A 253764-nucleotide genomic window follows, 5' to 3' on the forward strand; every position below is an offset into this window, starting at 1 on the left:
ATCGCCACTGCCAGGCCTTGGGGGTTGGCTGCTGAGGTTTCCTGTCCTCGCGGCGCTCGCGTCCCTCCTGGAGACTCCAGCCCCCGGGGAGGCGGGAGGTGTCCGGTTCCCGCTGTCACTCCCAGCCTCTCTCCCCGCGCTGCTCGCCTTCTGGGTCCGGACCCCTGTCCCTCCCGAGGCGAGGTGGCCCGGGCGGGCCGCAGCCGGTGGGGGAGCCTGGCGGCCCCGCCGGGAGGGCACCTGGCCCCACGGACCCTCCTCGCGCGACCGGTGGGGGCGGAAGATGGCGGCGGCGGGGAGCCCACCCACTGACCGCCGCCGCCGCCCCCGCCGGGCGGTGCTGTGTCCCCGCAGGAGTCAGAGAGGATGGCCGGGGCCGGCGGCCAGCACCACCCTCCGGGTGCCGCGGGCGGCACGGCTGCCGGGCCCAGCGCCGTGGTCACCCCCGCTGTTGCCTCGGCGGGGCCCGGAGAGGATTCGTCCGACAGCGAAGCCGAGCAAGAGGGTCCTCAGAAACTGATCCGCAAAGTGTCCACCTCGGGGCAGCTCCGGACCAAGGTGAGGCGGGACGCGCCGGGCGGGGAGTAGAGGAGAGGTGCCTGGGGCGCCGGGAGCGCCGGGCGACCGGGAGCTTGGGGAGCCGCGAGGGCGGGGCGGGGGCGGGGCCTGGGTGGGGGCGGGGCCGTGGGCGGGGCCGTGGCGCAGCTGGAAGGGATTCCTGGGCTGTGCTCCCTCGCCCGCCGAGGTGGGCTGCTCCGGAGATCTGGGGGCAGAGGTGCAGGAGATGCAAGCTTTGCCTGGCGGGAGCGTGGGAAAAAGCAGAGGCGCTGTTGACAGTTTCCACCAGGGAACTTGAAAGAAATGTCTTCTTGTTTGTCCTCCCCCTAGCAAAGGTTTGGGAGAGTGTGTGTGTTGCTCAGTGAGAGGAATGCAGGCTGAGGAGCCAGGGCTGCAGGGCCCCTCCACCTTTCCTGGCTGGCTCTGAGAGGGAGGTGTGCAGGTGACCCGGACAGCCCCTCTGCCTTCTGCTGCGGCTTGGAAGGCCAGCGACACCACTAGTAAACGATGCATACCGTTATCCGCACCCTGCTAGGCGCATACAGCTGCAGGCCAGTTTTTCTCCTCCTAGTTTCCTGCCAAGTGCATAGTTCAAATTTTACCAACATACCATATGGTTATATTTAATAATGAAGAGTAAGCTGTTTGTATTATATGGAGATTAGCATGTTGTTACTCTTGTTATATAGCAGGTACTATTGATCTGTGAGAGCTCAAGGTTAAGAGATTTAATTTGATGGTGAACATATACATAGCAAATGCTTATGACTCAATGATATACTAGTGACCCGGTGCATGGATTTGTGCACATTGAAAGGAAATTAATTAGAAGGTGGCTGGCTGGACAGGACTGGGCAAGATGGGCTGGACACACCCTGGAACCAACCTCATGTGGTCCCTCCCTGGTGTCCAGACGCACCTGGAGTGGTGCTGAGGCTCGAAGGGCATCTGCAGAGTGAGTGGGGCCCCTTCAGCAGGAGGGGTCCCTCGGCCTGGCCTGCAGGGATTGGCCGAAACCGTTTCTCCAACATCCCCCGAGGGGTCCTGGAGTGCGAGAGGGCACTCTGCCAAGTTGTTGTCATGCAGGGTGTAGAACACAAACGCAAATGTGCAGTAAACCAGATTCAGGGCCTACAGTACCCCAGCAACAACATAACCCATGGTCAAAGGTGGAATCCTACAGCCCGGTGAGGAATTGGGCTCCCTCCTCTCTGTTTTTGGGGTGCGTCACCCGAGAACTGCTGGCGTCACTGCAGCTCATCAGCTCCTGCATTGAGCGTCTGCCCCCTGGTGGTCAGTGCATGTCATAGTGACCAGGCAGAGGGACACTTAGCATATTAGCCTTTTATATATATATATATATACTAGAGGCCCAGTGCATGAATTCGTGCATCAGTGGGGTCCCTCAGCCTGGCCGGCAATCGGGCCAATCGGGGCTGGCTAGGGGGGAGGAGAGCGCGGGAGGTTGGCTGGCCATGGGAGGTTGGCTGGCTGTGGGAGGTTGGCTGGCCATGGGAGGTTGGCTGTGGGAACTCACTGACCACCAGGGGGCAGCTCCTGCATCGAGCGTCTGCCCCCTGGTGGTCAGTGCGCATCATAGCGACCGGTAGTTCGGTTGACTGATCATAATGGTTACTTAGGCTTTTATATATATAGGTATATAGATTCTAATATATATAGATTGTAATTTTCATTATAGTTTAAAAACCATCACATGGAAAGTTTGTTACCAGTGGGAAATTTTAATGAGAAATTTGAAAAATGAACTCATAAAATCATTGGATCTGAAAAATAAATTTGCAAAAGTTAATTTATTCTATATTTTTATGAAAATTTGTTTTCTAAGGTCAGTAAAGCCCTATATTAAAATGTAACTTTTATTATATGCCTATGGACTAATGTTTTATTATTAGCCTGCCTCCTTTTTTTCTAAAATAACTAAGTGTAAGCACACACAACTGTTAACATGGCAGTTAATAAAAAGTAAAGGAATGCTTTAGTCATTTCTTAAGAGCACATTTTGTAATTCCTTTTAATAGTGACATTTGAATTTTATATCATTGGTGATAAATTAAGAATGTGGGGTTTAATTTGCTTTTAGAAGATTAAAGCTAAACAAGATAGGAACTTTCCTAAGAGCACCTTTAACATTTGAAATTTTAACTTTTAAAGAAGTTCATAAAACTGTTAATAATGGTCAAAATGGCAAGTTTTTAAAAAATAGTATATTTTGTATATTTATATAAAATGGTTAAAATTCCTTGTATGTTTATATCAAGGTTATCCAGTAAATTTACACAGTTTGAAAAAAACTTTAGAGATGGCTCTAATTTGAATTGAGTCAAGTCAAACAACAAATTTATTGGAAGTACCACTAAAATTTGCATATTTCACGAACTCATAGTAATAACTAAGATTGCCTTATTTAAGTTCGATATTATTTATGGTTTGGGGTAAAGCGTGTTTATTGGAACTAAGTATATTAAAAAAGCACATTTATTGTTAGTTTTTCATTTAATTTTCTGATAAAAATACTGAGCACATACATTTTGTTGTGACTATAGATGATTAGTGATCATGAAATGAAATGTTCTTTAAATATCCCAAGATGTATGTAATTTCAGAAATTCTGCATTTTATTCTAGCTGAACATGAACGTGAAGGAGGTTTTGTTTGATTAACATATAAGTTAATCAGCATTTTCACATACAAACACCTGAGATCAGGGCCTAAAACTGCTCAGGTCAGTGAGCCTCAGCCTCCCTGCCTTCCCCACTCCCCAATCCAGACTGTTCATATATGCTACAAATCTCATCAGTTACATTTCTTTAGCACATATACTGATTTTCAGGGAAGTGAGTGAGGGCAGTGACAGAATTCATAGAATGAGAACTGCTAAATTTAATATTGGTTCCCAGTCTTTAATTATGGTCCAGCTAATAGTTAAGGGAAAAGATCTTTAGAAAAAGACAGACATTAGATTGATCCCCTTCTCAGATATAGAAGATTGGGAGATCCTGGAGGAGAAGAGGTCCAGGATTCGCCCAAGGCCTAACGGTTTTTAAGACAGCGTAGCAATTCTTGCCAACATCCTGAAGATAGACCAAAGGACCACCAGGTCTGACAGGTTGTGATTACTCGTCGCATTTTTGACCCTGGCTTAGTAGCAGCCTGGGATGGTGTGTGTGGTACATGTGCACATACCTACACACATATACACAGGCTTATATATGTTTGCATATATGCTCTTTATAAAGCATTCATGTATAGATGTACAGAAGGCCTATAGCAGAATGAATTAGAGGTAGAGATAAAAAATTATTAAATGAGTGACTGTACATATTATATATTTACATATAATGCTTTATAGATATATGGATATTATTGTTAAAACATAGTACTTGTCTGAGTTGCCATTAAGATCCTTAGGGTCAGAAAGCTATTTGGTATCTAGTTTGGATTTGGAGTAAGAAGAGGCCACTAACTTTAGGTAATTGCCTTATTAGAAGTGTTTTTCTGTTATAAATACTTGTTAATGTCTTAAATAATTTGAATGTCAGTAAAGAAACAGTATAATGTGTCTAGACTTTTCTTAATTGAAAAGTAATTCATGTATATAAGATGACATTCAAACCGTGGGAGAGGTTATTTGATGGCGGGAGGATACCCAGTGAAAAGTAGTCTCCTTCTCACCCCAGAACGTCTAGCCTCCGTCTCCGAGGGCATTGTTTTGGTGTGCTTCTGGAAAATTTTTATACCACATACCCATCTTTCTTTTAAAACTACTCGTGGGAGCATTTGATACACATGCTGTGTCTTGTTTGTTTGAAGGTATAATGTAGAGATCATTTCTTTTTTTTTTAAAAAAAAATATTTTTATTGATTTCACAGAGCAAGAAAGAGGGAGAGAGAGATGGAAACATCAGTGATGAGAGAGAATCATTTCTTTTTAATGATGGCAAAGTATTCCATTATGTTAGGTTGAACCTAGTGTAGTCACTATTTCAGTAGGCCCCAAATGGTCAATGGTCAATCAAGTAGAACGGTGATTGATGGGAGGTGTCTGTCAAAAGGTACAAACTTTTAGTTATTAGATGAGTAAGTTCTGGGCATCTAATGTACAGCACAGTGACTATAGTTAATATTACTGTATTGTGTACTTGAAATTTGCTAAGAGAATAGATCTTAAGCATCCTCACACACACAAAAAGGTAACTAGGTAAGGTAATGGATGTGTTAATTAACGTAATTGTGGTTATATTTCACAATGTATATGTCTATCAAATTATCACATTGTATACTTTAAGGATATACAATTTCATTTGTCACTTGTATCTCAATAAAGCTGGAAAAACTGGTTGAAAATGGGAAACTTCATATGGTTCAACCCAATATGGTATATCATCATTTAATTAACCAGTTAGTTCGCTATGGAAAAAAATAGGGGTTATTTTAGGACAACGCTAATCTTAGGGTTGGTTTTTATTTTTTTCGCAGTGCATATGATGACTTTTTAAGCAACGAATTAAGACTGGCTTGCTTTTTAAAATTTTATTATTTATTTTTTTAATCCTCACTCGAGAATATTTTTCCCATTTTTTTTTAGAGGGAATGGAAGGGAGGGGGAAGGAAGAGTAGGGAAGGAGAGATAGAAACATCAATGTGAGAGAGACACATTGATCAGTTGCCTCCTGCACCTGCCCCGACCAGGGCTGGGGATCAACCTACAACCCAGGTATGTGCCCTGGACCCAGAATTGAACCTGAGACCCCTTGGTCCACAGGGCAGACAGGCATGCTTTTAAAATTAGTTTGGTTTAATAAAATCCTCATGTACTTTTTTTAAAAAAATTGTCTTTATTATTGAAAGTACTACAGATGTCCCTTTTGTTTGTTTGTGTGTTTTTATTATTGACCCTTCTCCCACCCCACTCCCACCCCTCTTAGGCTTATGTACTTGCTAGTACTCTCCTTACATCTCCATATTATATATTTCTTCATTTTCCACTTTTTCCCTGGTTTCTTTGTCTTAGATGCCCTTTCTACTATTATCTTTCTCTGTTTCTCATTTGATTCCTTCCTCTATATCAGTTTAGTAGAATTTAGTAATCTCATCTAGGTACCCAGGTGCTAAACACCAGATCATTTTATGGCTGCCCCTTCTTCCCCAAAGGGAAAAAAAATCACTTATATATAAAAGTGGTAATAGTGCTGATGTGGGGAAGCCAAACGGAGCTGTAACCTGTCATCTCTCTCTCTCTCTCTCTCTCTCTCTCTCTCTCTCTCTCTCTCTCTCTTTACTCTTGGTTGTTATTCTTAAAGTCTTAATCTTGTCCTGGAGGTGGTTGATTTTACATTCTGATTTATGATTGTAGAGGATTTCACAGGTATTTCCTGAGAATGAGACATTCTGAAACAACGCTAATACAAACTCAGACCAGCTTGATTTTGAACATGAATGTGAAGGAGGTTTTATTTGCTTTTGTTCACCCATGAATACTGAAGCCTTTCATCTTGCAGGGAATGGCTGGAGGAACCTTGGTCAGGTTTATGGACTAGGATTATTCACCCTTCATAAGCTAAATATAAACAAACTAGAGGCTCGGTGCATGAAAATTTGTGCACTCGGGAGAGTCCCTTAGCCCGTTAGTGGGTCATGATGGTTCACAACCAGCATTTGACACAGTATAGATTAGAAAGTATTATCTAAAATTTTAACCCACAGTTCTGGGTGGAATCATTGGAATGGGTAATGATCCCAATAGGATGAGAAAGCAAGACATGGCTAGAAGATGGTTAAGAAATGGAAATAAAGTAATAGTGAAAGGTTTATTGTTCAGAAACTCAGTATGATATGAGAGGCAAATAGGAACGTTTACATTTTGATAGTTGATGAGCTTGAAGATATCTTGAAAAATAAGAAAAACATTCATTTAGGGCAGAAGTTGGCTAACTTTTTATATGGAGGCCACATAGTAAGTATTTGTATCTTTGTCGGCCATAAAGTCTTTATCAAATCTACTCAGCTCTATAGTTGTAGTGTAATAGCAACCATAGACTGTACTTCAGTAAGTAAGTGGGGCTGTATTCCAATAAAACTTTAAGGACACTGAAATTTGAATTTATAACATTTTCATGGGTTAAGAAATATTCTTTTTTTTTTTTTTTAAAAAGCCATTTACATATGTAAAAACCTTCTTAGCTTGTGGCCTTACAAAATTAGGTGTCAGAAGGATATGGCCCATAGGTTTGGCTTATGGGAGGGAGTTTGCTGACCCCTATTCTAGATGATGGAAAATTGGGGTTGCAAAGCATTGTGGAGTTAAGGTGCTGCTGAATACAATCAACATTTAAGGGACCAAATAAAGCTAGATTTCAATCCATTTAAAAATCTCATCTTTGTAGAACATTTTATTTTTAGCTTGTTTTGCGTCTTTGCTTCCATTTTAATGTGCACTAAATATAGACTGGAAACTTTGAGTCTTGGTACAGTAATATATGGTATAACAGCTTTCTTTCCATTTTGATTTCCAGTTAAACATGATATCCTATTATTAAAGATAAGAGACATTATAAATAATTTATTAAACCTTTACATATAACTTAAGATGCATTATTTGAAAGTATCTAAATTTAGAAAGCTTTCACTTAGTTTAAGGTTGCATGTTTGCTATTGTGGTGGGAGTTGATAAAAGGTTATATGAAACTATGAAACTACTATTGTAAACGACTCCGGGCTCCTTTCTGTTTCCAGGGGACAGTGTTTCACTCATATTGGATTTGTTAGGCTTTACTTACTCAGGAAATGTGTTTATAAGCAAAGGTTTTAATTAAAGAGAGTTTGTTTTATGTCTAAAAATAGACCTTTAAAAAAGACCGTAACATGTTAGAACATTACATTTTCCCTTGGCAAATTTGTTTCGTCTTGTTGAGTACCCAGTATTTTTCACTGTGAATATTTTGTTACTTGAATATACATTTGTATTTTTGATTTGGATAACTGGCTTAACATTATCAGTAACCATTATTCATAATAGCCTTAATTTCACTGCTTTATGAGATGTAGTTTCAGTGTACATTGTTTCTATTTTAGATTGCTGCTTATTTTTTCAAGTGATTTTTGTTATGAAGATAACAAAATGACTGTTAGGCTCTTGTTTTATACTAACGAAATAAGATTAACTTTATCATGTTAATTTTAGCTGGAATCTCTAATCTTCCCACTGTGTGTTTGAATACTAGGACGTTTTCAAACCACTAGAATATAATCCTATAGAATAAAAGCCTAATATGCAAATCGACCAAACGGCAGAACGACTGGTCGCTATGATGCTCACTGACCACCAGAGGGCAGATGTTCAATGCAGGAGCTGCCCCCTGGTGGTCAGTAGCTCCCCCAGGGGGAGCACGCTCAGCCAGAAGCAGGGCTCAGGGCTGGTGAGCGCAGAGGCAGTGGCGGGAGCCTCTCCTGCCTCCGAGGTAGCACTAAGGAGTAGTGAGCCAAGCCGTAAGGAGCTGGTGCGTGGTGAGGAGCAAGGGCTTCCAGTCTGGGCTGAGGGATCGCCCCCCCCCCCCCCCACGAGGGCACACATTTTTGTGCATTGGGCCTCTAGTTCAGTATAATAAATCTTTTTTATATAAGCTTGAAGCATTTATGTCAGAAATTTAAAAATACCTTTCTACTTAGATTTTATTGCTTACACAGCAGTTTTATATACATGATCACATCTAACAGTGGCGTGAATTTATCTGAATTTTGCAAATGGTAGCACTGCAACTGAGTTTGACTATCTGCTGAGTTAATGGCAGGGCTGGAACTCAAAAGCAGGACTTCTAACTACTGTACTGTTATCCCTTGGCACAGTGGATGCAATGGATGGGTTCCAAATGCCTTCTTTTAGTAGTCCCATGGGCTCCCTGGATTTTCAAACTTTACATCTACAGTGTACAAGTATAGATGTGTGCAGGCGGTCTCTCACTTCTCTTTGTCTCTCCCCTCCCCACCTCCCTTAAATTCATTCCCCTTTTCCTCTCCCTTCTCTTTCTCCTCCTTCCTGCCCTGCCCTTTATTAATTTTATAACTTTGTGAGCATGTCTATCACCAGTGTTGTGGGTTTCATAATGCCTTTTTGCATTTGAATCCCATTTTTGTGTGTGACATGTTTAAGAGTATATGTTTGAAAAGTGAATTTTGGAATAAAAAATTTCAGCTGAAATTTATATTAATTTTAATTACTGGTAGGAAAATCTTGGAATTCTTGGAAAACATGTTTGGTACACATTTAGAAGAAATCCTTAAAGGTTTTGAACTCTTCATATAGATTTTCAAAGAAAACTGTTAGTTTCACTTCTATAGGTAAGATGCTATTTTTAAAAGGTCATGATATTTAAAAGTGTTAAAACGAATTATATAAAGTGATTTTCCATTTGGCCTTTTAAGGCATAGTTGAAGAAAAAATATGAGTAAAATTTATTTTTAACTACCTAAGGAATGAAAAGAACATTTTTTGGGCCTAGCTTTCTCCATCTCACTTTTATTTAGATAAGAAAGGGTGTGAAGGTGTATACCTGAGCAGGCATACTATTGTGAGTTGGATTATTTGAACAAACTTATATAGTACTTTAGAATTATGAATATATGATATATCTGTAATTTGTGAAGCACAGTGAGCCCCTGTGACTCTGCTTCAGAACCGGAACATTCTCAGTACCATGTAGCTACCCATGTACTTCTCTTTTTTACTCCTTTGTTGCCCTTCAGTTCATTCAAAAAGATACGGTGTTCCAAGCACTGTCATAGGTGCCAGGGATAGAGCTATAAAAAACCCCAAATAGACAAAAACCTCTGCTTTCATGTAGCTCACGTTTTAGTGCAAGAAGAATTTATAAATGCAGAAATATGTAAAATGCATAATATGGTAGAAGGTGAGAAGGGCTGTAGGGGAACATAAAGTGAGCTGGGAAGGAGAAGGTGACATCCGAGCATGATGTTGAGGGAATGAGCCATGCAGACCTTTGGGGGAAAGCAGTCTAGGCAGAAGGAACAGCATCTGCTGTTTCAAGAGACAGAAGCCACAGCAGGAGATCAGTGGGGCTGAGGTGGGGTGGGGATGGGGTGGGTGTAGAGAGAGCAGGTAGAAAGTGGGGAGCAAGTTAATTGTGTCAGAAGTAAGGTATTATACAGAAGAGTTCATGCATTCCATAGAATGGGTAGTGTTCAGAAGGGACCCCTGATTTTATGTCTATGTGTATGCACCTCAGAAGACAAAACCACTGATTTGAAAAGGGGAATTGCAGAACAGACAATAAAAGAGATGAAAAATACACACGCGCGCATGTGCGCGCGCGCGCACACACACACTGTAAGCATTCATAGTCATCATTTGGAGAAATGCTAAAATTGAGGGTTAGGTTCTATGAGATGAAATAGAAGCAGCGCGGTTCCTCGGAATAGGTAGTGTTGGGTTTGCTTCTCAGCTCTTCCATGTACTTACTATTAGAGGACCTTAGCCATGTTACTTTAATGTTACAGAAAATACTGTGCCCATCAGTATCATGTTTCTCCTGTTCTTCTTGGTCTACCTTTAGACTTCATTTCCCCCTTGCAGATAGGTGGGCTATGTAACTGAGTGCAGGCCAGTGGAATAGGAGTGAGAGTGATGTTTGTCCCTTGACCTCCAAAGCCATATTTGGGACTGTCCATTCTCTGTCTCTTCCCTCACCTGCCGGCTTAGATGTATATAGTCCAGTGGAAGGAGTTTGGAACCCCAAGTGACTTCATGAAACAGAGCCTCTATGCTCATGCCTCCAAACCACATTGGATTGTGACATAAGAGGGAAATAGAGCCCTTTATTGCATTAAGCCCGTGAGCTAGCATACTCTGACTAATACACTTCATCTCTCTGAACTTTAGACTTCTTATTTGCAAAATAGGTGTAGTGATTCCTACCTTGAAAGTGGTAATGAGGATTAAAGAAATACACAGTATGCGTTTGTATCTCTGATTGTTAGAATTATTTAAAAAAAACTGGTGTAAAATCCTGACAACTCAGTTATTCCTGAATCATGTCTTCTAGATAATTCAATCAGTAGGATATACAGACCTCCATCCTTTCTTGACTATTTAAAAGACTTGGTAAAACTATTATAACCAAACTAGACTACCAACTTACACCATACACAAAATAAACTAAAAATGGATAAAGGACTTAAAAGTAAGACAGGAAACCATAAAATTCTTAGAAGAAGCCATTGGCAACAAAATAGCAGACATTTGTTGTAGCAATATCTTTACTGATATAGCTCCTAGGGCATTGAAAACTAAGGAGAAAATAAACAAATGGGACTACATCAAAATAAAGAGCTTCTGCACAGCAAGAGAAACCATCAACAAAACAACAAGAAAGCCCACTGCAAGGGAGACCATATTTGCCAATGTTATCACCGATAAGGGTTTAAGAGGGAACTCATACAACTTAACAAAAGGAAGATAAACAATCCAATCAAAAAATGGGCAAAGGAACTAAATAGACACTTTTCAAAAGAGGACATTCAGAAAGCCAAGAGACATATGAAAACATGCTCAAAGTCACTAATCATCTGAAAGATGCAGATCAAAACAACAATGAGGTACCATCTCACACCTGTCAGAATGGCTATCATCAGCAAATCAACAAACGACAAGTGCTGGAGATGACGTGGAGAAAAAGAAACACTCGTGCACTGCTGGTGGGAATGCAGACTGGTGCAGCCACTGTGGAGAACAGTATGGAGTTTCCTCAAAAAATTAAAAATGGAATTTCCATTTGACCCAGTGACCCCACTTCTAGGAATATATCCCAAGAAATCAGGAACACCAATCTGAAAGGATATATGCACCCCTATGTTCATAGCAGCACAATTTACCATAGCTAAGATCTGGAAACAGCCTAAGTGCCCATCCGCAGATGAGTGGATTAGAAAACTGTTGTACATCTACACAATGGAATACTACGCTGCTGTAAAAAAGAAGGAATTTTTACCATTTGCAACAGCATGGATGTAACTGGAGAGCATTATGCTAAGCGAAATAAGCCAGTCAGAGAAAGATAAATATCACATGATCTCACTCATTTGTGGAATATAATGAACATCATAAATTGATGAACAAAAATAGATACAAAGAAGCATCGAACAGACTGTCAAACTTTAGTGGGAAGGCAGGGGAGAGTTGGGGGGTAAAAGATCAACCAAAGGACTTGTATGCATGCATATAAGCGTAACCAATGGACACAGACACTACGCGGCTGAGGGTATGTGCTGGGGGGTGGGAGAGGCCAGGGGAAGGCCAATGGGGGGAAAAGGAGACATATGTAATACTATTTGTAATACTTTAAACAATAAAAAAAGAAAAAAATTATTAAAACCTGCCCTTGGTAAGAAATCTGTTTTTAAAAAAGAGATATCATATGCCTCATGATGAAACAACACACCACTATCTTATCTCACCAAAGAGATCAAATCTGTCTGATCAAGCTGTTGAATTCATCTGCCAATTTGCAGAAAAGAAAGGCCAGAAGAACATGTTCCATTGTAAGGGTGAATGATGCAGGGATGGACAAATGGATAGATTGTGGTAAATCAAATATAGAAAAATACTAATTGTAGAATCTAGGTGCTGGATATGTGAGAGTCCATTATATAATTTATTCAACTTTTCTGTGTTTGAAAATACTCATGATAAAACATTGAAAAAGAAAACAACAATTATATTTTTACATACCAGTGTCTTGTAATTTTAAAAAATTTATTTTGCTCCCATGCAGGGCCCTTTGGACTTATGAAAACCCATACTGCAGGTGCAGTGAAGATAGGCTTATTTTACTTGGTGATTTTAGTTAGGTTCAACCTTGTTTCTAAATTAATGTGTGTTTCAAGGGTCAGTGAGTAATCCCTTGGTGGTGGTAGTGGAAATAATTGGCCAGGTAAGCTTTAAGGTGCTTCCATGGTCAAATCTTTATCTTGAAATGATCTTCCTTATATATCCCAGTCTCCCCTTCCTCAACTCATATTTTCTCCTCAGTCTATACAATCTGGCTTTACCCCAACCACTTCATGAAAACTTTTGCAAGGGTACCTAATGATCTAATTGCTAAAATTCAGTACTTTCTTTTTAGTTTTTACTTAACTGTATTTCTTGCCAATTTTGACACTGTTGACACCTGTTTTTTCCTCTCACATCTTCCCCTTTTGCTTTCAAGGTTTAAATTTCTATTATTCTTTTTTAAAAATCTGTTGATTTTATTTTACCCTTGCTTTAAAAGAAAAAAATGTAATTGACATATAACATATTAGTTTAAGGTGTATAACGTAATAACTTAATACATGTATACATTGAGCAGTGATTACCACCATAAGTCTAGTTAACATATATCAGTGCTTTTTTTTAAAAAAAAAATTCTTTATTGATTATGGTATTACATATGTGTCCTTATTCCCCCTTGCCCTCCCAACCCCCGTCATGCCCTCACCACCCCTGGTGTCTGTGTCCATTGGTTAGGCTTATATGCATGCATACAAGTCCTTTGGTTGATCTCTCCCCCATACCTCCACCCTCCCCTACATTCCCTCTGAGGTTTGACGGTCTGATTGATGCTTCTCTGTCTCTGGATCTGTTTTGTTCATCAGTTTATGTTGTTCATTATATTCCACAAATGAGTGGACCATCTCACACCTGTCAGAATGGCTATCATCAACAAATCAACAAATGACAAGTGTTGGCCAGGATGCGGAGAAAAAGGAACCCTTGTGCACTGCTGGTGGGAAGGCAGACTGACTTGTGCAGCCACTGTGGAGAACAGTATGGACTTTCCTCAAAAAACTAAAAATGGAACTTCCATTTGACCCAGTGATCCCACTTCTAGGAATATATCCCAAGAAGTCAGAGACACCAATTGAAAGAATATATGCACTCCTATGTTCATAGCAGCACAATTCACCATACCTACGATTTGGAAACAGCCTAAGTGCCCATCAGCAGATGAGTCAATTAAAAACCGGTGGTACATTTACACAATGGAATACTACGCTGCTATAAAATGGAAGGAACTCCTACCATTTGCACCTGGAGAGCATTATGCTAAGCAAAATAAGTCAGTCAGAGAAAGATAAATATCAAGGTTCAATTATTCTTATTATCTTTTTATTGCCTCTCACTCTCTACCCCTGATTCTTTTACTAATGGTAAATGTTTTTGTTTCCTAGGATTCTTCTAGCTCGATTTGTGTTTTTCTTAGTTGATCTGATCAATTAGGTTAGGCTTCAATCACCAGAAAGAGTGTATGAGCCATTCTTTAGCTGTACTCTCTCCTGAGATTTGGACCTCTGTTTCCTTTGCCTACTGGACACTTACTATAGCTTGTTCCATAGCTATACAGTCTGGCTTTGCCCCATCTCAGCCTCAGTATTCTCAAACTGAATAGGTATGTACACAGTGTCTCCATCTCCGGGCTAAATTTTGCTTCACTACTTTTATATCTTATGGAAGGATTTGTCTTGTAGTTAACCTTGACTTTTTATCTTGATATCATCTTCATGAACTCATTTGCTTTCTGCAAATATGCATTCAGCGCCTACTGAGGGTAGGCAGAAGACTAGGGCCTGGGGATGCAACAGTGTACCAGGCAGACGGTCCCTTTCCCCTGGGAGCTGTCAGCAGTCAACAAATGTGATCAATTCTGTATTTTCATACATCATCTCATTTAATCCTCATAGTAAAACTCAGAAGTGGGTAGGTACTATTATTATCCCCATTTTAGAAACAAAGAAACCAAGGACTAGATAACTTGCCCAAGTTCACACAGCTATCAGGTGACTTGTTTGTTGATTGACTTAACTATTATGATACGCTCTTCCTCTGTCTACTGCATGTATCTGTTGTGATTTCATCCCTTCCTTTCTATTTCTATTGCTGGTTACCCTATTATGCACTTAACCTTCATCACTTATCATTTGATTTTTGCCATGGATTTCCTCTCTATTCTTTTTCTAGAATTGTCTTTATAAAGGAGAAGTATGATCATAATTTTGCATAAACTCTTAGACATTGCCCATTACTAGCAAGATAAAATCTAAATTTCTTAGCACAGCTTAGTAGGTCTTTCTCAGTATGATACTAAATAACCTGTCCCTTCATTCAACCAATATTTGAGTACTATTGTAGGTGCTATAATGGCAAAATAACATAAAACACCCTGCTTACAAGAGCTTATATTCTATTGAGAGAGAAGTTAATACATATATAAACAAATATATAAGCATATTATGTTCATAAGCATAATTAAGGAAAATAAAACAGGTCAAGGGAGAGGGAGTGATAGAGTGGTGTATGGGTATATGCAAGTGTGTTAAATATGTTGGTTGGTTCAGGAAGGACTCTTTTTTATGAGCTGATATTTAAACAGAGATCTGATAGATGGTACCAGAGTGTACCAGGCAGAGTCAGTGCTGTGGTATTCCAGTTTTCTGTCACTGTCATTCTGTGGTATGTCAAACGCTTCTCTATTCCCAAGGTATGGCAGGTACTGTCCTACCTCCAAGTGCTTGCACACACTATTTCACCAACCTGGAATGCCTCCTATTTCCTATTTCTCTGTCTGATTTTTTTTTATATACTGTTATTTCCTCATATTTCTGAAAATATTTAAAGTAGTTTACATTCAATACTGTATATCAAAATAGGTAAAATATAGATAAGATTGTGAGACCAAGAGGAAAGTTAGTAGGTTAGTCTGTAGAGCAGGTTGTCTATGTGCTCTTTCTCTGGTCTTATCCTATCTAATAAAAGACAAAAAGGGTAATTGACCATACCTTGACTAATCAGGGAGATATGCAAATTAACTGCCAACTAAGATGGCGGCCGGCAGCCACGCAGCTGAAGTGAGCAGGAGGCTTGCTTGCTCCAGTGATGGAGGAAGCCAAGGTTCCCCGCCTGCCGCGGCCGGTTCTGAGCTCTGTAAGCAACAAAGTTTCAATTATAAAAGCTAAACAAACTTCAGAAACCTGCTTTCAGCAGGCCGTGGCATCAGAGCTGGGAGCGAGCAGGAGCCCGCTCTCAGCTCTAGTGATGGCAACAAAGTTTCAATTACAGAAGGTAAATAAATCCCTGAATAAAAAAAAAAGAAAAAGAGGAGAGGCTGGGAGCTTCAGTCGCCGGCCAGCCTGAAAACGGCCCTCAGCCCCTCACCCAGACTAGCCAGGCCCCCCGTGGGGACCCCCACCCTAAAGGGGGTGTGGCCAGCCTGCAAACAGCCATCAGCCCCTCACCCAGGCTCACCAGGCACCCAAATGTGACCCCCACCCTGATCCGGGACACCCTTCAGGGCAAACCAGCCGACCCCTATCCGTGCACCAGGCCTCTATCCTATATAGTGAAAGAGTAATATGCAAACTGATCCTAACAGCAGAAAGACTGGGAATGACTGGTCACTATGACACACACTGACCACCAGGGGGCAGATGCTCAATGCAGGAGCTGCCCTCTGGTTGTCAGTATGTTCCCACATGGGGAGCTCTGCTCAGCCACAAGCCAGGCTGATGGCTGCCAGTACAGCGGTGGTGGTGGGAGACTCTCCTGCCTCCTCAGCAGCGCTAAGGATGTCCGACTGCAGCTTAGGTCTGCTCCCCACTGGCAAGTGGACATCCCCTGAGGGCTGCTGGGCTGCCCGAGGAATGTCTGATTGCCAGCTTAGGCCCAATCCCCCAGGGAGCAGGCCTAAGCCAGCAGGTGGTCATCCCTTGAGGGGTTCCAGACCGCAAGAGGGCACAGGCCGGGCTGAGGGACCACTCCCCCCCGCCCCCCCCCGCCCCGAGTGCACAAATTTTTGTGCACCGGGCCTCTAGTCCTATATAATAAAAGGCTAATATGCAAATCAACCAAACGGTGGAATGACTGGTTGCTATGATGCACACTGACCACCAGGGGGGAGACGCTCAATGCAGGAGCTGCCCCCTGGTGGTCAGTGCACTCCCACAGGGGGAGCGCCCCTCAGCCAGAAGCCCTGAGTAGGGCTCACAGCTGGCGAGCGCAGCAGCCATGGCGGGAGCCTCTCCCACCTCCGTGGCAGCGCTAGGGATGTCCGACTGCTGTCAGTTGGATATCCCCTGAGGGCTCCCGGACTGCGAGAAGATGCAGGCCGGGCTGAAGGCCCTCTACCCCCCGAATGCATGAATGTCGTGCACTGGGCCTCTAGTCTATATATATAAAAGGCTAAGTGACTGACCTTCCATCCGACCGACTGGTCAGTACATATGATGTGCACTGGCAATTTAAAAATAAATGTTGACTTACTCATGCGCGATACATATAAAGCTTTCGGAACGAATATTATTGAAATCCCCCTTGAGATGACTTGTAATGGATCTATTATTGAAGCTACCTTTGGAAATACTATATCTATAGATAATATTAACAATATATCTAAATGTGTGATTCTTTGTCCTAAAAATGGGCACATTCATAAATTAAATGAAGAAATTTCGGATATACTTGATGGAGATTTTCACACCTATTTGAGTGATGATTCCATCGATTCAACAGATGATGTCAAAAAGGAAAATTATCCCATTGAATTTCTTAATAGTATTACTCCTTCAGGAATGCCATGTCATAAATTAAAATTGAAAGTAGGTGCAATCATTATGGTACTGAGAAATCTTAATAGTAAATGGGATCTTTTTAATAGTACTAGATTTATTATCAAAAGATTGCGACCTAACATAATCGAAGCTGAAATATTAACAGGATCTGCAGAGGGAGAGGTTGTTCTGATTCCAAGAATTGATTTGTTCCCATCTGACACTAGCCTCCCATTTAAATTAATTTGAAGACAGTTTCCTGTGATGCCAGCATTTGCAATGACTATTAATAAATGACAAGGACAAACTCTAGACAGACTAGGAATATTCCTACCTGAACCCGTTTTCGGACATGGTCAGTTATATGTTGCTTTCTCTCAAGTTTGAAGAGCGTGTGACGTTAAAGTTGTAAATACTTCATCACAAGGGAAATTAGTCAAGCCCTCTAATAGTGTTTTCACTCTTAATGTGGAGTACAGGGAGATATTAGAATAAGTTTAATCACTTTATCAGTCATTGTTTTTATCAATGTTTTTTTTTTAATATATTTTATTGATTTTTTACAGAGAGGAAGGGAGAGAGATAGAGAGTCAGAAACATCGATGAGAGAGAAACATCAATCAGCCGCCTCCTGCACATCCCCCACTGGGGATGTGCCTGCAACCCAGATACATGCCCTTGACCGGAATCGAACCTGGGACCCTTCAGTCCGCAGGCTGACACTCTATCCACTGAGCCAAACCGGTTTCGGCTCAGTGTTGTTTTATATCATGTTTTTGTTGTTTTGACATCATGTATTTGTTGTTATATCATGTTATTGTTTATTAATCAATTTATGTATTATTTTCATATACATTTTACTATTTTTCATCTCTGACACTTCTATTATAGAGAAAGGGCAAATAGCGATATTGCAATATTTCTTCTAATTAATTTCCTTTCAATGTGTATGAATCTGTGCACCGGGCCACTACTGTATATATATTTAAAGATGAGTTATAAATGTGGCCCCAAGTTTCCTGGCAACCAAAGCAACAAGCTCATTTACAAAATTTTTATTGTCAGTGGTGAAAAGCCCTCTAGATTTTAACAGGAAAAAAGATTGTTCTAGGTCCCAAAGAAATGTGATCTGCCAGCCTTCCACGTAGAAGTTACTGAGGGATGAAGTAGCTGTTCCCCTCGCCTATTTCATGACATAACATGGGTGGTGGCCTGACAATTTCTCCCCTGGTAAGATCTGGATATCACCCTAACTGCAACCTCCTGACAGCATTTCTGTAGTAGAATTCAGTTAGGCAGTTCTAGTTATAACAAAACCCAGTCATAAAATTCAAACTTTTTGAAGGCTGAGTAAATGGTATGTGCTTGAAACAATCTGTTTGTTACAATGGGCATCTGCTGAAATACTTTCAAAGTATTGCAGAATCTCAGACTATCTTCTGTTTTTATTTATTTGTTCAGGTGCCATGATAAGAGGGCATTGAGTGGTCTGTTCTCAGCTAATATGGAAAGAAAAATCTGATGTTTCTCGGTGCCTGTTAACTTCACATCTCTAGTAAAATGATTCTACAACCAGGTTTAAAAAAATATGTGTGGGGTGTTTCATGAGCGCATTGAGGAATATAGAAAAGATGTGTACGTTTTAGGATATTATGAAAACAGTGTTGGTGTGGACTTCTGAAACGTCTTGAGGACACTTTTGACCATTGCTGAGATTGCACCATGTATCTGGAGCTGTGTTTTGTGTGGAGAGAGAGCCGTGGGGTATCCGGAGGATGAGTGGAGCAAGCAGAGGGAAAAACAAATGTAAAGGCCCTGAGGTGAAAACACACCTGACAGTCCAAAAATGTTAGGATGCAAGAGTGGGTGGAGCAAAGTCAGGGAGATAAGTAGAAGAAAAAAGGTCAGAGAGGCCAGGGAGATAGCAGGTAGGGTGTTGCGCTGATTTCTGTGAGATAATACATTTGTAGCTCAGTAGCTGGCACATAATTAGCACTTAATAGGTGCTAGTTATAGTAATATTAAAGGGAATATTGTTGTAACAGCTAGTTTGATCTTTAAACTAAAATCAGCATCTAAAACAAATTCTTGGTGAGAAATGGAGCAACAGCTAGAAGGGCCTGGGGGTCAAATGAGGACACTTTTTATGTGAAATGATTTTTTTCTTTTAGGAGAAAGAAGGATATGCTTATGGTATGAGGACAATAGTCCAATTGAGAAGGAAGACTAAATAATGCAGAAAATAAAGGAAAATTACTGGAACGATGTTCTTAAATATCTGAGGCAGGAAGATCTTTGGAGGAGCTGGTCTTTCCTGGGCGCAGGACAGTTTAGTCAGTGCAATAGAGGCAGGTTAGGTAGGTTCTTTTGAAAGCTCTCTGGTTTTCAGGTCTCTTGGTGGAATGAGAAGCTAGGTCATCAGCTGAGAATCAGCATAGAATATAGTAGAAATTTGAGGAGAAAGGGAAAGGTGAGAAATACTTGAGTAGGAGAATGGAAAACTGAATCCAGTAGAGAAATACAGTGTGGACTTAGAGCACATGAGGTGAGTGACCATGAATTTAAGATAAGCACTGTCAACCTGGCTATGGGGCCACGTTCACTTGCGTGGGTGAAGGCACAGAGTAAGTGGAGAACTGGGGTAAACCAGGGTTATGGGATTTGTAATTAGGAATGGCAGAGCCAGAATGGACAGGGAGGGTGAAGGTGGGTACAAAAGAGAGATTAAAATAACAAGTTCTGGAGTTTATTTTGGGTAGAGAATGGCTCTTGAGATGGCTTAGAGGAAGTGAGCAGCTGAGGAAGGGTGGAAGAGAAAATCATTGCATGGAAGTAAACTGTAGTCATTCAAGTGAAAAAAGAAGATATAAAAAGAGATTACTAAAAGAAGCTGTACAGTTTTAATTACTTTAAATATGCTTTACATACAGATACATGAATAATAGGTTTTGCTAGGGAAATCTCTAGATCATGTATGCATAGCTGGTGTCCCTCCATCATTGAAATACAAAGAATATTTTACTAAGAACATGAAAAAGAAAGTTCCTCAGAGAAATAAATAGATCTGGTTTGGAATTTAAGAAAAACATACAACTGAAACCCTAATGTGCATACGTAACTTACGAGTCCCAGTTCCAGTTCTTATTGGTTAAATCACAGAAACTGTTTAAGCCTTAGTTTCCTTACAGGGACCCGTTTTAAGGCTCTTGTGAGGATTGAAGAGATAAAATCCTTAGCTCAATGCTGGACAGTAAATGTTAGTAATTGTTAGCAATGTATTCCAGAATCTTGAGGTAAAGGGCACTTTTCCTAGAAGGTTCCCCTCTACGTACAAGTATGCAAGTGGGTGAGGTGCTATTGAAGTCTTTGGCCACAATGAAAACATCCCCATGCTTATTCTGCCTTTGGCAGGCCAGAAATCAGGTTTGATTGTAAACATTTTGGTAGGTAAGAAAGTTGAAGGAGATCCAACTTTCTCCTGGTAACACTTATACCTTATCACCCATACATGCCACAATTCTCAGTTATTGCCATTTGAGTGTTCATGGTCTTTCATCTCTTCTTTTTTTTTTTTTTTTTTTTAAATATTTTTATTGATTTGAGTGAGAGAGAGGGAGAGACAGAAACATCAATGATAAGAGAGAATCATTGATCAGCTGCCTTCTGCAGGTCCCACATTGGGGATCCAGCCCTGACTAGGATTCAAACCATGACCTCTTGGTTCATAGGTCAAGGCTCAACTACTGAGCCACGTTGGCCAGGCTCATCTCCTCTTCTTAAAGAAGAAGCACTCTAACATGTTGGGTCAGCGCCTTCATTTGTATTGAACAGGAGCGTGGACATAATGAAGGGACATGAAAAAATCATTCTACAACATTATTACCTTAAGGGCCTTAGTGTAGCGGGGTAATTGAGAGGCTGGAATGAACAGGGGAAGTTACATGGGCTAGACTTTCATGTCAAGGCAAACTGTGAGCATACTACCTGAGAGATTCCCTGGGAAATAGGTGGAGGAGGAGGAATGGGTTCTATGTGAACAAGTAGGAGAAACAGTAAATTATGGCTTATTGTTGTCATTGTGACCTCATGCATACCTCAGACTGATGAAGCCTGGGAAATGATGTACACTTTAAATAACCATTGAAAGTACAGCAAGAGCACGTAATATATAAAATATTTAAATTATAAAGCAGTTGTATACTCATGTTCATAGAAGCATTATTCACAAGAGCCAGAAAGAAGAAACAACTCTTGTGTTCCTTGACAGATAAATGGATAAACAAAATGTGTGTCCACACACATACACAGTGGGATATTATTCAGCTTTAAAGAGAACAGGAATTCTGACACATGCTACAACATGCATGAACCCAGAAAACTTTATGTTAAGTGACATAGTCCGTCACAAAAGGACAAATACTGTATGATTTCACTTATATGAGGTACCTAGAGTAGTTAAATTTCAAAGAGACAAAAAGTAGAATAGTGGCTTCCAGGGACAGGGAAAGGGGGGAAGGATGGAAAGTTAGTGTTTAATGGGTATAGACTTTTCAGTTTTGTGGTTGGATTGTGGTGATGGCTGCACAGCAATGTAAATGTACTTAATACCACTGAACTGTACATTTAAGCATGGTTAAAATGGTTAATTTCATGTTATGTGTATTTTACCACAATTAAAACAAAGTATTAATATTAAGCAAGCTTCAAAGGAATGGCCCAATATACACTCAAATCCTATATAATAAAAGGCTGATATGCAAATTGTCCCCTCGACCCGGGAGTTCAACTGGGAGTTTGACCAGGGGGCGGGGCCGGCCAGCCAACTTCCCGCAGCCCCTCCCCCTGGCTGGCCTCACCCCCAATTGCCCCCCCTCCCTGATCACGGGTGGGACCAGCTGGCCAACCTCCTGCATCCCCTCCCCTTGGCCAGCCAGGCTCAATCAGCCCTGATCGGGGCGAGCTGGCCAGACCCCACCTGTACATGAATTCATGCACCCAGCCTCTAGTAATATTATAAGATTTCTTTAGTGAGATAAAAGTGAAAAACTTAAGAAATGTGCAAAATATCAAGACAACTATGAAAACATTAGCTATTGTAATTTTGGTCAACTTACTAAAATGATCTGAAAGTCATGAAGTAATATCTAGTTACATTTTGAAAAGGAGAATAAGAAAGAGTGTCTTAACCAGTAAGACATAATTAAACTTTGCACAAAACTACAAAAAAATGAACGTGGCTTTGAATTAGGAATAAACTGAAAGATCATTGTAACAGGGTACAAATTCCAGAAACTTGCCCATTATTACATAAAAATATATCTTCTAATACAGATAATGTTTCAAATCAGTGGCGTAAAGAGGGATTACTCAATAATCCTCTTGAGGCAACTGGCTCACCATTTAGTTTTAAAAAATTGGAAAACCAATCCCTACCTCACACTATGAACTACATAGTTCCCAGATGGATTGAAGATAAAAATTTATAGTAAGTGAATCATAAAAATACTAGGGTAAATATAGGTAAGTAATTGCATAGTTTCAGGTTTGGAGGGAATTCTAAAATGTGACACTAAAGAAGAGGCCAGAACGAAAAAGCATATTGAATCCTGACAGTTGAAATTCATCATGAACCAATTTACAAAGCAAACAATTTCCCCAACTACTCGAATGTTTAGCTAGAAAGATTATTTCTCCTTCCTTGTTTATGATACAATGTTTGACTATAAAGCATTGCTTAAATTCATATTCTTTATCTGTATGAAAAAGTCACTATTCCATCAGGTACTCAGTGCCTGGCAAGCAAAAGGTGTTCCGTGTGTACTGAGTAGGTAAGTGAAAAAATAAATGTTGACATGGAAAATACACTGTATTGGGAAGAAAAAAGAAATAATACCATGTATAGACTTTGAGCCTCTTGGAAGGAGATAACAGAGCTATATTGATTCTCACTGTATTACGGAATTATGGGTGTTTTCTCCTTATTTCTATTTTTATTTTTATTTTTTTTACAGGTTGCATGTTTGTGTTGTAATAATAAAACCTTTAAATTTGGTTTTTAAATTTGGGTGTAACTCATTACAGAAAAAAAGCAAATAAAAATTTTGAATTCTCATATACTAAGGGAGTTCAAATACCACTCAGTTTGTATCTGATAAATAGATGGCATCATACTTCATATTTCTGAAGGTGGATTAAACATTTCTGTAGGAATAATCAAAGGTGGATGGAATTATCCTCCTGGAAGCATGCATTAATTGCTGTTTCTATGTAAAGTGATACTTTAATAATTTACCATTTCTGCCGAAACCAGTTTGGCTCAGTGGATAGAGCGTCGGCTTGCGGACTGAAGGGTCCCGGGTTCGATTCCGGTCAAGGGCATGTACCTGGGTTGCGGGCATATCCCCAGTGGGAGATGTGCGGGAGGCAGCTGATCGATGTTTCTCTCTCATCGATGTTTCTAACTCTCTATCTCTCTCTCCCTTCCTCTCTGTAAAAAATCAATAAAATATATTAAAAAAAAATAATTTACCATTTCTGTAAAAGCAAAAAAAAAAAAAAAATCCCTACAGGTATCATCCATACTTCCAAACATGATTACTACCAGTACAAAAAGATGTTATTGAGATGTTAGAAGCTGAAAGTCTGCATAGCCTAATATTTATTATAAGCAAAGGGTTAAGTATTGATAATAAAATTAATAGTCCCTAAGAAAGGTTGTCAAAATTTACCAGATTTTTAAATAAAATAATATGGGTGGTAAGCTGAATTTACCTTAAAATGACCTAAGTTTTTAATTAGTTTCTTAAAGAAATTAAACATTAACTCTTAAACATTTGGATAATAAAAGGCCTTAGCTGTCGGTAGCATTACTAATACTTATTTGACCAAAAAATACTTAACATATTATAATGTACTAGAGGCCCAGTGCACGAAATTCACGCACAAAATTTATGCATGGGTAGGGTCCCTAGCAGCTGCAGGCCAGGGCCTCCGTTCCCCCGGCTGCCTGCTTCCACTGGTGGCCAGCAGGGCCTCCTTTCCCTGGCTGCCGGCTGGGGCCTCCCTTCCCACCAGCCTTAGCCTGGCTCTGCCCGCTTACCTACTCCGCCATCTTGCCACTGTCCAGCTCTCGTTAGGGCCAGCAGTGCCTCTATTGCTGCCCGTTGCCAGTGCTGTGTTGCTGATGTCTGCCATGTTCCGCACCACCCCCTGGTGGTCAGCATACATATAACTCCTGGTTGGTCGAACTCCCGCCCATAGGAACAATTTGCATATTAGCCTTTTATTTATTTATTTTTAATTTTTTTAAAATATATTTTATTGATTTTTTACAGAGAGGAAGGGAGAGAGAGAGAGAGAGTCAGAAACATCGATGAGAGAGAGACATCGATCAGCTGCTTCCTGCACATCTCCTACTGGGGATGTGCCCGCAACCCAGATACATGCCCTTGACTGGAATCGAACCCGGGACCCTTCAGTCTGCAGGCCGACGCTCTATCCACTGAGCCAAACCGGTTTCGGCTAGCCTTTTATTATATAGGATTGACAGAACACCAATAGGAACTTGTTTGATAAAATGTATCCCTTTTATGAAAAATCCCCTTCTTTTAGCCCCTGAAACAGAGTATAAACATGTTTACTAGAAATGCTTCTGATGCAGAAACCATTGAAATTTATTTTGATATTATAAAACAAAGTACGTGGCCCAGCAGTGGTGACACACATCAAATGACAAATGTCAGTGAATGCCACCTTTGCATCACTTGAGGTCAGAAGTCAGACCTTCAGGTGTCCAGCAATCTTTAGGTTCAACTTGCTGACATTGTGTAACATAGCACTAAAGTATAGTTTTTCACAAACTAACACTACATGCAGGTGCTTAACATTTTATATAGTGGATCCTCATTATTTGTGGATCCTAATTTGCTAATTTGCCTACTTGCTTAAGTTGTAATTCCAAAATCAATACCTGAGGTTGAACCAGGTGACAGCCTGCCTTCCCATATAGTAAACAAGTGCCCTTTTTTGTGATCTGTATAGTGAGACATTTTTCAAATTTTTGTGCTTCCTGTTGGTGGTCTCAATGTTTGAAATTGGCCCCAAGCTTAAATGCTGTCTAGAGTTCCTAAAAGCAAGGAGGCTAAGGGTGTGCCTTCTAGAAAAATTGTATTAGCTGAGCTGCCTTCAGGTGTGAATTATAGTGTCCATAAGTCCAATGTTAATGGACTAACAATATATATTAAACAGAAACACACATAAAGCAAGGTTATATATTGACCAGTTGATGGAAAGGCACACAGGAACTTAACCCTGCATTTCCCCTAGGAACTATGGCTCACTATTCTCCAATTCAGTGCTCACAGTGACTTTTTTTGTTTTGTTTTGTTTTTGTTGTTGTTGTTTTGAGATATCTTTTGTTGTTGTTGTATTCAGTTTTTAGTTTAAAAATTTTTTATTGTTTTACAGAGGGGCTGCGCCAATTTAGATTCCCACCAATAGTGCACAGATACGGGTTCCCTATATTCCACATCCTTGCAAACAATTATTTTTTCTTGTCTTTTTTATACTCACCACTAGAAGCCCGGTGTGGGATTGGGCCTAAACTGGCAGTCAGACATTCTCTCACAATCTGGGACTGCTGGCTCCTAACCGCTCCCCTGCCTGCCTGATTGCCCCTAACCGCTTCTGCTTGCCTGCCTGCCTGATCGCCCCCTAACTGCTCCCCTGCCAGCTTGATTGATGCCTAACTGCTCCCCTGCCAGCCTGATCGCCCCCAACTGCCCTCCCCTGCTGGCCTGGTTGCCCCCAACTGCCCTCCCCTGCTGGCCTGGTTGCCCCCAACTGCCCTCCCCTGCTGGCCTGGTTGCCCCCAACTGCCCTCCCCTGCTGGCCTGATCACCCCCAACTGCCCTCCCCTGCTGGCCTGGTTGCCCCCAACTGCCCTCCCCTGCTGGCATGATCGCTCCTAACTGCTCTCCCCTGCTGGCCTTATGGCTCCCAACTGCCCACCCCTGCTGGCCTTATGGCTCCCAACTGCCCTCCCCTGCTGGCCTTATGGCTCCCAACTGCCCACCCCTGCTGGCCTTATGGCTCCCAACTGCCCTCCCCTGCTGGCATGATCGCTCCTAACTGCTCTCCCCTGCTGGCCTTATGGCTCCCAACTGCCCTCCCCTGCTGGCCTTATGGCTCCCAACTGCCCTCCCCTGCTGGCCTTATGGCCCCCAACTGCCCTCCCCTGCTGGCCGGATCACCCACAATGCTCTCCCCTGCTGACCACCTTGTGAAGGCCATCTGTGGCGGCGTCGTGTATGGTGCCATCCAGGCTTTTATTATGTAGGATTCTAACAGATGTGAGGTGATATCTCATTGTGGTTTTGATTTGCATTTCCCGGGTGATTAGTGGTGTTGAGAACCTTTTCTTTACCTGTTGGCCTTTTTTTTTTTTTTTAAATTCTCACCCAAGAATTGAGAGAGACACACAGACACATTGATATAAGAGAGAAACATCATCAATTGCCCTTCTGTATGTACACTCACCAGGGATGGAACCAGCAACCTAGGTATGTGCCCTGATCAGGAATTGAACAGCCAACTTTTTGCTGCACAGAATGATGGTCAACCAGCTGAGTTACTCCAGCCAGGCATCTGTTGGCTATCTTTATGTCTTCTTTGGGAAAATGTCTATTTAGATCTTCTGTCTATTTTGAAATCACATTATGATTTCTTACATTTAATGGCTATTGAGTTATATATGAATTCTTGGCTTTTATCCCAGAAATATCATAAAAGCTTGAAATGACAAATACATATCATTGCCTGTGCTAACACCAACATTTTACATTAGTTCTTAATCTTTGGGTTTAATTATTAATTGTTGCTATTAGCTAGGTATTGCTACAATGATCTAGCAATCAGTAATATATTTCTCACTTCTGTATTGGTTTAATTTAAAAGGAACAACTATGAGACTAGAGATGTTCTTAGATACAGAAGGATGTAGTTAACTTCAGTTACATTTTACATTCTTTTCCTTAGCATAATGACCCTTCTGGGATCACTATTCACTGTGTTTATGTAATAGATTCCTCGAGTGGTCTTTAAAAGTAGGTGCTTTATTTTGTTTCTGGGAGTTTATATTGCTTAATGTCTGAATTGAACAAAAATTTTTGTTATGAGGTCTCCTTCCTTAATAAGTTTGTATCTGAACAACTAATGAGCAGGTATATTGAAATGTTATGTAACATAACTGCTCTTACATTTAAGGCAGTAGAGTGTTGTGGTTAAGATTCTAGGCTTTATTTTTTGAGAAAAGGGTCATCTTAGTTGGCCTATTTACTGTCTTTAAGTGACTTTGGGGAAATTACTTAATCTCTCTAAGCCAGTCTCATCTATAAACTTGGGATAATAATAGTACCTACTTCAGAGAGTTGTTATGAGGATATAAATGAGATAGTACAAGTATTTAGAATAGTGCCTAGAACATAATTCATATTTAATAGAGGTCAGTTATTAGATTAATATTAAAGGGATATAGATAATGTACCATAGCAAGTTTGAATTTTGAAATAAAGCATGTAAAACAAGCATGTAATAATCAAGAAAAAAAAAGTTTACCTCGCAAGCAATATATAGATAGATCTGCCCATTGTCATCAGGCAATGACATCCCATTAGTTCTGTTTTAAATGTTTTCTAAATTTACTAGATTGTGAAATCTCCTTAAGAAAGCCTAGACAGGGCATTGTCTTTTGGAGTTTTGTGTATAATCAACAACTTACAGAATATAATGCTTTTAACCAATGAGTTTTTAAACAAAGGAAAATGTATCTTCACCTCATAAAACTCCTCTCCCCCTTCCCTCAGATGCCCCCCTCTCAGCGAGACCTGCCCTGGCAGGGCTATGTAGAATGGCACCCCCCATCCTGAGCGGGCATGCTCCATCTCCCTTTCCTTCTTAACCTTTCCCCTGATCACCGATCACTGTCTAATACTATATAGTCTGCTTATTTATTTTCTCTTTTGTCCATCTTCTTACACTAGAATAGAAACTCCATGGGGCAGGGATATTTGTCTGTTTTGTTCCCTGCTCTGCCTCCAGTGCCTAGGACACTGCCTGTCCCGTAGCACTTGCCTAAAAAGTATTTATTGATGGAATAAGGGATCAGTTTTTTAGTAAATTTTAGTTGTTGTGGTGATATTCATCCTTCTCATTGATATCGGTGTAATAAGAGTAACTCAATTTTAGACCAGTATCCTGCCTGGTAGATACTCAATATTTTATAGCTGGGTATGCAGCGTACAGGGTGGGGCAAAAGTAGGTTTACAGTTGTGAGTATGCAAGACAGTTTATTCCTGTATTATTATTTATTAATTACCTATTATTTTCTATATGAATAACAAACTAACCTTTGCTCTACCCTATAGTAATACCTTTTTTTTCTTTGCTATTTATTAAGGGTTTATTCTGTGCTGGGATATAAAATTAGTAGAACGCAGTCCATTTTTGTAGCAGGGAGCCAGCCATGTATACAAATATATATGGTACTGGATGCCAGCTCTCAGAGAGGCAAACACAGAGGGCTTTCAGAGGAGGTCGCGTTGAACTGAGTCTCGAAGAGTGAATGATAGAAGTTGGGCACAGGGAGACTGGTGTTCCAGCAAGCTTGAACTGCACGGTGGCTTTCCTCCTAGTGCTCTGCTTTGAGTGCTTTGTTACCCTGACCTTAAAACACTTTTTTAGCCCACTGAATTTGTGGAACTTTTCAGGGGTTCTCATAGAAGAAGTTACCATGGTGTTTTTGTTAGACTGCCTACAACAGGAAATGCTCATTAGAAAATTTAGTAAGTTCTTTTTATATCCTTATTATGATCTAAAGTATGTTTTTGAATTAAAGTCATTACGGTTTTAAAGTACATGCTAGAAAACTAACAGTTTAAGAATGCTGATTTTTTGTGTGTTTTGGACATAAAGATTTATCACTGAGGTTATGTGTATTTTTTAAAGAGTATTATAGGCATATTAAGTAGTTCTTTAGAACATGATCTTTGCCATTTTAAATCCTGTTATTCTATAGTTTCATGTCTTCTGTAAGGTCACCATATTTATGAAATCTGTATCCCAAGGATGGTAAAAGTTTAAATATCTTACTCAAAATTGAGTTGTGAAAAAGCACTAAATTTCATCTTCCCTTCTTTTTTTTTTTTAATTCTCACTGGAAGATATGTTTTTTATTTATTTTAGAGAGAGAGGAAGGGAGAGGGAAAGAGAGAGAAACATTGATGTGAAAGAAACTTCGATTGGCTGCCTCCCATACTAGCCCTGACCAGGGACCCAACCTGCAACCTGGGTAAGTGCCCTGACCAGGACCAGGAATTGAACCCATAACCTTTCAGTATATGGGCTGATGCTCCAAACAGTAGAGCCACATTTGGCCCCGGCTTCCCTTCCTCCTTCTAATAAGTTAAACAAAGTAATTCAGAATTTGATTTTTGCCATTTTTAAACCCTGTTGTTCTTACATGTCTTGTGGAAGGTCACCACATTTACAAAAATCTCTGTCCTGAGGATGGTAAAAGTTATCAAAAATAAGTTATGAAAAGCACTAGATTTCATCTTCCTTCCTCCTTGGAATAAATTAACCACAGTAAATATTTGTCAACTTTTTATTCATCATTGATATTTTGTCCTTCCTTGGCATGTGGGCTACCATATAAAGGTTTATCTCTTAACTCAGATAATGTTTCCAAACAGGTTACTGTGAAGTATCCATCCATGCACTTATCCCCCAATATCTAGAACATAGGTACTATCTTTGCACTGGAATTACAAAGATTAATAGAATACATCTCCAATATTTTAGCTGTTCACTGTCTGGTGTGGCTTTCTAATGTTGAGTAATACCTCAGAACTTCTAATAAATGCATAGTTGGATTTAATGGAACAATTTTTGGAAAAATAGAATTGAATATTTGAAAGCATATGCCACTCTTGAAATTAGTACATGGTAGTGCTTTGTTTCACATTAAGCATTAAAGCGGTGATGTATGGTAATGGATCAAGTTAAGTTTTTAAGGCATATTGGCCCCTTCTGCCTCTTATACTTATTAGCTGTATGATAGTAGATGAGTTAGTTAAAGTCTTCAAGCCCCAGATTCCTATTTTTTTTTTTAAATTTTTTCAGATTCCTAATTTTTAAATTGATATAATTATATTCACCTTCTTGGTTCGTTATGAGGATTAACTGAGATGAGAAATGAAAAAAATGAGCTTTGATCTTGCTTTCTGTTTTTTCTACTTTTTTCTGCTCTAGGTCATATTCCTGCAATTTAAGTCACCTTTAAATTTACCAGCAGTATTTCAAGGCATAGTAATGCCTCCAATTTGACAGTACGTTTAGAATATTAATTTTCAGGCTGACAGATTTGTGGCGGTCGTGTTGCTGCATTGCTTCTCACTGTTCTAAAGTGAAAGAACTTTATAACTAAAATATTTACTTAATCGTGAAAGTGTGTCTCTTGGGACTAAGGACATCAATGAATATGAGATCTAAGTGTAAAAGTGCAGTAAGGACTTGGCTCAACTTCCACTATCATTAATTTTGCACCGTTGTTAATTTACAAATAAAATTTTATCATTCTGTTTCCTTAATTTGCAAATCTTTAGAACTCCCTTTGAAGTTTAGCCCGTGAAAGATGTTAGTTCATCTCCATTGCTTCTGCCCATTTTTTAGACTGCTTAAATGTTACTTACTAATGTCTATGAGTTGCTAGAGCCAGCAACTGAAATTTAAGGAGGGTGAAGGTGGGGACTCTCTTAGGCCTCATGCAGTGAACGATGTATGCTCATCTTTTTATCACGGTTACCAACTAAGCACTTGCTGTTACCTGTCTCAGCAGCTTCCTCCTACTCTTTTCTATTTTCAGACTGATATCTACAATTTGCAAACTCATTGTTACCTCATTTCTATCAGCTTTAGCTATTTCCATCCTTGATGTCTATGCTCCTAATTGAACCTTTCTATTTTTATATTTAAAGCTCTAAATCTCCTGAACAATTTTAAACAACAAATAATATAGTAAGCTTTCAATCTCATACAGTAATAGCTTTTTCCTTTTAATATGAGGCCCCTTTGAATGTGGTCCCACTTTCTATTTTGGATCATTGCATATAATCCTCTTATAACCTTCTTCTGGAAATTGCAGATGGTGTTTATAAATATTGGACAATACTTGTACAAATGGTTTTTATAAATAAATTTCTCAACATGTAGTCTATGACTTAAGGAAAAACAACAACAACCCAGATCTCTAGCCTCCAAGACACTAACTTAAAATAAGTTTAAAAATTACTTGACTGATAAAAATTGTTATTCCTGTTGTTTATAGCCTGTGTCACAGACTTCTGTGTTGGAGAGGAAACAGTTCAATTCTTCATTGTACTACAGAATAAAATAGTTACTGCTATAGACTGAGTGTTTATGTTCCTCCCAGAATTCTTACGTTGAAACCAGCCCCCAGTATGATGGTATTAGGAGGGGAGGTCTTTGGAAGGTGATTAGGTTGTGAGGGTAAAGTCCTTCTGGATGGGATTAGTACAATTATAAGAGGGTCACCAGAGAGCTCCCTTGTCCCTTTCACTAGGAGAGGACACAGTGAAAAGATAGTCATCTCTGGACCAGGAAGCTGGTCCCCACCAGACACTGAAGCTGCTGGCACCCCGATCTCAGACTTCCCAGCCTCCGGGACTGTGAGAAATAAATTTCTGTTGTTTATAAGCCACCCAGTCTATAGTATTTTGTTTCAGGAGCCTGGACACTCTAAGACAATTATTACATATGAAAAAGAATTTAATGTGTGGTATATTTGGACATATAATCTGTGTTAACATAGTAATTTATTTTATATTGTCTGCCATGGGAACTTTCTAACTTTCTGCACTGGCCTTTTGATCAATAACCAACTAAAGAAAGAAGAGAAAAATCAACCTTCAACATATTTATATCAGTAAAGTGTTATGTGAGAAAACATAACCATCCTTTTTCTTTTTAAAAATAATCCTCAACTGAGGATATGTTTACTGATTTTAAAGAGAGGGGAAGAAAGAGAGAGATTGAGAGACACAAACAGATGGACAAACAGACATAGGTGTGAGAGAGAAACATCGATTGGTTGCCTCCTATACTTGCCCTGACTGGGGAATCAAACCTGTGACATATTTGGAGCACGGGACGATGCTCCAAGCAACTGAGCCATCTGGCTGGGCCTGTACCCTTACTTACTACCCATTTTCTAGAAATGTTACTGCTATTCACATTCAGGTTAACCGTGTTTTCTCTACAGATGACTCTATTTTAACTTTGCTTCTATTTTCTGTGACCATAGAATTTTAACATATAATGTTGAGAGTTTATTTCATCATAAGTAGTTTATGGCTCTTTTCCAAGAATACGTAAGCAGTAGAATATGGGTTTAAAAAATGTGCCATTCAGATGTGACAGTACAATTCATTCAAGTGTCTGCTAATTAAAATAAGTTGGTATTGCTCCAGTTTCTATAGCATTGAGAAAGAAGTTATAGGTCCTTAGAATTTTCTGTTTTAAAATGTATGTACATGTAGTTGTTGTTTTTTAAATCCTTACTTGAGGATATTTTTTTTTTAGAGAGAGTAAAAGGGAAAGAGGAGGAGGAGGGAAGAGAGAGAGAGAGAGAGAGAGAGAGAGAGAGAGAGAGAGAGAAAGAGAAAGAAACATTGATGTGAGAGAGACACATTGGTTGCTTATTGCATATGCCCCAACGGGATCAGGGAAACCTGCAACCCATGTATGTGCCCTTGACCAGGAATCGAACCCATGACCCTTTGGTCTGCAGGGTAATGCTGTAACCACTGAGCAAAACTGGCCAGGGTGCATATAGGTTTTGGTTTTGGTGGTTTGTAGCTGAGACTTTTATCCTTAAAAAAAAACAAAAGCCCCTAAAGTTTTATTCTTTATTATAAAATATATTTTTCCTCTTTTTCCACAGTGTTATTCACTCTTTTTGGGCAGTTCATTCAGTTCAGACATTGTAGTAATCCCTCCACTTGATCATTTAATAAATTCTGTAGCATGGCCCTTGAGAATCTGGAAAGTGGGAAAGTGTATAGAAAGATTAAAAGGTGTGTCATTATTCTGTCCATATTATGAATTTAACACTTCTAAAAATAACAGACTGCTTTTTTTTTTTTTTTCTGATGTGGTTTAGATCACCACTTCATTAATACTTAAGAGGATGGTGTTGCAAACTTCACAGTAGAAATACATTATTAGGGAAAGTCTTTGGTCAAGGCCTTTGAAAGCTTGTGTGAAACATTACTATCCATTATCACAGGCAGCACTTGGCTTACTGTTGCAGTGCTAAAAGAACAAAATCATTGACTCAAGAAATAAATGTATTAATATATTCATATAAGGAATGACAGCCCTAACCGGTTTGGCTCAGTGGATAGAGCATCAGCCTGCGGACTGAAAGGTCCCAGGTTTGATTCCAGCCAAGGGCATGTACCTTGGTTGCAGGCACATCCTCAGTAGGAGGTGTGCAAGAGGCAGCTGATCGATGTTTCTCTCTCATCGATGTTTCTAACTCTCTATCCCTCTCTCTTCCTCTCTGTAAAAAATCAATAAAATACATTAAAAAAAAAGGAATGACAAGTATAAATTTCTGAATATTGTTCCTCTGAAATTGAATTAAAATTGGAAACTTGTACTGCCTTTGGCCCTGTCTTTGAACTTTTGTTTAATGGAAATGTTAGGGCAATTTAGGTCAGTGTGTTTAGAAACATCATAGACTAGTTTGACTTTGGGTTTAAGGCATTCATCTGTTCTTCAGGCTTAAGAAAATAGAAGGAACTGCTGACCGACCACAGATTTAAATGTTATCTACTTCTATTTCAACCAAATAGAATTAGGATAAAAATATCGATTTAGAATGTGGGCTGCAAAGTAGGTTAGGATTATTCCATCACCATTTTAAGTGGTTTTCCTGATTCCAGCCTTGCTTCCCTCTAATCCTCTCTCCACAGCTAAAGTGAAGTATTTATTTCTTTAACAGAGAAATATTTTTGGGAATGCGATTAAAAAAGTAAAAGATAATAATAGCCTTTCATAGTCCCATCATGTGGAGTTAGACGCATGAACATCTTGTCATGCTTGCTTTCCTTTTTTTATTTGCTTGCACTGAAATCACTGTATCACTTCTGCAAAAATAAATATGATACCAGCAATTGTAAAGAGTCAAAATAAAAGCAGTAAAGTACTGTGTCAATAAGGTTTCAATGCAGGAAATAAAACATTCTAGGCATTTTAGGCAGAAAGGGTTTTAATTCAGGAAATTGGGTCCTTAAAAAATCCCTGAGAGGTTGGGGGAGTAAAGACCAAAGGCAACACCACTGGACTGTAAGGGTTAAGGTGCCACCCAGGGTCAGGAGGTGCTGCTGTTACTGAAAGCGCCTCAGCTGCTGCTGCTGCTGCCACCACCACAGTTGTCTCACACCTACAGATACTTTCACAAAGGGCTCATGGGTACTTTTTTAGTTCTTTTAGGTTTGAGACTATCTGACTGTTGTCTTTTTAGGTGAATAATTTGACTAAATATAATCTCGAGTCCCATTGTCCTTCCCTCCAAATTTTGTTCTATCGTCGTCTTCTTACTTTTTTATTTGGGAAAAATCTGAGAATGGCTTGATTTCCCCACACTGCTTTTTCTGTCTGGATGCCGGAATAATTGTTTCTTTATACTTGAAGTTAAATAATGGCTTAATTTTCACTATACCCAAATAGGAAATTTAAACTTCTATTTAACAGTGTTATTTAGATTTTTTTAATCCTCACCTGTTGGTGCTCTTTTTCTTTATGCTTTTTGACATAGTGCATTCCATACAATAACTAGTGTTTCTCAGACAAAATGTGAGACTATTGGAAAAGTTTTTCAGTCCAAGTTTACAGTGTATCTTATGAGCCACCCAGTCTCCTACCATACAGGCAGATGGGCACTCGAAAGAGATGAGCTTCTGTCCTCCAGGACAGAAGGCTGGAGTATGTGACCTCTGAGTTCTCGTCAAGCTCAGATGTTTCTTTATTAATATCTTTGTGACTTCCAGTATCAGCCCATCTAATTAGGCAGTATTTTGGTGAAATTCTTTGGTAATTATGTTTGATGTAATAAAAATGAATGAACTAGTTCAGTTTCTGATAATCTTTTGAAAACTAATTTCTGAATCAACTTATCTTTCAGAAACCTTCCTTTAAGAGTTTTAGATTCTGGGAAGACTACTAAATAGAATCATTTATGACTTCTTTTTTCATGCCCTGCACTTTTTTTTTAAGTCTGAAAGCTCCAGATTTCTGAGCATTTTCCACTGTCTACCCATTTTTTAAAAAATTCTCACCTGAGGATATGTTTATTGATGAAAGAGAGAGAGAGAGATCATCGAGAGAGAGAGAGAGAGAGAGAGAGAGAGAGAGATATCGGTTGCCTCCCGTATGTGCCCTGACCAGGGATTGAATCAACAACCTAGGTATGTGCCTGGACCAGGAATTGAATCTGCAACCTTTTGGTGTATGGGATGACACTCCAACTAACTGAGCTACCCAGCCAGGGCATTACGCCTACCTGTTTTAATTATTTAAGATTTTTCCCTTAGAAAATTTTATTCACAAGTTATTTGTCTGAATTTTATATATGTGGCTTCATGTAAGATTTTTTTCGGGGAAACAAAGGGGCTTTCTTGAATTTAACAGTTTAGAATCATGAATTTAGTTCATATCCCTTTACAGGTGAGGAAAGTAAAAATCAGAGAAGTAGCTAAGAATTAGGTATAGCCTGTATTTCAAAGAGTTTAACTCCTAATATCTACACTTCTACAGCTACACAGTGGGAAACTAAAGCTCAGATCACTCTTCAAAATTTACCATGTATATATGCATATTTAAAAATGCTAGGGATAAATTTTTCTTTGAATAGTGACTATGGTATTTGCCAAATGGATTTTCTAATTTCATCATTCTTCCTCTACAGGGTGGGGCAAAAATAGGTTTACATTGGTTTATATGGAAAAATAATACAATAATTAGTAAGTAAGAATACAAGAATAAATTCTGTGTTTCACATACTCACAACTGTAAGCCTACTTTTGTTCCACCCTGTATTTATTAGTTGCCATTCTACTAAGGAAATGCTTTTTTCCCCTTTCCATTTATTTATGTATATTTTTACTGATTTTAGAGAGAGGAAGGTGTTGGGGAGAGGAGAGAAATAGAAACATCAATTGGTTGCCTTCTGCACATGCCCCAACCTGGGATCGAACCCACAACCTGGGTATGTGCTCCGACTGGGAATTGAACCCTCCACCTTTTGATGTATGGGATAACCTTCCAACCAGTTGAGCCACACAGGTTAGGGCTTTCCATTTATTTTTAAGTTTATTTTTGTGTGTATCAGTGTGGACTCATGACTTCCTGTTTTACACAATGGGTTGTATGCCATTACTGTTATTTATGTCCATACCTAAGTTATCTTAGATCACCCAGAAGGTGCCTTTTTAAGCTAGTTTCTGTGTTCTTCTGATATGTCCCCATCATTCTTAAGCACTATACTTTCTGGCATAGTGAAATATCCCAGGTTCATTTCTTTCTTCTTTTTTTTTTTTAAAGTATATTTTTATTGATTTCAGAGAGGAAGGGAGAGGGAGAGATAGAAACATCAGTGATAAGAGAGTATCATTGATTGGTGGCCTTTTGTACTCCCCATACTGGGATCAAGCCCCCAACCTGGGCATATGCCCTGACCTGGAATCAAACTGTGACCTCCTGGTTCATAGGCTGATGCTCAACCTCTGAGCCACGCCAGCCTGGCTCCCAGGTTGATTTCATCTTGTTCTTTCCTTTCTCGTGCCTTGAAATAAGCCCTTTCTCCAAGGTGTCCTAGTTCCTTCAAATGGAGAAGAAACCAAGATCTTAATGTTATGTATGCTCATTGCTACCGCAGTGACACTGTTCCCAGCCTCCCTCAGTGGCCAGAACTACATATACATTTACATCTATATTTCTGTTTTTATTAATATTGAAACAGTGATTTCACATGGATACCCTGGACTTCAATCCAATACTCAGGTTTGTTTAACTTTTCTCCCTTCTCAGACAGTGAGAAACCTGGTTCCTATTATTCTCAATCTATTTACTTATCAAGTCAGATCCCTTTGTAGGTAACTGGTCTTTAGATGCCTCTATCCTTTCTTCCCCAATGGTTGTTGTCCTCACCTCATTCAGGCTCCAGCACCTCATGCTGGCTGGGCTTCACATATCCGTCTCCTTGCTCTGCTTACACTCTGATGCTCTGCACAAGGCTGGGTGGAGATAGACCTTCACTACCCTGCCTGATCACCTGCTTCATTACCCTACGCTTGTCTGCCTTGCTCAGCCCCACCTAATCAGCTTTTGGACTGAGTTATTAAAGAAGGAACGAAAAGCATTTAGATTTTTACTAGAGGCCCGGTGCATGAAATTCGTGCACTCAGGGTACCTCGGCTTGGCCTGCACCCTCTTGCAGTCCGGGAGCCCTCAGGGGATGTTCGACTGATGGCAGTTGAAAGGAGTGGGCCTAAGCTGGCAGTCAGACATCCTTAATGCTGCTGTGGAGGTGGAAGAGGCTCCCGCCACCGCCGCTGCGCTCACCAGCCGTGAGCCCGGCTTCCAGATGGGTGGCGCTCCCCCTGTGGGGACACACTGACCACCAGGGGGCAGCTCCTGTGTTGAGTGTCTGCCCCCTGGTGGTCAGTGCACATCATAGTGACCAGTCATTCTGCCATTCGGTCTATTTGCATATTAGCCTTTTATTATGTAGAATTAGTAGCAATAATAGCACAAGTTAAGCTACTTTAAAAAATATTTTTCTAGACTTTCCAACTGCATTTTTAATGACCTGCCCTATGTTCTTAGGATTTTCATATTCCTTAATGTTTTTCTTGTTTTGTTTGCTTTACTATCTCAAATTATGCCCAACCATCAAGTTCTATTTTATTACTATACATTCCCCCCACCCCCCAATGTTAATACATTTCCAAGGCAGAGAACCAGTTTTTCAAACTTTATGGTACAGTGCTTTTATCTGATGACATGAAATATTGTATCTCAGTGTTTGTCCTATAGTAGAATTAATGAATGTAAAATAATGCTAGAGTGTTCCAAGGAGTCACATTTCAAATCATTTCACCAAGTTCTAGAATGCTGTCTGTTTAATTTCTTAAGAGAAGGACACTCCATGTTGCTATTTCTCAGACGGGGTTAGGTGTCCCTGCTGTGGAATCAATAGAACTCTGTAGTCCTCTTCTCTTTACACTTACAAATTGTATTTTCTGTTGATTTATATTTGTTTTCCTACTAGAGCCCCCAGACTTTGTTTAAGTTTCCCTGGGGACCAGCATAGAGCTTTGTTAAAATAATTTTGAAATGAACTGAAGAGTGTGAAAATGAGCATAAGTTCTAGGTCTTTGGGATAAGGGCCAGTGATAGGGTTTATGATAGAGGCTCTTCTCAGACTCTCTTCCTAATTTTGGTCTAGAGAAAAGCCTAGAAACTTCAGCTTTAACTAGAGTAATATTAGTAATTTACCTGAAATCATGTAGTATGTTAGGGCTCTGGCCCTATAAAAAACATAACTGTTAGGATCATAGAAATTTAGAAAAATAAATTAATTTAAATAAGTGTGTTTAAAGATGGCACTCTTAGTAAATATGCTGTCAGTTGTCAGTATTTAAAAATGAGAAGCTTATAAAAGGAAAAAAAAGGGATTTGGTTTTTTGTTTCAAGGAACTTGCATCTTAAATGGGGTTGGGGGTGGAATCTTGGAAGGAGTGGTGAAACCTAGCAGTATATGAAATTGGGGGGGGGGGGGTCACTGAACTGTTCCATTTGTGAAATATGTCAGGCCATTCTATTTCTATTTTTTAAAAAAATCTTTATTGTTGAACATCCTCTTTCTATTTTATTCAGCTGTGAGATTCAAATGGTGGAGAAAGAGTTATATAAATGCAAGGTTGGGTTGTTTTACCATGGGGAGCGCGGGCAGTTCCAGGTGCATCCCAAGTCACAGCATCATCTCACCCGGTGCTGTCTGGTAGGGGTGCCCTGTGGGAGGGGCATGGAAGTGGGTGCTGCCAGGCCCAGGGACTCCCCCAAGGTTGAGAAGTGTGTTAATCCATCCGGCCTGGAGCCACCAGAGGTAGGGATGGGCCCTGGCCCTCTCCCTTATAGGCTCCTGTGGGGTGTCTATGGCTCTCTGAGCAACCAGTTGTGAATCCATGGCTGGCCCACAAACCCACCTCCTTCGTATGACAGCAGATTAAGGTGAAACCAATATAGAAACTGGTAACCAGATTTTAATAACTGTTTTTTTCATAGTGATAGAAGCTACCCATATTTATATAAATATTTAATATAAAGCACAACATAGACACTTATACATATGTGTACTTTATATGTTTATAAATGTTGGCACCATAAAATGGTTTAACGAAAAAATTTTAATTGTTTATTCGCGGGTAGCTCTTAGAAGTTCTTTGCTGTTCGTCTTATTGCTGTCCAAACAGAAATAGTACAATCTGTTCTTTTTTTCTTTGCTACCACATCCTAGGAAATGATCCCATCTGCTATTCAGTGTTGTATATAAGAGTGCTTGTGTGTTTTTAGCTTAGGTGTAAATATTTAAAACTACCAGGATTTTTTCAGGAAGTTATTCACAATAGCCTCATTCATCTAAAAGAATTTTACTATTTTAAAAAATTGACACCAAGGTTAACTTTATATAAACATAATAAGATACAGTTACCTTAAAATGTATGTTAAGCTTTAGGAAAGTACAGCATTGCCTATGTTCTTTTCATTCTGAACAAACATTAATCTAGTTATATTTGATACAACCAATATATTCTTAGAATATAATTTTATACTTAACAATATCCTGTGTAGGCTGTAGAAGGATAGTTAATGGTTAGATGTTTCCCCTCCCAGACTGGTAGTTTAAACATGCAGATTTCTGTTTCCTGCAATATAACTATAATAATTTGGGTTGACAGAGTTGTGACAAAATGACAAGGACTTTGTACGTATTTGAGTTCTGAATGTAATGGAGGTGTATAGCAAGTTTGGGAAACAGATATTGGGGGTCATATTCTGCTTTATTAACCCAGTGAGTGTTTTCATAATGCTTGTTTTTTGTTAGTGTAAAGTAATGCTTAATCCCATTAATGGATATTGTGTATCCACCCTACATTTCTGTTTTCTGTTTTTGCTCATGGTGTTTTATGTTGCTATTTTTAATCCTTACTTTTAAATCTAACATTCATCCATTTGACTGGTCCATTTTACGGATCAGATGCAAAATTAGAAAAATGCAGATTTAGATTATATTACTATAAAATGATATGATAAAAATTTTAGATGAGTCATGCTGGATCATTAACTGAATAAAAGCTGTGGAATACTGACCAACACTACATTTATAGGGCATATGGAACTTCTGAGAATACAATAACTATTTATAAATCATAATATTATATTTCATATTTGTAAAATGTATTTGAAAAAAATAGTTTCAAGGATCCCCTTTCCATCACCCCGTCCCCAAATAATGGCGATTATGCTTCCATAAATTGCCTGGGATAGCCATGGCTCCATGGAATACGCTTTGAGATACATTGGTAAATGGGGAAAAGTATGGAAATTGTGATTTGGAGTCTGTGGCAATCAGTAGTTTGAAAGCTCTGACAGTTCTCAAAATAGAAGTAATGAGCTGCTATGAAGCAGCAGATATACATCTTGATATGTTAAAAAAAATGGTTTAAGATGTAAGTTTGGTAGCAGAGACAGTCCTTTATGAGGATGGAATGGATTGTTTCTGGGGAAAAGTGTAAAGTAGAATCAAGATTTTCAAAGAAAACAAAACAATGCCAGGATTTAGGACTCTGAAATATAGTCCTATGTTGTTTTTTTTTTCTTTTTTTAGACTTGTGTAGGCAACAGAGTTTTAAAATTGAAACAGGCTTTCTAAATTGAAGGGTCGCAGGTTAGCTTCCTGATCAAGAGTATATACCTGGGTTTCAGGTTGGATCCCCAGCCTTGATCTGGGCTCATGCGGAGGCAACCAATTGATGTGTTTCTCTCACACTGATGTCTCTCTAACATCAATGTTTCTCTCTCTCTCCTCGGGTGAGGATTAACAAAAAATAATGGCTTTTTAAAAATTATTTCAATTCTTATTTCAATTATTTCATAATTTCAGGTATATTTAAAGTTTGTAGTCTGATTTATGTCTTTCCTCTGTGAATTGTAACACTTAAGAAGTACCTTTCCAAATGTATTTACTGCATAGTGATGTATGTGTGATGTCTATATTTTTAGCTCACATCTTAGACTTTAAATTTCTTGTAAGAGGAGTAAGGACAGTCACCTTTCATATACCTTTTTATCAACATTAGTGCCTAAAACATTGTCTTAGATATAATCAGATATTCAGTGTGCTTATTAATGAATGAATAAGTGGGCAAATCTCCCTTGCCATTTCTCTTTCTTTGTAGTTTCCACAATATTTAAATATAAGGGTAGGCCTGACAACTACAATAATTTTATTGTTATACAGTCAATCAGAAAATTGTTGTTTTACTTTTTTATGTTTTTAGCCACTGAGGAAAAAGTTACTCTAATATGTATTCTTCCAACTATATTTTCCTCAAGGGAACCTTATTTATAGTATGTTCCTTTAAAATTGATTTGATGCAAATAGATGTTTGAAGAAATGAAAAAAAAAATCAATAGCAAGTGTTAGTGTAAAAAAAACCATTGAAACCTGTAAAGAATTTTTGAGCCAAACTGTCGACATATGCCGGGAAGCAGAACCTTAACGAATTGAGATAATGCTCTGGAGAATGGCGGATTACATCTATATTTATAGATTGCAATCAAAGGAAGGGACCTAGGTGTGTTACGTGGAATTCATTGGTGATAGATTAAGTAGGTGGGATAAAAAAAAAAATGGAGGAAACCCCTGGGATTGGATAACAAGTAAAATGATGGACACATACTTAGGTGGGTGCAGGAACAATTAACATGATGAATTTGTGGTATCGGTCCTGGCGCCCAACACATTAGATTGTGCCCCAGCGGGTCCAGAAAAAGGGAAGTTACATATTACCCAAACACTTCAAGGGTATGTTATCATGGATGCAAAAAGACACATAGGCTCAGTTAAGGTAAAGGTTGACCTTGTCAGTGAAGATACTGGCCTAGGAGGTGACTACCCACCATAACTGCTTTTAGTTCAAGTTCAATTTTAGACCATCCTCTGTGGTTACTTTAGGTCTCTGAATTTGCAAGACTGCCATGCAGGCCTACCCTGAGCTTATCAGGTCAGCATGTGGCCCCTTTCGTCCACACAAGAAAACAGCTCACTTTTGGCCATGATGAAGTAACAGAGTCTTCCTGACTTAAACAACTATACTAAGCAATGGTTTTCAAACAATAGACAGCACATGACAGGATCATTTAGAGAAGGGGTGGGGATGTTTGGAAACAATGGTGTGAACACTATGATTGCACCAACTTACTGCCTAAAAGTTTTTAGGTCATATGCTAGCTTAGTTGAAGAAGCAGGGTTCAGAGTTTGAGGGAGTATTAGGATTTGTGGGAGGGTGAATATTAGAGAGGTGGGAACTGTATAGATAGAAAGCTGTAGAGATATGCTGGGTCCCCTTGAGTCTTTAGCCAAGAACTAATTTGTACTTGCACAAGATAAAATTATCTGAAGAAAAAAACATCAGAAAGGAGTAGGCAGAACAATTCTCATAGCTCATACATAGCTGGAAGTGGCCATTTTCTCACTGTAGAGAGGGGAAAGACCTTATAATACACAGTTCATCAGGTAGAATCCCCAGAAGGGAATTACCTCAGTAGTGAGGACTAATTAGCCCTAGACTAAAGGCTGCTCTGGACATGCCATAATAAAGATTATAGGTAAGCATCAAATTAATTTAATTGTATGTCACTACAAAGCTGAATAATATTTAAATGAATACAAAAATTCCAGACCCCAGCAACATAAAATTCATAATCTCCAACATCTAATAAAAAATTACCAGATACATAAAAGCAGGAAAATTCCACCTATAAACAAGAGAAAAGTAGAATAAAAACTGACTTACAAATGAAAGAGATAATAAAATTGGCCATAAGGGTCATTTAAAACAGCTACAGTAGGACAGTGTATACAGCTTATACAGTACCCAGCTCAGGTTACTGGGAGGCTGAGCCATTGGACCCTACAAGACACCTATTACACAAGGCCACTCTACTAATTCCAGGAAACATAGCAGCTCTACTCAGTACATAGAAACAAACACAGGGAAGCAGCCAAAATGCGGAGACAAAGAAACATGTCACAAATGAAACAACAGGAGAAATCTCCAGAAAAAAACCCCACTAAATGAAATGGAAGCAAGCAAACTATCAGATACAGAGTTTAAAACACTGGTTGTAAGGATGCTTAAGAAACTTAATGAGCATAACCAATGGACACAGACACTAGGGGGGCAAGGGCATGTGCTGAGGGTGAGGGTGGCTGGGGAGAAGTCAATGGGGGAAAAAGGAGACATGTAATACTATAGGTAATACTTTAAACAATAAAGAATTTAAAAAAAAACTTAATGAGAACTTCAAGGAACTTAATGAAAACTTCAAGGATCTTAGTGAGATCATCAACAATATAAAAAGGACCAGTCAGAAATGAAGGATGCATTCCAGAAATGAAGAATAATTTACAGGGAATCAACAGTGGAGTAGAGGATGCCGAGAATCAACGCAGTGATTTGGATATGAGGAAGCAAAAAACACCCAATCAGAATAGCAAAAAGAAAAAAGAACCCAAAAATGTGAAGATAGTATAAGGAGTCTTTGGGACAACTTTAAGCATACCAACATTTCCATCATGGGGGTGCCAGAAGGAGAAAAGAGCTGGCAAGAAATTGAAAAACTATTTGAAAAAATAATGACAGAACACTTCTCTTACCTGGTGAAAGAAATAGATATACAAGTCCAGGAAGTGCAGAGAATTCCAAATAAGTTGGATCCAAAGAAGTCTACAGCAAGACACATCATAATTAAAATGCCAAAGGTTAATGATAAAGAGAGAATCTTAAAAGCATAAAGAGAAAAGCAATTAGCTTTCTACAAGGGAGCACCCATAAGACTGTCAGCTGATTTCTTAATGGAAAAATGGAAACTGCAGGTAGAAGGAAGTGGCAAAAAATATTCAAAGTGATGAAAAGCAAGGACCTACAACTAAGATTACCCAGAAAAGCTATCATTTAGAATTGACGGTCAGATATAGAGCTTCCCAGACAAGAAAAAACAAAAAGAGTTCATCACCACCAAACCAATACTACATGAAATATTAAAGGGTCTTCTTTAAGAAGAAGAAAAAAAAAGGACAAAAATTATGAACAATAAAATGGCAGTAAATACAAATCTATCAACAATTGAATCTAAAAATGAAAACGAACAAGCAGAACAGAAATAGACTCATAGATACAGAGAATGTTTTGACAGTTGCCAGATGGGAGGAGGTTGGAGGGGTGGGTGAAAAAGGTAGAGGCATTTAGAAGTACAAATTAGTAGTTAGAGTGTAGTCATGGGGTGTAAAGTACAGCATAGGGAATATAGTCAATCTAATCTAATATTATATTTCAACTGTAATTGAAAAATATAAAATGATTAAAAACAACAAAATATGTATAGATGCTATGTTTTTGTAAAATAGTTTTTAAACTAAATATTAACATAGCTTAAAAACTATATTTTTATACTTAATCAAAATTATCTTCAACTTTTAGAACAAATAAAAATCCAGTTTGAATTTATTTTTTAGCCATTTTAAATAAGTGAAAATACTTTATACTTGATTTACCCTGAGGTCTTTTTTATAGTTTTTTCTTCATGAAAAACAAATTCAAAAGTGTATTCCAGCACTTAGGAATATACTTGTATTCCTGAAACATAGCTGGTACTCAATGTATCTTTGTTAAATGAATGAACATTAAGTATTTAGTAGAATAATAAACTTTTCCTGAACACAATAAGTTACACAATATCTTTGTGTGCTTTAGAAAAAGCTTTTTGAAATCATATGACTAACTTAAAGGAAATGGAAAAAATGTTATCTCTAAATATAAAAGAAGTATTTAAAAAAAAATTCAGAGCAGTCATTAAAGATTTCATAAACATACATACACTTTATTTGCAAACATAGTATGGAAAAAGATGAACATTTTCAGAAGGAAGTTCCATGTATATTGCTGAATTAACATAGAGGGTGGGGCAAAAGTAGGTTTATAAGTTGTATGAAAAATAACATAATCTACACTAATAAAAGAGAAACATGCAAATTGGTGGCACTGTGCTATGCCCACCAGCCAATCAGAGTGACTATGCAAATTAACCCAACAAAGATGGTGGTTAATTTGCATACATAGGCACAGAGCGAAGACTGGAGATGCCAAGCCTTGCTGCGGCCGGAGGGGAGAAGCCTAGCCCTTGACCTTGGCTTCTCCGCTGTGGCCGGACCAAAGGCCTGGGTCCCGGGTGCCAGAGGAAAACCGGTGCCGGCAGGCAGGGGAAGGAAGGCCTATTGTGCGAATTGCGAATTTTCGTGCAACAGGCTTTTAGTAATTAATAAATAATAATACAAGAATAAACTGGGTACTCACAACTGTAAACCTGCCTTTGCCCCACCCTGTATATCCATAAAGCAAAACACCCATTTTAAGTGCTTAATATCCATTTAATAGAGTTTTATAGGAAAAATCTGAGCAATACAGGTTCAGTAAATTAAGATCACCTTACTCAATTTTTTTTCTTGTATTGAGCAAAAACTTGAGGAGTATTACATTCTTTTATAATCTCTATCTTCCCATATTTCCATTTGTGGTTCGTGACGTTGCAAAATATTATAAAATTGCATATGTGTGTGTGTGTGTGTGTGTGTGTGTGTGATCTTTGTTTGCTCTTTGTCTTAGACAGTGTGGAATATTGGGAAGATAGTGGGCTTGTTTTGAATCCTGTCACTTATTATTGGGCAAGTCCCTTAAGTTTTCAGAGCTTCATTTTTCTCATTTATAAAATAGGCTAATAATGTCTAGTCCATATTGTGACCAATAAAGTAAGGGATAAGAGCATAGGCAAGTACCTAAGACACATAGTAGGACATGAGTCCATTTCTTCCATCATAATTTACAAACTAATGATTTATGGCAAAAAAGCACTAGAGTTGAAATTTTGGTTCCTCCAGTTATCAATTGTTTGACCTTCAACAATCCACTCCTCTGAACTGAGAGATAATCCTGCCTCATAAAAAGTAATAACTACTTCATAAAGTTTAGGAATTAAAGGTAAATGCCGAAAGCATTCAGTGAACTTCAATTATTATAAATTATTTAAAAGTAGTTATATACACAAAAATCAACTCAAAATGGATTTAAAAACGTGAATGTGAAACCTGAAGCCATAAAACTCCTAGAAGAAAACATATGCAATAAGCTCCTTGACATTGTCCTTGCCTATAATTTTTTGGATTTGAAACCAAAAGCAAAGGCAATGAAAGCAAAAATAAACAAGTAGGACTATATCAAACTAATCAGCTTCTGCTCAGCAAAGGAAACCATTAACAAAGTGAAAAGGCAGTCTACTAAATGGAGGAAAATACTTGCAAGTTATATATCTGTTAAAGGGTTAATATCTAAAATATATAAAGAACTCATACAAATCAATAGGAAACCCCTAAAAATTCGATTAAAGAATGGGCAGAGGAACCTAATAGACATTTTTCCAAATAATACCTAAAGATAGCCAACAGGTACATGAATGGGTGCTGAACATCAGTAATCATCAGATAAATGCCTTAATGAGATATCACCTCACACTTGTTATAATGGCTATTATCAACAAGTCAAGAGATAACAAGTGTTGGTGACGATGTAGAGAAATTAGAATCCTTGTTCACTGATGGTAAAAATGGATGGGAGGTAGCCACCATGGAAAACAATATAGTTGTTCCTCCAAAAATTAAAAATAGAATTACCATATGATCTAATAATTCCATTTTTTGGTATATACTCAAAAGAATTGAAAGCAGGGTCTAAAAAAGATATCTGTACACCCATGTTTGTAGCAGTATTATTCACAATAGCCAAATGGTGGGACCATTTTAAATGTCAGTCAATGGATGAATGGATAAACAAAATGTGGCATATATATGAATATTATTTAGCCATAATAAGGAAGGGAATTCTGACACATGTTACAACATGGCTAAACCTTGACAACATTATGTTAATTGAAATAAGCCAGTCACAAAAGCAAAAATTGTATGATTCTACTTATGTGAGGTATCTAAACTAAAGTCATAGAGACAGAAAGTGGACTGACTGGTGGTTACTGGGATTTGGGGGTAGAAGAGAATGAGGACTTTTGTTCAATGGATATGGTTTGTTTTGCAAGAAGAAAGTTCTGGAGATTAGTTGCACAGCACTGTGAGTGTAATGAACATTACTGAACTACACACTTAAAAACGATTAAGATGGTAAATTTTGTGTTATATGTATTTTACCACATTTGTTTTTTAAAAAAAGCTTACAGAAACTATATATAAAGGTGATTGTTAAAATAGTGCTCAGAAAAAAATTTTATCTGATTTAGTTATACTTCTAGATATTAAGCAGCTTTAAGAAGCAGAGTTTGACTCAAAATTTGTAGTACAATATTTATCTTTAAATACATATTGTTTCCAGTCATAAATTGAGTTGAGTTTGGGGAAATAAAATTTAGTATGAGTCTGTGAAAGTGCCACAAAGTTCACAGAGATTTGTCCTAGTATTATTGTAATCTGTATTCAAGTTTTCTTCTTCATAAAGGGTTTATATTTTTCCTTCCTGTTTTTCACAGACTGAGATCTGTGTAATGAACTGAGCGCTACCAGTTGGATAGAGTTAAGCGGCAAATGTACAACAGTGTGCCATTTATAAATTTTATTTAAATATATATATTTCTAAATAGGTATAGCTGTATATATCTCATATTTTCCTTCCAGGTTTTTAGTAACTGATTTAAAAGAGAACCCTTAGAAAGGTAGCAGAAAACAGGTTGGTAATATGAAGTGTATCAGCTGGTGTGCAGACTAGAAAAGCCCTTGAAATTGGCAATAACTTGATAAAGTAGGGAGAGGAAGGGACGCTGAGAAGTAAAAGACCATTGAAAGGTAGGAAGGAACATGGAAGGGCAAGTGTGCTGTCCTACGACATTGTACCTACTTCACAATTTTGTTCTATTTTGACGGAAGAAAATATTGCTACAGTATTCTCTTACATGTAGCAGTTGCTCAATAATGTCAACTACTTTGAAGTGTGTAATATCTGTAGGAAGAACTAATTAAATGTTGGAGTTAGGAATTGTGTTTTTAGTAGTGTTTACCAGCTGTTTAACTTGAATTGTTATACTCTCCAGTTTTCTTCTGTATTCTTTTATCTTCAGAGAAAAACTGAAGAAGCTTATTCTTTATACTTTTATTAGACTAAATTTAAAATTTTACTATGTCTCTGAGTATCTACATATGAATATATATTTATTATACATCTAACTTCTTTAAAACAGCATTTTCTTTGATACCTACGGATAACAATCAGCTTAATCTATATAATAAACAGCCAGGGTTGTAATGACTGAAGGCTGGACCAGACTGGAAGTCAGTGCTGGGTTGCCGTGGTGACCCAGCACTTATTGGAGCCGATGCAGGCGCCCTGACCGAGCACTGACTGCCTAGGGAGCTGTGGATCAGGCCCGGAGGGAGGCCTGCAGAGAGAGGCAGGGTCTGATCTGTAGCCTCTGTGGCAGCCGTTGATCAGATCTTGCCTCTCTTTCTCTCCTGGCCTGGCCAACAGCTGTACCTCCATTTCTCTCCAGGCCTCCAAGGAGGCTGCTGATCATCCCCACCTTTCTGATCAGACCCCATTTATAGGCCCAGAGACGCTGACTGGCATAGAAACTGACCAATCAGAACCAAATCTGGGTGAATGTAAGGAGCCAATGGCTGCCTAGGAGGTGGAGCTTTTAATGCTCACTGGCATAGAAACTGATCAATCAGAACCAAATTGGCTGGCAGAGAAGGGCACCTGGGGGGCGAGATCAGGCCTGCAGAGCAGGGCAGTTAGGAGCGAGATCAGGCCAGCAGGGGAGAGCAGTTAGGGGCAAGATCAGGTCGGCAGGGGAGGGCAATTGGGGGTGAGATCAGACCAGCAGGGGAGGGCAGTTAGGGGCGATCAGGTAGGCAGAGGCAGTTAGGGGCGATCACGCCAGCAGGGGAGAGGAGTTAGCGGTGAGATCAGGCCAGCAGGGGAGGGCTGTTAGGGGCGAGATCGGGTGGCAGGGGAGGGCAGTTAGGGGTGATCAGGCAGGCAGAGGCAGTTGGGGGTGAGATCAGGCTGGCAGGGGAGCAGTTGGGGGCTTGATCAGGCCAGCAGGGGAGGGCAGTTAGTGGCGATCAGACAGACAGAAGCAGTTAGGGGTGATCAGGCAGGCAGGCAGAGAGGTTAGGGGCGATCAGGCAGGCAGGCAAAGGCAGTTAGGGGCGATCAGGCAGGCAGGCAGAGGGGTTAGGGATAATCAGGCAGGTAGGCAGGTGAGTGGTTAGGAGCCAGCGGTCCCAGATTGTGAGAGGTTCCCCCATTGGAGTGGGTGCAGGTTGGGCTGAGGGAACTCCCCCCCCCCCCCGCTGTGCATGAATTTTGTGCACCGGGCCTCTAGTATTGTCATAATTAACAGTTTAAATAAGGTTATGACCTGATTTCTTTCACTAATTGACAGATAACTATGCATTGTTGGTATTCTGGTTTGAAAACATTGATTTGCCCAAATGTCTAAGTTTAGAGAGCAGTGTACTTGTAAATGTTTTGTTGATTTCTATGTTGCTGTTTTTTTATAGAGTTTAACATTTTAAAAATTTTATGAATAATTCTGTCTTGACTTGTGTAAATTCATTAGTTTTAGGTCATGGAAAGTAGTTTTTGGGTCTTCAAATTCAGTTCAGATACCATTTATATGGTAAGAGCTTTGCAATCATTATTAGTCTTGCTTATTCTATCCCATCGATGAATTTCAACAATGTCTGTTCAATAATGTAATGCATTTCACATTCTGCTATGCTTAGTGGGATTTGCAAGGATGAATAAAATTGCTGCCTACTGGGAGAAAATGTTCCTGTTACCTGACTGAGAGTTGTTTCAAGGGGCAGGTGCCTCTTGAGGTGGAGTGGAGGAAGTCACATGACCAAGGAGGACATGCCAAGGTCATTCAGGGTCTGATGATAAGTCTGAGCACAGGTGGGTTTCATGTTTGAAGATGATTCTGTTTTTCTGCCACGCAAGATTAATGATTTGGCTGGGTTTAGATTTATAGTTTGGAAACCATTTTTCCTTCAGAATATTGGAGGCATTGCTTTACTGTCTTTGAATTCCCAGAAATGAGAAATCATTTATAATCTGGACCTCTGATACTTTTTATACCTTTCCCCCTTTTCTTTGGAAGCTTGCAGGATGTTCTGTTTCCTTTGGTAATTTGAAACTTCACAGTGATATACACATAGGTTTATTTTCTTCTATGTGTGGGCTATTTGTATGACTTTTCAGTCTTCAGTTCTGGGTAATTGGCTTGAATTATCTCTTTCCTTCTGTTTTTTCTGTTCTTTTTGGAATCATTATTATGTAGATGTTGGACCTTCTCCACTCATCATTTCATTTTCCTATTCCCTTCACACACCCCATTGTACATCTTCTTGTCTTTTCGTTCTGCTTTCTTGGAGATTTTCTCAACTTTATTTTCCAACTCTTCTGTTTTTATTTTATTTCAGAAGGAAGGAGGGAGGGAGGGAGGGAGGGAGGGAGGAAGGAAGGAAGGAAGGAAGGAAGGAAGGAAGGAAGGAAGGAAGGAAGGGAGGAAGGAAGGGAGGAAGGAAGGGAGGAAACCCAGGAAACTGACTGGACTCTGTGTGTGCAAAAGAGGCTTGCTAGCTGTGGACTTCACTCTATAACAGGCTGGCCATTTTGTTGGTAGCCCTTGATATCACTGTCTTTGTTTTTTCCCTGCACTTTGTCAGGTGCCCCAGAGAAGACTCTGCCAGTGGACAGTGGTAGTCCTGGCTGCAGCATGTGGGAGGGAGCCCAGCTGGGAAGAGAGTCTGGGGAGCTCTCAGTGTTCAGCATGTAAAGTTTTGTAATTCTCCTGTTTTTCATATTACAGCCCTACCTTCAATTATGCCTGGGTCTTATGTTCCAGACGTCCTCTGTGACTCTTTCCAGAAGAAACTTCCCATCTTATTCCGAGGTGTGGGAGGGAAGTTGCTAGGCTATACAAAGTTGAAGAAATTGAGAGTGGAGGTGGCCGGGGAATGAAAAGAAGGGGCGCTTAGTTATTAAAAAAATATATTTTAACTACTTCCTGTCGGCTTCACCTTTATCCTGACATCCAGAGGTCCCTGATGCTGCCACTTCTTAGGCCACTTTGGGGTTTGCTGGGGTCCAACCCCAGCGGGTCCAGGGATCCCCAAAGGTGTGGACGGAGTCGGCGAAGAAGGAATGACACGGAGACAGTGTTCAGTTGATCAGCAGCCTAGCCAGGATCTCCAGCCAAGTTCTGGTCTCGATCTCCAGAGAGGTTCTGCTTAGGATCTCCAGCCAGGTTCTGTGTCCATGTTCTCTTGCTAGGTTCTCCAGGTTCTCCAGCCAGGTTCTGTAGCCATGTTCCTTTGCTAGGTTCTCCAGCCAGGTTCTGTCCGGGTTCTCCAGCCAGGTTCAGTCACCAGGTTCTAGTCAGGTTCTCTTGCCAATTTCTGTAGTCAGGTTCAGTCCAGGATCTTTTGCCATGTTCTCTCCAGCGAAGTTCTTCTGTCTGTAGGTTCTGTGTAGGTGCTGTCTTCTTTCTGTCTCCTAAGTTCTGTGTTCTAAGTTCTGTGTTGTTATATCTGTATTTATACCAGTTGATTCCAATCCTATCAGTCTCTATTACAAAGATTAGGGCGTTTCTTATCTCCATTCCAGGGAGTAAAGATTATGTAGCTTAAGCATGATTGTTCATAGTTAAAGTGATTAATTACCCGCCTGGCACTTAGTTAAGAGGTTTTATTCCCGCCCTAACTTCAGGGGAAAATCCCTACCTGGGGAAACAACCTTTCTCAGAGACCTTGGTTAAAACACATAGTGCCAAGAAGGTGAGCAAACATATTAAGAACAGTATGCCATATATGCCAGGTCCCTTGAAACAGCAAGCATGGACCAGCTCCTGGCAGGGGTTGTTTGTTCAAGTATGCTGGTTTTTAACGTTTCCCCATTGCTGTCTTATGATTGTGCTAAGTCCATTCACACTCATCAGTCTACTGTATAACATAACATTTTCAGCTCTTATCTTCTCTCCCATTTTGTTTATGCAGTTTTCTGCCTTTTTGAAATCTTTTTACTGGAATTTTGAAGTATTGGGAATGAGTAGAGCTAAAAGCACATGATCAGCCCTGCTGGTGTGGCTCAGTTGGTTAAGCATCATCCTATGCACCAAGTCCCAGGTTCTATTCCTGGTCAGGGCATATGCACAGGTTACAGGCTTGGTCCCTGGTGAGGGGCATGTAGGAGGCAGCTGATCAGTGATTCTCTCTCATCATTCTTTCTACCTTACTCTCCCTCTCCCTCTCTCTGTAAAATCAATAAAAACATATTTTTATAAAATCAATAAAAACACATTTTTAAAAAGCACATGATCAGTTAACCATTTTTAATTGGGAATTTTGGAAATTAAAACTTTATACAGGTGGTAAATGAATTAATATCATAATTTAAAATATTACTTAAAGGCTTGAACTACAGTGGCAGTTGAACTATATTTTAAGACCCACCCCTTTTGATAATAATCCCAAAGAAATCAGAAGACTCTCCAGTGTATGATTCCTCAAGTCTTCATCTTCTCTACATTTTTAGTGTAATGCTATTCTCTTTGTGATTTAATGATGCAGTGAATACTTCAGAAGTATAATTTACTCTTAAATTTTTTAGTACTATTTGTCCAGTGAATTATATTTTAAAAATCCAGTAATTCAACAAATATTTGAGTGTTTATATGTGTTAGTGCTACGTGAGATATATTCTTAAGGTAAAGTCAATGCTTCATAGCTACTGTTATTTGAGAAAAATACTTTTTTATATGAAAGGACACTTTCCAGGAGTATATCAAAGTACATAAGGAGTCAGCAAAAAATGTTCTCGTTGGAAAAGTTACTGATTCATAGGAAACATGATTAAATGCCAAATTTTATATTAGACTTAGGTGTTAGAGAAGGTCGCAATGGAGAGAAATCAGAGTGGGCCAGAGTAATAAAAGGATGCTTCATCTCTGCTTGGATACCCTTTTGTCACATGTGCATGTTTAAAATCCAGCTCCTCATCCACATTGGCTCATAGAGTTACAGAGGTTTGTGAGTAACCGTAAAGGCACCCAGCTCACTGGCCCTTTCCTGGGCCTGTGGGGTTACACCTCACAGCCTCACCACCAAGTGCTTTTCCTGCCTCTGCTTGCACATTGCAGTGCTCGGGCCACCCACTCAGGTCTCCTTTTGGGTAGGGGCAGTACCGATTTTTCTATTTCCGTCTCTCCTTTACCCTATCTATACACATTATCAAGTCTTGTTGATTCTTCCTTTGCAATATGTCTCCAGTTTGTAATTCAGTTATACATCTTAACATGTTTATTTAAGCACCTAGTATGTGCCAGGAAGTGTGTACAGTGTTGAGGCTGAATAAGGGCCCTAAAGGAGCCTGTACCCCTTCATGGATGAAGCAGACATGGACATTGACAATTTGGGAAAAACATGGGCGAGTTAGGAAGTATATTGCATAGGACCCTACTGGCAGCCTGGAGGGTTGATGCTAAACCCACTGGGGGAGAAGGCCTGACACAGCACGGGATGCTAGGGCATAGTTGAGTGCTGCAGAGTAGAAGGTGCTGAGGCTGGTCTCACTGCAGGTGCAGCAGCACTGTAAGCAAGGGTGAAGGCCTGAAAGATACTTTATTCATCATTAAATAAATATTTATTGTGTCAGCTATGTGCCAGGCAACGGTTTTGCCATTGAATGCAGCAGTGAACAGAACATGCAATGTCAGATATAAAAGTAAATCACATAGAATCATATAAAAAGCGTAAGTGTAGCAAGTAAGTAGATTTTGTAGGATGTTTTAAGGATGCTAACTGAAGGGATGATGGAGATGGGCATTGTGGACCTGTGGCTGAATAACTTTCACACTGTTTCACTGAAACCCAGGGGCTGCAGAGGTTGTGTAGGGGCTCAGGAAGCATTTGTTTTGCTTTTATTTATTTTTTATTTTTTTACTTTTTTTGTTGTTGTTAATCCTCACTGAAGGATATTTTTTCCATTGACTTTTAGAGAGAGTAGAAGGGAGGGGGAAGAGAGAGAGAGAAAAAAGAATAGAAACATCTATGTGAGAGAGACACATTGATTGGTTGCCTCCTGACTGGGGCCTGGGATTGAACCTGCAACCCAGATATGTGCTCTTGACCGGGAATCTGGCTGACACTCTAACCACTGGGCACACCAGCCAGGGCTGATTTTATTTTTAATATGTTTTAAAACTCTTCAAAGACAGTAATGAGAGCCCAGTCAGCCTGGCTCAGTGGTTGAGCGTCCACCTATGAACCAGCAGATCACAGTTTGATTCTTAGTCAGGGCACATGCCCAGGTTGCAGGCTCGATTCCCAGGAGAGGGTGTGCAGAAGGCAGCCAATCAATGATTCTTTCTCATCATTGATATTTCTCTCTCTCTCTCTCCTCCATTTCTCTCTGAACTCGATAAAAATGTAGTTAAAAAAAAAAGTAATGAGAAACAGCATAGGCAAACAAATACATTATGTATGATGTTTTATGCAGTAGATACCACCAAAGCATTAACTTGTACTCATGTTTGGAAAAGGTCTGGATTGCAAAAACAGTTTTGTTCATAGTAATTGACTTCATAACATGGGCTTACATCATTTATTGGACTTTGCTTTATTGTGCTTCACAAATACAGCTTTTTTTTTTCCCCACAAATTGAGGTTTGTGGCAACCCTGTTTTCAGCAAGTCTGTTGGCATGATTTTTCCAACAGCATTTGCTTACTTTGTATCTTTGTATCACATGTCAGTAATTCTCACAACATTTCAAATGTTTTCATTATTATTATTTGTTATGGTGATCTCTGGTCAGTGATCTTTGATGTTATGAACTGTGTCGGTTTAGGAAGGCAAACTTAATTGATCAGTGTGTGTGATCTGACTGCTTTACTGACCGGCCTTTCCTTCCATCTCTCCTTCTGGTTGGGCCTCTCTTCTTTCCCTGAGACAGTATTGAAATTAGAACAATTAATAACTGTATAATGGTCTGTAAGTGTTCAAGTGAAAGGAAGGATCATATGACTCTCACTTCAAATCAAAAGGTAGAAATAATTAAACTTAATGAGAAAGGCAAGGCAAAATAGGCTGAAAGATAGGCCTCTTGCACTGAAGAGTTAGCCAAGTTGTGAATGCAAAGGAAAAGTTCTTGAAGGAAATTGAAAGTGTTACTCCAGTGAAGAAAGCAAAACAGCCAATTATTGCTGATCTGGAGGAAGTTTTAGTGGTTTGGATAGAAGTTGGAACTAGCCACAACCTTCCTTAAGCCAAAGCCTAATTCAGAACAAGGCTCTGACTCTCTTCAATTCCATCAAGATTGAGAGGTGAGGAGGCTACAGAAGAAAACTTGGGAGCTAGTGGAGGTTGGTTCATGAACTTCAGGGAAAGAAGGCATCTCCATAGCATAGAAAGAAGTTCAAGATGGAGCAGCAAGTGCTGATATAGAAGCTGCAGCAAATTTTCCAGGAGGTAATTAATGAAAGGTGGCTACTGTACACAACAGATTTTCCATGTGGTTGAAACAGCCTTCTATTGGAAGAAGATGCCATCTAGGACTTCATAGCTAGGAAGGAGAAGTCAATGCCTGTCTTCAAAGCTTCAAAGGATAGGCTGACTCTCATGTTAGGAGCTAAAGCAACTGGTGACTTTAAGTTGGAGCCAGTGCTTATTTACCATTCTGAAAACCCTAGGGCCTTAAGAATTACCTAATTCTACTCTGCCTGTGCTCTATAAATAGAACAACAAAGTCTGGATGACAGCACATGTGTTTACAACATGGTTTACTGAATATTTTAAGCCCACTGTTGACACCTACTGTTCAGAAAAAAAAATATTCCTTTTAATATGTTACTGCTCTTTATCAACGCACCTGGTAACCCAAGGGCTCTGATGGGTGGAGATGTACAAGTGTAATGTTGTTTTCATGCCTGCTAACCCAGCATCCATTCTGCAGCCCATGGATCAAGGAATCATTTTGACGTTCAAGTCTTATTAGTTAAGAAATACATTTTGTAAGGCTACAGCTGCCATAGAGAGTGACTCCTCTGATTGATAGGGGCAGAGTCAAATAAAAACCTTCTGGAAAGGATTCACTGTCCGAGATGCCATTAAACACTTTTAATTCTGGGGAAGAGGTCAAAATATCAACATTAACAGGAGTTTAGAAGAAGTTGATTCCAGCCCTCATGGATGACTTTGAGGGGGTTCAAGACTTCAGTGCAGGAAGTAACTGCAGATGTGGTGGGAAGAGCAAAAGAACCAGAATTACAAGTGGTGCCTGCAGATGCGATTGGATCGCTGCCATCTCATGATAAAACTTTACAGATGAGGAGTTGCTTCGTGTGGATTTTTGCAGTGGAATATACTTGTGAAGATGCTGTGAAGAGTGTTGAAAGGACAACAGAAGATTTAGACTATTACACAAACTTAGTTGGTAAGGCAGCAGCAAGGTTTGAGAGGATTGACTCTAATTTTGAAAGAAATTCTGTGGGTAAAATGCGATCAAACAGCAGCACATGCTACAGAGAAATTAAATTCTTCATGAAGAGTCCATTGATTTCAGCAAACTTCATTGTTGTCTTATTTTAAAAACAAGCCTTAGCCACCACAACATTCAGCACCAACCATCCTGATCGGTCAGCAGTCATCAACTCGAGGCAAAACCCTCCATCAGCAAAAAGATTACAACTCTCTGAAGGCTTGGATGATAGTTAGAATTTTTGAGCAATGAAGTACTTTTTAAAAAATTCTGAACTGAGGATATGTTGTTTTCATTGATTTTAGAGAGAGAGGAAGGGAGAGGGAGAGAGAAACATTGAAGTGAGAGAGAAACAGTGTAAACACAACTTTCCTATGCACTGAGAAGGCAAAAAAATTAGTGTGACTCATGTTACTGAGATATGCACTTTATTGCAGTGTTCTGGAACTGAACCCATAATATATTATCTCTGAGGTATTTGCCCACTTAAACCTAAAGTTGAATTTACTTTAATAAAACATCTCACTTATATATTATGTTGAGAATTCACTGCTAAAATTATTTGAAAACCACCTTGTAGAATTCAATTTGTTTTACTCTGGTGTCTTAGCTGCCTTTAGCACCTTCAGACTTTCTCACTTTTTGATCTGTCTTGCATGCCACTGCCAGAGTTAATGCTCTTTGAAAAACTTTTAATTAAATGCTTAAAATGCAAACCTTATTGTGGGAGGAAAGTAAACTTAGATATTGGCTATCGCTCTGCCCCCAAATGCTCTGTGACCTTAAGCAAAATCTTTGTTTTCTCATCTGTATCTTCTCTGCTCAAAATTTTGCTTCATGATTTATTCCCCCGCTGTCAGCTGTCCCAGTGACCCGCCTCTAGCTTATCCCTAGTTCTTTCCCTCCCATTAGCCCCGTACCCTTGCCCACTGCTCTGGTCCGTTCATTCTCTTCACTCCTGTCTCCTCCCTTCCACAGTGCACTCACCATTTGCTGATTAATCTCTGCATCTAGTCATGTTATTTCTTTAGCTCATACTGGCCTCTCTCTTTAGCCCATTGATTTAAATTTTGCACATTATTTGAAAATCACCTCCTAGAACTAATGGATAAAAATCACCTCCTAGAACTAATGGAAGAATGCTGGCAGTACCAAATGACAGACTATTAAGGAATTGGAAACAAGCCATTTGATTTATCTAGAACTGTGCTGTCCAGTACAGTAGCCACTTGCCATGTGTGACTGTTTAAAATAAAATCAATAAAAATGAAATCCAATAAAAATTTAGTTTTTCATTCTCAACATTTCAAGTGCTCTACAGCCACATGTGGCTAGTGCCTACTCTATTAGTGCAGACACAGAACATTTTCATCACTGTGGAAAGTTCTGTTGGACAACACTGGTCTAAACGGGCACTGGTGACTTGAGAGTTCTGTTTCAGGGATTTCTGGAGAAGAAATATATTTGCAAATGGTTAGAGGAAATTTTTGATGAAGAAACAGAGGTGATGAGTTTAGACAGGTGATTTTAGAGGTTTGGCAGTGGCCAGAGGGAGAGGCATAGGGAAAATTGCAATGGCTAAGTAAAAAACAAGGTGTGTGCGAAAAAAGTTAATGAAAACGGAAGGACTGAGTCTGTTCTAGACATTGGAGGAGTAAGTAGGAAGAGGCAGACATATTGGAGACTGGGAAAAGCAAGCAAAACAGGATGTTGACATGGGTTTTGTTCTGTTTCAGTTTTGGCTGAGGCCCAAAAGTTGCAAACAAAACAATAGGTGGCAATGACATCCACATTCCTAAGTAAGATTGTACCCCTTAACCCACCACCTTGAAGGTGTGATTTAGGTTGAAGACGCCAAGACAGGGGCTGGGAGAGCAGGAAGGAAAGGGATGCTTCCATCTCACCTCAAGCTGTGTGAGGGGGTTGGAAAGAGACTGCTGGGTTCTCTTGACATGATCTGTGTCCTCTGGGGGCTGTGGGGACATTGAACATGGACTAGAAAAGTTTAGAGGTCAAATGTAGGAGCTATACCTGCCTGCCTGGCTGCAGAACAAGAAGAGGTGGCCACCCTGGGAGCCAGCTGTGTTTTCATTAATAACAAGGCAATGGGGCCTAATTTCTGTCGACCAGAGTTTTTTAATGAGTGGCCCCACCCAGGAACTTTTTCTGCCAGAGACAGTGTGAGCTTTGCATTGGAGGCTGGAGATATGCCATACAGAGGCTGGAGGGTGTGTGGGCATTCTAAGTGGTCACCTGGAGGAGAGTGTTTGCTTGAGCCCGGAAAGCCGCAGTGGGATATTTCCAGAAGGAAAAGCTCTGCAGAACCCACAAAGAAGCTCCATTTGAGGAGTCAGACACTGTGGGTAGTGAGTTGAAGGAAGGAGCTTACAGATTCAAGATGCCTACTATGCCTAGAACAGCCTGGGCTAGAGAAGGGGAGGCACTTTAATTTTTTATTTTTATAATTCTTTATTGTTGAAAGTATTACATATGGCCCTAACTGGTTTAGCTCAGTGGATAAAACGTTGGCCTGCAGACTGAAGGGTCCCAGGTTTGATTCCGGTCAAGAGCATGTACCTAGGGGGTGTGCAGGAGGCAGCTGATCAATGTTTTTAACTCTCCATCCCTCTCCCTTCCTCTCTGTAAAAAAAAAATCAATAATATATATATATATATATATATATATATATATATTTTATTTTTATTTTTATTTTTTTAAAAGTATTACATATGTCCCCTTTTTCCTCCCATGGACCTCTTCCAGCCCTGCGCCCTCCCCTGAACCCCCACCCCAGTGCCAGGCCTTCAGCACCCTATTGTCTGTGTCAATGGGTTATGCGTAGATGCATACAAGGTCTTTGGTTGATTACCTTTCACTCACCCACCCTCTCCCGCCTTTCCTTTGAGATTCTGCACTCTGTTCCATGCTTCCATGGCGACACTTTAATTTTAAATAAAGTTTGGAATTTGGGCTGGACATTTTACCTCCAGAAATATAGTTGTTTTGGTAACCAAAGGACTTTTACTTTTTATGAATGACTGGAAAAGCTTTGGAACAGATTTCATCCGTGACAGGGACTGAATAGGCTTCTGAAGGGATTAAAGGTGCAGGGGTGAAAGAATACAGTTTTTGCTGTTTGTATCCTATGGAGCTTTATTTATTTGGGGCAGTGGCTATACTGACTTGGAGTTTGATAAGAGTACAGAATGTTTAGAAAAGCTTTTAAAAGATTGTGTTGAGAATTAGTAATAAGTAAGTGAGAAGATGACCTCAATCTGCCTGGCTGAAGAGGAACAACAGGAATTAAGTGGCTCAGGCAAATGAGATTTTGCTTCTCTTTCTGGGAGTACTACATAGTTTGCATAATGAGGAGACTGTTGTATTTTATTTGGGGTTTATAGTCTTGGTAATTTTAAGCCTTATAGTTTTTTGGAGTCAATGAAGAATGTTTAACAGTTTTCCTCTGTTTGTGGCTTCAGGTGCCCCTTGATGCTACTAGGGTGATAGAAGTGAATATGTTTCTTTCAGTTCATGATTGGGATGGGGTAGAATATTATTTCTATTTCATTTCTAGCATTGGTCCATCTATTATGTATACTCTATGAGGACTCTTATACTTTATCAGGATGCCATCAGCTGCAGGTAACAAAAAGCTGTAAATCAAATTGGCTTCAGCACCTAGAGGAGACAGGCAGGCTCTGACTCACTTCTCTCTATGACTCTGTGTTAGCTGTGCCCCTAGCAAAGTGCCTGAATCAATTCCAGGTGTCACATTCAGAGAGCAGACAGAAAACGGGCTCTTTCTCCTAGTATACTAAAAGCAGCTCTCCCACCCTCCCTAAGGAGACCGCCTTCACATCTCATTGGCTGGAAATGGGTCACTTCCAACTTCTGAACTAATTACTGATGGCAAGGGGAAAGGAATCCTCATAGCAATTGATTAAAGCAATTACTGTGTACTTGCTAGAACTAGGACTAGAGTCAGCCAGCATCCCCTAAGCACATGACTTGCAGAGGGGGAGTGGATATCTAAACCAGATCAGGGTTCTGTTGGGAAGGAAGAAAAGGACAATGGATTGTGGGTAGATTCTTTCACCTATTCCTAAATTATATATACTAATTAATTGCAGACTAGATGGTAGGAACATAGTATATGTTGACAAACCTGCTGTGACATAATCCAAAATATAGTGGTTTAAGTAATCTAAAAGTTTATTTCTCTCTCACCAGTAACAATTCAGAGACATGTGGTCCAGAGCTGGTGGTGTGGTTTCAATCTAGTTTGAATATTAGAGTTGCCACGTTGAAATAACTAAGAAATCCCCCAAATTCAGAGACTTACGGAACAAAAAGTCTCACATGAGTCTAAGGAAAACTTTTGAGGTCACTGAATGTCTCTGCTGTGTGCGGCCGTTCAGGGACCCTGGTTCCTTCCATAGTGTTTCTTTGCCGTCTGCCTGGTGGATTGTCCTTGCCTGTGTGGTCAAAGCTATGTCACCATTTCCAGGTTCCAGGCAGGAAATGGTGCAAGAACAGAGTAGGTAGGCCCATGTGTAAAGGTCTAGACCAAGGTGGCATCTGTAACTTCTGCTCATGTTCTGTTGGCAAGATCTTGGCCACAGGGGGACATCCAACTGCAAAAAGCCTGGTGTCTTGTCTAGTTGGGCTGCTATAACAAAACATAGAGTGGGTGGCTTATAAGCAACAAACGTTTATTTCTCACAGTTTTGGAGTCTGGGAAGTCCAAGGTCAAGGCAAGGGTGGGTTTACTGTCCGGTGAGGACACCCTCCCTGGTTCACAGATCTTCTGGCTGTGTTCTCACATGGTAAAGGGTGTGAGGGAGCTCTATGGAGTATCTTTTGTAAGAGTGCTAATTCCTTTCATGAGGGTTCTGCCTTTATGACTTAATCATCTCCCAAACCATCACATTGGAGATTAGGTTTCAACATAGGAATTTTGGGGGGACACAAATATTGTTTATCATACCTGGACAATGTAGTGTCAGTGGGCGTCTTCTAAGCTTTCTCAAGTCATCACCATCAGCAGCCAGCAGAAAGTGGGAAAGAAAGAGTATAAACCTAGGTCAGGTGTCTGTAAGAAGATGATGCTTAAGTTGTACCCGTTACTTCTACTCACCTCCCCTTAGCCTAGACCCGTGGTCGGCAAACTGTGGCTCGCGAGCCACATGCAGCTCTTTGGTCCCTTGAGTGTGGCTCTTCCTAAGCCTTAGGAGTACCCTAATTAAGTTAATAACAATGTACCTACCTATATAGTTTAAGTTTAAAAAATTTGGCTCTCAAAATCGTTGTACTGTTGATATTGGGCTCTGTTTACTAATGAGTTTGCCGACCACTGGCCTAGATTTAGTCACATAGCCACATGCAAGGAAGGGCAGGAAATGGAATTTGTAGCTGGAAGACCAAGTATGGGAGAAGGGAAGAATGGGTTATGGTAGACTATTAGCTGTTTTGTTGTTCTTTTTTTCACACAAAGTTTTTTTTCTGCTCTCATAGGATCTCTATCTGGAGCCTACTTATATATTAAACAAAGTTCTATTTAATGCTTATGGCCAATAGTCACTCATAAAATTTCTGAGTTGGGTTACTTCTGGCATTAGTAGTAAAGTATTAAAGTGACAAAAAATATAAAAAATTTATAAACTTTTATGTATAAAAATATACATAATCTTGGCCTTCTACAACAATTTGTATAGTTGTGTGTGTGCATGTGTGTAGTTTTAAAGTTTTATAACCTAAGGTTATACATTTTATAAAAGAAAACAATGGGCATCTTTTGGGAAGTGAGTGGTAAATTCTCTTCCTAGAGCACATTTGGATTTTGATTCTACTCTAAGGTGGCCACTTGCTTCCTCTATTCTTTGAGTGATCATAGGATATTATTTCAAACTTTTATTTTAATGCTACTTTCAGACTTTTTTTGGTCATACAAACTAGTTTAGTAGGGTTTATAACTAGCTGAATAGTATATATACACTTTTTATATTTAGGTAACTTAAGATGAAATTCAATATTGTTATAAATCCTTTCTAGAATCTTGAGTCTGATCTTATTAGCTCCGTGAAGTTATGTATTTTTATCTGTTTATTTACTGCTTTACCTCCATTGCTTAGAATAATTTCTGACATGTAGACACTCAATAACTAGGTGTTAAATGAATAAAAAGGTATAAAATACAATATGTTTCACGTGTGAATCATCAAACCTCATTTTCACCTCTTCACTTAAGGAAATTTTAGTTCTTAGGCATCTGAATGAAATAGTTTTTATTTGGCTCACATCCTAGGGAAAAGTGCAGCAAGCGAGAGAGTCTTCCCTGCTCTATATAGCTTCAGCAGATGAACCTGTGTGTGTGCACAGAGTGTCATGTATAATAAGGGCACACATATGTGATGTGGCCTAATATAGGCACTCAAGATGTAGGGATATGTGAATTGGAGAGAGGGAAAGAAAATGTTCCATTTCATCCAACAACAACAAAAACATTCACTTTTTTGAATGCAACTTTTTTCAAGTGGATTGGAGTTTGAGTAGGATGAGGAAGAAATAAAATAATTTGACTTTTGGGAGTTAGGAAGAAAAGGTTACACAATATTCTGAAGACTGAGTGGGTAACTTGACCTGTTTTATGATTTACTTTATTCTCATACTGTAATATCGTTTTCAGAATTCTTATACTACTGACAATATTGAACTGAGAGGGATAAGCTCTAGGAAACATTTCTTAGCACATCACTCTCTTCTGCGAGTCCATTACCTTTTACCAATAGGGCTCTGGGAGGACTGAGCACATGGAATTGTAAATGAGTGAGCTCTCCTTGGTTGGGTGACACATTTGAAGGGAGGGTACTTAATCCTGGGGAAGAACATTCTGGGCCTGTGGGAAGATACTGAAATAAAGGCTGCAAGATAGGAAGGTGTGTGTTTTGTTCAGCCAATGACAGACAGGTAGACCAGTATGCCTCTAGCACAGTGGTTCTCAACCTTCCTAATGCCGCGACCCTTTAATACAGTTCCCCAATTTCATTGTTACAAATTGAACATAATTAAAGCATAGTGATTAATCACAAAAACAATATGTAATTATATATGTGTTTTCCGATGGTTTTAGGAGACCCCTGTGAAAGGGTCGTTCGACCCCCAAAGGGGTCGCGACTCACAGGTTGAGAACCTCTGCTAATGTGCAGGGGGAATGAGGATGGAAGCTGCACCTAGAGAGGAAACTACAAAAACAATAAAGGGGTTGACAGGCTAGGGCAAGAATGTCAACCTCAAAGGCTGACACAGGCCAAATAAGATTATGCGGGCAGCAAAAAAACCAAAAGCTTCAATTTTCATACCAGTGTAGGTTTAGCCCGGGGTCAGATGGCTTCACAGGTGAGTTTTACTAAACATTCAAAGAAGAACTAAAGCCTATCCTCCTCAGACTATTCCAAAAAATTCAAGAGGAACACTTCCAAGCTCATTCTATGAAGCCAGCATCACCCTAATACCAAAACCAGATAAAGACAACACAATGAAAGAGAATTACAGGCCAATATCCCTCATGAACATAGATGCCAAAATCCTCAACAAAATCTTAGCAAATCGGATCCAGCAGTACATCAGAAAGATCATACACCATGACCAAGTAGGATTTATCCTGGAGATGCCAGGATGGTACAATATCTGCAAATCAATAAATGTGATACATCACATAAACAAATTGAGAGATAAAGATCACATAGTCATATCAATTGATGCGGAAAAAGCATTGGACAAAATCCAACACCCTTTCTTGATAATAACTCTCAGCAAAATGGTAATAGAGGAATCATACCTCAACATAATAAAAGACTTATATATCACAACCAACATCATACTCAATGGGCAAAAACTAAAACCATTTTCCCTAAGAACAGGAATGAGACAGGGTTGCCCCCTTTCACCACTCCTGTTTGACATAGTACCGGAAGTGCTAGCCATAGCAATTAGACAAGAAGAAGAAATAAAAGATATCCAAATTGGAAAAGAAGATGTAAAACTGTCATTATTCACTGATGGCATGATACTGCACATAGAACACCCTAAAGACTCCATCAAAAAACTATTAGACTTAATGAATGAATTTGGAAATGTAGCAGGATACAAAATTAACGCCAAGAAATCTATGGCATTTTTATATACCAATAGTGAACTTACAAAAAGAGAGACTAAAAAAACAATCCCATTTACCGTCGCACCAACAAAATTAAGATACCTAGGAATAAACTAAGGACGACGTAAAAGACCTATACTTGGAAAACTACAGGACACTGAAAAAAGAGCTAGAGGAAGACATAAACAGATGGAAGAACATACCGTGTTCATGAATTGGTAGAATCAACATCATTAAAATGTCCATACTACCCAAAGCAATCTATAAATTCAATGCACTCCCCATTAAAATACCAATAGCATATTTCACAGACCTAGAATGAACTCTCCAAAAATTCATCTGGAATAAAAAAAGATTCCGAATAGCTGCAGCAATCCTGAAAAAGAACAAAGTAGGAGGGATCTCAATACCAGATATCAAGCTGTATTACAAAGCCACTGTTCTCAAAACAGCCTTGTACTAGCACAAGAACAGACATATAGACCAGTGGAATAGAATAGAGAACTTAGAAATCGACCCAAACCACTATGCTCGATTAATATTTGACAAAGGAGGCAGGAGCATACAGTGGAGTCAAGACAGTCTCTTCAATAAATGGTATTGGGAAAATGTATTGTTTAGAAAATGTATTGGACAGATACATGTAAAAAGATGAAACTAGACCACCAACTTATACCATACACAAAAATAAACTCAAAATGGATAAAGGACTTAAACATAAGACAGGAGACCATAAAAATATTAGAGAAACCCACAGGTAGCAAAATCTCAGACATATGCAGAAGCAATATCTTCATTGATACTGCGCCTAGGGCAATGGAAACTAAAGAGAAAATAAACAAATGGGACTATAACAAAATAAAAAGCTGCTGTACAGCAAAAGAAACCATCAACAAAACAACAAGAAAGCCCACTGCATGGGGGAACATATTTGCCAATGTTATCACCGATAAGGGTTTAATCTCCAACATTTACAGGGAACTCATACAACTTAACAAAAGGGAGATAAACAACCCAATAAAAAAAATGGGCAACGGACCTATAAATAGACACTTTTCGAAAGAGGACATACAGAAAGCCAAGAGACATATGAAAACATGCTCAGTCACTAATCATCTGAGAGATGCAAATCAAAACGACAGTGTGGTACCATCTCACACCTGTCAGAATGACTATCATCAACAAATCATCAAATGACAAGTGCTGGCGAGGATGTGGAGAAAAAGGAACCCTTGTGCACTGCTGGTGGGAATGCAGACTGGTGCAACCACTGTGGAGAACGGTATGGACTTCCCTCAAAAAACTAAAAATGGAACTCCCATTTGCCCAGTAATCCCACTTCTAGGAATATATCCCAAGAAACTAGAAACACCTATCAGAAAAGATATATGCATCCCTATGTTCATAGTAGCACAATTTATAATAGCTAAGATTTGGAAACAGCCTAAATGCCCATCAGCAGATGAGTAGATTAGAAAACTGTAGTACATGTACACCATGGAATACTATGCTGCAGTAAAAAAGAAAGAATTCTTACTATGTGCAACAGCATGGATGGACCTGAAGAACATTATGCTAAGCGAAATAAGCCAGTGGGAGAAAGATAAATATCACATGATCTCACTCGTTTGTGGAATATAATGAACAACATAAACTAATGAACTAAAACAGATCCAGAGACAGAGAAGCATCGATCAGACCATGAAACCTCAGAGGAAAGGTGGGGCGGGGGGGTAAGAGGGAGAGATCAACCAAAGGACTTGTATGCATGCATGTAAGCCTAACCAATGGACATACCTTAATGTAATACCTTAATCCAGCGGTTCTCAACCTGTGGGTCTCGACCCCTTTGGGGGTCGAACGACCCTTTCACAGGGGTCTCCTAAGACCATTGGAAAACAACATATATAATTACATATTGTTTTTGTGATTAATCACTATGCTTTAATTATGTTCAATTTGTAACAATGAAATTGGGGGTCACCACAGCATGAGGAACTGTATTAAAGGGTCATGGCATTAGGAAGGTTGAGAACCACGCCTTAATCAATAAAAAAAAAAATTAAAAAAGAAAATAAAAAAACGTAGGTTTATTTCGATAAGATGCTGAATACAAAGGGATGAAATAAATGAGTAATCGTTAACATAAAATAATAGAATATTTTAATAAAAATTAATATTTTTTCTTGAACATTAACTTACCAGACACTGAATAAATACAGAAATTAATAAGTGTAACACAAATAAACCTATTTTTCTTGTTCTCCGAAAGTGAAATATTTCCTGTTGTGCACACCAAACAAATCAGTCTAAGACTAATGATGTGGCAATCAGCTGCTAAAATATTTGCTGCTAGTATTATTGGAGAGAAACGGAGCGCCTGCACGTAAGGTGTGTAAGGGAAATGTTTCTTATATACCATTATGTTGGCTGGGCTGCAAGAATATTCATTGTGGGCCTCATGTGGTCTGCGGGCCGTGAGTTTGACATGCTCGATCTAGGGCCATAAATGCAGATATTTTGTTTAATTCTGTGGTTGGTGAAAACACAAGATTCTGAGCAGGGAAGTGACAGGATGAGATCTGCGTCCTAAGGAAATCATCTGGAAGGAGGGAGTGTAGGGAATTAATCAGGGGGAGGGGCTAGTTTGGTGTATGCCTTTCATGTTTATGTTGCGATTTTCTTTAATGAAGCACAGGGAGCAGTGTTCAGGCGAGGCCTGCTCCAGTCGGCCTGCATCTCTGTGTGCAGAGGAACAGCTGTGAGAACAGGCCCTGTACAGGCCAACAGGAGGCTCAGGCTCCTTGGTTTGGTTTGGAGACCTTGAGTGTGGTGTCTCTCTGAGCTCATGCTTCTTGATCGTAGGCGAACAGCTGTTGTGTACCTGTTGGGGGAGCCACGACAGAGGGTCCTGTGGTCCCTCCTTGGGCTGTAGGCAAGGGGGACAAGAGGTATTTTGTTCAAATGTCTAGCCCGGTCCTCTGTGTTTCATTCATTCCTTTTCTTATTGCTGACCTTTGTTAAAGACTTATTTGAGTGTTCTGTTTTACCTTCACTTTGTCATGGGCTTTTAAGAGTAGTTTTCCACACTTGGACCAAAGTTAAATGAGAAGCAGAACTTTCAAATGTCGGATTAATGTTGGTGGCAGTTGGGGTAGCTGATCCAGCTCTTGTCTTCAGCAGGAGAGTTCTTTTTTCTGTGCTAGTCTCCTTTTTTTTCACAGGAGGTAATTTACTAAGTCTAGGAGAGAAATAATGAAGTTACTAGAATTGGGGCATTGGCAGCAGAAGCAGAAAGGAAGACCAGGTTTTGAGAACATTCTGATGGAAGATTAAAGAATTTAGGGGCAGCCCTAACTGGTTTGGCTCAGTGGATAGAGCATCGGGCTGCGGACTGAAGGGTCCCAGGTTCGATTCTGGTCAAGGGCATGTACCTTGGTTGCGGGCACATCCCCAGTAGGGGGTGTGCAGGAGGCAGCTGATCGATGTTTCTCTCTCATCGATGTTTCTAACTCTTTATTCCTCTCCCTTCCTCTCTGTAAAAAATCAAAAAAATATACTTAAAAAAAAAAAGAATTTAGGGGCAAGGGTGAACAAAAGATAGCTTGAAAGTTTGGGGCTTGTGTGCTTAGGAAAATGCTGCTGCTGCTAGCAGACGGTCCCAGGAAGGAGGAGCAGAGTAGCTGTGGGAAGGTGCTTACTTCATTTTGGATTCCAGATAGGGTAAGTGGCTTTTACTCAGCGTTGGGTTATTTAATGGAAGTTTTGGAATTTGATTCTAGGTTTCCTGAGCCCAATCAGTGTGTATTTGTTTGTTTGTTTTCTGTTATACTAAGACATTTATACATGAAATGTACCTGTTGGGTTTCAGACGAGTGTGGAGATGTCAAATAAGCAGTTGTAAATGAGGCTTGAGTGAAAAATTGAGAATAAATATAGATTTCTGGAGTTATGTGTATATTTAGAGGATTAATTGGAAAAGTGTGAAGGATAAGTTCACCCAGGGAGATTTGGCAGGGAGGATATAATTGGAAATAGCCAAGGAGCAGTTTTCTTGAAGGAAGAGTGAAAGTGGGGCAGTCAGACTAAACAAAAGGAAAGGGGCAACAAGAATATTTTTTTTTAAAGGGCTTTTATAGTCACAGAAAAGAAGGCATGGATTGTGACCTGGGATGTAATTGAGAGGTGAAAAAAGTTTTTACTTTTTAAGATCAGATATGCCAAGGGGAAAGCATGGGTGGAGAGGGAACAATTAGAGATGGAAGACAGAGGGAAAGTTCAGTTTATTTTAACAAACACGTGATAGGTACCACTGAGATGATGGGCATGGTGCTTCGTGGTAGGAATACACAGATGAAGTCAACACGGTCCTGCCTGTGGGACGTTGACTGCCTAACGGAGGGCAGGAACAAGAGGAGCTAAGAAAGGCTAATAGCTGCTGAGTGTCATGTTGGGAACTGCTGTCAGTGCTTTCTATGCATTGACTCATTTAGTCCTCACAACACCCCTGCGAGTTAGTTAGTTATCATTATTATCCACGTACAGGAGAGGAAACTCAGGCACAGGAAGGTTAAGTAATTTGCCCAAGGCCTTTAACATTTAGTGAGCCATGGAGGCACGGGTTGTACCCAGGGCTCAGCACCATGTAAACAGGGGACTGTAGTGCAGTGCAAAGAGGAAGTATGAATTCTGTTCAGAAGTAGCAAAAGGGGGGAGGAGTTCAGTGTTTCTGGTAGGGGAGAGAGTAGGGCAGGGGAGATCTCAGGAGGAATAAATAGATGATGGGGAGGACCCAGATAAAGGAACATTCTGTCGTGACCAGAGTGTGGAACCGTTGGTACAAGGCATGCATGTATTCACTGCTGTTTTACTAAGTAACTTGCACAGCCATCCTCTCTGACCTTTTCTCTGCCCTGTTCTAATCACAGAGGATAGTCACATTTCATTTTACTCATTTCTGCAAGCAATTAAATGTTTTTTAAAAAAATCTATTAGAAGTGGGTTATCCTTTTAGGACTGTACCAGTCCTGCCCATCAAAACCATCATTAGAGTACAGTGTGTGTTATTAAATATAAATATTAGTGTCTACTTACCTACCTGCCTAAGAATTGGTAGAAATCTAACTAAGAGTTTCTTATGCAGTTGGGACCCAGATAATCACTCTTGGGAAAAACCAGAGAATTTGAGAGGCAGATTATTGAGGATACAGTTTAAATTTCAGAATATAAGCAGGTGTTTTGCAAAGAATGGTTAAGAGCCATAATGAGATAACTGTAGGGTGTCTCCCCAAAATGTATACACACACTTGGAATAATTATAAAGTCCGTATTTATTAAAATACATTATGTTTTCAAAATTGAGCCGTCAGCTATTCAAGTGTGTATGCATTTTGGGGGGTACCCTGTATATGTGATAAATACGTGACTCCTGGTTATATGTGGCTAGTCTGCCAGAGCCTGAGCTTCACCCATCCCATCACATCCTTGGCCATACCCCACATGCCCAACTCCTCCCTCAGCCAAGAACTGCAGTCTGGGATTGGGAGCAGTGGGAGTAACGTGAGTCTCAGCTGGCGTGACGTCTATTTTGCACATTCGTTTCTACTTTAAGAAAATGAAGATAATGTTTAGTGGCTTATTTTAGGCCACACAAATGCCCTTACGTCAAAATAATTGTGTCATTATGGCTGTGTGGGCAAATAGATTATTCTTAGAAGTGAGTGAGGGTGTTTAATAAAGGAAAGAAGTAAATTTACAGTTAGATGAATATAGTTTTTGTCCCTTTGCAACACAGTTACTACGTGCCACTCATGAGGATCGGCCAGGATTCATCTAATGCTGATGAAAGGCCCATCTATGGTCCAGGCTCTGAAAGAAAAATCTGAGCGTTAGGCATAGCACTACTACCACCCTGTGGTAATATGCTGTAGTTCATTGTATTTTATGGAAGGGAATAGGGCGAAAGTATATCTGATGTGTATACAGCATGCACATTTTACTGCATTGTCTTCTGGCTCCCGTCTGAAACACCCTGTCATTGCTTCCACTGTGATTCCTCTGCCAGCATTGCTGTCTCGGCTGGGTTAGGCCGGTGCCAGCACAGGCTTTGGGTGGTGGTCTGGGCTGGAGACATATTAAGGAAGGGGAAGAAGCAGCAAGGGCTACTGTTCTTTACCTAACCCTCTCCCCACTTTTCCTGGTACACGGTCATGTTCAGTACAAATCCAATGTCTTCATTCCCTCACTCAGAAGTCTTATTCCAGTCTTCTGCAAATTAAATCTGTGTGTTTTTTTCCTGTAAATCATAGTTGATAATAACCTGATTTCTTATGGGCACCTAGCTCTCAATAAGAAAAAGGGAAGAGCATGAGTGGGCATGCACAGCTATTAGATCCAAATTACCACCCTCACCCCCGGAGAAGAGCCAGTGGGCGTGGAGAGAGCATAGGAGTGGCAGACTAGTGGGGCTCCACACACAGAGAGGAACATTTTAAGTTTGTAGTGATAGAGTACCTCCCTAAAGATACGTTTTAGGAAAATTCTTTTCAAATTTTTTTAAATGCTCAAAGACAGATAAGACCAAATGGTTAACCAATTAGTACCAATTAAAGGTGAATAAAAAATAACACTCCAAAGTGCTGAATTATTTTTTTAAAGCACTTAATACAAATTATTATGCTTGTTCATTTTTTTAAAAAATTATTATACTTAATGTTATTTATGAAAGTGTTTATTAAGCCTGGGTGACAATTACAATTACTGAAAGAGATTTTAATATGTACAGGTTCCTATGCCGTACACTAGACGTGTTGAATCAAAACCTTCCAGTTGAACTGAGGCTGTTAATGTCTATAAAGTTTCCACGTGGTTCAGATGACTAGCCAGATTTTAGAACAACTGATGTATTTAATAAAGCTTAATGTAATATATGTATTCATTTCAATGAAGAGCTCAGATTTGATTTTTAAAAAAATATAATTTTATCGATTTCAGAGAGGAGGGAGAGGAAGAGAGAGACAGAAACATCAATAATGAGAGAGAATCATTGATCAGCTGCCTACTGCATTCCCCTTCCCCCACTGGGGATCGAGCCTGCAACCTGGGTATGTGCTCTGACTGTGAATCGAACCTGTGACCTCTTGACTCCTGGGTTGAAGCTCAACCACTAAGCTACACCTGGCTGGGCTCAAATTTTATTTTAAGAAATTCATGGTGGGACAAAATTCAGAAGGCGAAAGAAGGATACCAGGCATAAAGCGAAAGGGCCTGGAATCAAGAGGGATTAATGGGAAATTTTGGAGGGTGAAAGAAAAGCCAGGTTTGAAGCAATTTAACAGGTGGCTGATAAAAGAGGTTGAGAGACTGAATCAGAATGAGATCAAATGGCCTACCTTGCAAAGCCACAAGATGAGAGGCAATAATCACTCCTATACATTCAGGTATATTTGTGGAGAGAAATAGTTTTTATTTTATAATCACACAAAAATATATAGAGAAGCTAATAAAAAAGCAATCTATATATATAAAAGCCTAATCGACCATCCGACCATTCGACTGTTCGGCCGTTCAACCATTCGGCTTGTAGCTATGACGCGCAATGACCACCAGGGGGCAGATGCTCAGTGCACAGGCATGGAAACATGGAACAGACTGATGAGTCTCAGAGGGGAGGAGGGAGGGAAAAGGGGGGAGGCAGGAGGGCAGGAAGAGATTAATCAGAGATCTTATATGCATACTAGAGGCCTGGTGCATGGATTCTTGTAGTGGTGGGGTCCCTCAGCCTGGCCTGCGGGGATTGGGCTGAAACTGGCAGTCTGACATTCCTCAAAGGGTCCTGGATTGCGAGAGGGTGCAGGCCAGGCCGAGGGACCCCATCGGTGCATGAATCCATGCATCGGGCCTCTAGTCCTATCGAATAAAAGCCCAGCAATCGAAACGGCGAATGACCAGACTGACCAGAGACCAGAACAACCACTGCCCCTCACCCCAGCACAGACCGCAGCGAGCGGTTAGGGGAGCTCAGGGAGGCAGGCAGAGTGATTAGGGGCAATCAGGCAGGTAGGTGAGCAGTTAGGGGCCAGCAATCCTGGATTTTGAGAGGGATGTCTGAGGGGTCCCAGATTTCGAGAGGGTGCAGGCCAGGCTGAGGACCGCCCCCCCCTCCCCAATGCACGAATTTCATGCACTGGGCCTATAGTCCTAGACAATAAAGAGGTAATATGCATATTGACCGTCACACCCTCACACAAGATGAACGCCCCCATGTGGTTACAAGATGGCCACCACAAGATGGCCGACAGGGGAGGGCAGTTGTGGGTGATCGGGCCAGCAGGGGAGGGCAGTTGGGGCAGCCAGGCTGACAGAGGAGGGCAGTTGGGAGTGACCGGGCAGGGAGGGAAGGGCAGTTGGGGGTGACCGGGCCTGCAGGGGAGGGCAGTTAGGGGTAACCGGGCTGACAGGGGCGGGCAGTTGGAGGGGACCAGGCCTGTAGGGGAGGGCAGTTAGGGGCGACTGGGCCAGCAGGAGAGGGCAGTTGGGGGCAATCGGGCCGACAGGGGAAGGTGGTTGGGGGTGATCGGGCCAGCAGGGGAGGGCAGTGGGGGCAATTGGGCTGGCAGGGGAGCAGTTAGGCATCCATCAGGCTGGCAGGGAGTGGTTAGGGGGTGATCAGGCTGGCAGGCAGAGTGGTTAGGGGCAATCAGGCAGGTAGCCAGGTGAGTGGTTAGGAGCAAGCGGTCCCAGATTGCGAGAGGGATGTCCAAGATTGGAGAGGGTGCAGGCTGGGCTGAGGGACCCCACCCCCCCCGCCAGTGCATGAAGTTCGTGCACTGGGCCTCCAGTGTTATAATAATAGGGAGACACAGTACATTTAATAGCAAACTTGTGTGAAGACAAGATTACATGTGGATCTGTGTGGTTTGTGTTTGACCACCTTTCAAGCAAAATTATTTAAGTTCAACTGTTGGAGAAATTATGGAAAGATAGGAAATTTTTTACCCATACTAGTTGATTTCCACGTTGCATTGTTATATCTGCCTTACATACCACCTGAGTACAATATTAATGCTGATGAGATAGATGACCTCCCTTTATAATGATGAAATGGTAGTGAATAAAAGCAGTATGGCCTTCCATTTGGAGAAAAAAAAAAAAGCAGAATTGTCAACAGCTAAATGCTTATATTTTCTGCAGGAACATTTACAAGTGAGAAAGAGATGGCCACAGAATAAGATGGTCCAAGTCCAATTCTCAGAATGCTGTCAAGTTCCTGCCCAGGCTCTTAAGATCATGTACAGTTCAAGATTACCCAACAGGCATTTTAACTGCTTTATTTGAATGTCATTCTTCACATCATTCATTAATTTGTCAGTGAAGAATTGTTAAGAGCTGTCCTCTGAGCTGGGAACTGTGACAGGGGCTGGGGCTGCAGTGATGACGAAGGCAGGCAGGCCCTGTCCCCATGGAGCTTGCAGGCTAGTTGGGGAATAGATGTATTAGTTTGGGGCTAATTGAATTTCCAAGTGCCGGTGGCTTTCAAGTGGCGTTATTACTTTCTAATTCTCACTGGTAAACAAGATGATATTCTCAGAAGTAAAATAATAACATGGAGCAGTTGCAAACTCTGATCCATTATTATATTATATACAATTTCATGATTGATTTCTGTTTTTGTGTTTAATATTTAGAAAACCTGACACATTTCGGGACTGTATACTTTATGTGGTTGTACATGGTCTTTGTTTGATAGTTTCTCTAAATGTAAACATTGGGCCATTGTTCAGGAATGTTCTCTCTCTCTCTTTTTTTTTTTAACTTGTATCAATCCCATTTACACCTTTTCCCAAAAGTTCGACCTGCTAAAAGAGTCCCTTACTTATCGTACTTCATATTTATATGGCTTTTGGGAGTTTATGAAAGATATTTACACATATTTTGCTTTATACTAGCAACTCTGAGGAATACAGGGCAGGTGATGTTTATCCTCACCTTTCAGATGGTGAAATTTAGGTTTATAGATGTTTTTATTTGTTTGAAGTCACAAAGCTAGTAAATGGTGGAGCCAGATGTGGAACCCAACCTGGGGCTCTTTTTAGGGTCAGGTCTAATTCTTTTATACTTGCTATCATTATATTGACTTGTTGGGAAGAAACGTTGGAATATCTGTAATAAATAAATAATGCTTATTATGGGGACAAATGTTGATGATAATACCACGTCACACCATGTATTCTTTCATATCCATTGTCCCATATATCACAACACAGTGACGTGCCCGTTCACTTTAGTCTGTAAAACTAAAGAGGCTTACCATTGAAGAACAGGAAGTAGACTCATGATGTTATAGCTTTGTACAGATGCCAGGAAAGCAAGACAGCTTTACTGGAGCTTACATGACAAAATGAATTAGGAAATGTATATGGCAAAGAAAAATTCTCTTTTTGGGAAGATGGTGTAGACCATAGTTAAAAGAGGTAGGAGAGAAATAATTATATATAAAATATAGAGTGGTAAAAACTCCCTTGGTCCATGTCTTAGTCTGTGCAGACTGCTCTAACAAAAATACCATACACTGGGTGGCTTAGACAACAATATTTATTTCTCATAGTTTGGGAGACTGTGAAGTCCAAGATCAAGGCACCACAGACTTGGTGTCTGGTGAGGACTTGCTTTCTGATTCATAGATAGCCATCTTCTAGCTGTGCTGTCAGGTGACGGAAGGGCGGGAGAACTCTCTCGGTCTCTTATGAGACAGTAATTCTATTCATGAGGGCTCCTGCTCATGACCTAATCACCTCCCAAAGGCCCTACCTCCTCAAATCATCAAATTAGGCTTCAGGATTGCTTTTTTAATCTCACCTGAGGATACGTTCATTGATTTGAATGAGAGAGGAAGAGAGGAAGGAAGGGAGGGAGGAAGAAAAGAGACAGACCATGGATCGAACCTGAAACCTAGGTATGTGCCGGACCGGGAATTGAACCCGCCACCTTTTGTTGTACAGGATGACACTCCAACCAATTGAGCCACCCGGGTAGGGCTAGGATTTTAATTGTGGGTGAACACAAACATTCAGTCCATAGCAACTCACATCTCCCATCACAACAGATTCCATTCCTAATCCCTGCAAGAGAAGTTAAGGGGTCATGTTGGGGCAATGCTAGGACAAATGAGGGGTTCTTCTGGAATTTTTGAAGGCATCTGTAAAAGATGAGTCATCATTGGCATTTCTACTTCATCCCATCGAGCTTCTCACCATACCTATTTGATGGCCCAAAATAGCCAACATATGAAATGCACATTTATCAGATAAATCAGGCAGTAACTGGTTTTTCAAAGATTCTTAGCTTCACAGAAGCCTCGCTGAATGGCTGTTTGTAGAGTTGCATTCTCCTTAGGACGGGAAAGTAGTGGTCCATCTAAGTGACTTCAACTTGAGACACTGAAGTGTTTCTGAAAGCTTAGGTGGAATTCTAGAGCACCCGGGTGTGTTTAATTCAGAAGAGAAATTACTTTTGTGTGTTCTGAGCAAGGGGTGTGAGATGAGCTGTAAGACATTGGTCTAAAAACAGCCTCAGAAAGTCAGCTGCGTACGTGACCTTTCAACTTAAAGCTTATGTTACTGAAATATTTTTTCAAAGCCATCTTCACTTAACTTTTCGTTTTAATATTTGGAAACTGGATTATCAGAGTTCATTGAAGTCTATATGGCTTAACTGACTTTTCATGAGTCAGACCACCACAATGTATGACTAAATGGCAGTTAAATGTATATGTTTCTAAGCCCTTTTTTGAGGAAGGGGAGAGTTTTTCCCTTACCCTAGAGATTTAATAAATCTAATATTTAATTTTAATAGATTTTTAAATATAACTCTAATAACTTTCTTATACCTGATACTAACTTCAATTTGTTATTCAAATTGAACATTAATAGTGAATGTAATAAATACTATGATTTTAAAGAATGAGTCCTTGTTTTATCACTTAGCATGCTCATGATTTTGAGATTTTTGGAGCTGCATATGTTTTTCTGTGAACCACACTTATGATTATAGTAGTGACCCGGTGCATAGATTCGTGCGCATTGAAAGGAAATTAATTAGAAGGTGGCTTGCGGGGCAGGACTGGGTGAGATGGGCCAGACATGCCCTGGAACCAACCTCCCGTGGTCCCTGGCTGGCCGCACCTGGGATGGCGCCATGGCTCAAAGGGCGTCTACGGAGTGAGTAGGGTCCCTCCGGCAGGTGGTGTCCCTCGGTCTGACCTGCAGGGATCGGGCCAAAACCGGCTCTTGGACATCCCCCAAGAGGTCCCGGAGTGTGAGAGGGCACTCTGCAAAGTTGCTGTGGTACAGGATGTGGACCACAAACGCAAATGTGCAGTAAACCAGATTCGGGGCCAACAGTGCCCCAACACCCATGGCTGAAGGTGGAATCGCGCAGCCCCATGAGGAATTGAGCTCCCTCCTCTCTGGTTTTGGGGTGCATCACCTGAGAACCGCCTCTGCCAAGTCACTGCAGCTCAGCAGCTCCAGCGTTGAGCATCTGCCCCCTGGTGGTCAGTGTGTGTCATAGCTACTGATGGGATGGACACTTAGCATATTAGCCTTTTATAGATATAGAAGATTTGATAAAACTGTTGCAAATTAATCATTGTTATGCTTCTTCTTTTATAAAAAGTGTTTAAATAGCCATATGTAAACAAAAGTTTATTTTGAGGATTAACTCATGAGAATACTTGCCTCCTATTTAAATCTTTTAAATCACATCTCTTAGAGGAAGGCAGGCCAGCCTCGGAATGTTTTCTTCTTCTCTTCAAGAATTTAAAATTAACTGTGTATGTTACAACATAGAGAAATTTGTAAATTCTTGAAGATGAGGACTGTATTTTACACGTTTGTATTCCCCACAGCCTCACACATTGCAGGTTAATCCATGCTTATGCAATATTTGAAGAACATAAAATTATATAGAAAAAAAACAACCAAATTATTTGCTTTCAAAGTGATTATGTAAGGATCATCTCTAAATTAGCAATATTCTTAAAATCAGGATAGATATTTTTCTGTCCCTCTGCATGCACTTAGAGGCACATACACCTTTGTGCATTGTATCTGCTTGTTTTTATACAAGTGAAAGGAGGCTCAGACCTGCTGAATGCTAGAACCCATAAAATAATTTCCAGTCACTATTTCCTGTTTTCCAGTTCTTTCATGCTTTTAAAATACGAAGTTACCTTGCATACCATTTCACTCTTTAACTGAAAGTTGTTCATTTCAATATTTATGAAGGCCCTAGGGTGTCAGCTGTGTTACCTGGGCAATGTTATTAAAATACATAGGATGCAGTCTTTGCTCTTAAGAATGTCACAGCATGGTGGGATCACAAACATGGAAACCTGTGCCATTCAGTGTCGGAGGTGCTGTTACGTGGTTAGGATAAGGGCGTCTTAGAGAAACAAAAGTGGGAGTGGTCACTTCTTCCGAGGGGGCCAGAGAAGCTTCCACAGGGGCAGTGGCACTGGATCAGAGTTGAATTGAATGGGAGCTTTCAAGACAGGCCAGATTAAGAGAACTTTAGGGCAGAGGGGGGGAGCATGGGAAGGGGCCTGTGATGAGGTTGGAGAGCATTATGTAGGGCCTTCTGTGGTACATATAGAAGTTTGGACTTTATGCTGTGTAGGCAGTAAGGAACTGATGAATACATAGTACAATCAGCTTTTTGTTGTAGAGAATTATTCTAATAACCATGTAGAGAATGAAGTAGGTTATTGATGTTTTCTTAAAACAGTGTTTATAGAACACAAATAGACCAAACATTAAATTTTCTTCCTCATTGCCTTAAATAGAATTTTACAAAAATCACAATACACTCGCTTCTGTAATTTGAATCTCCAAATGATTTGTTCTTTGGATAAGTTACATTTTACAGCATTTCAATACTTTGTGTTTGGGTTTAAGAATTATAGACTCTCTACCCAGCGTAACATTAGATGCTAGAGCAGTGCAGCAGTGAAGCTCCCAGCAATCTCCCCAGGACCCGTTCTCCCGCGGTCTTTTACATCTAGTTCCCCAAGCCAAATGTGAGAGTTTCCTTGGTTCTTTTCTCTCCTGTCCTTCATGCCTGTCAGTAACTCCAGTGGATTCTGCCTCCAAAATAACATCTCAAATGGCTCTCCTCCTGTCCATGTCAGTGTTGCTAGAACTTTTTTTGGGATCGCTGCCTTGGACTCCGGCAGCAGCCTCCCACCTGGCCCCCACTGCCCTTCACACCCATTTCCCCATGCTCACCCTCCTGCTGCGAACATCTCTCTAGCTCTTTGCACTTAGAATAAGAGGCCAGCAGCTCCTGGCTCTCGTCTCCCTTCGCGTCATCTCTTGACACTCTCCTCCTGCTCCAGCTATTATTTGCCCTCACCGTGGCCTTGGAACACGTTCTCTTCTTCCAAGAAGCTCTTATTATTCGGTGCCTGGCAGGTACTCTCTGAAGTTAATAGCGTAATGATATCACCATAATAACACTTTCTGCCATTTATTGGATGTTTTCTGTAACCCAGACAGTGTAAGTGGTCTCCAGGCATCAGCCTGTGATTAAATTAGGTGCAACAAGCTTGTGAGGTTGGTATCATTATTCCCATGTTTTAGGAGAGGAAACGGGCACAGAGAGCTGGGGTAACTTGCCCAGGTCATAGCTCGTGTGTGGCAGAGCCAGTCTGGAAGGTTGTCTGTCAGCGTCCAAATCAAGCTCTTTGCTACCAGAGTTTCAAAAGTATTTTGTTAGCATTAAGTTTTAGGGATCTCTCAGCAATTCCTAGAGGACAGTCTTAGAGCAGGCTACTGTACAGAGAAAATCTGAAATCGAAGGTAAACAGTAATATAATTTAACTACCTTATTGGTGACAACAAACTTTTCTCAATGTTTTATGTCTTGTTGATAATAAAAGACAGTGTAGTGTATAGGTTGGGAGTAAACTCTTCACTCAGATAGGTGTGGATTAAATCTTGATACTGCTATACATGAACTGGCACTTGAGATATACCAGTGTGCAGCCCGGAGGGGTGAATTTAATTCTGTTTCTATAAGCTGTTTTTGTCTTGGAGGCTCATGATATCCTTACTGCTTTTCTGTGAATTTGGTGGAAATGTGATCCATCTTGGACCCCATCTAAGGGGATCTATTAGTTAGTCCTGTGACCTGTCTCCTGAGGACAATCTCATAACAAGGCTGTAAGTTTATTTGCTATAAGTGTAGTTTCCTGCTTTCTTCCTTTTTTGTTTTTACTTCCAATTGAAATGAAACATTAAATTTTATTTTTTATGTATAATAAACTCAAGGACCTTCTAATAGGGATAGCACAATAAACACAATAAATATGTAAATTACACGATACATTAGAAGATAGTACATTGTGTGGGGGAGTAAGACCAAGATGGGGAGATACGGAGAGCATGTTGCTGGGTTAAACTGGCGGTCAGTGAGGTGGGTCTCACTGAGGAGGTGAGGGGTTGGGCAGATGGATATCTGAGGGGAGAGCAGTCCAGGTGGAGGGATCAGGTAGTATCCAGACCTAAGGGAGGAGAATATATGCCAGCTAAAAGCAAAGCATCCTTGCGGGTGGAGGAGACCAAGTGTAGGGGAGATGACTATGTGAGGTTGGAGGGGTTCCAAGCCTTTTGATGGTGATGATGGAATGAACTTGGATAAAGCACTTAGCACAGGGTCTGGCCCGGCCCAGGGTCACAGAACCCCTGCCTACCTCTTCCAGCCACATCTGCTGCTTCCCCTTGTAAGCTCTTCTTTGCATTCATAACTGAAAGCTTTTTGAAGATTTCCCAAATGTCCACGGTGTTTTAAACCTTTCTAATTTTGCACACACATGAGATTCCCTTCTTCATCCCTTGCCATTCTGATAAACTCCCCAGAGAGGACGTTGGGCCCCTCTGAGCAGAGCTGATGCTTTCTTCTCTGGACTGTCATGCACAGTGCTTTGAACGTGTGTTTGTTGTAGTAACATGTGTCACTCGCTGGGTGCTATTTAACTACCACTTGCTGTGTGCCGTGCAGTAAGTCCTTTACGTGTTCTTAATTTATTCCTCACAACAACCCCAGAACTTATCCCATTTTATAGACGAGTAAAGGCACAAGGAAGTTCAGTAATTTGTTTAAGATCATCCAGCTACTAAGTGATGGCACCAGGAGTTGAACACTAGATTTTTGGCTCCAGAGCCCATGTTTTTTTTTTTTTTTTTTTCTTCTTTTTAAAGATTTATTTTTAAATTATAGTTGACAATACAATATTATCTTAGTTTCATGTGTACAACATAGCGATTAGAGATTTATATAACTTACAAAGTGATCACCCTAATAAGCCTAGTATCCATCTGACACCATATGTAGTTATTATAATACTAGAGGCCCGGTGCACAAAATTTGTGCACTGAGGGGGTGTGTGCCTCAGCCCAGCCTGCACCCTCTCCAATCTGGGATCCCTCGAGGATGTCTGACTGCCCGTTTAGGCCCGATCCCACAGGGCAGTTGGACATCCCCCTCACAATCCAGGAATGCTGGCTCCCAACCGCTCGCCTGCCTGCCTGCCTGATTGCCCCTAACTGCTTTTGCCTGCCAGCTTGATCACCCCCTAACCACTTCCCAGCCAGTCTGATCGACACCTAACTACTCCTCTGCTGGCTCGATCGTCCCCAACTGCCCACCCCTGCTGGCCCAATCACCCCCAACTGTCCTCCCCTGCCAGCCCAGTTGCCCCCAACTGCCCTCCACTGCTGGCCTGGTCACCCCTAACTGCCTTCTTCTGCAGGCCATCTGTGTCCACATGGGGCGGTCATCTTTGACCACATGGGGGCGGTCATCTTGTGTGTTGGAGGGATGGTCAATTTGCACATTATCTCTTTATTAGATAGGATTATTGACTGTATTCATGATTGCTGCCAGATGGGAGGCGGGCAGAAGAGAGGGGTGAAAAGGGTGAAAGAAGTACAAATTTTCAGTTTTAAAAATAGTCATAGGGATGCAAAGCCCATGCTTTTTAAAATCATTCCATTATACGATGTCTCTACCCTTTGCACCATTTATTAAATACTTACTAATGCAAGTCATGGTGTGCATCCCCCTGTATTGCGAGGGCTAGTTTGTGTGCTTGTGCCTTTCAGGCTGTTTGTGACTACTTGGAGGTCAGGGAACTGAGCCAATTACTGTTGCTCTTTAGGACTTTGCACATGTGCTCCCTTGGTTGAACAAAAAGAAGAAAATATTCTCTCATGAAATTTGTGGGACATGGGAAGCAATATTCAAAATATTAATGATAGTGTGTCATTAATTGTGAACTTTATTTGGTTTTGGATTTCATTTTAATCATGTCATTGTGCTTTGTCTTCTCCCCAGACCAGTATTAAAGAGGGACAACTGTTGAAGCAAACCAGTTCTTTCCAAAGGTGGAAAAAGCGATACTTCAAGCTTCGAGGCCGTACACTTTATTATGCAAAGGACTCAAAGGTAATTTGAGAGACTACTAGTTGCAAGCACCTGAGGTTGTGGATGGATTTAAAATTTTGGTTCTCTAAACTGTTTTTGTCTTGGGGCTCACTATAGCCTTCCTGCTCTTACATGAATTCAATATAAATGTGACCTATCTTGGACCAAATTTCAGGGGAGCCCATTTGAGTCAGTTTCATGGCGTGTACCATAAGGAGAATGGAATAGGAAGGTTCTACTGTAGTTTCCTTTCCTCCCTGCTTTCCTGCTTCCTCCCTCCCTCCCTCCCTCCCTTCCTTCCTTCCTCATTTCTTCCTTCCATTTTCTTCCAGCCTTTTTTCCTTCCAATTAAATAAAATATTAAATGTAACCTTATTAGATAGAATAAACTCAGAATTTTGGATTTTCTCCCCTTTCTTGCTATTTTTTTACATTATAAATATTTTCCTGACTGTAAGTGAGAACATTGCTATACTAGTGACAAATCAGAGTTCCTGTCCCAGTTCCAGCATATTCCAGAGCAGTGCTGTGGACGCACGTGATCATGAGAGGCAGCTAAATGATATAATAGACATGAAGTGCTTACATAGTGCCTGGCACACAAAATAATCACTCACTATGCTAGAGGTTAGAAATAAAAATCATAGCCTGGCTGGTGTGGCTCTGGTTGATCATCAACCTATGACCCAGGAAGACACAGTTTGGTTCCTGGTCAGGGCATTTGCCTGGGTTGTGGGCTCGGTCCCCAGTGTGGGGTGTGCAGGAGGCAGCTGGTCAATGATTTTCTCTCATCATTGATGTTTCTATCTCTCTCTCCCTTCCTTTCTGAAATCAATAAAAAAAACATTTAAAATTATTTAAAAATAAAAATCATGGTGAAATAAAAATAAGACTTTAAATAATTTTTATATAACCATTGAATAAAATAAGAGTGATGTAGTGTTGAACGAAAAAAATTATAATGATTGTTTCCATTTAGATCTGATACTTTAGGATTCTTTAAAAAATAAACATTAAGATTCTTATTACTGTGCCAATTTAGTTATTTCCATATTAAAGAACTTAAGTACCTGATGTAATTAATAGCATTATACACCAGGAGGTAAAAACAAATCCACAAACAAAACCTAAATCTTAGTTTATGCAGCTGCAGAAATAATAACCAGATACAACAGTCTTGTTTTAGAAGTTGTTATGTGTAGGCTTGTTCCTGGTCTGGCTCCATCCTGACTTCGCCTGTGTCTGTAGGCTGCACTGACCAGCCAGTCTCAGCCTTGCACTTGGTCTCCATATCCAGTGACCTTCCCTCTGTCTCCACTTGACAAAATTCCGTTAATTCTAAAATCCCCCCTCAAATAGCTTTTATTTCATTAGTCACAAGAGAAAGAGTGTAAGTGTTCTTTGCTGGAGAAGTCATCTGTGATCTTCCAGAGCATTTCGCAGCATCTCATCTCTCCCACTGTAATGGTCTATCTTACATTAAAATTAGATGTGTCAATTTTATCGCCTGTGCTAGGTTATAAATTCTTTTCAGTCAGGGAACAAGTCTTGTAGTCAGATTGGTTGGATTAAAGCATAATCCCCTGGAGATCTGGAGGGGGTGGGGGGGAGGGGGCGGGTGGAAGCTATCAGAAAAGGGACCCCCCCTTTTCTGCACTTCTAGAGAAGCATTGTTGTACTGCCTGGCTGGAAGAACAATGATGGGTGAACAATGACCAGATGACTAAGTGGGAAGGGTACATTTATTTATTAGAATTTCTGAATTTCTTTCACCATAGCTAAGATCTGGAAACAGCCTTAGTGTCCATCAGTAGATGAATGGATTAGAAAACTGTGGTACATCTACACGATGGAATACTATGCTGCTCTAAAAAGGAAGGAACTCTTACCATTTGCAACGTCATGGATGGAACTGGAGAGCATTATGCTAAGTGAAATAAGCCAGTCAATGAAGGAAACGTACCACATGATCTCACTCATTCATGGATAATAAAGACCATTATAAACTTTTGAACAATAATAGATACAGAGGCAGAGCTGCCTCAAACAGATTGTCAAACTGCAGCGGGAAGGCCGGGGAGGGTTGGGGGGCAGGAGGTAGGGGGGTAAGAGATCAACTAAAGGACTTGTATGCATGCATATAAGCATAACCAATGGACATAAGACACTGGGGGATAGGGGAGGCTGGGGGACTGTCTAGGGCGGGGGGATAAAATGGACACATATGTAATACCCTTTGTAATACTTTAAGCAATAAAAAAAAAAAAGAAAAAAAAAAGAAAAAAAAAGAATTTCTGAATTTCTAAATTGTATATTTAAAAAAAATCCTCACCTGAAAATATGTTCTTATTGATTTTAGAAGAGGAGGGTGGGGGTATAACATCGGTGTAAGAGAAAAACATCGATTGGTTGCCTCCCATATGCTCCCTGACTAGAGATCGCACCCCCAACCTTTTTTGATGTACTGGATGATGCTCCAGCCAATTGAGACATCCGGCCAGGGCTAAATTGTACATTTTTAAGATTTCGTTTCTCTGGCATTTTTACCATTGTCACTTTTTTCTTAAGACCACTTTTAAGAGTATGAAAGAAACATCATCTAATTTTTGCAGAGCACGGTCTCATCTCATTTAAACACATTTATAGATGAGGAATGTTAGGTTCAGAAAGTTCAGTAACTCATCATGATCTGAGGCAGGACTAGTTGTTTTTCTTTCTCACTTAGAAAATTTGGGAACAACGTTGCCTCTGCCTTCCTGGCAAAGTTGTTACAAGGTTTAAAGATAGTGGTGTGAGTGTGTGTGTGTGTGTGTGTGTGTGTGTGTGTGTTGCATTTAGTAGATTCCCCATGAATTATGCTTCCAGAGAACACAGAGCATTTTGCATCAAAACAGTGTCCTGGGGTTCTTTGAGGTACTTTTCAGTTTGGGATTTATGTGTTAGTTGTACTTTGTGACTTTACTCACAAAGTATCACTGACTGAAATTTTTCTTTATTTTCTATTCCTAATTCCTGACATAGCCACATGGTCATGACCTGATAGTAAAATATTATTGAGGAGCATTGAGTTCGGTTTTCATTTAATATGTTTGTGTTCTTTTTCATTAACAGTCTCTGATATTTGATGAAGTTGACCTCTCAGATGCCAGTGTAGCTGAAGCAAGCACAAAAAATGCTAACAACAGTTTCACGGTATGATTATATTTTGCTCACCCCCTACTCCGAAATTATAAATGACCTTTCCTAACATATAAAGAATGCCCTTTTCAATTGCCAATTGTGTGTCAACCTATGCTTGTTGGAGCTCTTTGCTAACACAATAAGCTTGATACTCTAACACCCAACACCATTCATGATGGTAATGTTATTGATTTAAATTTTCCACCTCCTTTCAATTTAATGCTTCAACTAATGTAATCGTTCTTGAATATTCAAAAATTTTGGTTTTCACCTTTAATCTCAAAAATAATATTTTCCCCTTCTACTTTTACTCTAGTTGCTGTAGTTCAGGTCTTTGTTTCTTCTCACTTAGGAAATTCACTTGGTAGCTATTTAAGAGGTGTCCTCTGTCCATTTAATTCTTTTCCTTTCCAATCGCAGATCCCATTGTTTTAAACACTTCACTGGCTTGCCATCGCCTGCCAAGCTGCATCTCTGGCTCCATTTTAAAGTCTTATAAAAGCGTGCCTCAGTATTCTCGTGTTGGTGGTGATATTTGACTTCATACACCCTGCCAGTCCAGCATTTCTGTCTGAGCCTGTGCTTTTCCTATTCCCTCTGACTCACATGATTCCTCCTCCATCTGTACTTGTTGAAATTCTATCAGCTCTTCAAAGCTTATCTCAGATATCCCATTCTTCTTCTACTTTTTTGATTCAAAGAAAGGAATGGAGTACCCTGCATTGAGTACTGTGTGCAGGCTCCTGTGCTAATACGCACAAGAGCTTCAGAGATGGACGGATGGATAAATAAATACATACATACATACATATCACTTCCCTTTAAGATACAGTATAATTCAGTGGAGTTCATCTGGGGTTGCTTTTAGTTCCTTTAAGATGCATTGCTCTCGTTATGTAGTGGTCCTCACTCACACTCCCAGTCCCTGCTCTAGGGAGCCACCACTGCCGGCAGCAGTGTGTGTCCGTCCATCCTCCAGGCAGGCCAGGGCAGGGAGGACAGACAGGTAAGCAGGTACCGAGCAGGTAAGCACTGGTAGGGCTGGGGGTGGGGGAGGAAGCACATGAGTTCAGATTTCGTCTTATTGATTTATGGGTATGTGGGATAATGCATGGTGTAAATAGCCTTCCCCCTCCCTCTCCCCCCTCCCTAGGGAGAGTTTAGTTTGAGAAGAGGAAAGCCAAGAATAGAATCCTGGGAAAATGTTAAAATTTAAGGTTTAACCAATAAAGACTGAGAGAGAGCATTCTGAAGTCTAGAAGGAGCATCAGGAGGCAGTGATGTTATAAAAAGCCAGTGGAAGAGAGTTTCAAGACGGAAGTTGCTAAACATCAAATACAGTTGAGAGGTCAAGTCAAAGAAGAAATGAAAATTGCTTGTTGAATTTGTGAGCTCAGAGGTCATGTGGTCACATTGATGTGAATAGTTTTGTAGAGTCTGGCATGCATCAGGCTGCCCCGAGACTGCAACGTGGAAAGGCAGAGGGAGCCAGGGTAGGTTACATTTCCTAAAAACTAGGCTTTTAAAGGAGAACAAAAATAGCTAGAAGAATGGTCAAGCTTGAAGAGAGAGTTTTGGTTTTGTTGTTCTTTTACGTTGTTTTTAAAATGGGTTTTGGACGTATCTGAATGAAGAGGAAAGAGTTGTCAGAATCAAAAGTTGAAGCTTCAGGAGAGAGAGGGAATAACTGATGGACATGATTGCTGAGTAAGCCGAAGAGTATTTTCTTTAAGATGGGGCTAGAGAACAGCTAAATTGATCCACGGTTGATGGTTTTAGGGAATATTGAACAGAAAGAGAAAGGGATTGTTCCATATTTGGGGGATTAATAACTCATCCATCTGCCCCTTCTGAGTTCTCAGATTTTGAGAATGAAACACAAATGTTAAGGGACAGAGTTCAATGGCCGAACAGGTTCCAGAGATTCTGATAAATTACAGAAATTCTGATAAATTGTTTGGAGACCTAAGGCCAACATGCTGTTTATTCTTCTTTCCTCCCAAGTGACGGTGGGGTAGGGTGATCAGCCAATCAGATTAACTACTTGCCTCCTCCGGGGAGTCTCCCCTCTATGGAGACTCATGGGGGAGGGGGAGGTAAGGATTTCCTCACAATAGGGAGGTAGAGTTTAGTCTGAAAGAGGGTTCCAACATTGAAGATGTGAAGGATGGAATAATTTCAGGTGTAGGGTATTGGAGTAGATAAAGGAAAAGGGAACTGAGAAGCTTCGGTTTGGGAGAGGTTATTCAAATCTGAGTTCTTTCTTGGATCTCCAGCTGCATTGCAATTTCTTCTATTGGACCTTTCTTGTAGATCTTATTATATGCTGCCTTATGTTGAGTTAAATAAATACTTACTATGTTTATTATAACCTCCTTGAGGCCAGGGACTGTGTCAGATATTTTTACCTCACATCACTGTATCCATTAGTATTTGTTGATTTAATTAATAAAATAAATGTTTATTTTAGACATGAGAAGACTTTTTGTTCAAATATTTTAAAGAAATTTCTTCACTCAAATATTATTTCTGAAGTTTGTTTGGATTAGAAATGTGGAGACTAAAATGTTAGATAGATTGCTTAGAGTGTTACAGCAAATCAATTTGGAAGAACTTTCCAAGGCATATAAAGAAACAAGAGAGATGTTTTCTATCAGTAATTGACAATTCTCCCTATCTTTAAATATTTAAGTATTCCACCTTACTCTGGATTACAGTGACTGCTATTGAGGCTGCTATTTTGGCTGGTTCACGTCAGAGGTTAATGGTGGAGCTGGTGGTGTGATGGCTGGGGAATCTACGGGTGGCCAAGTTCTGCTTCTCTGCAGCCACTTCTCTCCTTGAAGTCCCTAAGGATGATATATTTACAAGGGAAAATCTGTAATTAGTAAATGGAACGTGGAAAAGCTGTGCTTCCCCTGAAAACCTAGTACCAAACTCCCTAGTAAAGTGGGTTCTAGAGTGAGTGTTGCAGGGAGTTGGACAGAAACTGAGTTAACTGAGGAAGTCACTCAGCATCATTCCTGCTGCATTCGATAGGCTATGCGTGAGTCTCCAAGGCTGGCTGTGCTGTGGGGAGGGGACATTACACACATGAGAGTTGTGGCAAAGGATTTGCTGACATGGTGAAAACCTACCTACATAATCATTACTTTTGTTTTCTTGCTCAGTCCGGTGCTCCCATCCCTGGGGTTCATAACTTTGTGTTTTGTTTTGGTTATCTAAATCACCTCAGATACTATATTAGTTTTCTGTTGCTCTGTATCAAATTACCATAAACTTTATGGCTTAAAATACTACCAGTTTATTATCTCATCGTTTTGTGTGCTTTTTTTAATCCTCACTGAGGATATGTTTTTATTGATTTTTTTTTAAAGAAGGATAGAGGAGGGTGGGGTGTGAGGGGGAGAGAAGCATTGATGTGAGAGCAAAACATCAATCGGTTGCCTCCCCAGCTGGGGATTGAACCTGCAGCCTAGGTACGTGCCCTGACTAGGAATCGAACCTTTTAGTGTAGAGGACAATGCTCCAACTAACTGAGCCACCCAACCAGGGCTATGTCACAGTTTTTGTGGGTCACAGCATAGTTGGGTTCCTCTGTTCCAAGTCTCACAATGTTGAAATATATATATGTGTTGAAATATATATTTACATTAAATAGGGCTAATTTTGACCAAGGCTTGAGTTTGTGATTTTGTAAGTGTCTTCTGCAATAGGCAACAACCATGACAACAACATTTTCTGTGAGAGTAGGAGACAGTGATGTGATGGAGAATGGAAAAGGACAATCCTGGACAGACTTTTTTTTTTTTTTAAATATATATATATATATATATATATATATATATATATTTATGTATATGTGTATATGTGTGTGTGTGTATATATATATATATATATATATATATTTAAATCTTTATTGTTCAGATTATTACATTTGTTCCTCTTTTTTCTGCCATAACTCCCCTACACCCAGTTCCCACCCCACCCTCCTCCCTCACTCCCCACCCACTGTCCTCATCTATAGATGTATGATTATTGTCCAGTCTCTTCCCGCATCTCCCACACCCCTTTCCCTCCCAAGAATAGTCAGTCCACTCCCTTTCTATGTCCCTGATTCTACTATAATCACCAGTTCATTCTGTTCATCAGATTATTTATTCACTTGATTTTTAGATTCACTTGTTGATAGATGTGTATTTGTTGTTCATAATTTGTATCTTTACCATTTTCTTCTTCTTCCTCTTCTTAAAGGATACCTTTCAGCATTTCATATAATACTGGTTTGGTGGTGATGAACTCCTTTAGCTTTTTCTTATTTGTGAAGCTCTTTATCTGACCTTCAATTCTGAATGATAGCTTTGCTGGATAAAGTAATCTTGGTTGTAGGTTCTTGCTATTCATCACTTTGAATGTTTCTTGCCACTCCTTTCTGGACTGCAAAGTTTCTGTTGAGAAATCAGCTGACAGTCATATGGGTACTCCCTTGTAGGTAACAGACTTTCTTTCTCTTGCTGCTTTTAAGATTCTCTCTTTGTCTTTTGCTCTTGGCATTTTAATTATGATGTGTCTTGGTGTGGTCTTCTTTGGATTCCTGTTGTTTGGGGTTCTCTGAGCTTCCTGGACTTGTAAGTCTATTTCTTTCTCCAGGTAGGGGAAGTTTTCTGTCATTATTTCTTCAAATAGGTTTTCAATATCTTGCTCTCTCTCTTCTTCTGCCACCCCTACAATTCGGATGTTGGTATGCTTGAAGCTGTCCCAGAGGCTCCTTACACTATTTTCGTATTTTTGGATTCTTTTTTCATTTTGCTTTTCCGGTTGGGTGTCTTTTGCTTCTTCGTATTTCAAATCTTTGACTTGATTCTTGCAATCCTCTGGTCTGCTGTTGGGAGTCTGTATAATATTCTTTATGTCAGTCAGTGTATGCTTAATTTCTAGTTGGTCCTTTATCACAACATTGAGGGTCTCACTAGATTTCTTGAGGGTCTCATTGAGTTTATCGGCGGTTTCTAGAAAATTCTTGAAAAACCTTAAAAGTGTGGTTTTGAATTCTATATCCAGTAGTTTGCTTTCCTCCATTTCTGTCATTTGTGACCTGTTTTTTTGTCTCGGCACTTTTTATGCTTTGCTGTGTCGATAGAGTGGCTTTCTGTGCTAAGTGTTCTATAGGGCCCAGTGGCTCAGCCTCCCCAATTACCTGAGGTAGACACTCTTGGTGCACCCCTTTGTGGACTTTGTGCACAGTCTTGTTGTAGTTAAGCCTTGATTGTTGTAGATATCACTGGGAAGAATTGACCTCCAGGCCAACTGGCTGTGAATCAGCTGTATCTACGGTGGGAGAACGTCTGTGCTGAAGACACCCTTCTGGGGCAAGACTTGCTTCAGTGGGACTTTGGTGCTCACTGAGTCTGCCCCCTGAGTGTGTCCCTTATGGATCTGAGTTGTAATTGGATGGTCCCACTCTGACCACTGGGTACACTGGCTCTTGGATCTAAGGAGGTGCTAATCTAGCCTCTGCCTGAGGCTACCCAGCAGAAGCCAGCTGTAAAGCAATGAAAGTTGCCCTGGGGCCTTGGGGCAGCTACAGTTTGTTAAGTAATTTTCAGATTACAAAGGGCCAGGCCTTTCATATGCAAAAGCCTCCGTGCACAGCTTGCACAGGGCGGGGTCCCAGGGGATGAACAGAGCGGGCGGAGCGAGCAGTATGGCTGCTCTCAGTCCTGCCCTCAGAGGCCCCGGCAATCGCTGCAAGTGCCTCCGAGAGAAAGCTGCCCTCAAGTTCCAACCGATGCCAGACAGTCCATTTCTCTCGTATGAGTTTGGGTCCCCAGAGACTCACCCAGAACTGGAGCTCAGAGCCTGAGACTCCCTCCCGATTGAAAAAGACAATCGTTTCCTCAGCCGCCAGCCCTCTCCGCATGCACCTCCACACCTCTGTATTTTACTTCCGGACCGCACATCCTCTGAGTCTCGGTATGCTTTTCTCTTTCCTTCTAGTTGTTGAATTTCCCCTCAGCCAGCCTTCCTGTGGTTCTGGATGATGTCCGTTCCGTCTTTTAGTTGTATTTTTGAAGTTGTTGTGGGAGGCAGCAATCTCCGGTGTTTACCTATGCTGCCATCTTGGTTTCCTCCTGGACAGACTTATTGGCATTTTTTAAACTTTTAAGTTAACGATCATCATTAATTTTTTTGTAATTTGATTTCTGCCCTGGCATTTTCTATGGTTGTGAAATATATACTATGTTCTAATTTTTTTTTGTTCATTTTCTAATTGTTCATTTTCTGTTTTATTTTATTGATATTTGCATGGTTTCAGCTTTATTTTCACTTAACATTTTTATCTTTAACACACCTCTGTGCTGTATGTGGATGTGTTCTTGTATTAGACTGCAGAACAGAATTGATTTCTCTTTGGCCACGCTGGTGCCCTCCTGATGTTCCATCCAGGACTCTTTCCTGTCATGCAGTATTCTGTTGACAATACGTTATAGGCTCCTAAAAGTTTGGGAATTTTTCAAAGAATGTGGCTGAACTTTATCTTGAGAAAATATTTCATCCGTCCAACTTTCTGAGGTGTAGTGAACATTTATTTCCACTTTAACTCACATTAATAAGTGTTATTGGGGAAAGCAGCCATTCTGTGATAAATAAGTTGCAATCATTCCTTCTTAGGTAAGAGTGACTTGCTAAAGAAGAAGTTCTTAATTACTTGAAAGTCACCACAATCACATGCTGTATGTTCAGCTTCCAAGGCATGCTGTTCAAATGGCTCGATTGTTTTCTTTAAATTTTAATGAAGCTTAGGCTAAGCCTTAAACAAATAAGTCATTATTTCAAAGAAATTATGGTACTAACATTGTTAAAACTTCTTAGGGAAGTTTGTAAAGAAACCAGCATTTTTTTTTTAACTAGAAAGAAATACAAAGGTAATTTTTTTTTATCTTACATGTTTATTTATACATTACCTCTATGTTGAATTTATCAATAATTTTTTTCTTTATTGATTAAGGTATTACATATGTGTCCTTATCCCCCGCTCTACCCTCCTCCCGAACACCCCAACCCATGCCCTCACCCCCCTGGTGTCTGTGTCCATTGGTTAGGCCTATATGCATGCATACAAGCCCTTTGGTTGATCTCTCCCCCTAACCCCCACCCTCCCCTACCTTCCCTCTGAGGTTTGAGCATCTGATTGATGCTTCTCTGTCTCTGGATCTGTTTTTGTTCATCAGTTTATGTTGTTCGTTATATTCTACAAATGAGCGAGATCATGTGATATTTCTCTTTCTCTGACTGGATTATTTCGCTTAGCATAATGCTCTCCAGTTCCATCTGTGCTGTTGCAAATGGTAAGAATTCCTTCTTTTTTACCGCAGTGTAGTATTCCATTGTGTAGCTATACCACAGTTTTATTTGTTTTATTTAATCACCCTTAACATTTCTAGTGATCTGAGCTGTCTGTAGTTGTATGTGAAATCTCACGGTTACTGCATCCATGCTCACTCGCTCAGTTGTCTGAAACAGACACCATGTGGCAGCACTGAATTTTAGAACTCAGTGAGCACTGAAACAAAGAGTCATTTTAGTTCTAGGGTCACTTGCCACAGCAGACATGACTGAAACTTGTAGTATTAGATTATGACTTTTCTGATGAGATTTTGAAAAGTATACATAAAAACAAACCAGTAAACAAAGAGAACATATTCTTACAGCACAGAAGATACTGAAAATTATACATTGATAGTATAATTCAAATGAGCAGGATAGGTTTCAATGTTTACTTTTTTTCCTCTTTAGCTTCCTCTCCATTAACATAGTTCAGTCCATTTCTCTCTTGAGATATCACATCCTTTGAACCTAACCAAGTACTTGTTTACTGTTATGTATTCATATCTCAATATTTCATTACAAAGGATATAAGTAAAAGTTATTCTTTTCATATAATTTGTGAATGCACATCACACAACAGGTTATTATTAGATAATCACCTAAATCAATAATCACTTAGATAAATAAGTTGCCTACTTTATTTGATAATATTTATTGTAATTACTATGTGCCTCTTCTAAATGCTCTATGTCTAATGACTCATTTAAATCTTTATTGCAATGCTGTAAAGTGGGAACTATTATGCTCCCCATTTATAGGAATCTGAAAAGGAGGTTAACATCTAATACATGTAACTAGCTAGAGCCTGAACCCACGCGGGTCATCTGGCCTTGGTGTGTGCTCTGGAGCACTCTGCTGTCCTGCCTCTTTATTGTGGCATTTTAAATGGGTGTGGTTCAAATAGTGTTCCCCTTACTGGTTCCTCTAAGTTGTCCTTTCTACTCCAAGTCAGTCATGAAGTCTCATGTTGCATTATCAGAGTATTATTTTACACCGGCTGCTCATACTCAAACCTAGAATATTGCATTATATTTTGGGTACTATATGTTTGATGCAGACATGTTGGCTAAAGAGCTCACCGAGGAAGGTAATGAATATTATGAAAAGGTCTGGGAATCATGGGATTAACTAGCAGTGTAGTGTACTTTTTCTTTTAAAGATTTGGGAAAATATGCCATGTCTTTTTTTTTTCTTTCTTTCTTTATTGATTAAGGTATTACATATGTGTCCTTATCCCCCCACGACCACCCCCCGCCGCTCATGTCCTCACCCCCCTGGTGTCTGTATCCATTGGTTATGTTTATAGGCATGCCTACAGGTCCTTCAGTTGATCTCTCCCCCTAACTCCCACCCTCCCCTACCTTCCCTCTGAGGTTTGAGCATCTGATTGATGCTTCTCTGTCTCTGGATCTGTTTTTGTTCATCAGTTTATGTTGTTCATTATATTCCACAAATGAGTGAGATCATGTGATATTTATTTTTCTCTGACTGACTTATTTCGCTTAGCATAATGCTCTCCAGTTCCATCCATGCTGTTGCAAATGGTAGGAGACCCTTCCTTTTTACAGCAGCATAGTATTCCATTGTGTAGATGTACCACAGTTTTTTAATTTACTCATCTGCTGATGGGCATTTAGGCTGTTTCCAAATCTTAGCTATTGTAAATTGTGTTTCTATGAACATAGGTGTGCATATATCCCTTCTGATTGGTGTGTCTGGTTTCTTGGGATATATTCCTAGAAGTGGGATCACTGGGTCAAACAGGAGTTCCATTTTTAATTTTTGAGGAAACTCATACTGTTCTCCACAGTGGCTGCACCAGTCTGCATTCCCACCAGCAGTGCAAAGGGTTCCTTTTTCTCCGCATCCTCTCCAGCACTTGTCATTTGTTGATTTGTTGATGATAGCCATTCTGACAGCTGTCAGATGGTACTGCATTGTCGTTTTGATTTGCATCTCTCGGATGATTAGTCACTTTGAGCATGTTTTCATATGTCTCTTGGCCTTCTGCATGTCCTCTTTCAAAAAGTATTTAGGTCCATTGCCCATGCCATGTCTTTTTTCTATTTGAGGAAATATCATGTAAAAGGGCAGTAGACAGGTTTTGTTTGCAGTGTGTAGGACATAGATTGTGTTTGAATTCACAGAGGGTCAATTTCAGCTCTAGGCAAAAAAGAACTCTCTAACTTGAGCCATGTGATAGAACAGGTCCCTTGTGAGGTAATGGCTCGCCCAGTGTTAGAACTCTCTGGTCATCTCACTCCCTGTGAACTGACAAGGGCCTTCAGGAAGCAAGTTATCACAGCAGATTCAGGTTGTGAATGCTGAAATGAATTTCTCCAGGTTGGATGGCTAATAGCTGTGCACAGTGCATAGCTAGTCCAGAATTTGGGGCTCTCAGCTCTTGGGGTTTGTTGGGAATGGGCAAGGAGGAGTGAATTTAGAGATTTCTGGCCACTGTGGTGGACCCTTTAAACACACTGTCTCAATATAGCATACAGCAAAGTCAAGTGACCGTCCTTGCAGTATGCTTCTGGAGAGATCTTTGCATGGTATGCATATGTGGGAGGGCATGAGGGGACATGGTGGAGAGCAAAATTTCCTTGCAGGCACAGAAATTGTCTTCTTCACCACTGAATCCCCAAGGTTAAATCAGGGCCTGGCACTGAGGGGAAAGACAATAACTAGTTGTTAAATAAATGAAGGAAGAATGTGTCTTATTAAATGAATGAATGCTATTTGTAAACTCTAGCTTTTCTTTGAGAGAAAAATGTCATTTCAAGTGTTAGCTTAGAGATCAGTTTTCTACCCCTCCCCCCATGATATTGGTTTGTAATCCTCTATAATAAAAGCCTAATATGCTAAGTGTCTGGTCGTCAGGTTGGCCGTTCAACCAATGAAAGCGTAATATGCTAATGATATGCTAAGGCTGCTCAACCGCTCGTTATGATGTGCACTGACCACCAGGGGGCAGATGCTCTGACCAGTAGTTTAGCTTGCTGCTGGAGTCAGGCCGATCTGACTGAGCAAGATGGGTCGGAGATGCCCTAGAGTCCTCCTGTGGTCCCTCCCCGGCTGGCCAACCTCCCATGTCCCTCCTCAGCCCTGATCATGCACCAGTGGGGTCCCTCGGCCTGGCCTGTACCCTCTCACAATCCGGGATCCCTCGGGGGATATCTGAGAGCCGGTTTTGGCACTTTCCCCCAGGCCAGGCCAAGGGACCCCACTGGTGCATGAATTCGTGCACTGGGCCTCTGGTATATCTATAAATACTTATCTTCTCATTGCAATCTTTGTGTCATCACCCAGACTGTTTTTATATCAAAAGTAAGTCTCATAAACATGATTCTTGCCTATTAGTAATCATTTCAGTATTCCACATAACTATTAGATGCCTGATAGTGGAAAAACTAATATTTTTTACATCTAGGTTGGTTAAGATATTTTATAGCACTTTAAAATGACACCACATTAATGCAAGTTTAATGGCTTTTTTGACTTTTAAAATTGACATATATGGTTCAGATGGCTTTCTACTAAGAAAACTGATAATTTATGTTGTTTGAAATTTGTATTCTTTTTTCTATAACATAGACATCAGTTTTAGAAATGAAATATCTCCTCATTGTTTCTATGGCTATATTATATTTATCTTTACGTACATTTAGTGACATATCATCTTTTCCAAGAGTATAACCCAGAGAAATACCTCTTGAATCTATTATGAAATTTCTCATACCCAAATCCTAGTAGGTAAAAACCAAAGGACTTGTATGCATGCATATAAGCATAACCAATGGACACAGACACCAGGGGGTTGAGGGCATGAGTGGTGGGTGTGTTGGGGGTCAGTAGGGGGATAAGGAAACATATGTAATACCTTAATCAATAAAGAAAGGAAGGAAGGAAGGGCAGGGCAGGGCAGGGAAGGGAAGGGAAGCCATTGGCCCTTTTTTAGCTAGTCTTGGTGTGGACATAGGTACAGGTAGAGGAACTGTGCTTTTGTCTCTACCTTCACCACTCACCTTCCATAAATCTTTCAAATGGACGTTCTAAGGTAGCCAAGAACCAGTGAGCATGTCCTTGAGTATTCAGGCAACCCTGGAGCTTGGGGAGCCTGGGCTTGTTAGCATAATCAGACCTGGGAGTCCCAGCACACAGGTCAGTTCCATCAGAAGCTCTGTCATGGTGTGAATAGACACTATCGCTAGTTTGGGAGAGAGGGCTTCTCATCTAGAGAACTGTGTCCCTGGCGGTCCAGGCAGGGTACCATGTTAGGTTGCTGTGCTAGATATCTGCACGCTCCCCTTGCCTGTCCTGGTCTTGCTGAGATCTGTGGCTTATAGAGAGCCTGGTTCTGGTCAGTAGCCTTCAACCTCTGCCTCTCGTACTTTTTGTTTCCTGCAAGCTATTGCTCAGCAGCCCACTCTCTGCCCCATCCTCCCTCTGGGACTACCCTTAGATATTCATTCATTCATTCATTCATTCATTTAGCAAATATTTACTGAGAGCTTGCTATATGTAGCAGTCATTGTGCTAGATTCTAGATATACAGTGGCAAGTAAAACAAACTGGCCGCTGAGTTTTAAAAAATTTTAAAGCCTTTGTGCATAGGTCCCTGTCTTTGAAGTATGTGGCCCTGGAATGGGATTATTGGGATACAAAAAAATAAGGAATTGCCTCCCAATGGGGATTGGAAACTGTCTCATCACAGGTTATAGGAAAGAGAGGGGATTACATACCCCCTTAGAGCTTGAGACCCAAATAATTCAGGATTCTACAGGGATTGCTCAGGTTTGAACTAGCAGCCCCAGGACCACTAAAGACTCAGCTATTTAGACGCTTCTAGGCTGTGTGGACTGCCACGGAAGGCCCATTTCCTCGTTGCCAGCACCACGGCTCCACGGTGCCCTTTTTGAAGAAGTGCTGTTGGACTTACTCGGATTTCACTGTGGTCTTTACATGGCTGAAGTGCTTAGTTGAAGGTTCTGTGGTCCCACACTTATTTAGATGAGCTCTGACTTCTGAAACCCATTTGTGGTACAGAATGAAGCCTCAAAGCCTGTAAAAGATGATATTCTGTCTCGTTGGAGATACCTGGAATAGGGGCCTATGTGGAAAACTAAACTACTGGCATTAAAAATTAAAAAACAAAACAAAAAAACCACACCATAAATATCTTTGAATCAGCTAAAGAGGGCCTCTTAGGCTATGGCCATCTGATTGGAGCAGCAGAACCCTGGAGAGTATAAGTGTCTTGGGAGTTCTGCACTGGCAATTTCTGTACTTGGTGGAGTCTTGTTTTCTAAGAAGTCTGATGTTCCAAGTTTTTCAGAAAGCCAGACTCTTTGGTGCCCTGTTAATTAATTTGGAATAGAGGAGAACCGATGTGCTCACACTGTCTAGAAAGTCTCAGAGACATTTGCAGCCCTGTGCTTCATGAATAATCCAAGTTGCTGGCATCTTGAGTCACCCTGACAAAGTCCAAGTGATGTGCGCTCAAAAATGGGCACCTTGTCCATCACACCTGGTGCTACTGACGATTCCAGAATCAGGCCTGCCATCCAGTGTGAAATGCTGTGAAATGCTGAGAACATCATTACATCTCTCATCTCAGATTTGGGCTTCGTGGACAATCTAAAACATTAACTTCTTATTTAAAAAAAAAAAATCAAAATAGTTTTGTTTGCCTTGAAAATGTTAATAAGATATGAAAACAGTACGAAGGAAAACCTACTTATTCTACAATAAATTTTAAGTTGTTTGTAATATAAATGAGAAAAAGAAATGATTATTTTTAAAACTTTTTTGGTCTGTCCTACCACCCACAATAAATGTATATCTCACTTCATTATCTCATTAAGACCATGTAGTAATTATTCTTCCTTCTCTTCAACAGATGAAGAAGTAAGGTTTAGAGAACATAATTTTGTAAATGTACATAGTTAACAGGTAGCCTAATTAATTTTTTTAAACCTGTGCTATTTCCATGAGAATGCATAGCATATTGGAATTTTTCAGGCCCCTATGATTATTAGTACAACAGTAGCCACCATTTTTAATGTGATATAGTTCAATCTGGCCACTCCTCATGAATCCTCATTACCTTACAAGTCAGAAAGAAGTTTATGTAGAACAGTGTGCCCGCTTGCAATGACTAGAGCCCGTGCTTGCCACGGTGTCGGTTCTTGTGGTCATGAGGCTGATCTCTAATGGAAAAGGCTGGGTACAGCGCTGATCACCTTCTCCATGTGACAAGTCTCAGGTGAGAATTTAATTTCTGACAAGAAAGTAGTTTAAGAGGAGATTTTCAGTTCAGTAGTTTCTGCGTTAAACATTTCTGTGGTCTCTGGGCCCAGTTTAAACTTTACCAAGACCAAATCTTAGTACATAAAGGCAAAGGTAGGTTTGTGGTTATGGCAGACATATTGCAATCTAGTCAGCAACAGGCAAGTGATATCAGAGGCAAGATTGTTTTATGGGTAACAGGGAGGTTGAGTGCTATCCAGTTGAAGGTATTTTTTTCTTTTTTTTGTTTTGTTCATTGTCACAGGACTTGCTGAGCAGATCTAAAGGCTTTGGACAGTCCTGGCACTCAAGTTGTCCCAGCTGACAAGGTTTATGAAGGCCTGGGTAGCTCTCTTAGGATACTTTCAGAAGCTTGTCGTAAGCTGCACCCATTGGTATGGAGCACAAGGTCTTTAAACCTTGGAGAAAAACAGATTAGTAGTAAGAAACCGTTAATCAGAGCTGACATCTCAGAGCAGAAGATGTGGCTGTGTGGCCTTGGCATCAGAACTTCATTAGACCCCTTCCAACGAGGTTGAGTGATGTCTTCCATGGGTTTAAACACCAGCCATGGCCTAGTGACACGGTCTGTCTGGATCAGCTGGTGGGATTTCTTGTCTCTGCAGATGGGTTGCTTTCACACACTTCATTACTGCTTTGTTAGAATTTAGCACAACACTATTTAGTATGAATATCAGACAGTGGAAAGCTGCTGGGGTCGTAACCAGAAGTCTCGTGGTCACATAGGCCTGCTACTAATCTTTGAGAGGGAAGAGTGACAGTATTTTATGTTTTGTGTATGTGTTTGGCCTTTGTGATCTAATTTCTGCACAAACCTTCACCCTTTTCATTTTCAGAATTACATCAATAAAGGATACTAACAATAATTAATTTTACATATTGCTCAACAATATTACTACAACTACCCTAACTGTTGGGCTCATAATGTGAGAAAAGCTGTCAGGATAGAGCAGCCAAACCCTGTCCCTTTGAGCACCTTTGTAAGAATTAAGAGGGGTGTGTGTGTGTGTGTGTGTGTGTGTGTGTGTGTGTGTAAAATGTTCATGGGAATATGTTTTAGATTGCATTTCTTTTCAGGATATGTAGGACTATACCCATCAGCAAGGACTGACTTAACCATCCTCAAAATGATTGTTGAGAAACTTCTAAAAGATTTTAACCTGAGGTTTAACAGAATATGATCAAGATACACAATTTACAGGATAGATTTGTAAAGAACATTCTTTCACGTCATTAGATTCATCAATGACTTCACTGCCCACATCATCCAGAATTTGCTGAGCTAATAAAATCTACTGTTGATGTGTGCGAAGATACATGTATAAGGATCTTTATTGCACATTGTAATAACAAAAAATTGGAAACAACCCAAATATAGAAGTTAGGCACTGGTTGAATTGAATTATTAAATACGGCACATGGATGGAATGTTATACAATCATGAAAAAGGGTAAATCAGCACCATATATAGCAACATGCTGTGAACTCCAAATTTTATTCAGTGGGAAAAGCCAGCTGTGGAACGGTGTGCATGTGTTTGTTTAAGTCTAAAAAGAACACATTTCTTACATACACAGAGAGAGACAGATATCTGGGGAAATGCACAGATGCTGACAAATAATCCTGGGGTGGAGGGCAGGTACGGGCCAGAAAGGGTCAATGGGGAAAAAAGGGGCACATGTAATAGTTTCAACAATAGTTATTTTTAATAAAAAGAAGCTAAAAATATTTGCCTCAGGAAGGGAACTCAGTAGCTGAGGGCAGGCTTAGGGCATGCATACTTTTCATTCTGAATACATTTTGGATTTTGTATCACAAATAGGTATTAACCTATTCAGAAAATATTGAAATGCTCTGTAGGAGCTCTGACAGCTTCCTATCAGATGCATTTGACAAGCGCGGTAGATTTCCCCCACTTGGACACTGCTGCAATGTCTAAGGAACCATGACAAGGAGGAGGGGGCGGGGTCGATGGGAGAGACTGCAGGAAAGCGAGAGCTGTGGCCAAAGGGAAGGGAGAGGGAGAGGGGGAACTAACAGAGAGTTGTTGAAATTAGGAGGATTGGTATATAAATGATGCCTTTAATTAAGGGAAGAAAATGAAAAAAAAAAAGTAGGTTTGTGGGGAGTGAAATAAAGACATTGTGAGTTGGACACTATGAATTTGAAATGATGGTAAGACATCCTGGTGATGTCTGCAGGCGATTGAGAGAGATGCTTTAAAGCGATTAAATGGCCTAAAGTACTTTTTTATTATCATTTTCATGGCTCTTTAAGTTTCAGCATATTCAAATATCTTCTCTGTTCCCTAAGTATGATTATGGTGTAATGGAAAAATTAGGTTTTAGAAATGTTTTAGTTTTGTGGTGATTGGTACAAACAAGATAATTATGTTGTTTTGAAATTACATACAAAGCAATTTACTGTTAGAAAACAATAGAGCTTGTGCCAGGGGAATGAGGCTAATGCATTGTTCCCATCTCTGGTACAGTCTGAAACTACTAAATAGTAAATTTTTAAATGTGTCCATTAACTAATACGGTTAATTTACAGTGGAAGTGTATGTGGCAGCCTGCATAAATAATTTCTGAAATCACTGTGATCCTTGTTATTACAATGAATACTAAAAAACCTCTATTTCCCCTGTACAATGTAACGCTTCAAATACAATGCTATATGTGGTTACATATCTTGTCAATATGTTGTTATCTAAAGGTGCCTGGTTTGCAGAGACTCATCTAAAGTAGTAAATTTAATCATCATCATTGTTATTACTATTATTAATTTTTTTATATATATATTTTTATTGATTTCAGAGAGGGAGGGTGAGGGAGGGAGAGATAGGAGCATCAGTGATGAGAACGAATCATTGATCAACTGACTCCAACACACCCCTATTTGGGGATTGAGCCTGCAACCCGGGCATGTGCCCTTGACCAGAAATCCAACCTGGGACCTTTCAGTCTGCAGGCCAACTCTCTATCCACTGAGCCAAACCAGCTAAGGCCTATTATTAGTTTTACAGCACCTTGGTATTCCCTCCCTCGTTTATCTTTGAAGAATGTGCAAGCATGTACAGGATTGAGACCGTAACTGCACAGTATGCCCGATGACTTTCAAGGGGAGAAAATGCAGCACATGCAGCGTTTCCTCCTGTTCTTCTAGGATGATGTCAGTTTGCAAACATTAAGCAAATGATATTGTTATGCAGCTCATTTGTGCAGCCTGCCTTTCAGGTTTTAATTCTTTTATTTATCTTTGGTAGTTGTGAAATATGCTTACTTATATTGTCAGTCTAAATGTTAACTGGTCTTTGGGTGCTGATCAGTTATTTTTAGATTTTTTATCGATTTTCATGAAACATGTCTATTTTTAGTACTAAGATATAGTCACAGCTATTATTCTATAATTAAAGTTATAGCTTAATTGTTTTAAAAATTTTTTACAGAAAATATTATTTTGTTATTGCTAACAGAAACTTTCTATGTCTTCATTCTTTCATTTTCTATTAACATTGTTTTCCTACTAGCTGATTTCTTAGAGCTACTTATACCCAGTTACAGCACAATGGATGTACTTTCCGCGGAGTCTGTGGTCTTTAAGTAAAGGCAATTGTGAAACAAGCCCCCCACTTGGCTGGAGTAACAGAGAAGAGAGGTTGTAGTTTGGAAGATTTAATGTACCCTCTGGCTCTCTTACTTATCTAGTTTGCAGTGTCAAACGAGTTGATTTCTTTTTCGTTATCATGTAGGTCAGTTTGTTCTAGGTCTGTGAAATACGCCATTGTTACCTTAATGGGGATTGCACTGAATCTATAGATTTCCTTGGGCAGTACGGGCATTTTAATGATGTTGGTTCTACCAATCCATGAACCTGGTATATTCTTCCATCTGTTTATGTCTTCCTCTACTTTTTTTTTCAGTGTCCTGTAGTTTTCCACATACGGTCTTTTACCGCCTTTGCCACATTTCCAGAGAGAACAGGGCAAAGGGGCACGACACGCAGAGAGGGACTATCTCTACCTCCATGTTTCACTGTCTTTCTACCTTTGGCTCTGCTCAAGTGAAGGCTTCTGGGAAATGACAATTAGGACTGTTGCTCTGAAGCAAAGTGTTAAGACAAGATAGTCACAGGAAGGTGTTAAGTAAACTGCTTTCTTTTACATTTTTAATGGATTCTAAGAATCTATAAATTACATAATGTTGAATACTGTTGCTGATTTGAAAGTGTTTGGCTTCTCTTATATGTCTTTATTTTGTGTTAATAAACAATAAACTCCTTTATTAGTATTAATATTTAGTAATGATATTCATCAGATGATATTCAATAAAATTGTGATTTTAAATTATTTTGGATTTTTTAATTTAAATAAAGGAAAATTTGCTTTTTGGAATGTGAGATTCTTTGGAAATACTATGTATGTACGTAACGAAAATATTGGTACTAATAGCTCTAAAATCCTTGGGGTGTTTTATGGAAGCAGGTATCAAATTTCATAGTTTATTTGATACTGTAAGGCAATAAAAAATTCAACATTAGGTTAACAAGGAAAATGACATTGTTCAGAAGTCATGATTCCTTTGCCAAAGAGGTTTTGTGATCTGCTGACCAGATCTTAAGTTAGAATCATTGAGGCTCAAGAATTATGGAAGTAAGATTTGCATAGTTCTCTTCAGCTAGTCCTTCCCACCCCATCTCCTCCAGTGATCAGAAGTCTTAAGTCATTAGCTCTGTAAGCATTTTAGATTACTTGAGCAAGGGAACCACATTACTCATTTAATTTGCATTTGAGTTGGGGGGAGGGTAAAGAGGTCAGAGACTCAGGTCTGCAAGCTGAGTTCAGGGCCAAGGGTTGAATAGGGTCGATATGCATATGAGACTAAGTCACAGGTTCCTCACCTTTTTAGATCCTTGACGAACTTTGCTTGGGGTTCACAATGCTTGAGTACTTTTTTATTTAATTATGAAAAATTTCAAATATATCTAAACTCAGGATAACAGTGATGAACCCCTACTTCCTTGTTGCCCAGATCCTACTGTTATCTGGATGTTGACACATTGCCTCATCCATTCTCTCTTCTCCCTATTTTATCTTAAGTATTTTAAAGCAAATCTTTCCAATCCTTTTACCTGATCCTTCAATATGCATCCCTAAAAATTCAGTTGTCTAATTTTAACTCTGCCTCGTTTCTACCTTTCTTCTCAAACACAGCCTGGGTATTCAGAAGCTTTGAAGGAAAAACATTTACTGAGTTGGCCATAGTTGTTCAATTTAATTTTACAGTGAAGAAATAATCTTTTTTGTTAACTTGTTATAACATGCTGTTACTTTTTTGTTAACTTCTTATATAAGAAGTGTATAACTGATTATGGACAACTCCTTTAGCTTCTACATTTATTTTTTCTCTTCAATATGTTATAATAAAAGTAACTTCATGCTTAATTTAAAGCTATGACTGGAGAACCAAGACTATATTGTTTTTTTGCCATAAGTTTGTAGTCAAGTATTCCTGTAGTTAAGAAGATAGACATACTGTTGCAAAGATCTGTTCTCATCCAGAGGTCTTTTTTTCTTTCTATAATTCACTGATTTCTCAGAATAATTGTTGTATATTTACAAAAAGTTTCCATTAGAAATTTTTTCAGTACTTGCACTGTTTTGTAGAATCTTGTCACAAGTGAGTAATGTTTCATATCTCTGTGACAAAATTCTCAATCAGTTATTTATGTCAATATATAAGTGATTACTTGATTTTTATTTTGGAAATAAAATAATATGCAAATGATATATAACTTATCCATAGATAGGGAAATAAGCAGCATTGGGGCAGACTTCCTTGTACTCATGACTGAGGCCTCCCACTGTATTTTGAGAGCCTGTGGAGATGTTTGATACTTCCTATTCTATATTACGGGAATGCCCACTAAGATCAGTAAGTTGTTATTCAGCTAAAATGACTCATCAGCTAGAAAGATGATCAGTCAGCCAAAACCAAACTTGTGGAATGATTTTCAAAGATCCTCTTGTGTTTGTATATAAATCTAATTATGGTTCTAAACAGACATCTGAGGAGACTTTTAGATCATTCCAAAAGGGAATACTACCAGGCAAAATGATTTAAGATCCTACTTACATAGTGCGCTGCCTTCATAGCAGAAATTCTTTGTAAATTTAACATGGAGATTAGTAATGAGGTTCTTGCATGTATGTGAATTAACCTGTCACCCTCAGTTTTATCATTAGCCCATTACATCTTTCTTTTACATCATTTTCCTTATTGTGAAATTTGTGTTTCAAGATTTTATGGAACTACTCTTTTTTCATGGCCACTTAATGAGTACACACTGTTTACAGCTATAAAATGTATGTTTATGGTGTTGTTGACTTAACTGATACTATGTTGAGCCCTGGCCAGTGTGGCTCAGTTGGTTGAGCATCATTGGTGCACCAAGAGGTCACCGTTCAGTTCCCTGTCAGGGCACTTGCCTGGGTTGTGGGCTCGATCCCCAGTAGGGGGTGTTCAGGAGGCAGCCTATCAAGGTTTTTCTCTCCTCCTTCCTCTCTCTCTCTCTCTCTCTCTCTCTCTCAAATCCATAAAAACATATTTTAGAAAACACATTTAAATTATACTAAATGTAGTGTAAAATACCTGTGCCACTTTCGTTGATTTTGGTGCCAGAAATACATTTGTTGTGGCATTGCATTTTCTTAGTCTTGTGTTAAAATTCAAACACCTTTGGGAGAAATTAAGCATTAAACCTTTATTGTCTGTTAACACATCAGGGGGAGGGGGAATATTTTTTAAATCAGTAGTTGTGATCTTAGAAAACACATGGAACTTGAGGCAGCTGGATTATAAAATAAGGGAGTATTGACCCCAGAAGGTGTAGGAGTCGGAGAGTCTGTACAGGACATGTGAACTCAGATGCCTCCAGGGCCCACAGAGTAATACACGGGCATGAAGAAAATAGTTTTAAACTGTGTACTGTGAGCTAAGTACCTGTCTGATATGATGGATTTTAGTTTTTTTTTGTTTTATAGCATAGCACTTCAGCGTTCAAAAGGAATGGCCAAACAAAAAAAAAAAAATCAGAGATGATAATTTTGGGACCTTATTATATCTTGTGGGGTGCTGAATTCAGATCGGTTTCAACACAAAGGAATACTGTCAGAGGCAGGTGAGAACACTGGGAGTTTGAGAGCAGAAGGGTACTGAAATGCAGAGAGGGGGCCGTAAAGATTAGAGTACTTTCTTTACATTATTTAGAGGAGATCCTACCTTTACTAATGGGGAAGTTGGACGCCTCGTCCCTTCATGGTTGATAAACGGGGGTGCATCAGCGTCCCCTGTGTAGTTTGTTAAACTACAGATGGCATCTGAAATAATCCACACCTTCCTCCCAGGGAGATTTTGATTCACAAAGTGGTATGGAGCATGATTGGGTATGTTTTGGGAAAAAAACGAACTTGATTCACGTGCAGCTCATAGTTGAACCTATTTTCTTGGAGGAAGAGGTAGGTCCACAGTTTACCCGTTGACATATGCTTTTATCTCTGCCCTAACATAGTCGCTTAAGATGCATGGCTACATTGTAGTTTCTCACATTTAAGTTGTCAAAGTGATTTATTTCATTCCATAAAGGAAGAATGAAACAAAGCAACATACATAATTTAAGGGTTGGATATAGGTTTTATGAGGAAGAATGGAAGAGGTATATTAAGACAGAGCAGTTGGCAGCTGCAGTCATAGCAAACCTAGTAGTAAAGAGACATATAATTATATCTGATTCAGCTTTTAACAAAAGTCAAGTATACCCCCTAAGTTATCATAAATATAGACAATGAGAAATTGTTATAGCACAACTAAACTCTCTGTCCTGCTTTCCAAGAAAAGGTTGTTCACTGCATATTAATTTTTGTATCATCCATGGTAGTTCAGGATTAATCACTAAAGATAGAACGGCAATTGCTGCGGTAGGGCTGATGCGATCAGTTTGTGGTAAAGCACTTTAGCTTAGAAAGAAGAATTGCCTAACAGAAAAGTTGTTGGACATTTAAAATTACAATGAAGGTTGCAGTTTCCTTCATTGCAGAATAAAAAATCTGAGTTAAAATGAGAAACCATTTATCTGGAATCTGATGCTCTTCAAAGCATTTTATATTGCTTTGGGTAAGGTTAGACGCCCTGCAATTACAGGGAACATTTTTTCCCCTAATTTGTTTGTTGATATTTTTCTAATATCTTCTACGAAGAAGGTCATTATCATTATTCCTGTTTTGGTGGGTTGCTAGTCAGTGACTTTTTTTTTTTTGGCAAAATGCCTCCATTTCTGACTTAAGCTATGTTACTTTTGTCTGTGGACCACAGTCACACAAAAATATATGTTCATTACAGAAGAAATCTATGAACATATACAGTGGTGGGCAAAAGTAGGTTCATAGTTGTAGTACAAATAACACAATAATCAATAAATAATACAAGAATAAACTCTGTTTCTCATACAGCTATAAACCTACTTTTGCCAACCCCTGTACTTAATTTGCCAGCCTACGAGGAATTGTGATGATAATATTTACTGCACTTTGGCTTTGTAACAGGTGCTGCTGAATTCTTTAGTTGAGTTGTCTCACTCATTTGCACTGCTCTGCAAAGTGGTGAGTTACTTCTGTATCCCTACTGAGCAGATGTGAGGCGGAAGCTGAGAGAGCCCAGGAAACGGGTCCACAGACACACAGATAAGAAAGGATGCCGTGCTTCAGAGTTTAGGCTCTGAATCACTGCTCTTACCTTAAGCGGTTTCCAATTGGGAATTTGCAGATTAGCAATTCTCTGTAATTCGCTTCTGCAGAAACTTCCCTCATTTCTCAAGTTCTAACTGTGTTATGGGGAACAATAAAATACCTTTAGAGCACTGGTTATCGAACTTGACTACATTCTGGAGTCACTTAGGAGTTAAAAAACAAACAAAACAGAAAAACTGGTAGCTGTGTCCCACCCTCGTATGTTCAGAGTTAATTTGTATAGAGTGTGGCCTGGGCATTGAGATTTTTGAGAATCTCCCAGATGATTCTAAAATGCAGCAGAGTTTGAGAACTCCTGCTTTGGAATAATGCAACATTTTAAATTCTAAATTTCTATTCTTCTGTTAGTAAAAAAAATAATAATGTTTTTATTAGAGAAGTACTACATATTTACTTTAGAAACTACAGACAACCAGTAAAAATTACAATTAAAATTATTTGTAATTCCTTCACTGAATAATAACCAGCATAGGACTTGGCTATGTATTTTCTTCTTCTAAGTATGTTCGTGTATTTAAAGCCTTACCTGTAATGTTACTCTTCTGTAGAATTTTATATATTTAATGCCGTATTGCCTTTTATCTCTCTGACCTAGTCACATGCTTTATCAGACTGAGAAAATTTTTATTCTTATGCACATTTAGTAGTATTGTTGATTAGCCCTTATTGGCCAGTAACTCAAAGTAAAGCAGTATCTCTATTAATGGAGAATTTGTTTGTTATCTGAGGTAGCACTGAGAAGACGAACCGATAGATGTTTCTCTTTGTACTCCAACTTATATAGCACTTTTTCAGACAAGTACTAGTAAACCTTGGTTTGCTTCCTTGCCTTCCTTCTACGTTATTAAGGCACTGCCCGTGTGGTTCAACCCCCCTGGGCTCTGGCATGCAGTACACTCTCAGTGAATGCTGGGGTGCATGAGCAAGCAGACAGATGTGCTCTGGGATCTGAGCTGGGAGTGGTGGTTATAGCCTGAAAAAAACTAATTACTGAAGAAAATCGGTAAAAAATTATTTGGGTGTGGCCAGCCAGCACAGCCATGGCATACTCAGCCCCAGTGCGTCTTATGTGCTGCGCCAGCTCAGCCTGGTTCAGTGACCCTGAGAGGGGGCGGTGAAGGATGGAGAAAAGACAGACAAGAGAATGAGCTGGGTATGGGTGGGATGCTGCTCCCAGATGGAGAGACAGCGGCCACGCCCACAAGCCGTGTCTTTATTTTATAGCCAGATTCCACGAGGCAAAGTAAGGGTGTGGTCACCATGTTTACAGCATTCTCGTGGGTTTCCGTCCTACTCAATTACATGCACCTGAACTCTATCAAGCCCACATCACTCAGACACGTGGGGCCACGTGTTTGGACCATAGGTTCAAGCTTACAACTACAGCTGTTGGCTATAATTGTGCTGGGAGGGCTCTGCCCTCCAAGCTGGGACTTGCACGTGGCAATGAGAGGACTGTGCCCTCTCATTAGTCCGAGGCTTGAACCTGTCCAAACACTGTAGCCGCTCTCCACATTTGGGAATGGTGGGACAGTAGGAAGAGAGAATAAGAGTGGGGTTGAGGCGAGGACAGGAGCTAAGGGCCACTTTAGGAGATAGGAAAGATGCAGATTCTTCAAGAAATGTACAAAGCCCTCTAGTTCCAGAAATATCCCGGCCTTGGCCCCCAACAGGCTCAGTCTGAGTTCTCTGACCGCCCCCCCCCCCCCACACACACACATCTCTGTCTTTCTATCTCATCATCCTGCTCGTTTATCAGAATACAAAAAGCTGAGTCAGATATACTTTCAGAGTAAGAACGAAAAAATTTTCTGGGTTTGCTGATCCCCAAATTGTTTCCTGATAAAGATTTGGAGGAGAAACCACTGTAGTATAATGGGGTTCAGTTAGGATACAACCAGAGCCTGTCAGTTAACAACCATCATTCCCTTTCCTACTGAGGTTGGGGACAGGGAAGAATTTTAAAAAAAGATGGGGAGGGGACTCAGAGCATTGCAGACTAATGAGGGGTTACCATCAAGGGGAGAGGGCCCATCTGGGAGATGTAACAGGTTTGGTAGGCAGCCTTGTCTTCAGATATGCTCGCTGAGGTACTTTTGGTGGTGCAGCCACAAAAGCCAGGCACCTCTGCATCGCATGATTTATGAACGATTTTGTTTCATATCCACTTCTTTTAGTGTGACTTTATAATCGTTAGATTTCTTATGTCAGAATTATAATTTATTTTTGCTCTTAAAAACTTCATTAGTTTTTAAATGAGACTGTCCATTTTAAACAAATTTTTATTAAAAAGGAAAAATTGCTGATGTTTTACGTCATCAGGGTATAAGATATATGCATGATTTATATTGCTGAAATCCTTTAGCATTGAAACATTATGTGGTTCCAAAAGTGTCAAGAAAAATGAGCAGCTATTTCTCTATTCTTCTTTCTCTGTTTTTATTGAATTCACAATGACTTTTAAAGAATATAAATGCATTAAAGATAGTTAAAACCGCAGACATCCTGCTTTACTTAGAATTAAACGAAAAACAAAAATGAAGAATAAAATAGCAAACCTGGTTTATTTATCTGAATAATGCTTATCTCACTACAACACCATAATGAAAGACAGGGAATCTTTATAGTTACGTTATGTATTATAGCTAACTAAATAAAGAAATAAAATGCTAGAGGTGGTATTTCTTCAGGTAAATATCACATGTATTCAGTCCAGTGAAACTTTGAGATTTCGAGAGTGCTGTGCCAGGCATAGAGCCAGGAGTGTATTATGATTTAATGGCATTGCTCTGCTGCTTTTGATGAGCTGGCCCAGAAAAACATTTGAAGCAATAAAGCATCCATTTGGCTCCTAAGTAATGAGGGAGGCATTGCTCTTCGCATTAACTATTCAAGAAGAAAAGTGACCAACTGCTAATAAGCTTTATCCAAAGGGGGTAGTGGAAAACAGAAGAAAGTGCAAAGGGGAGGTTCTGTTCAATTTCATATGCAGTTACCCAATACCCAGAGCTCCTCTTCCATGCGACTCTGGCCTGCTGTGTGAGTGGGAGTGCCTGTCAGATGTATTCAAGGCTTCCTGGTCTAAGGAAGGATTGTGTAGCCTAACCTAATGACAAATGAGAGGAGGCAATAACTGGTGAGTAGCTAAGAATGGGCTGATCTCTCTAGTTTTAAATACTGGACTTATTCTCTAAGATGAGCAGTAGTGATTCAGGCTTGATAGTTACTCCTTTTGGGAAGGGTTCCTTTTATGTTTTTAAAGATGATTATTGCTTTTTCGTGACTTGGGAAATCTACTGTATAATGCAATATGTAGATTATCACTGGATCAAATGGCTTCTAACTTGAGAAAAATGTATTTGTTATGTAAAAAATTATATCATTTATCATTTGAAAATAGTTTCACCGTAAGAATATGATATTTTGCTCCTCTTCCACAAGTAAATAAATGGTCCCTTATTTGCAATAAATGCTTAGGATTTAGCAACTTCGAGATTACAACCAAAGTATTGTACTGACACACAAATAGGGGCTTTTTCAAGTCATCTTGGGATCTTTGAATCACTTTTGGTGCTATAACAGCATGAAGTTTTAATTTCACTTGCTTTATGATTCTTAATATAATTAATTTGCCCTCTTTAGTGACATAAAAAAAGATGAAAGTCAATTATTTTTTTTTTCTTAAAACCAACTAAGTGACTTTTATGCTAATTCTTCTCCACTGCTCTTACTAAAAAGTAATACAGTGGAATTCTACACAATGGGGGTTGGGAGATCCTTCATATAAATTATATTAAAATAGGCAGTGGAAATATGTAAACCCAAAATTAGTTAATAATAGTGTTCTTGGTACTATTCTACGCCAATTACAAAACCATTTAATGGTGCATTCTTTTGATTTTCATTTTTTAAAAATTCCGCACTGATAGCTATGCATTCAATCTAAGCTTACCATGAATTATTTTGAAGGATATTTAAAAGTAATTTTCAAGGTATATTTTATGAAATATGAATTCATTGTTTATTTGGGTTCAAAGCCTTTGGTAAGGGTCTCAAAAGCCTGATAAATACATAGCAATGAGATCAGAATCATAAAAGGTTCCTTAGAATTTTTCTTACCTAGACCACATTGTGTCATACTCAGAGAACTAAACTCATTTACTTTACAGCAATTCTTTCTTTAGAAAGGAAATAAGATTTTGCAATAATCTCTCTTGTTGGTCTTTAACAATCATTTAGATTGAATTATACCTTTCAGATAATCACTCCATTCAGAAGACTAATGCTGTGCGCTGAGAACAGAAAGGAGATGGAGGATTGGATCAGCTCACTGAAGTCTGTACAGACCAGAGAGCCTTATGAGGTAAAGTAACAGCTCTTCTGTCATCTCGTGTTCTTAGAGAATGCTAATTGAAGAGCTAACGCTGTATTCTGCAAAAATAGGTACGTATAGAGTCATTCAGCAACTTGTTTAAGCCTGATACTGCATTCTTTTTACTTAAAGCAAAAAGGTTTTGTTTTTAAAATATGGGTTTGAAATTTTAATCATAACTATATACTTTCTGAATATTAAGTATCTATAGTTTTGTTCACTTGTTTGGCAAATCTGTGCTAATGTCTCATTTCTAGGTGGCCCAGTTTAATGTGGAACATTTCTCAGGGATGCATAACTGGTACGCCTGCTCCCATGCCCGACCCACTTTCTGTAACGTGTGCCGAGAGAGCCTTTCCGGAGTCACCTCCCATGGCCTGTCCTGCGAAGGTACTGTAGCATCCAACATGTGTTGTCCTCAGACTTGACCATACCGCCATTGGTACTTTTGAGAAGTGAACAGAGAAAACCCACCATTTCCCTTGGGTGGAAGTAGTAGCTGGGAGCACCTCAGTGGGAACAGAGTGTTGATGTTTTACAGTGACTTACAGTGGACTATCTTGGGAAACGTTTGGCTCAGGAAAAGATAATATAAAATCATTTGAAAGGAAGTATAAATCAAAATGTAGCATTTGTCTCCTGAGGAACTAGGAACTACTTATTAAAAAAAACGTTCTTTAGACTTCGTGTGTTATCCCAGTTTTCTAGTATTCTTTTTCTGTTCTGATTGATTATGGAGTACAAAACTTTCTATGAGGATGCTATATACTCTTTGGCAGAATTTCCAATTGTTACTTATATTGCAATAGAGCAGCGGTCGCCAACTGGTGGTCCATGAGGTCCAAAAAGTTGGCTACCGCTGGTTTAAGGAAACCTTTGGAGCAGCAGTCACCACCTGGTGGTCCACAGACCACTGGTGGTCTGTGAGATCCGAAAGGCTGGTGACCGCTGCACTAGAGGCCTGGTGCACGGATTCGTGCACTGGTGGGGTCCCTTGGCCTGGCTTGCACCCTCTCGCAATCCAGGACCCCTTGGGGGGTGTTGAAGAGCTGGTTTTGCCTGGATCCCCACAGGCCAGGCTGAGGGACCCCACGGGCCTCTAGTATGCATATAAGACCTATGGTTAATCTCTTCCTGCCCTCCTCCCTCCCCCCTTTCCTCTGAGATTCATCAGTCTGTTTCATGTTTCCATGCCTATATGTTGAGCATTTGCCCCCTGGTGGTCAGTGCGCATCATAGTTACTGGTCAAACCCTTGCTTAGGCTTTTATATATATAGATTGTTTTAAACGCTGTTTTATTTCATTTATGTTTCATTTAAATTGATGCCATCCTCTTAATTTCCTTAAAGTTTTCTAAAAATAAGGCCTATGCTATTGTTTTTATAAAAGGATTTGTGGATTATTTTGAAATTTAAGAACAATGACCACTTAAAGGAAGTACATTAATGATTACCAAGAGAAAATTCATAACTTCTTTTTTTTTTATCCAAATTCTTTTTTTTTAAATTAAATCTTTATTGTTCAGATTATTACATTTGTTCCTCTTTTTTCCCCCCATAAATCCCCTCCTCCCAGTTCCTGCCCCACCCTCCGCCCTCACTCCCCACCCACTGTCCTCATCCATAGGTGTATGATTTTTGTCCAGTCTCTTGCCGCATCTCCCACACCCCTTTCCCCCCCAAGAATAGTCAGTCCATTCCCTTTCTATGTCCCTGATTCTATTATAATCACCAGTACATTCTGTTCATCAGATTATTTATTCACTTGATTCTTAGATTCACTTGTTGGTAGATGCATATTTGTTGTTCATAATTTGTATCTTTACCTTTTTCTTCTTCTTCCTCTTCTTAAAGGATACCTTTCAGGATTTCATATAATCCTGGTTTGGTGGTGATGAACTCCTTTAGTTTTTCCTTATCTGTGAAGCTCTTTATCTGACCTTCAATTCTGAATGATAGCTTTTCTGGGTAAAGTAATCTTGATTGTAGGTTCTTGGTATTCATCACTTTGAATATTTCTTGCCACTCCCTTCTGGCCTGCAAAGTCTCTGTTGAGAAATCAGCTGACAGTCATATGGATATTCCCTTGTAGGTAACTGAGTTTCTTTCTCTTGCTGCTTTTAAGATTCTCTCTTTGTCTTTTGCTCTTGGCATTTTAATTATGATGTGTCTTGGTGTGGTCCTCTTTGGATTCCTTTTGTTTGGGGTTCTCCGCGCTTCTTGGACCTGTAAGTCCATTTCTTTCACCAGGTGGGGGAAGTTTTCTGTCATTATTTCTTCAAATAGGTTTTCAATATCTTGCTCTCTCTCATCTTCTGGCACCCCTATAATTCTGATGTTGGTACGCTTGAAGCTGTCCCAGAGGCTCCTTACACTATCCTCGCATTTTTGGATTCTTTTTTCATTCCGCCCCTCCGGTTGGCTGTTTTTTGCTTCCTCGCATTTCAAATCATTGACTTGATTCTTGCGCTCCTCTGGTCTGCTGTCGGGAGTCTGTATAATATTCTTTATTTCAGTCCATGTATGCTTAATTTCTAGTTGGTTCCCCATCATAACATCGAGGGTCTCATTAGTTTTCTTGTAGATCTCATTAAGTTTATCGGCGGCTTCTAAACAGTTCTTGAGAGACCTTAAAAGTGTGGTTCTGAACTCTATATCTTCCATTGACAATTTTGTCCGGTTTCTTTGTCTCCGCATTTTGTTATGCTTTCTTGGTGCACCCCCTAGTGGTCTTTGTGTGCAGTCTTGTAGTTAAGCTTTGATTGTTGTAGCTAATACCAGGGAGAGTTTGACCTCCAGGCCAAGTGGCTATGAGAATCAGCTGTGTCTACAGTGAGAGAACTTCTGTCCTCTAGGGAGGTGCTAATCTAGCCTTTGCCTGAGGCTATCCAGCAATGCCTCTGTGCAGGGCTTGGGCGGGGCGGGTCGCACAGGATCAATAGGGTGAGCCGGAGAGAGCAGTTATGGCGGCTCTCAGTCCTGTCCCCAGGGGCTCTGCCTCTCTGAGTCCCAGCACCCACTGCAAACCTCGGAGAGAAAGCTGCACTCACTCTGACCGAAGCCAGACAGTCCCGCTTCTCCCGTTTGAGTCTGGGTCCCTAAAGACTTGCCTGTATCTGAAGCAAGTCTGCGACTCCCTCCCGATTGAAAACACCAACAGCACCCTCCACCACCAACCCGTTCCGCGCACTCCGCACCTCAGAATTTGACTTCAGCACTGCGCCTCCTCTGAGTGTTCGTATACGTTTCTCTTTCCTCCTAGTTGTAGGACTTCCACTCAGCCAGTGTTCCTGTGGTTCTGGGTGATGTCCGTTCCGTCTTTTAGTTTCACTTTTGAAGTAGTTGTTCAAGGCAGCAAACTCCGGCATTAACCTATGCTGACATCTTGGTTCTCTCATAACCTCTTTAGATTTATTTAATTTCGTGCCTCAGTGATCAAATCATTGTGTACTGCTTTTTGAATTATCTATAATACTATTACTAGCTTTTTTCTCTAATACAAAAAATCTTAAGTAATTTTGAATATAACTTTATTATAATTAAATAGTTAAATACAAATAGAGTCCAGTTTTAATTCATTTTAAAGAAGCTTGTGGTATGTCATTAGTTCAGCTATTTAATATGCTATATAGCAGTTGAGAACAGAGCGCTGCACTTAGACCCTTGGGTTCCTGTTTCACTTCCAGCATTTCATTGTGAGCAGGGGGACAATTTAACTTTTTCAGACTTTTATTTCCTCATCTGTAAATGGGGGATAGTAGTCATTTACATCTCATAACACATTATGGAAGCTAAATGAGAGAATACATGTAATAAAACTTTTCCAGTTAAGTATATTATAGAAATTTTAACTGTGCTCCAAAAGAAATTTTTCAGGTAAAATATTATAGATTGTGTCATGGCCTGATACATTAAAATTTATAAAAATGAATATTTGGAGGAGGCATTAAACACTTTTAGATTTAAGGAATGCTAGCAAACAAATATATAACTGGTATTTATGGCTTTAATAGCTTAAAAGGATTTCTGCAGCTCCGAGTGACTTCTGTCCGGTCTGTGATATTGCATGACATTACTTTGAAGGCCTTTTTACTATTAACTTCTAGTCTCTCATCTGAAAAATGCTAAAAGTGATATCAGATCTGAGGGACTCTGTGGTATCCTTCTGCTTTAAGAGTTAGACATTATTAAATATGTTTATTTAGAAACTGAGATTGATAGTGGGATGACTGAATATTTTTGTAAGCATTTTTACAGAAAAAATGAAAATTACATCAGCTGGTGAGAATAAAAAAACTTTAAAGTGTTTAAATAAATGTGTTTTTATATTTTTCTGTTAATAATGAAGTCTTCCTGACTTTTAAAACATTCTCAATGATTGTATTTTTAAATTCTGTTTTTAGAGGCACATATGATAGTATTTATTTTCTCTGCTGATAAAAATTTTAAATCTACAGTATTTTGCCCATTAGTATTTTTAGAACTGTAGCTGAGGTTTTACAAATCCCAAGGGTTTTATGAACATACAAAAAAGTTGCCTTTTTATTTTATGAGAATGTGACTATTTAGGATATTTTTATTTAATCAATGTTATACTTAAACTTTAGACACCCCCCCCCCCTTCCCAAATCTGAATAAACTACCTGCTTAGTAAAACTAAAGCCACAGGATACAAGAGGCTTTAAAAGTTATAACAAAGATGCAAATACAAAAAATATTTGTTCACTAGTGACAATGGATAACTTTGTGTTAGAATGAAGTCCAGCTTCCCTGTGTGAGGCTATATACATTTCCCTAATTTCGGTGGTGATTTTTCACAATAAGACAAGGCTGTCCTGATTTGTCTTCTAGGTTTATATTGAAAAATAATTAAAAGTATTACTTTAAAGCCTTGCATACATAAAATATATGAAAAATAGAAGACAAAAGACTTTTTGTAAGTAATCCCCAAATCAATTGAGAATGTTAATTATAATTTAAGAGCATAATTATTCTTTATAGTTTTTAAGAATCAATTCAACAAAATAAGTTAAATGGTGATTTTTTCATCAACAGTATCATATAGATCAGCTTAGGAAATTTTATTTTAACCACTGTTGAACACATAAAGAGTGGTAAAAACTGAATAAATATTTCAATAAAAAATCATAATTTTGTTACATGTTAGTATATTTTATAAGGCTTGGAGTTTTAAAATAATGGCTTTACAGGTCAGGGAAAAGTGCTTTATTTCAGAATAACTTGTTTGGAGAAATTTAATTGTTAATTAACAAAATTAAGGTGCCTGTTAATCATTATCATTTCTTAGTCACCATAATTACAGTCTGGTTTGTATTATTATTATTTTATATTAAGCAACTTTGCAATTTTCAAGAATCATTTCATGATACACTTTATTATTAAAAATTTGTGATTTTTACTTTTAATGTTCTGTTTGAATTTTAATAGCAAAATTTTCAAAAGCCATGATGCCCTGGCTGATTTTACTCAGTGGTTAGAGCGGTAGGCATCTTGGGTTTGATTCCCAGTCAAGGGCATATACCAGGATTGCGGGTTCCATCCTTACCCCAATCAGGGAGGATGTGTCTTTCTCACATCAGGGTTTCTCTCTCTCCCCCCCCCTTTCCTTCTTTCTACTCTCTCTAAAAATCAATGGAAAAATTCTTGGGTGATCATTAACAACAACACCCAAAACAAAAAAAAGCCATGAAATTATACCCTGTTGCCCTCTTTTACTTCCTTCTTTGCCTCTTAGAATACAGTTATTGACCATTAATGTCAAGTACTTGTACTTAAAGAGCCGCCTGGGATTATGCTACAGATAAAACTAAAACTAGGACCACATTTTTGAGCAACACCATAACAGATGAAAAGGCCTAGAGACACTAACTATATTTTAAAATAGTCACTTGTATTGGAGCAAAATGCTGAAATTGTTTTTCAAACTAAGCTTACTTTCTATAGTATTCTTTTTTACACTAATGTTTGTCAGCAATAAAATTAAATTGAATAATGGTTGTATTCTACATGAAGTCTGTATTGTAGTCACAAAGTCATTTATCACAAAAACAGTGTGATTTCCAGGGAAGAATTTGTCAATGTACACAAAAGAGCGTGTACTAGTAAATGAACCATGTCCAGTATCTCTAGACGAGGAAAAACCAGCTTAGCTTAAGTGACCATACATATTTTGGTTATTCATGATACCTGAAGTATTTGAACATTTGATTATGTAAATCTTAGTTATTTTACCTGACCCCTTTGTTTTCATATTACATTAAGTTTTCTTTAAAAAATGATGTGGAACCCATCATTTCTTGTTTATGAATGGTTTACTGTTAGATATTAAAAATCATGTGAAAAGGAACCACCTTACATTTAGAATTTAGCAACAGTTGCCTCATATTTCCACCAAAGTGAGCTCTGCTTTTAAATATTTACCTGAAAACTCAGACTTGTATAACATCAGTATCCGTTAACACTTGGATAGTTTGTGTCGTTTGAAGGGTAAGTTTAGTAGTAGTCAAGTTCTGATTTTCATAAGCAGGGTTAATTATTCAAATAATCTGTGGTTTACTTGCTTTTCATATTTATGTTGCTTCTTTCTGGTTGTTTCCTCTTATTTTTCTCTCTCTTTTTTCAGTATTTGTATATATTGCAAAATGATTACCAGAATAAGTCTAGTTGCCATCACCAACATAGTAACATGCTAGTAAATTGTTTTGCTTGTGATGAGAACTTTTAAGATTTATTCTCTTAGCAACTTTCAAATATACAATACAGTATTATTAACTATAGTCACCATGCTGTGCATTATATCTCCAGGACTTATTTATTTTATAACTGGAAATTTGTACTTTTTGACCCCCTTCACCCATATTGGCCACCTCCCCATCCCTGACCTCTAGCAACCACCAATCTGTTCTCTGTATCTCTGAGCTTCGTTGTTGTTTTTTGTATTTCACATATAAGTGAGATGCTATGGTATTTGTCTTTCTCTGACTTATTTCACTTAGCATATTGTCTCATATGGCAAAATTTCATTCTTTTTTATGACTGAATAACATATATATATTACATTTTTTTTATCCATTCACCCATTGATGGACACTTAGGTTGTTTTCCTGTCTTGGCTATTGTAAATAATGCTGCAGAGAACATGGAAGTGCAGACATCTTTTTGAGTTGGTGTTTTCATTTTCTTCAGATAAATAACAAGAAGTGGGATTGGTGTATCATATGGTAGTTCTGTTTTTAAAAATTTGAGGAACTTCCATACTGCTTTTCATAGTGGCTATACCAATTTGCATTCCTGCCAACAGTGCACAAGGGATCCCTTTTCTTCACATCGTTGCTAACACTTGTAATTTTTTTATCTCTTGCTAATAGCCATTCTAGCAGGTGTGAGGTGATATTTCATTGTAGTTTTTATTTTACATACTAGAGGCCTGGTGTATGAAAATTCATGCACTGGAGGGGGGCCCCTTAGCCTGGCCTCCCCCTCTCACAGTCTGGGAGCCCTCAGGGGTGGGAGGCGACCCGGCAATTAGGGGAAGGCAACTCCCCATCACACCTCTGTTGTTGCCACTGCCAGCAGCACCAGCCTCGGCCGGCCCTGGTTACCTGAGCCTCGGACGGCCTAGGTGGCTGGGCAGCTGCCATCCGAGGCTTGCCTGCACCTCGACTGAGGGGACTGGGTGCCGCCATCTTGTGGCTATGGGTGCTGCCATATTTGTAATGGCGTGATGGTCAATTTGCATATTCCCTCTTAATTAGATAGGATTCCTGATGATTAGTGCTGTTGAGAAATTCTTCATGTACCTTTGGCCATTTGTATGTCATACTTGGAAAAATGTCACCTGAGAGATTCTCTACTCGTTTTTAAAATCGGATTGTTTTTTTCGCTATTGTGTTATATGAGTTGTTAATATATTTGGGATATTAACCTTTTACCAGATATATTGCATTTAGTATCTCCCACTCACTAGATTGCCATTTTCATTTTGTTGCTGGTTTCCTTTTCTGTGCAGAAGCTTTATAGTTTGATGTAGTCTCTCTTGGAGCTTACAATCTATCCTTTCTTCTGGTAGTTTTATGGTTTCAGGTCTTACATTTAAGTCTAATCTAGTTTGAGATAATTTTTGTACATGATATAAATAGTGGTCCAGTTTTATTATTTTTTGCATGTGGCTGTTTAATTTTCCCAACACAATTTATCCAAGAGACTCTCCATTCCTCATTGTAGATTCTTGGCTCCTGTGTTGTAAATTAATTGATCATATAGGCATGGGTTTATTCTGGGCTCTCTATTCTGTTCCATTGATCTATATGTCTAGTTTTACACCAATACAATACTGTTTTAATTACTTCAACTCTGTAATATATAAGGTGGGGCAAAAGTACAGATGTGAACACGTGAAACACAGAGTTTATTCTTGTATTATTATTTATTAATTATTACATTAGGTTCTAATCGAGCAATTGTAAACCTTTGCCTCACCTTGTAGTTTGAAATCAGGGAGCACGATACCTCCAGCTTTCTTCTTTCTCAAGGTTGCTTTGGCTATTTGGGGTCTTTGTGGTTCCATATAAATGTTAGAATTATTTGTTCTAGTTCTATGAAAAATACCATTGGAATTTTGATGGGCATTGAATCTCTAGATTGCTTTGGGTAATATGAACATTTTAACAATATTAACTCTCCCAGTCCATGAACACAGACTGTCTTTTAATTTATTTGTTTCTTTCATTGATGTTGGATAGTACTCAGTGTCTCTTTGTTGTTGTCGTTTTATAGGCTCCTTTGTGGTAATTTGACTGGGAGGAATTAGTGATGCATGTAGTGGGAATATCACTTCATCATTTCTTTCTCTACATGATAGTGTAGTCATTCCAACACAATACTTTCAAAGGACAGTGCCATCCTTGTGACCCCTATCAACCTGTTTCCCATGATGCCTAGATAGTTTCTTGACATACTTGCAATTTAAAACTCCTTTGAATTATCTTGTTCTTACCTCAATGGTATTTTCACACTTTTTATTTTAAGTATCAGAAGTGTTCAGCTCGTTCGCTTTCTCACGAACTGAACACATTTATGTAATTAGTCCTCAGAATAAGAAATAGGATGTTACTAGCACCCGTGTAATTCTGAATTTGTTTCCTTTCTCCTCAAGAACTAATTATTTTGCATTTATTTCCTTTCTGTTTTTCTTCTATGATTAAATGGAATGTAAGTAGCAATTCATAGCTTGGTCAGAGTGCTTCATACATACATAACCATATTTGCTTTATAGAGTACCATTGCTATTTGTTAAAAAGTAATTTAAACTTTTTAAAATATACTTTTCCTTCTATCCCCCACCCCTTTAAAATGTTATGCTGTGATTTTCTTTAATTGTTGGTCTAAAAGTACACACTCATTTGGAAATGGTTTCCTGTGTGTTCTTAGTGTGTAAATTCAAGGCCCACAAAAGGTGTGCAGTGAGGGCCACAAATAACTGCAAGTGGACGACTCTGGCCTCCATCGGGAAGGACATCATAGAGGACGAGGATGGGGTAAGCCCTCTTCTGTCTCTGACCCCTTCCCAGCACCTCTTCTCTTTTACTTTCTGTCCTGGGGAAAATACTGACAGACCTACATGGGAGGGTTTACTATTAGTCTTAAAAATGGAAACATTTGGTTAATTATGAGTTTTTATTTTCAATTAGGTCCTTACCAGGTTCCTTCAGCTCTTAAAGTTTAAGGGAAATGTGAATAGGACTTAAGAATGGTGCTGGGCTGGTGCTGTGGAGCCTTATCTGACAAACTAAGATATTTTTTAAGGCTTAGCTCAGCTGTTTACTCAGATCTTTACTCCGCAGACTTCAGGGTCTCCTCTCAACGGTGCCCCTCCCTCAAAATCTTGCCTCCATTGCACCTTGCATACAAATATCTGGTAGCACTTTGTGACCCTGTGATAATGCCTTTTACATGCCTTTCTCCTCAATTAGACTACAAAACCTGAAGGCCAGGGATTTAGCCATATGTATCTTTGTACCTCTAAAGTGCTTAGGATATAGTACATGCTCAATAAATCTGGGGTAAATGAACGTATGCTATGAGTGATACATATTATTGATTTCTTAGAGTAAGATTCGATTGTATATCTTCCTAGGGTAAGAATGGTGTCCTCCACAGTCTTTAATTTGACTGTGCTTTACTCCTGCTGCACAGGTGGCTATGCCTCACCAGTGGCTAGAGGGTAACTTGCCTGTGAGTGCCAAGTGTGTTGTCTGTGACAAAACGTGTGGCAGCGTTCTTCGCCTACAAGATTGGAAATGCCTTTGGTGTAAAATGATGGTGAGAGTCCTTTTTAATTAGCTTCTTTTCATCACTTTTACGTGTATGTGATTTAGAGGCAAAGAATTTATGGCTTAGCAGAGCTGGATAGCCCACATGCCCATTGTAATATTTATCGTTTTAAAAGTGTATCCCTTCCAGTCTGGTGACTTTTTTACATAACCTTTTTGTAATACTTATCATATGTTTCCTTTGTCTAAAGGCCTCTTGCCCACAGTTTTATGGTTTTTCATTATGCTTGAGTCACACTAGGTGGTTTGCTATTTTTCAGGCCTGACATCTACCTTATAAAATTCTTATATGATCTAATGAAAATAAGCAAAATCTGTCTTATGTCCACTTGTTTTGCAATGATCCTGTAGCTTTGTATTCACACCTCTTTCATAACATTTTCATGTTATTATAGTTACAAGTACATCCATGCCTAGTTTCTCTGGCCTTGCAAGGAAAAGGAAAAGGAAAAGGACCTATTACCCACTCATCTTGAAAAGTGATCTACATCAGAGGCGCGCAGTAAACGTAGACACAAAGTTTCAAGGTCACTCAGAATAACTATTGAGAACAAAAAACACAGGGCTAACGTACTTATTAAGCAGGACCCAGGCAGGCAACTTAGGATACTTTATGAACTCACCTTGAGAGCCTTTAAATGTTCTAACCAGCCTGGCCAGAGTCGCTCAGTTGATGGCGCGTCGTCCTGTCCACCAAAATGTTGCTGGTTCAATTCCCGGTCAGGGCACATGCCTGGGTGTGGGTTTGGTCCCCAGTTGGGATGCACTGAAGGCAACTGATCGATGTTTCTCTCTCTTCCTCTCTCTAAGCATGTCTTCAGGTGAGGATTGAAAAAAAGAAGTTCTAACCATAAAAGCAGAAATTTCATGAAGCACTTACTTAATGTGTTGTTATTTCATTAGTCCTTTTAGAAAACTAGTATATTAATTTAACATGTATTTATAAACTTTTGGGAAAATAACCGAAATTTAATTCTTGTTCTGGTGATGACCCAATTTTGGACAGTTTTCTAATATGATTTATAATAATTAACAATCCAAATCAATTTTAGAAAAACAAGCATGCACAGATAGTTTTAAAAGGAATAAAAAATATGTAAAAATGGGACAAAACTGAAAAAATATAACAATGTTAAATGAGAAAAGTAGAAGATAAAAATTCCAACTTCACTATTTTTACAGAATGTGTAAAACTATGTCCAGAAATTGGACAACAGGTGGAAAATTAGGAGTTGACTCATTAGGGTTGTAGAACTATGGTTTGGTTTTTTTTGTTTGTTTGTTTGTTTGTTTTTTTATTGTGAAGCAAGTATGCCTGCATTTAATAACAGCTTTATGGAGACACAATTCACATAACATTCACCCTTTTTTTTTTTTTTAATTGCTTAAAGTATTACAAAGGGTATTACATATGTGTCTTTTTTTTTTTCCCCCGCCCTTGACTATCCCCTGGCCTCCCCCACCCCCCAGCGTCCCATGTCCATTGGTTATGCATATATGCATGCATACAAGTCCTTCGGTTGATCTCTTGTACCCCTCCCTCCTGCCCCCCATATGGTTTGGTTTTTAACTAGATGACTGTGTTTAGACACCAAATATTCTGCTGTTAAAAATCGTATTTTAAAGGCAAAATAATATATTAACAGAAAAATGAGAGTTTATAGGAAGTATAGACTAAGACAGGTGTAACAAAGGCGACAGTAGCCCAGCAACCAACACATCTAACTGACAGAGTGGGGAGGAATGATTTCACAATAAGGTGGCACTTATGTTTGTCAGGGAAGAAAGAGGGAAAAGAAATTTAGGAATGTCCTTTTCTATAAAAGACATTAAAGGTGAGGGCAAGTAGAATGAGCAAATAAAAAACCTAATTTACTCCTACCTAAAGTTTAAAAACTACTGACTAAATACAAGTAGAAACCTGTATATTGCAGGTAAAAACAATTTATATAATACTTTTAGAAAATAACTTCATCATATGTGATCTTTCTTTTTAAAAAGTTAGGAAAAAAAAGCTGAAGTTCTTGAAGTAGAGAATTAGACTTTAGTAAATGTGGAGTGATAAAAATAGCAGTAGATGCATATATCACTGGTTGTTCCCCCCAAAAGACATCTTAGGTGGAATGAAAATTTAAACTCTTGGTTAGGGAGCACTCCTTTAAAATAAGGAATGGCAAAAGAGGGTTTTAGGGGTGGGGTTGCACTAAGACTCCAAGGAGAGCTAGTTTATATTATATAGTCTATATTATATTAAATGGGATAAGAGAAATAAAAAGTAATGCCTATGGCTGACAAAAGAGGCAACTGAGCCCCAGCCGGTGGTTTAGTTGGTTGGAGTATGGTCCCATACACCAAAAGGTTGTGGGTTCTATTCCCATTTAGGGCCCATACAGGAGGCAACTGATCAATGTTTCTCTCTCATATCAGTGTCCCCCGTTTCACCCCCACCCCCCACCTCTCTCCTCCTCTCTCTAAAATCAACAATCGTATCCTTGGGTGAGAGGGAAAAAAAAGAGGCAACTGAGGAAGAATAATAAAAGCAGGAGGACAAAGAGAATCATGTTCAAATTAAAAATGATAAGGAGTCCTGGCTTGCGTTTTCCAGTGGTTAGGGCCTGCACATCTGAGGTTCTTGGGTTCGATTCCAGGTCAAGGGCATGTACCTGGGTTGCAGGTCCCATTCCTGCGACCAGGGCTGTTGGGAGGCAACCAGTTGATGTGTCTCTGTCACATCCACATCGATGTTTCTCTCTCCTCTCCTCCTCCCCCCCCTTGTTCTCTGTCTCTCTTCCCCTCTCCACACCCCCTTCTCCTTCTCCTTCCTTTTACTCTTTCTAAAATCAATGGAAAAAATATCCTCACTCAGGTGAGGAGGATTAAAATCCTATATAATAAAAGACTAATGTGCAAATTGACTGAATGGCGGAACGACCAGTCACTATGACACACACTGGCCACTAGGGGCAGACACTCAATGCAGGAGCTGCCTCCTGGTGGTCAGTGCATTCCCACGGAGGGAGCGCTGCTCAGCCAGAAGCCAGGCTCATGGCTGGCGAGCGCAGTAGCAATGGTGGGAGCCTGTCCTGTCTCTGAGGCAATGCTAAGGACCTCTTGGGGGATGTCTTCCTACCGGCTTAGGTCCCCTGGGGAGTGGGCATCACCCAAGGGTCCTGGACGGCAAGAGGACACAGGCCGGGTTGAGAAACACACCCCTTCCTCCTCGCCTCCCCTCCCCCCAAGTGCACAAATATCGTACACCGGGCTTCCAGTAAATAAATGAAAAGGAAAAGGAACACAGATTACTTATTAGGCTTGAATAAAATATTATAGGACTTATTTTCCTCTGTGGCCTATGGAATTAATCTCATTATGAAATCAACATGTCACGCTCACTTCTCTTACATTTGCTGATCTACACCATACTTATGAAAGCAATGTTTTTTCCCACCCTCTTGGGGGTGTTGGGAGGGCTGACTTCCAAGACTCAAAACAAACAAAGCAGCCCAAAGGCCAGGCAGTCGCTGTCATAGTTGGACAGCGTCACCCAGTGCTAAGGTGAGCACTCACAGCTGTTATTACCTCCTCGCCCTGTTACCTCTAGCCCCCTGGCCCCCCGCTGAGTTCCTGCCCTGACTGCAGTCAGAGGCCCCGTCCTCACGCAGTCCAGCACAGATGCACTTCCCACTGATTTCACATTATGTTGGGCATTTCTTTCCTCTTTCTTGACATGGAATAAAGTTTTAAAATATTTAATTAAATGCTGTTTCAACACGTGGCCTACTGAACTCATCATTCTGTCAGAGAACATACGTAGGATTGTAGCAAAATTATGTTTGTTTCATAAATATATTTTTATTGATTTCAGAGAGGAAGGGAGAGGGAAAGAGAGAAACATCAATGATGAGAGAGAATCATCATTGCACGTCCCCTACTGGGGATTGAGCCCACAAACTGGGCATGTGCCCTTGACCAGAAATGAACCTAGGACCCTTGCAGGTCAATGCTCTATCCACTGTGCCAAAACAGCTAGAGCGCAAAATTACGTTTTGTGCCGGGAGCTGGTCCATGCTTGCTGTTTCAAGAGACCTGGCATATATGGCATACTGTTCTTAGTATGTTTGCTCACCTTCTAGGCACTATGTGTTTTAACCAAGGTCTCTGAGAAAGGTTGTTTCCCCAGGTAGGGATTTTCCCCTGAAGTTAGGGAGGGAATAAAACCTCTTAACTAAGTGCCAGGCGGGTAATTAATCACTTTAACTACGAACAATCATGCTTAAGCTACATAATCTTTACTCCCTGGAATGGAGATAAGAAACGCCCTAACCTTTGTAATAGAAATTGACAGGCTTCGCTGGAGACTTGACCTTGTTTTCTAATAGAAGAGACGTGTATTTAAGTTGTATTGTCATCACCTTTGCTTCTCTAGCTTCTGAAATAAAGACTTGAGTGGGCCCTGACCGGTTTGGCTCAGTGGATGGAGCGTCGGCCTGCAGACTCAAGGGTCCCGGGTTTGATTCCGGTCGGGGGCATGTGCCTTGGTTGCGGGCGCATACCCAGTGGGGAGTGTGCAGGGGGCAGCTGATTGATGTTTCTCTCTCATCGATGTTTCTAACTCTCTATCCCTCTCCCTTCCTCTCTGTAAAAAATCAATAAAATATTTTTAAAAAAAAGACTTGAGTGGGCTGAGGGGTGAGAGGTTTGTTTGTCATACAGCTTCAAAAAAAAAAAAAAAAGAAATTGACAGGCTTAAAATCAACTGGTATAAATACGGATGTAACAAAACAATAAACAGCAGAACCTCTCTGGAGATCGAGACCAGAACTTGGCTGGAGATCCTGGCTAGGCTGCTGATCAACTGAACGCTGTCTCCATGTCATTCCTTCTTCTCTGACTCCGTCTATGCCTTTGGGAACCCCTGGACCTGCTGGGGTTGGACCCCGGCATATGGCGCCCAAACAGGGACCCCTAGGTAAGCGCCCCGCACTCGGGAAGGATCAGACTCCACCGTAGGGTGGATAGTCTTTGCCGACTCCGTCCACACCTTTGGGAACTCCTGGAACAGGATTCCCCTAGGTAAGCCCCCCCCCCCCCAATTGAGAACCCCACACTCGGGAGGGATAGGACTCCACCAGGGTACTGCAGACCCCCCTACAGAGGATAAGTAGGGTAAGAAGGTGGATAGTACAGAACTCAGATTGAGAAGATGTGCCATACTGAGTCCAAAGAAAGAAGACTCTGTATTGATTCTTAGATTAAAATGTGCCATACTGAGTCTAAAGAAATAAGACTCTGTATTGATCTTTTAACACATATGCTTGCTAGCAGAGGAATTAAGGTTACTCCCAGTCAGATGGAACATTTTATACAAGAAGTATGTCCATGCTTTTCTGAGGAAGGAAAGGTAAATGTAAAGGCATGGGAGGAGGTAGGCCCAAGGAGCCTTATCCTTAACCCAACTGCAGCCTTTCCACCCCGGGAAAGTGCAGGATTGGCAAGCTCTCCCTGGGGTGATAGATCAGGCCTCAGGTAATAGCGGAAAGCGCCAATCCTACTCTTAAAATGGATACAAGAGAGCATTTCAGGTTTTTCTTTTTAATGCCCGCTTTTAAAAAATAAAAAAGGGGGAATTTGCCGGGAGCCGGTCCATGCTTGCTGTTTCAAGGGACCTGGCATATATGGCATACTGTTCTTAATATGTTTGCTCACCTTCTTGGCACTATGTGTTTTAACCAAGGTCTCTGAGAAAGGTTGTTTCCCCAGGTAGGGATTTTCCCTTGAAGTTAGGGAGGGAATAAAACCCCTTAACTAAGTGCCAGGTGGGTAATTAATCACGTTACTACGAACAATCATGCTTAAGCTACATAATCTTTACTCCCTGGAATGGAGATAAGAAACGCCCTAACCTTTGAAATAGAGATTGATAGGATTGGAATCAACTGGTATAAATACAGATGTAAGAAGACAGAACGAAGAGAGACAGAACCTAGGCACAGAACCTACACAGAACGTTCTCTAGAGACAGAAGAACTTCACTGGAGAGAACATGGCAAAAGATCCTGGACAGAAACTGGCCTCAGAACCTAGAGACAGAACCTAGCGAGAGAACATGGCAAAAGATCCTGGACTGAACCTGACTACAGAAATTGCCAAGAGAACCTGACTAGAACCTGGTGACTGAACCTGGCTGGAGAACCTAGTGAGGGAACTTGGCTACAGAACCTGGCTGGAGAACCTAGCAAGACAACATGGACACAGAACCTGGCTGGAGATCCAGAGCAGAACCTCTCTGGAGATCCAGACCAGAACTTAGCTGGAGATCCTGGCTAGAGATCCTGGCTAGGCTGCTGATCAACTGAACGTTGTCTCCATGTCATTCCTTTTTCGCCGACTCCGTCCACACCTTTGGGGACCCCTGGACCCGCTGGGGTTGGACCCGGGCAGTTTTGTATGTCCATCAAAATTTGGTGGCTTTCTGTAAGAATTTTATAAGGTAGATGTCATCAGTTTTTTAATGGACAATGATATTGATGTTACTGGTCACTTCTCTCCTTCCCCTCTCTTGCCTTCCTTTCCTCCTCTGGCCCTCTCATTGCCTTCACAAGCATTCATTGACTATATACTACTTGCCTGAGACAATCTTGAAAATATGCTTCACAGACAAAATCAAATTCCCATCTCTAAAAAGATTAGCCCTTTACAGGGGTGGGCAAACTTTTTGACTCGAGGGCCACAATGGGCTTTTAAACTGGACCGGAGGGCCGGAACAAAAGCATGGATGGAGTGTTTGTGTGAACTAATATAAATTCAAAGTAAACATCATTACATAAAAGGGTACGGTCTTTTTTTTCAATAGTTTTATTCATTTCAAACGGGTCGATCCGGCCCACGGGCCGTAGTTTGCCCACAGCTGGTTTAGAAGCATAAATATTGTGCCACTAAATTTATGAATTACTGAACATTTTGTGATGTAGTTGATCCTCAAAGTATCAGTTTCTTAGCTATAACTTATAACTAAATATTGATTTGTTTTTATGATTCTTAAAAATTTATTTGTTTGTTATTAGGTACACACTGCCTGCAAAGACTTATACCATCCTGTATGTCCACTTGGCCAATGTAAAGTGTCTATCATTCCTCCAATTGCACTAAACAGCACTGATTCTGATGGTATGTAGCAGTGGTGTGAGTATGTATATTTCCGATATATTGAAAGTTGATATGTACATTTATTTTCCTAGAAAAAATAGAATTATAACTGTTATCCTTATCCGTTTTTATATACTAATTCTATTTTAATTGCTGAACAGTACATTTAATTTTTAAAAGAACATTTTAAAATTAAAATTTTATATAGCTATTAACACATTGGTGAACTTTCTGTGTATAAGACTTTTAGATATTACGTTTCAGCAAATAAGATCATTATTCTGTTCTGAAATGTAATCCCAAAATTTTAATTTTTTATGTGTTTTTTCCCCTCTATATTGAAATTGCCCATTAGCATATCACTTATTTAGAAATCTGTTTTCTTATCATTTCAATGCAGGAATTTATATTACTATAAATTTATTTACTTTTTCCAAAATCTTACAACGTAGTTGTAAGTGCTGAGGAATGTGTTTACAACACTGGTTTTGGAATAGCAAATTAATAACTTTCCAAGCAAACCATATTATAAAAGCCTTTTATCATATATGATTAATGTTTTGCATTGATAAAGTGCATTATGATTTTCAAACTTTTTATATAAATTATGCCAATAGGTCTTATAGATACAGGGATACAAGCCTCAAAAGATATGACTTTTTTAAAACCTGTGGTATTAAAGCCCTCCCTCTACAAGCCCTGATATATCAGTGTTCTGTTGTTTATTATAAACTTTAAAGTATTTGTTCAGGCCTCATCAATGAGCAGTTAAAATCCTATAATAAAGATGTAATATGTAAATGGTCATTACATAGCGACCAACCACGTAACGACCAGATCACGGATCAGCAGGAAGGTGGGGCAGTGAGCTACAAGTGGACGATGGAGAGCTACAGGAGGGGGCAGGGCAGCAAGCTATGAGGGCGGTGGGGGGAGTAACAGGAGGGCGGGGCAGTGGGCAGAGAGCTATAGGAGGGCGGCAGCGAGCTACTGGCACATGGATTCATGCGCAGGGCTACTAATCCTATAAAATAAAAGCCTAATATGCTAAGTGTCTGGTCGTCTGGTTGTTCAACCAATCAAAGCATAATATGCTTATGATATTCTAAGGCCACGCAACCAATTGCTATGATGAGCACTGACCACCAGGAGGCAGACACTCAACTGGTCGACCAGTCGCTATGACGTGCACTGACCACCAGGGGGAAGATGCTCAATGCAAGAGCGGCCCCCTGGTGATCAGTGCACTCCCATAGGGGGAGCACCGCTCAGCCAGAAGCCAAGCTCATGACTGGCGAGTACAGCGGTGGTGGCGGGAGCCTCTCCTGCCTCCGCACAGTTGGACATCCCCTGAGGGCTCCAGACTGCGAGAGGGTGCAGGCTAGGCTGAGGGACACCCCCCCCCCCGAGTGCATGAATTTCATGCACTGGGCCTCTAGTACTTTATAATACTAAATACAAGAACATAGACTGATTGGTTTTCCTTATAATTGTTGTTAAAGTAGGTCCTACATCTCAAATTATCTCTGATTAATACTTTTACCATTTGTTATGATTTTTCATTATAGAGCATATTTTAAAAGATAACTCCTCTCTCTATATATTTATATTTTTAATATGTAAATAATAAACCAATCTCCAGTTGGGGGGCTAATTTATAACTTATTGTTAAAGTAATGAACCTGGTTCTTTATTTTTATGACTTTCTCTTCTTTTCTCTGGATTTTTGTTAGTTTAAGAGAGGAAACTATGCATATTGATCTTGTCCTGTGTTTTTTTACAGGTTTCTGTAGAGCAACGTTTTCATTCTGTGTTAGTCCTTTACTGGTTTTCGTCAACTCCAAGAGTGGAGATAATCAGGGAGTCAAGTTCCTTCGACGGTTTAAACAGTTACTAAATCCAGCTCAGGTGTTTGATTTAATGAATGGAGGTCCTTATTTGGGGTAATTGATTATTGATAAGTCTCTTTTAAATGAAACAGCAGTAAGCATGAAATGTGTCTGGCTTTTCAGTTCATGAAAATTGTAGACTCATTTAGACATCTCTGTGTTGATCTTCTCACTCCTCCCTTTTTAAAAATTCTAATTATAAATTTAACACAACCTCTTTGATATTGATATAACTTCCTTGTGTGATACGAATTCCAAAATGTGTTTAGAAAGTGTTTTAGATCGTATCTTACATCAATCAAGCACTCAGAGTGTGCTGAGCTCTAAGAAAGATAAATGTGAAAATATAGAAATACAAGCTAACTTTAGAAATTGATTTGCATGGAAGACTTGTATTGATTTGTATGTAATACAATCAATTGTTTAACTAAAGCATGGTTACTATCATGGGTCTCTAGGTAGTTCCTCCAGGATTTCAGACTCACTCCATACAAATGGCAAAGAAATGCTTTTCTTCATTGTTTCAGCTATCTGGAATGTCATTTAACATAAAATCTGAAAAAATATTAAATAATATTTTCATTGAAGGAAAATGTGCCTTGAAGCACTGTCAGTACATGTATGATTTTTGTTGGAGAACTGATATTGTGTCATTTGAACCAGAGCCCAGCATTCTCTATGATTTATTTATGCCAACTCTGCTTTTCTCTAGGGTTCCACCGTCACCTTGACGCATGAACATAAAAGTAGACATGGGGATTTTCAGATTTTTCTGTCTTCCATATTTCTCTCCTTACTCTTTTCTTGTCCCTCTTTTCACTTTTGTTCCTGTTTATTTCCATTGCCTTTTTCTTGCAAAGTTCAGGCCCTTTGGTCACTGGTGTTGGTCTTTTTCATGTGTACCCAACTCCTTCCTCATCTACGTGGACATCCCTCACTTCCCTTTCTTTGGGTCCTGGCATTTCCTCATCTGGCCTCTCTTCTCACCTTTGTCTCTCCCATTGCTGGTTAGCTCTGTCTCCTTTCTAGTACATTTGTTTTATAATCCTTTCTAGTTCTTACAGCTTATATTCTTGACATTCGTTATTTCCACCCAAGGAGCTTTCTTTGTTAAACTTCTTGAGGTTATCTCTGTAACATACTTTTTAGATTTCCCACCATACTTGAGCTATGCAAAGGTACACTCAGGAGATGGGGCATGTCAAAAGTCGAGAGGCAGGGAAATAGGAGTAAAACGATTGACCTGAGACTAGGAGAAGAGGAGGAGAACAACTGACAGGACTACAAAAACTGACACATTGTCAAGGTTTGGGATTTCTTTAGGAGCTGCCACTCAATAGCAACAGTGCCCTAGATGCCCACCCCTGGTTTGGAGCTTGCTATGCTTCAGGAAGTAACTTAGCCTTGTCATGGGAAGAAAAAAATTACTACGTTTACCATCTTATATCACTTATCTTTCATTCTCTTTCCTGGGTTCTGCTTCTTTTTTGTCTTCTTATTTCTTCTTTCCCTTTCCTTCTAATTTTACTTCCATTTCTACTTATAATCCTCTTTCCTCTTTATGATTAAGAGGTTTTATTGAGTTAAAATTGTACTTAACTTTATAGTATAATTATTATGTAAGAGTTCTTATATTTAATCTGAACATGAATACCAATAAATATAGAATAACATAGAATTAGGGAAAGTGAATTTTTTTTATTTATATTAAAATAAAACACTTTTTACTTTCAGTTTAAGATTATTCCAGAAGTTTGACAATTTCCGGATTCTTGTTTGTGGAGGAGATGGAAGTGTAGGTTGGGTTTTGTCAGAAATTGATAAGCTCAACTTGAATAAACAGGCAAGTACTAATTCTTTTCATTGCTAGCTAACATGAATGTGTACTAACCGGCTGACAGAGAAGTGTAGAACTGTCATAGACCCAATCTCTCCCCTTGTCTGAGGTCTCCTGTTGTGCTCTCTTCTAGTGTCAGCTTGGAGTGCTGCCTTTGGGTACCGGAAATGACCTGGCCCGGGTTCTCGGCTGGGGTGGTTCATACGATGATGACACTCAACTTCCCCAGATACTAGAGAAGCTGGAACGAGCCAGTACTAAAATGCTGGACAGGTAAAAGTGAATTATCTCCTATATCTAGTTTGAAAATGGCATACTGCAATCTTTTTTTTTTTTTTTTTTTGAGAACTTAAATTTTGCTGACTGTAGGCCCCTTGAGGGCAGAGACTTCCTGGTCCTGTCCACGCTCTCACCCCTGAGGTCTAGAACAGAGCCCAGCAGAGAGTAGACACTCTGTATATTCAGTAGACACTCAATCAATATATTTTTTGAGTGAGTGAATTGTAGCAAAAACTAGTCTAATGAACCCGTTATTTTAGAGATAGAAGGCTCAGCTTTAAATGGTTAATTTGGGGAGGGGGCCTTTCAATGATTATCATCTTGTGGTTTCATTAAAGCTAAAAAAGATCTATAAAGTTTGGATTTGTTAGAGTATCTTTTTTAAATGATGCTTATGAAGAATGAATTAAACCAACAAAGAACTAAATACTAAAAGAAGAGAGATGCATCTGGAAGAACTATCACCCTTTATGGTCCCCTTGGTCACATCTCCTCACTGCTCTCTCTCTAAATGCTCCACATGGAAAGAAGAAATCACAGTGCATGTGTTCTGAGCCTTATGGAGGAGGTTTTAGAATTTAGGTATAGGGGACAACAGGACTCAGTGAGCAATAACCTCTCCACCCCCATAAGAAGACAAATGTCAAAATATGAAGGCAGGGGATGGGGGGTAAGAGATCAACCAAAGGACTTGTATGCATGCATATAAGCATAACCAATGGACATAACTAGTAGGGAAGTGAAGGCATGTGCTATGGGGTGGGAATGGCCGGGGAGAAGCCAATGGGGGGAAAAGGAGACATATGTAGTACTTTAAACAATAAAGAATTTAAATTTTAAAAAAGAAGATAAAAGTCAAAATATCGTTATAAACTTGAGTTTATAATGAATCAAAACAGCTTTGATAGGATTAGCCATCTGTGGAACTCCTCTGGAAAGTAACAAAATCATCAGGGAGCCACCCATCTAAAATGTAATTGCTCTCAAATGAGCTATAATCTAATTAATTGTAAACTTGCCTGTCGTAAGGTAATGTGGAAATGGTTAATTCTTTTGCTGACAGAATATTTAAAAAGAGAGTTGGGCCGTAGAGCATTTATTTCTATTTATCCCAAACACTCCTTTTAGAAAAAATTTTTCATTAAATTTACAGTTGACATTCAATTTTATATTAGTTAAAGTGTACAACATAGTGGCTAGACATTTATATAACATACAAGGTGAGAGGGATACCCCCAGTAGTGTGGGTGCAGAAAGTGGATTTTTTTTAAATTAAATCTTTATTGTTCAGATTATTACAGTTGTTCCTCTCCCCCCCCCCCATAGCTCCCCTCCACCTGGTTCCCACCCCACCCTCTGGCCTTACCCCCCACCCCACACTGTCCTCATCCATAGGTGTACTGTTTTTTTCCAACCTCTTCCCACACCCCCCCACACCCCTTTCCCCCCGAGAATTGTCAGTCCACTCCCTTTCTATGCCCCTGATTCTATTATATTCACCAGTTTATTCTGTTCATCGGATTATTTATTCACTTGACTTTTAGATTCACTTGTTGATAGATATGTATTTGTTGTTCATAATTTTTATCTTTACCTTTTCCTTCTTCTTCCTCTTCTTAAAGGATACCTTTCAGCATTTTATATAATACTGGTTTGGTAGTGATGAACTCCTTTAGCTTTTTCTTATCTGTGAAGCTCTTTATCTGACCTGCAATTCTGAATGATAGCTTTGCTGGGTAAAGTAATCTTGGTTGTAGGTTCTTGCTATTCATCACTTTGAATATTTCTTGCCACTCCCTTCTGGCCTGCATGGTTTCTGTTGAGAAATCAGCTGACAGTCGTATGGGTACTCCCTTGTAGGTAACTGACTGTCTTTCTCTTGCTGCTTTTAAGATTCTCTCTTTGTCTTTTGCTCTTGGCATTTTAATGATGATGTGTCTTGGTGTGGTCCTCTTTGGATTCCTTTTGTTTGGGGTTCTCTGCGCTTCCTGGACTTGTAAGTCTATTTCTTTCACCAGGTAGGGGAAGTTTTCTGTCATTATTTCTTCAAATAGGTTTTCAATATCTTTCTCTCTTCTTCTGGCACCCCCCATAATTCGGATATTGGTATGCTTGAAGTTGTCCCAGAGGCTCCTTACACTATCTTCATATTTTTGGATTCTTTTTTCTTTTGGTTTTTCTGGTTGGGTGTTTTTTGCTTCTTCATATTTCAAATCTTTGACTTGAATCTTGTGATCCTCTAGTCTGCTGTTGGGAGTCTGTATAATATTCTTTATTTCAGTCAGTGTATGCTTAATTTCTAGTTGGTCCTTTTTCATAACCTCGAGGGTCTAACTAGATTTCTTGAGGGTCTCACTAAATTTATCGGCTGTTTCTAGAAAATTCTTGAAAAACCTTAAAAGTGTGGTTTTGAATTCTATATCCAGTAGTTTTTTTCCCTCCATTTCTGTCATTTGTGACCTGTTTTTTTGTCTCCTCATTTTGGCTGCTTCCCTGTGTTGATAGAGTGGTTTTCTGTGTTAGGTGTCCTATAGGGCCCCGTGGCTCAACCTCCCCAATTACCTGAGGTGGACACTCTTGGTGCACCCCTTTGTGGGCTTTGTGCACAGTCTTGTTGTAGTTATGCCTTGATTGTTGTAGGATCACTGGGAGGAATTGACCTCCAGGCCAATTGGCTGTGAGAAATTGCTGTGTCTACAGTGGGAGAACTTCTGTGCTGGAGACACCCTTCTGGGGCAAGACTTGCTTCAGTGGGGCTTTGGTGCTCACTGAGTCTGCCCCCTGAGTGTTTCCCTTATGGGTCTGGATGGTTCTACTCTGACCACTGGGTACACTGGCTCTTGGATCTCTAAGGAGGTGCTAATTTAGCCTCTGCCTGATGCTACGCAGCAGGAGCTACAGAGAGATCTGCAGATTCCTCTTCTTTGTTTGGGGTTTGGAGGTGCCCAGATGAGGCCCATCTATGAAGCAATGCAAGCTGCTGTGGGGCCTTGGGCCTTCTTTTGGATGTTCTGGGTCTCTCTGACCCAGCTGCAGTTTATTAGGTAACTTTAGATTGCAAAGGGCCAGGCCATTCATATGCAAAAGCCTCTGCGAACAGCTTGGGTGGGGTGAGGTCTCAGGGAATCACCAGGGTGGAGCAAACAGCTATGGCTGATCCTCCATCCTTCCCTAAGAGGACCTGGGTCTCACTGTGCCTTGGTAATCGCTGCAAGCACCTCTGAGAGAAAGCCGCCCTCGAGTTCCGCCAGATGCCAGACAGTGCAGTTTCTCCCCGTATGAGTCTGGGTCCCCAGAGACTCGCCCGGAACTGGAGTCAGGGCCATTGAGAGCTTGAGACTCCCTCCTGATTGAAAAAGACAACCGTGTTCTCAGTTGCCAGCCATTTCCGAGTGCGCCTCCATACCTCTGCACTTTACTTCCGCACCTCCTCTGAGTCTCAGTGTGCTTTTCTCTTTCCTTCTAGTTGTAGAATTTCCACTCAGCCAGCCTTCCTGTAGTTCTGGTTGATGTCCGTTTTGTCTTTTAGTTGTATTTTTGAAGTGGTTGTGCAAGGCAGCAATTTCCGGTGTTTACCTATGCCGCTATCTTGGTTTCTGTCCAGAAAGTGGATTTAACCTCCAGTCTTTAAAGGAGCCTGGAGGTGATTTGTCAGACAGCTACCCAATTCTATGCTCACCAAACCACACAGGGTATTTTAAAGGGCTTATTGTTGCAAATTTAAATACCACACTCTCGTTTCATCCTACTCTGTGTGCTTTTCCCTCGTTATAAAAATTAACTTCTCCACATGGTCAGCAGAGAAATAGTGCCCCCAAGGTGAAATTTCTTGATACTTCTGCAAAAACATAGGAAGACATAAATAAATAAAAATAAAAAGGGGTTTAAAAACCTTTTAGATATTTTTTGTTGTTAATCCTCACCTGAGGATATTTTTCTATTGATTTTTTTTAATTTTTTTTAAAGAGTTGAATGGAGGGAGGGGGTGAGAGAGAAAGAGACAGGGGCATGGATGTGAGAGAGACACACCAATTGGTTGCCTCCCACACACACCCTGACCAGCACAAACCTGCAACCTGGTATGTGCCCTTGACTGGGAATCAAACCCATGACCCTTCGATGCTCGGGCTGACACACTAACCACTGAGACACTGGCCAGGGCTAGATTTTTGAACCTAAAAGAAAACTATTATTAGAAACATAAGAACATTTTCCAGGCTTTATTAAAAAATATTTTCTAATTGATTTAATTTTTTAAAGTTTATTGGGATGACATCTATATATATATAAAAGCCTAAGTGACCAAACAACCGAACAACTGGTCACTATGATGCACACTGACCACCAGGGGGCAGACGCTCAATGCAGCTGCAGCTTGGAGATTGCAGCGGAGCGGCAGCGAGCCTACCAAGTGGTGGCAGCGACGGCAGGTGCAGCAGGACCTAGATGAGCGGGAATGGCGCAGCGCCTGGCCGGGGCTCGGGCTCCTGGCCTCCTCCCTGGCCGCTTGCTGCTTGGATGTCAGACTGCTGGTTTCTGCCCGATCCTTGCCAGTGGCCTGCGGGAATCTGGCCAAAACCAGCAGTTCGACATCCCCCGAGGGGTCCCGGATTGCGAGAGGGTGCAGGCCAGGCTGAGGGACCCTACCAGTGCACGAATCCATGCACAGGCCACTAGTTAGTTGATAAGATCATATAGGTTTCAAGTGTACATTTCTGTGATACATGATCTGTATATTGCATTGTGAGCCCACCACCCAAAGTCAAATCATCTTCTGTCACCGTATGGGCAAAGGGGCCAAATATATGGTGACAGAAGATGTTCCTGACTTTTCATTACTGTTTTTAAGGACCAGGTGAAAATATTGCTGTTTAATAATATTCCAAATTATCAAAACTTTTTCATATATTATCAATTGATTTAATCCTCAAAACAACATGTGGGATAGCTAATAAGCATTATTGTGACTTTCTTACAAAGATGAAAACAGGTTTGTGGAGACAGAGTAAGAATGACATATTTTTGTCTGCCTGGTACTTCTTTTTAAAAATATGTATTTTTTATTGATTTTTTTCGAGAGAGAGGAAACGAGAGGGATAGAGAAACATCGGTGAGAGAGAAACATCTTCAGTAAGCTGCCTCCTGCACGCTCTCCACAGGGGATCAAGCCTGAAACCAGGGCATGTGTCCTGACTGGGAATAGAACCCATGGCATGACTGGTTGTGACATGGAGAATGATTTTTTTTATAGGTACTGTGCATTTATTTAATCTAGGATGGTGTTTTAGAACTTTGGGTTGTGATCCATTAGTAAGTTGTATAATTTAGTTATTAAATTACAGTGAGCATTATTTTAAAAGTGAAACAACAAAAATAGAAAAGTCAGAATGCATTGCATCTGGTAAAGAGGAATTATTAGCATTTCTTACTTTGGGTCATGGCCTTAAAATGTTTGGAAGTCATGAATACACAGAGAATTGATAGGATATGGAAATCATAACTTATGAATTCAGCATTTTGTGAAATTACCAAAATTTCATCTCTTTTCCCATATTTGGTTGTTTTATTTTTCAAGTGCAGTTTATATTCAATCACATTTGGTTGTTTTAAAATACAATAAACCATAGTTCATATATGTGCCTGTTTTTGTATATGAAGTGAGACATAGCCAGTTTATTAAATTTTAAAGGAATTTTAGACCAAAGATTTTTCTCCCTTCAGGTGGAGTATAATGACCTATGAACTCAAATTGCCACCAAAGGCTTCTCTACTTCCAGGACCTCCAGAAGCACCTGAAGAATTTTATGTAAGACTTTAACCCTTTACCTATTTATTATATGAAAATGGGGGTGAATATCTTGAACAAATAAGAAAGCTTATAAGATATGGTAGCATGTTTACTTAATTTTATGTTTTATTGTTTGGTGTCTGGTCTTCATTGTCTTCTTACAGTCCTCTCCCAAGAGGATGGAATCCTTATGATCTAGGTTAGAGACCTTGCATGAACACCCACACCGGGAGTGTGAATTTAGCCATATCACTCACCTTCATTGACCTCTGTGACTTCATCTGTAGAGTGAGACTACCATGTTGCGAAGATTAAATGAGATAATGAGTGTGTGAAAACACCCCTCATAGTTCTCCCGAACATTCCACCTGCCTCCTCCTCTGACCAACAGGGTTCCAGGGAAGGCCAGATGATGACAGGTTCCTGTTGGCTTTTACTCATCTTCTGCTTCTGCCATGAACACCTGTGTGATCAATAGGGTTAGCCCAGCTCCCCTAAACAATCTCCAAAGACACCAATACTCATGGCTACAATACTATATACCTTTGTTGAGGGTGCATCAGAACAGGTCCACAGGTTAAGTCTGTTGATCAAGATAAAACAAAGAAAGAAAAACTGCACTTTATTCCATCCCTGCTATGGACCATTAATAATACAGTTTTTAGATGTTCTTAAAGATTCAGCATTCTGATTAAACCTCAAAGCCCTGGAGACTTGCAACAAAACCAGATTTTTAAAGGATTATTCTCTGACTCACTAAGACCATTTGATCTATGAGAGCTTATTTTCCCCTTGAGGAAAATTCATCTGTTTATTTTACAGTTGAAGTCTTTGTTTTGTCATTAAGAAAATTATGATCTTGTCAAAACTAAGGAAAGGAATGGAAACTAGAAACATGGAGCTCTTCCTTAAGGAAACTAACTGAATTTTGAAAAACTTTTTCTGATATAAGGTAGCAAAAACTGCTTATAAAAATTTTGAAAATTTAGAGAGAGGAACCAAGATGGCAGTATAGGTAAATGCTGGTACTTGCATCTTCCCACAACCACATCAGAATTACAACTAAAATATAGAACCACCTGAAATCTTGCTGAATGGAAGTCCTACAACTAGAGATTCAAAAAGAAGCCACATTGAGACTGGTAGGTACAGGAGAGGCACGGAATGGGCTAGTCTGACACCCATGTGTGGCATGTTTTTAATTGTGAGGGATATCCCATGCGGAGCAAGGAGTACCAGCCCCACACCAGGACCCTCAGCCTAGGGTTCCAGTGCCTGGAAGGCTTCTAGAGTCCCAGGCAGTTCCTCTTAAAGGGCCTGCCCATGGACTTTCTCTGACTCCCTCCCTCTGAGCTATAGCACTGGGGCAGCAGGTTTACAGGATCCAGGGACATATGGAGAGGAACTAAATTGTCTGGCATCAGTGCAAGAACTCAGGAGCAGCTTTCTCCCAGACAAAAGAGTTGGAACCCACCCCCTCCCCCCAAACGCACACACACACACACAGCTGACTGGCAGGAACCAAATCTGAGTCACCATCAACCTGGGCCACACTGTCTGCCTCACCCTGAAGATTCCCTGAGACCATGCTCCACTCAATTTGCAGCCCCATCCAAACTCTTTGCAATTTATTTTTCATATGAGTGGCCTTTCCTGGCTCAGGCTTCAGACTTTACTAAAATCTGGCAAACAAACTGCAGCTGGACTCAGGGTTCCTGTACCTCGGTAAGTGGCCCCAGGCCTGACACTAGCAGCAACTTGCCATGATTAACAGCTTGGCCTCTCCTGGGCACTTTCTAAGCCCAACAAAAATAGCAGCCATCTTCAGATTGCTCTGTAGCTCATGCTGGGTGGCCCTAGCCAGGGCATAGGCAGTGGCTGACTTTGCACCTCTTGGGAGACCCCAGAACCAATGCAACTGGCGTACAGCTTCAGACCACACCAGATTACCTTCTACCACATCCGTGAGTGATACACTTAAGGGGCGGACTTGGTGAGCACCAAAGTCCCACTGAAGCAAGTCCAGCTCCATGGGGTTATCCCCTGCATAGCAGCTCTTCCACTGTAGTTGCAGCTGGTCCTCACAGCCAATTAGCCTGGGGGTCAATTCCTCCAGTGACACCAACAGCAACCAAGGCTCAACTATAACAGGACAGTACACATAGCCCACACAGGAGTGCACCTAAAGGGGTGTAACTGTAACACAGGGGTGGGCAACCTTTTTGTGAGTGCATGCCAAAACCAGCAAAATCTCTGACTCAAAATTCTTCTGCATGCCAACCCTAATTTTTTGAGAACATGTTCCGCCTACTTGATATCTCTTAAGTTGTATGTATGTGAAGAACCTTGAAGAAATAATAAAATTCATTCAAGCGACAAAAACACAGTATATGATGATGAAAAATACATTTATTTTTTAATGTATACATGTTATGTAAAATTGTTTATTTATCTAAGATGCACCTACACTGAATTTATTTGAAAAATAAAAAAGTTGATATTAAGAAAAAAATTATAAATGGAAGATTATAAGAGAGGGTTTCGTGTGCCAGCAAAAGTTACTGGTGTGCCATGTTTGGCACGCATGTCAGGGGTTGCCCACCCCTGTTATAACAGGACAGTGCACACAGCCCTGCTCAGATTCCTGAGGAGGCTGAGCCATGGGCCCTACAGGACACCTACTACACAAGGCCATTCTACCAATTCCAGGAGACATAGCAGCTCTACCTAATAATAGAAACAAACACAGGGAAGCAGCCAAAATGAGGAGACAAAGAAACATGTGACAAATGAAAGAACAGAAGAAATCTGCAGATAAAGAGCTAAATGAAATGGAAGCAAGCAAACTACTAGATAGAGTTCAAAACAATGGTTATAAGGATGCTCAAGGAACTTAATGAGAGCTTCAAGAAACTTATTGAAAATATCAAAGAAATGAAAAAGGACCAGTCAGAAATGAAGGATACACTAACTGAAATGAAGAATAATTTACAGGGAATCAATAGTAGAGTAGAGGATGTCAAGAATCTAATTAGCTATTTGAAATATGAAGAAGCAAAAAACGTCCAATTAGAAGAGCGAGAAGAAAAGAAAATCCAAAAATATATAGAGAGTGTAAGGAACCTCTGGTACAACTTTAATTGTACCAACAGTCACATCATGGGGGTGCAGGAAGGAGAAGAGAGGGAGCAAGAAATTGAAAATGTATTTGAAGAAATAATGACAGTAAACATCCCTTACCTAGTGAAAGAAATAGACTTACAAGTCCAGGAAGGACAGAGTCCCAAATAAGAGGCCCACACCAAGACACATCGTAATTAAAATGCCAAAGGCTAATGACATGGAATCATAAGAGGAGCAAGAGAAAAACAATTAATTACCTATGAGTGCCCATACAGCTGTCAACTGATTTCTCAACAGAAACTTTGCAGTCCAGAAGGGAGTGGCAAGAAATATTCAAAGTGATGAAAGCAAGGACCTACAACCAAGATTACTCTACCCAGCAAAGCTATCATTTAGATTTGAAGGTTAGATAAAGAGCTTCCCAGACAAGAAAAAGCTAAAGGAGTTCATGACCACCAAAACAGTATTACATGAAATGTTAAAGGGTTTTGAAGGAGGAGGAGGAGGAGGAGGAGGAGGAGGAGGAGGAGAAGGAGCAAGAGGAAGAGGAAGAAGAAGAAGAAGAAGAAGAAGAAGAAGAAGAAGAAGAAGAAAAGATGAACAATAAAATGGCAATAAATACATATCTATCAACAATTAAATCTAAAAAAATAAACGAATAAGGAATCAAACAAACAAAACTGATGAATAGAACCAGAGCCATGGAAACATGGAATAGACTGACAAATCTCAGAGGGAAGGTGGGGGGTGGGAAGAAGTTAGCCAAAGAACTTACATGCATATATGCATTACCCATGGACACAGACAATAGGGTAGTGAAGGCCTAGGGTGGGCAGGATCTGGGTGAAGGAGGTAATTGCGGGGGCCAAGGGTGGCGGGGGGGAGGGAGATATCTGTAATACTCTCAACAATAAAGATGAAATAAATTACTTAAAATTTTCAAAAATATAATAATATATAAAAAAGAAAATACAAATCTCATAATTCTACTACCCAGAGATAATTACTACTAGAGATTAATATATTGCCTGGCTGGTGTGGCTCATCAGTTGATTGAGTTCTAAGAGGTAGCAAGTTCACTTTTCAGTCAGGACACATGCCCAGGTTGTGGGCTCCATCCTGGTAAGGGGCATGCAGGAGGCAGTCAATTGTCTCTCATCGATGTTTCTCTCTATCACACTCTCTCTCTCAAAAAAAAAAAATCAATAAAAACATATTTTTAAAAAGAATAATATATTCATTATTTTATTTCCAGCAGCATTTTTATTTATAATATATTACTAGTGACCCGGTGCATGGATTGATGCACATTGAAAGGAAATTAATTAGAAGAAAGATCTGTGAAGTTACATCACTGAAAAAATTGCATGTCAAAATAGTATACTAGTATATAATATAGTATTATAAAATTAAAACATGCATGCAATTGGTGCCAGTGAGAGCTTTATATGTATCGCACATGCATGAGTCAACATTTATTTTTAAATTGCCAATGCGTGTCATATGTACTGGCAATGAATAAATCACAATGTGGTTCACGGTTGAATGTCAACAAAAACAACCAAATTCAAAAACAACAATGGGATTGGTGCCAGCAAGAGCTTTATATGTATTGTGCATGTGGGAGTCAACACTTATTTTTTTTTCTTTTTTTTTTTTTAAACAATGCTTATTTTTAAATTGCCAGTACGTGTCATATGTACTGGCTGGTCAGATGGACATAAGGTTTGTCACTTAGCCTTTTTTTTTTTTTTTAATATATTTTATTGATTTTTTACAGAGCGAAAAAGAGAGAGATAGAGAGTTAGAAACATCGATGAGAGAGAAACATCGATCAGCTGCCTCCTGCACATCTCCTATTGGAGATGTGCCCGCAACCCAGGTACATGCCCTTGACTGGAATCGAACCTGGGACCTCTCAGTCTGCAGGCCGACGCTCTATCCACTGAGCCAAACTGGTTTCGGCCACTTAGCCTTTTATATATATATATATATACTAGAGGCCCGGTGCACAAAAATTTGTGCACTCGGGGGGAAGGGGGGTCCCTCAGCCCGGCCTGTGCCCTCTCGCAGTCTGGGACCCCTGGGGAGATAACGACCTGCTGGCTTAGGCCTGCTCCCGGGTGGCAGAGGGCAGGCCCAATCCCTAGGTGCAGCCCCTGGTTGGGCTCAGAGCAGGGCTGATTGGGGAGTTGGGGCACCGCCCTATCATGCACAGAGCAGGGCGGATCGGGAGGTTGCGATGCCACCCTCAGTCACGCTCAGGGTAGGGCTGATTGGGGGGTTGGGGCACCGCCCCCTGTCACACTCAAAGCAGGGTCGATGGGGAGGTTGCAGTGCCACCCCCTATCACGCACAGAGCAGGGCCAATCAGGGAGTTGGGGCGCTGCCCCCTGTCACTCACAGAGCAGGGCCCATCAGGGGGGTTGGGGCTCCGTACCCTGTCATGCACAGAGCAGGGTTGATCAGGGGGTTGGGGAGCTCCCCCCTGTCACTCACAGAGTAGGGCCGATAGTGGACTTGGGGCACCGCCCTCTGTCACACACAGAGCAGGGCGGATCAGGGGGTTGGGGCGCCGCACCCTGTCACACACAGAGCCGCAGGGCGATCAGGGGTTTGGGGAGCTCCCCCCTATCAGGCACAGAGCAGGGCTGATCAGGGGGCTGGGGCGCCTTCCCCTGTCACGAACAGAACAGGGCCGATAGGAAGGTTGTGGCCCCACCCCCTGTCACACACAGAGCCACAGGGCGATCAGGGGATTTGAGCACTGCCCCCTGTCACGCTGATCCCGGTGCCGGGAGGCCTCACGGCTCCGCTGATCCCGGTGCTGGGAGGCATATTACCCTTTTACTATATAGGATAGAGGCCTGGTGCACTGGTGGGGGCCGGCTGGTTTGCCCTGAAGGGTGTCCTGGATCACGGTGGGGGTCCCCACTGGGGTGCCTGGCCAATCTGGGTGAGGGGATGATGGCTGTTTGCAGCTGGTCACATGCCCTTCAAGGTGGGGGTCCCTACTGGGGTGCCTGGCCAGTGTGTGTGAGGGGCTGAGGGCTGTTTTCAGGCTGGTGGGTGACGGAAGCTTCCAACTGCTCCTTTTGTTCTTTTTTTTTATTCTGGGCCAGCTTTAGCTCTGAGGCTCCAGCTCTTAGGCCTCTGCTGCTGAAAGCAGGTATCTGGTTCGTTTCGGTTCTATAATCGAAGCAATGTATAACTCCAGCTCTGAGATCCCGGCTAGCTGAAAGCATGTTTCTGGGGTTTTGTTTAGCTTCTGTATTTGTAACTATGTTTCAAACTGCCTGCTCCGAGGCCGGCAAGGCAGGCGGGGAATGTTGGAGTCCTCCATCACTGAAGCAAGCAAGCCTCATGTTAGTTTCAAGCTGCCTGGCTGCCAGCGGCCATCTTGGCTGGCAGTTAATTTGCATATCTCGCTGATTAGCCAATGGAAAGGGTAGCGGTTGTATGCCAATTACCATGTTTCTCTTTTACTAGATAGGATACACACACACACACACACACACACACACACTCACACACACACACACACACACACACACACATATATATATATACTAGAGGCCCAGTGCACAAAATTCATGCATGGGGTGGGGGTTGTCCCTCAACCCAGCCTGTACCTTCTCCAATCTGGGACCCCTTAGGGGATGTCCTACGGCCGGATGTCCCACAGGGATTGGGCCTAAACCGACAGTCGGACATTCCCCTCACAATCCGGGACTTCTGGCTCCCAACCACTTACCTGCCTGCCTGCCTGATTGCCCCTAACCACTCCCCTGCCAGCCTGAGAGACGCCTGACCTCTCCCTTGCTGGCCTGATCACCCCCAACTGCCCTTCCCTGCTAGCCATCTTGTGGCTGTGGGTGCTGTCATCTTTGAGGGATGGCAGCCAATTAGCATATTCCCTCCTTATTGGCTGTGGGTGCCGCCATCTTTGAGGGCATGGCAGTCAATTAGCATATTCCCTCATTATTGACTATGGGCACCACCATCTTTGCAGTCATTTGGTCGTCCCTCACTAACCCCCCTGCCGACCTGCTCGCCCCATGCAGCCTGCTGCTCAGTCATTTGGTCGTCCATCACTAACCCCCTTGCCGGCCTGGTCGTCCCATGCAGCCTATTCATTCGTCCGTTCTGTTGTGATGGTCGCTTAGGCTTTTATATCCTACATAATAAAAGGGTAATATGAAAATTGACCCTGACAGCAGAACGACTGGGAATGACTGGTCACTATGAAACACACTGACCACCAGGGGGTGACGCTCAATGCAGGAGCTGCCCCCTGGTGGGCAGTGCACTCCCACAGGGGGAGCTCTGCTCAGCCACAAGCCAGGCTGCTGGCTGCCAGTACAGCGGTGGTGGTGGGAGCCTCTCCCGCCTCCTCAGCAGCGCTAAGGTGTTCGACTGCAGCTTAGGCCTGTTCCCCACTGGCAAGTGGACATCCCCCGAGGGCTGCCGGGCTGCCAGAGGGTTATCTGACTGCCAGCTTAGGCCCGTTCCCCCTGGGAGCGGGCCTAAGCCTGCAAGTGGACATCCCCTGAGGGGTCCCAGACTGCGACAGGGCACAGGCTGGGCTGAGGGATCCCTGCGAGTGCACAAATTTTTGTGCACCGGGCCTCTAGTATATAGATATATATTTTTTCTTTTTCTCTTTTTGGTTAATTCTCAACTGCAGAATTTTTTTCCGTTGCATTTTAGAGAGAGTGGAAAGGGGGGAGGGAGGGTGGGAGGAGAGAGAGAGATTGAGAGAAATGTCGATGTGAGAGAGACTCATCAATTGGTTGCCTCCCGTACGTGCCCCAACTGGGGCCAGGGATCAAATCTCTGACCCAGGTATGTGCCCTTGAACAGGAATCCAACATGACTGTGGGTGGGCAAGTCGACAGTCTAATCACTGAGCCACACCAGCCAGGGCCAGCTTATATATTTCTTAAAATAAAACATTCATTTTGGATTTCCTCAGACATGATCGTGAAATTATTATTTTTTAATTTTCCTTAAGTGGACAGAGAGGGTGGTCGATCTTCCTAATTATCTTACTGATAGCATTCTTTTGGCATCATGGAATTACAGAACTTAAGGAATTGTGACAGTGTCATTGATTGATTCCTTATGGCCAGAATTCAGTAATGCTATTTGCTGTTGTACTTTTTAAACATTGTAAAAATAGTGGTTTCATGATTTCCTTCAGTAATCATGATTATTTTTTATTACTCAATATTAGAAAATTTATTGTTTACCTTTAACGTACAATCACCCTACCCATCATGTCTTCCTCTAACCCTTTGTGAATAAATTTGTGTCCTTCCGTTAGCATGAGCTTATTAGTTCACTTCCGTTCCCATCTTGGGTGTCAGCTTAGGTATCACTTGCTCAAAGCAGCCATCCCTATCTCTCAAGTCCTAGGACCAGGGGTGGGCAAACTTTTTGACTCGAGGGCCACAATGGGTTCTTAAACTGGACCGGAGGGCCGGAACAAAAGCATGGATGGAGTGTTTGTGTGAACTAATATAAAATCAAAGTAAACATCATTACATAAAAGGGTACGGTCTTTTTTTTTTTTTAGTTTTATTCATTTCAAACAGGCTGGATCCGGCCCGCAGGCCGTAGTTTGCCCACGGCTGCCTAGGACTCTGTTATTCCTCAGGAGCTCTATAGCCCCTTCACCTTCCATGATCTAGGTACTATCATACTGTGAAAATCAGGCAGTGTGTTTTATTCACTCACCATTACACTGTCATTTGACATTGTGACTGGCAAAATAACAAAATTATTCTTGTTAAATTTTGATCTAAAGACCAAACCTGTTTGGAACAATGGGCATCTTGGCATCAAAGCCCTCTGGCCTCACCTCTCTTAGGAGCCAGATTCCTGCTTTCCAATTGGATTAAAAGCTTATTGATGCAGGAGTCCTATTTTTGGTCTCTTCTGTATCATATCCCAGTCTTACAAGTCTAGTAAGTTAACAGATGCCTGTTAATTAATGCCGAGGAAATCAAAGAGAAAGTACGAACTGAGGTGCCTCAGTCATCTCCCTGAAAACAGGGAAGAATGGCCTTAAATCTCCAGAAACAAAATTCTTCCTATTACAGTAAATTTATTTTTAAATATACTCTGATAGAATAATAAAAGTTCTCTCCCCCCGACCCCCAGTTTTGTCGGTTTTCTAGAAGCTTGGTAATAGCATGCTAAGAAATTGTAACTTTATTATCTCTTTCATTCATTTAACAAGATTAATTACCTGTCGGTACTCTTGACTGGAAATAAAAGACTTACCCTCTAGCTTCAGTCAGCTTAGGGGTGGGGTGCATTGGGGCACCACAGTGAGCTCAGAGGGCTACCATGAGATATTTTAAATTCGAAGAAAACTCAACATCTGTCATACATTGTGCAAACTGCGAGCTGGAGGTAGTGCCCAGTTTAAACATTAGGCTGTACTATGTTCCTTTCAGTGACAGCATATTTTTGGGTTTTTAGGAGTTGCTGTGATAAAATAAAGCAATCACCACACTAAACTTGCTGTGGAGTAGGAAATGCGGGTATCATTGTCCAATCTCATTCCAAGGTTTCACATGTATACAATGCCAAGAGACTTACAACTAGTTATTTAAAAATGAAGTAAGATGTTTGTGTGTTTTTTTAAATGTATATCCATTATTTTTTCAAATGGTTATTGAGTTTTTAGGACATAAATATTTATTAAATGTTTAGACTTAACTACTGTTAGGTACTTCTTTTGGCCTAAGGGCACTATGACAAAATTGTTAAGACATTAAGAATCCCTTGCCCGACTGGTGTGGCTCAGAGGTTGAGCATCAACCTGTGAACCAGGAGGTCATGGTTTGATTCATAGTCAGAGCACATTTTTTGGTTGCGGGCTTGATCCTCAGAAGGGGGCGTGCAGGGGTCAGCCAATCAATGATTCTCTTGTCTTCATTGATGTTTCAATCTCTTTCTCCCTCTCCCTTCATCAATAAAAAGATATATTTTTTTTTTTAAAAAAAGAATCCCTTGACTTACTAGGCTTGAGCTTAGAAAGTTTAGAAATCTCTGGTCTAGTAGGAGGGACAAACAAGGAAATGACAGTAATGTTTAGGTATTTTCAGGGTGTAATGGTTGTACGGAAGAGAGGGTTCTTGGCCTGGTAAGTTCAGTGAAGTCTTTACAGAGGGAGTTGTTCCTAAACTCTGTTTTCAGCACAAAAGAGAAGTAGGGATAAGCTGGTTGAACAAGAGCACCACAAAGAGCATGGTAATAAGTACCTTGGTAAATTGGGGCATACAAATAATTCTATGGAGTTACCACATGGTAGAATATGCGGTGCAAGGAAAGAGCATCAAAAAACAGGACAGAAGAGGAAAGAAGGGTCAGACCGATCCTTCAGGGTCTTGGGAATTCTAGAGGTCTTTCTTGTTAGCTAAAGGGTTTTTACATTATCTGGAAAGTAGGAGGGGTCCACTCAGACATTTTTAAGCAGGGATGTGGTATGATCAGATTTGTGTTTCTGTTTTTTTAAATCCTCATGCTTTTATTGATTTTAGAGAGGATGAAGTGAGAGAGAGAAACATTGATGCGAGAGTGAAACATCAATTGGTTGCCTCCAACAGGGGATCAAACCCACAACTTGGATATGTGCTCTGACCAGGAATTGAACCCTCGACCTTTTGGTACATGGGATGACACTCTAACCAACTGACCTACCCAGCCAGGGCCAGGTTTCTGTTTTTGTTGTTGTTTTTTAAACACTTGTTAAGTGGAGAATGGTTTGAAAAGGAGCAGGAGAGATACAAGAAGCCCAGCAAGAAGGCTGTAATAATGATACATGTGAAAAATGATAAAATTTGTATTTAACAAATACAGTTAAGCAAAGGCCAAGACTTGCTTAGGGGGACAGTGTGGTGGGAAAAGCCCCAGCGTCCTCAGGCCTGCCCCCAGCTTGTTTCCTCTTCATTAGCTGTGGATCCTGGGAAAACCACTCAATTCACCTGAGCCTCACATTCCTTGGCTGTGAAACAGGACACCTACTGGGATAAATAAATACAAAATGCTTAATCACAGTGCCTGCTACACAATAAGAATGTTAGCTGTTATTATCGCCTTACCTTTGTGACTGCTAAATGTCTACATGATAGGTTAGCAAGTGATAGCAATAATTTTATCCTCAGACATGGAGGTTTTATTTCAGTTTCTCTGGAGGAGATTGTATTCTTTGCCTTTGTTTATATTTAATGGACAAAAACTTGGATTTCTTTATTGTAAATTCAAATGGAATTAATGATAGTTTATAATATTTTTTTCTACCTTCTTAGGCTTTATGACAATCTATCCTGTAGGGAAATAAAATAAAACTAATCTTTTTGAAAAAATATTTTCTTTCTTTCCTTTTGGATAGATGTATTTTCATTTTTCTGATCTTAACTGTAAAGATGCAGTTTTTTTAATGTTTAGACCCGGAAAGCAATAAAGTGGATTTGTGAGTCAATATAATATTGTGTGAATCTTTTCCCCAACTTTCTTTCAGATAATTTTTTTCCATACATAATCTGCCTTTGAAAAAAGTAAGATAGAAATTTAAAAGAGTGACAACATACTAATTAGCCACTGGTGGAATTGGATGTTAATGGTGAATGAGGTCCCTTTGGGAAGAGGCTACTCAGGAAAGCTTTATAGGGGATGTGGATCATTGAATCTTCATTTGAGCCTGAATGAACAGGCTGATTGGTGGAGAGCAATGAAAGGACATCCGAGTCAAGCAGGAGAGCAGAGAAGCCGGTCTGCAGAGAACAGATGGCTTACAGTGGAAATTTTTGAGCCATGTGACATGGAATATATTTGAGGCAAAAACTTGATGGAAGCCTCTTGATATGAAACTGTAAATATTGTACACATTTTCATATATTAGGAAGATATGTTCTTTCAACAGACTATTAAAGTTTGAGTCACATAGAAAAGGGAACATAGGACTCCATTGGCATTTGGTTATTTCATGGTTTGAGAGAAATATTTATTTACATGCTTGTATGATTGTATTCAGCATTTAAAAAAAGCTTTATTGAATTACTAGAGGCCCAGTGCATGAAAATTCATGCACTGGATGGGGGGGTCCCTCAGCCAGGCCTGCCCCCTCTCACAGTCCGGGAGCCCTGAGGGGTGGGAGACGACCCGGTGATCAGGGGAAAGCAAAGCCCCCATCACACCTCTGTTGCTGCCACTGCCGACAGCGCAAGCCTTGGCCAGCTCTGGTTACCTGAGCCTCAGGCGGCCCTGGGCAGCTGGGCAGCCACCATCCAAGGCTTGCCTGCGCCTTGGGCATTGTCTGGGCAGCCGCCATTCAAGGCTTGCCTGTGCCTCGGGCCAGCCCTGGGCAGCTTGGGGGATGAGGGGACTTGGAGACTCCGGAGGCAGGTGCATGGGGGTGCTGAGGGGACTGGGTGCCGCCATCTTGTGGCTGTGGGCGTTGCCATCTTTGAGGGTATTGCAGTCAATTAGCATATTCCCTCCTTATTGTGTGTGGGCGCCGCCATCTTTGAGAGTGTGGCATTCAATTAGCATATTTCCTCCTTATTGGCTGTGGGCACCACCATCTTTGCCACGGCATGAGGATCAATTAGCATATTCCCTCTTTATTAGATAGGATGTTACAAAAAAGTACATATCATAAATGCAGACCTTGGCCAGTTTCCACAAACTAAGTGAACCGATGTAATCAACACCCAGATCATAAGGCAGCATTAACAGCACCACATGAGGCCCCTCATGCTTCCTTTTATTCACCACTCCCACCTCCCACCCCAATAACCACTCCCCTGACTTCTAATGGCATAGATTAGTTTTATCTGTTTTTGTACTTTATAAAGTAGAATCGCCCTAACTTGTTTGGCTCAGTGGATAGAGTGTCAGCCTGCAGACTGACTGAAAGGTACCAGGTTCGATTCTGGTCAAGGGCATTTGCCTTGGTTGCAGGCACATCCCCAATAGGGGGTGTGCAGGAGGCAGCTGATTGATGTTTCTCTCTCATCGATGTTTCTAACTCTCTATCCCTCTCCCTTTCTGTAAAAAATCAATAAAATATATTTAAAAAATAAAAAGAAAATAAAGTAGAACCATTTTGTATCTGCTCCTTTGTTTCTGAATTCTTTCATTCAACATTTTGTCTGTGAGAGTCACCTATATTATGGCTTCGTTTATAGATCATTCATCCTCATTGACCCATAGTTTTTCATTGCATGAATATACTACAATTTGTTACCCATTCTACCAGTGAGTGAATATTGCTATAAGCATCCTAGTATATGTCTTTTGCTGAACACACATCTGCATTTCTTTTGGGCATGTATGTTGAAGTTTGCTGGATCCTACCATATTATGCATATGTTCAGCTTCAATAGAGCCATGTGATATGGAATATATTTGAGGCAAAAACTTGATGGAAGACTCTTAATAAAAAACTGTAAATTTCATACAATTTCTGTAGAGTGTATGTATCATTTTGCTCTCCTACCAGTAGTGTATGAGTGTTCTATTGCTCTTGCCAATGCTTGACAATTTCTGGTTGTTGGTGTTTTCATTTTATCTATTCTGACAGATATATGGTGGTTTCACAGTGTGGATTTACTTTACATTTGCCTGATGACTGATAAGGTTAACACCTTTTCATCTGTTTATGGACCATTTGGGTATCTTCCTCTTAAAATTTTTAGTCTTTGGCCCATGCTTATTAGATTATCTGGCATTTTTGTACTCAATTGTATGAATTCTTTGTATTTTCACACTTTTGACACTTAAAAAATATTTTAAAGATTTTTTTATGGATTTTTCTATGAGTATAAATTAAAGAATTCCAGAAACTAACAGCCTTTCACAGAAAGGAAATATTTATCTATTTTGTAGAATGACTATTAGGTATTCATTGTAGCCATTGCCCTGTGTCACGTGTGCCCTGAATGATCCCATTTTTAAAGCACTGATAACCGAGTTGTATAATTGCCGGCAACGATAACACAATATAGTTTTTCTATTTTTTTCAGATGACAATTTATGAAGATTCAGTTGCAGATCATCTTACAAAAATCCTTAATTCTGATGAACATGCAGTAGTCATATCATCTGCTAAGTGAGTTACAGAGTGAGGTCATGAAATAGTTATGGTGAAAATGAAAGGAAAGCTGGTTTTACCCCTGACATTCCTCTGTGACTTGTTTTCCAAAAGATATCTTTGTAGTAGCTTATAGAATTAGATAAACCAAATTTCCATTTAAAAAATCATTTAACATTTATGGTGGGGTATTTTTAAGGCTTAATTTGAAAGATTTCTTTATCAAAAAGGTACAATAAGTGTTTAGAGTTTAATTATGCTAAGTTCCTATTTAAAGAAGTATTTATGGTTATTATAATATAGGAAACACATTTCATTATAATTTATTACTTCCATAAACACTACTACTTAGGAAATGTTTATATCAGGAAAAGGAAAACAGATGAGATTTTTTTAAATGACTTTTCTCAGCATGATTAAAGTACATAATTATATTTTAATTTAAAGTTACCAGATTTTAGTTAAGCTGATTCTGTACATGGAGCCAAAGCTACTTGATTTTATCATTCCACACGTTGCATGGCTGGAATTTAGAATTTAGTTTTCAGGCATCCTAAACTGAAGTTATGAAGACTAGAAAGTCAACTAGAAGAAAGGATGAAACCAAATGAAATTGTCAACTGATAAGCAAAAGTAAAAGAATGCTTTAGAACTCTGGCTTAGCCAGGGTATATAACTGTTATTCAGAAAGAGGAGAAAAGAGGGGAAGAAGGAAAGAAAAGAAGTAGGGGAATAATAGAGGGAAAATACACAAACTTTAGTATAGTATATACTTAATTTATAAAAAATCAAGGAAAGACAAACCAGAATAAATCAATTTGCTTGTGACAAAACTACAAATGTAGTAATAATTGGTTCTGATGCTATAGCCCCCAAGAATTGGAAACAGGACTGAGCAATAGGAAAGAATTGAATGACTCTCAAGGGAAGCACACTGGTTGCCCAAATAGGTGGGCTACAGAAGGTCTTTGGTGGATAGTGCTGCTAGTGGTTTCTATGTTTTTCTTTGGTTGGGTGTTTTTTAGTGAATTGTATTGCTTTATCGTGAAATGTGCAGATCTCTAATTTGTCCCAGACCTCAGCACTCCTTGTTGTCTTTCTCATCTTGGACCAAATTTATATACCTAAGTTACTTCCTTAGGTACTTCCTACATTTATTTCCTCTGGAAGACATGTAATGTTTGCCACCCTTGCCATATGAATCAAATGTTTCTTATAGGACATTTTAGAGGAAATAGATAGATAAAATGGAAAGTTGGAACCTTTCTTAAGGTATATCAAGTTATAAAAGAACTAGAGGCCCGGTGCACAAAAATTTGTGCACTCGGGGGTGTCCCTCAGCCCAGCCTGTGCCCTCTCGCAGTATGGGACCCTTCAGGGGATGACCACCTGCTCACTTAGGCCCGCTCCCTGGGGGATTGGGGCTAAGCTGGCATTCAGACATCCCTCTTTCAGCCCAGGAGCCCTTGGGGGATTTCCACTTGCCAGCAGGGAGCAGGTTTAAGCTGCAGTCGGACATCCTTAGCGCTGCTGAGGAGGCAGGAGAGGCTCCCACCACCACCGCTGTACTGGCAGCCATCAGCCTGGCTTGTGGCTGAGCAGAACTCGCCCTATTGGAGTGCACTGACCACCAGGGGGCAGCTCCTGCATTGAGCGTCTGCCCCCTGGTGGTCAGTGTGTGTCATAGTGAACAGTCATTCCCAGTCGTTCTGCTTTTAGGGTCAGTTTGCATATTACCCTTTTATTATATAGGATTATTCTTTAATACAGTTAAGTAACTATTGTATCTGGTCACATTTCATAGTTTGGAGGTTGGCAAAGTCTTACTATAGCCTTCATGTGTTTGATGTGTTTGATTACTGACTCCTACACATTTTCTATATTTTTTAATATTTAGTTTCATAGTTACATTTTTTTCTTGTGATGAGAACTTTTGAGATCTACTTATATTTTTAATTACATGGAATTAATGTTATAAAATGTGGACAGATGCAAATAGGGTTATTACAGCAATGACCCCTTTTATTCCTTATTTTTCTTGAACTTAATACCTGTGAAGTATAACATTTTTAGCAGAGGGAATATTTTTCAAATGAAAACTTATGAAGAATCCCAATATTTAAAAAAATTACATTTTGTTGGCATTAATAAATTGGATAAGATTAACTTATTAGTCATTTATGAGAAAATAACTAATATTATTATAAATGACAGGATTTTTTATTTAATGCAGTTTTAAGTCATTTCTGTATTTATTTTGTTTAGGTATAAAAAAATGGCCTTCAATTAAATAAAAATAGAAGATGCTTTAGTCCAAGATTTGCACAAAACTAGTGAATTTTGAAATAAAAGTTAACATATTTGTCTCTAATATATCTAATGATTATTTGAGCATTAAAAATTATATTCCTTATTTCCAAATAAATTTGAATCAAGTATTTGTGAAATCTTTGAAATATTTTTGCAAAACAGCTTGAAAACCACTGGAGTAAGTCCCAGTGTTGCCTTAAGTACTGTAGGAGTAAATCTGAGGCCCTAGTTGAGACTCAGCCATTTGCTAGCTTTGTGACCTGTGTCTGCTTATCAGGTTCAAGAATGGAAAGAATGCCTATCCTCCCTCCCTCATGGAACTGTTAGGAGAACTAAGTTGAGCAATAAAGTAAATAGAGCTTATAAACTAGAGTGCTGTGTTAAATCATTAAATCATCACCTCATGTTTTCCCCAATTTCATTTGGATTCTTTTTTTTTACCTTGACCTAGCTCCTTGTCTAGGCTGTGCTCTCAGCATTCGCGTTAGTGTTCTACCTGACTAGTTCGTTTGCCTTTAAGTAGATTCTATTCCAACCCTCTCATCACTCACCTACACGTCTAGGCTTGCCTGGCTACCCCGTCTTTACAACCCCAGATTAAAATTTTAAAGAGATTCAAGACAGAAAAGAGAAGACAACATGGAATAACATTATACCCAAAATACAGCATTTTTTAAATTTAATTTATGGACATTTTCAAACATACATAAAAGTAGAAAGACTGGTGTAATGATTTCCCACTATGCTTGTCACTCTGCTTCAGTATTTATCAACGTTTTGTCATATACTCCATATTTTTCATTGATTTTTTTAGAGAGAGAGGGAGAGTGAGAGAGAGAGAGAAACAGATAAATATCAATGTGAGAGACACATCGATTGGTTGCCTCCCGCACACGCCCTGACCAGAGCCAGGGATGGAACCTGCAACCCAGGTACATGCCCTTGACTGGAAACCAAGACCCTTCAGTGCGTGGGCTGATGATCTAACCATTGCGAACACCAGCCAAAGCCCCATTCTCTTTTTGCTACAATCTCTCTAAGAAAATCCCAGAAATTATTGTATTCCACTTGCAGAATATGTATTTAATAATCTTTTAAAAAAATAATTCTGTGTTAGTCCATTTTACCCAGTTATCTCTAAAGGTTTTGTTTGTTTGTTTTAAAACATTTAATTTGTTCAAATCAAAATCTTAAAAATGGTTCAGGTGTTGCGTTTGGGTGATCTGTCTCTTTAAGACTTGTAAATTCTGTAACAGTTTCCTAATGCTTAACCCCTAGCATAACACATAACCGCTTTTCTCTTCAGGAACAATGTATTATCAAGGTACCACTAGGATGAATAGTACAGTGACAGTGACAACATAAGTGACAAATTTATTCTTGTTTGATCAAGTCTGCAAGTCCTCTTATGAAATTATATAATGCTTAGGAGATAATGCTCTTTTAAATGGGATTGGAAAATACTCTTATCAAGATATAATTTGAATATTTGACAAAGTCTTGTTATTACCTTAAAATTGCTTTTATGTAAAGTATGTAGAGCAAGGTTTATTAATGTCTCCATTTCTCACTTAGAATGTTTTGAACTTATCTAGGACATGTCAAACAGTAGATAGAATTATGGGTTTGTATACAAATGACTCCAGTATTTTGAGAGTTTGCTTATTTTTTAAATATTTATAAATGGGGGGGAAATCAGCCTACTGAGTTTATGGAATTGCACAATTTCTTTTCTTCAAAGGATACTATGTGAAACTGTAAAGGACTTCGTTGCCAAAGTAGAGAAGGCATATGACAAAACGTTGGAAAATGCTGTTGTAGCCGATGCCGTGGCCAACAAAGTAAGGACACGATCAGGGCATGAAAGGTTTTTACTGACAATGTTAACACTGACCTTGTTTTATAGCTAAACTGATTAAGTGGTTTTCCTGCCAAAACATAAATCACAAGAAAGTTTCTTTTGAATCAGATATAACTGTTTAAAACATTCTATTTTATGGTTACTCCTTAAGATGTGGAAAAACTGCATTGCTGGGGACCATCCGACAAACTGAATTTTATACCGCACCTCCCTGTTGCCGCTGCCTGGCACGGGGAAGGAGAAACGCACAGTAGTCAGGTCACAGAGAGGAATGGCTTTCCGTTTCCAGGCAGCCTCTGGCCAGTCGGGTGCCTCCCAGCGCAGTTTCTCAGATTCCCTAGACTTTACAGGCCTCTATATCTTCCAGGGTTCCGTTTCTTGCCTTTATCTTTATAGATTTTTTTTCCCCTTTGAAAGCTTTCTGGGGCTAAACTAAGAGTCGTTTACTGAACCCTAAAAGCTACTGTCCGCTTTCATGCATTCATAGCAGGGCATTTGTAAAAAAGGCTTGGTGCTCTTGGGCCTGCAAAGAAATGATCTCCCCCAGATTCATGTTGTAGATGGGGTTTATTTGAGAGGAAGGAAAAGAAAATAGAAATAAACATACAGGTGAAGTTTCCAGCCTCTTTCTCTTGTGTTTCTACCCTGTGGAGAGCTTCAGAAAAAGAAACCCTCTTGACCAACACTTTTCTTTTAACTCTTTCTGCTATAACTTTGTCTTGCCTGTTATCAAGGACAAATAAACGGAGAAGGAAATCACTGGAAATGCAGTCCTCAGTTACCCTTAGTAATTCAAGGAAAGTAGGAAGTAACAAGGGCCAGTGCCTGTGCATTTTCCTTTCTGCTCTTTCTTTGAGCCAGTAATTCCTCAGGCACCATTCACTCCTTTGCAAACCAACGCTTTCAAGGTGAGCTTATCAAGACTCAGCAGAAGTTAAAGTGTTAATATGATAGTTTGTGTACTGTATGGCAAATTTTGTGTAATGTTTAAATTTTTGTGTAATGTGTCATCTTATAGTAAAGTGAGGTTTTTTGTTTGTTTTTTTGAAGGAAAAATAGCTATACAAAGATTGTAAAGATTTTCACCCATGAAGTGGCATCTGAATCATTCTGAAAGTATAAATAAATAAATTTAAATAAGATGTGTGCTGTTTTTTAAAATTATAAATTCTTTAATCCATTGGCTGTCTAAAGTATAATGTATAATAGCAACTAATGGTAAACATCAATATCCCGTATGTTTCCTTTAAAATCAGAACCATTCATTTAAATTATCATTTTCTATCTCTCGTAAATGGAGATTCATTAGGGCATTCTTTTCCTTCTTTTCTTAGTGTTCGGTCCTCAATGAGAAGCTCGAACAACTGCTCCAGGCTTTGCGTACAGACTCCCAGGCTGCTGTTCTCCCAGGCAGCAGCCCTGTCCTTGTAGAAGAAGATACAGTGGAATCTTCCAGTGAAGAGTCCTTGTGTGAAAGCAAGGAACAGCTCTTGGATGACACTACTAAACCTTCCTCCCAGAAAGCAGTGAAACCAAAGGAAATAATGTTGCGGGCAAATAGTTTAAAGAAAGCAGTGAGGCAAGTCATTGAAGAAGCCGGAAAAGGTACACATATTAACAAAATGGGCTTTTGAAGATGTTAGCAACATTCTCCTTGCAAGCACAATAAAATGTTCATATTGGTCACACTGGACACACATAAAAAAAATTTTTTTAAGACAATGTAAAAGTTAAAATAATTAAAGCAAAATTTATACTAGTAAATTGTTCTAGTTATTGTTTCAGTAGTAGGGATCAACGTAGTAATGCTACTTAAAAAATAAAACTCAGAAAAACAAAGTATACTGGAATCATAGAAATAAAAGTAAAAATTGCTTTAAATAATATTCTAAGATTTAAAGTATTTTTTACTTAATTGGAATCTTTGAATTCTAAACAAAAATCAAACCTGTATACTACTTTAAAAATATTTTCCTAATATTTTTTTCCTAAATGTTTAGGTTGCTTTTCTAAGAGTTTATTAAAGTTTTGCCTATACTTTAATTTTTATCTATATATATATATAAGGCTAATATGCAAAGTGTCCCCTTGGGAGTTCGACCAGGAGTTCTGTCACTCGCTATGACATGCACTGACCACAAGAGGGCGGTGTGGAACGAAGGAAGGCCCTGGCAGGCAGCTGGGGAAGGGAGGCTCCGGCCAGCAACCAGAAGGAAGGCAGCCAGAAGGCCCCAATTGGCCCTGATTGCCGGCCAAGCGTAGGGACCCTACCAGTGCACGAATTTTGTGCACTGGGCCTCTAGTGTTAATATAATATGTATAATCTTGGAACTTCTATAGTAGACTAAAAGTAAATTTTAATGTAGATAATAAGTATCCAAAATTCTTTACAGGTTGTAACTTGTAATTGGACTTGTATTTCATTCTCTAAATTTCTTACGTTTTATTTTTTTCTTCTAATAAAAATGTAATTTTGACAATTTACTTTTATAATCTCTAGCATTTATAGACATTATTTCCAGGTTTATTGTCAATTAGTGTTTATTTGTGACTATGGAATTTCTTTTGGTTTATGTTTCAATTTTCCTTCCCTAAGCATATATTGATTTTATTTTTTCTTGTTTCAACATGTTTATCTTCTTATTACTTAAAGTTATGGATGAGCAGACAGTTCACCCCTGTGAGCCAGTTAATCAGTCATTCGATTATGATAGTACAGAAACAGATGAATCTAAAGAAGAATCTAAAGATGATGATGCAAAAGAGTCATTAATTGGTAAGAAAACTAAGAAAATTATTTTGCAATTAAATAAAACATAATTGTGCTTTTAGTTTTCAAAAGGATTGTCAGTTTGAAATAAACTATTTGTATTTTGTTTTCAACAAGGCTTTTCAAAATTTAAAGCTTAGCCATTCATGAATACTAAAATAATAAAGGTAACATTATTTAGACTAAATTCTCTCACTTTTTATCATATAATGTAGAGATTATTGTAGTAAACTAAGGATTGTAGGACCAAACATGCTTAAATATCTCAATTTTCCTTAAAAAAGAGAGAAGAAGCAAAACACCTAAACCACCAGATTTTAACCAGTTTGAACCCACACATCCCTTTGAGAATTATATAAAAATAGTAGGCCCCACATTCATAAGATTTGGTATTTAAGTAATTCATCAATTCCTTGAGTTCCATTGTTCAGCAAATAGATGGTTAATAATTGTTACTAAATTAAGCTTAATATTAAGATATCTAGTTACAACCCTTTCACTACTGAAATTAATTTTTCCAATAAATTAATATGTAGTTGCTTAAAGAATATTTACAATTCCTCTACCTTTTAAGTTTGGATTGAGGATGGATTTATACTTATATTGTATAAGGGAAAAATTAATATACTAGACTAAAACAAAGAAATTAAAATATTGAGAAGATAATATGAAAATATTTCCATAGTACTATTGTAAAGTCAACACTTATATTAGAGCTGTTTGCAATCATTACATTTTTACTTTCATTACATATGAACTTGAGCAGATTACTATTCTGTGGCTTTCTCATCTGTAAATGGGAATAATAATATACCTGCTTCATAACAACCTACTTTTTGCAAAGGATAAGTTAATACACAAAGTGTCTAGAATAGTGACTCATATATAGTGCTGTTTATATGAGTGTTTATTGTCATTGTCATTATTATTATTGCTATTACTGCCACTGCTACTAATTACATTCACTTTGAAAGACTATTCCTTAACTGTATTTAAAACTCTGTAAGAGGCTTCAAAATGAGACCTTATAGACCTTACATGTCTGGCATATTCCACAACCTTAGCCTTTTCAGACTTCCTGTATGCATATTCCAGCACACATGAACTTCACACTTACATTGTAATTGGCAAAGGAAACTAAGAAATACAGATACGGAGCTATAGATATTGATATTGAAGTAGACAGATTATATGCATCTTTAACGATGCAGTATTTTATCTTATTTGTTGGCGAGTAATCCAATTTAGTCAGAATCAGGAATAAAAGTGTTTCTGCATTAAACAATCATTATTTTTTGAAGCACACTCATTGCATTATCATTTTGTGTAATGATTCATATGTCTGAGATGTGCAAAATACAGTATATTAATATGAGTAATGAGACATTTAAGAACCGTGAAACATTAATTTATTTACCTGCAATGGAACATCAGTCTTAGCCAGCAGGATGCTCTCTGCTTTTTATCAGAGTTGAATATCAAAAGGTTGTTTTTATTAGAAATTAGCTCCAGAGCTTCCATCTGTCAAAAAAAGAGAGTGTCTGTTCAGTTACTTTTCTTTAGTGTAACTGGACTGTTTTTGAACAGAGAAGAGAGTGTAAGATTAATATAATTAGTTTGTAATTAGTCTTAGGAAGTCTAAAGGTAATTAAGTTTGAGTATTTTTAAATTGAGTTAGAGGATTACTGTTTGTTTAAACACCTGCCAATAACTCCTAAATTAGTTAAAGATATATGTGCTCTCCATTAAAATTCTCCAGTTTAGGTTTAATTAAATTTCTATTTTTGTCGTTAATTTTGAGAGTAATTCTCTTTTGGAACAATTTTTAAAATGTATTGAGCTTTTACAAAACATAATGGGACTGTTTGGGGTAAATCTTTGTTTTAAATAAATAACTAATTGAGAAGCACAGGAAAAGTATATTGCTTTCATTTGAAAAAAGAACCTATTTTCTCTTTCATTTATAGAAGAAAATTTTAGCTCATGGTTAACATATTACCTCTGGGAAATACATTCATTAAATTTGACCATCATCCAACATATATGAAAAAAGGGTTGCACTGATAACATACATCACCCATATGTTTTATTTTTAAAAATTATCAGGTTTCAGAATTTTTTTATCTTTACATATGGGATGATCACATTCAAATTATGAATATTACTGACCTTTAATTATGGTAGGCATCACTTTTCTAATGATCTCCACCTATTTAAAATGAGAGATCAAGATCAAGTTTCTCCATATAGTAAAATCTCAAGAAAATGAAAATGGTAAAATTGGTAAACACAGTGTAATATTTTCATTTTCAGTTGTACGGATTGATTTACATATGCATTAAATTATTTTATGTTGTGAATTTATAGGGGCTTGCTTATTTCTATAACTTTATCATTTCTTCTTTTTAATCTGGACCTTTTGCCAACAGTTAAAACTGCACCTCGGTCTCCAGATGGCCGGGCAAGTCGTTCCCAGACTGACTCTGGCCCTGGCCCAGCTGTGGCAGCCAGCAAAGAAAACCTCCCTGTGCTCAACACCAGGATAATCTGCCCAGGTAGTACATATTCTGAAACATGGTATCTTTTTTAAGTATTTTTGTAAAAATGTATATCCACTCATTTCTATGAACTTTTAAAATGTGTGTTTTTTATTAATATATATTTTTATTGATTTCAGAGAGGAAGGGAGAGGGAGAGAGACATAGAAACATCAATGATGAGAATCATTGATTGATCGAGCCCACAACCTAGGCATGTGCCCTGACCAGGAATGGAACTGTGACCTCCTGGTTCATAGGTCGGTATTCAACCACTGAGCCAAGCTAGCCGGGCTTTTTTTTGCTTGTTTGTTAATCCTCACCTGAGGATATTTTTCCTCATTGCTTTTTTAGAGAGAGGAGAAGGGAGGGAGAGGGAGGTAAATATTGATGTGAGAGAGACACATAGATTGGTTGTTTCCCATACATGCCCTCTTTGGGGCAGGGATCGAACCTATAACCCATGTACATGCCCTTGATTGGAAATTGAACCTGTGACCCTTCGGTCCTTGGGCCAACATTCTAACCACTGAGAAACACTGGTCAGGGCTAAAGTGTGTTCTTAAAGATAAATGTCCCTTCAGGAGAATGTGCTTGGTACATTTATCAACCAGAACCCAGATTCTTTAACTTTTGTGTGTATAAGAATTGCCTAGAAAGTACTAAAATACATGTTTCTGGTCTCTGCCCTGAGAAATTTTGTTTGAGTAGTTCTAGAGCAGAACCCAGGAATCTGCATTTACTAAGTACCCAAGGTAAATCCAATCTTATATTCTACTCCCTTTTAAGTGCCTTCACAGGTTTCCTTTTAGTTTTAAGCCACAGTCTCTCTGCAGTTATTTCTGAATTAGAAAGATTGTTTAATTTGGAACATCTGAGAAATCTATTCCAGACCTGACAAGATAAATTTATTTTGGAATTAGGTTTGTACTAGTGGTAACCAAAGAACTTGTGCAGCAGAGGAGGAAGGAAAAGGCAGATGTCTCAGAGGCCTTCTTAAGTGCCAGCTATTTCAATTAATGAAAATCTCTAGATGCATTCCAGAGTAAATTGGAACCCAAATTACATCCTGAAATATAACACAACTTTGTGTCTTCTATAAATTGTTTCTAAAGGTAAATACAGTTCAATAATAATAATTGGAAACTTTAGTACCCCTCATTCAGTAGTGGATAGAACAACTAGACAGAGATCAAGAAGAAAGTTGGAGACTTGAAAACACATAAAACGAGTAGTCAAAACAGATGTTTACAAAATACTCTACCCAACAACAGTAGAGTATACATTCTTTTCAAGTACATATGGAACATTCTCCAAGATATACTAAATATTAGGCCATAAAACAATTCTCAGTAAGTTTAAAAGGATTGAAATCATACAAAGTACATTTTCTGACCACAACTGGAATGAAATTATAAACCAATAACAGAAGGAAATTTGAGAAATGCACCAATATGTGGATCAAAAGCTGTGATATATTTACACCATGGAATACTATGCAACAGTAAAAAAGAAGGGTCTCTTACCCTTTGAGACAGCATGGAGGGACCTGGAGAGTATTATGCTAAGCAAAATAAGCCAGTCAGAAAAAGGCAAGTATCACATGATCTCACTCATATATGGAATCTGAAGAACAAAATAAACTGATGAACAAAATAGATCCAGGGACATAAAAACATAGAACAGACTGTCAAATCTTAGAGGGAAGGTGGGGGTAGATAGGTGAGTAGAAAGAGATTAACTAAAGAATTTATATGCACATATGCATAACCTGTGAACACAGACAATAGGGTGGTGAAGGCCTGAGACGGGATGTGGGTGGGGGTTAGAAGGGGTCAATGGGGGGAAAAAAGGGACATCTGTAATACTTTCAACAATAAAGATACATTTAAGAAGAGAAAAAAATCATAAAATATGCTTTGATATGAATGAAAACAAAAATATATCATATGCCAAAACTTATTTAATACAGCTAAAGCAGTGCTTAGAGTAAAATTTGTAGCTGTATATGCCTATATTAAAAAAAAGTAGAAAGATCTCAAAACCTAACTCTCCAACTTAATAAACTGGAAAAACAAGAAGAGCAAACTAAATTCAAAGCAGCAATAGGATGGAAATCAATAAAGATTAGAGTAGAAATAAATGAAAGTGAGTATAGAAAACAAGACAGAAAAGCAATGAAACCAAAAGTTGATCTGTAAGCAGATTAACAAAATTGACAAACCTTTACATTGATCAAGAAAGTAAGATAGAAGATTCAAATTACTGAAATCAGGAATTAAAATAATACATCACCATGGACTTTACAGAAATAGAAAGGATTATAAGGGAAAAACAAATTAGATAACCTAGATGAAATGGACAAACTTCTAGAAACAAATGAACTATCAAAAATGCTTCAAGAAGAAATAGAAAATCTGAGTAGACCTTAAATAAGTAGAGAGAATGAATTTGTAATAAAAAACTTTCTATAAAGAAAAGCCCAGGCCCAAATTGCTTCACTGTTGAAGTTTAAAAAAAAAAAAATAACACCACCCTACCTGGTTTGGCTCAGTGGACAGAGTGTTGGCCTGCAGACATAAGGGTCCTGGGTTCAATTCTGGTCAAGGGCACATGCCTGGGTTGCGGGCTCAATCCCCAGTAGGGGGTGTGCAGGAGGCAGTCAAGCAATGATTCTCTTTCATCATTAATGTTCTCTCTCTTCCTCTCCCTTCCTCTCTGAGATCAATTAAAAAAAGAAGAAGAAGAAATAATACCAATCCTTCACACACACTTTCAAATACTAGAAAAGGAAAAAACACTTTCCAACATTCTATGAATCCAGTATTACTCTGATATAAAACCAAAGACATCACAAGAAAACTCCAGGTCAATATCGTTCATGAACAGCAACACAAAAATCTTCAACAAAATACTAGCTAATTGAATAATCCAACAACTTTAAGCAATTATACACCATTACCAGTACTCTCTCAGTGATGCAACGTTGATTCAACATAATGAAAATCAACGTGACATACTATGTTAATAAAGGGCAAAAACACATAATCATCTCAGTAGATACAGAAAAAGCATTTTTAAAAGGTCAACATCATTTGAAGGTAAAAACACAACCAGGAATAGAAAGGAACTTCTTCAACCTGATAAAAGGCATCTATGAAAAACCTACAGCTGACATCATACTTAATGGTGAAAGGTGAAAGCTTTCTCTCTAAGATCAGGAACACGAGGAGGATGTCTACTCTTTCCATTCTAGTCAACATTGTATAGAAGGTTTTAGCTTAGGAAATTAGAAAAAATAAAAAGTATTAAAGACATCCAAATTAGAAAGGAGGAAGTACTGTATGTCTTTAGGACTTATGTTACATATAGAATATCCTAAAGAGTACACATACACACACTATTAGAGATAATAAATGAATTCAAGATTGCAGTATAAAAGATCAATATACAAAAAGTAATTGCATTTCTCTAGTAATGAACATTTTTTTTTAGTAATGAACAGTCTTAACATGAAATTAAAATAATTTTATTTACAATAGCATAAAAAATAACAAAAAATAAGAATAAATTTAACTAAGAAGGTGAAAGATTTGAATACTGAAAACTATAAAACATTGCTGAAAGCAGTTAAAGAAGATCTAATTAAATGTAAATGCATCTGTGTTCATGAATTGGAAGACATAATATTATTAAGATGGCAACTCATCTCAAATTGACTAGATTTCGCACAATCCTTACCAAAATCCCAACTGCTCATTGTGCAGAAATTGACAAGCTGATCTTAAATTTCACATGGAAATACAAAGGACCCAGAAGAGTTAAAAACAACAGTGTAATGGAAAAAGAAAGTTGAAGGACATACTGCCTGATTTCAAAACTTATTACAGAGCTACAGTGTTCAAGACCACATGGAACTGGCATCATAGTCATATAGGCCAATGGAATAGAACTGAGAATCTAATATTTATGGTTAATTGGTTTTCAACAAATGTGCTAAGACAATTATTCAATAGGGAAAGAATATTTTTTTCAACCACTGCTACTGGAACAACTAGATATACATAAGAACTAAGTTAGACCCTTCTTTCACGCCATACATAAAAATGTAAGAGCTAAACCTATAAAACCACAAAAAGACAGTATGGACGTAAATATTTGTAACCTTGGGATAGGCATAGGTTTCTTAGGAAGCACAAGCAACACATGAAACTATAAATTGGACTTCATCAAAATTAAGGATATTTGTGATTCAAAGGACACCATCAAGAAACTACTGAGATGACAGTCCACAGGATGGGAGAAGATATTTGCAAATAGTATATCTGATAAGTTGCTAGTATCCAGAATATATAAAGAACTAAAAATTCAACAATAAAAAGGCAAATATCCCAATTTAAAAATGGGCAAAGGATCTGGGTAGTCATTGTCCCAAAAAGATATATAAATGGCCAATAAATAAATTTGAAGTTTGCATATTTAGAGGTAAGAAAAATGCTTCATTTTTTATGTTCAATACTATATCCTAAAATTTATTAATACCTACACTTAACATTTTACTACTTATTATTGACACAAACATGATTTTTCACCTTAGTATATATGTTAACATTTTAAGTTGAGTATTATCTATGCTTTGTGAATATGGAAATGTTAACTCCATGACATTTTGAGTAATTCAGCCTTTATTGTAAACTTCTTACAGTCTTAATACTTCATTTTTTATAACAAAGGAAGTAATATTTGTTGAGGTTACAGAATCATTGGGATGGTAAATGAGAAATGGTTACCAAGAGACTCCGATGTAGGTACTCATCTGTTTCTCTTTTTTTTATAGCCACATATAGACTCTAAGAAGCATCAAAAGCCTTGTACCTACCAATGTCATAATTCTTAATTTCTATTAATAAGAAGAACAGTTACTGAAAACCATGCTTTGAAATTAGTTCTAAGAATATGGACTAGATTTTCCTTAACATGTGATCCTGTATATGCTTATTTTTCCCTGTCCAGGTTTAAGAGCAGGACTAGCAGCCTCAATTGCTGGGAGTTCTATTATCAACAAAATGTTACTAGCAAATATTGATCCTTTTGGTGCAACGCCATTTATTGACCCAGATCCAGATTCAGTGTAAGCAAATACTTCCATAGATTTTGTTTTGGCTTTTCCTGTCACTGTTTGATACTAATGTTAACATTTAAAATGTATTACAATAAATATGGTCCCACGTACAAAAAGAATCATCAGAAAATGTCAGCATTTGATAATGATGAGCACATTGGCCCTTGTGCAATACAGTGGTTTTCATGACCTGTTCCTGAGGTGGGTCCCTTCCAGCTGTTGCCTTAGACCAGCGGTTCTCAACCTGTGGGTCGCAACCCCTTTGGGGGTCGAACGACCCTTTCACAGGGGTCGCCTAAGACCATCAGAAAAGACATATATAATTACATATTGTTTTTGTGATTAATCACTATGCTTTAATTATGTTCAATTTGTAACAATGAAATTGGGGGTCACCACAACATGAGGAACTGTATTAGGAAGGTTGAGAACCACTGCCTTAGACAATAAGCCTATGGTGAAGTGAGACTCCACTCTGTACTCGCTTTTCTCTGGAACATTTCATTCACTGACTCCTTCATATCCATATTCATGCTATTCCTTTCACCTCCTTTCTTCTTGGTCTTGCCAAATCTGTCATCTTCCACTTCCAGCTTCTGGGTTTAGTTATTTCAGGAAGCTTTTGGCCCACATTGATCTCTTCCCTTCTTAAACTCCTAAAATTGTTTTAGCGGGTCAATATATCTTCCTTTTACTTCCATGTTTAATTTTGCCTGACTGTATCTCATTTCTCTAATGACAACCCTCAACAACAAGACCATATTTTAAACTTTGTACTTTCCAAAGTACCTGGAAGAATGGAATAGATCTAGTAGGGTTTTGCTTATTAAGTATTTATCCATTGATAAGTGTAGGAGTGGAGGAATCTTTCTAATGATGAAAAAAGAGGAGTCTTGCAAGCCCTTCTATTTGTGTGTGTAGTGGGGGCTCATGTAGGAGAGAACTGAGATTTTTGTGAGACAGTAGAAAAGCATTGCCATGACTCTTTCTTCATTTTGTCTTGCCCACCATCCCTTTATGTGTTACCAGCATTTACACACATATCCTGGAGTTGTGCATAGTTCATGTGAATAGGAAGTGATTTCTGCTCAACTTTACTCTCAGGAATGGAAGCTTTAATGGTTTTAAGTGCTGTGTATAAATTGTAATTGTTATGAACTGAAATTGACTTATGTACTTTTCCTTATTATCATAGAGATGGATATTCAGAAAAATGTGTCATGAACAATTACTTTGGGATTGGATTAGATGCAAAAATTTCATTAGAATTTAATAATAAGAGAGAAGAGCACCCTGAAAAATGCAGGTAATTTTGGTAATAGTAATAATGTTATTACATGAAGGCAATTTTACTTTGATTTCATTTATTATCTCTTTTGCTTGCTCTGCCTTTAAAGACTAAATAAATAGTAGTTACTGAAATTGCCTGCCAACATTTATTTTCAGGAGCCGAACTAAAAACTTGATGTGGTATGGAGTCCTTGGAACCCGGGAGTTACTACAGAGATCATACAAGAATTTAGAACAGAGGGTTCAGCTTGAGGTAAGTTTATCTTAAAGTAAAGACATTTCAGGTTATCTTACTTAGAAAAATGATTGTATTTGGCCAAAATTCCTCTTGATTAGTGTTTAAACACTTGAGGGGGGAAAATGGAAGTAGTTACAACTTTCTACTAAGGAGGTATAGACATTGGATATGAGTGATACAATTATCATAATCATTAACCCTGAAATTTGAATGCTGCTGTGGAGTCATGGGACCCCGTAAAAAGATGGAGCCATGGAAGTATATTTATAGGATAGATTTCTAATGGATTTCCAAATTCTGACCCAATCCTATAGTGCCTGAAGTTTCATAAATCCTTGAAAACATTTATTGTAAAAAGAATGTTTTAACATAAATGTCTTTTTTGTTCCAATTATTTCAAACAAGTTAGTAAATGAGCATTTAAGTTTTTTAGTTTTTTGTTTGTTTGTTTGTTTGTTTTTTACTAGTTTAAATAGGAAATTAAGGTCTGCAAAAGTTACTTAATCTCCTCCAGTAACAGGAAAAGGAAGGTTGGGGTCATGTAATGGCTCTGAAAAGTCTAATTTCTAAGACTTTTTTCTTTTACCCTTGGTCCAGGACTCACTGTTTATGCTGATAGGCATTTCATTCCTATCTTGTATCTTTTTATAACCAGCTATTTCTTTTTTTTTTTTTTTTTTTTTAGTATTTTTTTTTTTATTGCTTAAAGTATTACAAAGGGTATTACATATGTGTCCATTTTATCCCCCCGCCCTAGACAGTCCCCCAGCCTCCCCTATCCCCCAGTGTCTTATGTCCATTGGTTATACTTATATGCATGCATACAAGTCCTTTAGTTGATCTCCTACCCCCCTACCTCCTGCCCCCCAACCCTCCCCGGCCTTCCCGCTGCAGTTTGACAGTCCGTTTGAGGCAGCTCTGCCTCTGTATCTATTATTGTTCAAAAGTTTATAATGTTCTCTATTACCATTTGCAACGTCATGGATGGAACTGGAGAGCATTATGCTAAGTGAAATAAGCCAGTCAATGAAGGAAAAATACCACATGATCTCACTCATTCATGGATAATATAACCAGCTATTTCTAATGAAGGTATATCTGACATACCAACAAGTGAGCAAATCTTACATCTGCCGCTCAATGAATTAAACAGAGGATTATTATTGTGTTATTTTAACTCTGGAATGTGGACTAGTGAGTGCCTGGCTCAATTCTTGCCAACTAAATGTTCTAGTAAAGATAAGCTTCTTATACTTTCTACTCTAGAGCACTGACTACTTGACCAACTATCTTGATTTATCAATGCTTTTAAAGTTTAGATGTTACCGAAAAGGTGAAGAATTTGGAAGGCTTAACACTAGTAAATGTCCTGACAGCCCATTCCTAGATCAACTTGGCTTCTCTCCTCTGCATTGTACTGTAATCATTCATTTTCTCATCCACATCCTCTAGTTAGCCACACTCTTTAAGGATAGGTAGGATGCTGCATTCATCTTTGTTATTCCGAGTGTCTTGCACAATTCCTGGCCCTGTCTTGAGGAAGAAACAGAGGTAAATAATCATTTAACCATAATTTGGCAAGTACTGTGAACTATCTGGAATCAGAATGGCCTGATTACTTTAATTCCTTTAGCTCTTCAGAAATAGTATTTCTAATCTTTTCTATTGGTGGTCCAGATTTAGAGCAAGACCATCTTCCTTGCCCTAGCTGGTTTGGCTCAGTGGATAGAGCGTCGGCCTGTGGACTGAAGGGTCCCAGGTTCGATTCTGGTCAAGGGCACATGCCTAGGTTGTGGACTTGATCCCCAGTGGGGTGTGTGCAGGAGACAGCCGATCAATGACTCTTCATCGTTGATATTTCTGTCTCTCTCTCCCTCTCCCTTCCTCTCTGAAATCAATAAAAAAATATATATATTTTTTAAAAAGACCATCTTCCTTATGCAGCTGCATTTTACACTCCACTTAACATGGGTTTTAACCCTTTTTGAGCTGTGACATGCTGTTGAAACCATGGACCTCCTCTGAGAATATTGTTTCTAAATGCATTATGTAAAATACATAGACTTAAAAAAGAAACCATTAATATGGAAATAAATTAATGAAATATTTAAACTATTAGAGAGTATGTTAAATTAAGCAATTTAAATAGAACTTCCTTTGAAGATGAGATGTTAATTTTTTTTTCATACCATGTATCCAAACAAAGTGTATTCATTTATATATCTTTAAAGCTGCTATGAATTTTTCATTTAAACTAAAAAAACACACAACACAACTCAGTTCACCCACTTCTTCCATCCCCCACCCCCTGCCTCTTGGCAACCACCAATCTTTTCTCCGTAATTATGAGCTTTTTTTTTTAGATTCTATATCTAAGATTATATGGTATTCTGAGTTATTTTAAATGGTTGAATCTAATGAAAAAAATGAACTGTTGAACAAAATAGATCCAGAGACATAGAAGCATGGAACAGACTGTGGAATCCCAGAGGGTGGGAAGAGATCAACCAAAAAGGTTGTATGCATATCTGCATAACCCATGGACACAGACTGTAGGGTGGTGGAGGCCTGGGACATGGGGCAGGGTGGGGTCAATGGGAAAAAAGGGGACATATGTAATACTTTCAACAATAAAGGTCTAAAAAAAAAACAATAACACTACAGGCTTTGTATTCCAGAGATATAAAACTTCTAATTTGTAACAGGTTGTCTTTCTTTCAACCTATTATTGTCAAAATTCTTTGTGAATCAGCCAATACATAGCATATCCCAGCAATGGTGAAGCTGCTTCCAGTTTGAGTTGGTGGACAGTTATCCAAAGGAGTACCAGAAAGATCACGTAGTGGTGTTTCAGTGTTTACAGAATAAAACCTATATTCCTTAAGTTGATATTCAGTGCTTTTCACAGTTGTAGACCTCCCAGGATTTACTTTCTGTCTCTCTTAATTTTTAATCCTCTGCTCAAGAAAATAAAGTTAATCTTTAAAACTCCAGGAAATCATGTTTTTATGCACTTTTGTTCATGCTCTTCCTTTTCTTATTCCTTCACTGACCTAACTCTGCATAAAGCCTTTTGAAAATTCTCTACCAGTTAGTTGTCATTTTCCTCCTTCTTCCTTAAAGAAATGGAAACAATAGAGTCTACTGAGGTTGTTTTCAAATAAAATGAGATAACATTTTAAAATAACATATAACAGGAACTACATAATACTACCTAAAGTTTTCCCTCATATTTTAAATTATATGTCCTGGATTTTAGCTATGATGCGATGATGAAGTTTCTAAAACCAGGCTGCCATTAAATAAAACAGAGTAGAATATTGGGCAAACTACAGCACGCTTAGAAACTGAAAAGAAGTAGAGCAGGTCTGTGATACTGAGAGGAGTAAAGCAAGCAAGGCTCATTTGCCTTAAAAATTGAGATAATTTTTATTGAACTTTAAATGCAATTTTTGTAAAGTTATATTAATTATTTTTAGTGTTAACAATCATTACATAATGAAAATATAGCGTGTATATTAAGTATGACATCTGCAAACTAAACTCTTTCAAAATGAAGGCTATTCAGTAAGAATTTATTCATGTCATGTATAATTGATATCTTTTTCTTATTTAAGTGATCATTTAATTTTCATCTAAGTGATTACTTAGAAGGCATGGAGTATAAGATACATCTTAATATACATGTGTGTTTTTGATTTTGGTTCTGACTACTTAAAAAACTCAGTTTGAGTTTAACCAGATGCAGAGCACTAGCAAATTACTGGGAGCTGTGAGATGTACTAGATGAAATGGTTAGGACCCTGACAGCAGCCACTTTCAAAGGAAAGTTAATATACATACTAAGATTGTCTATAATAATAAAAGCATAATATACTAATTAGACCAGATGTCCTTCAGGATGAATGAAGCCAGAGCCAGAGAAAAGCCGGTGCCGGCAGCCAGGGGAAGGAAGGCCTGCTCTTGCACGAATTTCGTGCATTGGGCCTCTAGTGATACTATAAGTGAGAAAATCATAACTGACCTGAAAAAAATAACCTCAAGATAAGTATTGATTGATTTTGGTTAAAAGAAGAGGTAAAACCTTTTTTGTTGTTTAGTTTGGTTTTCTGTAAAACCTTCTGCTACAGTTATGTATACTTCCAATTTTTTAAATTAAAAGCAAAGACGATAAAAGTAATGTTAGGAATATATTTACAGGGAAACAAACATTACCAACACACTTGCCTCCATCATCCTTTCTCTTTGGTATACTACTGGCTTCCAAACTAGTGGTTTTCCTCTTTTTATCTAACTTCTAAGCTTTTTACCTTACAGTGTGATGGACAGTATATTCCTCTCCCCAGTCTGCAAGGAATAGCAGTACTGAACATTCCCAGCTATGCCGGAGGCACTAACTTTTGGGGTGGAACTAAAGAGGACGATGTAAGTATTTCCTTGCTTTTTCCAGATTCTAGAGGCTGCCCATTTTCCTTGGCTTGTGGCCCCTTTCTATCCTCAGAGACAACAAGGGCAGCTTGAGTCTCCTCGCATTGCATCTTTATGATCTCTTCTGCCTTCCTCTTCTACTTTAAGTGACCTTTGTGATTACATTGGGCCTACCCACATTATCTAGGATAATCTCCCCATTTTAGGATCCCTAATTTAATCACATCTGCAAAGTCTCTTGCCATGTGAGGTAATATTCACAGGTTTTGGGGATTAGGACAGAAACATTTTGTTTAGGGTTGTTGGGGGCCATTATTCTATCTATCAAAACACCTTTCCGTACTTTTAGTTTTCTAAATTTATGTGATATTTTTTTTTTTTTAATTTTAGAAATGTCAAGAGGGTTTATTTGACCATTGAGGTTGAGTGCTATTTTTGTTTTCTTTTTTATAGTTTCCTATATTAAAAAAGAAAAAACACACAACCTAAGAAAGGTAATTGTTCTAAAAATAATTTTTAAAAGCAAGGACACAATTATTAAAGTATATATAACATAAAAATGAGAAGTGTTATCACCATCTTTGTTTGAAGAGTCACATACATTCAATAATAGATCCTTTGCTTTGAGGCTTATGATATAACAGTTCTACTGACGCATTTTCTCAGAGCTATTAAATAAGCATGCAGGAATTAAAGTATAAATATATTGGAAAGAATTTTTAATATTTACAGTGTGAATATATTCACTTCCTATTGTATAAAAACTAACATGAGCAGTCAGTTTATTGTCACTACTCATTGTTTGTTTGTTTGTTTGTTTGTTAATCCTCACCTGAGGATATTTTCCCATTGATTTTTTCAGAGAGAGTGGAAGGGAAGAGAGAGAGAGAGAGAGCAAGAGAAACATCAATGTGAGAGAGACACATTGATTGGTTGCCTCCTGCATGAGCCCTGTCCAGGGCGGGGGATGGAACATGCAACCCAGGTATGTGCCCTCGACCAGAATTGAACCAGAGACCCTTTGGTGAGCGACACTCTAACCACTGACCCACTCCGCCAGAGCAGCCTGTCACTACTCTTAAATATTTTAAGGGGAAGAAATTAGTGAGATTAAGATGAATAAAGCTGCCCAGTCAGTGTGGCTTAGAGGTTGAGCATCGACTTATGAACCAGGAAGTCGCGATTCAATTCCTAGTCAGGGTATGTGCCCGGGTTGTGGGCTCCATCCCCAGTGTAGGTCCCTTCCTCTCTGAAATCAATAAAAATATATTTTTAAAAAACTAGGCAGTCTGATGACAAAAGCGATACTTATCAATGTTTGCAAATTTGTGTCCTGATAGTTTCAGTGAATGTTTTCATTAGGACACTGCTTTATACTGAATTTTTTTCCAGAGGTCTAATTATTTATGATATAGTAAAAGAAAGTAAAAGGGGAAAAGTAATATAGGTGAAATTTAAAACTTTAGGTTTAATTAATTTTGTGAAAATCCAGTTAACATCAAAGCAAAGTAAGTCTTACATGATTTTTATCCCTTGAGGTTTCTTGTCCATATTCTCAAATGCCCTAAAGAGTTATTGTATTAATATAGAAAGCACATATACATATTGCTTGTAACACCTTGAAAGATTCCCTTAAAGCTTACCAAGTGAACTGGATCATAATCTTCATGTTCATTAGCTTTAACCTTATGAAATCTATATCCCCTTTGGTTGTGTTTTTTTAGGTTAAAACTGCAGGCATCATTTTGTCAAGACATTTGAGTTATGTATAAACAGATATTTAATACATTTTATACCAAGATGAATTATGAGGAGCATGAGTATTATGTCATGTGGGTCTTAAAACCTATTTTTATTAGGTTTGTTTGTTTCAAGACATCTTCAGCGATATCTTTGTCCTTTGGGTTATCATTTCCTACTAATACTTCATTTTCTTAGTATTTTTATAATTTTTTAAAACTATGTATATTACAGAGTTTGCATTGCCTGACTTAACTTAAACCTTAATTTCATTAGTGAAGTGTAATGTCGTTTTTCCTTTCAGATATTTGCTGCACCATCATTTGATGACAAGATCCTGGAAGTCGTTGCAATATTTGATAGTGTTCAAATGGCGGTTTCAAGGGTCATTAAACTACAGCACCATCGAATAGCCCAGGTTTGTTTTTCTAATCGAATCTGACTTCACTACTTGGGACCCTGGGGAAGCTATTTCAGACGACTCCTACACTGTATATTCATTTTAAAATATTGACTTTCTTGTCATGTCAGTTGTTACTATGTCATCGTAAGTGGGAAATTATAACATACCATTCCACAGTATGGACTAAAGGTCAAGTCTGAATGTGGATTGTCAATTTCTCAGTATGATTTGTATTCTAAAATAACTTGTTTTTTATTTCAGTGCCGTACAGTAAAAATCACTATATTTGGTGATGAGGGTGTCCCAGTGCAGGTAGATGGTGAAGCATGGGTTCAGCCTCCAGGGATTATCAAAATTGTGCACAAGAACAGAGCTCAGATGCTAACAAGGGACAGGGTATGTAATCAAAAACATTCCTCCAGACTTTTATTAAGCCTTCTAAAAATATCTTAAATTATCACCAAAAAAAATAGAAATCAGAAAAGGTTGAAATTGCCGTTTAAATCTGACATTTAAGTCATTGTGGTTTTAAATATGAACAAATATTTTAATTTTTTTAAAAAGTTAATAGGTTGGTTTTTTTAGGTTTACAGAAAGTGCAGAAAATTTTAATTCTGTTCCCACAGACCTCATCACCTGGACAAGCAAATAAATGCCTCTGTTATTATTGCATCTTGTATTAGCACATTTTTTACAATTGATTAGCCAATATTGATATATTATTATTAATTCAAGTCTTTTAGTTTGCATTACTGTTTGCTGTTCATTCTGTAGGTTTTGACAAATGTCTAATCACTGGTATTCACCATGACAGGATGATACAGAGTAATTTCACTGCCCTAAAAATTCCTTGTACTCCACCTATCCATCTCTCCCTCTCTTACCCCAGCCCCTGGAAACCACCAATCTTTATACTGTCTCCATAGTTTTGCCTTTTCTAGAATATGCATTTTCATTTATTTATTTTTAAAATATGTTTTTATTGATTTTAGAGAGAGGAAGGCAGAGAGAGAGAGAATCATCAATGAGAGTGAAACATCAACATCAATTGGCTGCCTCCTACACGCCCCGGCTGGGAATGGAGCCTGCAAACCAGCCATGTGCCCTGACTGGGGAATCGAACCATTGACCTCTTGGTGCATGGGTCAATGCTCAACCACTGAGCCACACAGGCTGGGCAAGAATATGCATTTTTTAATTAAAGTCACACACCTAACAAATAAGACTGCCAATGTTTATCCTATCTGTTATACATTGATAATAATTAAAAAAAATTGAAGCTATCTTTTTTTTTAACATTTTAGTAACATATTTATCATCAACAATTACATTACTTTTAATTTATTGTGATATGCTGGAAAACTTTAAAGTGTGTTTTTTATACTTATGATTTATTTAATGATGTGTTAAATTAGGGGGAAAAACAATAGATGTTTTAAAGGCATAATATCTAAATACACATTTATTTGGGTTTCTGAGGCTCTAAACTAACAGTTCATTGTAATATTGATTTTTAAATAGGCTTTTGAAAGCACTCTGAAATCTTGGGAAGATAAGCAGAAGTGTGATTCTGGTAAACCAGTTCTTCGAACCCATTTGTACATCCAACATGCTGTTGACTTGGCAACGGAGGAGGTGTCTCAGATGCAGCTGTGCTCCCAGGCTGCGGAGGAGCTCATTACGAGGTAGGGTGGTCCTGCTGGCTTTTGGGCTGTGAGAACTCTGGTCTTGGCCAATTTTGTCTTATGAGTCCTAATACATCATTTCATATATTTGGGGTCTCTAACAGATGAATTCCGCTCCTTCTTCATTTGCTGCCTCAATACTTGCTGCTCTCCTTCATCAGATCCCCTCCAGCACATATGCTCACACCTGTGTTCTCTTGGACTGTGAACAGGTCTTGCACTTCTTGAAACACATGGCGAGCTTGCCTAATGTACCCAGCACACAGTACTCTTTGTTACTGTTTGTTTCCCCAGTTTATACGCAGTCTTTACTGACATATATTGCCTTATAATTAATTATTAATTAAATGTTGATAGAATGTAGAAAGAAATGGAAACATTGCTCCCAAGGAGAGTCGGGGGTGGAGGGGATGGGAAGAGCCCGAGAATCAGTTTCCAAACATTGAGAGACCACACAGAAATTATTTTTAGTAGACAGAAAGGGAAAAGATAGAAATAACAAGTTCTATGCATGTAAGACATAAAATCATCAAGACCAGGAGTAACCTTCAGAGGGAAGAAGGCACCACGGACAGTGCGGGTAAGTAAGAGCTGCCTTACCAGGTCACTGTGAATATTGAATGAGACCCACCATGTACAGTGCTTGTTAACACATCATGTCTGGCACATGTTGTGTTCTCTGAATGGTAGCTATTATATTCTTCCCGCACCTTCATCTGGACACGATTACAATGCTGAAAAAGAAAAGAAGGCAAATAGAGCTCAGTGGTACTGGAGGCTTACTTGCCCCCTTTCCCTCCCTCCTACCTACTGTCTGCTTCCCGCCCCCTCATTGCTTATTTTCCTCTTTAACTATTTCTCAGACACCTAGAATGTGCTTGATGCTAGAGATACTGAGAAAAAGGTATACACTCCCTACTGCTAGAAACCAAAATTCAAAATTAGAATAAAGTATGATAACTGCCAGATACTGAGTTGCTTAGAAAAAATGTAGGGAAAATGAATATTGAGTCAGCTAAACTCACATGACTGCATTTTTGTACATTTAGATTCTTATCCACAGAGATATTAGTTTTAGAGTAAATACTTCTCTTTTAGATACTATGGACAACATCTATGGACTCCATTTTACAGTTTACCCTCCAGATTTATCAAGGTATAATTAGCATAAAAATTATATTTAAGGTGTACAATGTGATGATTTGATGTATGTTAACACTGTAAAATATTTACCACAATCAAGTAATTAATACATAATATAAAAAACATTTGGATGTTCCTCAAAAATTTAAAGATAGAACTAAATCATTTTCTAGAAACCAAAATATACTTCCTATATTATCATCCTGTCAAACAACCAAATAACCTTATCAAAAAAGGAAAGTACACCTTGGCCAGACTTGGTTTTGGCCAACCTAGTTTGTTCCCCATCTGTTTTTTTAAATTTTGCAAAAGGTGAAAATCAGGCACACTAGTCAATTTGAATATCAAATGAATAAATTTATTCATTTATTTGATATTCAACAAATAATTTGAACATGTTCTGTGTGCCAGGCATCAGTTTAGTCACTGGGAGTGCCAAGGTGACTGTGTTGCAGTCCCTCTTCTTAATTTGCTGGCCGAGTAGGAGAAGGGAGAAGTGTGGCTGAAGTGTTGTCACAGGTCACACAGTGGGTGCTGTGTCACACAGAGGAGGCCAGAGGCAGTGAGGGAGGCTGCCTAGAGGAAGTGACCGCTCAGCTGAGTCTTGGAAGAAGAATCCTTAGGAAACGATGGATTGAGGCATGAGAGATGGAAAGAGGAAGATGATTTAAGGTAGAGCAGGATCTAGAATTGGTAGATGGGTGTGAATTAGGATGAGCCTAAGGTTTCTAATGAAAGGCTGGATAGACTGTGTTGCCTTTGATAAAGCCATAGTATTCAGGAAGAGGAGCAGATTTTGAGAGAAAGATGATGGGTGGGTTCCATATTAGGCTAAGAGAATTTCAATTACATTAGAAATATCTAGGAGGAGATTCAGTTAGCAGTTGGGAATGTTGATGTGAAGTTGATTTGCCTCTTTCTCTTTGAAAATTAGAAAAACATTTACTCATCTTTATTCTGATAAATAACTTGTTCTTTTTTTTTTTTAAATATATTTTATTGATTTTTTACAGAGAGGAAGAGAGAGAGATAGAGAGTTAGAAACATCGATGAGAGAGAAACATCGATCAGCTGCCTCCTACACATCTCCTACTGGGGATGTGCCCGCAACCCAGGTACATGCCCTTGACCGGAATCGAACCTGGGACCCTTCAGTCCGCAGGCTGACGCTCTATCCACTGAGCCAAACCGGTTTCGGCAAATAACTTGTTCTTTATGATTTCTCAAGGTTATTGGTGAGAATGCTGAGGTGACATTTGCAAGTTCTTTTAGACCGTGGATATCAATTGTATGGTCCTTAATAATTAAATTCTTTTCCTTTACTCTTGATTTAACTATGTAGGATTTCCGTCTCGTCTCGTCTTTGTTCTACCCTTTCCAGATTGAAGATCATTCTCCTTGAAAATGTGCGAAGCAAAAAGGGTTTGAATAGTCTTGCCTTCTTGTTCATCTGAAAAACCTTACATCATTTTCTAGCAGTTGGAACTTTTCCTCTATTCTCTTCTTTGGCCTCTTCTCTTCCTTAGTGCCCTTCAGGATTTTGTCTTTCTAGGACTATTCTTAAAGGTTTCAATTCTAGAGAACGGTGGCACAACAGTCTTTGGAGCTGGATAGACATAGATTCAAATCCTGGCTCTATTACTTATTAGTTTTGTGTATATTATTAAATCTCTCTGAGTCTCATGTCTTCATTAAGTGGAGAAAATTAGTCACAGCTACCTTTTAAGTTGTGAATATTAAATTAGATAATATATATAAAACATTTAGCATATAGATGATAAATAAGGCAATGTTCTTCCCCTAATCTGTTGTATTTGTTTCTGGTGGAATTTTCAATGAATAAAAGATACATTTCTACTCTCTATATTTGGGACCCCTCTCACTTTCCAATGATACTGCAAAATGAAGTGTGACTATATTTTGCTTTTCCAAATAGCACTTCAATATATTTATCTGATTCTAAGCCTAACTTTTTATATAAAGACTAGAGGCCCGGTGCATGAAATTCTTGCACAGGGAGGTGGGGGCGGGGGTCCCCTCAGCCTGGCCTGCACCTTCTCACAATCTGGTACCCCTCAGGGGATGCCCAAGTACTGTTTTAGGCCCCATCCCTTCCGTCAGACATCCAGCAGTTGGACATCTCTCTTGTAATTTGGGACCTCTTGGGGGATGTCTGACTGCCAGTTTAGACCCTTCCTTCCCTGGCTGCTGGCTGGAGCCTTCCTTCCCCAGCTGCCGGCTGCTGGCCAGGGCCTTCATTCTGCGCCACCCCCTGGGAGTCAGCACACGTCATAACATCATAGTGAGCAATTGAACTCCCGTTTTCTCAGTCGAACTCCCAAGAGGACACTTTGCATATTAGCCTTTTATATATATAGATTTTTTGGGTTAGTATTCTTTTTCAGTGGGGTTTGAATTTTGTAAATCTACCCTGTGCCATTCATAATTGAACATTAAAAAATTTTCTTAATGACCTTTATTATATTTTTAATCTACCACTTCTACACTTCAGAAAAATCAGCAATGCTCAAAACAGCCTTTTGTTCATTTGTTTTGTTTTTGCTTTCAGGATTTGTGATGCAGCCACAATCCACTGTCTCTTGGAGCAGGAACTGGCCCACGCTGTGAATGCTTGCTCCCACGCACTGAATAAAGCCAACCCCCAGTTCCCAGAGGTGAGGAGCTAATGGTAAATTCTCATTCCACAGACTTTTTTGGTGTTACATATATATTTTGATTCTATAGAAAGAACATAATGAACATGATGTAGTCTATATGAATTTTTGCCAGAAACTTATGGTAAATTTGTGGCCAAATTTTTCTTTTATTTTCTTCTCCCTGTCATTTTTCCATTCCTGCTCTTACATCTCTTCATGTTTTCTATTTAACTTTCCATCAGTTGTCACCTTGCTATTATCCTTCTACTCTTTCTCCCTTTAACTCCTACCATTTTCCTTATTTCCTATTTCACCTTCTCCCCTACACCTAGATATAGAACAAACTTAGATATCGTGCATTTTATTAAAGATGTTCATTCATTTTTGAAGTTGTGAACTGAAATTAATTTTACTTCATTTTGCTTTACCAGACTAATAAATTTAATACGTTTTAATGTAGAAATTAAAATTTTATAACTTCTGTTATTTTTCCCCCCAATTTTTTAATGTAGAAGTTAATACTAGAGTGGATATAACTCCCTTGACATGTGACATATTATAAAAGGCTATATAACATATAGAAAACAGATAACATTATTTTATGTTTAATTGTTCAATTAAAGTTAACTATGATAATATACAAATAAGTGTTAGCCTTCCAAGTTAAAGTCTAAAAAGCAATCTGGTTGGAACTACTGAGAGTGAAATTCATGGATGGAACTAATTATGATTAGATAATCCCCCTTTTAAAACATGATTTTCTTTGACAACTTCTTTATGGGAATATGTGTACACTGTTATCACATATAAGTATTTGTACGTAGGAGATACGGTCCTGGGTGTATCCACTGTAGTCGGTGGTTACAAGAATTATAAGAGTAATTATGCTGACAAACATGACCATGAAATTGTGCAATTATAATAGAATTTTGGTAGATTTTAAAAATATTTGTGATGTGAATTTAAATTGGAAGAATAAAATTGAGAATATTTGCTAATGATTGAATTCCAATTTAATACAAAACTACTTATCTTTGATTTTTTTTTTTTCCTAGAGCCTTACGAGAGACACTGCCACTGAAATAGCCATCAATGTGAAGGCACTATATAATGAAACGGAATCTTTACTGGTTGGCAGAGTTCCTTTGGTAAGGAAAAGAAGTGGTTGATCACATAAGAATGATGACACATGTATGGACCTTACCTTCCTTAGGGAATCATGCATTTATCAGATTCTAGTGCAAAAGCAGCCTTCTGGCCCCCATCCTTAGAGCTTCCTTTTTACCTAGCTTTTTCCTTCAAGAAAATATATGGCTAACTCTGGGAGTTATGATCCAGGCCTACAAGAGATTACTCCTCACATATGCCAACATATGTTTATGCAATCCTGCTCTGCCCAGTCAGTTTTGAGAGACGTGAGTTTTATAAAGTGCAATAGACATTCCTCAGGTATCACTAACTCATTATTGCAGAAAAGTAGTGGAAGTCATAGGTTTGTTCTCAAAATTAACATTAAAATATGATTGGTATGGTTTTGTAGATTTGCTTAAAAGACACTTTCTAGACTTCATTTTTCAAAACTCAATTTCAGGAATTAGCTGTCTCCCTAAATTAACTCAGATTGGTGCTGGACATCAGGAATATGACCACGGCCCATTGACCTCACATAAGTGCTAGAAGACCATAGATAGCCTGTTTGGTTTGCCCAGAATCCTTGCCTTGTCAGCCTTTATTCTCAGTGTTTTCAAATGCTCCAGCATGTTGGGTCTGTTCGCCACCTAGTGTTCAATTGTGGTTTATTCACACATGCTGTTGCAACTATGTTCTTCCTGTAACAGTTCTGTTTAATTGGTAGGTGATGATCTTAAAACATTTCTCTTGACTGTAATTTTATCTCTTTTTTTGTATTTAAATATACACTTAAATAAAAGTGATAGTAAAATTCATAGTATCTGTCACAGTGGGAAAATGGGAGGTTTAGCTAACTAATAAGTGACTGCAGTTGGAATTACTGTTTGATTGGAGTCCAGAAGTGTGTGGCCCTCGTAGCATCCTTCATTCTGAGAGGAGGAGCAAAGGCTACATAAAGTGCATTGCTCTCACCTACCTCCTGAGGAAACTGAAACACAACTTCTTTAAGGCAAGAGGTGACTGCTTCTGCTGTGGTCATGAAGAAAAATTTTTAGGAAGAAATATTGGTTACATCTTTTGATAAAAACAGTGGGAATCTTGGCTATTCTTCATGCTTCTATTATTAACCAGAATCTTCTTGCTCCTCTTCTAAACTTAGTCCCATAGGAAATCCAGTGAGCTGGATTTGGTCCCAATTTTTAGATGGAGGACGGGTATATTTTCTTGTGTTATTTGAAGTACATTTAAGGTAATTTCTGGTTGACAAGAACTAGAAGCACAACTTATTCTGTATTTTAGTTCTTTATACCAAAAGTATCCATTAAGTGTTATTTGGTTAATATTCATCAGTTATGTTATTTTAATACATAAGGACTTCCCTCACTTTTAATTCTTCTGTCACTGTCAAAAATGTATGTTTGGTCTAAAATGTTTACCACTAAATTTTATCAAATTTACCTTAGGCAATATTGATATCACAATAAAGAGAATCATATTTGAGAGCAACTGAAGTTTACTCTTTATCTGGATTCTAGAATAAATATGTAATCACCATTTATCAATTTTATAAGAGAGATATTTTTAGAATAAAAGGAAAGTGGTAAATTTTATATGACAACCTGGAGAATCTCTATATTTTAATTTTAGTTTTTGAGAGAGAGAGAGAGAGAGAGAAATTAGATGAAAGAAAGAAAGAAAGAAAGAGAGAAAGAAAGGAAGAAAGAAAGAAGAAAGGAAGGAAGGAAGAAAAAAAGAAAAAGAAAGAGAGAGAAACATTGATTTGTTGTTTCACTTATTTATGAATTCATTTGTTGATTCTTGTATGTGCCCTGACCAGGGATCGAATCTGCAACTTGGTGTATTGGGACAAGGCTAACCAACTGAACTACCCAGCCAGGTCCCTCCATATTTTTATTAACTAGTAGAAATGGTAAACCTTAAATAACAGAGGGGGAAAAATAGCGTCCATAATAGATAACAGTAACATTCTCTCTGAACTTTTAGTTTAAAATTCTGTGAACCTATATGTGCTTCTTTACAATTTTAAAGTATTTTATAAAAATACTGATTAGCTAAAAGAGACCTTAGAAATAATCTAGTCATATTCTACTGTTCATTGAGGAGGAAACTAAGACTCCTGAAATCAATGGACCTTCCCTTGGTTGCAAAGTTAGTAACAAGTCTGGGACTAGGAATCAGTCACCTCCCTTCTAGTTCTGTAGTATTTGTTTCACCTTTATTTATTTATTGAATTTATAAGTGCTTTCTAATAACTGCTTCGAATGGGTGGTTAATAGGAGACCAGTTAAATTATTGTTGAAGTTTCTAAACCCTCTTCCAGATTACAAGCCATTTAGCTTTTTGCCTTGCCCTGATTTTTGCAACAGTTGTTCATCACAAATTTTTCTGAGGTTTGTGGGTTGTTGTTTTTTTATTAAACTTATTATTTTTATTTTCCAGGAGATTTTTGTGCCAAGCAGTTCTTTTTATATGATCTATTTTTTGACCAATTTAAAAAATATTATTGTTTGTTCACATAGTGATCTATGTAAATCAAAAGGATTTTTGCCACAAATAAGTAATCAGATTACTCACTAGAGCAAAGGTCACACTAATTATTTATATCCTGGGAAGTAAGGATAACTCTTTCCAGGTCTTTTTCAATGAACCCCATATAAGATTATTTGTTCTTTCCTAATATTCCTTTATATTAAAAACAACTACAGCAATAACCACAACCTCGCCTAGCCTAGTAAGCGATGAGGGTGTTCATTATCAAATAAAATAACTTACTCTGTTTGAGGTTGGGCACTGAGCCTTGTTTTGCTTTGTTTTTGACCTGCTGGTAACCAGCAGCTGGAATCCCCACACGAGGAGCGGGTGTCCAGTGCCTTACACTCTGTGGAGGTGGAGCTGCAGAAGCTAACAGAGATCCCGTGGCTTTATTACATCCTCCACCCAAATGAGGACGAGGTATGTAGAATTCAGCCTGTTTCTCGATCAGTGTCAACTTGATGATGATAGAATTTGAATCCATCTTTTGCAAAAGAGATATCCAGGGGAAAATAAATTTTGAATATTACTTTTATGTGAACCAAGGTAACATGGGAATCACTACATTTTCAGTAGTATATGACGGCATGAACTTTGAAGACGTTATCCCGTCAGCAATGTTTTTTGTTAGTAACTGAGTCCTGCGTTGTCTCTAATATTAGAGTGGGTTTTCTTCTCTTACTGTCCTGAGAAAATTCTCTTCTTGCTCCACTCGAACAGGAGCCTCCTATGGATTGCACCAAGAGAAACAGCAGAAGCACAGTGTTTCGCATAGTGCCAAAATTTAAAAAGGAAAAGGTTCAGAAGCAGAAGATAAGCTCACAGCCTGGTAGGTGGTCCACAATGGGAGGGAACGAATAGCATTACAGAAAAACAACTGATTACAGTGATTCCACTAAGGCGATGAAATGCTCTAGATCAGCGGTTCTCAACCTGTGGGTCGAGACCCTTTGGCAGTCGAACGACCCTTTCACAGGGGTCACCTAAGACCATCCTGCATATCAGATATTTACATTACAATTCATAACAGTAGCAACATTACAGTTATGAAGTAGCAACGAAAATAATTTTATGGTTGGGTCACATGAGGAATTGTATTTAAAGGGCTAGAAGGTTGAGAACCGCTGCTCTAGATAGTGGCAATCATTGTTCTACATGTTGAGTGTACTAAATGCCACTGTAAAATGGTTAAAATGGGGAGTTTCATTTGATGTTCATTTTACTATAATAAAAAATTATATTGTACCTAAAATATGTCCAATATCAGTAGGAATCAGTAGTTATGAAGCACACAAGAAAATGCAGTGGCTGCTGATTTGCTTTACTTGGTGTCAGTGCACCCATGCAGCTGGTTCTCTGTCTCGCTCACCAGCAATTCAAGGCCTCGGCGTCTAACTTGTTTCTCTTCTTCAAAATACAAAATCTGGATCATTTCGATAAATGGAACATAGAAACTTCCATCTTTTCCTTTAGCTTGTTAAATATACTTTCTACCTAAAGTTCTATATTTTCTTTCAGTCTACTGTGACATTTGCATTCTCAAGCAAAGATTAAATTCTCTTTGAAGTTGTCTTTCTAGTTCCCTTCCCACCTTTCCCTAGCGCTTCCATTTAATGCTATGCTAGTGCTAAAGCAACTTCAAGTTCTTTGTATATGATGGTCGGTGCCTTTCACAATCAAATCAGTTTCTAATTTCTCTGAGTCGGCTATCACCTTGTCAAAAGTGATATATAATCTGATTTTTGACAATCAAAGAGCAGCTCTTAAAGGGCATTTCAAAACCAAATATGGCAAATAAGTAGGCTTTCAAATAACAAATCAATGTTGAGTCAAGTATGTAAAAGAGTGATTATACATATTGAAAAATAACAATCCAATTAATCTTAGAGTAGTGTTGACTATTTTTAGATGATGTTAAAACAGCTTAACAGGACATTTATTTTTATAATTATCAATAGTAACAGAATCAATAAAGGCAGCACTTGAAGTCAGCAAGACCTAAAGCAAAAGTTTGTGTAAAATTTAGTACCCTGTGTTAGATTTTAAATTTTAATTAGCATTTGTAGCTAATTAAACTATAACTAGTTTCATATATGATCTTAAGGAAATCATCAGAACTTATTTAAACCTTGTACTACCAATCCCAATTATGAGAAATACATCTTTTGTTCATACTGTGTAGTTTGGGTGGCTTTAACGAGGACATTGAGCGAACGCTAAGGACACAGGTGCACTGCAGTGAATGTCTTTGTGGTCCTTATGTTGACCTGCATGGGGAAGAAATGGAACTGTAGTTTTGTTGAAACACCTTTAACCTTTCCCTCTGCTAGCACTGCTGCTGTATTCTGTTTGCATCTCCTTTGGCCAACCTTTGCTTTGTAATGCATTGAGCATGTAGAAATTAAGGGGGTTTTGCTCTTAACTTTGGTAGTTCAGAAATGGGGCACAGAGGAAGTTGCTGCTTGGCTGGATCTGATCAATTTGGGAGAGTACAAAGAAATCTTCATCCGTCATGACATCAGAGGGGCTGAACTTTTGCATCTGGAAAGGCGAGATCTTAAGGTATTTCCTTTGTGCTACTCTTTGCTCTTGAAAGTTTTTCTTGCAAAACAAAATCCCTCCTCCTGTGCCTCTCCTGTTATGTGCTTATAGCTTGGCTTATGTTATGCAAACGTGCAATAATCTAATATGCATTGCCCTGTGGTCTGAATTCCTTGTATGCTTTTTAAACAAGAATGTCAGCAATATTTTCCTGTCAAAATCTTTCTCTGGCTATTATAGCTAAAGCTTAGCATGACTTTAGTAATTTTTCTCTGCATTCATTGGTATGGCTGTCCCTATATGCTAATATTTTTAAATGGATAATGTTTCCATCTGCTCACTCTACTGGATTAGCATGAAAGGTGATAATTGCTGCTGAAAATAACTTTAAAAATCTAATATAAGGCTAACAACTAAAAATTAACTCAAAATGGCAATGACAAAGCCTTCCTAATATATGGAACTAGGTGAGATACCTATAGCAGTCCTGTGATTTTGCATTTCTAAATTGATGTCAGAGGAACAACTAGACCAATAAATTCAAATTTCTTTCTATGACTTATTAAAATTGTATTCTTCTCAAAAATAAATGTGTTTTATTTAGTAACTGAAGTAAAAATTATGCCTTTTACTAGAAGCAGCTCAGAGCCTATTTGTCATTTATGATGGAAAAGGAAAATCATTAATTCATGGTCTACAGCAATTCCCTTTCATTCTATCGGTAGAGACTCAACAGTGAAAATGGCCAAAGTAGCCTCTTGGGTCTCAGAGTTAGGAGTAGGATTTGTCATGTTACCTTTTTTTACCACATGTTGCCATCTTAAAATTCCAAGGTGCTTAATAAACAAGCGACAAAGCCTTCAGTATTTGTTGGAGTGATCCCTTTTCTGTAGACCAACTTCTAAAATGCTTGATACAGTTAGTTCCTGACAAATTCATGAACTGTGTCTATCTATAAGTACATTAGCAGACATTTTTGAACAGATAAAGGGTAATGTATAGTTGTTTAGAATGCAGAGTCCTATAATTTTAGCACAGTGACAGACATTTATACCTAAACATTTTTAGCCCAGAATAAGCTATATATATAAAAGCCTAATATGCAAATTGGCATGGAACAAAGGAAGGCCCCAGCCAACAGCCAGAAAGAAGGCCCCAATTGGCCCTGATCGCTGGCCAGGCCTAGGGACCCTACCCATGCATGAATTTCATGCACCAGGCCTCTAGTAATAAAATAATAGATTAATTAATTTTCTTAGTTGAGAGTCCCAAATCTAGAATACAACAAAAGAAACGGCGTTAGAGCTCATAAAGTAAAGGTTGGCTTCAAAACTTGAACGTACACAACAAAATAAATGTGAGGGGTCGTTATTTCCAACTTATTTATGTAGCTTCTGATATCATCAGCAGGCAGCAACATTTATTGAATAGCTACTGATTAATGTTCTACCAGCTTCCCTGGGGAGTATCTGCCCTCTAGAAGTTTGTGCATCTCATTTTCCATGGATAAGCATCATTCAAAGATTAGACAGTGTGTGGGTGTGTGCGTGCATGCTCATTATATATGTGTACATAACAAACACATATAAACATGAAAATACACACAGTGAGTGAAGCAAATACTTGCAGAATGAAAAAAAAAAAAGAGCATATACTTATACTAAGTCAAAGTTAGAGTGGAAGGACCAGGCTGGAAAAAAAGAATAAGAGCTAAGTGTAGATAGTCAAAAATTATTTTAGTAAACTTTCTCTTCAGCTTTCATGGGACCTTTGGTTCTGTTTTGTTTTTATTTTTAGTATAAATAACATTCTTTCTTAAAAGTTTTGTTTTAGAAATTTGCATTGATAGTTCTTTTGGTTCTAAAACAGAGTGTGGGGAAATGGGAAAGGAGAAAAATAGTTTTACAGAGAGAGCCTTCAGTAGAACAAAGCCATGAAGGTAGAGAATGAGTTGCCCTGAGTCTCTGGTTGTAGCTGCCAGAAACAGCAGACCCTTCAGGGTCACGGTTCTAAATGTGAAGCATTACCTACACTGTCTATGAATATATTATATCAGTGGTTCACAAGCTTGTATTTTCAGCCCTGACCTCATTTGTGAACTTTAGGATTATTCTACTTGATACTTGGTTATCACACATGGATGTCAATCTTAACATGTCCAAAACTAAACTTTTGAGCTCCTATCCCATTCCCATTCTGCCCCTTCTCCAGTGCTCTTAGTAAACCACCCTTCTCTCTCTCCAGGTGCTTGAGCCAGAGAAACCCAAGGTCATACTTGGCACCTTCCGCTTTCTTATCCTTTTCCCCTAACTCATTAAGCCCATCACAAAGTCAGGTTGCTTTCTCCTGTCCATATCCTACTCCATGGTACTGTACCCTCTGCCTGTGTAAGGTTAGTGGCTTCCTGGCTTTTCCTTCCACTGCTACTCTTGCTCTCTCTACCACATTATCCCCATTGCAACCAGAGTGATAATTTTAACATTAGACATATCACTTTCTGCTTAAAACCTTTCAGTGGCTTCTCCTTTCTGTTAGAATAAAGACTCACATCTTTGTGAGGCCAGCAGGATCTGCCTGTTTATTTAACCTGCTGTGGGATCACTGGCCCCTTGCTTATTTCATTTGCTTAAAAATAATAAACTCATTCTCACCTTAGGAGTGTACCTTCTGATAGTATGCTTCTCCTCCTGACCCCACCTGGTTACGTCCTGCTCAGATCTTGGCTCAGGTGTTACTGCCTTATCACCAAAACAGCTAGAGATAGTAATGTGACCGTCCAAAGGTGACAAAGGGAGAAAATTCCTAATGTGCTTTAACAGACAAATAAACTGATTGATTGCATTATTTTTATTCCTGGAAGACAGTAGGAAAAACTGATAGACACCAAAGAAAATGACAAAGACACAGTGGTTTTTGTTTGGTTGGTTCTTGTTTTTTTTTCTATTTGGAAAGTTGTGTATGTGTGACTAGAAAGGTAACTCAGTATCTACAAAGCATGCCTCTGCAAAATTAGGCCTATTAATCCAAAGAAAGCAAAAGCCAATAATAAAGACTATGAAAAATAAATTATGAAACATATAACTAATATCAAGGCATAACTTTGTCACAGCCTAACTCCTAGAAAACATGAAAGTACTGAACTCAAAAGAAAGAAAATATAGCTAATAAGTTAGTGTAGCTCTATGGGAAACATTCATTTCATTATACTGCAATATTAATTTTGAGTAGAATCTGGCTTCTCAGAGTTTTTATTCTTGAGAATACAATGTGCAAATGGCCTAAAATAAAATATGTAGTGCTAAATATATATTTTTTCAGAATGTAATAAATTTTTTTAATTTTTTATTACAATTTACATTCAATATTATTTCATATTAGTTTTAGGTGTATAGGGTGGTGGTCAATCATATACTTTACAAAGTATACCCCTTCATATTTTTAGTACCCACCTAGCATCGTACATAGTTACTACAGTATTATTGACTATATTCCTTATGCTATTCATCACTGTGACTATTTTGTAACTATCAATTTACACATCTTAATCCCGTTACCTTTTTCACCCGTCTCCTAACCCCTCTTCCATCTGGCAAACATCAGTCTTTTCTCTACATCTGTGAGTCTGTTTCAATTTTGTTTGTAAATTAATTTTGTTCTTTAAATTCCACATGTAAATGAAAATATATGGTCTTGCTCCGTCTTATTTCACTTAGTCTGATAACCTCTAGGTCCACCCATGCTGTTGTAAATGGTAAGATTTCATTCCTTTTTTATGGCTAAGTAATATTCCATTCTACATATGTACCATAACTTTCTACCCACTCATCTATTAATAGGCACTTGGGTTGCTCCCCCAGGTAACTATGTTATCACAAAGCATAAAGAATATTAAATATTCCACGCAAATCAAAGAATCTAAATACAACTATAAATGCAATTTTATCTTCCTCTAAGATTTGACCTTGCTTTTGTTATTTTAGCAAAAGCAAGGAAAATATATAGTTGCCTTAAGGCTGATTGTGGATGACACTCAGGAAATACATAGTTGCCTTAAGACTGATTGTGGATGACCTGGTGTCATATGAGAAAATATTTTTCAGGGTCAGTTAAATATTGTAAGAATTTTACCCTGAAATTATCTCAAGCTTGAAAAGAGCACTGGCTATAGAAAGAGTATTTTCCAGGATTCAGAGGCTTCAGGAACACTGCTGCTATGGAATTCAGATTGCTTATAAAGTTTATGGAGAGAGAAACTGCGTGTGTGTGTGTGTGTGTACTTAAAACAGATTGATCTATTTCATTTAAAAGTAAACAGTGCTCTAAGTCTGCAGAACAAAGTGGATATTTGGAATTTTTATCTTCTCAGAAAAATAATCTTGTGATACCTTATCCTGTTTTCTAGGCTGCTTTGGAATTAATCATTTTATTAATTTTCAAATATCTTAAACTCTGTTTTGTAAAGTTAAATATTCCACTTCACATATTATGCCCCTTACACCTGAAGAAGGCTGTCGTGTTTGGAGGCCATCACACTTTCATTTAGTTTCTCAGATAGTGGATATTATGGCTCTCTTAGATGGCTTTCATTCATTCCTGCAGCAGGTGTTTATTTGCTAAGTGCCTGCTCTGTGCCACACACTCTGCAATCAGCATCCATTTCTGAAAATTAACTATTGAATCTTGGTTCTTTATAGAAAATAGTTCTTTAAGAAATGAGAACAGTTCTGAGGGAAAGGAGCCAAAAGAGGTGGAGGAAAAACACCAACCCACAGATACCTATGTCTAAAAAATTTTTTCACTTATACATTACAAAGTGTGAGGAATACTTAAATATTCCCCAGAAATCAAAGACTGTGGGTGCAGCTGCAACTAACTGCATTTGTGTTCCAAATGTAGGCAATGGGCACTGGTGTCTTCCTTCAGGATTAGGCCTCACGTTTAAGTTTCCTTTACCAAGGAAGTGTGTAGTTGCCTGGAGGCTAATTGTGGATACCCATGTGTCACACCTAGCGTTTCACAGAGATCCCAAATGGACCTGTGTTTCTTAAGAAAAGAAGAGCAAAGAGAAACTAATTTAGACTCTAGAAGAACTGCCATTGTATATAATTCATGAGAATGTACATTTAAGTGTTTGTGTATTTTATTTGTTGGTAATTTTTCAGTGTCAGGTTATTTTTGTTTTATAAACTTATTCTTTAGCTTTTACTTCCTGAATCATTAAATATAAACTAAAGTAAATGAAGTGAATGCTAATTATTAGCTTAATATTTAATCTCCAATTTTCTCTTGTCAATAAACTTCTTTCTCTACCTTCCCACCTCTTTTTTTTTTTTCCTTTTTCGTTTAGGACCTGGGGATATCGAAAGTGGGTCATATGAAGCGAATTCTCCAGGGAATTAAAGAGCTTGGAAGGAGCACTCCCCAGTCTGAGGTGTAATCATATTGGTGCTATTCCTTAGAAGGGACGTATGGCTATTTAATACAAAGTCCTTGGAAGCAGTTGACTGTTCGTGTAGTTTTCTGCCCAGATAAGTAAGCACCACTGAAGCACCTCCATGGCTTGATATTGTGCCGTTGGTGAAAATTTTGATTTGAGGTATTAGAAAATATTTTTGTGCCAAAAAATACATTCCACAAAGCTATTTTCTTACTGTGCAAACCTGATATGTTCAAATTTGCTCATATAAGTAAAACAGTAGGATGAGACAATTGCATTGTCCAAAAGGTGAAATTGCAGAATGTTTGCTTTCCCTAAACCTGGTCAGATGGAATGTTCTTACTGTGCACTCACATAATAGGATATGGCTAAAACTTCTTAGGTCTCATTAGTGGAGGCATTGGCTTCCTCCTCAAAATCGTTGGTTAGAGGACTAAGATATATAAAGATGTGTTTTGAATGTTAGATTGGTATCACCTCAGATTCCTAGTGTCCTGTGGTCAAATAATAGGGTTAAAATCCCTCAAATACTATGAATGAATGAACGCAAATCTTAATGCACGGTGTTGCTGCCTGAATTGTCTCTTTCTTGCATGTCCAACATCTACTATTGTAAAACTTAGTGTTAATGTCAGTTTTAATGGGATTAATTTATTACTACCTAAGTACCTTTTTGTTAGCTATAGGCACTTTTCTGTTCTTTGATGTGGACTTTGCATAAATATTCTGTATCTAAGAATTTGTGAACATGTGTCTATGCCATAATCAACAAATGATAAACATTTTAGGCAAGCCAATTTTTGTCAGCCTATCATAAAGAGTAGGTATGCACATTAAGAAAATTTCCTGGATAGTTTCATAAAATTACATATTCTGTTGTCTAACAACATTATGCTTTCCAAACCAAATTTTCCACATTTGTTCTTATTTTTCCATTTCAATTTAATAATTATTTAATGCTGTGTTTGCATTTATATATAGTAACTGTTGACATCCAGGAATTTCTTCAGTGTCTCAACTGTGGTTTGTATACTGATCGGTCACCCAGACTCACCCACTAGCTAAAGTTATGCTTGACATGAACTTCCTCCCAACAAGAGAAATTTAAAATTTTTAAAGACCTTTACATTATTATTATTATCTCACATAATTCTTATATCTTATCAGGTAGATATTCTTTTCTTTTTCTAACCACCATACTTCAGTGTAGCTCATTAGGAGTCAACATTGCAATTATCAAATCTTTGAAAGCCAAAAGCGTACATATCAACAAGTCACAAAATACTTCAAATAATCTCTTTTTAGATATTATATGCCAAAAAGTAATTATAATATTTAAAAATCTTCTATATATAAGAAGTAAGCAGGGTACTGTACTGACCCAGTGGTGACAATTTTCATAAAGTAACCTTTTAGGTAGGTGCTCAATAGGAATATATACACACGCATATATACATATACACACATATATGTATATACACCCATATACATTTATATGCATATTCACACTTATAATCACAAAATATGCTCTCATTGATATGTTCTAGACAACTCTTTGCTGAATGCGTAAAGAGAAATATTGATGGGAAAGCATTAAAATGAACTATTGTCAGACATAATTTAATTATATCAAAGAAGTTTAATTATTTGACATTTTATTCTTATTTATAACTTTAGTATCTAACTACTAGAAAAATCATAAAATGTGGATATCTTAAAAATAAATAAACCTGATAGGTAGGTTCATGACCAAGTGTGTCTGACTATATATTTTACCTAAGTTGTGAATTAGTAGAAATTTTCCAAAGAGAATTATACCAGGTAGCTTAATAGAGTAAAAAGTTATTCACTTAAAATGTTAATGTTACCCACACCTAAGAAATCACAGGCCTTTTCCAGTTCCTTTTGTAGTCCCCTGTCCCCTGCCCCCCAGCCTGCACGATGTCCTGCTCTTCCAGACACTTCCCTGGGAAAATAAAACACTTGCCCGGTCTCCCTGTCCAACAAGGAGGTGGGAACTCTAGACAAAAATGAATTAATATAAAGATCTTTATTGATTTTCACTTCCTCAAATACCTCTTTGCCAATAGAGAAGATTCTTAAGCTATTACATTTTCAGAATGGAAAAAGAAGATATAAATGACTGAATTTTTTGGTTTGATGTTGATCTTTCAATCTTAGATACCATCTCTTATATTTACTGTAAAACCTCAGTTAATGGAATCTTTAGGTAGGTAGAATTTTCCTGCAAGTGGCTCTTGGATGAGGGGAATCCTTTAAAATGACCATTTTGATATCCTTTTTGTTGAATGATAGCACATTTCCTGGTACATTTTGTCATGTGGCGTTGTGTAGGATCCAAATGACTTCACTCACACCTGTTTGCCAGGGTAGTACCCTCAGAGCCTCCTTAGGCCCCTGGCAGTATCACAGAGGAACCAGCTTCTTGTAATAGATGGGGTTACAGAGAAAACAGGATGAAGAATTTCTCTAGGGTGTCTGATTACAGCTCTGGGGAGTGCAGGTGAGGTCCCTGTGCTAGTCCACGCACAAGCTGAGCTGTAGTGGCCACCTTTCCTCTCTGCTAGGCTCTTACACATGCAGATAGTTTGGGAGGGATGGAGAGGAATCACAACCAACATCCACTTCCTTTCAGTCTCATTTTTCTGAGGAAGAACGTGCTTTTCAAGAAGGAAAGGGACAGAGTCAGGCCTAAGTATAATTTCAGTGTAAACTTAATTTTTCTCTTCAGCGTCTTTCCACCTCCCTTTTATTTCTCTTACATTTTCTGAGTTTATTTCTTGTTTTAATTTAAATTTATTGGGGTGACATTGGTCAACATGAACATATAGGTTTCAGGTGTGGGTTTCTGTATTGCACCATGTGTCCACCTCCCTCTCTGAATTTCTTTCCCAGTTCCTGGCTTCACGTTTTCCCATGTGCCCAGTATATGATGGTTGCTCAAATTCTCACTGCCATATACTACCCTTTCCTCATCAACTGTCCCACTGCAAAATGGCTCCTTTCATCTCTCCTTGCCTGAGCATTCATTGTGGGTCATCTAGCAAAGTTTTAGGAAGAAGACAATATAAAGAAACTAGCTTTACAGTTTGTATTTAATAAAAGGAAATGCTAATTTAAGTGAATTAATGGATTAGGTAATTAGGAACTATGATACATTGCTGTGACTAGGAAAGGAGTCATCCCGCGAATGTCTAGACCTGTGCTGTCTGATATCATAGCCACTAGGCTCAAGTGGCTATTTAAATCTAAATTACTTTATGTAGAAATTGAGTTTCTCATGTGCACTAGCTACATTTCAAGTGCTCAATGGCCACAGTGGACTAACAGATGTTGAGTATATACATCATTGCAAAACTTTACCAGATAGCATTGGTCTAGAGCAGAGGTGGGGAACATCTGGCCTGCCAAAGCATTAGGGGTGAGTTAATTAAATGTTTAACCAAATATAGTAGGCTGATTTTTAAGTTGATGATTTTCTATGTCTTGCAAATGATGTTATAAATATCCCAATGGCCCTTGGCAGAAAAAAGGTTCCCCACCTCTGGTCTAGAGCATTGCTACCCAAAATGTAGTCCATGGGCCAGCAGCATCCTTATCACCTGGAAACTTATAGAAAGGCAGATTCTTAGGTTTACTCCAGACCTACTGAATCTAAACCTTGGAACAAGATTCATCAGGTGACTAGCACTAACCTAAATATGTTTTATTCCTCCTAGATATTAGGGATTTCTGGTCTTTAAAAAATGCTCAAAATAGCTCATTCCCCAACCCACTGTTTCATATCGCTCCTCTAGCTAATCCTAGAAATCAGTTAAAACTCATTTATTCTCCTCATTTATCACCCTAACTGAGCTAGCTTCTCCACCCATATTCCTAATTCTGGCTCTAGATGAGCCCTACCTACCCAGTTATTATATTTTAGTAGCGAAGGTGGAACACAGGAAATTGGCTAACCAACACAGCTGGCCTCTCTCCAGCCCCTCACCCCACATCTTAGTCACTAACAATCTGCATTCACTCAGTTTGTTGCTCATGTGGCATTCTCATTTGTTCACAACTTAAGTAACAGGAAATATTTTCAGAAGAATATGTACTGAGACAAGTAAAGACTGGGTCAGTTTCTTAAAACTTCACTTTCTCTTATCAGTAGATTATCCTGTTGACATAGTTCATGCTTGAGAACACAGCAGCACACACACATTAAATGAATCATTAGTCATGAAAACCCAAGATTGCAAATAAAGTGAATGTGTCATTAAAGCCCTCAGAGAAAGCATTTGTTTGCTAGACTAAGTCTGTTAATTATGCTAACTTATCTTTATTTTCAGATAGCTAATCATTCCTTAAAATAGTGCCTGAAAATACTTTATCATATTCTTGACCTTGAAAATAAAAATTATTTAATTCTACAATAAGATCTTTCCTGATGGCTTTTGGTTAATAATCCTTCACTTAATGTGTACATATTGATATAATTTAAGAGATACTTTATCTAATTTTCATGAATAAAGAGGGCACTACTTTAATCTTCATGGAAGGAATTTTTAACAGGACTTGAGGAAGGAAATATTCATGCAAAGCATGACTTAGAAAATTATAGTGCAAAGTTCTATACATCCGTCTAAAGTAACTGATCTATTATCTCCGACTGGGCTGACAACATATTGGACTTTTGTGTTATGCAGATGTGAATTCTGTAAGGGCATAGCTTTTCATTAAGCTATAAAAGCTGTCTCAACCTTGATATCTAGGATTTCTCCTGTCCTCCTCCCCCCACCCCCGTAAAGTCATCCTGTATTTTTCAGATGAAATTTGGATAAAACAGTGGGTTTAGAGATTGATGATACAAGTGGCAGTTTTAAAAGATCAAGCTCTTCAAATCAGCTGAAAAGAATGAGAAGTGAAGATTCCTCAAATACTGTCAGACTCCCAGGAGGTCCCAGTGCTTAGGTGCCATGCCTCTCCCTTGCCCTCTCTGCTCACCATCCATGCCAAGTGCAGTGGGTCCTGGGGCTTGTCTGCTGTGGCATCTCCCCAGTGACTTCCGTATAGCAGTCTCTGCGTCACATGGGTAGCATGTAGGATACCTTCCTAAAGAAACAACCAAAACTTCTAAAAGGCCATGATAATTGGCTTTATAATAGCAAAGCACTAATTTTTAATCTTTATTGTTGTTTTCTCTTTACTATTTCCTCCAAGTTTTGTTTAGAGATATTTCTGTTAGGATAAAAAAAATGTAAAGATTTATTATTACAAAGAACAGTGAGATAAAAGACAGCTGGACTGTATCTATTTGTATACTTCTTTTTGTTATTTTTCAAAAAAAGAAGTTTAGCAGAGTAACTGAGAGTGCATTAAACTCAGTAACAATGTTTTAAAAAAATCATATTACTAATATAGGTGAAGAGATTAACTTCCTTCGTGTACTTAAGATATTCTATTTACATATATTTATATCCCTTCTTAATTTTTTATGCACTTCCAAGTTTTAGTTGGAAAAATACAAACAAAGCCACTACTTAAACGTTTTAAAAATTTTAAATTATTTCATTTTAGCTACAAGTTATTCATGGCATAGGAATTTATTAATAGTCTCAGTATTTCATAGGAAATGCATTTCAAGAGTAAAATAGCCAAACTTAAAGAAATATAGGGTTACTTTAAAATGTATTAAGATAAGTTTTATACTCAGTTAATGATGCCATTGAAGTAAGATAATGCAGTTAGATATACAAGCTAAAAAGGAAAAAGAATATATTTTGTGGTCCTTACTGTTTGATTGCACTATTGTTTACCACAGCTTAGCCATGTCTACTTCTATATTCTAACTATTAAGCTGATATGTAACTAAAGATTTCTTACAGTTCTGGTAACTGGTAACTAGTGCTGTGAAAGGTTTTGGTATTGTAACATTCCCAGTTTTGTGAGTTATATATTGTATATTGAAGATGATTAATAAATTGAAGTAATATATTTGACTAGAGCTGGGAAAACATGGTAATTATTTTCAAATGTTTAAGTTTAATCAAAATTTTTTTTCTCTCAAGTGAGATAAAAGTCTCACTTTTGTTAAAATGTCTATTTATACAACAGGTTTCTCCTTTTATTGATTTTATTAATTTTCCTATTAAAATTGTTCTTATCTTTTGTACCAAAATAATTATCATGCTGGGTGTTCAAACTGCCAAGATGTATTTTAGTTTGCTGGACTTTGGCAGACAAAATATTTAATAACAAACCAGCTTTGTATATTTTGTGGCTTTGGGGGCAAGATTTTACCTTTGAATATCTAAGTGCTGTTATCAGCAAAGTCAACATAGACAGTATTACTTGTAATTATCTGTAGAAGATTTTCACAAATTGTATAAATCAGTGCATTTATTTATTATGTTGTGAAATTTGATCTTTATACAAATGCATATTCTAGCCCTTGTAACTGCTGTTGCTTAGAGTGTAATAGCTTTGTTAATGATTTACTTGCATACTTGAAGTACTCATTTCTGTCAAACAGATGCCCAGTTTATTTCCTTGTTTAAAAAAAGGTATAGATAACTGAATAGTAATAGAGACTTTGTTAAAAAAATAATTTTGTTTAAAATAAATATGAAAAAAGGCATAAAGCCAAAATGGAATCACCATTATTAGGGTTTAATGTAGCCATGATCCCATTCTGCTATTTTTTGCCAATCTGCATATAGTTTATCTTTAAGTCAGAACTTATTTTCTTCTGTATTTGTTGTAAAAGAAATCTCAGTGATTATACTGCCAGTATGAAATTCAAATGCACATTAAGAAACTTGAACCCAAAAAAATCTCACATACCTCCAGCGGCTAGCAGCTAGCTCTAGGTTCCAGGCTGTATATTTTTAACAATGATTGCATTTGAATCTAGACTACTTTACAAATAGTAACCATGGTGGATAATGATTTGTTTCTGTCAATTACGTCAATGGCATTTGAGTTCTGAATTATTTTTGTTTAAAAATATTCTCTATTCAACTAATTAAAAAACTAAAAATTGAAACCATAATGGCACAACATACCACATAGAATAAAATCCTGTTTTCAAGAAAGAAAATAAAACTGTTCTGACTTAATGTGAGGCAGTGTTATATACCAAAGAAATCACTTTAACAAGCCCTAAATTCAACTGTCTTATAGTGTAAGCTGTAGATGAATTGTGAACTATTTTAGCACTATAATAGGAGATTAGGAATTAATTTACTGTAATTTTAAAGACAGTTTTTGTTAATTTTAAACTGTTGTACAATTATTGAAGGCAGGGGGAAAAATTATGGGAGAAACATCATATGGATATTAAAAGAAAAAGAAGCTTTTCTTTTGAAAAGATTTGGAAATAGTTTGAATTTAGGTATCTTTTACTTTATATTATAGAAACACAAAACATGTGTGAGTTGTATGGTAGGTACAATACCACTAAAACAAAATGGCACCCTGGTGAAGCCTATGAGACCATACCTGTGTTTTATCAAAATAACCAGCGAATGCAGGGGCCCATTCTCCTGTTGAAATTTAGAAGTCAGTGAAGCAGATGGTTTGGATGACCTAATCTTTTGCATTTCCTACATGCGGCAAATGTCTGTGCTTTGTCAACTTAGTGATTGGTATAGGGAGAACTAGTCAGAAGGGCTTAGCTGGTTCCTATAGAAGAGCTCTGGTAAACACAGATCAGACCATAGCATTCAGACTATAAAGAGATTTTCATGTTTTTGCTAAGCCTTCAAATTTTTGGCAATGATAGATTTTCCTTTCATTTAAAACAAAAAAAGTATTAAAATTTATAATATTACACAGAGCTGAATTCTGTGATTCTTGAGGTAGGAATATAGTTTAGGTAATATTGGGTTCCATAACTGACTCTGACACTGGCTCACTGTGTCCTTTCTACAAACTATGTGTTTTGGTGCCTCGGTTTTCCCAATTAGACATGGCATATAATATTATCAATTATAAGTACTTGGGAATTTTTTGTTGCAAAAGGAGTTATGTAAGCATGAATCATACCTAAATTTATTATTTCTTTACCACTGTCATTTGAGTTATAAAGAAAAGCTTCCAAGACTAAAGCTTGAAAATTAAAATTCCAAATTAACATCCCTCGATCCTCAGTCTTTTTGCAGGAAGTTTTATTAAAATGAGAGTGAACTTACCTTAGTACTATCAGTACCCGAGTAGGTTTGGGTATTTTCCTCTGTGTACTACAGGTTCATATTATTCATTTTAGGGTCAACTAAAAACTCACTTCTAAAATCTTCAGAAGTTTAGTGGGGGTTTTTCTGCACCCACCCCAAACAACCATTTTACAGATGTGAAAATTAAGACCTTCACATTTTTTCTTATATTAATAACTCCCTAAAGAGGAAAATGTTTTCCTTCCTTCCTTCTTTCCTTTTTTCTTTCTCTTTTGGAAAATGTTTCTTTAAATCAGTGGTTAAAAAAAAATGGACCGCTCTTACCTTGTGACATCACTGCTTCCTCTCTTACCTTGTGACATCACTCCCTATACTAAGTGAATGCTGAATGGTTTCCTTGCTATTTGATCCCAAGCATGGATCACTGGCTACATTCTCTGGCTGTGGAGTGCTACTTCCTAATGTAAATTACCTTCAAAACTTCCTGTAAAAAGACCAAACTAGAGATTGCCTTAATTATTATCATAATGCAAACCTGAGTGCAATTAAATGAAAAAAATTAGCATAACCTACTTAAAATCATTAAATATAGATGAGGGTAAATGAATACTTGCATTTATTTTTGCCTGACATTTGAATTCAGTCACTATCTGATCCTTGACTTAAGATTTCTTTGCAAAATATGGTATTTTTTATAGCATAATGTGGTCTCTTGGAGCTCCTATTGCACCCTCCTCCCCTAAAACTGTATGACATAAGGGGAAAGACTGAGTCTGAACTTATTCCTATAGTATTTTGACCTGTCTTATTAGCACAACTTAGTTTTCATAATGACAGATCCCTCATTGATGGTTCCGGAATAATTTGATATAGTGACAAGAAGAAATCATTGTTTTGGGAACTTGCTTCCCACAGTGACCTAATATACTGTTGACCTTAGTATAATTAAAATTAATTATAATTTTATTAAGAGCCGGCCCTTTTTACAGATTTCAATTGTGCAGCAGATTTTAATATACATACTGTTGAGGATGGAAATATTGCAAACTTGAGCAGTTCTTTCTTTTTTTTCTTCTCCTTTTACTTGAAAAACTTTCAGAAAGCTTTTAGAGAGGACACAGTTTTCGTAGCAACATAGTCTTCTTCCAGGAAACTCATAAACTAAAACATGGAACAAAACCAATGTTTAATCCTAATCTTGGTTTTGGACAGTGTAAACAAAAGCATTCTATATATCAGAGTTTTTTTCAGTGTTTCTGCAGTTTCATATATCATTTTTGTCCATCTCAAAAATTGAATCAGCAGTTTATGTTCTATTTCTAATTAGTTGTGGTAAGGCAATAATTGCTTTTATCAGTACAACCTTTCACCATTTTTCTCTCCTATGCTTTTTCTGTTTTTCAGTAACCACTTTTCTGACCTTCATTCTACCACTTCTAGTCTGTCTTCCTTATGATTGACAGAGTGGTCTTTCTAAAACACAAATTTGCTTTGCATCACTTTGCTGAAAGTTTTTAAATACTCTCTCCTTTCTTTACAACATAGCATCCTAATTCTTTAGCATGATGGATAGTGCTCTCTATGAACTTGAGTTGTTTGCATCCCCACCTACCGATTTCCATCCCCTCCCCCCCCCAACCCTCACCCCCACCCCCGCTTTTTTTTAAAGCATTCTTGCCCACCATTTTCCTGGAATTTGGAACCATCCACAACTTAGTCCTCAGCATAATCACATACTATAGGTCAACTCATTCAAGACTCAGTTCAAATTCCTCAAACCAAGTTAAGCTTTTCATCCATGCTCCATAGAATCTTGAAATTTTTTCTGTTAAAATAACATCACATTTCAACAATTTTATATATTATATGCCTGCCCCCCGAATTTCTCTCTTTCTTTTAATTTCTAGTCTCACTATCTAGCTACCATACAATAGGACTTTAATAAGTGTTTTTGAATGGATGATGTAAATAGAGAACCCAAACTTTTCTATAGTTTTATACTTTCACAAGTGAAAACTTGGACTTCTCTCAGAGTCCACATGAGGTCTGAGTGTCTTCATGAGCACACACACACTCTGGGAAACCAACAGATGATGGACAGCAGGGAAGAACAGTCACTTTATGAAGGATAATCATTTGTAAGCTATTCATCAGAGACACTTACCAAGTCTGAATCCTTGTTTCTAAATATGAGGCTTATCAAAATCACATAACTGACAAATTCTTATTTGTAATTCCTAAATATGCTATAAAGGTGATCTTTGTCTTTTGTAGACATTCGGTATATACAATCTATATAAACACATACACTGATTACCTACACAAAATAATGAGACTTCAGAAAGAGTAAAAAACAATAATGAAGGTGAAATTTTCTTTTAAATAATGTTCAACCAAAGATATTAACTGAATTTGTGTGATTTCAGGTCATTTGTAGCTAATGTCTATTTCACTTTTTTTCTGATGCAAATGTAAGAAGGCTTGTTTGTGACTTTCACCCATTATACAATATAAAGAATAAAAACTATTATCTGTGCACTATAGGTTCATATTACTCATTTTAGGATATACTAAAAATGCAATTCCAAAATCTTAGAAAATTTAGTAGTATTTTTTCTACACTCACCCCAACCAACCAAGGGCCTGGTTTTCTTTTGTGATTCTATAAAACCTTTTGACTGTGTCCCCAAATCATGGTAAAGGTTAACACAAAAGCTCTTTAAAGTTAATCATTTCTAAAATTAAATAGAAGTCCAAAATGCATGCAATTAAATTAAATGCTCTCTTCCTTCACCCACTTAATAGACATTTTTCTGCCTGCTCTATTCTTGGCATCTGATTAGAGGTTGGGGTACAACTAAAGTAAGGCATAGCTCTTAACTGGGAGAGTTTGTTTTCATGATTATTTTTCTATAGTCCATTAAGAAATTGGGAGGACATTTTTTTAAACCAAGTATTTCTCAGGGTATTTCAGAGACATGGTCTCTTTTCACATTAAAAAACTAACAAATCCTGTGTCATTAAGAAGTAACCCCGTTTTAGGCCTACAGTTTTTGTATTTTCAGATCATCCACAAATAATTTTGCCCACCCCTTGTCAAGTACATCTTTCATCAAACCTGTAGAACGCCATTTCCACAACCGTAACTGCTGTGTGATCCAGGAGACTAATAGATTTGTAGAACATAAGTAACATTTCAAGTCCATTTTACAAAGGCATATGTCCCTATTAATGACACTTACACCAAAATATATGGGGTATGCATTGTGAGCCCACAGCAGAGGGAAACGTAAAGTAATGCTTCCTGGTGTAAAAGGCTCCATTTGAGCTTACGAGTTCCTGTTTCCACCTCGGTTATTTTTATTGGCGAGTCAGGAGTGATATTTAACAGGTAGCATACTTATCTAAGCATATAGTAAGCATACTAAGCATATTTGTGTGCCACAGTACACTGATATAGATGAAACAAAACAAAAACCTTGGAGTTATAAAAATGAACTTAACTGAATATTTATTGATAGGCAATAGGGTTCCTTTATGACAAGGAGAAAAACTGCTGTTATCTTAATTATCAGTAAGTATGGGGGGGGGGGAACCCTTGTATGTATATTTACATTTTGATAAGCTTATTTTGAAGTCGCCATTTCCCATCAGCATAAAGTATCAATCATTTCTATGTTCTCTAGCAAAAGAAAACTCTTAGTTTGAAACAACTTTACTCTTTTTTGGATGTTATAAAAGGTCCACAAAAGAAGGATGCTCAGATGGCTAGGTAGATACTTTCCCCTTATATTCAGCATACTGATTTTACCTTTTGATAAAGATACACAGTAACTATTTGCCTTCTATTTATCATATTGAAAACATAATACAGTAGTAGAGTTCTTTTGACCCTTACATTGGAAAAGATAGGTTTAATTTAGCCTTTGCTATATTATTTATAGTTAAGAGTTTACTACATTTTGGTAGTCTGTTTTGAAATTGTACTGTATCTGAAAGATGCAGATCATGTCTATTTATTACACAATGGGCTCTGTTTGCTGCAGAAAAGAGTAAAACTTTTAACTGCTTAGCACACTTGCCGGTGAAATATACCTGACAGGGCAGAGGTTATAACTTTGGCTCTAATTAGTTTTAATAATGGTAGGAAAATGTGTTTTGTTTGTTTACATGCTGTTTACAATGGCATAATTTTTAAATATATACAACAATTGAGATATTTATTGCATACTGTTTTAAAGATGTTTTATGTGTTTTCACCTTTGGAATATATTGTTACAGTTCCTTATACAGGTAATTTGGGTGGCTTTGTTAATAATGTAGCTAGCAATTTTTATGACTACTAAGTGACCAGTTTTCTGTGCCTTTTATTGTGGGATGCATGGTGTATTTATTGTACGGGAGTCACTGATGCGTGTATTTTTGTACTTGGCTGAGAGTTACGGTTGATCTCCATGTACATGATGATGAGAGATGCCTTTCCCAAAGGGCACTGCCTTGAGATCATTCTTCTCAAATAAAAAGAATGCCTTTGGACAATGTGTGACGTCTATGTTCTTTCTGGTGAGAAATCTTATTTTTTTTATTAAACTTTTTATGTTGAGATAATTGTAGACTCACATACAGTGGTAAGAAATAATGCAGAGAGAGATCTTGTGTGCCCTTCATTCATTTGCCACCCTGCAAACGTAGAATACAGTGTCACAACCAGGATGTTGACACTGACAGTCAAGATGCTAACAGTTCTCCCACCACAGGGATCCACAAGAGGGGTCCCTCACATTGCCCCCTTATATTGCCACGCCTACTTCCCTCCCACCTCCACCCCAGCAACTCTTAATCTACCTTCACTTTTGTAAATTTCTCATTTTAAGAATGTTTTATTAAAATTTACTAAATTTGTGACTTTTTTCCACTTAGCTTAACCTGCATGTACCAATAATTCAGTTCTGTTTATTGCTGAGTAAGATTCCATCTGGTGGGGGAAATCTTAATGGTAAAACATAATTTGGTTTATTCTTATAGTAATAAGTCCTTGAAGTTCACCAGTAAACACTTGTGTTAAGAACCAAATGTGAAGAAACCAAGGCATAGGTAAACACCAGAGATTGCTGCTTCACACAACCACTTCAAAAGTACAACTAAAAGACAGAACGGACATCATCCAGAACCACAGGAAGGCTGGCTGAGTGGAAATTCTACAACTAGAAGGAAAGAGAAAAGCATACTGAGACTCAGAGGATGTGCGGTCCGGAAGTAAAATACAGAGGTACAGAGGCACATGTGGAGAGGGTTGGCAGGTGAGGACATGGTTGTCTTTTTCAATCGGGAGGGAGTCTCAAGCTCTGAGCTCCAGTTCCGGGTGAGTCTCTGGGGACCCAGACTCATACGGGAGAAACTGGACTGTCTGGCATTGGTCGGAACTCGAGGGCAGCTTTCTCTCAGGGGTGCTTGCAGCAATTGCCGGGACACTGAGAAGCAGGGCCTCTGAGGGCAGGACTGAGAGCAGCCATAACTGCTTGCTCCACCCTGTTGATCTCCTGGGACCCCGCCCAAGCCATACACGGAGGCTTTTGCATATGAAAGGCCTGGCCCTTTGCAATCTGATAATTACCTAACAAACTGCAGCTGTCCCAAGGCCCCAGGGCACCTTGCATTGAGTCACAGCTGGCTCCTGCTGGATAGCCTCAGGCAGAGGCTAGATTAGCACCTTCTTAGAGATCCAGGAGTCAGTGTGCCCAGTGGTCAGAGTGGGACCATCCAGATTGCAGGTCCTCGGATTCATAAAGGACACACTCAGGGGGGCATACTCCGTGAGCACCAAAGCCCCATTGAAGCAAGTCTTGCCCCAGAGGGGTGTCTCCAGCACAGAAGTTCTCCCACTGCAGACACAGCTGATTCTCACTGCCAATTGGCCTGGACGTCAATCCCTCCCAGTGTTACCTACAACAATCAAGGCTTAATGACAACAAGACTGTGCACAAAGCCCACAAGGGGGTGCACCAAGAGTGTCTACCTCAGGTAATTGGGGAGGCTGAGCCACTGGGCCCTTTAGGACACCTCGTACAGAAAGCCACTCTATCAACACAGCGAAGCATAAAAAAATGTGGAGACAAAGAAACAGGACACAAATGACAGAAATGGAGGAAAGAAAACTACTGGATATAGAGTTCAAAAACCACACTTTTAAGGTTTTTCAAGAATTTTCCAGAAACTGCCCATAAACTTAATGAGACCCTAAAGAAATCTAATGAGACCCTTGAGGTTGTGATAAAGGACCAACTAGAAATTAAGCATACACTGACTGAAATAAAGAATATTATACAAACTCCCAACAGCAGACTAGAGGATTGCAAGAATCAAGTCAAAGATTTGAAATACGAAGAAGCAAAAAACACCCAACCGGAAAAGCAAAATGAAAAAAGAATCAAAAATATGAAGATAGTGTAAGGAGCCTCTGGGACAGCTTCAAGCGTACCAACATCCGAATTATAGGGGTGCCAGAAGATGAGAGAGAGCAAGATATTGAAAACCTATTTGAAGAAATAATGACAGAAAACTTCCCCTACCTGGTGAAAGAAATAGACTTACAAGTCCAGGAAGTGCAGAGAACCCCAAACAAAAGGAATCCAAAGAGGACCACACAAAGACACATCATCATTAAAATGCCAAGAGCAAAAGACAAAGAGAGAATCTTAAAAGCAGCAAGAGAAAGAAACTCAGTTACCTACAAGGGAGTACCCATACAACTGTCAGCTGATTTCTCAACAGAATCTTTGCAGGCCAGAAGGGAATGGCAAGAAATATTCAACGTAATGAATGCCAAGAACCTACAACCAAGATTACTTTATCCAGCAAAGCTATCATTCAGAACTGAAGGTCAGATAAAGAGCTTCACAGATAAGGAAAAGCTAAAGGAGTTCATCACCACCAAACCAGTATTAAATGAAATCCTGAAAGGTATCCTTTAAGAAGAGGAAGAAGAAGAAAATGGTAAAGATACAAACTATGAACAACAAATACACATCTATCAACAAGTAAATCTAAAAATCAAGTGAGTAAATAACCCGATGAACAGAATGAGCTGGTGATTGTAATAGAATCAGGAGCATAGAAAGGGAATGGACTGACTATTCTTGTGGGGGAAAGGGGTGTGGGGGATGCAGGAAGAGACTGAACAAAAATTGTGCACCTATGGATGAGGACAGTGTGGGGGGTGAGGGCGGAGGGGGGGGGAATGGGTGGAGGGGAGCTATGGGGGGAAAAAGAGGAACAAGTGTAATAATCTGAACAATAAGATTTAATGTAAAAAAAAAAAAAAGAACCAAATGTAACAGGCATTGTCTGCAGTGGTAACCAAGGATGAGGAGCCCTTTGAGATTACTGTCTAATGAGGAAGAAATATTACTGAACACAGAGTGTTGTGTGCATTGATAAAAATATGTCGCCAGGCCCTAGCCGGTTTGCTCAGTGATTACAGCATCGGCCTTCCAACTGAAGGGTTCTGGATTCGATTCCCGGTCAAGGACACCTACCTCAGTTGCAGGCTCAAGCCCTGGCACAGCCAGGGCATGTGCAGGAAGCAACCAATCAATGTGTCTCTGTCACATCTGTGTTTCTCTCTCTCTGTCTCTCCCCCTCCCTTCCACTCTGTAAAAATCAATGGAAAAAAATATCCTTGGGTGAAGATTAACAAAAAACACACACAAAACAACACACAAAAAAAATGTCACCAGGTACATCGGGACATGAGGGGCACAGAGGAAGGGAGGATCTAGAGAAGTTCAGAGGCACCTTCCTGAGGTGACAGAGTTGAGTTTTAAGCAGTTTGTCAGGCCATGTACATGTGTGAGACCTGAGGTGGCTGTGCAGGGGAAGACGTGAGGCAGCTTGGCGGTACAGCTGGGTGTTGCTGAAACTAAAGGAGTCCAGCAAGAAACACAGGATGGAACTTGAGAAGCGGAGGCAGGTCAGAGCAATCAGATTTGAGCCCTGGACAGATCAGTGGCCTCTGCCGATGGTAGGAGTGACTTGCAGAGGGTTGAGGACATGGAGATCAGCTTGAGGCTGTTGCAGAGATCTAAGCAAGAGATGGTGGGGATCTTTTTAGGGAAGTTTTAGTGGAAATGGGAAAGAGGAAACATCTGAGAAATACTGAGGTGGAAATGGCCTGTGCATGGAGACTGGCTGTAGGTGTTGGAGGAGGAGGGAAGAATTCCAGGTTTCTACCAACTGGAAAATAAGTGCCAAGGTGAAATTTAGGTTTAGGCATTATGGGTAAGGTCACTAGGATGCCTGTGGAATACAGGACAATGTTGGAGGGAGGCATGGAAGGAAATACAGACCTGGTGGATTCAGGCCATCAGAGAACATCCCCAGGAACTCAGAAAAGGGCCCCAAAGAGCAGGACTCAGGCCTGGGAGGAAGGGTGCTGTCCAGGTGGTTCCCCCAGGGTCCTGGGGGCAGTGGAGTTGGCTCGGGGGGGGGCGGGGGGGCCCTGAAGGAAGAAGCTGGAGAATGGGACCAACTGCCTCCATCAGGGTGCGAACCGGTGCCAGGCAACGCCAGCAGCAGCAGCAAACAAGAAGAGTGAGGCCTTCTACCTCCTGGTTTCCCTCTTGTGTCCCCAGTGGCAGTAAGGGCAGGAAACCAGCTGGCAAAGAAGCAATACCATTTGTATTGCAGAGCCCCACACCCAGCATTTAGGGTGTATTTAGAGCTGAGAGGTAACAGTCCAATAAGTGGCCATTAATCCTAATAAGGCACTTCTTTAGGAACTACAGGGTTGCCCGGCCGGTGTGGCTCAGTTGTTGAGTGTCAACCTAGGGACCAAGAGGTTTGATTCCAGGTCAAGACACATGCCCGGGTTGCAGGCTTGATCCCCAGTGTGGGACGTGCAAGAGGCACCTGATCAATGATTCTCTCTTTGATGTTTCTATCTCTCCCTCTCCCGCTCTGAAATCAATAAAAATATATACAGTGTTTTTAAAAATTAAAAAAAAAAAGAACAGGATCATTATTCAGTGGCGAGTAGGGCAAGAAGCTGGCCCAGGAAGGATACTTGAGGGAATAGAGGACTTGGAGCTTGAAAAGAGGAAAATCAGGAGTAAGGAGTGGGGGTAAAGGTGGAGATGAGATGGTACATTAAGAACTGTTTTCAAATATTTGAAGGACTGTCCTGGGGAATTGGGTTTGCATTAGTTCCAACTATCTTTTTCCCAGGCCTCTAAGGCCAAGCACCTCCCCCTGCACCATTTTGACTTTATTTGGAATGTGTTTACCTCCCCCTTTGTACTATCCCTTCTCCAGTGATCACTGGGGAATGGACTGAGGGCTCCCTGGAGGGCGTGTGAAGCTGTAGCTTCCTGGTGAAGCAAACAGGCCTCTCCTTCCCAACTGACAGCCCAACAAGTTCTGACTTCTCTTGGCTCTTTTCTTTTAATAACTAGCTAATGACGGTGACATGGGCAGCTAACAATTTATCTGTCGTTGTGCTTTTGGGCTGCTATAACAATACAATAGAGTGGCTGGATTTTAAAGAACTGAAACTTATTATCGTTCTGAAGGCTGGGAAGCCTAAGACCAAGGCACTAGGAAATCCAGTGTCTGGTGAGAGCCCACTTCCTGCTTCTTGACACCTTCTCCCTGTGTCCTCACCTGGTGGGAGGGGCTCCGGAGCTCTCTGGAGTCTCTTCCTAAGGACACTGATCCCATTCATGAGGGCTCTGCACTCACAGTTCAATCTTCTTCAAAGGGCTTTACCTCCTAGTACCATCACATCGAGGGTTAGGATAGCAACATGAATTTGGGGGGAGACCCAAACATTCAGACTATAAATAATAGTGCTAGCAAATTAGAATTTTTATTGAGGAACTCTAAATACAGTAGATTTTTCTGTTTTTATTATTGCTACTATTATTTTGGAAAGAATTGTCCCAGTTGTCCAAGGATCTGGGTCCCATTTTGTCTCTGGTAGTCCTTGTGCCACCACTGCTGCATTCACAAATGTGACAGTCCAGGGCTCCCAAAGCAAGGCTGGGATGTGATGCCAACCACAATGGTAGCATCCTAGCATTGTATGGTACTTCTTTTTTTCTTTTTTCTTTTTTTTGTATAGTACTTCTTAGTTTGAGGCTTAGTTCATAACAACCCTGCAAGTTAGTATTAGTCCCATTTGAAACACCCTCACACCCTCTACACAACTCCAACTGGTTCTACTTCTGGCAATGACATTTTGGATAAATGTGGGCATTGAGCACTACCTATTCTCAAAAGAGTAACACTGACTCACTAAGTATGAAGCAACCCTAGATAAAGCATGTTCTTTGCATATCTCCTCTCCCACCCAGGCCTCCCTCCCACCCAAATCCATGCTGCCAGCAACCAAGAGAAAGTCCACAAATTAAAGGTGATAGATCCTCCCTTCCCCCAACTGATGGGTGGAGTATGACGTAACCTGCAGCCCGGAAATACCTGAGTGCCTAACCATGTACCTTATATGGACTATACATTGAACCACCAATCAGCACCTGCCAAATACCCTAAGCCCTTGTCCCTAAGTACCTGAGTGCTTAACTATCCTATCTAATAATAGACAAACATGGTAATTAACTGTACCTCCAACATGCTTCCCATTGGCTAATCAGGGAGCTATGCAAATTAACTGCCAACCAAGATGGCAGCCAGCAGCCAGGCAGTTGAAGCGAAGAGGAGGCTTGCTTGCTCCAGTGATGGAGGAAGCCAAGGTTCCCCACCTGACGCTGCTGGGCTCTGAGCTTGCACTCTAAGAAACAATGTTGCAATTATAGAAGCTAAACAAACCCCAGAAACCTGCTTTCAGCCAGCCGGGCCTCAGAGCTGGAGCTGCAACAGAGTTTCAATTATAGAAGCCAAACAAACCCAGATACCTGCTTTCAGCAGCCAAGGCCTCAAGCTGGAGCCGGCCTCAGAGCTAAAGCCAGCTCTCAGTTCCAGTGACAGCCATAGAAGGTAAATAAATCCCAGAATAAAAAGAAAAAAAGGAGAGGTTGGGAGCATCAGTCACCCGTCAGCCTGAAAACGGCCCTCAGCCCCTCACCCAGACTGGCCAGGCACTCCAGTGGGGACCCCCACCATGAAGGGGGTGCGACCAGCTGCAAACAGCCATCAGCTCCTCATCCAGGCTGGACAGGCACCCCAGCATGACCGACCCCCACCCTGATCTGGGACACCCTTCAGGGCAAACCAGCCGGCCCCCACCCGTGCACCAGGCCTCTATCCTATATAGTAAAAGGGTAATATACAAACTGACCCTAACAGCAGAAAGACTGGGAATGACTGGTCACTATGACACACACTGACCACCAGGGGGCAGATGCTCAATGCAGAAGCTGCCCTCTGGTGGTCAGGGGGCTCTCACATGGGAGGAGCTCTGCTCAGCCACAAGCCAGGCTGATGGCCGCCAGTACAGCGGCAGTGGTGGGAGCCTCTCCTGCCTCCTCAGCAGTGCTAAGGATGTCCAACTGCAGTTTAGGCCTGCTCCCCGCTGGCAAGTGGACATCCCCCAAGGGCTGCCGGGCTGCCAGAGGGATGTCTGATTGCCATCTTAGGCCCAATCCCCCGGGGAGCGGGCCTAAGCCAGCTGGTAGTCATCCCCTGAGGGGTCCCAGAGTGCGAGAGGGCACAGGCCGAGCTGAGGAACCCCCCCTCCCCCCTCAAGTGCACAAATTTTTGTGCACTGGGCCTCTAGTCTACACTAATAAAAGACAAACATGTAAATTGACTGTACCTTCGCTACGCCTTAAGCCACGCCCACCAGCCAATCAGAGTGACAATATGCAAATTAACTGCCAACTAAGATGGCAGCCAGCAGCCATGGAGCTGGAGCAAGCAGGAGGCTTGGTTGCCCCAGTGATGGAGGAAGTCAAGCTTCCCACCTGCCATGGCCGGCTCTGAGCTCCACTCAAGGCAACAAAGTTTCAAGTATAGAAGCTAAACAAACCCCAGATACCTGCTTTCAGCCAGCTGTGGCCATGGAGCTGGAGCGAGCAGGAGGCTTGGGTTGTCCCTGGCAATGGAGGAAGCCAAGCTTCCCGCCCAGCCCTAGCCGGCTCTGAGCTCCACTCAAGGCTACAAAGTTTCAATTATAGAAGGTAAATAAATCCCAGAATAAAAAAGAAAAAGAAAAAAGGGAGAGGCTGAAAGCTTCCGTTGCTGGGGGCTTGGCCAGCCTGAAAACACCCTCAGCCCCTCACCCAGACTGGTCAGGCACCCCAGTGCAGACCCCCTACCCTAAAGGGGGTGTGGCCAGCCTGAAAACAGCCATCAGCCCCTCACCCAGGATGGCCAGGCACCCCAGTGGAGAACCCCACCCTGAAGGGGGTGTGACCAGCCTGCAAACACCCATCAGCCCCTCACCCAGGCTGGCCAGGCACCCCAGCGGGACCCCCACCCTGATCTGGGACACTCTTCAGGGCAAACCAGCGGGCCCCCACCCCTGCACCAGGCCTCTATCCTATATAATACAAGGGTAATATGCAAATTGACCCTAACAGCAGAATGACTGGTCACTATGACACACACTGACCACCAAGGGGCAGATGCTCAATGCAGGAGCTGTCTCCTGGTGGTCAGTGCGCTCCCACAGGGGGACTCTGCTCAGCCACAAGCCAGGCTGATGGTTGCCAGCACAGCAGTGGTGGCGGGAGCCTCTCCCGCCTCCTCAGCAGCACTAAGGATGTCCAACTGCAGCTTAGGTCTGCTCCCTGCTGGTAAGTGGATATCCCCCAAGGGCTGCTGGGCTGCCAGAGGGATGTCAGACTGCCAGCTTGGGCCCAATTCCCCAGGGAGTGGGCCTAAGACAGCAGGTGGACATCCTCTGAGGTTTCCCAGACTGCAAGAGGGCATAGGCCGGGCTGAGGGACACCCCCCCCCCCCCCGAATGCACAAATTTTTTTGTGCACCGGGCCTCTAGTGTACCTTATATGGACCATACATTAAGCCACCAATCAGCGCGCGCCTAGTACTCTAAGCCCCCATTCCTTCCCATTCTTCCCCTCAAAAGGTGTGCTCAGGAGAACCAAGATGGCAGCATAGGTAAACACCGGATTGCTGCCTCGCACAACCACTTCAAAAATACAACTAAAAGACAGAATGGACAACATCCAGAACCACAGGAAGGCTGGCTGAGTGGAAATTCTACAACTAGAAGGAAAGAGAAAAGCATACCGAGACTCAGAGGAGGTGTGGTGCGGAAGTAAAATACAAAGATGCGGAGGTTCATGCGGAGAGGGCTGGCGGCTGAGGTCACGATTGTCTTTTTCAATCGGGAGGGAGTCTCAGGCTCTGAGTTCCAGTTCCAGGTGAGTCTCTGGGGACCCAGATTTGTACGGGAGAAATGGGACTGTCTGGCATCGGTCAGAACTCGAGGGCAGCTTTCTCTCGGAGGCACAAACAGCAATTGCCGGGGCCTCTGAGGACAGGACTGAGAGCAGCCATACTGCTCGCTCCGCCTGCCCAGTTGATTCCCCTGGGGCTCCACCCCACCCAAGCCGTGCACGGAGGCTTTTGCATATGAAAGGCCCCGCCCTTTGTAATCTGAAAATTACTTAACAAACTGCAGCTGCCCAAGACCCCAGGGCAACTTGCATTGCTTTACAGCTGGCTTCTGCAGGGTAGCCTCAGGCAGAGGCTAGATTAGCACCTCCTTAGATCCAAGAGCCAGTGTACCCAGTGGTCAGAGTGGGACCATCCAATTATAACTCTGCAGATCCATAAGGGACACACTCAGGGGTCAGACTCAGTGAGCACCAAAGCCCCACTGAAGCAAGTCTTGCCCCATAGGGTGTCTTCAGCACAGAAGTTCTCCCACTATAGACACAGCTGATTCTCACAGCCAATTGGCCTGGAGGTCAAATCCTCCCAGTGTTACCTACAACAATCAAGACTTAACTACAACAAGACTTTGCACAAAGCCCACAAGGGGGTGCACCAAGAGTGTCTACCTCAGGTAAATGGGGAGGCTGAGCCACTGGGCCCTTTAGGACACCTCGTACAGAAAGCCACTCTATCGACACAGCGAAACATAAAAAAATGTGGAGACAAAGAAATAGGACACAAATGACAGAAATGGAGAAAAGCAAACTACTGGATATAGAGTTCAAAAACCACACTTTTAAGGTTTTTCAAGAACTTCCTAGAAACCGCCGATAAATGTAGTGAGATCCTCAAGAAACCTAAGTGAGACCCTCAATGTCATGATAAAGGACCAACTAGAAATTAAGCATACACTGACTGAAATAAAGAATATTATACAAACTCCCAACAGCAGACTAGAGTATCACAAGATTCAAGTCAAAGATTTGAAATACGAAGAAGCAAAAAACACCCAACCGGAAAAGCAAAATGAAAAAAGAATCAAAAATATGAAGATAGTGTAAGGAGCCTCTGGGACAGCTTCAAGTGTACCAACATCCGAATTATAGGGGTGCCAGAAGAAGAGAGAGAGCAAGATATTGAAAACCTATTTGAAGAAATAATGACAGAAAACTTCCCCTACCTGGTGAAAGAAATAGACTTACAAGTCCAGGAAGTGCAGAGAACCCCAAACAAAAGGAATCCAAAGAGGACCACACAAAGACACATCATCATTAAAATGCCAAGAGCAAAAGACAAAGAGAGAATCTTAAAAGCAGCAAGAGAAAGAAACTCAGTTACCTACAAGGGAATACCCATCCGACTGTCAGCTGATTTCTCAACAGAAACTTTGCAGGCCAGAAGGGAATGGCAAGAAATATTCAAAGTAATGAATGCCAAGAACCTACAACCAAGATTACTTTATCCAGCAAAGCTATCATTCAGAACTGAAGGTCAGATAAAGAGCTTCACAGATAAGGAAAAGCTAAAGGAGTTCATCACCACCAAACCAGTATTAAATGAAATCCTGAAAGGTATCCTTTAAGAAGAGGAAGAAGAAGAAAAAGGTAAAGATACAAATTATGAACAACAAATACACATCTATCAACAAGTGAATCTAAAAATCAAGTGAATAAGTAATCTGATGAACAGAATGTACTGGTGATTATAATAGAATCAGGGACATAGAAAGGGAATGGACTGACTATTCTTTGGTGGGTGGGGGGGGGGGTGGAAAGGGTGTGGGGGATGCAGGAAGAGACTGTACAAAAATCATGCACCTATGGATGAGGACAGTGGGTGGGGAGTGAGGGCGGCAGGTGGGGTGAGAACTGGGAGGAGGGGAGTTATGGGGGAAAAAAGAGGAACAAATGTAATAATCTGAACAATAAAGATTTAATTAAAAAAAATAAAAGGTGTGCTCACCTCTGCACAGATTGCTGCTCTCCCCTTGCAAGACACCCTGGCAGGTCTCTCTCCTAATAAAACCTCTAATCCTGGTTTTCGGCTCCTGGCAGATCTTTCCAAAGGGAACTTAAGTCATAGTGATTAATTTTTTTCAAGCTTTTTTGACTGTTACCCACAGTGAGAAATACATTTCCCCAGTATGCAGAAATAAATATGTAGATATACATATACACATAAACATGTTTATTAGTGAACTTAATAAAACAGTACTTATGTACATGTAATGTGCTTTAATATTTTTCTATTTCATTTTTTTGAATACTGATTGCAACCTATTAAAATGATTTTATAACCCACTAATGAAAGCATCAGTGAACTTTCTCTCTGAAGGGCCAGATAGTAAATATTTTTGGCTTTGCGAGCCATGTGGTCTCTGAGCATGACCATGTTCCAATAAAATGTTATTTACAAAAATAGGTCATGGCCCACTAGTTCAACAGTTTCTCATGCTCAGCAGACAGCCCAAAAAATCACCTAGAAAGCATGTTAAAAAAGAAGTCCAGGTCCAACCTCAGAACTACAGAACTAGAATCTCTGTGAAAGCACTCGAGGCCAACACTGATCACCCTCCTTGGGTGAGTGTTACCTGAAAGCAGGATTAGGAACCACTGATCTGATCCAATGTCTCCACTCATCCCAGCCCGCATCTTACAGAAAAATCAACTGAAGCTTGAAAGGCTAAGGGCTCCAGGCAATTAAAGAATCTATGTCATACAAACTAGGGACTCTTGCCACAGTGGTTAAGTTGGAAATTGATAAGAATCTGAAGCAGAACATAATACTTAGCTCTGTCAATGTAAGGAACATTCAAACCTGTGAAGAATTTTTTATGAGTTTGAGCCAAACTGTCGACAATTGCCAGGAAGCAAAATCTCAATGGATTGAGATAATGCTTCGGAGAATGGCAGTTTTGCACCTTGTTTTATACTTTACAATCAAAGGAGAAGCGGTATGTGGGTTACATGAACTCCATTGGTGATAGATTAGGGAGGCAGGAGAAAGCAAAAGGGTGGGGGGAGGGGAAGCCTCTGGGATTGGATAAAAAGTAAAATGATAAAAGCATACTTCTTTTACATAGGTATAGGGTATAGGATAATTGACAGTCAAAAATTAACTCAATAATAATGAGGGGGTTTGTGGTCTCTGTAGAGTGGTGCCTGTGCTTTGAGGGTCCAGAAAAAGGAATTACTTTGTAGATGCAAGGAGACAATAGGCTCAGTTAGGGTAAAAATTGACCTTTGTCAGGGAAGATACTGGCCTTGGACATGGCTACCCACTATAAACTGTTTTAGTTAAAAAGTTTTCATTTCAGACCATCCCTTGTGGTTACTTTAGGTCTCTGAGTTTGCAAGCCACCACACAGGCCTTCCCTGAGCTAATCAGGTTAGCTAGTATGTGGCCCCTGTACCCCTTTTCATCCACATCTCTTATAATTTGTTCAGTACATATCCCGGTAGAAATTCAGCAAAAGTTATAACCAATTACAGGACAGAAGCCAATGCCCATTAAACTGCAATAAGAATATTAAATATCTCAAGGCTACTATAAAAGGTTGTTTAACCCACAGGCATAAATGTCTAAAAGCTCATTACACCACAATGGCAATTTTCAACCAACAAGAAACACTAATATGTAACACTCTAATTAGCTTAATTACGATTTGGTGAACTATGCAACTTCAACTGGAAATGGAATTATGAAAGCATTTCATCTGATTTCAAAGTGATTATAGCATACTGCCAATATGTTTACTTTTTTTCCTTGAAGTAATTTTTAAATTTAAAAGTAAAATTTGGTTTTTATCAAAATAGAAATGATCTTGATACAGACTTAATGTATGGACTTCAATATATTGAAACAAAATGAGTAAAAATGGGCACAAGCAAAAATTGAAAACAAAAAAATGAAGATTAATGAATTAAATTTATTGTAAAGCTCTGTGAACTTAAATATTAATTTATTTTCATTTTATACCTACTCATATTTGTTCTGCAGTTTCTGATAACTTTAATTACAGAGTCTTTAGGTATTAACTGAAGCCATTTCTTAACCTTGTATTCTGAGTCTAAAGAAAGGGAAAGCTTCCAAACTTTCCTTTGAATGACTGTTTCTTCTCATCCTTGTCTTTTTCATTCTCCTCTCACCCCACATACAGCGCGCGCACACACACACACACACACACACACACTACCTTAAATTACATCCTTACTTTCCTCTCTACCTCCAATATCAACACCACCTCTTTTCCACTTGCCAAGCTCCTGCTTAATCAAAAGCCTCAGCTCAAGTGATCTCCCTGTGGAAACTTCTAAAATCTGCCGAGGCAAATTTAGACATTCTGGTCTCTGTTCCCATTATACTGTGTTCCCATTATGTACATAGCTTGAGTAGAGCAATTATATTGGATCATAGTTATTAATGCAACTCTCTTCCCACTAAATAGCTGTTTAAGGACAGAGAGCATACATTATTCGTCTTGTCCTTTTCACGTTGCACAAAGCTTGTCTCCTAGCTAGTCTTCAAAAAATAAACAAAGAGATCTCATTTGCAATATTTTGTTTAAAACTTTTACATTTATGTTCATAAGTGATATTTCACTGTCTTTGACTTGTTTGGGAGTTAAAGTCACAGTAGCTCATACGATGAGTTGAGGGAGCATTTCCTCTTTTTTATTCTGTGACATGACTTGTGTAAGAATAGAGTTGTCTGGTTCTGGATGGATAGCTCAGTTGGTTAACGCATTGTCATCCGATACGCAAAGGTTGCGGGTTCAATCCCCAATCAGGGCACATACAAGAATCAACCAATGAATTCATAAATAAGTAGAACAACATTTCAATGTTTCTCTCTGTGTTTCACTGTCTCTGTCTCTCTCTCTTTTCCTCTCTCTCAAAACAATCAATCAATAAAAATGTTTTAAAAAATAATAGAGCTCTTTGTTCTTTTTAAAAATGTTTTAACTTTAACCTTTATTGTTGAGAGAATAATAGATATCCCCCCTCCTTTCAGCCCTCATTTCCCTCCTCCAACCAGATCCCACCCTACCCTAGACCTTTACCGCCCTATTGTCTTTGCCCATGAGTAATGCATATAAAAATATAATTTCTTTGGTTACTCTTCCCATCTCTCCCTCCCCCCTTCCCTCTGTGATTCGTCAGTCTGTTCCATGTTTCCATGCCTCTAGTTCTAGTTTTTAAATATATATTATTAGTTTTAGAGAGGAAGGGAGAGGGAGAGAGAGATAGAAACATAAATGATGAGAGAGAATCATTGATCAGCTACCTCCTACATACCCTCGACCGGAGAGCAAGCCCACAACCCAAGCATGTGCCCTGACCAGGAATTGAATCCTGACTTACTGGTTCATGGATTGGTGGTCAATCACTGAGCCATGCTGGCTAGGCTGGTTCTATTTTATTCATCATTTTATTTTGTTCATTAGATTCCTTGTTCATTTATTTTGATTTCTAGATTCAGTTGTTGATATATATATATATATATATATATACATATATACATATATATATATGTGTGTGTGTATATATATATATATATATATATTACCATTTTATTGTTTATATTTTTTTATCTTTTTCTTCTTCTTCTTCTTAAAGAAAACCCTTCACATTTCATGTAATACTGGTTTGGTGGTGATGAACTCCTTTAGCTTTTTCTTGTCTGGGAAGCTCTATATCTGACCTTCATATCTAAATTATAGCTTTGCTGGGTAGAGTAATCTCTAGATCCTTGCTTTTCATCACTTTAAATATTTCGTATAACTCCTGGCCTCCAACGTTTTTGTTGAGAAATCAACTGAGAGTCATATGAGTGCTTGCTTGTAGGAAACTAACTGCTTTTCTGTTGCTGCTTTAAAGACTCTCGTCTTTAACCTTTGGCATTCTAATATGATGTGTCTTGGTGTAGGCCTTTTCAGGTTCCTCTTGTTTTGACTCTCTGTGCTTCCTGGACTTGTAAGTCTATTTTTTTCACCAGGTAGGGGAAATTTTCTGCCATTACTTTTTCAAATAGGTTTTCAATTTCTTGTTCTCTCTCTTCTCCTTCCTGCACCCCCATCATGTGAAGTTGTCCCAGAGGCTCCTTACACTATCTTCATATTTTTGGATTCTGTTTGCTTTTTGCTCTTCTGATTGGGTGTTTTTTGCTTCCTCATATTCCAAAGTACTGATTTGATTCTCAGTATCCTCTACTCTACTCTTGATTCCTTGTAAATTATTCATTTCAGTTAGTGTATCCTTCATTTCTGACTGGTTCTTTTTCCTGTCTTTGATGTTTTCACTAAGGTCCTTGAAATTCTCACTAAGTGCCTTGAAGCTCTCATTAAGTTCCTTAAGCATCTTTATAATCATTGTTTGAACTTCGTATCCAGTAGTTTGCTTGCTTTCATTTCATTTAGATCTTTTTCTGAAGATTTCTTCTGTTCTTTCATTTGTGACATATTTCTTTGTTTCCACATGTTGACTATTTTGTTGTGTTTGTTTCATTGCATTAGTTAGATCTGCTATGTCTCCCAGAATTGGTAGAATGGCTTTGTGTAGTAAGAGTCCTGTGGGGCCCAATGGCTCAGCCTCCCCAGTCACCTGTGCTGGGCCCTCTAGGTGCACCCCTCTGTGGGCTGTCCTGTTTTGGTTGATTCTTGCTTGCTATTGGCTTCATTGGGAGGAATTGACCCCTAGGCAAATTGGCTGTGAGGATCACCCACAACTACAGTGGAAGAGCTGCTGTGCAGGAGACACCCCTATGGAGCAGAACTTGCTTCAGTTGGGCTTTGGTGCTCACTGAGTCTGACCCTTGAGTGTGTTGCTTGTGGGTGTGCAGAGTTGTAGTCTAGTGTGGTCTGAAGCTGTCCACTGGGTGCACTAGCTCTGAGGCCTCCTGGCAAGAGCTTCAAAGGGATCTGCAGATGGCTGCTCCTTGTGTTTGGCTTAGAGGTGCCTGGGAAAGACTAAGCTGTGACCCTTAGCAAGCTGCTTCTTAGTGCCAGGCCTGCGGGCGTTTATCAAGAGGTATGGGGCACACTGAATCCTATCTCAGTGTGCTTTCTTCTTTAATTCTGTAGTTGTAGGACTTCCATTCAGCCAGATTTCAGACAGTTTGGAATGATGGTTGTTCTGTATTTTAGTTGTAATTTTGATGAGATCTTGGGAGAACAAGAGTACCTTGTTTACCTGTGCTGCCATCTTGGTTCCTTCTGCAAGTTGTCTATTCTTTGAATGTATGGTGGAATATGGGTAAAACTGTCTAATCATAGTGATATTATTTCATCCTATTTTCTTTGGGTTTATTCTCTTTTACTTTTCTAACTTCTTGAGTTGGATGCTTAGTATATTCTCATTATCTATTAATAAAAACATGTAAAGTATTAATTTTCCTCTACACACTAGTTTATCTGTATCCCACATTTTTTTCCTATTTTCTTTTCTTTTTAGGGGCCATGTATGGGTTCAAGATGGTCATCTGCTTATGTAGGAATCCAAGAGATAAGTTCAGTCACTTAAGGGAGCTCAGGAAAGGTCTCTAACCTTACTCAGGAAGCTCCGGCAGAACCCTAATCAGACCACCACCCTAGCAGGTGGAAGCTGGAGAGCAAGAGTTCAAGAGAGAAATCCTGTGGGTGCTCAGACTCAAGAGAAAGTCCCTCAGACACTAACACCAACTCCATTAGATGAGTTCTCCAATGGGCCCTTCTCAGGGCTGGCCATATTATGTAGGAAGTGTATCTGTTTTTAATCACAGTATTAGGTTAGTTTTTTGTAGATTTTGGGTGCTTGATATATATTATTAGAATACTTAATATATTTACATTTTTACATTATGAAGACTTTACTTTTTTAACTGGATAAAAAAATTTTAAAACTAACTTGGAAGGTAGACTTTGAGTTCTAGTTATTTTTGAGATGTTTTTCTTCTAAAAGAGAGCATATAATAAACACTTTATTTGCTGTCAAGTTTCTCTCTCAGAAGTGACAAGATTTGGGCTTGTAGAATGCCATATTATTTTAAAGGACAAAATATGAAGGTCGCCCTAGCCGGTTTGGCTCAGTGGATAGAGAGTTGGCCTGTGGACTGAAGGGTCCCAGGTTTGATTCCTGTCAAGGGCACAAGCCCAGGTTGCGGGCTTGATCTCCAGTGAAGGACGTGTAGGAGGCAACCAATCAATGATTGTCTCTCATCATTGATGTCTCTATCTCTCTCTTCCTCTCCCTTCCTTTCTAAAATCAATAAAAATTATTTAAAAAATAAATAAATAAAATATGAAGGTAGAAAAATATGAGCAGTATCAGGCATGTTCCCTAAACTTTAAGAAATAAAGTTGATACTTGAAAATTAAGGAGGGAGATAAAGTTGTTCAAGTAATGGTGCTGAAATGATTAGGTATTCATAAGGGAAAATAAAAATATATTAGATTCCTCCCTCATACCATGCTCAAAATAAATTTGTAATAAACAAGAGACATAAGTGTTAAAACCAAAAATCAAACTTCTTAGAAGAAAACACAAGAGAAAATTTTTATGTTATTGAGTCAGGTAAGAATTATTTTTAAATAAAGTATAAAAGATATAGCTCATTTTAAGAAAAGATTCATAAATTTGACTAAATAAAAATTTTAAGGTTCTGTTTAATAATAAACAACATATAAAGTTACAAGACAGATCATAGACTGAAAAAATATTTTCAAACATACAAATTATCATGGATTAGTGTACATGATACATATGCATATGTATGTATGATATATATGTACATCTATCATGTATATTATATATGTGTATTTCCTATAACTAACTTATTTTTTAAAGTCAGGCTTATTGAGATATAATTTGCAAACAGGAAAACTTTCATTTTAGTAGAGTTCTATGATTTTTGCAAATGCATACAGTTGTGCTGAATATTCAGCACTACAATTAAGGTATAGAATATTTATTTCATCTAAAAAATGTTTTGTAGGCCCTCTTTGTAATCAATTCCTCTCCCCTTCCCCCCAGACCCTCTAGCTCCTGATATTTATGTATGTTCTATCCTTATATTTTTGCCTTTTTCAAGTGTCACTTCAATTGAGTCATATGTACAAAGCTTTTTTAGTCTGACTTCTTTCACTTAGCATAGAAATATTTGAGGTCATCTCATTGCTTATATTAGTAGTTTTTCCATTTTTACTGCTGCGTAGTGTTCCACTATGTGAATATACCAGATTTTTGTTGTTTGTTGATCTATTCATCAGTTGAGGGACATTAGGATGTTCTCAATTTGGAGTAATTATGAATGTAACCACTGCAAAAATTTGTGTACAAGATTTTGTATGAACATGTATTTTCCTTTCTCTCAGGTAAACATTACAGGGTTTCTAGCTCATCTGATAAATAATATGTTTAACTTTGTAAGAAACTGCCATACTGTTTTCCAAAGTGCTGTGCCATTTTTATTACCACCATTGATGTATGAGTATTTGCTCCCTTCCTTGCCATACTTTATATTGTCAGTTTTTAAGGCAGTTCTAAAAGGTAAGTTCTTATAGGTCAGGGTATCTCATTGTAGTTTTACTTTGCATTTCCTTAATAATGAATGTTACCAAGCATCATTTTTGTGTGCTTCTCTGCCATCTGTATAAATTCATACAAACTAATTTTTAAAACAAAAAAAATCCATTAGAAAATGGGAAAATTGTCTGAACAGGAATTTCCATAAAGGGAGTCACAATAGTCAATACACACCTAAAATATGTTCAATAGTACTGTAGCCAGGGAAATGCAATATCACTCTAGGTCTCTCTGTCTAGCAAAACTGTGAGATAAAACACTTTGGGGCAAGGATGAAGGAAATGGAAATTTATACACACTACAAGTAGGGATATCCTATTGCTGACCTATTTGATAATACCTCATAAGCTGAAGATGCATCTGATCTATGACCCACCAATTCCACTCTTAGGTATACACATATGGTCACAAAAATATATGTACAATTATATTTACTGCAAGAATGTATTAATGAAAAATAGAGATATTTAGTAGTCAAAAAATGAATAAATAAACTCATACCATTGAATGAATTAAATCAACTGGTGTTAATCAATATGTTGGATTTTTAAATGTTGAATGAAAGACTAAGCCGGTTTCCAAATATATGTATACTAGAGGCCCAGTGCACAACATTCGTGCAATTGGGGGGGGGGGCGGATTGCCTTAGCCTGGCCTGCACCCTCTTGCAGTCTGGGAGCCCTCGGGGGATGTCCGACTGCCCACTTAGGGAGCGGGTCTAAGTCATCAGCCGGTCATCCTTAGTGCTGCCATGGAGGCGGGAGAGGCTCCCGCCACCGCCGCTGTGCTTGCCAGCCATAAGCCCGGCTTCTAGCTGAGTGGCGCCCCCCCCCTATGAGGGTGCACTGACCACCAGGGGGCAGCTCCTGCATTGAGTGTCTGCCCCCTGGTGGTCAGTGTGCATCATAACGACCAGTCATTCTGCCATTCGGTCAGTTTGTATATTAGCCTTTTATTATATAGGACTAGAGACCCAATGCACAAAAATTCATGCAAGAGTAGGTCTTCCTTCCCCCTGCTGCCGGCACTGTCTTCCCTCCAGCACCCAGGATCCAAGCTTACCTCCTCTGGCCGCCCGTAGGCATCCAGAACCCAGGCTGCTTCCCTCCTCCAACCACCTGCAGGCACCTGGGCTGCTTCCCTCCTCTGGCCATCCGCAGGCACCTGGGACCCAAGCTGGCTTCCCTCGGGCCCTCCAGCCCCAGCTTCGTCAAGAAGGATGTCCGGTCTAATTAGCATATTACCCTTTTATTATTATAGATATGACATGGTAACATATATGTAGAAATTTAAAACATTCAAAAATAGGAAAAACCAAGATGGCGGCATAGGTAAACACCGGAGTTAGCTGCCTCGAACAACCACTTCACAAATACAACTAAAAGACGGAACAGACATCGCCCAGAACCACAGGAAGACTGGCTAAGGGGAAATTCTTCAACTAGAAGGAAAGAGAACAGCATACGAGACTCAGAGGAGGCGCAGTGCGGAAAATACAAAGGTGCGGAGGTACGCGAGGAGCGGGCTGGTAGCTGAGGGCGCGGTTGTCGTTTTCAATTGGGAGGGAGTCTCAGATTCTGAGCTCCAGTTCTGGGCGAGTCTCTAGGGACCCAGACTCAAACGGGAGAAGCGGGACTGTCTGGCATCAGTCAGAACGCGAGGGCAGCTTTCTCTCCGAGGTTTGCAGCGGTTGCTGGGATTCTGAGAGGCAGAGCCTCTGGGGACGGGACTGAGAGCAGCCATAACTGCTCCCTCCACCCGCTCTGTTGATCCCGTGCGACCCACCCCGCCCAAGCCCTGCGCAGAGCCATTTGCCAGATAGCCTCAGGCAAAGGCTAGATTAGCACCTCCCTAGAGGACAGAAGTTTTCCCACTGCAGACACAGCTGATTCTCACAGCCAGTTGGCCTGGAGGTCAAATCCCCCTAGTATTAACTGCAACAATCAAGGCTTAACTACAACAAGACTGCGCACAAAGACCACTAGGGGGTGCACCAAGAAAGCATAAAAATGCGGAGACAAAGAAACAGGACAAAACTGTCAATGGAGGATATTGAGTTCAGAACCACACTTTTAAGGTCTCTCAAGAACTGTCTAGAAGCCACCGATAAAGTTATTGCGATCCTCAAGAAATCTAATGAGACCCTCGATGTTGTGATAAAGAACCAACTAGAAATTAAGCATACACGGACTGAAATAATGAATGTTATACAGACTCCCAACAGTAGACCAGAGGAGCGCAAGAATCAAGGCAAAGATTTGAAATGCGAAGAAGCAAAAAACACCCAACCGGAAAAACAAAATGAAAAAAGAATCCAAAAATACGAAGATAGTGTAAGGAGCCTCTGGGACAGCTTCAAGCATACCAATATCAGAATTATAGGGGTGCCAGAAGATGAGAGAGACCAAGATATTGAAAACCTATTTGAAGAAATAATGACAGAAAACGTCCCCTACCTGGTGAAAGAAATAGACTTACAAGTCCAGGAAGTGCAGAGAACCCCAAACAAAAGGAATCCAAAGAGGACCACACCAAGACACATCATCATTAAAATGCCAAGAGCAAAAGACAAAGAGAGAATCTTAAAAGCAGCAAGAGAAAGAAACTCAGTTACCTACAAGGGAGCACCCATACGACTGTCAGCTGATTTCTCAACAGAAACTTTGCAGGCCAGAAGGGAGTGACAAGAAGTATTCAAAGTAATGAATGCCAAGAACCTACAACCAAGATTACTTTATCCAGCAAAGCTATCATTCAGAACTGAAGGTCAGATAAAGAGCTTCACAGATAAGGAAAAGCTAAAGGAGTTCATCACCACCAAACCAGGATTATATGAAATGCTGAAAGGTATCCTTTAAGAAGAGGAAGAAGAAGAAAAAGGTAAAGATACTAATTTTGAACAACAAATATGCATCTATCAACAAGTGAATCTAAAAATCAAGTGAATAAATAATCTGATGAACAGAATGAACTGGTGATTATAATAGAATCAGGGACATAGAAAGGGAATGGACTCACTATTCTTGGTGGGGAAAGGGGTGTGGGAGATGCGGGAAGAGACTGGACAAAAATTGTCCACCTAGGGATGAGGACAGTGCGGGGGGGGGGGGGGGGCGGGGGGTAAGGGCAGAGGGTGGGGTGGGAACTAGGTGGAGGGGAGCTATGGGGGGAAAAAAAGAGGAACAAATGTACTAATCTGAACAATAATGATTTACTAAAAAAATTTTAAAAAAAATAAAAACAAAAATAGTATAAACTGTTTATGGATTCATACACATACAGTAAGAGTATAAAACAATTAATAGTAATAATGTGTATCAATTTCAGGATGGTGGTGTTCTATGGAAACAAAAGAAGGAGAAATGGATAGTAGAGAATGAGGCTTTAGCTGTCCCTGAAATATTTTACTTCTAAAAAAGAGATGTTATATTATTTTTAATTTATTTTAAATGTTCATAATTTAAAACTGTATCTAGTTCCCATCTTCCATTTTCATCTTCTCCTTGCAGAACCAGGCTCTCGGTTTTATCCTTACATCAATTTTTTTTAAGGTACATAAAATACTCTAGTGTTGACTCAAATATTATGTTCCCAGTATAATAACTTGATTCCATGATTCATAAGACTTGATTCCTCTATTTTCATTAAGCCTGAGGTCCTTGGTAACTAAGGAGTTGATGGAGGACTGGAAGCTTCCCTTGCTTTGACCATGCCTTCCCCCCAACTGGTGTCCCACTCTTGCAGTCATATAGATGGAGGACAATTTATTTGTTGATATACTTTCGTAGTGCCTACCATTGTCAGTCTGTATTTCTGAGTCTGTCTTAAGCCTAGAGTCCCTGAGGCTGTGATTTGTCTGCTTTTTGGATCACCTCCTGTAATTAGTGTTAGATCCTTTGACACCCACTGCATTCATAAACTATCTTTGGGATATGGAACTGAACTCCAGACTGGATTTCCACCAGCCCTGTTGCCTAAAGCCTGGCCCCATCTAGTGAATGAGTGTAATGGATAGCTCCAGCTAAGGGTGATGAAAATTTACAGCCCTCAGCACTTGCTAAGCTTTCAGACTTCCTTCCTAACCTGTGTCAGACTGATCAGATTAAACCTCTTGATATCCAGGCCCTCAAAATAGAAACCCATTTATTAGGACACAGCTGTCTCTTTTTACCTTCCCTCACTCCTCAGTCCTAGAGATAAAGTACTTGGAAATAAAACCTTCTGTCTAAGAGATGACTGGAACATCATGAGTCCCTTAAGTTTGTGCCCAGGAAGGCAGGCATGCTCCCTAGCTACTTGCTTTATAAAATACAACACTTAGCAAACCTTTTGCCTTAGGTCTGCATTTAAACAGCATGGTCCTTCTATCTGAAGATTTCTCTCTGACTCTATACTAGGTTGGATTCTTGCTTCTCTCCAAGACCTCTCTATCACCCTTTTAGAGACAACAGTTCATGCCTGATTTAGCCTCTTTAGCAACTGGACTATACCCAACCTGAAGCATCATCATCTTCAAGGCTACTGACTCTGATCCCAGCCCATTCTTCAGGCCAGCCCTTAAGGCAAGCATATGAAAAGGGAGTTAAAAAGTATAGAGGAGCAGAAATGTGTTTGTTGCCCAACTGATGCCTAGTGCCTAATTCCATGATAGACCTTTGGGGATTAATGACCATCAAGACACAGTCCCTGCCTTCCTTGAATGGGTTGTAGAGAAGCAAAGGCAATGGGTGAATGAAGCAGCAGCTAGGCAGAAGCAGAGGCTAGGGAAATTTATCTCAAGGAGGCTTCTTGCCAAATGTCTTTTCAGGAATTCTGGGGGGGCAGGGGGGCGGGTACGGGGGGTCAGATCCTTGGGGATAAGAAGTGATGCCCCCTCCTCCAAGTGGAATACGGAGTTTTATAGGGACCTCGTGACAGTAGAAATCCCAGCATTATGGGTCTCTAGATCATCCTTGTAAGGTACTGGCCAAGGACCACAAATGACAAGCAGAGATGCGATGGCAGGCTCTCGGCCTTCTGCTTATATTCCATTTTTTGAAGATCAGGGCTTTCCCCCAGTAGATCTAAGAATCTGGTATGACATGAACTACATATTCCTAAATATACTTTATTAGCATGAAGGCTAGGAGTTGAATTGGGCAGGATGAAGAATTTGAGAGCTGTAGAATTTGTGAGCATTTTGGAGCTGTAGCTGTAAGTTTCCAGTATGATGATGGCCATAATGCTGCAGAGGTGAGAAGGGTGCCATCAGCTTTGTGAAAGGTTGTAGGGAGACAATGCTATTGAGACAAGTAACATGCCGGTGTGGTTATCCCTGGGTAGCACTGCTAACATATTATTTGAAGGTCACTTTGACTTCCTTACGAAAACCTGTTGGTTATCCTTTGTGCCTTAGAATTTCTCAACATATTTTACACCTACAAACACTGACAAAAAGAATTAAGTCTAAGAAGTACCTTTATTAGAAAAGGTAGTTTATGTACACTTGGTATTCTGGGGGAAGAGTGGATGACATTTAAATAAACAAGTGAAACAGGAAGAAGGAGAAATGACCGATTAGTTATCTTGGTAGTGGGAAGATTGAGGTTGGAGATATAGCTTTAGGGTCTGGCTGGTTATTCCTGTTTGGCTAGTAGGATGGGGTAGTAACCTGAGACAAGCTATTTTGACCTGACAGGTAAAAAAAAAGGGGGTTCTGTCTAAAGCAAGATATCACTATGATTCACATTCTAAACAGATATTTTTGAGAAAGGAAAGAGGTGCTAGCCACAGGCAACGCTGTGATTATACCAGGCTTGTACATGATAGTACCAGGCACAAACAGAATCTAAAGTCACCCTGAATATAAATACACTAGGGGCCTGGTGCACGAAATTCGTGCACTGGGTGGGGGGGGGGGAGAGTGTCCCTCAGCCCAGCCTGCCCTCTCTCACATACTGGGAGCCCTCAGGCGTTGACCCCCATCACCCTCCGATCGCCTGATCGGCCCCTTGCCCAGGCCTGATGCCTCGGCCAGAGGTGTCAGGCTTGGACAGGGGACCCCCATCTCCCCCCGGTCACTGGCTCTGGCCCCCGCCCAGGCCTGAGGCCTCTGGCCCAGGAATCATGCCTGGGCAGGGGACCCCCATCTCCCTCTGATCGCTTGCTCCACCCCCCGCCCAAGCCTGACGCCTCTGACCCAGGCTTCAGGCCTGGGCAAGGGGACCATCATATCCCCCCAATCCCCGGCTCTGCCCCCCACCCAGGCCTGATGCCTCGGCCAGAGGAGTTGACCCTCATCACCCTCCGATCACCAATCACCGGATCGGCCCCTTGACCAGGCCTGAGGCCTCCGGCAGAGGTGTCAGGCCTGGGCAGGGGACCCCCAGCTCCCCGCGGTTGCAGGCTCCGCCCCTGCACAGGTCTAACGCCTCTGGCCTAGGCTTCCGGCCCGGGCAGCGGGGACCTGCAGTGGCAGCGGGGGGCGCCGCGATCGTGGGCTTCGCTTTAGGCCCAGGCAAGGGACCCCTAGCTCTTGGGACTGCCAGCTTCGACCGTGCCCAGCTCCCATCGCTGGCTCCACCCCTACTTCCTGCTACCACTGGCCAGGGTGGCAAAGGCGCCTGATTCTCCGATCATGGCTGGGGGGCAGGGCAAAGGCGGCCCCAGGGCCACCTTTGCCCTGCCCCCCAGCTCTTAGCTCCCCCCTGGGTTTCTGATCACTGTCAGTGGCAGGGGGCTTCTTCCTGCTTTCCCTTTCGCCTCCCTGCATTGTGCCTACATATGCAAATTAGCCGCCATCTTGCTGGCAGTTAACTGCCAATCTTAGTTGGCAGTTAATTTGCATATAGCCCTGATTAGCCAATGAAAAAGGTATCGCCACATGCCAATTACCATTTTCCTCTTTTATTAGTGTAGATGGGGTTCCTTAGCGCAGAGCAATCTTATTGATGCCTTTGTAGAGGTAAAAGATGACCAGTATGAACATCCCAGTGGCTGCTGGCGTAGGTAAAGTGAGCCACTTATTATAGGAACAGCCATGAGGTTGGTGTTATATTACTGAGAGGCAGAGCTCAGTGAGGAAATCCACTCTGAAGGTGGCCCAGGGAAACGGAATTCTTGGCATGGGGCACAGAAAGCCTCTGGCTTCTCCCAGCAGGGATTTGTTCTCATGTATGTCTTCTACCTCATTCCATTCCATTTCTTTCACCTTTTGACCTGCGGTTATCTGAAATCATGAGTCAAAGAAAGTAGAACCTTAAGTTAGCCAAAGTGAACAAATAAAAAGAGGGCAGATTGCTGACAATGTTCTATGCCATACAGGTGATTTGAGAGAGGATTCTCTGAGGGCAAGCAGAGGATTTGCTTAGTCTCTTCATATATTATTGCCAGTTCATGATGAAGGACAAGAGGATGTCACAAAATCCTGTCCCCAGGGAAAGTGCTGAGTCAGATCACTGAAAACAATGAGAGGAAGCCTTTGCCATGTCCTGGCAGAAAGGACTGGTCTACAGATCTGTATGGTACCTAAGAATCAAGTTTTATTTCTGTGGAAAAAGTTGTTTGTAACATGGCATTGTCTGGTCATGTTTTAATAAGGGGATGCTGTTGCAGAAAGCAGCACTGACCTTACAGGAGAGAACATTTAGAAATGCATGCACTTCAGTAGATGCTGGTGTGGAGAGGTAATAATGGTCAGGAATTGAACAGAATAATGTACATTTCCACAAACTTCAATTGAGGACTTTAGTTCCTACTGGAACTTAGCTGAGAATTCTTAGAATTGTATTAAGAATTAAGTCAGCAAGATATGTTCATGATGACTTTTTAAAGTTATAAAAAATGCACACTAACATTAAAGTTTGAAGGGCATCAGGTTGACACTAAAGCCCAAGCATCTTGCGAAATGTTGATTTCTCTTTCCCATAAAAGAATTTCATTTCCTCAAGCCACACACAAAAATTAGTGTGGTGTTTTATCAGACTTCAGTTTCCTGAACACCTTGTTTCCATCAGAAGTTTATTTGTCAATTTCAGAATAGCTACTGACCATCTGAGAAGGAACACTATAGGCCATTAAACTGTTAAACATGAGCTCTGTAGGAATCTTGTTACACTCATTATACCCTGTGTACAGGCATGATGTTTCAAGATAACAAGATCTTTGTAAGAATCTTATTACAGCAACTGATAAGACTAGCAACCTGTACAATCAAATGTGAGATAAAGATAAACTTTGAAAAGAAAGAGTTTTTAAATCAATTTACAGATAAGAGCAGAATATGACAAAGTAAGAAATTAGGACCTTATAAATTTGGGCTCTAAAAAGGGTATTTTAAAAAGAAATAGCAGCCCTGACTGATGGCTCAGTTGGTTGGAGCATCATCTCATGCACTGGAAAGTTGCCAGCTCCATTTTTGGTCAGAGAATATACCTAGGTTGCGGGTTCAACAGGGCACATACAGGAGGTAACCCATCAATGTGTTTCACATCGATGTTTCTCAGTCTAAAATCAATTTAAATAACAAAGAGAGAAATTGCATGCATGCCAAGAAAGTTGATACCCACTGTTTATAAAGATAATTTATTCCATTTTAAGATATGATCATTATTTTCCCCCTTATATTTGAACCCAAATCCATTCCTTTCCCTCTGGAATTATAAATGTCTAAGATTTTCAGCTTCAGTTTATTATATCCCTGTGAGTCTTCCCTTCTCCAGGTGAAATACCAACAAGCTACATTTTGCATATGACATATTTTCTAGTCCCTTCACCTCTGGTCGTATTTCACTTGGTTCATGCAGGTGTAGACTGACTGGCTTAGAGTAGGCCACTACACTTCTTTTCTTCTGAGCATCATACTAGAATTCTAAGGTTGCATTTGCTGTATTTTGGTAGCCACATCCTGCAGAGGAAGAAGATTGTGCTGAGCACGAAGTGATGTAGGCCAGTAAACCAACAATCCAGAGATGGTAGGCTACTTTGGAATTTATGAGGAATGGCTATGAGGTATCCTCATCTGTCTTCGGAACATTGGCTGATTTCATCAGTTCCTTTAAGGGGAAGAGGAGCAAATCTATTCAAGGATGACCTCAGGGAATCCAAAACAAATAAGTGTCAAAAGTAGTAAGGGGCTAGACCAGACAGTACTAGCATAATTTAATGGTTTAAAACCCTAACTAGAAGAGGGATTTCCTAAAGTCTTGGAAGCATTCAAGGCAGCTTAAAAGTTCTGCTACTTTTCAACCCATATTTTCCCCACAATGTTTAATGCTTCCTGGGCCAGAAGTAGGCATGTAATATTCATGCTTTGCATGCATGAGAATTACGTACTTTTAAATTCAACAGAAATATCCTCCTAAACACAGACGAATATTTCTGTTGAATTTCATGTGAGTTAACTAAGGAATAAGGATTTGCTTATCTGCATGTTAAATTAACATTTCATTTGAAAAGCAAAGCAGTTAAGCAACAAGGAATAATAGACCCAGAACAGCTTGTTCTAGGATCTTTTATTTTGTCATAAGGTCATGACTATATTCAAAAGACTTCCCTTATGGGGTGTAATGTGGGGATAAGGACACATATGTAATAATTTAATCAATAAAAAAATTAAAAAAAGACTTCCCTTGCCCTTAAGATACCTAATCCAGGGGAAGTTATCTAATGTATTTTTTAAAGTAGTAAGAATGTATGCTATTGGCGCACATGAAGAGATAGACTGTTCCACCTCTGACAAAAGACATTTTGGAAAAGTTGTTCATAAACATTTTTTTGTAAATTAAAGTATTTTTCCATTTACTTATACTAAATGCTTTTGAAATGCTTGATAACATTTGTGCTTCTTTGTAACATAAGCTTTTTACAAACCTTTGTGATTTATTTTTTGTAACTAACGCTATATCAACCATTTAAAATCTGGAGGGCAATGATATTTTAGAAACTCTCTTATGGCCCAGCCAGTGCTCATGCCACATTGAACTGATGATCCATGCACCAAAAGGTCGTAGGTTCGATTCCAGGTCAGGGCATATGCCTGCATTATGGACTCCATCTCTAGTTGGGGGGGGGGGGGGAGGGGTGCAGGAGGCAGCTTATCGATGAGATGTTTCTCTCTCATCAATGTTTCTATCTCTCCCTTCCTCTCTCTAAAAAAAAAAATCAATAAAAAAATATATTTTTTAAAAAACTTCTTATGAAGTAATTACATTTAGGTATGATTATTTGTTTTTGAATTTTAGACACTTATGTATTACATTTCCTTAAAAGACGGTACACCTGTATTTCACATATTGGAAATTAAATCAGTAATTAACTATGATGATTTAAATCAGAAGAATCATTATATTTGAGTATGATATATAATGACACTCAAATTTATTTTGCTAATTCAAGAGGTCTTTAATTAGGCACAGCACTTCTGAACTATCATCGGTACTAATAATCATAGTCACAATTTTAGAAGTCATTGAGCATTGAGTGAACACCTACATTATATAAAAACATTATTAATAAGTATCATGTTATAAGAACAGTTAAGATGTGTTTCTGTTCTTCAAGAGTTTCACTACAAAAGAGTTATGTAAGTGTATGTTATAAACTATATAACAGGCTGTGCTATAATATACATGCTTTTAAAACAAAGGCATGAATAAGATACATCTTTTAAATTTAAAACACATTTTTACATGTTTAAATGACTAGTGAAATGGTAATGTCCATATTTTTTCCACTTTTAGAATATTTTTCATTGGTTTGTTAAGTATTAATACAATAAATAATGCATATAAACTACTATTATCTTTTCCTGTGTTTTCCAATGTCCTACAAAATGAGTTGTATTAAATCATCATCATAAAAAAACAAAATCCCAAATCTGAGCAATGTGGAAAAGGACTTGACATTCCTCTTTTATAAGTGAACTGCCAGCTGGGGCCATCACTCAGACCGGAAACAGGAATTCAGCAAGTGGGTCAAAGGGAGACTCAAGATTTCAAACAGGAAGCGACCTGGAATCTGCTTCTCGCTGCCAGAGGTTGCTAGTGTAAAGCTCCTGGGGAAAGATGATCCTGCCTTTGTAGTCAGAAGGTCATTAGGAGGATTAAGCTGAGGGGCTCACGTTGTGCAGTATGCTTATTGAAAGGTAGAACCAGACCGAACCAGCTAATTTTAGTCTGACCCTATGACATTTAGCCTCCCATGTGATGTAGAGCAAATCATTCAGCCTTTCTGGGTCATAATTCTTTCATGTACATATAACTCAAATGTCTTGGCTCCATTAGACAATGTAAACACATAAAAGCAGCATTTCCATTAAATAGCAAAATTCCTAGTGGAGGAGACACCACCAACTTCATTGCTAGAAATTAGCCTACTAAAATGTCCCCTAGAGACAGCTGAGGCTTCCTAGGCACAGTCTTAGGTACACTCAGACCCAGCCTGTGTTTTCCTACTTGTCACACTCTGACGCGGCTCTTTAGAACACCACTAGCCTTCCCTTTTCCACATCCCCCTTCTGTAGGTAGTACTGGCAGGGAAAACTTATGTCCCCTACCCTCCTTTTCAACTTGCATTAATTCCCCTTAACAAAGTATGGATGGGGCTTCTAACATTTATTAAGACTTTACTGAAAATCCCTGTGTAAAAAATGAGGAAATAAAACAATTTAGATGATACAATTAAACTTTACTTAACACTTAATGAAGCAGACAATCACCATTTGAAGGACTGCAAAATGGGCTGGAAGGCAGGATGCTTTTATTGGGTAACAAATAAAGGAAGAAAAAAAATACAAAAATATCTGGTTGGCTGGAGCCACATAGTCAACCTTGTTTGGGGTGAAAAGGAGCAAGAAAATATGTATAGAGCTCAAACTTGGCTTGATGTTTAGGGATTGGCTGACTGGACATACTGCATTTCTGGTCTAGCAGAGACCAGGGACATCAAAGTTATCTAAGTTTTGATTTGTTGATGTGCCACCCTGGGGAGGAATGGCTCCATCTTGGGCCTAGAGATTTATTTCAACATGAGCAAGGGAAGGAAAAAGTAGAACACACAAAGACTCCCTCTCCCTCCCTCCCTCCCTCTCTTCCAGTGAATAGTTATTGAATAACTAATAACATCCACTATGTGCCAGGCATGTGTAAGTGAAAACAGATGTGGTTCCTGCTCATGGTACATTAACTAAATATGTAATCACTCAAATAAAAATCATTGTAAGTTGATAAATGCTTTGAAGAAAAAGTAGAGTTATAGACAAGGAGGAGCTTACTTAGTCGGGGGAGTCAGGACAAGAGTTCTTGAGGAAATGAGAGTAGAGCTGAATGCTGAAGGATTCATTGGCCTTCAAGAGGCTAAGGAGGATGGACAGAGAAAGAACATTCGATACTGAAGGAACAGCTTGTGGGAAGGCTCTGAAGCAGGGAGGGTCTGGCCCTCTTGAGGAACTGAAAGGAGAACTGCCTGAGAGGGAGGATGATATGAGAGCAGAGGAGAAAGTTAGGTAGATCTTGGGTAGAACCATAGGAAGCCATTGAAGGGTTTGAACAGGGGAGTGGCATGGTCAGATGTGAAATGCCAACCCCATGGGGACAGAGTGCACATACCTCAAACAGTAGGCAAAAAAGACAAAGCTAGGAGCAAAGCAACTTTGCTAGGAAAAGAAATATGGACTTTGTAAATTGGATGCATTTTATTTTAAAAGTATTAAAAGAATAAGCAACATCCATACAAAACTGTATACAAATGTTCAAAGCAGCATTATTCATAATAGCGAAAGAGTGGAAACAACCCAAATGTCTATTAACTGGTAAATTGATAAATAAAATGTGAAATGTCCATACAATTGGCAACGAAAAGAAATGAAATACAGATACATGCTACATGGATGATCCTTGAACACATTATACTAAGTAAATGAAGTGAGACACAAACAATGACATATTGTATAATTCCATTTATATAAAATGTACTGAATTGGCAGATCTATGGAGACACAAAATAGATTATTGGTTGCTTAGGGTTAGAGATGAAGTAGGGAATGGACTGCTAATGTGTATAAGGTTTCTTGGAGGGGTGGAGGTGGGGGGGCAAAATTGTCCTAAAGTTAGATGTTGGTGATGACTGCACAACTCTGAAAATATACATGCATGCATGCATGAACAAACCACTTTAAGTGGGTGAATTGTATGATATCTGGTTATATCTCAATGAAGCTGTTAAAAAAGAAAATAATTTTAAAAAGAATCAGGAACTAGGGGTATCTATAAAAATGGATCTCAATCCTAAATTTCTTCTGATGTTATCTTCATTGTACTCCAAATAATTGACCACAATGACTGTCTTGCTAGGGTGAGTTGGGAGGATTTATGGCTCTATTAATACATGTTAGAATGGTAGAGTTGAGCCCATTGTTCATCTCAATTGGCAGTACCAAGCAGCTGTTTCAAGTAATTACACCATAACTGCAAAAGGCACCAAAAGAGTGCTCAATTCTTTCAGTCTTTTAAGAGTGGTCTTAATTTGTGAAAATAACACCTTTTCTCTTTTTAGTAATTTCCTTTGAAAAACTAACCCTATAAGTTTTCTTAATATCTTATTTTCATTAAAATTGTTAAACTTTAAGATATTGCCTTGTAAACATTTATTTTCTATTTTTAAAATCTTGATGAGGAACATATGAATCATTATTTATTGAATACATCATAGGTTCAAAATAGCTGTAGAGAAAGGGAATGTGAGGTTCAGCAGGTGGCGATGCATTTGCTTTCGCACGTGGAGAAGGCCAAGGTTTCTTTTTTTTTTTTTATTGCTTAAAGTATTACAAAGGGTATTACATATGTGTGCCAAGGTTTCTTAGATGCATGCCTGGCATCTGTATTAACCAGTTTCATAGTCCCTCAGCGGGTGTGTGTGTGTGCGTGTGCGTGTGCGTGTGCGTGTGCGTCCAATTTCATTTGACTTGTGCTGTTGACTGTTAGGTTTTTATAAAAATGCACTTCATTTCCTTCCCTGGCTTTCGTCTTACTGTTGTGTGCACCGAAGTGGAATTCAGGCGTACCCACCTGGGTGCAGGCTGGTTAAAGGTGCCGTGTTTGGTGTATGAGGAAGCAGAGCCTCGAGGATAAGCCACCGTGATTTGATTGCCTCACCAGCTACTGAGAGGTTTTCCTGTGGGAACTCAACTCTCTGGATTTCTGTTTTAGGAAAACGCCTTCATTTTCCGACCTTCAACCTCTATCTTTTCAAGTGTCATACTTGGGAATAAATGTCTTTATGAATATCACTTTATTTTGCCTTTGCTTAGAACCGACTTTAAGATTAGAAGAGGTGCTTATCGGCGTGGTGTCACTGGAGGGGAAAGGAGATCGAAGGTGACTTTTCTTTTGGGCCATTCGTTTCCCCAAAAATAACAACTACAAAAAAAAAAATCCCATCTATTTATCTTATTGTGATTAAGTAACAGTAACTGAATACTTGTCCAGCTGTTTTCAACAAAAGGCAGCAAACAGCCCTAGGGCTCTGACCTAATGGATTTTAAAAGAGGAATGTCAAGGTCATCGGAAATTGTCTTTCAGGACTGTCTCTCACATGGCTTACACGTCTCCCAATCTTCTTTTTTTTTAAAAAAAAAAATATATACTTTATTGATTTTTTACAGAGAGGAAGGGAGAGGGATAGAGAGTTAGAAACATCGATGAGAGAGAAACATCGATCAGCTGCCTCCTGCACACTCCCCACTGGGGATGTGCCCGCAACCCAGGTACATGCCCTTGACCGGAATCGAACCCGGGACCCTTCAGTCCGCAGGCTGACGCTCCATCCACTGAGCCAAACCGGCTAGGGCCTTCCCAATCTTCTTGCTTCCTCTGTGGCCTCCTTAAGATCCATTCTCTGCAGGAAAAATATTCATTTATTTATTTATAAAGTACACCGTGGGTGTCTCCCCCTATTTAAAACTGTACTCCCAATTCCTCTCTTGGCTTACCGAGCCTACAGGATCTGGCCCATTTTGTTTGCTTCTCCAAGTTTACTTCTTCTTACTTTCTCATTTTTCTCCTCAAACCCAACCTAGGGCCTTGGAGTTAGTGGGGGCCTTGGAGCTAGTGGTTTATTTCGCCTGGAAAGCCCTCTCCTCTGGTGTTGGTTGTGGAAATCGCTGTTTGTCCTCCTCACAAGGGCGCCGCCCCTCAAGTAGCCGCCCGACCACAGCCGCCATCCCATCACCCGGGATGCTTCCTTGTGCGGGGCTTCGCCCACAGACGCTCTCCCTCCTACTTGGGCCCCTCCATCCCGCCCGCCCCCTAAGAGCCCTGGACCCTAGACCAGTCTTCGTCGCTGCCCACTCGACAGCCTGGAGTCATGGCTAACACTTGCAGGCGCTCACACACACACTTTGAAGAAATGGACATAGAACATAGAAATGCTCTTTCCTCCCTGCTCTGTCTCCCACACAGGGCAAAACGCTTTACAGAGAGGAGAGAGGGATAGAGAGTTAGAAACATGGATCAGCTGCCTCTTGCACACCCGCTACTGGGGATGTGCCCGCAACCAACGCGCATGCCCTTGACCGGAATCGAACCTGGGACCCTCCAGTCCGCAGGCCGCCGCTCTGTCCACTGAGCCAAACCGGTCAGAGCAGGATGCGATACTCCTAAACGCGTCTTTCTCATCTGCCAGGTACGTCCACCCCGAGGAACAGATGCCCTTGAGGAGGCGCAGCTTGACTGGCCTGGCCTCCCGACTCTGAGGGCAGTGCTCACACCAGCTCCCACTGGAGCTCGCCGCCTCCGTGGCCAACGCTTTTTACCCCCGAGTCCGACGCGCGTGGAGACGTCGCGATGAGCACTAGGGCCCCGGGGTTCCCGGATGCTAACGGTCGCGGTTCCGTAGGGCCGTTGGCTGGTGCGCTCTGAGTGGTCCTCCCCGCAGATGCTGAGGAGAAGGGGCGGAGCCACCGGAGGGATGAGCCGCACTTGAGCGGTCAGCGTTGGTGGGGCTGCCGCTTGGGAAAGGGCCCGGAGTGAGAAGAAAGCGAAGCTTGCCTGTGACGGAGAAGGAGTCCAGCGGACCCCAGGCGGTAAGACTGAGGGGTCCCAGGGAAGGAGGCAGGGCCTGGACCCAAACCCACCGAGCAAGCCAACGCTTGAGGTGTTTTGCCGGAGGAAAGGGTTAAACGGTTTCCAAGGTAACGGATCAGGAAGCGCGCAAGACGTTCGCCGCAGGTTCATAGGTTAGCCGGAGTTTAAAGCTCCCACGGCTGTGCGGGTTCCGGCCAATCGAGAGGCCGTCTCCACCTCACGTGACGTGAAGGCCGCTCCACTCGCCGCCGCGGAGCACGTGAGAAGCTTTTCTCTTTTCTTGGCTTTTTTAAAAGCCCACCCACTTTTGCGCGGGCTGGGTCACGAGGTTCTTCTCGCGAGAGGGCGCGCCACCCTCTCGCGAGAATGAGTGGGAGGCGTGGGGACTCGGTGGTGGTGCGGGCCCGAGCTGCGGCGGCGGAAGCCGGGGTGGGCAGGGCGGGGGCGGGCCGCGGGGCGGGGAGGGGGAGGGCTGGGAGCAGAGCGGGCGGGGCGTCTGCCGCTCTGCAGCTCGCGCGCCGGGTCGTTGCGGGCTAGTGATAAGCCTGTGGGCTGCGGAGGCTGCGGTCCTCAGGTGAGCTGCGTGCGGGTCCCTTCGCCGCGTGTCTGCCGGCGGCAGGATGTGGGGCCGCGAGGGATGGAGCGGCCCAGTTCCGGCGCCCCAGCCTCCGCCTGTCCGCAGCCTTTGCTCCGACTTGGGGCTGCTCTGAGCTGCGCCTTCGCTTGGATGTGGGAGGAGGGCGGGAGGAGGCAGCGGAGGGAGGAGCGGGGCGGAGGGGGAACCCGGGGCGCGGGCGAGGGTGTGTGTGTTACAGGGGCTGGAGAGCCGTCCCGGGGTCCAGCGTGCGGCGGCGGAGCCGCAGTCCTTTGAGTGACAAGTTCAGCTCCCATCCCCCGGGTGGTCTTCAGAGCCGTGTTCGCTCGGTGCGTGGTGGGGCGTGTGCTTAGATCGTGTGCGTGGTGCGCGCACAGGAGGGTGTGCAGGAGGGAGAGGACGTTGCACTTTGTCCCCGAACAGCAGCATCCTTCACTGTCAGAATCCTTGAGCCCTGGAACCAGGCGCAACCCGTGTGGCAGAAATGGAAGGCGTCAAGCAGCTCCTCAGAGGGTTCAAATTTGCATTTTCGGTCAGATTTTCTCTAAGGCGGTTGGTTAGTCGTTTAAATGCTGGTCATCCGTATTCCGAATGGATTGAGTATACGTCTGTTATTCCAGGCATCTAAGCTGCTTTATAAAAAACAAACAAACACATAGATGTGACCAAAGTATTAAAAACGTTGACAAAAAGACTATAGGAATACAATCTAAACCACCACCGTAGTATGATTTGGTAACAATTCTTTTCTTCTGCTTAACGCTGTGCGCTAAAGCCTTATTAAACTGAAGGTGATTTTGCTTAAGATGTTAAGGAAATTTCAGGACGAGACATACTGCTGAGACATCTACTGGCCTGGTGCAAACGTGAGTTAAGAATTCAGGTTCTCTTTTCAGCTTTGTGATTATTCAGTCCCTCACAAAGCATGTAAGCTTTTCTTAGCTTCTTCCCACCTTGTTAGGGATGTTATAATGATTGATATTGATTTTGATATGTGTAGAAATACTCAGAAAATACGGGGTTCTCGATAATGCAAAGATGATTTTAATTACTATTTTAGAGTAAATGGAAGTATAGTTCTCAGCGCATGATTAGGACATTTAAAATATTGTGATTTAATGAATCTTTTAAAACACAGTTTGTTTTCACGTAATACCCTGGTTTTCATACTTTTTATGTTCCTTCTAGCAGCACTGCTGCAAGGGTTGCCAGCGAATTTCACTGTTAGTTGCAGCTATAACAGAGCAGTTTGTGAGAGGTCAAAGAATGTAGGGCAGTTGGAACAAATGGGATCCCAAGATGAACTGGTAACTAGTCATTAGTGTATTTCTGTACGTACCCACATAACTGCGTTATTGATAAAGACTAGTGATAATATCCTAGTTGTTGAGGATATGGTACTTGCCGAAGACCCTGAATCACAGTGAGAAATTCTCTAGCTTCTGATCTCCTGGGGTAAGTCTGGAAACTGAAGAAGTCTTTTGCTTTAGAGGCTGGAAGAAGGATAGTACATTTAATATGTATATGTGTAAATATTATATACATATTTTTTAATTCTAGGAACTTACCTTCTAGAAAAGGAAATCAAACCCAATCAGATGATACATTATTTTTCATTTTTAGGGAAGTTTTCACTTATTTGGAGAAAATGTGAAAAACTTAGGAAATGTCTTTTTGATACTGGGAAAAAGAGACCCATCTATATTAAAAAAGTTCCTTCCCATTCCATATTGGCAAAGTGATATTCAGGGATAGAAAAGGGACTTATTTTATTTATTTTTACTGGTCTTTATAACCTTTTGGCAAGGGTTTCAAGCTTTTAGAATGTAAGTGTTAGTTATTTTGTCTTGCCTTTGAAAAGTAATTGAAGTAACTTTGGGTAGAATAATTATTTAAGTAAGCTGAATTTGTTCTTTTTCTGTCAAGTCACCTACCTTTTAATAATACAATGAACTACTTGGACAGAACAAGAAGTGGGGGCAGGTCAGGAAAAGCTAACAGCTTAGCCTGGGCTTGAGTTAAGGGTGTCTATATTGGTGAAGTGGTGAAAGGAAAGAAAAATACTTTATCAGTTTAAAAACAGACCAAACTTTTATACATAAAAGTTCATTTTATTTTAAAATATTTACTAGAAATTGAGGCATTTGAAATACAGGGTGGGCCAAAAGTAGGTTTACAGTTTGCATAGAAAATATTACAACCTACACTAATAAAAGAGAAAGATGCAAATTGACCGTACCTTTGCGACACCCACCAGCTAATCAGGAGTGAGTATGCAAATTAACCCAACAAAGATGGTGGGTTAATTTGCATATGCAGGCGCCGAGCAGCCGGGGGTGGGATGCAGGTGTTCCGCACCGCCTCAGCCACTCTGGGCCTCTGGGCAGCGTGGGAAGATGGAAAGGCAGGCTCCAGCCGGATCTAAGGTGGTGCTGGCAGCCAGGAGAAGGAAGGCTCATTCTTGCACGAATATTCGTGTATCGGGCCTCTAGTCTACACTAATAAAAGAGAAACATGCAAATTGGTGTCACTCTGCTACGCCCACCAGCCAATCAGATGAGTATGCAAACTAACCCAACAAAGATGGCAGTTAATTTGTATACACAGGCACGGAACGAAGACTGAAGACAATGTAGAAGGAAGCCAAGCGCTACAGAAGGTAGCAAAGTTGCGAAGAAGCAAGTGGGGCGGCGGAGGCGGGAGCGAAGACCGCCTTGGTGTGTTTCACTCCCTTCTCTGCTTCACTCTGGCTGCAGGAAGCCCTATTCTTGCAGGAATCTTCCTGCAAGGGGCCTCTAGTCTATGTGTATAAAAGTCCAAGGGACTGGCTGGCCGGCCGGTAGCTATGACACGCACTGACCACCAGGGGGCAGACGTTCAATGCAGGATCGGAAACCACAGGCATGGAAACATGACTGATGAATCTCAGAGGGAAGGGGGAGGGGTGAGGGAGGGAAGAGATTAACCAAAGATCTTATATGCATACTTGAGGCCAGTGCATGGATTTGTGCACTGGTGGGGTCCCTCGGCCTGGCTTGTGGGGATCGGGCCGAAACTGGCTCTCTGACATCCCCTGAAGGGTCCTGGATTGCGAGAGGGTGCAGGCCAGGTTAAGGGACCCCACTGGTGCACAAATCCATACTCCAGACCTCTAGTCCTAAATAACAAAAGCCTAATATGCAAATTGTCCCCTCGAGAGTTTGACCACTCGCTGTGACGTGTGCTGACCACCAGGGGGTGGTGTGGAACAAAGGAAGGCCCTGGCTGGCAGCCGGCAGCTGGAAAGAACGCCCTGGACAGCAGCTAGAAGACTCCAATCGGCCCTGATCTCCAGCCAGGCCTAGGGACCCTACCCGTGCACAAATTTCCTGCACCAGGCCTCTAGTATTAAATAATAGTACAAGAATAAACTCTTGTTTTATGTACTCAGAACTGTAAACCTACTTTTGCTCCACCCTGTATATAGATTAGAAACTTGGCAGGATAAAAGGAGAAGACATTTTTTAACATTTTTGGATTAATCTGAGAATGTTTCATGGGGAGAAGTAAGAGGTGATGTAGTGGCCTGAAACAGGGAGTATGTTTACTTGAGTGAAAATGAGGTAAATTGTAAAGGATTTTAGATTTTGGAATCTGGCAGATCTATGAATATTACTGAGCCTCTTTTTCCTCATCCTGAAAAGAGAGTTAATGTACCTCAAAAAGTATTGGGAAGAGCATAGTTGTTGCTTACTCAATCTTTTTTCTTTGACCTCTTTTAATGACTTGAGGATTATTTGTGAGGAACAAAAACCCATTTGAATTAACTTACTTAAAAAAAGGTGTTTGTCAGACAGATGACTGCCTCTAAAGTCTATTGTATGAAGTCTACTCCAGCTCAGTGTCCTAGGAACCAAAATATCTTCAGAGGGTTAGTCTTCTAGTTTTTTCCTGGGAATTCATGGTCTTATTCTCTGCTACTCTGTTTTCTGCTACTAGTACTCTGTTATGTCCCGTTTTTTTGTGTGTTTTTTTTTTTTTTTTTTTTTTTTTTCCAGATTGTCCCTCTCATTAAAGCTCCTGGTTTCTGCTTCCCCATAACTTTGGTTTGCATGAAACGTTGATTTGTCATGGTGCCAACACCAGACTCACTTTGGTATTGAAGTATGAATCTCACCAAATACCTCTGTATCTGAATTCTGAATTTCTAAAGAAAGAATCTGATTGGTTCTTTCTGAGGGTACCCACTTCCAGTTCAGTGGGCTGTGGTTGGGGGAAGATGAAAATGGGAAAATGGATGGATAGGAGACTTAGGTGTGTCTCACAGTTTGTACTTTTTTAGACTGAGTACCGAAAGTTCTCTAAGAAAGGGGTGTGAACAGGGAGGAAAGGAAGGGTACCTCTGATGTATTTAACATCCTGCAGTTTTGAGTTTTCCCCCTAGAACTTTATTGAACTTGTTTTAAGCAATCTTTTCTTTCAGGACAGATTTTCCTAGATGTATGAGTTAGGGCAAATTATGTAACTGTTACATGCCTCATTTTCCTTATATATAAAATGGGTATGATAACAGCAACTTCTGTTGTGAGAAATCTGAATTCTGTTTAATAGCATTTAAGCAGTGCTTGGCTGGCACAATATAAGGATGTATATATTATTACTGAGTACACTTCGGCAGGTACTATGATAATGGGCTTCTACAGCATTCTGAGATGAAAGAATATAATTTCTGCCCTGTCCTGGGTGGCTCAGTTGGTTGAGTGTTAGTCTTGTGCATCAAAAAGTTCACCAGTTCTAGTCCAGATCAGGGCATATCCCCAGGTTGTGTGTTTGATCCCTGGTTGGGACATATGTGGAAAAAACCGATTGATGTTTCTCTCTCAGATTGATGTTTCTCTTCCTCTCCCTCTCTCTTTGAAATCAATAAAACATATTAAGAAAGAAAGAATATAATTTCCACTCTGAGGAGTTTAAAAGTCTAGTGATGACCACTTCATATTTAAGACTATTTCTTGAATTTAATCACAGTAAATTTGTCTAAATCCAAATCTACCTCACCTGCTTTTCAGACTGCTACCTTTTTGTGGTTCTTTGTTTACCTCCCCAGGAACACTTTATTATAGCTGTCCCTTTGGATTCTCTCTTGATCCTCTGTTTTTTCCCAGTCTCTAGGAGTCCATCCATTGCCTGATATATTGCAGGGTTTTTCCACTTTGGTTGGTGAGAATGCAAACTATTCCAAGTCCTGGCTGGATCCAGGGGTTGTTTGGCCTATTGCTCTTTGGTAGTTATTTTCCCAACCTCAGATACTCTGCACAGATCAATATTGAGCCAGGGACTCTAGGGGAACTCATCTGTACATTTCTAAAGCTCTTACTCTTCCTGAGCTCTCTCTCCAGTACTCTGCCCTACAAATTCTAGACACTTTGGCCTTCCCAAACTCTGATCTTTGTCTCTGCAGCTAGGTGAGACTGCCAGACAGTTTGGCTTTCCTTTCCCTATGTTGTGACAAGGATGTAGCCGGATCATAGTCCTGCTTTGCCTATTGTGTAATGTTTGAAAACCAATGTTTTACATATTTTGTTTTGTTATAGTCATACTGAACAGAATATTAATTTTTAACACTTGGCCATTTGTTTGGGATTTGTCAGAATGTATGTTTGGAGCATGTATTGTAAATATTTCTCAAATATTATAAAATTAGAAATTATTGTAGTCTTATTTTCTCAAATAATTCATTAAATGTGCCCATTTAAACATTTAAAGGCATACTTTGCACTTTAAAATGAATTACTTTTTATTTATTAATTGAGCAGATGTTTAAATCTTACTGTGTTAGAGTGCAAATATAATAAAACACTTTTATCTCCAAGGAACTCACAATAGGAGGGAAGCATGCGAACATTTGCACCAGAGAAATAAAGTACAAACCACTTTGGCAGCATAAAGGAGGTGGCTACTGTTTGGGCAAGGAGATGAGCCAAGCCTTCCTAGGGAGGCCCTTGAACATTCATGAAGAGTCAGTAGCAGTTCAGCTGATGCAAGAAACAGTAGATTTGATGAAAGTTTAGGAGGAGGATGGGTTAGGACTTGGTGATTTACTAGATATGGTAGTCTGTAGCGATTGAGGGGAAGGTCAGTTTCTAGCTTGGCTTACTGACTTAGTTGGTTTACTGACTCTTCCTGATACAAAGAATGCAGGAGGTGACTGTTTAGAGAGAAAAGTTTCATTCAGTTTTCAAACATACTAATTTTGGGGTAATTGAGACATTTCCTCAGAAGTACCTAACAGAAAATTGAACATAAGGAACTGAAACTAAAGTTCACAAAGTGTACTGAAGATATAAAGGTTGTCCCAAAATTCCCGCAAGAAGTAATTTTGATAGAAAACACAGGTTTATAATTAAAAATTGTAAATTTTTTATTGATTCATAAAGTATACAGTATAGGGTTATGTATGGAACAGCATATCGGATAAATGGCCTCCACAGCTTTGCTGGCACATACGTACTCTTTTGTTATTGCCTGAGTAGCCGCATTTTCGAAGAAGAATGGTCCGATGATGCCTCCAGCCCAAAATCTGCACCAAACTGACACATTGTGGATGCATTTGTTTCTCAACAATCACTTGTGGGTTTTCTGAACCCCAAATACATGCGACAATTTTGTCGATTAACCAAGCCATCAAGATGAAAATGAGCCTCATCGAAATTCAGGCACATTTATGCAAAACGGTCATGGAAAATTTCAACAAAAGAGTGCGTATGTGCTAGCAAAGCCGTGGAAGCCGTTTACCCGATATGCTATTCCATACATAACCCTATACTGTATACTTTATGAATCAATAAAAAATTTATAATTTTTAATTATAAACCTGTGTTTTCTATCAAAATTACTTCTTGTGGGAATTTTGGGACACCCTTTACATACATATTAGGAAGTTATGTGCATAGTAAAAACTAATGGTAGATATAAAATAAACTTGGAAAACTAAATAAAATGAATGCCAAAGAGGACGAGGTGGAGGTTAGAAAATATTAGTATTTGAGGCCCTGGCTGGTGTTGCTCAGTGATTAGAGTGTCAAGGGTTCGATTCCTGGTCAAGGCAAGCACCTGGGTTTTGAGTTGGATTCCGCCCCCCAGTGGAGGCTTGTGGGGGAGGTGACTAATCCATGTGTCTCTCTCACATTGATGTTTCTCTCTCCTCCCCCTCTTTCCCTCCCTTCCACTCTCTCTGAAAAGCAATAGGAAAATATCCTCTGGTGAGGATTAAAAAAGAAAATATTAGTATTTGAGTAAAAAATTATAAAAGAATTTAGAGAAGGTGACTAATGTAATGGCTAGACAGGTGTTTCTCAATCAGAAATAAAAGAGTATTTATTAAAAATAAAGATTTCTATTTTCCATGTAGACTTGAATCTAGAGATCTTCGGGGTTGGGGGAGGTTGTTAGAAGTAAGTTGGTCCTTATGTGTACTGAAGTTTGAGAACTGGTGCAGTAGGAAGAGAGTCAAGATAGGACACTATTGATGATGGAAGAGTAAGAAGGCATTTCAGAAACTCCTGGGCTTGGTTGGTTAAGTCATGTTATAAAAAGGCCAAGATGTAGATGATGCTGTCTTGAACATTTCTTAATTTCTTAGGCCAGAGGAGAGGAGAAAAGACTGGGATATATTTGTTTTTCTTATTCTAAAAGAATGCTTGCACATCCAGAAAAATAAAACATACAATATTGCATCTACCCAGACAAAACCAATATTTATACCCCTTAATATATGTTCTCTTTTACTGCACATAAAAATATAGACATGTAGTAATACAGATTTTACATAAAATGGGGATAATGTGAACATGCTGGAACCTGCCTTATTTTACTTAATTTATTATCTCTATATATAAAAGGCTAAGTGTCTGTCCATCCCACTGGTAGCTATGACGCACACTGACCACCAGGGGCCAGACGCTCAATGTAGGATCTGCCATGACACACACTGGCCATTTAAAAATAAATGGCACCACGGACCTGGCGCCAACAAGCCAACACTCAACTTCCCCCAAGTGGGACACAGGCCCCACCACCACCCCAGAGCTACACCCCACCAAATCACAGCCAACACTGCCAAGACCCCATGGCACAAAATGTGGCCCACAGCCCAGCCCGGAAACAGTTGCTGTGGGCATCAGGTAATGATGTCACGTAGCAACACCTGGCTTTCTCTCCCTAGAGACTAGCGTCCTTGGAATTTTTTTATCCCAGGAACCCGACTGGCTTTATAGCCAGATGCAAACATTTTACAGTTTAACCAAATGTTTGTGAAACGTTTTCCCGTACCTCATCTCATTTGATCCTCACAGAAGTCCTGGAGTAGGTAGATAGGAGACTCGGTAGAATCCTATTTTCTTTTCATTAGCAAGATGTGAATAGTGATATGAAAATATTTCTTCTAATTAATTTCCTTTCAATGTGCATGAATTCGTGCACTGGGACACTAGTCTTCCCATGTTATATGACATTTTATAACATTTAAAAAAACAACTTAATTGTCATGAGTGACCACTATCATGAATTTAGTCTGTATCTGTCACTTTTCCTATGTGTGTGCATACACATACATAGGTGTGTCGGAGTTGTGTTTGTAAATTTTTTTTTTAATCACAAGTAGAGAGCACACTATTTACACTGTTCTGTAACTTGTCTTTTCTATTAATATTTTGTGGACATGCTGTCATATCAATATGTATTGATATAACCATTTCCAACAGCTGGGTAATAATATGAATATATTATAATTTATTTTAATTGATGGACTTATAGATTCTTTTTGATGTTTTATCTTATTTTGTTTTAATATTCTTTCACATATATCTTTGTGAATTTTTGTAAGTATATATGTAGGATAAGATGTGAAATTGCAGGATCAAAGGATAGGTGTAACTTATTCAGAGTGTCCTATACTGTTTTCTGTACCTTTTATAGTTGTTTCTTTAATTGCTTTCATTTGTTATCTTTTATATTTTGTGATATTTCTTAAAACTTCCTTGGTGTTCCAGTGTTTTAAACAATGTGTGTTCTGCTTTTTGCTGTTTCTAAAGGATTTCATGTTACTGTTTTTATATCCTGTGTCTTTCCTGAGCTCTGGCAGCTCACTTTTGACTTGTTTCCCTTGTCTGTCTGTACTTTCTTGTCTCGGATCTGCTTTTTAAAAAAATGACTTTGGTTCACTTTCATTTCTTTGACTATAGAGCAACACAATTAGTATTTTCCTGTTTAGGACTCTTGTTTATTCACCCAGAATATGTCACAGAGCAAAAAAACAAACAAACTTTAAATGAAAAGTTTATTATTTTAATACAGAAGTGTCCTCAGGAAAAAATACTGTATTTTTGCTCCTCTTATGAAATCTGCCTAAAACTGCATACACTCTAATCATATAAGATAGTGAAGAAATGCTGCTGTTACTCTTTCTCCCCATCTGTCTTGGCATCATTTCCAAAGTGATTGTTTTTTCTTTACCAGAGTGCAAGTCATTTAATCTCATGTTAGGTCCACTTTTATGGACCATTGCCTAGATATTCTCTGACAGATTTTTTTTCTTTGTGAGATGTTTTACTTATGTTTAAGATATACACAGTGAAGGAGTAGGGTTCATAATTGTGTTTTTTTAATGAGTGAAGAAAAGTGTAGATGTGAAATTAAATTTAGTTTCTTGTTTATTAATATAAATTCTGAGGTATTATCCTGAAAATAAATAATGTGAATTTTGGGTGGCATGATTATATTTGTCTGGATTTTTTTTTCTTTCTTTCTTTAGTATATTCCTTCTTATATTGGTTTTATTTATTTTTTAAATTTTTCTTTAAAGGTCTGTATTGGATTCTATTTTGTTTTGAAAAGAGTGTTCTATCTAGGTTTGCTACTCAGGAATATTGTAGGTAGAGTGAACTGGGGTAGCTAAAGATGTCAGATCTGGGATGTTGTCTGAGAGTACCACAGGCCTCCCCACAAGCTCATTAGAACTCTTTCTTCTGCCCTGAGGTGGGCGTGGCATGTCGCACCTTCAGGTGAGCAGCTCATGTAGATAATTGGTCAGTTTTTTTCCCCTCCAATGATTTAGTGTTTAATCTTTGCTCATATTGCCTCTTGTCAGCAGCTGCAAAGGTTATTGCTTTTTCCCATCTCTTTTTCCGACTCCACCCTTTCAGGAGTCAGAGAAAGTAAAGATGTTTTGTGTGCCTCTCCTGTCTGCCCTTCCTCATTGTTTTTAAAAGGCTGCCATTACCATCTCAGGAATGCATGACAATTTATTCAGTTACTCCCTTTTTTCTGGCATCTTGAGTGCTGCTTATTTTTCTCTATGATAAAGTGTGATGAACAGCTTTTCAAACCTTTATGCCTGGTTGTTAGAGTTTGAAGATTTGGATTTGAGTCCTCACTCTACTGCTTGCTGTGTGGGCTTGGATGAATTGCTTAATTTCCACTTGCCTGTTTTTCTCATTATAAAATTGGAATACTACTCATTCAGTCCTAAGAATTAAATGAGATATTAACTTAATAATCTCAGCAAAGCACTTGGTGCTTTATAAACTTTAGTTAGAATCATAGATGCTCCAGAATCATCGTTTCCTTTGCTGATTCCCAGAAGTAGAATTGTTGTGTCATAGGGTAGGAATATTTTCAGGGTTTTAATATGCATTTCAAAATTGCCCTCCAGAAGGGTGGTGTCAGTTTACTTGGGAGCTGAATTTGAGAGTTTTCTGAAACCCTTGTGTTGGCCTCTATATTACATCTTTTACGTGAAGTTTGAGGCAAGTCCATTGGCCTAAGGGCTTCTGGCAGTTGAAGAGAGCTCTGGGGTGAGGAGGGGAGTGAGTTGGACTGGGATAAATAAAAGGATTATTTTCTTGTTTTGGCCACATAAGTCTTTATATTTACACCTTGTTTTGATAATTTTGGTCCTCTTGTTCATTTTGCCCCATAAATATTTTAATTTTTATTTTACCTATGTTTAATAATTTCCAAAGTGCCTCCTATAAGTTATTTTTCATTTGATTCCCATAATAAACTTTCTGGGTAAGTGAGGTAATATATATATTGAGGAAACAGATCCAGAGATACTGCAATTTACCTAAAGGAAGCAAAGCTAATGAGAGGTACAACAGGAACACAAATGGTACTTTTCTGAATCCTGGTGTTGTTATGCCCAGATTTCAAGATCCCCAAAAGACCACCACCAGGGAGCCAGCCGAGTCCGATGCAAAAGCAAAGAGTCTTTATTCAAACCCGGGTTTGGCTCCCAGCCTCTTTACCGACGCAGCGGCGAGATGAGAGAGCTAGCCCGGTGGGAAGAGGGGTTTAATAGGGGGGGTTGGAGTAAAGGGAGAAGAGATGACTGTGGGCCCTGCCGATTGGCCAGGTGCAAGTCGGGGTCTTGTTATACAGGATGTGGTTGTGTCTATGGCGCGCACGTCCCTTGATTGTCATTGGTTAGTTTAAAGAGCAGAGGCTTGGGCTTCCGGGAAGAAGCTCCTTGCTGAGCACATGGCTGATGGCTGCTGCCTAAATATGGAGGATCCGGAGTAAGATGGAGGGCATAGCCCTCACCCTTTCAGTGTATCTCTCTTTATCATGTGTTTTGGGGACCTCTGTTTCCTTTCTTGCAGTCCTACTTCAGTTCCAGTCATTGATCAAATTTTATTGTTAGACCACTAGGATTTATCTTAGTTCAGAATAGTATGTAATCATAGTTCTTTGTCTGACAATTAGAATCTAGTAATCTCTAAAGC

The 253764-nt window shown here is 39.6% G+C and overlaps 1 protein-coding gene across 3 annotated transcripts; it reads left to right on the forward strand.

Annotated features, from left to right (window-relative positions):
- Positions 1-354: 354 nt before the first annotated feature.
- DGKH (diacylglycerol kinase eta) lies at positions 355-195348 on the forward strand (the record flags this gene model as incomplete). 3 transcript variants are annotated; one of them, XM_081084491.1, is made up of 30 exons in its annotated part: positions 355-558; positions 82747-82857; positions 85948-86028; positions 112776-112880; positions 113147-113279; positions 122340-122446; positions 123105-123230; positions 130306-130408; positions 132171-132330; positions 134011-134119; positions 134247-134386; positions 140114-140198; positions 154343-154428; positions 158462-158561; positions 159916-160186; positions 161235-161357; positions 163781-163906; positions 168902-169019; positions 170206-170316; positions 170457-170553; positions 174856-174963; positions 177011-177124; positions 177371-177505; positions 178631-178794; positions 182507-182612; positions 183650-183742; positions 186579-186698; positions 186999-187107; positions 188710-188840; positions 194167-195348. In XM_081084491.1, the coding sequence occupies 30 exons, from the start codon at positions 367-369 to the stop codon at positions 194254-194256; spliced, it is 3654 nt and encodes a 1217-aa protein (XP_080940617.1). In that variant the 3' UTR covers positions 194257-195348. The 3 variants fall into 3 exon arrangements, with proteins under 3 accessions (XP_080940617.1, XP_080940616.1, XP_080940618.1); XM_081084490.1 differs by lacking the exon at positions 188710-188840 and having other exon boundaries at positions 361-558; positions 194167-195241; XM_081084492.1 differs by lacking the exons at positions 355-558; positions 82747-82857; positions 85948-86028; ... (2 more) ...; positions 123105-123230; positions 188710-188840 and having other exon boundaries at positions 113160-113279; positions 194167-195241.
- Positions 195349-253764: the final 58416 nt, after the last annotated feature.

This window comes from Myotis nattereri (genome assembly GCF_964212035.1).
Source record: "Myotis nattereri genome assembly, chromosome: 2".
Classification (NCBI taxonomy): Eukaryota; Metazoa; Chordata; class Mammalia; order Chiroptera; family Vespertilionidae; genus Myotis; species Myotis nattereri.